General features: G+C 41.0%; 18 protein-coding genes across 44 annotated transcripts; 5 read left to right on the top strand and 13 right to left on the bottom strand.

Moving 5' to 3' along the window:
• Nucleotides 1-11090: 11090 nt before the first annotated feature.
• Nucleotides 11091-16546, bottom strand: gja3 (gap junction protein, alpha 3). 2 transcript variants are annotated; one of them, XM_046404347.1, is made up of 3 exons: nucleotides 15792-16545; nucleotides 15143-15204; nucleotides 11091-13276 (listed from the first exon to the last, which is right to left on the bottom strand). In XM_046404347.1, the coding sequence occupies exon 3, from the start codon at nucleotides 13239-13241 to the stop codon at nucleotides 11817-11819; it is 1425 nt and encodes a 474-aa protein (XP_046260303.1). In that variant the 5' UTR covers nucleotides 13242-13276; nucleotides 15143-15204; nucleotides 15792-16545; the 3' UTR covers nucleotides 11091-11816. The 2 variants fall into 2 exon arrangements, with proteins under 2 accessions (XP_046260303.1, XP_046260304.1); XM_046404348.1 differs by lacking the exon at nucleotides 15143-15204 and having other exon boundaries at nucleotides 15792-16546.
• Nucleotides 16547-16602: 56 nt separating this feature from the next.
• Nucleotides 16603-21788, bottom strand: gjb8 (gap junction protein beta 8). Its single transcript, XM_046404350.1, has 2 exons — nucleotides 21603-21788; nucleotides 16603-19605 (listed from the first exon to the last, which is right to left on the bottom strand). The coding sequence occupies exon 2, from the start codon at nucleotides 19570-19572 to the stop codon at nucleotides 18763-18765; it is 810 nt and encodes a 269-aa protein (XP_046260306.1). The 5' UTR covers nucleotides 19573-19605; nucleotides 21603-21788; the 3' UTR covers nucleotides 16603-18762.
• Nucleotides 21789-23055: 1267 nt separating this feature from the next.
• On the bottom strand, nucleotides 23056-47969 carry cryl1 (crystallin, lambda 1). The gene is made up of 9 exons (XM_046404541.1): nucleotides 47814-47969; nucleotides 46918-47025; nucleotides 45088-45214; nucleotides 41298-41459; nucleotides 39216-39311; nucleotides 38544-38642; nucleotides 29915-30023; nucleotides 26348-26454; nucleotides 23056-23430 (listed from the first exon to the last, which is right to left on the bottom strand). Exons 1-9 carry the CDS (start codon nucleotides 47852-47854, stop codon nucleotides 23326-23328), a joined length of 954 nt encoding a protein of 317 aa, XP_046260497.1. The 5' UTR covers nucleotides 47855-47969; the 3' UTR covers nucleotides 23056-23325.
• A 2080-nt stretch (nucleotides 47970-50049) lies between these two features.
• Nucleotides 50050-72231, top strand: ift88 (intraflagellar transport 88 homolog). Of its 11 annotated transcripts, none has more exons than XM_046404721.1 (28): nucleotides 50050-50100; nucleotides 51588-51702; nucleotides 51923-51985; nucleotides 52111-52170; nucleotides 52360-52413; nucleotides 52887-52950; nucleotides 53101-53170; nucleotides 54199-54289; nucleotides 54652-54756; nucleotides 55829-55931; nucleotides 56189-56535; nucleotides 56751-56821; nucleotides 56972-57058; nucleotides 57887-57986; nucleotides 58541-58546; nucleotides 59370-59456; nucleotides 59647-59833; nucleotides 61080-61188; nucleotides 61292-61442; nucleotides 61633-61748; nucleotides 62148-62200; nucleotides 62521-62586; nucleotides 62684-62790; nucleotides 64911-64983; nucleotides 65575-65622; nucleotides 66368-66385; nucleotides 70008-70115; nucleotides 71262-72231. In XM_046404721.1, the coding sequence occupies exons 2-28, from the start codon at nucleotides 51622-51624 to the stop codon at nucleotides 71381-71383; spliced, it is 2547 nt and encodes an 848-aa protein (XP_046260677.1). In that variant the 5' UTR covers nucleotides 50050-50100; nucleotides 51588-51621; the 3' UTR covers nucleotides 71384-72231. The 11 variants fall into 11 exon arrangements, 10 of the variants coding, with proteins under 10 accessions (XP_046260677.1, XP_046260673.1, XP_046260671.1 ...); XR_006844748.1 differs by lacking the exons at nucleotides 50050-50100; nucleotides 71262-72231 and adding exons at nucleotides 50336-50453; nucleotides 65731-65857; XM_046404717.1 differs by lacking the exon at nucleotides 50050-50100 and adding an exon at nucleotides 50336-50453 and having other exon boundaries at nucleotides 71969-72231.
• Nucleotides 72232-72377: 146 nt separating this feature from the next.
• On the top strand, nucleotides 72378-74892 carry il17d (interleukin 17d). Its single transcript, XM_046404727.1, has 2 exons — nucleotides 72378-73588; nucleotides 74283-74892. The coding sequence occupies exons 1-2, from the start codon at nucleotides 73275-73277 to the stop codon at nucleotides 74599-74601; spliced, it is 633 nt and encodes a 210-aa protein (XP_046260683.1). The 5' UTR covers nucleotides 72378-73274; the 3' UTR covers nucleotides 74602-74892.
• A 1473-nt stretch (nucleotides 74893-76365) lies between these two features.
• Nucleotides 76366-79515, bottom strand: eef1akmt1 (EEF1A lysine methyltransferase 1). The gene is made up of 5 exons (XM_046404725.1): nucleotides 79415-79515; nucleotides 78473-78674; nucleotides 78173-78255; nucleotides 77287-77576; nucleotides 76366-76780 (listed from the first exon to the last, which is right to left on the bottom strand). Exons 2-5 carry the CDS (start codon nucleotides 78617-78619, stop codon nucleotides 76647-76649), a joined length of 654 nt encoding a protein of 217 aa, XP_046260681.1. The 5' UTR covers nucleotides 78620-78674; nucleotides 79415-79515; the 3' UTR covers nucleotides 76366-76646.
• A 507-nt stretch (nucleotides 79516-80022) lies between these two features.
• On the bottom strand, nucleotides 80023-135072 carry xpo4 (exportin 4). Its single transcript, XM_046404714.1, has 24 exons — nucleotides 134919-135072; nucleotides 131257-131362; nucleotides 130482-130623; nucleotides 126567-126705; nucleotides 124413-124529; nucleotides 124077-124230; nucleotides 114519-114631; nucleotides 104555-104712; nucleotides 97055-97229; nucleotides 96481-96657; nucleotides 95955-96097; nucleotides 95565-95710; nucleotides 94311-94488; nucleotides 88785-88944; nucleotides 88442-88611; nucleotides 87504-87678; nucleotides 85600-85806; nucleotides 85372-85458; nucleotides 84547-84727; nucleotides 84303-84424; nucleotides 84047-84177; nucleotides 82997-83114; nucleotides 82335-82427; nucleotides 80023-81630 (listed from the first exon to the last, which is right to left on the bottom strand). Exons 1-24 carry the CDS (start codon nucleotides 135006-135008, stop codon nucleotides 81433-81435), a joined length of 3480 nt encoding a protein of 1159 aa, XP_046260670.1. The 5' UTR covers nucleotides 135009-135072; the 3' UTR covers nucleotides 80023-81432.
• Nucleotides 135073-136077: 1005 nt separating this feature from the next.
• Nucleotides 136078-166329, bottom strand: lats2 (large tumor suppressor kinase 2). Its single transcript, XM_046403869.1, has 9 exons — nucleotides 166107-166329; nucleotides 159306-160030; nucleotides 146838-146970; nucleotides 145060-146660; nucleotides 143952-144179; nucleotides 143367-143721; nucleotides 142816-142998; nucleotides 142515-142621; nucleotides 136078-140868 (listed from the first exon to the last, which is right to left on the bottom strand). Exons 2-9 carry the CDS (start codon nucleotides 159669-159671, stop codon nucleotides 140317-140319), a joined length of 3525 nt encoding a protein of 1174 aa, XP_046259825.1. The 5' UTR covers nucleotides 159672-160030; nucleotides 166107-166329; the 3' UTR covers nucleotides 136078-140316.
• A 3872-nt stretch (nucleotides 166330-170201) lies between these two features.
• Nucleotides 170202-173453, bottom strand: LOC124067195. The gene is made up of 2 exons (XM_046404342.1): nucleotides 172793-173453; nucleotides 170202-171952 (listed from the first exon to the last, which is right to left on the bottom strand). The coding sequence occupies exons 1-2, from the start codon at nucleotides 172968-172970 to the stop codon at nucleotides 170625-170627; spliced, it is 1506 nt and encodes a 501-aa protein (XP_046260298.1). The 5' UTR covers nucleotides 172971-173453; the 3' UTR covers nucleotides 170202-170624.
• A 471-nt stretch (nucleotides 173454-173924) lies between these two features.
• Nucleotides 173925-179620, bottom strand: ska3 (spindle and kinetochore associated complex subunit 3). Of its 2 annotated transcripts, XM_046404340.1 has the most exons (12): nucleotides 179468-179620; nucleotides 179269-179389; nucleotides 179102-179163; nucleotides 178677-178848; nucleotides 178046-178490; nucleotides 177860-177921; nucleotides 177266-177465; nucleotides 176857-177063; nucleotides 176468-176659; nucleotides 176304-176383; nucleotides 175267-175406; nucleotides 173925-174428 (listed from the first exon to the last, which is right to left on the bottom strand). In XM_046404340.1, exons 2-12 carry the CDS (start codon nucleotides 179381-179383, stop codon nucleotides 174271-174273), a joined length of 1833 nt encoding a protein of 610 aa, XP_046260296.1. In that variant the 5' UTR covers nucleotides 179384-179389; nucleotides 179468-179620; the 3' UTR covers nucleotides 173925-174270. The 2 variants fall into 2 exon arrangements, with proteins under 2 accessions (XP_046260296.1, XP_046260297.1); XM_046404341.1 differs by having other exon boundaries at nucleotides 177266-177462; nucleotides 179269-179534.
• Nucleotides 179621-204104: 24484 nt separating this feature from the next.
• On the top strand, nucleotides 204105-213861 carry LOC124067591. 6 transcript variants are annotated; one of them, XM_046405085.1, is made up of 8 exons: nucleotides 204105-204234; nucleotides 204838-206143; nucleotides 206419-206545; nucleotides 207069-207259; nucleotides 208344-208413; nucleotides 208629-208818; nucleotides 210073-210276; nucleotides 212969-213861. In XM_046405085.1, the coding sequence occupies exons 3-8, from the start codon at nucleotides 206454-206456 to the stop codon at nucleotides 213701-213703; spliced, it is 1482 nt and encodes a 493-aa protein (XP_046261041.1). In that variant the 5' UTR covers nucleotides 204105-204234; nucleotides 204838-206143; nucleotides 206419-206453; the 3' UTR covers nucleotides 213704-213861. The 6 variants fall into 6 exon arrangements, with proteins under 6 accessions (XP_046261041.1, XP_046261040.1, XP_046261042.1 ...); XM_046405084.1 differs by lacking the exon at nucleotides 204105-204234 and adding an exon at nucleotides 204424-204690; XM_046405086.1 differs by lacking the exons at nucleotides 204105-204234; nucleotides 206419-206545 and adding an exon at nucleotides 204424-204690 and having other exon boundaries at nucleotides 204838-205041.
• An 80-nt stretch (nucleotides 213862-213941) lies between these two features.
• hcn5 (hyperpolarization activated cyclic nucleotide-gated potassium channel 5) lies at nucleotides 213942-222559 on the bottom strand. Its single transcript, XM_046404255.1, has 10 exons — nucleotides 222310-222559; nucleotides 221304-221490; nucleotides 220573-220677; nucleotides 220209-220346; nucleotides 218136-218297; nucleotides 217712-217805; nucleotides 217456-217583; nucleotides 217181-217327; nucleotides 216708-216945; nucleotides 213942-215208 (listed from the first exon to the last, which is right to left on the bottom strand). Exons 1-10 carry the CDS (start codon nucleotides 222492-222494, stop codon nucleotides 215036-215038), a joined length of 1557 nt encoding a protein of 518 aa, XP_046260211.1. The 5' UTR covers nucleotides 222495-222559; the 3' UTR covers nucleotides 213942-215035.
• Nucleotides 222560-225079: 2520 nt separating this feature from the next.
• LOC124066641 (cytochrome c oxidase copper chaperone) lies at nucleotides 225080-228004 on the top strand. Its single transcript, XM_046403226.1, has 4 exons — nucleotides 225080-225227; nucleotides 226309-226434; nucleotides 226516-226621; nucleotides 227847-228004. Exons 2-3 carry the CDS (start codon nucleotides 226316-226318, stop codon nucleotides 226598-226600), a joined length of 204 nt encoding a protein of 67 aa, XP_046259182.1. The 5' UTR covers nucleotides 225080-225227; nucleotides 226309-226315; the 3' UTR covers nucleotides 226601-226621; nucleotides 227847-228004.
• Nucleotides 228005-229871: 1867 nt separating this feature from the next.
• On the top strand, nucleotides 229872-238341 carry popdc2 (popeye domain containing 2). Of its 2 annotated transcripts, none has more exons than XM_046403223.1 (4): nucleotides 229872-230782; nucleotides 233513-233621; nucleotides 234518-234971; nucleotides 237454-238341. In XM_046403223.1, exons 1-4 carry the CDS (start codon nucleotides 230289-230291, stop codon nucleotides 237534-237536), a joined length of 1140 nt encoding a protein of 379 aa, XP_046259179.1. In that variant the 5' UTR covers nucleotides 229872-230288; the 3' UTR covers nucleotides 237537-238341. The 2 variants fall into 2 exon arrangements, with proteins under 2 accessions (XP_046259179.1, XP_046259178.1); XM_046403222.1 differs by having other exon boundaries at nucleotides 229873-230782; nucleotides 234518-235112.
• Nucleotides 238308-250611, bottom strand: pla1a (phospholipase A1 member A). 2 transcript variants are annotated; one of them, XM_046403220.1, is made up of 11 exons: nucleotides 250128-250611; nucleotides 249199-249421; nucleotides 247413-247590; nucleotides 246454-246562; nucleotides 244852-244953; nucleotides 244155-244247; nucleotides 243553-243735; nucleotides 242396-242485; nucleotides 241293-241398; nucleotides 240203-240358; nucleotides 238308-239403 (listed from the first exon to the last, which is right to left on the bottom strand). In XM_046403220.1, exons 1-11 carry the CDS (start codon nucleotides 250192-250194, stop codon nucleotides 239319-239321), a joined length of 1392 nt encoding a protein of 463 aa, XP_046259176.1. In that variant the 5' UTR covers nucleotides 250195-250611; the 3' UTR covers nucleotides 238308-239318. The 2 variants fall into 2 exon arrangements, with proteins under 2 accessions (XP_046259176.1, XP_046259177.1); XM_046403221.1 differs by having other exon boundaries at nucleotides 243553-243717.
• Nucleotides 250612-251576: 965 nt separating this feature from the next.
• hsd3b1 (hydroxy-delta-5-steroid dehydrogenase, 3 beta- and steroid delta-isomerase 1) lies at nucleotides 251577-256258 on the bottom strand. Its single transcript, XM_046403224.1, has 3 exons — nucleotides 254436-256258; nucleotides 253847-254011; nucleotides 251577-252838 (listed from the first exon to the last, which is right to left on the bottom strand). The coding sequence occupies exons 1-3, from the start codon at nucleotides 254584-254586 to the stop codon at nucleotides 252030-252032; spliced, it is 1125 nt and encodes a 374-aa protein (XP_046259180.1). The 5' UTR covers nucleotides 254587-256258; the 3' UTR covers nucleotides 251577-252029.
• A 486-nt stretch (nucleotides 256259-256744) lies between these two features.
• si:rp71-68n21.9 (kelch-like protein 9) lies at nucleotides 256745-270160 on the bottom strand. Its single transcript, XM_046403219.1, has 11 exons — nucleotides 270013-270160; nucleotides 267349-267402; nucleotides 266891-267033; nucleotides 266083-266294; nucleotides 265549-265681; nucleotides 264244-264440; nucleotides 263890-263965; nucleotides 263093-263650; nucleotides 262307-262486; nucleotides 261677-261790; nucleotides 256745-258705 (listed from the first exon to the last, which is right to left on the bottom strand). Exons 2-11 carry the CDS (start codon nucleotides 267351-267353, stop codon nucleotides 258209-258211), a joined length of 2115 nt encoding a protein of 704 aa, XP_046259175.1. The 5' UTR covers nucleotides 267354-267402; nucleotides 270013-270160; the 3' UTR covers nucleotides 256745-258208.
• Nucleotides 270161-271624: 1464 nt separating this feature from the next.
• On the bottom strand, nucleotides 271625-278335 carry hao2 (hydroxyacid oxidase 2 (long chain)). Of its 8 annotated transcripts, none has more exons than XM_046404874.1 (8): nucleotides 278196-278335; nucleotides 276330-276482; nucleotides 274867-275018; nucleotides 273689-273972; nucleotides 273082-273303; nucleotides 272837-272995; nucleotides 272221-272290; nucleotides 271625-272122 (listed from the first exon to the last, which is right to left on the bottom strand). In XM_046404874.1, exons 2-8 carry the CDS (start codon nucleotides 276458-276460, stop codon nucleotides 272067-272069), a joined length of 1074 nt encoding a protein of 357 aa, XP_046260830.1. In that variant the 5' UTR covers nucleotides 276461-276482; nucleotides 278196-278335; the 3' UTR covers nucleotides 271625-272066. The 8 variants fall into 8 exon arrangements, with proteins under 8 accessions (XP_046260830.1, XP_046260829.1, XP_046260831.1 ...); XM_046404873.1 differs by lacking the exon at nucleotides 278196-278335 and adding an exon at nucleotides 277996-278189; XM_046404875.1 differs by lacking the exon at nucleotides 278196-278335 and adding an exon at nucleotides 277681-277931.
• Nucleotides 278336-283544: the final 5209 nt, after the last annotated feature.

Raw genomic sequence — 283544 nt, 5'->3', positions numbered from 1 at the left:
AATGACTCCGTATTTAGAATGCAATGTTATTAAATTCCCTGTTGGTGTAATGGTCAGGTGGACCGACACTTGTCCATATAGTGTGTCAGCATTCACTCTTTTGGTATCAGGCTTTGCTCCAGATTTGGAACCTGGCTGCAGAGCTTTGCTCCCTGTTCCATTCAGACAAAAGGGCAGTAGTGAGGTTTAACACCGATGTCGAGTGATGAGGCCTGGCTCACAGCTACTGTTCCACTTCATCTCACATGTGTTGGGTGGGTTTGAAATCAGGGCTCTGAGCAGACCAGACCAAGTTCTTTCTCATCAAAATGGGAAAACAGTGTCTTTATGGCCCTGGCATTGTGCACTCAAACAGGAAATGGTCATCACCAAACTGTTGCCACAAAGTTGGAAAAGCAACTTTGAGCTAATGGCTGAGGTCTGAACCAAGAACACAGCTCCAGACCCAGGAAAGTATGTGTGGAGGAGTGTCCAAATACCTTTGACTAGTGTAACTTCATCCCTTGTGACATATCACAAAGCAGTATGTCATTATTTTCTTTGTATTTCACACACCAGTTAAGATAATTATTAATATAAAAGACCCTGAAAATGGCATGTAAAGTGAATTCAGTCAGCACATTTTTCTCTGTCTGTGTTGCTTTCTGTTGGGGAGCAGTGGATGTGCAGCAGAAAGGCAGGTGTTAAAAGAAAAGCGGTGATCATAGGTCAGTTATTTTTGATTTTGATACTGAACATTCACAAATATGTGAGCCCAAATCATCTTTAGCCCAGGGTAAAATTCTTACAGCGTGTTATCAACATGGGGGCCTCTGTTGTGTTCTGACCTTCCTCGCTATCACGTCCCATTTTTTAACAAGGTGCCAGGCGGACATGACACCAAGTCAGGGAGAGTTATCTGGGAGGTGACGGGCAGCGGGGCAGGAGGAGGTGTGGCCTGTCGACACCCCCGGGGACAGTGCAACAGCCTGGGAGACGAGGCTCAGGCTCACGAGACAGCAAGTCGTGATGTGTCACCATGCAGGGACGACACAGGAGTTAAGGGTGTATGTAGCACATCCAGTTGCCTGCAAATGCTGCAGAGAGGCCCCCCTCTCTGCAGCTTTGAAGTGCTCCTAAAGGTCTCCGCAGCAAAGGGAGCATTTAAGCGCTGCTAAAACCTTTTGCGATAGAAGTAATCTAATCAAAAATATGACTTCTTTTTTCTCCCTTCATACATGATTAAAAAAAACCCCTGCACACTTGCTAATGAATTACATCAAAATAATCTGCGTGTTGGTACTGTTTTATTTTCCTGGCACTGTCAAAATGTGGGATTGTAGCTCTAAGGTGACTTTCGAGAGCTGTAATTCTGCTTCATGTAGAAAGTTAAGCCTTGTGGGGACATACTGAGCTGAATGCAGAGAATAATGCAGTGTGACTTAACTCATGACTGCTCTGGCCAATGACTGAGCTCATTCTTGAACCATACGCTTGCTGTTTTTCTGCGTTTATCATACGGTCTGCAAATCTCAAGAGCAGATCAGAGGAACTTCAACTTCAAACTTTATTTTGTCAGTATATTTTTTACATACACTGAAATTCTTGCTCTGCATTTAACACATCACTGATTGAACACACACATGCGACACGCAGTGAAATACACAGGAGCAGTGGGCTGCCATTTCAGGCACCGGGGGAGCAATTAGGGGGGTTAAGTGCCTTGTTCAAGGGCACATCAGCCGACCAAATTTTTCCTGCCAGTCCGGGGTGTAATCGAACTGGCAACCCTCCGGTCACAAGCCGCTTCTCAAAAATCTAGGCCCCCCTCGATGTATTAGTCCGTCTCTCGTTCGTTTTGCCTTCTGTGGTTCTCAGCTCCAGGCCCATTGTTTCCTACTGAAGACACAGATCTTCAAATATGATCTCAAATATATAGTTTATTATTGTGAAAAGGCTGCACATCATTTCCCTAAAACAGCTAGTGAGTAGTTTGTGAGTTAGTTAGTTGTTACTCAGGCAAGATTATACAGCACATTTGTTAGGAACTATTTTCAGTGGTGGATTAATACACATTTAGTGCTTTATTGATTTCTGGTAGCAGGGCAGTGTGTGTGTGGGACTGAGTCAAAATAAATTACAGTTTGTGTGTTTATGGGTTTTGAGGGAATGTCAGCCAGTTTGACAGCGTTGCTCGCTCGTGTTTGCTGCATTTGTTGCATGTTCAGCACCAGCTGATAAATCCATGTTTGGGACTTTTTTCTTTTTGTTGACAAAAAGAAAAATAGCAAATGTCTCCAGCTTTACCCTGAGATGAAGGCAGAAGAAAAAAGCACAGGAATAACCAGTGACGTGACTGCTTCGGTTTTTGTGTCTGAGTGAAACAGAGCACTGTTTCTCCCAATGGAGGGCGCTGCGCCCTCGCTGTGAACCCATCCCGAGGGACTGACCGAGTATTGGTGAGCTCCTGGTTTATCGGCACCACCATCATCACCTCCAGGTATGTTGTGAAACCATAACACCCATCATTAACCACAGGAAGAACTGCTCCTTTGTTGAGCTTTTGTACCCGGGGCCACATCTGACAAGAGGTTAACATCTGCAGCCGGCTGACGTGAGGCGGCCTCCCTTCTTCTCCCCCCTAAGCCCGTGCACACCCCACCTCCTCCTCCTCCTCCTCCTCCTCCTCCTCCTCCTCTCCACCCACAGCCTCGCCCTCTCACCCTCTGCACAGAAGAAGCAAAAATCTTTTATGAGGGTTTAAGGAAAAACAGTCCCCCCATTTCACCTCACATTTTGCTGGGTGGGGGGGTGGTGGCGGTGGTGGTGGACGGCTGGAGGTACAAAACACTGTGACAAAACCCAATTTTTTGAAGAGGCAAGCTTTTTCTTTCTGTGCTATCTGTCAGAGTTGGCCAGACTCCAGTAACTTGTCCCATTGATCCAAAGCTAAAACGGCCCTGTGCGCCCACACAGCCAGGCCTGCGAGGGGTGTAAAAACATTTTTTCACCCTCGTGGTTTTTTTTTGTTTGGGCTCAATCCCCAGCTCTTTCAGGGGGCATAAAGAAAGCGCTGTGCTCAGCAGGGTCATGTGGGCGAGGCCCGGGGGTTAGACTATAGGTGGCGATTAGGGCTTCTAATGTGCAATGAATCCTCTTCGAATCACATGATATGAACTAATGTCGCCATTTAATGATAAAACAACAGCGGCTGCGAGGGAAGGGCCAATATGTGTGTATGTGTGTGTGTGTGTGTGAGTGAGTGTGTGTAGAGACAGGACAGGACAGGACAGGACAGGAATGGATGACAACTGCATTTCTCAGGTTATGTGCGTCGACACACGGTGCAGGACCCACTGAGGTGCAGGACCCACTGAGGGGCAGGACGTGGGTGAAAATATTTTCTGAAGTTATCCTCACGTTGCCTACATGCTGCTGCAAACGGCACCAAAAGTATCACCTGATCCCTGCTTTTTAATATTGCAGATGTAACAAACTGAGGATGCCAGTATCACTTGATGGACGTCAACTATCTGCCCCCCTGCAGACACACACACACACACGCACACACACACACACACAGAGCAGTGTAACCTTGGCTCTGACTGGTGGTGTGGGAGAGTGGGGGGTTTGGATTAGGTTTAATTTAGGACAGGCTGACCTACTTGGTAAGCCATAGTGAAGCAACAATCTCAGCGCAGAGTCGCCGAAGTCATCTTTTTCCAAAACGCCAACCAACCCCCCTCCCCCTCCCGACATATCAACCAGTCAGACACACACACGTGCTGTAGCCACATGCTGGATCACATTTCTCTCTCTCATATCTTCGTCAGCAGCTACTCTCCTCTTCTTCTGTCTCGTCCCTCAAAAGTAGCAGTTGATCTTGATCCACAAGTTGATACCGAACAGTTTAAAAAGCTCTTGACATTACCTGGTAGTTGTAACCTTTGGCCTCTGAAACACACAACATCCAGCGGTGGTAGTTTTATTGATCTGAAACAGAAAGATGATGGTCCATGTTAGGATGAGAAAAAAATGCAGTAAGACAAAAGAAAGACAAAAACTGTATTAAGTCCCCCATGCAGCAGCAGCCACATTAATGGAAGTAATTAACTTTAGCTGTGAACATGAGTAAAAAAACTGCACGCTGTTGGTCATTTTCTTTCCACTCACTTTATTTAGCTGTTTTTTAACACTGCTTGGTAAAACAACATAGATTACTGAACAAACTGAAGAATCGACAGAACACCATGGTGCTGAGGTTTGACTTCCTCTCATTTTGGGGTTCCCTTAGTCTGAGATGAATTAAGATCAGTCACATGGGAACTGGAACCTGGTTTCCAGCTCTGTGGTGAGTGAGCTCTGCTGCTGACACATAGTGGGCCATAGTGACGGGATGCTGCTATCACTGTGCCACTTTTTACATCGGTGTAAATATTTATTTGTGCTTTAGCTGACCTCTGGAAAGACAGGGAAAGGATCGAGGTTGCTTTTTGTATTTATGCTTTTACAGTTTGACGTATTTACTTGATATCTGGGTTGGCCACGTACCCTGGTGCATTTCGCACTCAGGTGAAGTCAGCCAGGTGCATTGTGGGCACTATGCCCATACCTTAGCTTGACCTGTAGGTGTCCCCGCAGAGCTGACCTCTTGTCACACAATTCTCTCATAATGCTTTATCTGTTCAGCCCCTCCCTCTTTCTATGGGAAGACAGTCAAAACAAGCTGTCCCACATGACTGCACACTGTACAAATGCTGCAACATTACATCATTCATAGTATTAGTTACTACATATATAAAAAAGCCCTTTAAAGTGAACTACATCCAAAATGTATTGTGGTTAATTGACTAAATGAGATTTCTTTTACTTACTGTTTTGGAATTGAGGTCATTTTTGTGAAGTCATGATCCAACATGAACCCTCTCAGAGTGGTGAGAGTGTTCCATGACACACAGTAATCACAACTTATCCGAGGTGCTTAATGATTTATTTGATTAGTGGCTGAGATTTCTCAACTTCACAAGTCACTTCCTAATCACTTGGTGCTTTATTTTCTTTAAGGCTTTATTTATGGAGCTGACTCATGACCTCCATGTTCATGAAATCTTTGTTATGACGCTGAAGTCACGTAAAAGGAAAAGCCCAAATTGTCTCTGATGATACAAAAAAAAGTGAGTTTTCCAATTTGCAGTTGTTGTCAATCACTGTTTATTGGATTATCTGTACTATTTTCAATAATTTCTTGAGGTTGCATAATCTGATCCCTAAAACACACAGTCAGAAGTATTAACAGTCTGCTACCAAACTTGAAAAGTTTCTGTCAAACAACCCAACATCTTTCCATGAGCCAGCGGTCAGGCCTCCCAGAAACAAATTCATCACACTCCTGAAATACATAAAGAGGGTCTGAGGTATTTGTGCTGTTGGCTGAGTGTGAATTTGTTAGGTGATTAAAGGCTAAATATAGCCTCCTGTCGTCTCTCAGCTGAAGACTGGTGACTCAGTGGCAGATGTTCTCTTTCCGCAGCAGTCTCTTTTCCACCACAGGGCCAAGTGGGACTTTACAGGGGCTACAGATTCAAATTGGATAAAAACAAAAACACCATGGAAACCACTGTCAGGACTTTTCAATTCCTTATTTGGTCGACACGTCACATTGTTAAATTCTTATCCACTTTTTCAAGTAATAATCTATTTGTATTGAATGTACGGACATTCACACAAAGTAGATACAGACACATGTCTTTGGTGAAAACATTTTGGTGAAAATGTTCTAGTTTGTATCTAAATCTATAGCTTCAGCTACTGAAATCTCAAAAGTGCTGTTAAAGCACATAGAAACTCCAAAATCAAAATTCTCTCATTTTGTCTGTTTCAAATTAAAGTATAAATGAGATACAGGTTGAGGCTACTTAGAGTTAAAATCAGCTTTTGTAGATTGGTGCGTTTTATTCATCTTACACTTTAATTCTGTTAAACTAGAAGTTCCTGGTATCAGATTCTCTCTCCTGGTAATGAAGGCAGTTAACATTTGTATTTATTGACTTGTGTTTCATATGGAGCTGTAGAAAAGAAATTAATTACTGGCACTGACAGGTCTGCACCTCTTTGTGACCTGAGCTTGACCTCACTATCAGTAAGCTTTCTAACTCACTGTAAACAGAATTAAAAGTCAAAATCAGGAAGAATCAAAGAAAGGTTAATGTAATGGGTAGGAAAAACAATGCTCTGTTTGGCCCTGCAGTGGAAATAAGGCTACTGACAGAGTGACAGGCTGAGGCCTCCAGGCAGTCGCGCCAGCTGATCAACTATCTCCCATCACTCTTCAGCCACTGGACCCAAGAGCCCAGCACTCATGTACTGTGCTGTGTTGTCAGACTCAATGCCAAATATCCTGTGCTAAGTAATTCCTCCAAATACTTATGCTGTTGGTCGTGGGCAAGTTTTTTTTTCTTTTACAGTAAATATATGTTGTCTTTACAGGTTGGCCTATCTAATATTGTAAACTGCTGCTAATTTAGCCAGAAAGTTTCAGCCAGTATGCCTATTACAGTAACATTACCTGGTGTGTGTGAATAATACTAAAATAATGGGTCATTTTAAGTCAAATTGTTATCCAGCATTTTTAAGTAATACAAAACAGCAGGTTATAATGTTAGGCCACAACGACAATGTTTGCTAGGTTAGTATCTAACTTACTACAGCTAAAAGCAAAAACAATATAAAATATAATTGTTATTGTGGAAAGTGAAAAAAAACTTGTGTTTTGGCCTGACAGCTCAGATCTTTTTCCACATATACATTTCAGTGCAATTCAATTAATAAGACAGCTACTTTAAGTTCGCTGTCACTGGCGCAAAGAACAGCAAAAGTGAGTTGGTGTCTGGACATCATCTGGTTTGATATTGAAGAAATTCATATTTATATTACTTTACAGACATTGTTTGCTTCTTTCTCTCGACACACACACACAGCTCCAGTCCCAGGCAGGGTTCACCCTGGACTGGTCACCAGTCAATCGCAGGGCCAACACACAAAGACAGACAACCACACACTCTCACACTCACACCTAGGGGCAATTTAGAGTAGCCGGAGAACCCGGAGAAAACCCACGCAGGCACAGGGAGAACATGCAAACAAACACAAGACTCATTCTTAAAACTGGAACCCTCTTGCTATAAAGGGACAGTGCTGACCCCTACAACATCATCCCATTTTCTTAATCTTCACAATGTAGCCAGCTTAGTCATTAGTTTCATTCATAATCCATTATTTCCCAAAAACCATCTTATCAGAGACACTCCACAAAGGCACACTCTAACCTTATTATTGTCTCTCTCAGTTTTTTCTCCCTAAAAATTACTCACATTTAAAACTCACATTGTGATTCCACACTATAGAAAAATATTCACCACACTCCTCCCAGATTTTTTTTTGCTTCAGTATGTCCTCATTATCATAAAGAGATATTGCAAATTCTTCCTTAATGAATGTCCAGTATTCATGAAGAATGCTGTCTATGCTGTACATGCTGTTGGTCCTCACTTAGCAGGTAACTCAATAAGTTCAAGACCTCATAATCTAAAGTGCAAAACTGTTTTGTTGATGCCCAAAGATCAAAATGAACTTTCTCAGCAGCTGTAAATTTCTCCAGCCTCTATCATGTATTGCACGGTGTCGTAAATTGTTGGTGAGTTTCTGTGATGGTGCAGAGTTTGCGATAGATGTTTAACTCTCAGGTGTGACACTGACATGCCCATCTTACTTTAATTATTTCATGATGTGGTTATGAAGTTGGTCTGGCTGTGTGTGTCTCTGGCTCAGCGTCACATTCTGTCATTGGCTGCTGGAATGCAGAGTGAGGGAGTGAGCCGTTGGGAGGTCGGAGGTCAAAGAGTCTACAAAGAGAGTAATGCCAAAGACACTCAGAAACTCTCCTGATGATTATGTCGGCAGCGCATAACCTAAAGAGCAAAGAAGAAGCCAGTTTAAAGTAACAAGAAGTACAAGCTGCCAAAAAAAAAAAACACTTTGTGGATAGATAGTTAGATCTATTAGTTATGAAATAAATATGCTTTGTCTAAATGTAAAATCCACTAATTAATGAAAATACTCTGATCAGTGATCAGTAGTATAGAAAACTAAGCAAATTTAGCAAACATATACTATAAAAATGCCTTGTAACCATCAATTATAAAGTGCTGATTGCAAAAAACAAAATCCACATCGTCTTGTACGTCTACCTTTCTGAGTATTGCTCAGTCAAACACTGAGTATATGTTCTAACATACATACTGCACTTTGAAGCACTTACAGATATTGCATGTTTCAAACAGCAAATGACATATTGAACTGATGATTCGATTGCTATAATCATTGCAGAGCTGAGTTGATCAACTGGAGATTTATGTAAAATAATAGTTACAGAAAATCAAAAAAAAAAAACCAAATCAAAAACAGATGTACTGAAATGGATAGCAACTTCTACTGAGCATGAAGACCGCAAGATGTGCTTGAAAGTCTAGAAAAAGCTTTTTAAGTGGACCTTGAGTTAATTGTTAACTGCATTTTCCAAGATTAAGAATGAACTTTTGCACTCAAGTTTATAACATCACATCTCCTCTCATGTGATGTGTCTTAGGAGACATTATGAGATTATCTGGATTGTTTGGACTTCTGAGCCTGAACCACTAAACATGTCAACCTAACAAGTCTTTTTGTTGTTGCACTTTTTGTTGTCTAGCTAGTGAGTTGATTGTTCAGTAGTTTACTTTCTGTGTTATTGATAGTTAGTTGTACTCTGATGATGGACAAAAGTGCAAGAAAGACAAGTATGGTACAAAAAATTTATTTAGTAACAGTTTTGTAAACATTTGAGGTAAATTAACATTTACATCAACTTGTTCTTACAAAAGAATCATTCATACACAAGGCACTTCTCTTGTTTAAGACAGCATTGAAAACAGGTTGCTGTTCTGAGCATCATGAGATGGTTCCTACTCCCTGACGAGCCAGAGTAATCATGCTCTGCATGAAATGTACGAGGAGAGAGTTGTGGAGGAATCATGATGGGCGTTGAACACGACATCCTACCAGGGCTCTGTATGGGGGGTTAGGGAAAGGCCAGCTACCCAGCTAACGTTCTGTCAACAGTGGGGTCGTCGAATTCAACATCTAACCAGAGTCCCAACCAGTCTGTGGGAACACGCAGAAAACAAACCCCCCTGTTGTTTCTCTCTCTCTCTCTGTTGTTTTTTAAATCTTCAATGTCATCATTATTTTAACTTGAAATATATAATTTGTTTTGGTTTTTTTTAAAATACTGCCTTTTATATGAAGAGCCACTGCGTTTTTGTTTTAAGACATTTTTCCTTTGAGGATCGTATAGATAGGCAGTTTTGTATCACATTCTCTCTCTCTCTCTCTCTCTCTCTCTCTCTCTATTACTACCAATATTGTCATTGTAGAACAGCAATTTTCTTTCCTAAATGTGCAAATCTTTATCAACTACCAAAATGTAAACTTTAGGGATTGAAAACAAATGCAGATAACAAAGATTTTTTTTCTTGTCATTCTGAACAAGAACACGGATTGGGAAAGCCTGCTTGTGTGTTGTGTAGGTATATATTCTTCTCTTTGTGCTTCTCTTTGCACTGAATGTCACTGAAGCAACTGAAGTAAGATATTGTATTACACGTTATAACTATATGGGTACAGATACTCTTACACCATACAGTACTATCATTTTATACTCCCCCACCCCCCATCCCCCCGGAAAAAAAAAATTGGTACCACTTTACACTGCTCTTACTCCAGTGTATTAATCCACACACTGACTGCTGTAGTACTGTTGCTATGGAATACTTTGCACAAACATATTAGTGCTTAACCCTAGTGCTTAATTGTAAGCCCTGCCCTATATCCAATGCAGATTATTGAGTTTCACAAAATGTTACTGTGTACTTGCAACTCTGCCCCAGAGGTGAACCCACAGGATAATACAGTGGATTAAGGTTGTTGCAAAGTTAAAAAAAAAAAAAAAGAAAGAAAGAAAGAAAGAAAATGAGTGCCTGGATTGTGAATGGACCAAACAGCACAGTAAAACAACAGAGACAGGGGACTGCAGCTGCTGATGAACCCAGTTAAAACGTGGGCTTCTACAGATCTCTAAGAATCAAGATCAACACAACAAAATAGAAGCCATCAAGGTTGACTGCACTGTGGCGCCTTGATAATTGCAACGGCAGTCGTTTTGTCTTTTTTAATTTTAGCTGTTTTGAAATCACAAACTGACTACTACAAGTATGCAATTTATGAGTAAAATTCAATTCAATTTAAAAAAAAAATTAGCACTTTTCAGAATAAAACCAATGAAGAAGCACATAAAATGTGTGATGGTGAAAATCATTTAACTCCCAAAGTTTCTGCAAATCTTTAGGTGTGATGATTAAAAACGGGGCTGTGCTTTTGAGGACAAAATATCTGCCAGCAATCTAAAACATTTAGCAGTTTCAAGTCTAACCAAATAGCTTTGGGAGGTCGTTATTCTTGCTATCAAACGGTGGCTGCCATGTTTTTGTATAAGACAGACATGTTCAAGATACTTTGAAGGCAATATTTTGTTATTTGTGCAGTTAGTGGAGAGATTTGTCTTTTCAGATAAGTTGAGAGAAGGCAGCACTGACAGAGGCAGATGTAAGGGACTCTGCTGCTATTTTTCTCCTTTGTAAAATACAGTATGATAAGATCTCTAGGATATTTACAATAAAGTGTATGTAGAGATCCAGGTGCATTGTAGGCATCTCAGGAATGACTTTTATTAGCAGTTTTGACCCATATCCTGTCCACGCTGTGCCTATATCTGTTATTCTGTCAATTTCTATCCATTCCATCTCATTCACAATACTGATTGTCTCTACAGGAAACACGTCAATGTATAGTGGGTAAAACCAAGCCAGTCAGCCTTATCATGCAAAGTTGTCAGTGAATCGGTGAGTTGAAGGGCTACTGGCGTGCATAACTACAAGTAACACAATAATTGAAATGTTTGTTGATAAAATCACTTGCTGGATGAAGTGTCTCACACAACAGATGTGTAGTGCAGTAGTGCTGCAGCAAAAGACCTTCCGGGTCAAAGGAAAAATGTGGGAACTTCCTGTTGACATGTAGAGCAACATGCAGTGGACTTTTGTGCTGCCAATATGACTGTGAAACCAGATAAACATGATGGACAAGATAAATGAGCAAATTGTCTGGCTATACATGAAATAACTGATCTGCACAATAAAGCTACTTCTGCTTCCTCCAAATAAAACAAAACAAAATTCAGTCATTGTTTCGACAAATTATTCTTCTCATTTGGAATAATTAGTCCTTTAGGCTGAACAAGAAGAAGAAAAATAGAGAATCACCCTAAGATCTTCCCCCAAACCAAACAGGTTGGTGAGAGGTGTCCATTTTGAAGCACAACTGCGACATCACAATGTCCAATGCTCCATCCACCGCTGAGTGGAGCCTTCTGACTTCATAGCAAAGCACATATTTTGTGTGCATAAATTAAGACCATCCAAAAACACAAACCTTGCCTCAACTACTCTGCAACTCACCGACTGCACTACATCAGTGACTGCTAAGTTATGTCACATTTGCCTAAATGTTTTCAATTATTTTGCTTTCCTGTCTCTTGTCGCCCTGCCTTCCTTTCTTGTTCGGATGTTTTTTTTGCTTTAGGCATGCCTATGATTTGTCTGATAATCACTGTGTTTGGGGGTGGGGTTGGGGAAAGCGGGTTGTTGGTAATGGAGGGTTTAGGGACATCATAGGGCTGAAGAGATCTAGACAGCCAGGTCACTTGGCCTGGCCCTGATGCTGCTGCTCTTGCTGGCCCGACTGAGCCGGCGAGGGTCTGTGCTGACCGTAACTGGAGGCTTGTGCATCTCTACTGTGGTGGTGGTGATGTAGCCTTCCTCCTGCTCGCTCTTCCCCCCACCCCAGCTGCCCGCATTAGAGGCTGTGTCAGGGCTGCTGCTGCTTGAGGCGGCAGCGGCGGTTGTGTTGGTTGTGCTCGTGTTACTGGTTATGTTGCTGGTGGGAAGGAGCAGAGCAGGATCAACGGACTGCTGCTCCTTGTTGGTGCTGGTGGAGGAAGAGGAGGATTGCAAGGGAGAGGTGACCTTCATCTCCCGAGTCTGCTGCTCGGTGGCCAGGTTGGCCCAGTTCTGCTGTGTGGCCAGCCTGTGGTTGTTGTTGTTGCTGATGTAGAAGTGGGAAGAGGGGGAGGGCTGGTGGAGGGACTGCTCCTGCTGGAGGTCGCCCATCTTAAACTCCGCCGTGGAGGGCACAGCCGCCGACCCCATGGGCGACAGGAATGCCCCGCTGCCCGCCGTCACATCTGTGTAGTTGGGAGGGTAAGTGAGGCTGGATGGGGCAGTTCTGGAGGCCGAGGTCAAACACTCAGGCTCTGCAATGTCGACGCGGCGCAGTGACTCATGGTCAGGGGCAAACTCATTTGTCATGCCCTGTTTAACTTTCTTCCATCCAAGGTGATAGATCTCTAACAAATTCAGCAAAAGAGACACGCAAGCCACCACAAGCATAAATATAATAAAAATAGTCTTTTCAGTGGGCCTCGATATGAAGCAGTCAACGGTGTTGGGGCAGGGCCAACGTGCACACTTGTACAAGGGCCTCAGCTGGAAGCCATAGAGAAAATACTGGCCCAAAATGAATCCCACTTCAAACAGGGTCTTGAAAATAATGTTGAACACATAGGTACGCAGCAATGCGCCTCTGATACGGATTTTGCCATGCTCGTCCCTGATTGGCGGCTTCTCCTTCTTGCCACCTCCTCCTCCTCCACCAGCGTCTCCACCATTTCTATAAAGGAGTTCTTTCTCCTCTTGGAACCTGTTTGCTTTGCGCATCTCCTCCTCCTTCTCTTTCCGCTTCTCCTCCATGCGGACGATGTGTAGCACATGGCCCAGGTAGATGAGAGTTGGCGTAGACACAAAGATGATCTGCAGCACCCAAAAGCGGATGTGCGAGATGGGGAAGGCCTCGTCGTAGCAGACGTTCTCGCAACCAGGCTGCTGGGTGTTACAGGTGAAATCCGACTGCTCATCGCCCCAGACCTCTTCGGCCGCAGCCCCCAGCACCAGGATCCTGAAGATGAAGAGAACAGTCAACCAGACTTTGCCGATGACTGTCGAGTGCTCCTGAGCATTTTCCAACAGCCGCCCCAGAAAGCTCCAGTCGCCCATGCTTCAAGATTTCTAGCCTATGGAGAAAGTACAGGCTGGAGTGGACAAAGAGGGGAGAAATGGCAAAACAAAAAGAGGACAGAGAGAGTATGAGAGAAAGTTAAAGAAACATTTATAAATCTGTTCAAAGTGCTCAAAGTTGGTCCGAACATTTGTCAATGTTATCATGTAAAGGCCTGAATATACTGTCAAACAGAAGCATACACCGTCAACGACAGACATCCTGGACGGGTAGGGGTTCTGTTTGTGCCACCCACCGGACTCCACTCGATGGACGCATTTCAAACACATGCAAATGTATTTCGTAAGCCAAAATTATACTTTCCGTGTCCATGAGAGCAGGGACCACATAGACTTTGTGCAGACATCCGCATACCTCCGATTTGTTGTGATCTTGGGAGACTTGTCCATGTGGAAACTATACTACAACAAGCTGCATATCTACAAACAACAAGCTACAAGGAATATGCCTGCATACGTGTGGAACACATGCTCAGGGTGAACCCCAGAAAGTAGTATAAACAGAGCTAGTTGAACCGTAGTGTCTGCAGCTGACTGTGTGCACATCCTATGGGAGTACATTCAGGTCTTAGCTTGTTGTAGCGCTGTGGTACGATGTATGCAGACGTTGGCACAGAGCCCACAAATACATCCTCTGATGATGAAATTTACATCACGCGGACCCTGGTTTCCCTCGTAGACACGGAAGGTATCATTTTGACTTAAGAGTTAATCCCGAGGTTAAACACTCCACACATATGAACAAACAGGAAGACACAAGCACATACATGAGAGTGGAGGTGTTGACTAGACATTTTTCTCTCTTTCATTAAATGTTTAGCAGAACGAGGTCTCTACAGAAAACTGCCATGTAGGCATCGGATATCGATAACCAACCGAAACACAGCATTTGCTCCACACACAGACGTTTTTAGCAGCTCGTGTACTGCATAGGCCACCTGTTTGACTGAACCCTGATTCGCTCTCCCTTTCTCTCTCTCTCTCTCTCTCTCTCTCTCTCTCTCTCTCTATGTCAGGCCTGTCTCTCCCTCTCACCTGCTCGCTCCGCTGCCCAGCAGGCATGTGCTGAGATCAACATTATAATGTTCGAAAACAGCATTTAGCAGAGATGGGGCTCTGGTGTGGCACATGCACAAACACACATGCACACACACACACACACACACACACACACACACAAACAAATACCGACATACACACATACACACCCTCCCTTCACCTCTCCTTCTGTCAACTGTAATACTAAAGCTACTGGGAACAAATAGGAAAGATTTACTGTAATAATGAAAGATAATGATACAATAGCTATGTTAAAAATTTTGGTGATATTTTAGATTGGAGCTGTTTTTGAGTTTCAAATAAACTTTCTTTTTTGTTTTTTTTAATTAATGGAATTATGTATACTTTAAAAATGTAAGAAAATTGACATCACAGTTTCCCAGGGCACATGTGAGTGCCTTTAAACAGCTTGTTTTGTTCAATGTTGTGGAACCCCAACATATTCAAAACAATTATAGATAATTACAGAGAAAATTACTATCCTCACATTTGAAAAATGAAAGCTGTTTGATTTTGATTAATAAACAAAGTATCGTCAGTTCATTTTGTGCTGATAGACTGATCTCCTTAGCACTCCTTTTGTCATTTCATGTCATAGATTTAATACTAATTTTACACTAGCCATTTAAACAGGACTTTCAAACCACATTTTAAAGTTTAAGTAGAACAAATGTATGCTCTTTTATATCATACACAGGTGATAAATGTGTTCAGAGCAAACAAATTGTGATTCTTTACATGTTTTAGACTGTATAATGTACACTAAACAAACACTATCCATACAACAAATTCATCACACACGGAGCAGAGGGGAAACTTACTAAAATATTCTTGTATTAAAGGTAATAAATCCATCGACTAGGGTTCACAATATGTATGACACCTGGAAGAGAAAAGCATTAGTCAAACAATAATTCATTTGCTGTGTGTGAAACTTTCAGTCAAATGGTTAGCAGATCAAATGTTAAACAAAAGAACACATATAAGGTTGTGTAACATTTCTAGCTGTTTTTGAAAAGTGAAACAAGCTGAAATTAGTCTTAAATCTAAAACAGTACAACCTCTGAGTCACAGTTTGACTTTAAGATATAAATCCAGTACATTGAGGACGTTGTAGCTGTCAAACTCAGAAAGTTGTGCTTTTTCTTTTACCACTTAAGCATTCGTGGCAAACTTTGAAAACATTTTCTGTCCGTTTCAAAGGTATTTGTGGCATTTCTGTCGGATGGTGATGAATGTGTCAGACACAGCCAGGTTCAAATACAAAGCTGACAATACAGAGTGTACCAGAGACCCCAGACTCTGTTACAGCACCGCAAGCTTTGTCAGGCTTTTGTCCCAATCGTGTTTAGTAAATCTGAATTCAACTCTTAATTACCTGATAACACGCCGTTCTTCATTTATTTACTCTCTTTTTACTCCCATTTAAGTACATGGGGAAATTCATGGCAGTTTTTTTAAGCATCATACCTTTAGGCCGGAGATGTCATACTTAAATACGAAAAGCAAATCCATCAGCCATCGTTGGTGCCATCGTTTGAGTGCGTTGAAAAGCGTGTAGACCTCCCGCAGCTGCAGCGACCCTCCCTCCGTCTGTCTGATCCCAGACCTGCAACTTGTCGCCTTCCTGACAGCTCAATAAACTCTTGGTTAAATGCTGCCTCACAAAGTCATTCATGCACAAACTTTTGTCTTTTTTTTTCCAGGCTTGTGGTCAGCCTGGCTGTCTGTCCCGGGCCCGTTAACGCGCGCAAGGAAAACTTTTCCTTTGTTGTGGGTTAGTTTTTGGAGGCGGCTTGGAGTCGGAGATGGGGCTCGGTTAGACGGAGCTGCCTCACGTTTCCAGCCATGTCTGGACTGTCACATTGTGTGACCATGCATGAGTGAATCCACAGAGTCATCAGCCTGCCCGGAGTCACACCACGCCCCTGCCAACCTCCCCAAAACCTGTCCAAAATGTTGCCGAAAAAGTGCCCAAAACCCTTCCCAAAACTTTCGCAGAAAATATCCAAAACCTGACCATGCACTGAATCTCTGCAAAGTGAGAACATTCCCTAGACCCCTCAAAATGCAGCAACGGTCAATGTAAAGTTTACAGAAAGAGTAATGTTGTCATATTTTAAGAGAAAAAGTACAGTTAATAGTCATAAGGTCTCTATAAAGTCACGGTTGCCCCTCCGGACTCTGTTTTCTCTGTGTAGATGAAACGTTCCTTTGAGAGATTCATGAAAACCTGAAAGGCCTCATACTTTGTGGGGAAAAAGACAAAGTGAGCTTTATATAATTTTCTCTGAGCAGACCAAAATTTCACCCAGAATTTTTTTTTTTATTGATTTGTGAAAAAGAAGAGCAAAAAGACTTCAAAGATCAAAGTGCAAATGTAATAATAATAATAATAATAATAATAATAATAAAGTCTTAGGTACAAAACACAATCACAAACATTTAATCTCTTCATTAGTATGTTGTTTGGTGTTAAAATCACACTAGTAAACCATTGGAAAAAAAAAAAGAGTTGAAAACAAACATCTTGGGACTGGAATGATCAGGCTCACGCCTCAAAAATAATGTCAATAACACTTTGTCGCTGTGTAACATCAGAATGTCATTTGGCTGTCACAGAAAGGAAGAGGTCAAAGGTCAACACAGAACAGAAATACTAAACAATCTATTTAAAAATCATAAATATTTGTTTCTAAAGCTTGCAGAGGGCTTTGTCTGTGACAATGCATGACTTGACATTTTTCAGACATTTGGTCATAGCTTTTCTCACACAGTGAAAAAAAAAAATGCCAACATGAAACTTCCTGCTGTAACTCCACAGAAGTACATCAGGTGCACCAGTTATGTAACGTCAATATCACCAAGTCACTACATCTCTGTTCACATAAAAGGATTTAGAACGGCACAGATGTGACTAATCCAACTCAGCTATTCCTGGATGGAGGCAGGACAAAGACGTTTTCACTTTGACAGCGGCCGTAGTTGCTCACATCAAGAGGGTTGAACAGTGATTAGCGTGGTGGCTAAAATAAGGCACATGCTGAAAGCTGATACAGCCAGCTGGGGTCAGCACACTCTGCCACAACAACACAAGGACAGGTCTGGACCGAACGGGACACCTCCTGGATGGTCTGAACGTAAGTTAGATGGTAACTGTGAAGGAAAGTCATGTGAATGAATCTGTCCATCTATGAAGACCACATTTGGTAACAGTGATGACAGACCTGCGTGCTCAAGGCCATAACATTTCTTGAAGCTGTCTGTTTAACTTGGACAGTAACAGCATCATCAGGGATGCACACCTGAAAACACAAAACACCGTCTCACCGTGTTCAGGTTGTTAAACTCATGTAAAGAAGCACTTTTCAATCACATTCACTTCAAGTAAAAGACAAAAGACATTTTGATTCAATCGAAAAGCAAAAAGCATCAAATCTATCAAACCACTGCGGTGTGAAAAGTAAGACTTCACCACGTTTTTCTAAATTCAACAGCATTCCTTCATTCTGTGCAACACACTCCTCAGCAATTATAAACACAATAATAACAATAATAAAAACAACTCAAGCATTATTTGAATAATGACAATTAACCAATTTTAAAAACTTGACTTCATGCTACAGTTGCTTGATTCAACAAAACAGGATCATTAAAAATGTATCTGCTTATATCAAGCACTGTAAAACAATCAGCTGTCAGCTCTTGTAAACTACACACTAAAACATAAAAGGACAAAGGCACTTGGCCCTTTCTTCTTCTTTGTTTTTCATGCTTTCATTTGTTTTCCTTTCCTCTTCCTCTGTGAACCACTAGATGTCAGCATGGATTAATTCACTCTCCGGTTCAGAACAGTCACACGTGCAATATTCAGCACATTCAAGCAATTTCAAAGTGGCAACATTAAACTAAAACCACTTTCAATCGCCTGCTGTGACAATGTGGAAGACCAACAGATGCAAAGATTGTGTTTGAAAAACATTTGCTACAAGCTGGTGACTTTTTATTCTGAAAACAAGCCACACAGGCAGGAATCTTTCCAGATTTAAAAATATTCAATTTTACTACACTATAGATTCACTAATAATTTTTTATTTTACTGTATTTTGCCTGCAGGAAGAACATCTTACTTTAGTGGTAAATTTGAGACTGTATGTAGGAACACAGAGTAAATATTATACACTGATTTAAAGTGTAGGTCAGGCCAGTTACCAACTAATTCTAATTGCCAATAATTTCTGTTGTGGTAACTTTGAGTTCACAGTCTCAAAATCTGCTTCAGAAGGTATTTCACCTCCCCATGACACAAATCTAGACAAATCTCACATTTAGAGCCTAATTGCCAAACTTCAGACACAAACTATGACTGTTACGCGTGGTTAGATTTACAGTTCGTGTTGTTATTCTTCACTGGTTTTCATCCACCACTGATAGCTGTACTTTAACACATGGCCTTGTTGCTTGTCGAATCTGTGGAGGAAGACAACAGCAGCTCATTCTTCTTGTTCTGCAGAAGGGCATCATCCCGCATCCCGCTGTCTGTGCTGGTGAAATTGTGTTTCCGCCTGTTTGACCTGGTCGATAGCCTCATGAGCGCCTTGACAATGAGGTAGCATAGTTCAGCCACGTTCAGCACCATGCAGATGGCTGATGAGGACACCATGAAGATGGTGAAGACGGTCTTCTCTGTTGGTCTGGAGATGAAGCAGTCCACCTTGTTGGGGCAAGGCCATTGCTCGCACTTCACTAGCCGGGGCATCTGGAAGCCATCATAGACGAAGTACAGTGCGTACATGAACCCACCCTCAAAGATGAGCCGGAAGAACAAGCTGCAGGTGTACGTCCACCACAGCGGGCCTGTGATGGGCAGACGCCTCTTTTTCAGTGTCTCCAGGTCAGTATCTTTGGTCTTCTCTGCACCGTTGGAAGCCAACATGGTCCTCTTATCCCCACGTTTCCTGTAGGCGACATGCATGGCCACCAACAGAGCTGGTGTAGATACAAAGATGAGCTGCAGACACCATAAGCGGATGTGCGACACAGGAAAGAAGTGGTCGTAACAGACATTTTTGCAGCCAGGCTGCTGCGTGTTGCATGTGAAGTCTGATTGCTCATCCCCCCAGACGCTCTCAGCGGCTAGAACCAGTATGGTGATGCGAAAGATGAAAAGGACAGAGAGCCAAATCTTTCCAAGACTGGTGGAGTGTTTGTTGACACCGCCCAGCTGGGCATAGAGTGCGCCCCAAGTCATTGTGGCAAAGAGGACTCTGGAAGGTCAGACAACCTGTAGAAGGCAGGAATTCAGCAAAAGGTTAACAGCCAAGAAAGTACAAATCCAGCTTGTTGATAAACAACATTTGAGCAACCACACAAGCGTCTAACTTTCAGAAGGTACAGAGTTGTACTTGCTGTTGGCCTCCAGTTCTGTTTTAGTGGTTTGGCTTATCACTTTGACTCATGAGTAGTAGACAGTACAATTATTTTTGACAAGCTATACTATAAGGTTTTTCCAACTTAACATAGATGGCTTCCTTGACCCCTCTTTAGCCACTCCACAGAAGAATGGCACAACACAGGAGAGTTCACTTAGTCACTCCCACTGAGGGGTATATGTGTGTTCCCCACCAGTCAGTTTTCAGAACTGATGAAGCTGCTTGGATTAGCAGTGAAACGTCTTCAAGCCTAATCTTCACTAGTCCAGACGCCTTGCTTTAACTCTCTGAATGCAAATGAACTGTGTTTATTGAATGTTCGCAAGCCCACACAGGCTCCAGCGCGCCCTCTAGTGGACCCTCGAGGCAGCGGAGATTATTGTTTTTATTTATTTATTATTCTGATAATTTACAAAGTTAGTTTTTTTTTTGTATCTAAGTTTGCTCAGTAATCCACATCAATAAAACAACGTCAAATGAAATCTTATCATTGACATGTCGATCTCGACATGTCATTAAATAAAGACAAACGTGTTTTGCCACTGTTAGCTAGCAAACATTCCTTCTGATACAGTGGCACAAAATGGAGACAACAAACCATTGTGACTGTCACAACATCAATGAGCAACCATAAAGAAACTAAAAATACTCCTCTGCGTGTCATCATACCCATCATACCACGACTTGATTTTATTATTTCCTTAACTACAAACGTGTGACTGAGCAAACTATGAGTTGATAAGTTGATAAGTTGATAAGTAGATTTTTTTTCTCTCATATTTTGCTCTTTATGTTACTTGGGAAGTGAGCCTCATGGGCCTTCAGTTGCTCACTGATCATGTGTTTCTCAAAGTGCTGATCCTCGGCCCATCCTTGCTTGCGAACGGCTGAGTCATGATATTATCACCTGTTACCAATGAACCTCTTTACATTTTGAGCAATACACAACCTTCCTCAGTCTTTTCTATTTATAAAAATCAATACGGTCTATGAGGTAAGGCGTTAAATATATTGTTTTGGAACTGTTGAGCAGCTATATGCCAAGAAGGATCAGGAAAGAAAAATTGATCACATTCTGCGTCATTCAGATTCCCAAGAGAAAAGCGTACATACTTTAAAAAGCCCATGTAAAAACAAATACAAGATGATCCACCAGCTATTATTTGATTACTATTGTTAAGCATTAATAACCTAGTTCCTTCTCAGAATGATCATCGTTTTGAACATCTTTTTCTAAACTGTGATCTACATTTAAAGGTCGAAACCCAACTTGTAAAACATAGTCTTCCCGCTCTGCTTTATGCGCTCCAGCGCAGTGATTTTCAGTGTAATAAAGTGACAGTACTGGAGCAGCAGAATAAGCTCTTGGGTCAGATGAAATCTTGAAAAGAGAAACACTATACAGCCTCTTTGCTCCTTCCATCCTTATAAAGATTAAAGAATAAACGTTTGGTATACTAAAAGGCAATTTGTGCTCTGGACGTGATTCATGAATTTTAATGTATTAATTTTATACCATTAATATAAGAGCAGTACAATACGCTCTTTCTTTTTTGTTTGCGTATATTAATAATACTAATAATGCTAATTTTGTTGACATATTTGTTTGCGAGTCAGACAAAATCAGGCCAAACAGAGGAATCAAACACGAAAGGCGGACATTGTAATACTAATAAGCAGTGGTGAGTATTTTTCTAGTTGTGAGCTCTATAACATTGTATATAGATTGTAAAATTCTCCGTTATGGGACGAATTAAGTTATCTTCTAACTATAGTAAGAAATCAGCCCAAAGGGTATTGAGTTCAGAGATCTGCAGCGGCCACACCGGCACAAGCACCGAGAACTGACCTGTCTCTGTAGAGCTTGTCCTGAACGATTCACTGATGTCCCATGAAGGCCAGCCAGTCCTTCCTTCTCTTTGTGATCTGAGGGAAACTGACCCGAGTTTGGCTCCTTGGGGACGAAGTCTGCCTTGTCCCGTCTTTAAGCTGTCTGCGAGATGCACCTGTGTGCTCACAGACTTTTCATCCTCCCTCCTCCGGATAGGCAGGGCCAGGTTCAGGGTGGGGCCATACAGGCACCCATTAGGGGCAGGACGGACTCTCAGCAGCTGTCTCTGGCCTACTTAGGCCTAAATCCTTTCTGTGTTTGTTTGTATGATGACTATAGTTTCATGATAAGCAGAGAGGATTTTTAATTGGATGAATATTTCCTAGAAAAAGGAATGGTTTCATTGACTCACTTTAGGCTCAGTGTTGGGTTCTGGATCAGTGATCAAACTCTGGTCCAGATCTAGATGGGGTACAGCTATAAATGAAGACTAATTTGGCTCCCGGTCGGCAGGATAACCACTTTAACTACTTCATACACTGAATGTCAAAGAGTAACTACGTAGAGATGATTGATCAGCTTATAGGGCAAGTATGCATTTATTAATATTAGTAAATAAAATGCTTAGCTCCATAATATTAGCTCACTCTACAGCTGATAATCCTTGCCTTTGGGGAAAAACATATAACCCCAGCTGATACTTTGATCAGACACAACTTGTTATTTCTGTTGTCTGCATTACACAGCAGTCTGCTCTATTCACTGTATATTCACTATGTTCAAGCTTCGTCAGAGAAAATATTTATCCTCAAGCAGATGAAGTGATGAGTACTATGTCCATGTTTTGATATTATGAATAACAGAGTAAGACATTACTTAATACTTTACAAATGTTTAGAAAGATATAAATAGTGGCCACAAAAGTGTACTAGTATTTCTTTAAAGGTTTAAAACTATGAAACGCCTGCTTCGGGATCTCCCTTTAGAAAGTATATTCTTTATATGTAGTATGTGCTCATACTGTGCATGCATGCCCGCACACACACACCTTAACCATATACAGTATATATTTATTTTTGTTTTGGTGGCAACGCACAACTTGTCACATGTGACAGTCACTCCTGTGATATCGCTGTGAAATTAAATGTACAACATGAGCAGAGCAGAAATGTCAAAGTGAGCATAAGTAGCACTCGTGACATGCCTCCATTGATTCTTCCTAGGATCCAGGACCTTATCTCTGTCCATTTACTGCTATGCACATCATTGATTTGTTTTGCAGGGAACAGAGGCCACCTCAGTTCTCATTCAGACATGTCCAACATCTGATTTCATAGTTTCATTTTCCTTATTCGTTGTATTAAGTGAATAGAATATTATATATAATACTTTACAGAAGACCATTATGTGGAGAGGAAAATCGCCTTTAATTCAGTCCTTCGATTACAAAAATGTCTTGAAATAAGATTGCAGACAAAAAGATACAGTCGAGTGACAGGTCTTTCATAATGCTGGTAGTTACATGCCACAGCTATCCAAAAAAGACACTCTGGGAGCACAAATGTGAAAATTATCAATTTTATTTTTTAAATTGTTATAAATTGAGGTATATGTCTGTCTACCAAATTACCAAACCTCTTGCAAGGGTCATGATCATACAGGTAACAACAAAATAAGACTCTATTCTCTGTCAGCAGTCATAATCAGAAATGTTTATGAGTTCGGGCCCCGCATGTTGATGTTAGTGCTCCTTCTTCAGCTTGGCCAGACCCATGAGGAGCTGGTCCCTCCTCTGCATCCTGGCTGACAGATGCTGCCGGTCGCTGGGAATCAACTCACACATCTCCTGCGGACATCAGGAAGATTAGAAGATTAGAAGGCTGTCAAAATAGATGAGAATACAGCTAATTGTATATATAGCAGGAAAATGATCCTTTCAACCACCTAATATATTAGTGGGAAAAGTGGCTACTCTGCTACTCATTGTAATTCTCTTTATCTATTATTATTTATATTATATATTATATATTATATATATTATTTATATATATTATTTATATGCGCTGTATTGCACTGTGCTCTGCGGAGAGGCTGCTCGCTGGCTAAGTCCAGCGCCAACTCCAGGTGCAGTTCCATCCCCAAACCCTCACCTAACCATTAGGACCAGAAAAGAGGAACTGAACCACCAGTTTGGCTCTGCAGTGAGTCTCACTTGGTTCTGTGTACCCTGACATTATTTGATGGTTGCACCCAGGCAAAAATGTCAAAAATATTATTTGAATCTGAATCTGTACTGGGTTAGATTAAAGGCTTACTGGTACCTGTCCACCACAGCTACCTGTAGAATGTATTATAGCCTTCTCTTATGGTTAATCTGAAGGCAGCAGAACCAGCATGTCATTTAATCTCATTTGAGGAAGTTGTACACATTTTCAAAATAATGTACAGTTATGCATGCATTATCCAGAGTAGATATTTAAATTCAGTCATATGCTTTCAGGGCCTCGTTCTTGCAGAAGTGCACAGACTTCTTTGCCTTTGTATACAAGCATGATGATTTTATTTCCAACAAAGAAAGGCCCATGGCTATGATAAATACTGTGTGGCAGACCACAAATATGTCTGTAATTGCTTTGGTTGAATCCAACCAAAATCTGGAAATTTGAATAACTGAGAGACCTAATGATAACATGTCAGTTATTAATTTTGATTGTAGTGCCATTCACAGAATGGAAATCCTAAAAAAAAAGGAAAAAGAGAGACAGGAGGGATGCTGATATTGGTATTGGGATATATTTTGACTTGAATGTAAAATTTATACTAAACTGCTTGTACAAAGGCAATGCCTACTTCACATAGCAAGGACCTATTCTTCTCCTGAGTTAAGGTTGAGTGTATTTATTGTACCACTGGAATGTCAACACAGAGTAATTTCAATAATTAACCTGTTTAGATATTAGCCTTGCTTAGTGTTAAACTAACTGCTTAGCCTAGCTTGCCTGCATTACAGACGTACAGAGCACAACAAAGGAGACACGTGGAGTGAAGACAGTGTCACTTGAGTTGACGACTCGTTACGTTAAAGGGTGGTGATAAATGCTTCCCAACAAGAGCAGACTATGAATGTAATCTAAGCTAACTTCTTTGAGTGAATATGACCTGGATGACTGAGAATCTCACAGTAAATCTGAGTATTAGCTTGTTAGCCAGATTCACTTCACTGCTAATTTCTTTTGGTGTGAGTGAGCTCTAACACACGAGGTGCAGAGACCTCAGGGCTGATTCCCACAGTGTCCCTGGATTGGTCATATGTTCTGGCAAACGCAGTTAGCCATGCTTGTGGGTAATAATCCCGGTGAAGGTTCTCATCCTTGTTAATGGTTGGTTGCCTTCACACTAGGGGGTGGAAATGGGGTGATAGTGTGAACCTAGCTAGCTTACTGTTGGCAGATAAAAAGAAGAGGCTGGAAACAGCATCCAGTAACAAAGGAGCATGTCTGCAGCCTTCTGCAGGTCAAGAGCAGTTTAAACTGTGACAAGGAATACAGAGTGCAGAAAAATGGATTTTCCAAACTGAAAGAAAATGAGGAACAAAATTAAATATTATCAAAAATATAACTGAAACTCAAATATAACACGTCCATGAGATGTGGAATTTATGCTAATTTACAGTATCTTATTTCCAGTGAGCAAAAAATGTAATTTGGTTAGCAGTTGAGAGTACATGAAGATGAAATCTTTTTCCTGTGACTGCGGGTTTCTATTGCTAAAAGTGTTGCAACGGCTGTGAATCCAAGCTGACAACAGCTGATGTCCTCTATGAAGGAACAAACTGCCAGCTTTCAGATGGACTGTGTGTCTGTTACTCTAAACAATGATTTTCAGTTAAATATTCTTTTAAAAATGTTGTGGTATGTTTTGTTTTTGCATGCAACACATCATTTTTGCACACAACTATGAAATTACAACTACGACGGTACTTTGTTGTTGGTCCATCTGTTGTAGGCTTTCTTCTGTAACTTCATGTTCATGTGTTGATGAACAGTGGCCAAAAAAAGATGGTGGCTGTGGTTTGTGTTTAGGTCCTAGTCCCTATGGTGGAAATGGGGAAGTTCCTGACTTGAATACACTTCATAAATACAGCTGATTTAGTCAAATTCCAAAGGCAATCTTCAAAGGATTAAGATTATGACTTTCTTAATGTAGGCTACTGACTCAGGTTTCTAAATGATGCAAAGTAATTATAATAATAGCTACATTTATGTACGACGTTTCAAAAACAAAGTTATTGAGTTTTAAGAAGAGACTTACAAGAGGATACTGAGTTTGCCTGCCTGAGAGCCCCAGGAAAAGGGTTCAAGTGTCATCAGACAAGATCGACTGCTGCTGCTCTCTAAACCAGTTTACCTAATACTATTTATTGCACTGACTCAGGGTTTCCTCACTTGATGACCTTCAGTGGCTTACATTTTACCAGCCTGTGATAGCATGTGACTAAATAATGCCGACTTAGGAAAGGGAGCTATTTAGCACTGGGCGACAAGGACCTCTTGACTTTCAGTCATGCAGAACTAAAGACATCATCAACCAACGTTCTCTTCATTTGAATGAACAAGTACGAAACCATAAATTTCAGCAGCATTATATGTTAATTAAATGTGTTTGATCTGGATATATGAATACTAAAACATTTCACATTTATATTATATATTTATATATAAATCGTTCAGTTAATGTATGGTCTCTGCTGCCATCACACTTACATTAACAATGCTCTTGGCTCCCTCACCACAGAAGTCTGGTACAGGTCCAAAGGAGGTCAAGACCCTCCTTATGCCCTCTCCATACCGTTTCATATAGTCTTCCAAACCTGGGGGAGGACAGCTGATCAGAGGGGGAAGGCCAGGAAAGAGATAAGGACAAATTGCACAAATCATACAGCACTTGGTTCAAATATGCATCATGAGATGGGCTTCATAGCCCCTGAAAAACAGGCAGAGGAAGTAGTTTGCTTTAAAAAGTGCTCCATTTCATGAAATGACTGACATGGTGCTCAGGGCAAAATATCACAGTTTGTCACTTAGTTCACCTCTTAGTGTGATCCTTCTGGGTCATTTTCTCATTACTCTTGATTAATATTTAATGATTTATTTGTAATACGACACTCTGGCTGATGAATGATTTATGTACTGCCCAAATAAAATGTTAAAGATTAATAAATGAGGGTTCTTGGCTTTCCTCTACTTATTGAGCTACACAGCAAACAAACAAAAGCTTAACCATTTCTGCTGGCTGTTGTTAAAGCTTTGTTGTAGTCACTCAGCTGCGAATGAATTATAATTAATGTAAACAGTTTCTTGATCTAACACTATGACAATAAACAAAGATTATACAAAAAGTCCAGAAATCCTAACAGTCTGTGTAAACTGGTAAATTTCCCGACTGCGGGATCAATAAAGTTCATCTTATCTTATCTTATCTTATCTTAAACCCAACTGTTTGTCCCACTGCTGGTCTGCAGAGTCACTCTTCTTCTGGATGGGCAATTGACAGTTGATCACTTGCTAAAACGGTACTTGTCGCACCTATAAAAAACAACCTCCAAAACAACCATATACTTTTGGATCAAATACGTGATTGTGTACCTTGAATGTAGAAAAATGGAAACACATAGCTTCTGATCTATGAGGCAACACAGGTCCACATAATAACTAGTAACTGAACAAAACATATCATAAAGAGGCCAGCAGTATGGTTTATTGACATTCCTGTGATAAGAAGCACAGCAGGTGGGAAGTATATCTTTGAAGCAACAGACAGCCAGTGTGGTGCAAACTGAAAAAAGAGAAAGAAGTTCCTAAAGTACTTCACACATGTTCTTTAATTAAGGCAGGTCAGACAGCAATCTGTCCCACTGAAGTGCCAAAGATTTCAGAATGTGACAAATATTCTAAAACCGAAATTTTGCTGTAGTTAATCAGACAAAGTTTGAGACCACATACAGTATGTGACATCGATGTAGCTGGAATACTGAACATTTCTTAAGTATTCAAAATCTTTTCGCAATCTTGTGTTTTATCCTAATGATGAAATCTGAGTGTTTCCACGGAATGTAGTGGGACACACTGCATATGACACAGCCGTGTGATAAGTACCATCTGTCTTCCAGGAGACATATACGCTGTGTGGGAGGAAGACACAAGTGTTATTTCAAGCCATGTACCTCCCCTCCCTTTCCTACCATTTCTGACTTGTTTTTCTTAAATAATTGTCTTCCATGCATCAAAATCAAGTATCAAGACCAGCACTATCACATAAGGCCCTAGGACATATTATTTGTAAGTGGATGATTCAAATAAATGGCAAGCTTCCTAAAAACTTTCCACAACAACTCCATGTTTACTGCAGAGGTTGAAAATGAGGGGAAAGTTACAAATTTTTGAAAACATTTTATTTTCGCTTCCATCATGTGTCATTACACACAATTTTTAAAACTTTACACTGTTCTGGAAGAACAAAATATTTTACCTGTTTTGTGCTGCAGAGCAATTCAATGAACCTGGAGCCATACGTAAAATGCACTGTGATGGTCTCGTTAGTAATCTGGCTATCATATTGCATGTTTCATGCAATATCGTTTGCTTAGCTTTAAAGGTATAGTCTGCCTATGTTTTGACTTAATAAGTCTGTGTAACCTGTAGTCTTTTAAAGGGACTATGATTGCAGCTTACTTCTTTGTCAGGGAGAGCAGCTGTTATGAGCATGGAGTTACAGTTTCCAAAGGTTACTCAGTCTAACTGCAAAAAACTGTCAAAAAATGTAAACCTTGTCCCCTCCGTCCAGAAGCCACTCCACTGCCATCCACCGTATGTTCAGTTTGTTCAGAACACTTGCACACTTGCAGCTAGGACTGTTACTTTTAGTTTTGTCCTTTGCAAAGACTTTTGCTTCTGTTGCTGCAGACAACAAACATAAACAACTAACTGTGTCAATGGCAAGAGTTTGGAATATAACGAGAAAAGAGCTGGAGGGTGGAGAAGTGGATCGTGCTGTTTATTGTAGTGTTTTGAAAAATTACAATTGACATTCTGATGCCATGAAACTGGATCACCACTTGAATTCATTGAATCCATTGTGAATCCGAGCTCTTTCAATGAAGGAGCAAGCTACTGAGCCTCCTTTAAGACTACAGTTAGTAGGTTTTTGGTGGCATATCCCTTTAAAGGATAATGTCCTCTTGTACAGGTACATGGTCTACAAAAGCCAAGTCATTTGGGCAGGGCAGAAAGGCAGAGACAGAGAGCCTGAGTGCTCCAGTATCTGATTGGAATGATTTAACAACGGGAAGTCGCATCAGGAGTGGGTCTTAGCAATCTTTTGAGAACGCGATCACACTACTGCTTCCTGGACAGAAAAAAAACATCAGTAGAAAGCTTCAGCACTGTAACTGCAGGTAGAGTTGGCACCTGGTTTGAAGGCCATGATGTGGACTCTGTGAGTTTTGGATTACTGGTGTGAGGGAGTGCATTCATTTCTACCCATCAAAAGACTGCTTTGTTCTGCCAAAGTGTCCTTTTTGTGTGTGTGTGTATGTGTGTGTGTGTGTGTGTACACAGTCAGGGTTACTCTCTGGGTTTCACACTCCCCTTTGATATTCTCCAGCTCCCTGAGGTTTCACTCTAACTCCGTCTGTCACACACAGAGGAACGCCACAGTATGGTAGAATACATGTGTGTTGTGCTGGGACATGAGCTATGTCACTGTTGACTCACACTTTGTTCATATATCCCAGGACCTCGTGTTCGAAGGGAATTAATCAAATAAAAGTCACAGGCATATTTTTTGACCTAATAACTTGACTTTGGTATGCTTTGATGCAAGTACATATTTTCCACAATATAAATCACATCTTTCATAGAATTTATACATTCTCCTTGAGTGCAGGAATAGAAACTAGACAACTTTGTTAAACAATCATTGGACTTTTATATTACTTAAGCTTCTTCCAATCACTTTGAGTATTTATTGTGTCATTCTATTTGTATTACATGCATATGAGAGAGACTGTATGCAAAATTGTCTTCCCTTAAGAAGAAGAACTTCAGATAAAATGACTTTGTACTTTTACTGAATGAAGTTTTTACAGCCTTTTCTTTAAATAAAACGTACATTTTGATTGGATAGGATCATAGTTGAACTAAATAATGACAACATAAAATTCATTTAAATATCCATTATTATTGTACCTGAATGTGAAATCAGAGAGCCAGAATACTTGTAATACTTTGTAAAATTGCCATACTGTTTTGTGTGCAAAGAGAGGGCATTACCTTCAGGGGCATTGAGGTGCATCGTTTCCATGGGACCAATGAAGGCGTAACGCATTCCTAGCCCCTCTGACATCACCAGGTCGATGTCCTTGACAGAGATAATGCCATCCTAATGGAGTGAGAGAGAAAGAAAAGAGTTATAAGCAGGCACAAAAGTCATTTTTCCACTGCATGGTATGGCTTGACTCAACCCGAGTTTACAAGCTTTTTTAATTCCATCGCGGACAGTGCCTGGTACGTGGTACTTTTTTGGTATCACCTCGATACCAAAAGGTGACATGAAAAGACCACAGACCGCTGATTGGTCTACAGTTCGTTAATTTGTATTCTCTGTTGTAAGAGTAGTGAGAAAGGGAGAGAGTGAGCAGGAGAGACTGTTTTGGCAAATGTGAGTGGAGTACAAGAAAAGGTTAGCACTGAAGTTGTAAGTTTAGCAGTAAACACAAAAGATGGGCTGCAGCTTGTCAGTGGAAAAAAAAAATGCGTGTGTGTGTGTGTGTGTGTGAACCATCTACCAAGTGTTTTTTTTTCCCACTGAGTTCCTGTGTGGAGGATTTCATGGCACTGGAGCTACTGACAAACAATCACACCTCTTATTTTGCAGCTCAAAATTTAATCCCATGATGTAAAATTATATTTTCTATGGCAAACAATATCATGGCTTTTTAACTCTGGGGTTTTTGACCAACCAAATTCCCTTTGATCCCATCTCCCACTCCCACCATCTAAAGTTTCCCTAATCAGCCAATTCTGTGTCCACAGGATTATATAGGCAGCACAGGGAGGAGAGGGGCTGAGGATGGAGGGATGGTGGAAAGAGAGACACAGGGAGTGGTTCAGGTATCTCTGGGTTTGAGATACCTGTTGGCTGACTACAGAGGAAATCAAAGCTTGGATACAGATACAGAAAGTAGGGTGATCAAGAGGAGAGGGACAGGGTCGTCTTTGTTTGGGTCCTGCATCCAACAACGGGCCCGTTATCTGAGCAAGGGAGGATGGTGGGTGGGGCCTTTTCTCTACGCTAATCACGGGAGGTAACCAGCCGCTTTCTCAGCTGCTCTGCTTTCCAAGGCTGGCTCTGACTCAGAGACCATTTTCTGTTTTTGTGTTTTTGGAGGGGTGAGGGAGGGTCGCCATTGTGGAAGATGAATCACAAGGCCACTCTGTGACCACAGGCCTTGTTGTTCAATGCCAAACTTCTGTACACATTTGATCCTTTTCGGATTGCCATTTATACTAGTTTGGTGTAAAGAAAGTGACACTTACAAGCTGGGTTAGTACAGCTGACAAAGCTGACATTTTTTCTTACATAAACAGAAGCCACCCAACTGACAAAGATGTCCTAACTGATGACCTAATGTGTTTTACACATTACATAAAACATTTTGACAAAATACACTGAAAACTTGTTGCTGGTGATACCAAGGCGTTCATTCAAATGTGTGCCTGGTCACATCATACAATGACACACTGACACTTTCCTTCTTTGGAAAATAGGTGAAGGATTGTGACTGATTGTCTTGCTGCTCCAATTAAAGTTGTGTTTCATTTTGAGCAGCTTGGTCATGTAAAATGTAATGGTATGACACATCCTCTTTAATACAATCAGTCTTTTTGTGTTTCACTGGTAAGAAAAGCTCTGTTCTGTTCAAGTGTCCCAGTAGGTCATGACATTGTTTCAATGAGCCTGCATGCACAATACCAAGACCCTAAAACCAAAGCATCTAAAAGTGAATTATCCATCATTAATCTTATTATTTACACATTTGCGTTTCCTACTTGTACATGCCAAAATGTCTTGTTTGAAAAAGGCTTTTAGTTTCCTCCATTACAGACTCTGTGTTTCCTCAAAGGTCACCGCTGAGACATTTTGTAATTGTCGACAGTGTGAATGTGCATATCAAAGTTCATAATTACTGTAATAGTAATTATAATAATATAATAATTCCACACAAAAGAAAAATCTGCTTTGTCTATATAAGTAAATCTACTAATCAGTGCAGTTACTTAAATGTGAACTGACTGAGCGGCCAGATTCCACTGTCATAACAGCTGTTGTAGGTGAGCTCAGATTATTTGTCATAAGATGCCATACATAACTCTGTGCCTATTCTGGTTCTGCTTGTTCCCCGCACATTTTCATTATAGCTTTATAGCTCATTATAGGTTCCTCAGGTGTGTGTGACACCAAACAAATCACTCACAAACAATTTAAACATCACAAGTCCTGATGTGTAAGTCACTGCACTGTGAAGATGAAACAATAGTGATAACATTAAATTTTAAAGAGGCCATATTATACTCATTTTCAGGTTATTTGGAGGAGGGGGAGGGGGATCCTACTGTAATCGATTCACATGCTATAATGTTCAAAAAACACTTCATTTTTCTCATACTGTATGTTGCTGCAGCAGCTCAGTTCACCCACTTTCTGAAACGCTCTGTTTTAGCTCCTGCTTCTTTAAGACCTCCTCCTAAGAACTCTACTCTGGTCAGCTCCCACAGGACTGAGCAGGCCATCAGCTCAGTGTTTCTGAGCCAGAAAATCACTAAAAGCAAGTCTAGCTGCATTTCTGCTGTGAAAACCACCTCCTATAATCTCTCCTAAAGCAAAATTTTTACCACCACTCAGGTTTTACAGGGCCAGAGCTCAAGGTGACATTGTTAAGTCGTATGTGACCAATAGTTCAAGACCCAAAGATATAACACTTTAAATAACATAAAACTGAGAAAAGCTGCACATTCTCGCATTGGCTGGAGGAATATAATTGTTTTTTAGAGAGTAACAGGAATAAGGGGTACAACATGCTATTTGGTCCATTTATTATAGTTCATTTAACACAGATGAACTGAAGATGAAAAACAGAGATGAAACACACACTAAGCCAAAACCTAAGAGATAAATCAAGAAAAGATAAGATAAAGATAAGATGTGTGACTTGACTTCACAAGGAAGGTCTATGGTTTCAGTTGAGATAAAGCAAATCCTGTATGTGTGTGGGTATTCACCTGTTTTTGGCTCAAGCCCCTGTTTGTTAGAAAGGCCACGGCACACAGAGGTTGGAGAAGCGGCTTGTGATTGGAAGGTTGTGGTTCAACTGATGTGCCCTTGAGCAAGGTACTTAAACCCCAATATGCTCCCCGGGCGCTTGATGCAGCCCACTGCTCCTGTGTGTTTCACTGCATGTTGCATGTGTGCGTGTTTCAATCAGTGATGTGTTAAATGCAGAGAAGTAATTTCCCATCTTGGGATTAATAAAGTAAATTAAATTAAAATAAAAAAATTAAATTAAAGGAAGAAACTCTACTGAGATTCAGGCTTTGCAATGCCCGTAAATTGTAAATGTTCAACATCTTAACCAGAGCCAGGCACGTACACGAGCTATGAGAAGACGAACAGCTAAAACAACAGGAAGGCCCTGTCTGACAGGTTTGTTCTCATCTTTTTGGAAAAAAATGTTAAAATTTGCATAAATGTCTGAAAGCATTACAAGATGGGATTTTTTAAAAGTCAGCTTGTACCAGTGAGATGAGACAAGAGGAGAAGGAAGTGAGCAGGGTGCCTATTATGTCAATTACAGGAAGGAGGTCAGGTGTATTTACTATTATCAATCACGTTCCATAATTTGTCCCACTCAATTGTCACAGGACGTCATGGCATTTTCTCAGCAAGTTAAGCATGCTGGGAAAAAGCTTTTTCTCCTTTTCCACTAACAAAACAGAAAAACTGAATTTCACACATCTTTGTGTTTGTCCTTTTGATTATTTTTATTATTTATTTCTTCTGAATGTCTTGAGGAAAGATGGCTTAATATTCATCAAGCTTTGGAAGTGCCCATAATATTGAAAGCATACATGACACCATCATTGAAGTGACATGAAAATTAGAAGCAAGAATTCAGCAGTATTTATATAAATGTGCAATGAATCGGAAATTCTTTGACTTCATTTCTTTTTTGTTGAAAATGTTCTCTCCTCTGAAAATAGGCTTAGAGGGGTAAAACAGGTTTGGGAACATGGTTGCTTGATTGACAGAAGCTAAAATGATTGTTGGATTGCTTTTTATTTCTTTTTTGCCTCAAGCATCTGACAATAAGATGACTACAGATGAACCTAAAAGTCTTGACGTCAGAGACATTGTGATCTTGTTCCTCCACAGCTTATGAACTAACTGCCAAACAAATCAAACATATCTATAGTCATTGTTTATTGTTTGAAATACAGTATAAAAGAACCATTTCCACAACACTCTTTTGACATTAAGAAGCTGTATGTTAGGTGACACTTAGTCATTCACAGACCAAGTCAACGTTAGCTTGAAGGTCTGTAAAAGCCCACAGAAATTGTTCTTTATCAACACATAACTTTTCACTAATGTTTGATCCTGTGTTTTCAGACCAGCACTTTATTTATGACCGAGTGGAAATGTGCACCCAAACCACATAGTGCCTATATTTTCTTTAGTCTTTCGCCTTTTATTTTCATTTGTATTTTCCTGTGAACAGTTTCAGTTGGCTCAATCTGGAGCTCCTTTCAGTATCAAGCCTGAAACTTTAACAGTAATGTGGCATTTTTGTCAGCTAGGACCTAAGGTTGCCCTCAGGGTTAAATCTACTCCACAGAAGCCTCTCAGTGAATGTCATGTAGATATGAGTCTAAGCTTCCACAGGCCTGTGTGAAGACACAAATATCACATAGTGGATGCATGCATGGAAAATAAGTTACAGCCAATAGTCAGTCAGAAGGGAGAGGGACACGGTAATCCTGTTTTTCTTGAAGTGGACTGAAAGTTAAAGCTCAATGCTTTAATTCTCAGAAGCTGAAAGCCAGTTACTCCCAGTGACAGTTGTTGTTTTCTTGTGTTCAGCACTGACTAAGCTGACAAGAGCTTTGCTTTCACTTGACTGCAGGCCCACTTGGCTCACCAGTGAACCATGAAGCTCCTCTTGAAACAAAGAATGCAGAGCTATTCAAGGAGAGTAAGAACAAAATCTCCATATTGTCTAGTCCAAACTATGACAAGCCACAAACTCACATTACTTGGACAAGTCAAAATGTCTGCTGTGAATTTGACAGAAATTGACAGAAAATAAGTCACTTTTCATCTTGCAGCTGTGCTGCCTCCATAATTTGATTTTACTGCAGAAGAAATGGTGAAGAACACAAAAAAAGAACAGTTCTAGCTATGCTCATCGACATGTTCATAAACTTATGTGAATCAAGGGAAAGCCTATTATCAGTGTACAGTAGAAGAAATTTCATGCATTCATCCTTCATGAGCACTATAGATAATTCTTTGTAGAGAGTGAAAAATCCTTTGAGCGTACAATCACATGAGTGACTTCCAATACAATCCTTGCAGTGTCTCATAGCTGTAAAGTAAAGTGATGGACAGCATGCATGTCAGTATGTCTGTATGTCTGAGTAATGAGTCACATTCACAAAGTCCTCTGCCAATATATTAATTTTTAAAGTACACAACAATGCTATGTGATTAATCAATGAAAATGTTGCATGATATATAAAGTAGTACGTGCATGACTTTATGTGTTAATTTATGTATTAAAAGTAATCTGTGTGTATTTATTGCTGTCATTCTCTTTAAATTAATGTTATGTTAAATCTGTTTTATATCTCAGGGAAGCACTTTTCTGGTTTAATAGAGTTATACAGCAGTATAGTGATATACAAGTTTGTAGTGGCACTGTGTAAACTATTAGGAGGCTTGGCTGTCACAGTTATAGTTTTTATTTACATTTCAATTCATCAATTCATACTTAAAAAAAACCCAAAACTTTTTGAAAACATTTCTGTTAGTCAACCTGAGGTGTCAATCAGGTGGGGGTTACGGTTCCACATCTCTAACAGAGAACAGAGATGGAATAGTGCTGCAGAGAGACAGAGAAACACTGATCAAAGTCCCTCTTTAGGGTTATTATGGCCTGTCAGTGTCTTTCTGTGTGTGTGTATTCTTTGTAATGAAATATGTGATTAGTTTACCGGTATATAACTACTGTACCAACATACAGTAGTTATTAATCACCAGAGAGCTAATTCATTATGGATTTAATTATCTTGTAATGTAGTCAACAGTCAGCGCAAAAGAGTTTTTGTTTGGCAGAAATAACCAATAACAGATCTATTATGTAGGTATCCACAAACACCAACTCTAATAAACTGAGTGCAGGCACTGGCAATATTTGTATTCACCGCGCTGATATTAAGACTTCTGATCTGAACACGCTTAGATTTGTCTTTAAACTCTACCAATTTTACACATCAAGATCAATTTAAGAGCCAAGGGACATACCACTCAGCTAATTCAATTCAACTGTATAATGTCTTTTGTGACTCTACAGGTACTATGTCAAATTTGACAAAATAACCCTCATCACCTTCGTTCAGAGACTACAAATTTACAACAGAAAAATGGCAGGCATGTCTTTGAAAGATGTGAGCATTTATTAAACAGAGCGAATTAAACGTAAAAGTGGGGGAAAGATGGATATCTCGACCTCTGTTGCTTCAGTGTAAAAATGCCAAAAGCTACATCACTAAAGTAGTACTTTGATGCATTATTAGTTTCAGACTGTGTTTCATCAAAACTGAAAAAAAATATTCCAGAGCTAACTAGTATATGTATGTCTTACATGCTGTGTTCAATATTTCCACATCTGTTTTAATAATTCACAGATGCAAGCCTATGCTGATTGCAACGTTCTATGAATCCAATGAAATTACTGTATTTCTTGCATATTTATATATATATATTTTTTATTATGTTATGTTTACAACTAAATAAGCAATAATTAAAATACAAAAAAACATATTTAGGTATGATTTTTTAAGAATTTTATATTGTGGTTTGATCAGATTTTATTGACAGTGACTAAACAACTCAATCCTGCTGTTATCAGATTTGATTCAAATGCTGTTGAATCGTGATTGATATACAGTGTACCCGAGACCTCTTCCCTTCAAACCAGTGAAAATAGGAAAAAAACGAAAACAAAAACATGGAAATCTGTCATCTATAACCGAGGAGTGCAGGGGGGGTAGATATTATAGTAGCAGTGAACCGAAAAGGAGCTTACTCTTTTCTGCCTCTACCATGAAGCCATTAGCAGCATTACTCAGCCACTCTGCCTCACTGAGACTGAGGAGCTCTCATCCAGAAATAAAAGCAAACATACATTCCTGTGCATCACATGATTCAATTTTCAATTTAATTCAATTCAATTCAATTTATATAGCAACTTCTACAATTAAAATTGTCTCTAGGTGCTTTACAGAAACCCAGAGCCTGAACCCCCAAGCAAGCAGACAGTGGCAAGGAAAAAACTCCCTTGATATTTGGGCCTTAATTAGCAAGTAGCCTCGACCCCTAATAATGTTGCAATGACACAATAAAATGTGCTGTTTTTGCTGGAAATGTATATTATATAGTTCAGTCCTCACCTCATTTCAAATGTTTATCAAAACAGAAGAACATGTTAGAATTTGGTGTCTAGGCTCCAGCCTCATCACTCCCCACAGATATGCTTACATGAGATATCTGTGAGTGATGAGCAAACATGTTGAACCTTGCTGAAGCCTGCAGGTGGATGCTGGGGTGGTGGGGCTGAAATAACAGGCAGCACTATCTATCACTATCTATCACTAATGGGCAGAGGGTCATATGGGAATTTCTTCAGCTTAAATAGACCGGCAAATTAGGAGGGTGTGTTCAGTGACCAGTGGGGAGAGTGAGGCATGTCACATGTTAATACAGCAGTGCATCTCGAGTTGACTGAACTAGCTCACATGCTTGCTTTATTAATGTCATATATCATTATGTCAGTTAATTCATTGTTGTGCTAGTGCCAAAGTCATTATTAAACTTCCTTAGTTCAGTTGCTTAGAGCTGGTGTTCAGATACAGCTTCACGAAAGAACAGCTGTCCCACGATATGACATGAGGTCAAATGAAAACTTCACTCTGGTCTTATTCTGAACGACCGATCTCAACTCTAAAGCATGTTGTTTTGTTTTTGTTGTAAGAAAATTTGCTCTTCATATAACAATTCAGAGGTTGGCCTTGGCATTAATGTCGTATCAAATAAACCCAATATCCAAAAGAAAATACAAATAAATAAGAATATATATATCAGTGGTCCTGGACAAACAAACAGGAAATAGGTCATGAGGTAATACTTTCAGTTGTTTAAAACTGCTCATTAGTGTCAGTGCGTGACAACCCGTCAACCCGTCTTCCTGTACTGCTCTGCTGTTTTGGGTCATCAGGGCGACCGGCTGCACCTGAGAGGTGGGAGTGGCCAAGGGAACAAAAGAACTGCTCTCAAGGCTGTACGCTCTCTCTTGGCAGCCTCAATACTTGTTTAATTTGGGTTTGCATATGTTACACAACTCACATACTTTTATTTATCCATGTGTGCCAAGTAACTTACCAAGAACTCCAGATGTCCACACCTTGTAGTTAAGTTGAGTCCTTTGTGTGAGCATGTGGAGTTGTTACAAGCCCGAGCCATGTTGGTAACAAGTGCAATAATTGGCCTTACTTTGAAAAAACGGAGCTGGTTCACTGGAAGGACTGAAACTAGACCACCACCAGAAACCACAGGGACACTGACCTGAACCAGCCTCCAGGACTCTGCGATAATGGCTGCCTGCACTCTGTTGAGAGCAAAGCCATCAATCTCTTTCCTCAGACAGACGGGTGCCTGACCAACCTGAATCAAGAGAAATTAGTCATGTCAGAAATGGCAACAGCTCATAAAAAAACAACATTTGTGATTCTTGATGTTTAAGATTATGAATTAAAAGATTTATGCTATTTACATTAGTGTCAATCTTAGCACACCTAGGGATTTAAACCAACTTGCTTCCTCCCAAAGAGTAACTGTTTATTTACAAAATTCAGCCTGCAGACATTTAGAAGGATTTGGGACTTACGTGGAATATGTAATCCTTCACAGTGATATATTTATTGCTACTATTATTTGACAGAGGCTTTCATTGTGTGGTAATCCAGAGATTAGTGACACACACAACACCAGATCTGAGAGACCTGTGACTGGATTTGCTGACAGTGATGTGACATAATCACACCTGGAATACAATTAATACAACAAATGGACATTGTGAAAACGGCTTGCAGGCTGGGATTGTTACTAACACCAAACATATCATATTACTCCAGCTGTGCCGTTCTTGCATTCACTTTCCCTTTCACTTACATTTTGTATCCTTCCCACAAATTCTGACATACTGGTAGATGACAGTTTAGAATCTGGGACCTTTACCTTGGTCATTAATGCATGGGTGGTGTCCATAACAGTCGCTGCTGTCTCTGGGTGAGGTACCAGCTCCACCAGTTTCACATAGTAGGGTGGGTTTACCTGGAAAACACAGGACAATCACACATCATACAGTGGGTACTTCATTAAGAAGGAGAATCTGTGCTTCAGATTCATGTCTGAAAAAACTTTGAAAGCTGGCATGTCATTAGGGTAACTGCTTTTTTTCAAATACCAGCCTACCCTACACTATGATAGACATTTTTACGTTCTAACTCATTACATTAATTTACATGTGAATTTGTAGGATCTGAAATCCATTTTTGGGCGAGAAATAATGAGGTTGCGGTCTTGGTTCTATTGTTCCTCTCTTGTATGTCTTGCTTGTTTTCTCTCTGTCCGTAACCTGGAACCTGAAACATAACACTTGCAGGTTCCAGCAACTTTGGTTCATAATATATTAGAACATATCATGGTACTACTGAGAAAAAGCTTCAGCATCAACATTGATGGGACTACCAGCTGTGCTAAAACATCCAACTACCTTTGCACACCCAACTCAGGCAGTTTTGCGCCACTACTGCCAATTGTGTTATAACAGCACACATTCGAAAGTGGCATTTTACTGTGACCCGCCCAGGTGCACCTGCACAATAAACATGTTGTTCACTCAGCACCTGTCAAGTGGATGGATAATCTTGGCAACAGATTTTAACAAATTTGTGTTTAAAATCTGAGAGAAATGGATGTTGTGTGCATTAGTCTTACATTTTTTTAATTCAACTGGTAAAAATTGGGAACAAAAAAGCACTGTCTTTACATTTTTCTGAGTAATAGAACCAAATGTACTGTGATACCTGATTTATGTGGTCACATAGTACAATGAATCTCTTTCAAACTTGATGAACAAAATGTAATTAAACTCAAACATCACTTTCACCTCAATGAGTAAATCATGATAAAGAAGTGCCAAAAAGCTGACAAAATGACAGAAGAGTATTTGAAAAAGTATTTGAAAGTCACTTTAGAAATTCTTTTGTGATTAACCACTTTGTGATTGATGTCAACCCATATGATAAACCATTGCTACTGGCAGCTGGCTGGCAGCACTTTCATCCCGACTCACTTCCTTTCCATCTCCTCTTCCTGTAAGGTAGATGCTGCGCTCAATATATCTGCAAGTCACAGAGCAAGCTGGTGGGGCTAGTCAAGATAATACTTGTTAATTAACACTAATGCAGAAACAGGATAATTATTGAAACAAGTCTTTACCAACATTACAGCGAGAGTGCAACAACATGAAATACTAAGAGAGAGAGAACTGAGTTATTGTGCTGCACGGTCCACTTCTGCACCGCTAAAGAAGACAAACACACTGTAGAGAAGATTTGCAAAAAGATAAGAAAGAGGTAACAAAACCATAATTTCAATGGATATGTTGTATTATTTTGGCCAGCTTGGCCAGAAGTTCAACCCATCCCCTTTTCTCCCATCATTTTTCTCCAACTCAGTGCAACAAAGACATGGGGAACAGGACATTAGTTGGAGGGAGCAGAGCAGGCAGTTTTGGTTTGGACCAATCATAAGAACTTGGCCTATGTTCAAATAGCCAAAAGCCTCTGCTTCCCTCAAGTAAGCTGGACCCTATTCTTTGATTGACTGAACTTCACACTCACGAAGTGACCCGGTTCCAGATACACTGTGCTGGATACTCTCTCCTGCCTGCATATCCTGCAAAAACTCCTCCTCGTGGCTACAGCATTGAAAATGGTTGGTCTTCTAAGGGCTTTCAGCTTCCAATATGGCTACCAGAAGAGAAGTCGTATCACCAAAAAGTTCACTTTCATTACTCTCACTTTTATTACTTCACTTTATTACTGTAACTTTTAAAAGCAATGATTACCTCAATCTCAATACAGAGTTACAGAGAAAAGAAGAAAAGAGAAAAAAGATGCCTGCCATATTTTACACATATTTAACTTGTTTCCTGTCACACAGTCAAAAACAGCAACAGCATCTGAACCGTGAGTTTTTTGCACCCCTACACCGTACACTATCCACTGCTACCTGGACTGTGATAGCACTTACCGGATGGGAGACAAGGCAGCGACTCTTGTTTTGTACTTTAGAGAAGACAATGCTTGGTACCAGACAGGAGGTAGAGCTGCTCAGGATGACGTCTTTTCCCACAAGGCGCTCTATGTCCTGGAAAACGTTCTGCTTGACCTCAGGCTGCTCAAATACACACTCCTGGAATACACATGTGTATACATGCATACAGTAAAGGTGTACATATATAAAGTACAGATATATACACACATACAAAATCTGTGCCATTACCATTATTTCATTGTCTATAATACAGTAAGTAAATATTATCTCTGACAAAGATCTTTGTAACATACAATACTGTATCTTTCAGATTCCTGTTAATTATTTGGATATCAAACTTAATTATTATCCATAAAAATACATCACCAAATCTAGACACTTACAAGGTGCTTCTGAGAATGTCCTCTGATAAATGAAACCAAGACTATCAGTAGAAATAAAAACTACTAAAGGTTAATGAAAAAAATTGTGTGTTTTCTGTGATTTGGGTGAATTAGTCCTTTAACTTTTTAAACAATCATACACTCAGTCATCAATCATTCTTTGAGTATAACAAAGACAATAAAGGTAATCATCACAACAATAAATATACACTTTTAATATGATTTTATTTCTTGGTACATTCTACTACTTCAGCCTCTGTACACTGACAAATAATTTTTATTTGAAAAATAAAATTTCAAATAAAATTTGAATTTCAAAAAAAATTTTGAACTGATTTTAAAATTGGAGTTTGTGTTTCTAACTATCCACCACAGGCTTTGCTTTTTTTGTGCGTGCTCTGACAGAGTATCGGAAAGGAGTGGCTGTCAAAAGCAGTAGTGGAGTGTTAATATGCTCTTCAAATGGTATTTATCTAGTTTGTAGAACTGCAATAACTGGCTGGGCAACAACGTCATGGCAGACATAAAGGTAGCCTGTTTACTGAAAGATTTATGCTTAGTGTGATTTCGTGATTGCCATTTATGAAGTGATACTGGTTCCCTAGACATCAGAAGTGTCAGAACTAGTTATTTTTCTAAGGTAGTTTTTTAATAGTCACTAAAACCAAGTTCAAGATGACTCAAAATTAAACTCAATCAGAAAGAACAAAAGACAATAAAGAAATCTCAAAAGGGCATAAACTAACCAGAGTTTTTAGCTGATAATATTTGTTACAATGACGTCTGCAGCATGACAAGAAAGGATCAGAATGACTCAGTTGTGCCGTTCCCCACTTCTCTAAAACCTTCAGAACAGGGCGGAGTCACACCCTGAACAGCTATGAGGAGAATAAACCAAGGTGCTCTGCATAATCATTAGGGAGGCAGTCTCCACACCCTGAGGAACAAATGATCTGAATAACTCCAGCTAACTCAGAGGAATTCTGATGTTCAGCTAAAATGGTGCGTTAAATCGAAAGGATAGAAAGTACCAAAAAACGGGACTGCTGCAAATCCACATACATTCTATTCTTTGCTAGTCTCTGGTTAATCTTTATAAGTTAAGTCAGTTTTAATAGAAAGTTCACATTTTTTGTCATTTTTGTCATTGGCTGTCCTACAGCTATGTCATGAATCGTTTTGTTAGCTCAACTAAAGTGATGCAGTTTGACCTCGTCATTAAATTATCACTATAGAAGGCCAGTTTGACGACAGCTAATCAGAACAAAAATGATTTAACTAGTTTAAATTGTTGCTCTACGCAGCTAACTGTAAACTGATGCTAACAGTAGTTGCTCCTGTTAGTGGACTCAGCCGTGAGATGCCCCCTCACACCTGGCAACCTCTGTCCTGCTAATCGTTTTCATAAAACAGGCCGCTGTCAAGTCAAAAACTGCTTTTGATTTGATTGAAGGAGATCATATGACATCTCCTCCAACAGGGAAATAAAACTGACATGGAAACATATTGAAATCAGTAAGGAATGTGAGGAATGTCAGTCTATCGTACCTCCTGGTGTGGTGTATACTGTCCCTTTGCACCAGGTATGAAAGAGGGTTAACCAGGAGCTGGACGCTGAAGTACAGCGTGTGTGTCTGCTACAAACCCCTCAATGTGGTGCTTCCAGTTCTGGCAGGCTAGTATGGCCCTGTGTCAGCCTCAAGCTACTAATGTGTTCTATAAGCACTTGGACTGAGACAAAGTCCCGTATTTCTCTCTACTCCTCTGGAGAAGCAGTGATCAATTACAGAATGAAATGGTATCAGAGTGTGTCATGCTATCAGGAAACATGAACAGGGAAACTTGGCATTTTTCTACCTGAAGTTTCCCTGTTTCTCATAAGCCCTCTATTGTTCTGTGTAAGGGTGAGTATTGATTTATTCTGGCCCCACCGGTCCCTCTGAACTCTGATCACCACTACTGTGATGAAGAGCACTACTGTCTGCTTTTACAAGTCAGGGTGCCACACAAGACATTTTCTTGGCTTAAAAGGTTGAATTTCCATTTTATTTCAAGTGTTTGTGCTATACACGACTGAGTTAGTATCCATTGCTGAGTCTGTGTTTGTGCTCTTAAAATGACAAAAATAAGACGAGTGATTTTGTGTTAAAATTGTCATGTAATGTTTCCAGCAGCAGGGCAGCTTGTGTGATGACAACCTCCACTTGAACCTTTTGTCAAAGGAAAGCTCAACATCCATTAGTTTAGATAACAGAGAGCTCCGTATTTAGAGAGATTTCTGGAGGTTTGACTTGTTAATGGGCTTAATCTCTAAATAAGTATTAGAAGACAACGTTACATCACACAAATCAACCTAAGAGAACTGCATTTTAATGCTGGGACACTTCAGATAAGCATCCTCACTTATCAAATCCAAGTCATAATGACCACGGTAAACAGTCACATTTTATTACAAACAAAAGGCAGTAATTACTATGTAATGTTTGCTGCAGACCACAAAGAGTATTGCAGTAAACAAGGACAAAGGAATAGGAGTAAATTTAGCCCTAAGTGTGTATTTTTTCTTTTTTATATAGTTGCTATTTAAAACATTTGTGTATAACAGATTGAGAACTGGACTTGAATCATGTGGATAAGCTCAAGTCATTCTTCTACAGGGTATGATAAACTTGTTATTATTATCATTATTATTATTATTGTTATCATCATTACTACTGTTGTTGTTGTTGAGTGATCCATGTAAAATAGAGATTCATGTTCAGGTTTATTCTGAATGTTACCGGTGGCCTCACAGAATATGTGACACACATTAACCAATGATGTTGCGCCCCCTTGCGGTAATCAGTGTCACTTTGAAAATGCCAAAACATACATTCATGGCACATGACATAATGGTTTTAATACAAGGATGAATCAATATATGAACCAATAAGAAAGCATTCCCATTTGGTCGCATGCTATACACATTTGAAAAGAGTGGTGGGACGGCACCATATCCCCAAGTTTCATCAACTCTGACCACATCTGGGATACATGTGTTGTGTCAAATGTGTGACAGACAAACAAGTGAGTGATAAAAACAAACAACCTCAACATACCCTGTCAGCCATTTGCACTACTGTTTATACTGTTTACACTGGTGTTTATATCATCTACTGTTTTCACTTATATTCCACTGTTTTTATATTATATAGCATTGTTTATATTTAGATTTATTTTGTTAGGAAACTGGGCTTATACTGGGACCGGGGAAACTAATTTCGTTCCACTCATGTTTTACGTGTGTGAAATGACAATAAAGCTCCTTGAATCCTTGAATATACCAAGGAGGACAAACAGACAGGATGGCATGTGGTGGTGCTGGGAGTGGTCTAGTGTGTCACCTGAACAAAAAAGGCTCCCTCCAGTGCCTGAGCCAAGTTATCGGAACTGCTGAGCAGAGCAAGTTGCTGTGTGGGGGTCAGCTCCCCTCTCAGCATGTGGGCTTCCTCCAACTCCTCCAGCTGCTTCCTGGACCAAAACAGAGTGAAAACACACAAATATTTTTTCACAGAATGAAGCATGAAACAAATTGTCCTGTATGATGTGACTTTACTGTTTTAATGCCTAAAGAATCATTACCAAAGTATAAATGCAGCAGACTTGAATACTTCAATAGTAGCATGTGTTCAGCAGGAAATCACACACAAAGTGGAATGGACAGACAAGTACAATGACACCCTCTACTGTTCACTAGGGGTAAGTGAATTTCCAGGAGTAAACAGTCGCTGTGTATGCACCAGAGGCAGAAGCAGATTAGTTATTTACAATATCGATTAAAGTCATATCAATGAGATCTTGTTATAGAGTTTGGGTTTGTTTTCCAGTTTCAAGTGCTGTAGATCTTCTTTACATTAATTTGTTTTTTCCAGCAGTATTTTCCACAGTACATTTCACCAAAAGCTCTTTGTCATTCACAAGTAATGTTTAACTAGTGATGACTAAGCTATGAAAAAGTGTTTAGGCCAGAGCACGTGTTGGTCCATGCGTTCCTGTAGTGAGAGGAAGTTACTGATCATGCAGAGTCCATGTGTTTTCTTCTTCTGTAAGGGTAGGAAGGAAGGAAGAAGAGGTTCCATATAGGATGCTTGTGAGTCGTGTGCATTGAGGCCAGTCTGTATGTCTCGTTAACTCTTATATGTTTTGCAGCCTGGATGAGGATGGCAGAGGTCTGTTTACAAAACACAATATAAAACTGGCAGATCATCATACACTCAAGACTCACAGAAGTCACACCAAAACTCAGTGAACCTTATTTCTCATGTCTGAATGGTGCGGTGTACCATTCAGACAGTCCGGTGTAATTTGAACCCAGAGATGCAATTGGAATTTTTTCAGGCAATACCAACAAGCCATAACTACCTGCTTCTCATGGCTGATTCTGATAACATAACCAATAATTTCATGTTTTGTAGTTCATAACCTGCAGTTTATGCACACCTCAGGATAAGAAAGGCTAAGCTGTAGTTTCTTTTAAACTGTAAAAGAAACCTCTCTACCAGTGAGGACATATTTGGCTCTCTTGTTTATGCTGTATGGCTCTATCCAGGTGCTGCAGTTTCACGTGACAGCACGCTGCACTTTGTGCTGCTCAAAATATCTTTCAGCACTTTCAAAAATCCTGAAAACTGTCTCAAGAATATAATATACTGACTTTGTCAGCCTAAAATTATGAGTCAGCTCAAGTCAGATTAGACATTTAAAAGCCACTCTGACCCAAACATATTGTAAATGTCTCTGTGATTCATGGTACTTTTAATTTTTATAAACACAGATTTAAAATGTTTAAAGACAAACTAAATTATAATGAAGAAAATACCAATTTTATCTGAAAACAAAATGCCAAAAATACACTAGGCCTATGAGAAGATGTCCCCACAACAGCATACCAACAAAATCACAAGTGAACACAACATACTGTCACCTGTCATTAAATCTTTCCCAGGATTCCCAGACAAATAATGTAAAGTTTATTTGTACACCTCGATGTGACATACAATGTTTCTATACAGGATCACAACATCAGCAGTTTCCCACTCTCTCCAGAGGACGTAACAAGACTGACAGGAGGATGTAATGCAGAGAAAAAATTGGAAGTCTACGAAAAGTGGATGAAACATTACATTAATGAGGACTAGGTTACATGATGGTGATGACTGTGTTGTAAGGCTAACCTGATCTCCGTGATGGCCTTGGCAGCCTGTCCTGGTTGGTTGTCATATATCTTCACCTTGTAGCCTCCACCCACAAAGACCATAGCCCAGGAGCGGCCTATCAGCCCACTGAAAGACACACACAGAGACATTTCAGGTGTTCATTAAAATCAAATCAGACAGATAAAGCACTCACACTTTGTCATTTCTTCCCATCACAGGGAGGTCTCTAACACAGCGCAGGTCATGAAGATTTTACTGCAGCTGCGTGTAAGGACAAGTGTCAGTTTGCAAAAACCTGTGGTAGAAATTGTGTTTTAGTGGGTTTTGATTTTCTGGCCTGCATATTAGGAAGAATTATAAATGCCAATGCACACACTGCGAGTCAACCCAAAATGTTTGAAAAGAGGAGTGATTTTTATTTGTATGACGTTTGACGTTTTGTATTTACCTTCTAGGTCTATAAGAGGTCATTTCAGAGGACTATCATATTTAGCTGAGGGAGCAGAAAGAATGAACAGGGTACAGGAACAGGTTAAAATATAAACCTGCTCAAAGAAACTTCTAATGTTGCATCTCAGTACAACTGCCTGGCTGCTTAGGTTGAGAAAACTTGACAGGAGAAGTATCATAATAAACTACAAGAGGTCAGGAAATTGCCGTTAGCTACAGGCAAGAAATGAGAGGCATACATTCAGAACAGTCACGTATGGTAATGTGAATTAAAACATGAAACTATACAATGCAATCACAAATTAAATATTATATGCAAAAATAACTAAAGTTAAGCAAAAATGCAATTTCACTTAAACGAATCTGCAACGTTATGGTAACTTTCATGTCATCCCATGAACACACTAGCATAATAACGTCGGAGCAAGGTGGTTTAACATCGTAAAGAGTCTTTTCTTGCTCACCTGCCGACCACGGTAACGACCCCCATGTCAGAAGAGCTCATTTTCGGAAGCTTTGAGTGCAACTCAAAAGAACTATGCTACTATTTACTGCGGTCAAGCCAGCCTGCGACTCCAAAACGCGGTCAAGCTAGCCTCCTCAATGTTTTCGAGTGCCTCCGTATACGAGACACTATGGTAATAGCGAGTTCACTTCAATTTCACAATAAAAGCAGTGTCCGGGAAACTAGGAAAAGTTACATTCAATCACTAAATGAATAAAATGAATAATAACTGAATAAATGTATGGACGAAGAAATAAATCAAGATAAATAAAATATTTAAAAAATGATAAAATTAGCCAAAATATTGTCAAATTTGTTCTCAGAATACTGAGTGCAATCAAAAGGAAACGCTCTGTTGCCATGTCTGGGGTTGGGGCTTGCAGGCGAGTGTTTGGAGACCAGGTCTGCCCACGGGACCCGGCCGGGCACAGCCCAAATAGGCGACGTGGGACTGCTCTCCTGTAGGACCACCACCCGCGGGAAGGTTCAGAAGGGGCTGGTGCAATGTGGTTTGGGCGACAGCTGCGGGCAGGAGCCCTGGCGTCCCGAACCCTGGAAAAAACTCTGGCTATGGGGACATGGAATGAGGGTCATTTCCCTGTGCCTTCTGGTTGGGGATCGGTCTGTTATTGTTGTCTCGGCCTACGCAGAGTACCCAAGGCACAGGGAAATGACCCTCATTCATCGACTACCTCACCAACAGGCCACAGTATGTGAGACTGCGTAACTATGTCTGAGGTGGTGGTCTGTAGCACGGAGGCCCCCCAGGGGCCAGTGCTCTCACCTTTCCTCTTCACCCTCTACCCTTCGGACTTCACCTACAACACCAGCTGATGTCACCTCCACAAGGAGGAGATGGTGACTGACTTCCAGAGAAGGACTTTACCACTTACACCAGTGAATATCCAGGGCTCGGAGATGGTGGACAGTTTTAAGTATCTGGGTGTTCACCTCAACCATAAGCTGGACTGGTCACATAACACCGATGCCCTGTACAAGAAGGGCCAAAGTCGCCTCCACCTTCTGAGGAGACTGAGGTCCTTTGGAGTGTGCCGGCCTCTCCTAAGGACTTTTTATGTTTCTGTGGTAGCCTCTGCTATTCACTACGCTGTGGTCTGTTGGGGACCAGGCAGCATGGACCGGGACAGGAAGAGACTAAACAAGCTGGTCAGGAGGGCCAGCTCTGTCCCGGGCTGCCCACTGGACTCCATGGAGGAGGTGGGTGGATGTGAGCCAAGCTGACATCCATCATGGACAATGCCTCTCACCCTCTGCATCAGACAGTGGAGGCTCTGAGAGACTCCTTCAGCGGCAGACTGCTACACCCTCAGTGTAGGAAGGAGCTACAGCAGGTCCTTCATTCCCACTGTGGTTAGACTACATAATTCAATGGCATAGTCCTCTTTTCCTCCCTTATGAGGACTTGTATAAAGCTGTATATTGTACTGTTCTTACTGTACCTTGTAAATTGTTAATTTATTTTACCTCTATATTTTTTGTAACTGTTTTTGCACAGTTTTTGCTTTTTGCACTCTTCTTCTGTTCTTGTGAGCTGCCACAACAAGTGAATTTCCCCACCGTGGGATCAATAAAGTTCACCTTATCTTATCTTCCATGTCCCCATAGCCAGAGTTTTGGCCAGGGTTTGGGTCACTGGGGCCCCTGCCTGCAGCTGTCGCCCAAACCACATTGCACCGGCCCCTTCTGAACCTTCCTGCAGGTGGTGGGCCTATCGGAGAGCAGTCCCACGTCGCCTATTTGGGCTGTGGCCGGCCGGGTCCCGTGGGCAGACCCGGCCACCAAACACTCGTCTGAGAGCCCCAACCCCAGGCATGGCTCCAGGGCGGGTCCCTGGTAATGCTAATGTGGGTGACATACATGTCCTTGTTGCCATACCAGTCACGAGAAGTTTTTGAACCGTTCTTAGTCAGATCTGTCTCCTTGGACCTGTTTGCCTTGGGAGACCCTTCCAGGGGCATTAAGCCCCTGACAACATAGCGCCATGGATCATTCGGGTGCTCAAACTCCTCCACCATGTTAACATGGAGGAGAAGGGGGAGGTGAAATGTATCAGTGGCAAAAGGAAGTTTCTTTTAAATTGCACTTTCAAAACAGAGAACAAATCTGATGATATGTGGGATTTTGGATGGCCTTTATTTTGAAATGCTACATCAGAACTTCCTAGAACTTATTGTGTGACACCCTGGGGATGGTCTGCTATCATGATGAAGTGAAATTGGTCCCTGGTAAGAGGGTGTTTCCTTTTGATTGCACTCTGAATTCTGAGAACAAATTTGACAATATTTTGACTAATTTTATCAGTTTTTTATATTTGATTTATCTTGATTTATTTCTTCGTTCATACGTTTATTCAGTTATTATATTTATTTTGTTCATTTAATGATTGACTGTAACTTTGCCTAGTTTCCTGACCATAGACATTATAAAGAGTAGACGCACGAGAAATGCGGCGGCCATCTTGGACCGGTCATTCTGCCGAAAACCACCAAAGAAGCAATATGCCTGAGCACTGTGCGGCGTATTGCTGTCAAAACCGGCGGGCCATTCAAAACAGGTCTCGTGGGACTACTTTTCACAAGTAAGACTGAACAGTATTATTGGTTGTACTTTGTGAATAGAATATTACTGTACTGTATGTCCACCAGCAAAATCAGACAACAGAACATCTGACTGTAGAATAGTTTGCAAACTAGCTTGCTCACAAGCTAGTTTTTGCTTTCTAGCTAGCTCACAATTTCAGCAGCTTTGGTTCATTATCAACATCAAAATAGGAGGAAGATGTAAATAGGAATAATAGGAAGATAGGATATAGAAAAATAGAAAGAAGAAGGTAGAAAATAAGCTTGACTTCCTTTGTAAAATGTTTCTCCCAAATTTCCCGTTTTCATTTGGAAGGTTTCCCAAAGACATTAGGAAGAAGTGGGAAGTGGCTTTGAGGAGGGAAAGATTCACTGCAAGTGATTTATCCTTGCTTTGCACTTCATTAGCAACTTTGTGCATGTGTAAATATGGTTTGGGACGAGGGGGTGTAAATTTCTTTTGTTTAACTTGAGAATCTACATTTTTATTCTCTCTCCATGTGTCCTGTATCATAGCTACATGTATGACGTTTGCAGCAAAAAAAAAAAAAAAAACCTCAGTGATATATTCAGCGAATTATGATTAATTAAATGCGCTTAAATGCACTTCACTGCCTGCCAAACAGATTACACTGAGTGGAGCGGGTGACCGGTTCAAAATGGCGGCCCCACGGCTCGTCAGCGCCAATAGGCAGTAGTAGTAGTGGTAGTTACTATTTGGACCCGTAGCTCTAGCAAAGCTCTGGCTCCGCCCCTCCACACTCATGCTGAGGAAATGCGGTACGGTACCTTAGAAGGACCTAAAGAACCAAAAGAGATTGATACACTGATTTTTCCCCGCCATAAACAAAACTCAAACCACATATCCACTATCGTTTCAGACGAAACTGAAATGAAACTGTGCTTAAAAAGATCAGACCGGTAGCTTACACTTGTATCCTAGCAACGGATGGAACCGGCTTCGACCAATTGTGTCAAGGCTAAATGATGATTGATGCATATTTGACCAATCATTTATTTGTAAGCGAAACTGTCCCACCCACGCCGCTTTGAATTGTGGGATTGAATCTTGAAACGACAACAAACCTATCTTTGCTTCGCTTTGATAACTGTTTGTTTTCCATATTCATGAGCATTTCGTTAGACCACCCGACTGGAGACAGAGAAATGGAAAATGTGCATCTGGCTGTGGAGGAGGATGATCTTTATTCGGGTTACAATGACTATAATCCAACATTCGACTCTGAGGTGAGTTGCATGCTATTTTAGCTAGCCAGCTCAGTTCCATTTGTACTCAAGTACACAGCTAACTGAACCGATGAATGCAACAAACGAAAGATCTGGACAGGTGATGAAGAATGGCACGAATTTGAAATCACTGAGTATCTTGTGTCAGCACAACGTGTTATTCTACAATGGTCGTATAGAATACAGCTTAATATTCACATTTCAAATATTCACATTTCAGGAGCTGGAGAATGATGTGGGCTTCCAGCAAGCAGTGAGGACGAGTCATGGAAGAAGACCTCCGGTGAGTACCGATTGTACTGTGTGTGTGTGTGTGTGTGAGAGAGAGATACTTCAAGAGGATGCATTCTCGCCTAACTGCAGCCATTTAGTAATACTTATGAAAAAAATCTTATTCTGTCCATCCAGATGACTGCCAAGTTTCCAGGCACTGCCATTGGAGGTCGGCCTTTAGTGTCTTCCATTGGAGTAAGTACAATGAAATGGAATCATTCTAACTCTGATAAAGAAACAGCTCACAATAACCAGAATAACTATGAAGAGAACTTCAAATATACACTCTCATTGCTGATCATTATTTTATATTTGCATGATAAATGAGTTTGTTGAACAAGCCTAAATTTTTGTCACCTGTTTTACACTTTTTGTTCGATGAAGTCTCGGATTCCCATGGCCTCTTCAATGGGTAGACCCGTGACTGGAGCTGTACAGGTGAGCACACTGAGGTGACCTCTCAAATGTCTGTTTAAGATCCTGTGTAGTTTTTATGATACATTGGTTCACAGTACTTAATCTCACTTACTCAGTGCTTAAGGTTTAGTGTAAAAAAAAATATAATCAAAGATACAAAGCAAGTACTGTAAGTCAGGAAGCATAAATAGAACAATATGATTTGAAAATTATTAGAAAAATATGTACAAAATGATATTTTATTTATTAATGGTATTTATTATAGCACCTTCAAGAGCAGATATCACAAGGTTCTTCCCAAAACAATGACACAAAGGCAAATAACAGAGCAACAGATATGAAATGCAGGCAAATTACAATGTGAACCCCATACAGTAACGTTTTTGTGAAGCAAATTGTGAAATTGAAGCATATGAGGCAAACTATCTCTATATATTTTATTATCTTTATTTTATTTTATTTTATCAATTTTTTGCTGTTTTCAAATGTGACAGGATGGAAGTGCCCGACCAATGACTGCTGTCAGAGCAGCAGGTTACACCTCCTCCCTGACCCGTGGTGAGTTCATACTATATACTATATTCATACTATATATGCTGATTTGGATTGCCACATGATTCAAATATAACTTTATGGGGACTGGTTGTTATTATGTAAACACTGCAGTATTCCTGACATAATGATATCTAATATTATTTGTATTTTCAGGTTCCAACTTTGACCCTTTGGGCCAGTCCAAAGGCCCTGCACCTCCACTTGAAGCAAAGAATGAGGACACGTGAGTTGTCACTTTTCAAACTGATTTGTCTGTTTCAGTGTTTCTGTAAAGATTATCCCTGTACCATCCAGCATTATATATTTTTAACTGACTGACTTACTTCGTAGAAATCTGTTTTCACTTTGTCATTAAGGTGTTTTTTTTTTTGTAAAGTTTTGTCAAAAAAAAAGACAAATTATATTGACCATGATTCCATTTATAAAATCAATAAAAGGGGAAAACTTTTTATAGGCACTGTAGTACTTTAATGAAGCTATACTTTTTATAGGCACTGTAGGACTTTAATGAAGCGTATAAGCAATTAATATGACAAATTAATGCTTTAAAGTAGGACTAAAAATAATATAATTATGTGTAGGTACAAGCGGCACGGTGGTGCAGTGGTTAGCACTGTCGCCTCATAGCAAGAGGGTCCCAGGTTTGAATCCCGTGTTTTCATGTTCCCTGTGCCTGCGTGGGTTTTCTCCGGGTACTCCGGCTTCCTCCCACAATACCAAAAACATGCACATTAGGTTAATTGACTACTCTAAATTAGGTGTGCCCCTAGGTGTGAGAGTGTGTGGTTGTTTGTCTTTGTGTGTTGGCCCTGCGATTCACTGGCGACCAGTCCAGGGTGTACCCTGCCTCTTGTCCGTAGTCAGCTGGGATAGGCTCCAGCTCCCCTGTGACCCTGACGGATAAGCGGTATAGAAAATGGATGGATGGATGTATGTGTATATTGTATATTGTATACCATATTGTATATTCAGCTACTATTAACTAAAACAACATATTTAAATATTTCTCAGAGCGTCTGCCCTGATATAGTGGGCACGTCACAAGGTGTATTATGGTGTAGTATTATTATTATTATTATTATTAGGTGTATTGTTATTGTTATGTATGAACACATTTGAACTCTCTTCCCCTCTAAAGGTTTCTGTCACGTCTCTAACATTTAGTTATTACTAAATTAAGGGAGAAAGCGGGTGGAGAAAGGTTCAAGCAACATTATCTTCCATTGAATTGCTGTTCCTGTCATTTTGCAGGCCTGAGGAGAAGATCAAGATCCTGGAGAAGAAAGTGAACGACCTGATAGAAGAGAGCTGCATGGCACAGAGCATGGGAGCCTTACAACTGGTTGGACTCTGTCATTCTTTAACATGCTCTTTAGTAATAATGGCTTTTTAGGTTTGGGGAGAAGGGCCTCCAAGTGATGCATTAAACTGTGATACACTTTTTGTTGTGTCAGCTCTGTATGACACCGGGCTGACTGACAGGTTAAAGTGTATCATCAGAGGCCACACATTTTCCGCCAAATTCAGCATTGTATTGAAACCTTTGGTTGACTTGCTAATAGTGGTTAAAGCTGAAAATGGTGATTGGCCAAAATATTTAAAGCTTATCCCCTTATCTGCTTTCAGCGATTTTTCATATACGGCATAACTAACTGAAACAGACAACAGTTTGTTATTCATAGTGCGTGTGATGTGTTCCTACAGGCTCTTGAAAAAGCCAAAGAGGCGGGGAGGAAGGAGCGAGCACTGGTGAGACAGAGAGAACAGTCTGGCAATGTGGACCACATCAATTTAGACCTCACCTACTCTGTAAGTAGGCCTGCTGTCTATCAATGGTCATCCCAATACCTGTAAATAAAACGATCGAGCATTTACTTCATGCACCCTCAAATGGCATGCTTACGAAGCTTAGAAAACTCACTATTTAAGCCTGGTTATTAATGGTTACTGAAAAGCAACCTGTTGTTCTTTCCATCATTATCGAGACCTGTGCCATATGAGGAAATTCTGTGATAACATTGGTCAGTATTACAATGAGGATATGACTCAGCCGTCGTGCTAGCTGACCTTCCAATCGCCACCAATTTGACACCAATTGATTTGGTGGTAGGTGACTTCTAGCTGGGGCTTAAACCGGTTGATTAAATGATCTGATTTATCACGTTTCGGGAAGTGTTTTTCAATGTGTTTATGGTTCATTTTCCATGATGAAAGAAATACAATTTACTGGTCAACATTGGTTTCATCTGTGACACAAGAAATGTTGTGGATGGAGAGATATTTTGTGACTTACTTGTACTCTCTCTTACTACCGTGAGAGAGATCAGGAGTTCTACCAGGAATTCTCATGTAAAATGCACCTGTGCTGTATAGCAGCTGCATTGCATTCTGATGTTTGGCTCTAGAGAGAAACTGTTGCGGTTTGATTCTGTGGCAAAGACAGGAAAAGATGTTTTTTTTTAAAAATGCAGAATAAGAAGTGTCTACTTTTGACGTCAAATTGCCCAAGTATTGCCATGTACCACCTGGAATAAGAAAGACCCCAATGCATCCAAGAAAGGTGTAATACTAACAGCTATTCTATATGTTTAGGTGTACTCTTTTTTTTTTTTAAATTGTTCTTGAGCTCTCATGCCATATGTAGATTTCTTTACTTACCGTGATGTTTATTAAAATGTTTTGAAGTCAGTGGGAAGTGTCTGGCGGGCTTTGATCCTCAGCCAAATAGACACATGTTTGTCTTCTGTGAGCTGTGTCCACATAGCTGAGTGGTTAAGCCCACTATCTCCGAGGCCAAATTAAATTTTGAAGTTACGTTCTGTGAATCAGTTCGGTTCCTGTTTTTCTATTTAGAAACATTCAGTGTTTCTGTAATTACCAGGTTTTGCTCAACCTTGCCAACCAGTATGCAAACAACGAAATGTACCCAGAGGCCCTGAACAGCTACCAGGTCATTGTGAAGAACAAGATGTTCAGTAACGCAGGTGAGCAGGTCACGCAGCTTCATATTTTTTACAGATGTGTTTAAACTACTATGTGAATCCACACATAAATCAGGCAGTACACAGAATCCTGTGTTTAATGAGGCCATAAAATTAAAGATGTGTCTCCACCAATGATCCCCAGATCACTGACACCACCTCATGCTTCATGCATTGGACTTTTATTATGTAATTTGTTGTATTAATTGCACTTGTGCGCTGCGGTTTTCCCTCAAACTAAACTTGTGCGTCTCCTCCAGGCCGTTTGAAAGTCAACATGGCCAACATCTACGTCAAACAGAAGAACTACCCTAAAGCCATCAAGTTCTACCGAATGGCTCTGGATCAGATCTCCAATGCTCACAAGGAGATGAGGATCAAAATCATGCAGAATATCGGCCTGGTCTTCATCCGCATGGGCCAGTACTCTGATGCCATAACATCTTTTGAACACATCATGAGCGAGAGCCCCAACGTTAAGACAGGCTTCAACCTCATCCTTTGCTACTATGCCATCGGCGATAGGGAGAGGATGAAGAAAGCTTTCCAGAAGCTCATCTCTGTTCCTCTGGGCATCGATGATGAAGACAAGTACATTCCAACTAATGTGAGTTACATTAATTCTTACTTAACTGACTCATTTGGTGATCAGGTTATGCGCCTTTTCCCTTTGTGTGTGCATGAGACAGTTACAGTTTAAAACACTTTGATTTTTTTTTTCAAATGCAGGTTAATATTCCTATGCAAGCAATATTTTGTTAGTTCTAGAGCAAGTCTTGTTGAATACGGTGCCTGTAACATGTCAGTGTACATCTCTCTCAGGATGACACCACCTCCAATATGGTCACTGAGGCTATTAAGAACGACAAACTTCACCAGATGGAAAGAGATTTGTAAGAAAATAACACTAACAAACACTTCCTTTCAGTAAAAATAATCATTTTCTTGTTCTCACAAACCACTAACAAATACAGTAGTGTTATTTAAATATTTGTGCCTTTCCTGAATCCCTGTCCTGTTTTCTTCTTGTATACTGTACACAGAAAAGTTCTGGCTGAGAAGTACATCATGACTGCAGCCAAGCTCATCGCACCAGCCATTGAGACTTCTTTTGCTACTGGATTTGACTGGTTTGTTATTGCCGAGTTTTTCCTCATCCTACCATCTTAACACCAGAGGGCACACAATGTACAGGAGGACTTCAGCTCCAGTCTCAGAAACACAGAAACTTGATTTTCAAGGCGGTAGCTCATATGAAGGTGTAATTGGGGATAACTGACAATATTAATAGACCTTATCTGCACAAATAATTGTTTTTGATGAACTGTTTTTCAGATGCGAAATTGAAAACTAAAAGTAGAAGAAGGTGACTGGATGACATGTGGATGACAAGTGTTTTTCCTTTATGCAATTCTACTTAATCAGATTTAAATGTCGTGTTTCAGACTCAGTGAAGTCATTCAAAAGACAAATGTGAAATTAATAGACTGTCGATCACTTTTTTTGTACAAACTTGAACCACTGATTGAAGATTGAAGTTGTTCAGATGAAGCCTCAGTTCTCAGAACAAATTTTGAAAACATTTCTCAGAATGCTGCTGAGACCAAACCTTGAATAAGAATAATATGTTCTTGTGTAACCCTGTCACCCTGTCCTGCTCTGCCTCCTCCCACATATCTCTCTACAACTCTCCACACCCATGCAATTGTGTTTTTTTAAGATAGTGGAGTAAGTTTCATCACTGCTTCAGCCACAGATAAACATGTATGTTTACACTGAGGCATATAATTAGCAAACAAAATCCAAATATAGCCTAGGGAGCAGCTCTCAGGCACCTGGTTTGTTGGTCAGATTTAGATAAAATAAATAATGACACATGCTATTTGCAGTAAGCATGAGGTGATGTAATACATAGTGTTACACTGTGCATGTACAGTTGGGTTTTCTTTTTCTTGTAGGTGTGTGGACATGGTGAAGAGTTCTCAGTACGTTGAGCTTGCCAACGATCTTGAGATAAACAAAGCCATCACCTACCTCAGACAGAAGGACTTCAATCAGGTGACTGTTTGGGGGACAATACCACTCATTTTAGGCATCGCACTCCTTTACGCTGTTGTCGTTGCCACAATAGATAACAAAAGAAAGGAAGCTATATACTTCACATCCCACTATTAGTATTGTATCTCCAAAATCAGTTTTTTGAGCTTAATTGGAAATTATGGGGCTTTATTCACATTTCCCAATGTGAGAGTTATAGTAGACTAAATCAACATCTAGAGTCAGATCCTGCTAATATTTGCAACCTCGTAATGGATTTTTTTGTAGAATAAAAGATTTCTCCAATTTGAAGCCACAAGTTGAAATCACACATTTCAAAGTATTGTCTCATCAAAGCTCAAACATACTGTATGTGTAGGAGTAGCAGTCGCATATAGAAATTGTTAAAGTGAGTTTTAGAAGTGTTTCTGTGCATTTATTGGCCAGTGTTCATATGTTCTGTCCAGCAAAGGCTCTTTCAGGAGTGTGCAGCATCAGATTCACATTTTCCCCTTCTCATTGCCCTCCATTCTCTCTTGCTTTTGTCTTGTTTCCTTCCCATCTGCATGCCTAAGGTTGAGGTATGTGTGCCCTCTGTTTCCATGTTCACATTTAGATTGTTTTTTTTTTTTTTCTCTGACATGTTACTACTTAAGCATGCCTTTTCCAAATAACAACACTGCCAAGAGAAGTTGGAGAAGCAGTTATTGGTTTAAAATCCACAAAGCAGTAAGGAAAACCTGGGGGGGAGAAAGGAAATTCTAACCGTGGTGCCTCTTTTAACAATATGCTGTTTAGCTGCTCTGTGGCCAACAGCAGAACACTGATGATGCTTTTTCCAACCCTGTAGAACAAATTTTGTTTCACTGACAAGCTTTACATCTGTGGAACCTCAAGATATTAATTAATAGTAAATAAAGGAAGAAATCACATTTTATAATTACAATCATTTCTAAAATTATTTCACAAATAATTGTTTCAAATGTGTATTTTCCACAATGCGTCTATGACTGATTTATCATTATTTATTTAATATTGAACACTTTGAAGCTCCTTATACATCTGAAGCATATTTGTGGTGCTTTTGTACATCTTGGCAGATGTGTAACCAGGTGTAACCTGCAGCACTAGGGGGTCAGCTGTGTAGATTAGGTTTGGGTTAGGGTTTATCAGCATGCAAACCTTTACACTCTAATACTGTTGGAAAGTCTCCTAATGTGTTTACAGAGGCATTTTAACCAATTAATTGTGAAGAGTTTCATTTCAAAAGAGTGTGTGTGTGTGTGTGTATATGTGGGGGTGGTGAGGAAAAAAGCTGATTAGCTCATTAGATAAGCCATTGCATTTTGCAGTCATTATATTATTGTTGTATAGCTTTTACAGCTTTTTATTATTCCTTATCAGGCAGTGGAAACTCTGAAGACCTTTGAGAAGAAGGACAGCAGAGTGAAGAGTGCTGCAGCAACCAACCTCTCTTTCCTCTATTTCCTGGTAAAATTCTCTCACTGACTAATCGAAAGTCTCTCAGATGACACACACACACACGCACACACACAGAAGATGGCGGAATTCCCTTTAGAAGCTTAATGCCTGAATTGATATATTTGAAGCAGTTGTAATAACAGGTGAATCACAGCCCCCTTCTCTGCACCATGATTCCCCTTTGATCCTGCACCTACAGGAGAAGGACTGTGACCAGGCTGACCGATATGCTGACCTGGCCATGAATGCAGATCGCTACAACCCGGCCGCACTCAACAACAAAGGCAACACAGTGTTTGTCAAGCAAGACTATGAAAAGGCTGCCGAGTTCTACAAAGAAGCACTGAGGAATGATTCCTCCTGCACTGAGGCCCTCTACAACTTGGGTAACATCCCATGATACATTACAGTACAGTATTACAGAGTAGAAGTCCCGCGATACTGGATTATTGGTACCAATACAGATATACCAACATACCACTGATAGACCAATATCAGTCAGACTTTAATTCATTATTCCCTCTCATAATGTAAGAATCATCTGGGAATTTATGAACAACAAGAAAAAAAGACCTCTCTATTAGAATTGCAGTCATATAAGATTGTCATGGCACAACCATGTTTCACAAAGTGGTAAGCCTCTGCCCATCCTTGCAACAGAACCTTTTGAGAATGTCCCTTTCATGTCCCATTGTGATACTGACCCATGTTACTGATGAAACTGTTTACCTGTGTTCCAAACAGGTGTTTTACTGAGCAGTACACAACTTGTCTCTGTCCCGATTTGTTTGAAACTTATTGCTGGAATTCAGAGTAAGCAAATATTTATTAAAATCAGTGAAGTTGCTGAGAAATGTAAAACCTTAAATACATTGTCCTTATACTGTTTTCAACAGAGTACAAATCTGAAAGAGTACCATGTTCTGTTTTATTAATGTTTTACACAGCGTCCTGTCTTTTTTGGAATAGGTTTACATTACTGTCAGTTACAATGACTCTCGAAGGAATGAAAATATACTTTCACCACTATATACTTTCACAAAATGTTATGTAATTGCTTAGTTCATATAAACTTGAAATTCATATTTTTCAATAATGCTAATGCAGTAGGATTCAATACTGTATATAGCTTTATATATGGCACTGAATGTACATGCATGGTATGATAACTAGCAATTTTCATACCAAAACCATAGGACATCAATCCCAAAGAATAGCTGTGGATGAACTCAGCATCCATTATGGACCCATTATCCTTTTTATTTTATTTTATTTATTTATTTTTATTTTACTGGCCACAGAGTGCAGATTCCACTTGGTTAAAAGCCAATAAAAATATAAACATGTCCAAACATTTCTGTCAGTCAGTTTCAATGTTCTGGAATCTAAATGTTAAAATGAAGCTCTGTGTGTCCTTTAGTATGATTCAGCTATCAGAGGTTGATTCATGGTCAGTTTTGGAAAAACATTTGGTATTGAAAAAGTCTTCTTGTATACTGGTGCACTGTAATGACTTCCCTTCAGGGGAATATACTTGCAGGGACATGGTTGCATATAGTTGCAGGGTCAGTGTCAGATTGACTGTGGATCCAGAGTACATTCCCCAATGACAGTTTTGTCCACTTGAACCAGGTCTAACCTATAAGAGACTGAATCGTCTGGAGGAGGCTCTGGACTGCTTCTTGAAGCTCCATGCCATTCTGAGGAACAGTGCTCAAGTCATGTACCAGCTGGCAAACCTGTATCCTCCTGAGAGAAAGTGTTATTTGTGAATGTATTTGTTGTTATGCCTCAGCGTCTCTGTCCACGTGAGAATCTGTTGATCTTTGACTCACTGGCTTCATCTATGAGCTTTTGGAAGATCCCCAACAGGCTATCGAGTGGCTGATGCAGGTCATCAGTGTAACTCCCACTGACCCTCAGGCACTGGCCAAACTGGGAGAGCTGCATGACACTGAGGGGGACAAGTCCCAGGCTTTCCAGCACTACTATGAGGTACAAGCAGTGATGGAATGCAACTAAGTACATTTACTGAAGTACTGGCAGTCAGTTTACAACAGTGGGTACAAGAAGCACAATTAAATGTTCTTTATGTGTACAGACTGATTAATTTTGCATTTCACCTTTATCGTGTAACATCTCTGCATTGCTTACATGTAAGTGCTCTGGTGTTGCTGCTGTCCAGTCCTTCAGGTACTTCCCCTCCAACATCGATGTGATTGAGTGGCTCGGGGTTTACTACATCGAGACACAGTTCTGTGAGAAGGCCATTCAGTACTTTGAAAGAGCCACACTCATACAGTAAGTAACTAATGTTAGAGGACAGTAAGTCATATACAATCTCTGTGAAACTGATGATAGTTTCATAGTTCAGCTGTTCATATTCAAGATAATGCTGTAAGAAAAGAGTATGTTTTCAGAGAAGCCAAATCTCTGGACTTGTTCTGTCATGTAGAGAAATATGAGACAAATTGTGTTATTTCTACATTTTTCTGTGATGATTAAGAGATTCAAGTCTTTATCTTGTTCTGGTTGTTGTGTTCTATCATCAAACATGAGGCGTGCTCCCATCTGGAAGTAGTTTCTTTATTGAACTCAGAGGACTTACCTCACAGCTAAATACAGAATTGATTTTTCTCTTCTTTAAAGAAAGGGTTGTATGTTTATACTGACTGAACATCTTTCTGCTGTGTTTCTCAGGCCAACCCAGGTGAAGTGGCAGCTAATGGTGGCGAGCTGCTACAGAAGAAGTGGTGAGAATGAATCTGTTCATGGCCTTTCATGGCATAACAGTAAAATAGCATGTTATCACAGATTCTCTGCCGGTTTGATACTGAAAAACAGGTCAAAAGTTGATTCATTAGACTTTAAGATTCCCAAACTTGACTTTCATGAACCTCACGTAGCAGCTTAGTCGTTAACTGATAAAGGATCATGGGTAGAATTAGTCTTTTCTGACTGTTAGATTTCAGAAGACTTAGTCTAATTTACCAAGTGAACTCTGTTTGAGTTCATTTAGGTGTTCACAAGTGTTGTGAACATAGATCCTTTCTTTTTTTTTTTCTCTTTACAGGTAACTACCAGAGAGCCTTGGAAACGTATAAAGACATTCACCGCAAGTTCCCAGAAAATGTTGAATGTAATGCATCTTGTTTGTTACACAGCTTTTATCAGAGCTCTCAGCATGATCCACTGATCAGAGTATAAAGAAAATTAAAAACTGTGTGTTTGCCCAGGCCTGCGTTTCTTGGTGAGGCTGTGCACAGACATGGGACTGAAGGAAGTGCAAGACTACGCCACCAAGCTGAAGAAGGTGGAGAAGATGAAGGAGATCAGAGAACAGGTCTGTTTCTCTGAACTGTCACACTTTTACAGTTTACGGTACTTTGAAAATAACAGTTTGCTGCTCTCTATCATCAATAACTATATTGTGATACTGATTCACCCTGTAGGGTGTTTGTAAAAGGCCTTACAGTTGTCATCACCTGCAGTGCGATAGCTCTTGGGGGGAAAAATGTCCCTTAGCAAGCGAAGTATATTTATATTTGCAGTCTGTTTGGAGTAGACAGAAGGAGAGATGGGTGATCAGCAGGAACTAACTAACATTACTGATTAGACATAGAAGAGCAGTGAGAGGTAATCACCAACCGTGGAGCTCAGATTAGAAACTTCAGATTTACCTGAACCGTAACATTCATATGATCTATCATCGAACTAATATGAACAGTGTGCAGCCTCATAAATGACTTGTTTTGCACGTGTCGCATATTCCAGACCTTTCATGAATTTTTTTTTATTCAGCATTTCCTCACCCATGCCTTGGCGTCCTGTCGTCTGTTCACACTGATTGAAAACATGCCTATCTTTGAATCAGCCCATGTTCAGAGGAAAACAGACGCTAAATAGCTGTTTAACCCCCGGCTGACATTAATGCTGGGTCACTTAAAGCAGTTGTTATGTTTGGATAGTTGTTTGGGCTGTTCAGTGTCACCTGAGACATGAATGGATGAGATTAGTGGTTTGATTCTAGCAAGCCAGGATGTTTTTTTCTGTATTCTCTGACGGTGAAAATGAAGCCTGTGGTTTTCCTTATTAATATAAACCTAGAATAACTGGAGACATATGTATGTCCCTAAATTGGAAAGCACTGTTTGCTTCTGTTTGGTTGGTTTAGACAATTGTGGTCTTCTGTACTATCTGAATATAACCTCTTGTATATTTCTCTGCTGTATTCATATGCAGAAATGCTACAGATTGCACCCGAGTACACTGTTTAGCATTGCACTCCTGTAACACTGTCGGAGTCACAATGGACAGTTTAAATAAAAAGGATTAAAACTGACGTGGCGGAGACAGAGATACAGTATTATCCTTTTATTCCACACATTCTCCCTCAAAATATGATGAGTCATTGTCCAAAAAGCAGCTCAACTGTTGTGAGCTTGTTTGGAGATTGGGGTTGTTTATGCTAATAGTGGCTAGTGTAACCTCAAGCTGCTAGCCTCAAGCAGAGATGATTGGAGCTACAGTGGTAAACTCACTTCTTCCCTCAACACACCCCCATGTTTTCATCTTCAAACTTCCACAACTCACGCTGACTCAAATGACATCAGTTGAGGATATTTATTAGCATTGACACAGCTCCCTCAGTGGGGCCCAGAAGACTTTATGCAACTTTTTTTCCACAACTTTTTTGACTCTGTAAACAAACTTTGTGTGATGTGTTTGAGTTCCAACATCACAGGGTAATCCTTTCACTTCATCTGTGATCTTATTTGTGATTTAAGACTTTCACCATGTTCATCTCTGAGTAAATGCTGGTTACGGAAATCACCCAAAGGCCCCACATATCACAAAACTGTAGGTCCACACCCAAAATAGATTACAGGCCTGTGATCCAGGTTTATAGTCGGTCAAGTTTCGAAGAGAGAAGGATTCAGAACAACAGAGCCGTGTGCCCCGATCCTGTGGAGATATTCATTAGAGCCAGGAACAGATGAGGAGGACGACTTTGTCAAATCACAAGCAGCTGCTCTTGAATCAGCCAGAGATGCTGCTGGAGCAGGGAAACAGTCCCATTGAAACTGATAGAGAGCCAGACAGAGACGGAACCAGAGGGTTGAATGTCAGTGAAAGACAACTGATGTTACTAGTATAACTGCATAATGTATGCAGCGTTCAATGAGAGAATGGTTACTAAACTAATGGAAATCAAATCACTGCCTTATTTGATGTTCTGTTTTTCTTAAATGTGTTATTTTATCACAGAAATTCACCCATCCTACATAAATGTTTCCATGTCACAATTGTATATTTCTCAGTATTGGAAAGATTGTTGGTACTGTTGGAACCCAACAATTTAGCCTGAAATGCTTGTGTTTTTTAATTTATGTTTAATTGTTTTTAGAATTACAGTGAATTATTTTTATCCTTGTCCTCCCCCCTGTGTCTCTCTTCCTGCAGAGGGTTAAGTCGGGGCGGGAGGGCAGTGCCAGAGGTCGCAGAGAAGGCAGAGAGAGCAGCGCCGGGAGTGCTGGTGAGTCAGTGTGTGCAGGTCTGGAAATGTTTGTAGTGTTTCATAACACCTACTGCATATCCAGAGTCCACATCAGCATGAGGGCCAGTATTGTTAGTATGGGTAGGGCTGTGTTTTAAACCTCAGTGCTTTTATGACAGAGATTTAATTATGTTCCTAGCACAAAGTTTTGAAAACTGCACATGAGAGTGCTTTCTGAGATTGAGTTTTTTTTTTCTTAGATCATATCAGATATGTATCACTCATTTTACATATATACGGTATGCATTTTGAGTTTGAGAAGTGTGACTTTTTCTCCTGAGCACAAAAGTGATTTTTAAGAAAATACGAATGTTTATATTCCTCAGAGTAAGTTATTGGAAAATTACTGTTTCGGTATGAGTACTGAAACTAGACAACATATCAGCAATAGTACTGAAACACGCCTAGCTATTAGGTTGTCTATTTATGCACTGTTGGTTTGAATTAGAATCAGAGTTTAGAATCAGTTCAGCTCATCCTCATCCCCATCCTCAGCAGTCTTTTTGTTCATGGATGTCATTATTTTCCTCTCTCTTTTACCTGTTGCTCACACATGCTGCTGGGCGGCAGGCGTCTCCACACCTGTCCTCACCTCTCCTAAGAAGGCCAGCATCATGGGTATACCTCGATACACCACACTGAGTCCTGACTAGAGTCGTGCTCGTAAAAATCCGTATAAGGTTGTAGCTGTTACTCCCCAGCTAATCCCAAATGGGTCATTGACAGGTCGGACACCTTTCCAGCTCAGGTCCTCTTTGGTTGACTGAATTCCTGCATCCTGGCTGTAACATTTTGGGATACGAAAGGGTTCATGTGGAATACTCATGTAACCTTGTAGGAAAAGACTGTTTAGGTAATCTGTAAACACTGCAGACACTGGACAAGAAAAACTTCCACAGTTCTAGCACTCCGTCACTACAGATCCACAGCAAACACAGACACGTACTCCAGACTGGCTCCGACACTGGAAAGCTGGCTCATCAGCAGACCTTAAACGCACTCCAGACAAACTAGAAAGTTGCCAAAAACTGAAACGAGGTCCAGCTTTGCTCTCTTGTGCAGCTGAATGTCCTGTAGTGTAGTTAAATAAGTAAATAAATATATAAAATATCAGGCACCTGTTAATGTGCCTGCTGCTCCACTCTGCCAACACTTCAGTTATCCCCGTGTCCTGACAAATCAGATTAGAAAACCTCAAACGTGTGTGCTTTTAATATTCCATCTTGTTTTGTTCTGCCGAGGCTGTAACTGGATCTGTTAAAAACAACATCAGCTAGCATGCCTTTGTAATGTTGAACTTTGGTTATTTTAAGTTGTTTAACTAAAGCCCTTACGTTTTTCTTACTCTCTTTCGGCACATCAGAGTTGGATGTTAAAGCAGGTGAGAGAACAAAGGTTATCATATTACACACAGGCTCGTGTAATTTCTTCTCTCTGTGCTGTTTATTTTTTTGGTTCTCTATTTGTGTGCATTTTTTTCAGTCACACTCTGTAATCTGTCTTTTCTTTTTGTCTTCCTGCTGCTCTGTTTTTTTGGCTCCTCTGGCTTCATCTGCATTTTGACTCTCTCTGCTTCCTCTTTGCTGCCCAGTGTCTCGACCTGAGTCTAAACAGCTCAGTCCACTGTTGGACTCAGGGAGAGGTATGTAAGATTCTCACTCCAAATGAATCCCAGTGAAACCTGTAGGTTTGTAGAATTGTGCTTCTGGCCACTTGGTCAACAAAAACTTTATAAGACTCAATAACTTCTCATTTATAGCTCTCCAGGGAGGGTTTAAGCATTTTTGATACATTTACAACTCAACAAACTGCTCAAAATGAAAGTGAGAATCAGTATTTACGTTTTACTTCACAACAACTTACACAGTAAGTGTAATAATTTGTGATCAATCCTCTAAAAAAAGTAGTGATTTTTAATTATAGTTTGCCTGTAAGGATGTCTGTGTGGTTTGTTAACCAACCAATCGATTAGTCCTATGAGACGGACCTAGAGATGCACGAGTTTACGTTTACAAGTTTCCCAGATTGTTGTTCCTGCAATTCGCTCTCATGCTCTTTTTTTCCTCATGTCATGACCAGAAGGATAGTTCTGCTTCACCCTCTCATCAAAGCTGTAAACAACAACCAGAGTGACACAATGCGGAGGCGGGGACCTTTGCTTGGCATATTTGGCGGCCTGGCTGTGTTCCCCTCTCCTGATTCAATCTGTGTTGCAGCCTGTCACAGACAGTTCTGTTACGCCATGTTTAATTACCCGCCAGCACAAATTTATTAACTTTATTAACTATTTAATTCACCCACATTTGGCTGGTGGGGTGCTAAGTTCCAACCCTCTAATCTATCTTCAGCTGTCTGACTCTTCCACTCTAATGGAGCAACAACGCATCACCTTGCTCACAGTATCGCAATATATTAAATCACACACCCTGTATCATGATATGTATTGTTTCGCCCTAATGAGCAATTGTACTTAGCCAGTCTGTATTAATGATCAGCTAAAGTCTTCAATCACGTCAACCTCCCGCAGTTATTTCAAAGCAATTTATTTATTATGTATTTCTACAGGACACGTTATTCATTATCTTGGTTAATGTGCCAATGTTAGTCAAAAGTTCAATTTTAAACTCGTCACTTGGCCGGAAGTTTGATTAGCCACATTAGCCAAATGTTAGATTTTGTGCTTTAATTTATCTTCAATGTGCCATGAGAAATGTTAAAAAAGATATATGTTTAAAAAAATGAAAGAAAGAAAGAATCGGACTAAGGTGGCTTTAAACCACAGCAGTAATTTGATGGACTTTCCCTTTAAGCCAGCAAGCAAGACTTTATTTATATAGCACTTCACTTAATGAGCCACATTCCAATAGAAATATGGAAAATTGCTCACAGTTTCATTGGATTTATATCAACTTCTCAATCTTCGTGTTATGTTTTATAAAAGCGCTGCATCTGCACAACCATATTTTGTAAGAAATTAATACAAATCCTTTTTACTGCTTTATACCATCTGTGTGAAGTTTTGAGCACTGCGCACTGCCATAGCAGGAGTGAGTGGTTAGAGCAGCTTTCTGTAGGTAAACACACAAGTCGAGAAACTTAAGTATGGTGTCTCGGTCAAAACACCTGAATCCGGTCCAGAAACCTTGGCTGACGGGCGGCTGCGATGTTGGACTGCGGTCAGTGTTTGCACTGAGGGCGTGGGTGTGATCACCCAAACCTTTCAGATATTTGAGAAAACCTCTGGTGCACCTGAGAGTTTTGCCTCTTCTGTAAGGTGTGCATATTTTCAGCACTGTAAATTTTGTGTTTGTATGTATGTCGATGCTGAGAGTGTGTTTTCTCACACATCCAAACTTGTGTCATTCTTTGATGTAAAACCGGAGCATTAAATTAACAAAAATAGGCCAGGATTGTAATACTGATATCATAAAGCCAGTATGTGTTGTCCTTATATTTGACCTTTTTATGACCTTATGGTGTTTTAAGTGTTTTACCAAACACGTTTGGGCAGGAAAAGTTGCAGAAGTTGCCTGAAAGGTGACTCATCAATATTGACCCTCACAACCCGTATCAACCCCCCACAAAAATATAATGGCTATTCATGCTGTGGAGAGTAACAAAGCTTTCAACTTTAATTGTGGAAACTGTAACACACAATTAATTTGAAGTCCGGCTTCCAGTCTGACTTGTCATCCGTCTTTTCTGCGTCTCCCTGTTGTGTATTACGAAAGAGAAAAGAAAAAAAAAAAGGACATAGAGAGAAAAAGGTTGATTTTCCAGCAGAGGTTTCAGTTTTGCCAGCAGTATGTGAGGCCTCATGTGAGATGTTTGGGGCTGAGAAGGAAGAATATCAGGCCTCCTTCTCCTTCCTGTTTTCCAACTTTCTGTCTTTGCTCTCGTCAGTTTTCCAAGGCTACCTGGCAGCCAGATGTGGGCTGCTGCTGTCTGGAATCATGTCTGTCCTTCGGCTCATTAGTCCGCTCTGTCAGCTTGTCATCTGAGCCTATACCACACACACACACACACACACACACACACACACACACACACACACACACACACTTTACATTACATGTTAATGTTGTGAAGAGTAGCAGCTGTTTTTGAGCGACGTGCTAGTGATTCCTACCCAGCAATACTCAGTTAAATAAAAAAATTGTGATTGTAATTTGGAGAAGAACAACTTATTTGCAGGTAGGAGAAAAATAGAAATTCAAGGAGGATGCATGAGGTGATCTGTAGCATATTCCTTGTCACATTTATCAGTAAACTAGCCACTACAACAAGCAAATAAATAAGCACGGGACACAGCTCCCAGAAGTGTCCTTGTGACAGTGTGGGGACCTAGTTACCAAACTGGCAGAGAAATAGTGAAGATAGCTGAAAATAAAGGACAAGTGTGTGGAACATTGTTGGTAGTAGAACATATACTTGGCCAAACCTGTGAGATCACTTTGTCACACACCGTTCATAACTTACTGTCTCTGTGAGATGAAAATCTCACATCTCCACCATGTTGACTTTTCAGAATGTGAGAAAAACAAGCTCACTTTCATTTGGACCTCTGTGAGCCACTAACCGGGTTTGAACAGAATCATGAAGCTTCTCACACCACATCTGACGATGTCTTAAAGCAACAGCGCTATGGACACAGAACCAGCAAAGACTTGGAAATGCATAGACATGTGTGGCAAATAGTGCTGGTCAGATGTTATTTGATGAATTGTGGCTTCATTCTAGGGAGTTGAATAATTACACAGCTTGGATTTCAACATAAAAACAGGTTAATAACAAAAACAATGTCCAAATTCAAATTGAGCAAGAGCCTTTGACGTATATATGCACACTCGCATGCACACACACCCAGATGAAACATAAATTTGTCCAATTTTGCGGCGCATTGAAACACCTTCTGACAGTTGATCTGATTGGTGCTTTATAAGGGCTGTAATTCACTCAATTTTCAGACTATGTCTTTGTGTTTGTGTGTGTGTTTTGTGCAGACAGCGGTCACAGCAGCAACAGCAGTAAAGGAGAGCGACTGAGCGCCAAGATGAGGTCACTTCCTGGTTCTAACGAGCCCTACGAGGCCAGCAGCCCCAAAGAAAGAGGTGAGAAAGCATCACATGTCCCTGCTCCCGTCTGTAAGCAGTTATATCACATGAGCTGTCTCACTGACCTTCTCTTTTATCTTTCAACCCTTGAGGTTCACTGACATCTCAAACACCACTCTCATGTATTTACACTCCAGATGATACAAACATTCAACAGTTTCCATGCAGTTGTCTACAAAGGTAGTTCCCACAACAAGAATACCAGGAGACTTTCTTTTATCGGTCGGTGGTTGACTCCAAGAAGACATATGGTTACAGTGACAACTAAGGAACAACTACACAATATACAGTCAGCATATTTGTTTCTGTTTTTATCTTGAAAGCAATGAAATGATAAAGATCTTCTACCTGGATCACTGAAATCCTGATCCAGACAGATAAGGGTCCTGTCTCCTAAGACGTTCTTAGAAATTATTATAGAAGAACGAGAAGCTCCTACCCACACCTTCCGAAGCCTGCAGAAAGACCCTCAAACTTTACCTTAAACTTTATCATCACACTGTCCACTCCCTCTCCTGATAAATTTTCACATCCCAGATCATCTCTTTTTTTTTTTCCCTCATGGCGCTTGTGTAGGCTTTATGTAGAGCAGGGTTGTAACAGTTTTCATACTGGATAATTTCCCATGCAAAAGATTTCTTTGTGCCCTTATACTGTGTTTTCGATATATAGAAGAACTTACAGGCAGTTTTATTATGTTGCCCAGATTCATAAATCACATTGCTTTGCAGTGTGCACAGTATACGACTTCCTCTGTTTTTAGGCCCTGCCCAAAGATAAACCTTTTTAACAGGGAGAAAATGGAAGAAACCCCAGGAAGAGCCACACCCAAACATAGCATCAAAATCAGACAATATTCAGATTACAACATTTCTAATACATGGAGATAATAAAAATATATGTGGAGGGCAGCTGATCAGATTGAGGTGTCGCCAAGAGGCACCTGTGTCATATGACCTCCTCTTCACCTGCTCTTCCGGCGTCACGCAGCATCATCCTGAGCACCACAGACAGCCACAAGCTCTTAGCAGCATGTTGTTCAGTCGCTCTCATCTACTGATATGGGAATTTGTAGAAATGCTCTTTAACTTCTAAAATCAATAAAATCATCACGAGTTAAACGGCTGTTCCTTTGGCGTGCAGATGCGTCCTACGTGGACCCACTAGGACCTCAGATGGAGAGGCCAAAGACCGGAGCCAAGAAGCGTGTGGAGGATGACGACTTCGCAGACGAAGAGCTGGGAGACGACCTGCTGCCGGAGTAGCTGCTGTCGCCCTCTGCGCTGTTGGAACATTTTGCTCTTTTGTCACATTTTGAAAAGGCCGAGCACAAAGTGTCACCACAAAATCAAAACATTTGAAACTCAGCTCTACAGCAAAAAACACAAATGTAATGGGATAAAGACTGAGGGTTATTCCTCTTCAGGAATGTCTTTATCTCTGTCAGATTGGTCATCTTTGACCTATACAGGTTTCATTAACATAAATATTTCTATATTTCTATTTAGCAAAGGAGTGCCCATACACATGGAATGAATGTAAAAATGTTCTACAAGAAAGGAGATTTCTGTGCAGGCTGGGGCTACTTGGACAGTTTTGTTTTGGCTGTGTGCTACAGCAAAGTGGGTTTGACATGAATCAGTCAGAGTGAGGATGAATGTGTTTATGTTCATATCCGATCAAGTGTGTAGAAATTATAGACAGACATACTTTTTTGGACAAACTCCTCCTTCCAAGGGAAAATGAGTCCTTGACAGTTCACCCAGTATGGACACTTTTGGACACTTTTAAAGCTTAGAGGTTGAAGTCTGCATTATAACCTCTCTGTCACCTCTTCATTCTAAATCCAGTGTTGAGACGCAGCCGAAACAATGACCTGCGCTGGGAACCTCCTGGAGAATCCATCAGTGTGATAACACCAAACTGATGGAATCCATCGACTACAGGTCCTGTTTCTTTACTATTTGCATTTTGTACTTATTCCAGAAATATTCATTTCTAGTATACTATTTATTTATTTTATTTTATTTTTTATTTTTTTTTTGCTGTTTGTTCATTTTTGTGTGTTTCGGTATATAATTAAAAGAGAAACTATTTTATCTATTCAAGAAAAAAAAAGTCAGACTGTTTTATCCTGTGCATGTTAACCTCCAGAAACACAAACCATGTGGAATGTTTCTGGAATAGAAAGCTCGCTGACACTCTGAGTTATTAATGTGAAGTTTTCCCTGAGAAGGCAGCAGATCAAATCCAGGGTTTGGTGGAGGGTAAACTGTACTGAATTAAGCTTCAGTGCCTTTTTATATGCATTATATAATTGAAAGCTTTTGCCTCACATAAATCTTGATGACATAAATCCACATATACTAAGTGACAGGGGAAAATGAAGTCTTTGAAAGAAAAAAAAAATCACAAAAAGAGATTTTTTTTTTCTTTTAGCTGTCTGGCTAAATTATTATCTATTTGTGGTCGTCTGACCTTGACGACGTAAAAGGTTGGACATAACTGGATCGAGTTTATGTTTAAGTGAAGCAGACTGGAGTGAAGCCACACTGCTGCAGCAGAGCCAACAGTGTGGACTTCCCACTCCCAGGAGGGAGCTGCTTTCATGAACGCTGGCCTCTTTTCCTCTTTTACTGCCATGGCTCGAGGTTAAAGACGGGACTTTATCTGTCAGTTTGATTTAGACTCGTTCCGAATGGTGCATCACACTGTTCCTGCGCGCACAAACGTCCCCAACGGATTTTTACGCACACATCACTGGAGAAAAGCAACAGGAAAACTCTCTATGTTGGACCTTCTCTCGTCTTAAAACAGAAAGCAGCAGGTGTTAAAACTCCCAGCTCTGTAATCATTTCTAATTCTAAGGTAATTATTACTCCTGGAGACACTGTGCACGTGCTATGCCAAAATGTTTCCGCAGTTTCCCTGGCGGCGCGCCTCCGCTTCGGTTTCCAGGCCAGGACCGTGGACTGTTTGCCTGCATTGTAACAGAGGAAAGTAACCTGTGAAAGGGAAAGTCGTCTCATTAGCGAAGGTCACTTGCGCTCATCTGCGTGTCATCTTCTAGAAGAAGCAAGCAAAGGGACGGTGATAAGAAGTCCCGCGGGGAAACCTTTTTAGTGGAAACACATTCTGGCACGACATCGAGGTGTGATGGCGCATCGGATCCGCACCCTGCTGCTGCTGTTGCACGTGGTTGCTCTGCTGATACCGGGTTGGTCGGCCAGGGCGGGTCGGGTACGAAAGAAGGCCACCAGGACTCGTTCTTGCCTGGACCTGCCAGAGGAGATCCTGGAGCAGATGTTCGGTCGTCTCTCTGTGGGAGTGATGAGCGCTTTCCACCACGCCCTGCAACTGGAACCGCAGGACAAACTCAACCTGACCTGTCCGGTCAACGCGCGGGCCCTGACCGACAGGAAGACCCGTCTCCCGGTCAACCTGCTCAGCATCTCCCCCTGGGCCTATAGGTGAGAGCAGATGCAACCCAAATAGGACGATATCTTAGGTGTTAGAATTATGATCTGTTCTCGTATCTGCCTTCTGAATTATTTGGCATTTGGCTGCATAAAGGTGTTGGATGGGGTTGAGGTCAGGGTTCTGTGTGGGCCAGTCAAGTTCTTCCACACGCAAGTTCATCCAGCCAAGTCTTTATGGACTTTGCTTTGTGCACTGAGGCACAGTCATGCTGGAATAGAAAAGGTCTTCCTCACACTGTTGCCACAAAGTTGGCAGCACAGCATTGTCCAAAATGTCTTGGTATGTTGAAGCGTTAAGTTTTCCCTTCACTGGAAGTAAAGGGCCCATCCTCTGAAAAACAGCCCCATACTACACCTGCATTCCGTAATAAAGAGGTGTGTCCCAATACTTGTGTCTATATAGTGTAGCTTTGACCGAGAAACACTTAACTTATCAGACATCTTTCTGTAAATCAGAACGTGGAGGTGCTGCCAAATGGCTTTTTGTAGTACCAGAATGGGCTACTCTTTCAAGCCTGCAGTAGAAATTCTTTTCATTTCTTTGTATGTTGTGAAATAAATGATTTATTACTGTGTACCAACTAAACGTGGCAGCGTTAAACACAAAGGGAAGCTCTAATAATCTAATGATATTCTCTTCAAGAAATGACACATCTGATAAAATCTTTTTCTCTTTTTCTCTCAGGATGTCCTACGACCCGAGCAGGTATCCCCGCTACATCCCCGAGGCTTACTGCCTGTGTAAGGGCTGTCTGACGGGAGCGCACGGTGAGGAAAGCGAGCGGCACCGCAGCACTCCCGTCTACGCTCCCTCCGTCATCCTGAAGAGAAAGGGCTCCTGCGTCGGCGGCCGCCACTCGTACACCGAGATCTACGTCTCCATCGCCGTGGGCTGCACCTGTGTGCCGCTGCTGGAGAAGGAGCGGGGCGGCCACAGCGACAACCAGAGCCTGGAGAGAGCAGCGCCCAAAGCCGGGCCGCTTCCTGCGGGCAAGAAAGTCTGAAGGGAGCAGGCACTATCTGTGGCAGCCCAGATGAGGACCTCGACATCCAGGTCTACTTTTTGTTGGTTGTCGCATTTCCCCGTTGACACTTTCAACAATTTAAATGAATTTTACTGGTGTAAGTAGAAGCCGTTGAACTGTCGCTATACAAGTAGCCCAATTACACACGTTTAAAGGGCATTCTGTATTTTGTCAACTCAATTTTAATGTTTAGTGCAAGGGCTCACCACCTGAAAGTACGAAACTTTTTGGGGTGAAAATATATGTATCTAACGCATTAAAAGTTATAAATATTTACGCTTACATCGTGGGCCGAGAAGGAGTGGGCCGTTCCAGTGAAACACAACCGACCTATGGGATTTACATGCTCGCAGTTTATCTACTGACTTTCACTACCAGGAGGGGGCGATGTTGCCCAGTTTATTGATTATTCGCATGAAGCAGCTTTATGCATTGATTAAATAAACAACTATTTAGTAATTTCCAGAATAATATTGTTTAAATTCTAAAACTTTTAGACCATTTTGTCAGGGAATTCTGGCAATTTTGGATCTGAATCTAAAATGATATCAATACCCCCACTCAAATCATTTAGTTCCTTATGTCCCTGTGTCCAGCCAGGTTGTTTAGGTAGCAGTAAAGTTGCCTACTCAAGTATAGATATTGTGGGTGTGTGTGTGTACCCCACAGCCACCTCTGATCTAAAGGGGGTCAGTCAAGCATTAACAACTCAGCCAACAGTACAGTAAAAACCCTGATAAATACCACAGCTGAAGTTGGTAACACGGTATCAAAGTACCTGGTAGAACGAATAATTTGATGGAGGAGCGTAGTTTGGTGGTAGGAGCAGGATATGAGGGTTTGAAGGCACTAAGATAAACAGTGCAGCTGTATTATTTCTGGACTCAACAAAGTGAATACTGTTGTTGAGCGTGGAATAGCTCTGACACTCACTCAACGGTTTTCGCTGTTGGTAATCCGGTGTGTGTCAGGAATGAGATTCAACCATTCCTAGTAGCCACAAGAGTCATGGCTGTATTCTAGAGCAAATCAAAGGCACAGTATGTGCTTTTCTGTTGCTATGAGGTCTCGCAATAAAAAATAAAAAGATCTTGGGTTCGTCTCACGGCTCTGTCACTCAGCGAGCAAAGAGAGGATCTGCTGATGTCAGCGGTTTTGACGACTTACTGCAGGCACCAGCACAGGGTAATGCAGACCTGAGTGTCCGCTGACTGCAAAGACTGGAGGTGGCGCTAATGAGCATGGAAAATAAAGCATTGGGAATAGGTGGTCTTCTGGTTGACTTGTTTTTTTTTGTTTGTTTTTTTTACACTGGAGGAGGATTTGCTGGAGGTCATAGGTGACAGTTTGTCTTGAAGACAAACTCAAGAACCAGTGTTACATACAGGATTACATTACAATACTGTGTTACTCAGAACTCATTGCTCTGCTTTGCTAATGTCATTTGTTACCTTGATGCCTCTTTACTTTTTAAAATTTTAAGACAACTGCAAAGAAAAATGATTTTTAACTGATAACAAGTGACAGAAGTCCACCAAAGAAACTGATGCACCACTTCGGTTCTCAGAGATTTTCCTAAGCTTTTTTTTTTTTGATTCGTGCAGGTCTTCAGAGTCTGACATTGCTGCACCACAAATGAAATCATATTTTCCTCCATGATCATGGGGCGGAGGCAAAAATCTGAAAACCTGGACAAAAAAAAAATCATAACTACATGCATGGTTAGATATGACTAGAAATAAATGGAGTAGAATGCCTTTTTATTATCAGTGACCTGGTCAATGCTGCCACCTACTGGTGACAAAAAATAACTGAAAAGATGGATAACTTTGAGGTTTGACAAAGGGTAAGGGTTAGAGCAGCAGGAGATGGAACATAGATGTTTTCACAGGTTGAGACATGCTCCACATGGTGAGTAAAACTGGCAAAACACTGAAAATGTCCGCTTTCCCTCAACCGAAGCGCCGCGTCGCTGGAAAAAAATCTGTGCATCAAAAAGTCTCTGTCAGACTGAGATCAGATCCTCAGCACGACAGCAGGCGAGACGGATAGTTCACATAACAGCGAAACTCGTTGGACAAGTTCCTGTTGTGCTTAGGCAGGAAGCTGCACATTTTCACATCCAGGAGGTCTTTGGCGAGATTCTCCATGATGGCACCTGTAGAACGCACGGGACAAACACACACACAAAAAAAATCAGACATCAAACAGACACTCAAAATGTTGTTGCTGCTCACATTTTTACTAAAATCTAGGTGTAACATGATTGATGTCAGTTTACGGCCAACAAAACAAGAGTGATGTGCCCACAATGTTGGGATTGGCTAATTTTCCTTCAAACTAAAAGATTTGATGATATGACCACAAAAAATTTGAGCTTTGAATTCAGAGATTAGAACATCAGTATTTTGTACATGGGGGCACAAAAATGTTGGTTTCTGATTGGCTGGTAAGTGTATAAGAGAAGTTGAGACAGAACATAAAAAACAGCATTTTTGACACAGAGTTAACTGACGTGAAAGAGAAATCCCTCACACGTCTCTGAGGTATCTCACAGCCAATGGAATATTTTCTAACCAGACAGTAGGAGTCTCTCGAGACTGAACTAATGACCTGATGATGCAGCACATGACAGAGGCACACGGGCACCTGTCCTCCTCTCACCTGTGCACAGCAGCACTTTGCCTTTGCTCAGGTACTTGATGGTTTGGGCCACTTTGCTCAGACACCCCTCTGACAGATACGGCGGGTCGGCGAGGACGATGTCGAAGCTTCGAGGAGCCACGTTGTCCCCGAGAGACAACGGCTCGTTGTAGTCGTAGAAGATGAAGTCATCGCCGTATGTGGCGAAGCGACGGTCGTACTCCAACACGACGGCAGACACCCGGTCCGAGCCGTCCACCAAACCCTGCTTCAACTTCTGGTACACAGTAGGCGCGCTCACACACGCTATCCTGTGAGTAAAAGGAAACATTAAGATACTTTAAGTTCATGTGGAGATGGAGCTTACATTTCTGTGTTGTGGTTTGGATCACTTTCACATTCCTGTGTGTAACTGGTCAAACCCAGAGTCAGTCCTCCACACACACAGCGAGGACTTCTAAAGAAAGGATCGATCGTTTCAGTTGCTTTTAAAGCAAACTTATCAAACATTTTAACACATTTTAAAAGGTCAGGAATTTGCTGCTTTATTCTGTCACTTATGACAGTAAATAAAGAGTGTTTAGGTGCAAGAAGCAATATGGAGACGTCTCTTTAAGACACTCTTTTTCCACAGTTATTGACATTTTATAGACTTAAAAATGAATCAATTCTTCATGAAAATAATCGACAGGTTAACAGATAATGAAAATAATTGTGAGCTGCGCAAGATCAGAAAGCAGACCAGAATGAAAGATTCGCAGAAGTTTGAAACTTTAATCTTAAATTAATTAATCTTAATTTAAGATCCCTTTAAATAAAGCGGTGTGTACTCGCGACACCTTGTCATAAACTGCATGTAATCTGTTCTGCTTCAGTTAGGCACTCGTGTGTGTGTGTGTGTTTTTACCTGCCTCCCTCTCCAGCTTCACGTACGACCTCCTCAGCCAACTGAGTTGCTGTTTCGTCACTGTACCAGAACTGGCTCATCCGCTGGTGGAAACACGCACACACACACACACACACACACACACACACACAAGTAACTGATAATGAGGACTCCAGCTTCAGCTATCTGCGGTAAGACAATACACTGGTCACATACACCAGTCAATTCACGTCTTGTCTGAAACATGCAGTCAGAAAGTCAGAAAACACTGTGTGAACGCAGCAACAGCTTTTTCAGTGTCCTGTCAGCCAGTGCACTCACCCAGTCCTCCTCCACTGCTCCCACAGCAAAGCGGTCTGATGGAGCGGTGCTGTGAGCCGGACTGGCTTTGCTCTCGTTGTAAAACTCCTGCAAGGCGGCCAGAGTGTGAGCTGACAGCGTGGGGACGTCGTCGTCGCTGTCACTCATGGCTGACAGAGGAGGACAGCAGCTGTCCCCTTTAGGAGGGACAGAGCAGAACAGCCTAAACCAGAAGACAAACGCTGTCACTGATGACGCTTTAACCGGTGGACTTGCGAAATGGGAAATAACTCGCACACTTTTACACTCGTGAACGCCGGATCACAATTCACAGTACAGAACATTAGTTTGACTATTTCACATGTGATTTTGGATACGTTTGCAACATGGAAATACATATTGATAAGTATTCTAATACTGTGATACTGATTTCAGAGATTTTTGTCAAGCACTAATATACTGGCTGTTCATTAAAACTGTTCCATACGTAAAAGCACTCAATGCAGCAAAACGTCCCTTGTGACTGTTACACTAACATGCAGTATGTTACACCTTTAGTTTATCCTGACTCCTGCATTAAGTCCCATTAAAAAGGAGCAGAAAACTGCTGCTTCACATTTGTACCCAAGTACAGCACAGTACAGTACAGTACTATCCATGAATCCTCCACGTCTACTGTTGTACAGATTTATTTGTTTTTGGTTTTTTTTGTATAACACGGCTCACTAACCACCGCGGATAATTTAATCGTTTAGATGTGGCGTAACTTCACATGTGCATGTTTATTCATTCATGTTTGACAGAGACGGAGCCTGAATATTTGAAAACTACAACCGTATCTGATCTTGGCAGCCTGCATTTCACGACATTTTAGCGACATGTTTACTCAGTTAGAACAAGAACGTAGGACCGACACGTCTGAGAGGAAAAGCCGGACGGAGAAATGAGCAAAAGTGAACATACCTGATGAGAAAGCGAGACGTGCGCTTTACCGCTGCTATGCTGTGGTCACGTGGGTAGTCGCTGTTTGATGACGCATGGACGGCTGCGGAGGAGGGCCAAAAATGATCTCCACTGTATGGACAAAAGTATTGGGTCACCATTACATCAACAGGGAATTTAACGACATCGTATTCTAAACACACAGACAGCTGCTTCAAATCTTCTGGGAAGGCTTTCAACAAGATTTTAGAGTTAGAGTTTCTTTGGAATTTTCTTTTTTTTATTTTAATAAATTCTGGCTTCCTGAAGCTTATGTTCAATTTCTGTTCACACTCTGGATTCAACTCTGACAATCAGTCTGGGTTTTCTTATTCTCTAATTATTTTGCCGTTTCTGGTACTTACCCTCACTGAAATAAACGAGACGTACAAAACAACAGAAACTGGATTATTCAGTTAATTAGCAAGTCCAGTTGATCCTGCCTGTCTTGAAGAACGGCTGCCAACATGTCTAGCAGATGTAATATTCAGTGATACAAAAGTAGAATAATTAACTTTATTACTAAAGTAGAGAAAAGACATTACAACAGACATAATGTGTGTGTGAAGGAAAATGCAGAGGCCAGAACATTTTATACAATAAGTTTATGTACACTTTTACACTTCATTAACAAAACAGCCATTCTACAATAACCAGGATAGTGCTCTGAACCAGGAGGATTCTGTCTCCAACATAATGCTTCAATAAGTGGCTCTGCTCCTTTGTATTTGGTTTCTTATTGCTGTCCTTCCACTCAAACAGTCTTTGCTTCAATCCAGTGTGTATTGAAGAGTGACAGGTTGGATGTGCTGCTGTAGAAAAATACTACTGAAATTAATCTGCTAAACTTCAGAGCCCGCTGCCCCATCCTTCTAGGGCTCCATCTGTCTGAAAGAAGGGGGGGGGGGGGGGGGGGTCCCAACATAATACCACAATCCAAACAGACAGAAACGATCAAACCGCAAAGGTCAACACGGAGATAGTTGCTCCCTCTTTAGCTGAATTCATACAATGCTGAACTCATACAACTCTTCCTGCCATCTACTGGCATATAAAAACATTTCAGTCATGTTTCTGTTTTTTTGTCTTTGAACACACATTTGTCATGGTTTCTGATTTGACAGCATTACATATACATATATATACATCCTTTAGGGAAACAATCTGATTTTGGTTTTCTGTCATCGCCAGCAAACAAACGCTCTCCTGTGCTGTCTGGCCAGCCATACCTTTGTTGTCATGGCAACACTTTGCATGTGTGTGCATTTATATAATGTGTGTGTGTGTGTGTGTACATCCGCTGTATTCATGGCGAATGACAGGCACAGTCGTTATTTGTTGTCACTTGTTGTATGACACACACATGCGTACACACTCACACACAGAACAATCAACAAAACAAAGGCACTCTGGGAAGGATCGGGGTGACGTGTGCATGTGTGTATGCGCATAAGAATGGGAACTGTTGAAGTGTGTGTCAGCGTGTGTGTGTGAGTGTGTGTGTGTGTGGGACTCCTCTAATACCTTCAACTATAAAACTTCAGTGGGAAAAAAACTTATTTTACCCTCAGTGTGTGTGTATTTGTACACGCTCTTGCAGCCTCCAGATACGTGAGGTGGTGCAGGGGGGAGGGCAGCGGCGTCGACATCAGCCGCTGCGCCACCTCTTGTCGTCATGATGGTCAGTGTTCCGTAATGTCAGTCAACAGGGCAGGTTCCTCCAACTGAGTTTGTCTGCTCTGCAGTTCTGTGTCCATGGTTACATCGTTATTCATCAAGTCTGTCAATCATGCTGGAGGGGTGGGGCCAGGGACGTAACAAGAAACAAAAAGAAATCTGAGGAAATGAAACAGGGCAAACATTCAGGCATGAGATGTATTCCCCAGCAGGTAGAGAGACCGAGAGTTCCTCAGAAGCTTTGAGCTGGCTCTTCTACCCATAGTTCTTAGGGATGAAGCAGGGGTCTTTGACTGGTTTCTTTTCAAAACGCTTTCCAGTGGTTATTTCACGCAGAGCAGGCCGCCCACGTTGGCCACAAACTCCTCCAGGCTCTTGAGGAAAGCGACCTTCTGCTTGCGGTCCATGGTGGGCGGCGTGCTGCTGGCCGTTAGCTTGTTGAAGGCGTCGGCCAGCCGCTGGTAGATGACGGCATCTCTCTGTGAGGAGAGCAGAGTCTCGACCAGCTCTGAGTACTCCGCCTGACGGAGAGGAGAAACAGACCACCGATTCAGGGTCAAATAAAAAAAATTTACCAGTACAGATTATAGTTGGTCATAATTCAGCACCTTATTCCATTTATTTTACAATGCCTTTAACTCTAACACAATGCTGAGGTACAGCATTCAGGGCTGGGTCATGTGCCATGATGCACACCGACCACTAGGGGGTGTTTGGTGTCATTTAAAAAATCTCTCTGCCTCCTGCTGATGCTGAGAGCAGGTCTGACCTCACTTATGTAAGTGGTGCTTCTTCAGATTGACATACTAAAATATGTTTGCATTCTCCTGAGAAGACATTTGACATGTAAGATTTGGTCATCCAAACAGTTTAGCTGATAATTACTTGACAGTGGTTTTCGATTTCTTCATAGTGGTTAGATTCTGTATTCGGCCAATGTACAGCTTTATAAATGAGACCCGTGCCTGCAGAAGTCACAACTCATAACTGTACAAAAGTTCAGACTGGACAATAATAAAACCGTGGACCATCTTTACAGACTTCAGGCCATTTTTACTAAAGAAGAAAACAGAAACGGAGTAACAAAGCAGTTGTTCAGTGAAAACACTTCAGTTCTCTAAGAGCTGGTATCTCAACTTCAACCATGACTGACCCAGTAAGTCTCCTGGATATTAACAGGTCAACCCCTGGAGCGTCCTGCAGGTAACACGTGTTATTTACTCACCTGGTGCAGGCACACGAGTGTGTAGAGAGCCTCTCCTGCTGCCACCGTCATCTCTGTGTTGTGTTTTTGCAGGACCAGCATGTCAAATACCAACTGGATGCACAGATGATGGGATACAGATTGTGAAAAGAAAAACTATTAGAGCAAGAGTAAAACGTTAATTAACAAAGCAAAAGTCTACACCCAAGTGTACATTAGTACTGGATTCTACAGTCCAACAGCACATAATATTGACATGCAACTCTTGTTTCACATGCTGCCTTTCTATTTCCATCCCTGGATTCTATCAAAGGAATAGTTCCATATTTTTGGTAAATGGCTTATTTGTTCTTTTTTCTGACAGTTTGATGATAATATTCTCATGTCTGTGCAGAACAGCTCTGCTGAAAGGTACAAACAGCTTCTTTTTTTTTTTTTTTTTTTAAAAAAAACCCTACAAACTACCCTCACTACTGCTTTAAGACAACAGCGCATCAGTGAATTTTATGTTCTTAATCATTCTTGAATTTTCAGTTTTCTGTTGTCAGTTAGATTTATACACATCGGGTTGTCTTTGCTTGCCTGTTGTTTCTTCAGGATAAAATGTGCTCATAAATCTCTTGTTGGTCAAACATGATGTATTTCCACTACGTTACTGCAACCCATCCAGGTGTGTGACGTACCTTGAGGAAGTGACGTGTGGCGATGAAGAGGGGCGTGTCCTTCTCCTGGTTTTTCGCACACTGCTCAGCCAGAGGAGACAAAGCCTCCAAACACAGCTGGCTGATCTCTGAACTCATCCTGAACACAGATGGTTAAGGAGCACAAACTAAACACAGACGACCACATCTCCAGTGAATTACTGTATAACCAGCAGCTCACATTCTTCTTCTTTGCTAGGGTCACATTTTGAGATTTGGGTTATTTGTAATATCTTTGTAAAAACGTGTGTTTTCCCACAAATTATGGTAAACAGGACTCACTGTTACCAAATTTCTCCATTGAAAAGAAACAAGCACCTGTAACTTTACAATGTAAAATAACATCTGTACTAAATACTAAAGACTTTTCTAGTTTCAAACCAAAAACAATATGAGGGATATACTGAGTGGGCTCTGCTCTTGGCCCCTGGTCTCAAATCATGGGTGCCCACTGAGGTACTGTGATTTGTGATTTTGGGCTGTATAAGCAAACTGACTTGTTAAGATGAAAGAAAGATGAAAGATGAAAGTGACATATTTTGTCATTGGAGGGAACTCACTCCAACGAAATTTGTGCTCTGCATTTAACCCACCCAAGTGACATGCACACACACACAGCAAACCCGGGGCAGTGGGCGACCGCGTGAGCAGTGGGGGTTAGGTACCTTGCTCAAGGGTACCTCAGCCATGGACACCAGGAGGGGGAATCGAACCAGCGATCCACCGGTTACGGGTCCGACACCCTAACCGCTGATCCACGACTGCCCCTAAACTGAACTGAACATGGTTAAACTGAACATGGTGACTTTGAAAGACTGTTTACTTGAAAAGTCCCATGTTACAGGGAATATTAGAAACCTTCTCTACGTATTTCAAATTATGCTTTAAATTGGACACCTCAGAGATAAGGCAAAGAGCATGAGGCTACGTAGTTGATGCAAACTTTTGGTACTCTACAGTTTCAGGAGTCTGTGCCATAGGCGCACACACACACACCCACACACTCAGCACACACAGGCAGTGAGAGGATACGAGGTCATTCCCAGCTCCAAGGAGAACATGAGGCTTTTGAAGAGGTCTTCAGGCAGCTGTGGGATCTTTTCTGGAAAGATCTCACATATGAAGGTGATGAGCTTGTAGTACTGGTTACACAGAGAGGGGAACTGGAAAACAGCAGGGACAAGATCAGCATGAGCACACAGAAAACTTCCCTGGAACACATGCGGTTTGATGAGGGACAGTGAAAGGAAATGAAACACTGAAACGTATCCAAGTTGTGTGAGTTCACCTTGAGCAGGTCTTGAGACATAAGTGGAAGAACAATGTTGACGCCATAAAGAACCACATCTGCTGCTGATACTGTCCGACTGGATGCTGGTGTTCCCTGGTCTTGGTTTCTAAACACCTCGTCTAGAAAACACAGCAGTTTGAAAAACAAAAACAACAACAAAAAAACAAAACAAAACAAAAAAACACTATCTTAAGCAACTGAGGTGACAAGAACAGGCTTCCTGAAATAAACAAACATTCACCAGTGTCACTGAAGTCGATGAATTCTTTGGAGAGCAGGTTTGTGAGCAGCTCCATGATGAGCAGCAGGTCCTGGTACTGGTCCTCCTCAGCTGTGGCGTCGCTCCGCTTCCTGCTCTGGTTGTTTTTTGAGTAGACCTGCAGCAGCGTCAGACACGCTTCATACAGTTTCATGGACTTAGTCTGGGTGAGGAGAAGGGAGACAGCAGCAGTAACAGTTAACATCTCACGCATGGACCTGAAGCCACAGAGTGTCCACGAAATGTGTCTGTGGCTTCTGTGTGCAAACGGAAACTGAATAGACTTAGTCTTTGGTTTTCATTCCTTGTGAAGGATAGACAGTCTGTTTTCCACCACAGCTGGACAAAAAAACATCTTCTGAGAACTGATAAAAGTCTGTCTTCATGTAACGTGTACACTCTGATTCTAATGGAATCCTGTAAAACATCCTGATCCTCCCCCAGTAATTATCTTTTAAATTAGTGTAGTCTAACTGCAGCTCCTACAGCCCTCTCTCTCCTTCTCGCTTTCCCCCTTGGATAAGTCTTTTTCTCACGAGGAACCACATGAGCAAAACTGAGCTTTTATTTTTATCTCAGCTTGAGACCAGGCTGTTACCTGGCCTCAAGTTACCTTACACCAACAAAACACCCAAATAGTAAGGAGGGAAAAAAAAGATCAGAGGTGCATGCTAAACATGTAAAATATGTGAAGACAAAAGCACCCAAAATGCTTGCATCAATGTACAAACAGATTACAGCTCTGCTGAGTTAATTACTTTGAGTTTGTGAGTTTGTGCACACAGTTATGTGTGATTTGTCACTCACCTCTCCCAGGTAACAGATCTGCTTGTGAGCCACTTCCACAAAAACCTCGATTATGAGGTTGATCGTTTCAGGTGTGTTGCTGTACACCTAAGAGACAAAAGCAACAGTCAATGATCAGATAAAACGGATTCAGTCTCAGAGTTATGTCCTTTCTCTAACATACACAGGAAGAGAAACATACAGGTGACCTTTCACTGACACTGATTTGATCTTGCAGCCTGCTCTTACCTCCATGAGGCCAATACAGCTGGACAGGAAGTCCATGAGAAAAGAGAAAAGCGAAGCCACATTGTCGATCTGTGTTGCTTCTGCAATGCCGCACAGCGCCTCCAAAGTCGCCACGATTTCCTGTTTGACAGCTTCCTCCTGGCTGATCTGAGCAAAGTTCTCCTGGTTGATGAGGTTGAGGAAACGCTGCTGGAGAGGGTGAAGCACCTGGGTGGACAGAAACTGCCTGCTTAATTACTGCTGCCTGAACAAATGTCTGCAAGATGTGTTCAGACAGGACAAACTGTATATTAGCTGTCATTGCTTTCCATGTCTCCAAACATAAGACCTTTCATTCGAGGAAGTAGTTTTTAATATTTTAAAATCAAAAAACAAAAATTTTGTAATCAGTGGCAGCCTTTGAGCAAGACCTGCAGTGAGAACAGACTAGAACTTCTGCCTGAGGTTCGCCTTAATCTGGGTTAAGTGAACTCAGTTATGACATATGGATGAAACTAAATCCGTGTTACTTCAGTAAGGAGGATAAAAGCGAGTGTCGGAGCGTGTAAGGAAAGAGGAGGAATGGACGGTTGTCAGGTCCATCTCCCCTCCTCCTCCTCCTCCTCCTCCTCCTCCAGAGCCCATCCAAGTTGAGACAAAGCAGCTGCAGGAGCCAACAGCTGCTGTCGCACTCGTCCACCCCCCCCCCCATAATTACTTTGGAGTCATTGTGGCTTTGCACCCCCATTTACTACTGTCAGCCTATTAAGACAAACGCCTCAAGGATCACAAAAGGATCATGTTATAAACCCAGGAGAACGACTCGAGGGGGGAATATTATCAGCTATATCTATCACTCCTCCTTGGATGTGGTCTCCTGGAGTCTGCAGAGGTCTATAACTCAGTTCTTTTATTTATCATGAGATGTGAAACAAGTTCAGCACTGTGATAGCTGGATGTTCCAACAAAGGCATCATTTAGGTTCCTCAGAACTCAAGTCTTATTTTCATAGTTTCGGACGTTATTTCCATCAGTTATGATTGAGACAAGGAGCAGTCAGATGATGTAAACAAACCAGATTAACTAAAACACTATCTGTAGGCACAACTGAAAGTGAATGCATCTGAAGGGTTGCTAATACTTTGCCATTGGATGGATATTTTTTTGTTGTTGTAATTCTTCTGCCCAGGTTGCAAGACTCTATGTTATTTACAGACCTTATGTTTGCCAGAATATTTGAGGTGCTGAACAGGTGAGATGGGTCAACATGTTCTAAAGAGCTGCCAACAGGCCTCGTTTAGTTTCACAAAATAATTCAACAGCCATGATAAATATGCCTTTCATCCAGTGTTATTGCCACAGTAATTGTCACTATCATTTTAACTCTAACTTCTCACATTTTACTGCACCCATCAACCCAATATATGTTTATGCACATTTATTACTATATGCTTATGGACCTCTAGTGGCAGCAGAGATTCACAAACAACTATTTTACTGCATGTTCTGTTTCAGTTAGTCCCAGAAGCAGTTGGTGGAAGGCATATTTATTTGCAGTAGATACATTACCGAGAAACCCCAACCATGATAAACAAAATATACAAAAATACACCTGCCCATTATTTTTTAAACAGTATTATTTTCAATATCAACTATTCTGTTGATTACTTGTACTACCAAATGTCCTGAGTGAAATAATAAAATTTACAGGGAGCAAACCTGCTGTCTTCAAATTTCCATTTAAGTTCAACAGTGAAGAAAGTAAATAGATAGATACTTTATTGACATTAACATAAGATGTACACTTGCTTTTTCCCTACAAACATTTAAGGATTATCAAACTTTCTGGTGACGGTCTATTTGATTAATCAACTCTTCATTCAGGCTCTTGTTTTTTTCCTGCACACAGTTTATGCACACGTTACCTCAGCCCAGTATTGCTGTTTGGTGTCAGAGTCCATGTGCGCGAAGCCTCCCAGCACCAGAGCTTTCATCAGAGACCTCTGCACCGAGCTGGACAGCAGGTGGAGGGGTGGGCTGCGGCTGGCGAACTGCTTCGCCAGGTTCCACCAGCTCTCACACTGCACCACAATGTTCGCCCTGAACGGACAGGGAGGCAGAGTGTCTGTTAGAGGGGCCGCTGTGGTAGGACCCGACGTGAACCTCAGCAATCTACAAAAACATCCGCACTCGGAGCTTACTTCAGAACACTTCTTCCGAATCTTATTGACCATGTGCACTTGGTCAGAAAGTACACTTGCACTTTACTATGTGCAACAAGTAATTCTTACTCAAACAAATCTTCAAGCTACATGTTGCTTTTGTGCTGTGAGTCTCAACATGGTTGATCTCCATGTTTTAATTTTGACTGAAACAAAATATGTTTCTCAAAATGTTTTGAGCTCACTCGATATCTTTCACAATCCAATCCGTAAATGCATTTTCACTGAATTATTTTTTTCTCTAGGTCATGAAAAACTGACATTTGGGAGACGGTGACAATGACAACATGACCAGTGGTAACCATGCCAACAGGTCAACGGGTTCCCTTTTTAAATTGCTCTAATACCAAAGCCGAGAGGCTTTTACTACTCAGTGCATTTGAGAAATGTAAAAAGCCTTTTGCTTGCATTATAGGAAAGGTAGTTGTTTTAAAAAATCTTGACCAGTACTATACAATAAAAGACAGGATATCTCTGTCTTTGAAAGAACTCCTTCCTCTATAAAATATCAGACAGTTATGAGAAATGTCCACCACAATGTCCTAAAACAACATGTTCTTAAGTCTTGTTTTGTCCAACCAACAAAATGTGTTCTGATTAATTTTCTACTGACTGTTGCAGCTCTGCAACGCTGTCCTCACCTCTCCCTCCTCTCTACCAGCGTCACCAGCAGCTCCACTGTGTCGTTTGCCAGCTCGGTCTCTGAGCTCCACACAGACAGGTTGTTGATCACCTTCTCTAGGAGGTATCCCACAATCCACTGGGAGCCCTCTGTTTCTGCACCAAAAGCTGTGCTCAGGGGGATGCTGATCTGAGGAAAGATAGACAAAAAGAAGAGATGGGTTCTACTGTTACAAAGATTATTATTACCAAGGTATACTGTGATGTGATGACAAAAGGTGCACTGCAAAAGATTTTCTGTGTTTGATGTTATGCAGAAGTATGTCAGCTGTAGGGGAACACGAGGAGCAGAAAACCTCAAACCTGCTCATAGAGCTTCTCATCCACCAGCAAGTAGGTCTTGGCCCAGCGTCTGAGGAACCACACGATGTCCTTTCCCATCTGTGGGCTCAGCAGTTCTGTCAGACTTGCTCTTGTTGCCCGGGACTCAACTTCTGACGTCCGCAACACCGCTGACAGCAACCTGTTACAGAAGAATAGGAGAAGGAGGGAGGGAGGGAGAGAGAGAGAGAGAGAGAGTTTCAATGTGCCAACAAATATGACAGGAAGACAGATGAAGAGGACAGAGAAGCCAGAAAGGCTGTGCCATGTCATATCATATATATATATATATATATGTATGATATTTTTTATATGATTTTTTATATGAATTTTTAATATGATGGCGAAAATGGCAATATTCCAACTTCCTGACATATTGATATCAACTTTAATAGTGTGGGAGTGGCATGATTACAAAAGACAAGATGGACAACAAAGCATAGACAAGAGGCATCCCACTGAGTCCAAGAAGAGCATCTTCATCATTTTACCCTGTTAGACATTTGTATGAAATTTGATCTGAACTAACTTGTAAAATCTTGAGTTATGGCCACAAACATGTTTTTTCAGGACACAGTGACCTCTGACCACCAAATTCTAATCAGTCCACCCTTGAGCCCAAGTGGATGTTTATTCCAAATTTGAAAAAATGACCTCAAGGCATTCTTGAGATAACATTTTTAAGAGAACAGGCTGGACAGATGGACGTCGTGCCTCTGGCCACAGCTACTGGAGGCATACATATGATAGATAGTTAGATAGTTAAAGTGGTGAGAGGCATGCTAACGGGGGGGTAGTATTCGAGAGGGTCACAAGGAAGAATGAAAAAGACATTAAGACCATAAAGGTTTATTTCATACAAAAAAGGTCAAGACAAGCAGCTCTGCAGAGAAACAATATGAAAGGGAGGTGGGAGAGAGCAGCTATTTATCAAAGAAGTGAACTATATTTGTATATCATTTTGGTCTTGAGATCACAGCGTCACAATACAAAGGATGCACGGTAAAGCGGAACTTTCCATATTCGTGTGGGCGAGTAATCTAAGTTTCATTGTGTGTCCACAGGGAGTATGCACAGATCGTCCAATGGCAGCCCCAAAAAAATACACATGCCAATAAACAACTCATCTTGTAACCCTGCCATGCAGCCTCTGTTTTTGGTTTGCTTCTGTGCCTTGATGTGGGAAAATAGGTCCACCATCGTTTATCTTCCAAAACCTGTCACTGCGTAATAGAAAATGAAAACTAGCAAAGACCAAAGATTCTTAGTCTCTTTTCACATTGCATTTAACTTATGCATTCTAGTACTGTCTGTGCATACAAACACTGTTTGTATGCCATGCCGTGTAATCGTGGTTTTGGGTGAATCAAAAACCTCAAATCTGAATCTGAACTCTGGATAAAAATGCAGCTGAATGTGCAGGTAGAGCTGCCATGCTGTGTGGAAACACTTTGGTTTAGTCAAGATTATGTCAAACAAAACAAAGATTTAATCAGAGGTGCACTGCAAGGTTGCAACTCTTGTGTAGAGGTGTACTTAAAAAGATATACTTTCATTTATTATTACAGAGGGAGTGTATTGATTTCAGGTCAAATCACACACCACTACAACAAAGTGAGCAAACCTTAGTCGACACTTCATCGTCTCAATGCCCCTTTGTGTGCAGGGACTTGGATTTGAGAAGGCCACTTTTTACACCCACACAAACACACACACACACACACACACACAGAATGTAAAGGACAGAGAGATAAAGGGCTTAAAGCAGCTTACAGGTCCGTCCCACTCAGTCGAGGACAGTGCACAGTTTCACATTGTTTGCAGAAAACAAAGACAGGCTGACATTTACATGGCCAGGGTCGTCCGCTCGCTGTTAGGAAACCTGATGCCACTGGCCACACATCTCTGCAATCCTCTGTCATTGCTGTCATCCTTCTCATGTGCATGCACACACGCACACACACACAGACACGCATCCCCTACATAATGAACAATCTAGAAAATACAGGGGCTCAATGACCTTCAACAAACAATGTCACTGGCTGCTGTGACTATCTATTGTCGTCACTGTGATTATCTGCACGCACACGCCTGCGTACACACATACGTGACTGCCCTTAAACACAAGAGCATCCACACTGATTGTCAACAGTCGTGAATCAAACTTTTCTAACACCACACTCACATCCTGTTAGGATGCAAGTCTTTCTAACGTGTGGATGATGTTGAAAGGGTCTATTTTAACCCAAACCATGACCCTACTCTACACCTAACCAAACCTGGACAGAAAATTGAAAACAAAACCAGGGAAAAAACATGGGACACAAACCTTGGACACTCAGTAGAGAGTGTCAGTCCTGAGTCTGACCCATCCATCCACCATGACCTCCTCTCTACACACCACATCACCTGACTTTCTGGATTCCTGGCAGAGAGAAGAAAGCCCTGAAGGCAAAGTTCTCCCACTACCAACTACACATGTTTTGCATCCCTGAACCTACTTCATTATGTGTTAGGTGTATTTTTAGAGCCATCATTTTGGACTGATGCTCAACAACAACGAACAAAGGGAGAAAGCCATTGTCCAGCACCCATTATGTGCTGACAACAATTTCTAATCCCACAGTAGAATGCAATGCAGCAACAACAGAGGCAGTGTTTTAAATAAACTGCCACAATCACAAACACTATTTATATTCCAGAAAATGTAGACTAAGATTTGTTTTGAAAGTTAGAAATCTCAGCTCTTGGGAAAATAAGCATTCAATACTTATTATTGATCAACAATTTCTTTGACCACGCTGCAGATATATTATTGTCATTTTGAGCAGTGGCACAGTAGCAAATATTGTCAAGATTATCTAACTGCAACAGCAACCACAAATGCCATGTCCTTTTCAGTGCTGATATCTGAAACTGTCTGGCAGTGGGGATGCTGGCTCTTTGGTACACATGGGCTTTTCCTTGTCTATCAAATTAGTGGTGGCTGCCAGACTGTAGTTATATTTTTGATTAAATGTTTAATCATTTAGTTCATACAATGTCAGAACAGTTAAAAAAAAAAGAAGAAGACATTTTGTCTTAGATAGTCCTACTTATGTTACCTACCTACTCATAAAGAGTAATGTGCAGGGCCTGTAACCTCTAACTTAAAAAAAGACACAACACACTGTGCTTAGCCACCTCAGTCACTTTTACAAAGCATCCAGCTGGAAGGTGTCTGCGATGTTTGTGCATTGGAGCCACAGTCACATGAGATTTTAAAGAAAGCCTGACAAACCATTGGACTGCAGTTGGTCATCATCTGGTTTGGACCCGGGAACTGTCAAACCAGTCACCACCCATATGGACTCCTTTTACAGTCAAGTTCCCAGGGAATGTGCCAAGTGCAGTAGTAAACTACTATTCACTTTGGCATTGCATACCTGTCCTTTACACTGTTTGTCTTATAACAGTTTGACTATCTTACCACTCAGTATAACACCATACTGCAGCAACACGATGATGCCTAGCCCAGGCTTTTTATTATTGTTACTAAATATGGCTTGTATTGTAATTACTTGCTACCTCCTTATTGTACTGATACAAAGCTGAGCTCACCCTGAGGCCACAAATTTCATTACTGTAATGATTATTTGCATTGTTAGCCAAGCATATGACAATAATAATGATGGGATGTGTGAGGGGCATGTTGATTTTGAGCACTCTGAGATCATGTTTGCTCTGTTTAGTTATATTTTTTGATGAGTTATTATATTTTTCCACTGTTAACTTACACAAATTGTCCACGGAGCAATAGACAAGTCACTGCTATAAGCTAACTGACTGACTAATTGTTACTTCCTGGAGTAAGAGAAGCTACTGTTCACACTAACAGGAGTTGGACCTTGAGCTTTGATTTTTCTTTGGTCTTGGCCAAGCTGATCTGCACTGTAAATTCCATGTGGGCCACTTTCTTCTGCCAGCACTGCTCTTCCAATCATACAGTGGCCAAATCCACTTTTATTTTTGGTCCCTGTGGGGTTAGACTCATTTTAGAGGGAGGATACACACCTTCATGTGTCTCATCCTTATACAGTTTATTTGAAAGTGAGTGACAGATTTACTGGGTTGTGTTTTATCATGTGTGTGCATGCTTGAGAGAATTTAAGAGTATGTCATCCAGTGTTAAATGCATTACAACTTGCCACGAAATCACATTAAACTAAAACCACAGCAAGAAGGTGTTTGTTGCTGTGTTTTACTGGCAGCACCTTCAGATAGCGTTTGAATGTGAATGTGAATGAAGTAACCCACCTCAAGCTTTACAGGACAATAACTGTGACAACACTCACAAGTCCAACGACCCTTAGACAAACCCAAGTCTATTCTGGGTGAGTTTTATAGGGTCTGGCTGGTAAAGTGAGATGGACTGTCACAACATCCAAGGTCTGTTGGACACAAAGAAGTGCCATCTCGTCCAACACAACAGTCTGAGAAGCAGCAGTTTGTCCAGTCCTTGACTCAGCCTTATTGTGTAGTGTCAAAAACACATTTAAAATCTACAGTTTTTCAATATTTTTTTGCTTACATTCCTTCCGCTATATGGACCCACACCTTCACCATTAACCCAGTCTTATAGTGATGACAGAAAGGCAGCTACTACATGGCAAGGATATGCCAAGTCACCTACACACATGTTGCTTAGTTTGTTTGGAAATTCAAGCTCTTGACATTTCAGTTCTCAAAGCTGGATGTCAGTAAGCGACAATTTTTCAGTAATTTCAGCTCCTATTTAGCCAACAAAGGAAGAACAAGTTTCTCACAAGCTCCACAACCCTTGGTACTCAGACAAATCATTTAACAACCACAAAAGGAAACTATAGTTGCAAAAATCCCCCAAAAACACAACACTTACACAACGCTTTTTAGCTTAATACAAAATTCAAACATTTAAGGCTCCTATATCCATAAAAGGTATGGCAAAAAAACAGAAAGAAGAAAAGTCTTAAAGGGACAGTTTACTCCTGCAGCGCTATTTATCCATCTAGATTGTTTTGGAAGTCTGCCAAAGCGCCATAGAACATACCTGAAAGACACAGCACTGTCGCTTTCCAGAAAGAAACAAAACAATTTAGAGGGAAAAATACAACTAACACAACTATGGATGGTTTTTGATTTTGGGGTGAACCGTTCCTTTAAATCTCAATTCCAGGACATTTCAAACTTAAAACAGATTTCTAAATGACACTAAATATTCGCACACCAATTGGCTCTCAAAATTCCCAAATTATGGCCTAGTTTTTCTGTTTTTAAATGTATCTACTCTGTGATGTACCAAGTTAAAGTGTTAGACTGGCCAAATTTAGTTAGAGAACAAAACAATAACATTTCTCAGCATTTTTCTTTTTAGAAAGCAATGGATACCAAAGCAGATACTCTTATTTTCAGCATCCTCTGAAAAATACGTAAGCAGTATACAATTAATTCAAAAGCTTTTATCAACCTGTGACACAACAGAAAAGGTACCTAATGACTGAGTCTGTGCGGTTGCAGCCTGGTATGGATGAAGCCTTCTCGCCCGGCGACCCTAGGATCTGCAACGTCGTGTTGATGTCCACTTCTGTCGAGTGTTTGATGGAAAATTCCATCACCTCCGAAGGGATCAACGGAGTTTCGCCCTGAGGGTCGTCAGCTAGTAAATACCCTGGTGAAAGTAGAGACACATGTAGAAGGCAGTAAGAATACGTTCATGTTGTTGACTTGAAACAAAAATACACATTTTCTTAGAAAAATCATCATAGTGAGCTGAGAAATTAATTGATTAATGGATTAGTCTCTCAGCAGAAAATTCATTGGCTTTTTTTTTTCTTGCTCTTGTATGATATAAAAGGAATATGCACACATATATGCTCCATATAACCTGAACATTACACAATAATAATAAAAAGTGCATATATCTTTAAAAGAAAGCATTTGTCAGTGGCTCACCAGGCCTAAATACTAAGCCAATGGCAACAAATGTGCTAAACCGCTTTAATGATGCCGATTCAGACAATGTTTCATTAGCGCAGACCAACAGAACTGGGTGGAGTTCTGTTACTCTGTCTTGTTCCCAAATAAAGTCAGTTACAGTCGGTTAAAATCAAGTGGAACATACTGCACTGGAAAAATGAACACTATAAAACGGTCATATTCTAGTATATTAAAACATAACACGACTTTGCAAAGTGTACTCTGTTTGCATCTGTTTCTACGGGAAGCCTTTGTGGAAACTGAACCTCCTAACAATGATTTTAGAAAGCTTCATGGAAAAGCTTGTTGAAAGCAGATAATACGTCAACCTTAGTGAGAAAACACAGCATTTATTAAAAGATCTCAAAGTGAAACATACAATAACTGCTCACACCGTTCCCCACAAAAATATATACATACGTGTTTTAGATCAAAATATACTTGACTGCAGCCAAGTACATTCTGTATATTCAAGTATATAAAATACTGCAGTCTCATACATCATGAGAGCAGGTAATAATTGTCACAGTTTATTCATTGTGAGAGTGAAGCAACTAACTGCTCCTTACCAATAAGTCCTGAGTATATAGATAGGTGTGCTATCAGGCACATTAAAATGCAAAGGGGCCTCAGTGGCTTAACAACTGTGTCTTCCTCAGAACTGAATGGGCTCATATGCCGACCGTTCCAAACCATGAAACCACAAAATGTCCTTGTTGTAAAAATAAAATGACACAAACAAACAAAATTGTATGTCTTGCTGCTGACCTGAGACCAGTATGAGCCAGTGAATGTCCTCATAGAGGTCGTCGAGAACTTTGCGGTCCACTGATCCAGGGTTAGATGAAGCCATGAGGTGCTGCTGGGTCCTCTGGAGTTGACCGTGCAGTCGTGTCACCCGGTCCTCCAGCAGGCTGCGGGATGAGGTCATAACACCAATGTCAACACGGGAAACACACACAAAATTTCTGACCTTTTGAACTGCTGAGATCACACACAAGTCTTGAATGAATTCTTGTGAATAATGCAAACTATGTATAAGTCAAACAGGCTTTGGACATTCAATTTTACCGCACTTTGAACAGTTTTCTGGGACATTCAGATGGAGCAGGAAAGGATATGAAGTATTTGGTAAGTTTAAAGTGTTGAAGTGTTTACCTTGTGAGCAAGGGGATACAGTGGTCGGCAGCCACACGTCCCAGCATGCCAATGCTGGACAGCTGGTCAGAGAACAGCTCTCTATCGTCTTCCTGCAGCTCGTTGATCTCTTCTTCATCATGAGACGATATGCCATTGACTGACTGAGGAGTGTGTAGGTGACAAGGTTTTATCAGTTGCAAAGAGAAAGTGTGAAAGAGAACCCAAGTTACATGGGAGGAGCAAGAGAGCAAAGAGTGTTCATACTGATGTGGAAATCCGAAAACACACTTCAATGTTCTACTTGTATGCTAAACAGCAAACTAAAGTATACATAATTATCATCTTACTAGGCATAGTCAGATCCAGCGTTATAAGACATGTTGAACTGAATGGAGTTCTTTGCTCCTATCTTTAAACACAGTGTCCAGATCTTTAGAGTCCATTTACAGGGTGTCTTGCCTTCCCTCATCAAAATACACACATGTGTTTATCACCGATGAAAAGCGAAACACAGCAGTAAATGGCGAAAACGGTGGAGCCTCACCAGGTTCCGGGTGCCTTCAGGAGCAGCCAAGTGACACTGGATGTATGAGTTGAAGACCTGGATTGCAGGCTGAACAAAGCAGCCGCGTGGAAAATGCTCTTCGTCCTGGACAAGCGTCAGCCACGACTCCAGCAGCTTGTCGTAGGCCTCCATGTAAACCATGTCATCTTTATCCAGCTGTGCAAAGAAAGAGCAATTCATTTCTTGTGACTTTGCAGTCAACAATTACAGGTGAGAGACTATGTGCAGGATTTTTTGGTTGTTTCAAAGTCACAGTTTATGATTTGAGGCACCACTCTGTAAGAGTTTCTGGAGTGCAAGAACTGTGTACTGGATAAAAACGAAGAAACGTTGATTTAGAAGATGATGATCAGAAGGCAAGGATACAATAGCTACAAATATGTCAATTCATAGTATTTCAGTCAAACAATACCTTAGAGCCTGAGGTTCGGTTCCAAAAAATTTAAATCAGATAATTTTGGGTTTGTTCTACATGACGTACCTTAGTGTAACAGGATGTGACTGAATTGAACGATCTGACTTTTGAGAGGCAGATGAAGATGTTGTTACTCACCACCTCCTCTAGAGCGGCACTGCGTCCAAAAGAGCAGGTGAGCAGTGTGAGGCAGTTGATGAAAGAGGTGAAGAGGTCGCTGGGCAGTGCCGTTAAAACACTTCGAGGGAACATGGTAATCAGATTGGAGATGATATTGGAGATCCCCACCGCCTCCGAGTCCTCGATCTCAATCCTGGGAATGCAGATAATGAAATGGGATCTAAAGATAAAATCTGGTTGATTCCTGTTCCTGAAATAAACTGAGCTTTTTAAATCAATCAATTGATTACAGCTGCTGGGAAAATAAGGGTGAGAAAATAAGAGCAGTGAAATGAAAACTAATATCTCTGGAAATACATTCAGTGATAAAAATTGATTTCCTTCTCTTGAGGGAAAAGGTCAAGTAAGTCCAAACTGCCAATCTTTGTCATTCTTGAATCAGCCTGTACTTTGGCCTGAAGGAGGGCACTTTCCACTCTCAAGGGTGAGGCTGGGGCTAAACTGGAGTCACCTTCCAGTTTACCCGCTGGTTTGGAAACAGGCATGAAAAGTGATCCTTAACCAAAACTCGTGGGCAACTTGACCCGTGTGCAGTTTTTCCACAGCTACATCTGAGGTTATTTTTATGGTATTTCTGCCTCATAGTACAGTGCACAGTGCACAAGATAATAAAGAGAATGGCTGTAATTACAACTCTTGTCTATAACAGACTTATCATCACGTCATACCATGAAGCATGAAGTGACCGTTAAAAATTGTTTTTTGCTTGCATGCTGAATTTTAAAACCAGAAGTAAAATTTTCTTGTAATTCAAATTCTTCAACATCTGGACAAATCTAACCACAGTGGTGTATACAATCAATGCGAGGATACACTGAAGGATGACAAGAATTAATGCAGTCACGGTTTTACAACAACTGCTATGTTCACTATTTTAATGTAGTGTTACAGCATGCTAATATTTGCTAAATATCACAGAACACAAGGTGCTGCTGATAATGTCATCAGGTATCTGACAACAAACCAAACTGAACTAAATGGAATTTTGACCTTTTGACGGCATTTGAGTAAAAGTCAGAGGATCGGTAGGCTTCAACCTCTGGGGCTCATGAATGTCTGCACAAAGTTTAACAGTAATCCTTCCAACTGCTTTCACTGAGTCATTTCAATCTGACTGACCCATCAGCCAACATTATTATCCATAAGACCTTGCTGCTAATGTAGAAAAATGTTTAAAATGTCACAGTGTGACATTTATTGTTTTTTGTCCTTAAGAAGAGTCAATCTTGCAGCTGCACAATTAAAGGGCTGCAACGCTTAATCGATTAGTCATCCAATACAATTAATAATGACAATTGATTAATTTTTCCTTATTTTCTTTGTCAGTTGTGATATTTTGGGTTTTGGACAGTTGGTTACTGTTAACGGAAGCAATCTGAAGGTGTCCCTTTGGGCTCTGGGAAAGTGATGAGAATATTTTCTTTTTTACGTATTTTATTGACTGAAGGATTAATCAACAGATTAATCAATAATGAAAATAATACTTAACTGAAGCCCTAACGGATTAACTCTATTAAAATCACAACTTCCATTTATTTCTCTACCAAATCTAATTAACATTTTCACTGTATTTAAAAAAAAAACAACAACACTAAGCGATCTCTTTGAAAAGATCAACAAACGACAACAATGTACTGCAGCACAGGGCAAAACTGTGAGCGGCCAGACTGAGGAGCAATTAAAATGTCAAAATTCAATGTGTGAGAGAGAAATGTTAAGAGGAACAAAGTGGGGTAAAAAAGATCCAGATGAACAATAAAATGGAGAACAAAACAAGTCAGAATCAAGGAAAACAGACTGGAAAGGCTTGGGATTTGTCCAAAATATGTGAGTGGAATTTTCCAATTCAAAACATATTTTACAAGCAATGTGTCTGTATGGTTGCAGTGCTGCAGGGTATTGCCACAAATCACCACATTTTCTTTGTATAAATACATAAAATAAGAGCTAATCAACATAAACGCTGAGGAGGACATTTTAAAACAAAAAGAAAAATAAACTTGTCAGTGTTCTCTGGTAGACACAAGGGCTTAGGTTTTTACACAGTACTAATCTTGCAAACCCATTCAACAGTCACAGCATCTGCCTCAAAAAATTTCCAGCATTTTCGACAGTTCTGCTGGGTTAACAAAATGAATGTCTAAATATGCCATGTTCCTGACACTTGAGAGGAAATCCTCTTTTAAGCCCTCTAGAAAACCTACATCACCCTGAAAGTTTTTTTTTTGCTTTTTATTTTTAAATATATATTTTTGCCTTGCCTGAATCGACACACCTCTCCACTGCCAGCCCCAGTCAGAGAGGAACACAGTGTTAGAGGCCTAGCTAACCCCTATCAGATGGAGTTAAATTGCGAGCAGAACTGTTCAATCATTGTAGATCGGCCATCCCTCTCCACATGGTTTTCCGATGAGGCAATTGGAAAAAAGCTCCAAGAATAGGTGATTACAGACCGAGAGGGAGAAGAGGGAAGAGAGAGGGAGTGAGTGAGAGCCTGTGAGAGAAAAGAGAAAGAGAGAGACCCCTACTCGCTGGGTCACGTGGTCTGACAACAAGCTTGTGTGCAAATTCAAGTGTGTGTCTCTCTCAGTTATTTATACATGGACATGTGGCCCTTTAATTCAGTTCAGAACCACTTCGACAACAGACACACCCACGAATCAACAGAAAATATTTCTTTTGTACATAGTGGCCCTTAATCATCTCTCCTGAACACACACACACACACACACCAAGCTCCCATGAACACCACTATTTACGATAAAAACCTCTTAACCTAACCTACTATTTTTTCATATTCCAGTGCTAAAGTGCTTAGACAATGATTACAACATAATTCAAATACTATGTGTAAGGAATGAGAATATAATATTAAAAGTACAGCTGATTTGTTAAGGGTAATCAGGGTATAGTTGAGTGTCATCAGCTTAAAAAAATCAAACTGTAGTACAGTTGTGAGTAGACATCGACTAATGTGATTTTTTCAAAGGCAAGCAGATAGCACTGTGGGCTGGACACTGAGTGAAACCAGAGTGGTGACTACACATACAGAGGGGATGCTGTATCCGAAACAAAGGAGCACAATTTTAAATGAATTTATTTTATCAGCAACCAACGGAAATGTATTAATTAGTGAATAGTTTAAGTCTTTCGATTTCATAAATATATTATGTGGTATCAGATCGTTGCACAGACTTTCTACTCATAGATACTCGATCTAGAATTTTAGGCTGCATTGGAGGCATTTCAGATACTGATCTGAAATCTGTATCTGGTTTGACAGTTAAAGTACATTTCAACATTAGCTCTTTGAGCTTCAAGCGAAAACATTATATTTAGCGCTCTTTTTCCTTTTAGTATGACAGGGGCATAGAAAATGTGCTAACTTTCCATTTAAAAGAGGTGACTGCTGATAAAATTCCAACCATCACAACTCAGATGTTAAAATAAGAAACTGGGGCTTGAAAGAACACAATGAATTTTTTTCCCTTCAGTTTGCAGCTCAGGTCTAACCATCCTGGATGTTGGAAAGCAGAAAGTTCTGATGCTCCTTATGTTAAAGGACAAACTGAATCAAGTGCAGCTCAGATTTGATACAGAGAAGCTTAGTGTTAGAGTCCTGAATTTTGCTGGAAAAAAAAAACAAAACAAATAGCCAGGGCTGCAGTACAACAGTGACTGCCACACCAGATTAAATTCACCTATTTGTGTTTATGGTCAGCAATGTGTTTAGCTGATATTTACAAAGAAACACAGCATCTCCTTTAGAAGAGGCTAGATCAGAAACAATTTACTGGTCAGTCTATTAACTATTTTGATAATTGAAGATACTCCAATATGAGGATTTGTTACTTCTCTTTGTTTTATGATAAACTGAATATCTCTTTTCTGAACAAGACATTTGAAGACATCACCTTTGGCTTTAAGAAATCCTAATGAATTGCTAATGAAAGTAAATGTTAGTTGTAGCCCTCGGAGAGACTCATTTATCGGGAGGGGTGGGGGGGAATTAAACTCTCTCAGACCTTTAGGTAACTGCTGCCTCACTCAGCTGCTAAAAACAGAACAATAATCTCTTTTAATGCATCTTCCTGAAGCCCAAAACACACAGGAACAATCGATCTCCAAAAAGCCCCCAGTGAGCCAAGCCACAGACTCACAAGACTCATAATGTTGGTCCGCCCGAGATCATAGCTTCTATTTCTTCACATGACCTCTGCTAACAAGCAGGCAATAGAAGAATCACAGACAGAAACACAGGAGGACCCGTGGCTCAGTTTCTTCAATACCACACACCTGCCCACGCCAGTTCAAACCTGATGCCAATAAAACCATGTTAGTCATGAATCACCTCAAGTATGACAAGTATAATCTATTGAACATACTGTATACAGTGGAGCATATTTGGAGCCACAGGGGTCCCTATTTGGTTCATGTGTTCTCATTTAATCTGTCTGCAGGTCACTTTGGGTAATGATTCCTTGAAGCAAGTGAAGTTGAATGAATATTGAGTGTTAGATTATTTCTGCTGGACAAAGGCTCAAGACAAGTGCTGCATCACTTCTGATTGGATGCTCTGATTAGAAACTGTTGACTCATGTGTGAGACGTGGTGGGGGAGACAGCTTGATAATTGAAAGGTTGAGAAAATGTACTAAGGAAAACTGTCTTTGAGAATTGCGTTTGGGATGAAAAGCATTAATTTTCTTTGCTCAGAACACATAGGTTCAATATTGTTTAGTAAATGGATTTTCAAGAAAATTAATTGAGCAGAAACCTCAATTAAACCTCAACAAACCTCAAAACATTTCCATTACAAGTAATTGTAATGGAAACCTATTGACATTTTGATTCATCTGCTTAATGAGTAATTAAGTATTAAGTAAGAGCAAGAGCTAACTTTTTTTGTCAACAGGCCAAAATTCATACTCCACTTTCACAACATCAGTATATCAACAGTCAAAACCACATTTAAATGCCAGGTATAAATCTTTGACAAAGGTGGATCACATAGATCAAATTTTGGCTCAAGTTTCCTTGAGACTTGAATAAGCAGTTTGTTTAATCTATCATTTTCATTTATTTTGTCATTGATTGAAATAGAACATAATAGCATGCATCACAACCCCATGTTTAAATGGCTCTGGGCAATTACTGCAGTAAGGCTTTTCTAGTTTGTGTCTTTCATTTATCTGTTGCTGTTGTCTTTTAAATAAGCGGTATAAAACATGGATGGATGGATGGATGGATGTCTTTTATTGTGCTTTGTGATATCACACCTTGAAAGATTCCATTAAAAAATAATAATAATAATAATAATAATTTGCCATCTTAATGATATGTATATCCAGTACTGGTTTTCATTAGAGATTTTGTTTTAATTATCTATTCAGATTTTGAATTTCTCTGTAAAAGGACTGCGGTCAATCCAGTTTCATTGATTTGCAGTATTTGATCACAATGGACAAATACAACCAGAAATAGTTCTCACAATATTTATTTTAGTGTTGGTGCCTCACTCCTGCTTGTTATTGATATGCAGAAATTAAGGATCCACATTCTACTCCACCACTTTTCAGGCTGAAAATACAATGTCTCTGTGAGAAAAATAAAGGCATAATTTGATCCTCTTTCACATAAAAGCGGCTTTAGAGGAAACTGAGAAACACAAGTTCTTGGTAAATTCTATTTGTTATTGAACTGGAGGACAAGCTCATCCCTCTTCAGCCAGTTTCCCACAGAGAGTGCAGATGCTAGAATCAGAGGCCATTAAAAACACAGACTCAACAAGCAATTATTTCCTGTAAATAAAACAGAAATGGCACAGAATGAGTCACACTCTGACTGCTGACGTTGGCCTCCATCACTTGTTGAGTCTCTGAACTTAAGAAACATGGCATCCTTGAGATACTTGAGGGAGATAAACAGCTACGGAGACTGTAGCCAAGGTAATATAGCAGCATCTACGCTTGCTCACTGATCCTGCTTTTTGAAAGCTGCAATATATGCTGTTGAAATGGACAGCTGAGGTTTCGGATTACATGTACAAAAGGCAAACATGCAGCCTTGATTAAATGAACCACACGAGAGCACTCTCATAGATTAAATATCATTTCTATTTATCTACAACTCCATCTGTGTTATTGGGGTGGTTTTAATAAGGGAAATCAATAAATGTCACCCGTTTCACATACAACTCCAGCTCTGCACTTTTCACTTTATGTGATTCTTGTATCCAAAATGTCTTAACTTTTTAATACATCCCTGAAAAATGAGACTAATTAGACTAATTAGACTAATTAACCAAGGCAAAGCTAATTTATTTTTGTGAAGTGGGTGTGTAATAACCCCTGCATCTGTGGGGGAGTTGCTCTCAATAGGCAGGTTTGAATTAGTTCCATCTGTTGTTTGTAAAGCCTCACCTGTCAGTGTAGCTCAAATTGCTAGCTTAGACAACTAAAAAGTTGTGCAGATAATCAAACATAAGACTTGAGAAGAAAGCAGGAAAGCGATCGGTGTGAAACAGCTGAATAACAGCTACTATCAACTGGAAGAAAACAAGAAAAGCTGCTTTGAAAATTCTCTATTGTGTCCCTGCTGTGAGCTTTTGGTTCCTTATTTTCAGTGCTTTTGAAATTGTATACTGAAAGGAGAGGACTTCACAAGCTAATATGGACAGGAAGAACGATTACAGTGTCCCATAACTGTCAAGATACATACGGCATATGAGTACTGATTTAACACAGACTTGGAAAAATGAAATTAAAGCTAGCCAACAAAGATTCTTCAGGCTGTCAGTACAATGCAGCACAAAACATTCACCGATGACTACCCTTGACAGGGATACTGCACTGGTTTAGTAAATTTAATACAGGGAGGGCAGCCACCTGTGTTTGGTAAGCTAGTAAACATTACGTGACCAGGATGCCAAATAACAGTTTATAATTTGTCACAACTATATAGTCACTACAGAAAGACCAAAAGAGGCAATTAACCTGTGCCATAGTATTACAATAATCAGAATCCCACATGACATTTAGTCTCATTTCAATATGTCAGCATGTGGTTGAGCCCAACTTGCAAGACAATGCTGACATTCCTCCAGGCTGAGAAAAACTGGAAAAACAAAATACATCTACACTAAAACACAGTCATACTAGTGGCTCTGTGAGACTAACGATACAACATAAATAATGTCAGGCCTATCCTCTCTGCAGGGCTGTGAATGTCTATAACGCATTTAATGATGATCCTTCCAATAGCCGTTGCGATAGTGATGAACCGACCCACCAATGGACATACAAACCAACATCCACTCGCACTAGCAGGTCTAAAAACAGTACAACAAATACATGTGGAGTATGTGATTTACTGCCACACAGCACAGGGCGCAGAACTCTGAGACGAGTTCTCGGCCACTCACAAACTATGTTCAATTTTCCAGCACAGTGACACTGACCCGTTGATCATGCTGAGCAGGCCCTCCACCAGGTGGGCCAGGTAGGAGATCTGGGCGCTCTCATCGGGAAAGATGGGCCCATGCATGGAGGCCAGCTGGGCCAGGCACTGCAGGGAGTCCTGGGCCATGTCGGAGTCTTCTCTGATCTTCCTGTGTACCTGCAGATTGAGAGAAGAAATGCGTGTCTCAGTGTTTTCAAATTATCAAAGAAGAATCTGATGAACTGAAAATATGTGGAAAAACATCCGTACAGTATCGCTTTTAACAATTTGCAGAAGAAGCATAGATCATTTCAGTCTTGTTTCCCACTTGTAATATGTAATATAAGATATGAGATCCTTTTTGTAATAAAGAGGGAAGGCTAAATCAAGAAGGAAGTGTGGTCTGAGTAGGTGTCTCACATCCTCTCAGATTCTTGACCACCTCAGAGGGCTCTTTATGAATAAAAGAGAACACCAGAATAAGCTTACGGTAAAAGCCCAAAAATCCTAAAAGTCCTAAAAAAAAAAAAGACCTATCTGTAAGTGTCAGCTCAAAGGCGTGAAGCAGAGAAGGTGTAGTTATAGGTATAACAGGAGAATAAGCTCAAATGACTTAATTAAGTGGTGACTGCTTTGCCTCATGCGGTCTGTACTGTACTGAGTAAATGTGTATGATGGCTCAACAGGATGTCAGCGGTCAGAATAACCTGTGGAGCACTTCAGCAGCAAGACTTGAGCACACTAGACAATGAGGCCATTTAAACTCCTTCCTCCGTTTCCTTGGCTCCTCTATGTCAGTTTGTCATGAAGGTACACTTAAAACTGTGCTATACAAATTTCAGAAATCTTCGTCTGTTGAATTAGTTGTGGCACCTTATGGGGTCAAGGTATCAAATTCCATTTTGAGGTTTGAATTTTCATGGATGTGTGAATTGTGGATTCTAAATTTGAATTCAGTGTTAGGGGTATAATCTTGTCGCCTCAATAATGTAAATGTATTAAAAATTCTAGTACAGTTTCACTTCACAAAAGCAAAATATTTTTCTCTGAAATGTTCAAGTGCACAGGTTATGATTAAGAATTCAGTTCAAAGGGAAGCTCCTTTTTGTAACATTTATATATTTATGACTTAAATGAAACTCCAACTGGCTCTCAAAAACCAGAGGTGTTCTATACAGCAAACAGAAACCGTGCATTAAGGCACATGATGAATTAACACCAGTACAAATCATGGAAATTCTAAATCTTGGCATACTAACATCTACTGTTGTTAAACCCCGTAAGATTGTCCTTATCATAAGCAACTGTCTGATGGTACTGAGTGAACTGAACAGCCTCCTGTATTTACGATCACGATATTACGGCATATATATGGCACTGACTTCAGAGCTTTTTAAGATTTTTCAGTACTCTGATAGGGTCTTACCTGTTCATATTATGTTATCCAAAAGCAGAAAAAGGGATGTAGGTCTAAATACAATGTGTGAAAGAAAATTTGATCTAATTTCATCTGCTGATTGTTCCCCAGTGCTCTAATGGTACTTGACACTTACGAATATGACAACCCCGCCCATCCAAAAACAAGCCACTCTGAAAAAGTTTTAGACAAAAGAACCGGAAGGTGAACCTGTCTCGTCATCCTCCTGTCACCACTTTCAAAAACAGATCAGCTGATACCAGGCAGGATCAATACTCACTGGTGTAACCCACTACCCAGCAAGGCGAAGCGGAATGGCGAATCAATTTTCGACACGTCTGTCTTCAGACACTGTGACCCCTCAAACAAACAATCACTGAGCTCGTCTGAGCCCCCAGACAGCCTCAATCAAACCCAGAGAGGAAGGATCTGGCTCCTGATGGAAAAAGATGGGCTCGATTCAGTCTCATCTCAGTTCTGAGCTTCTATTCACTTGTGGGATTTGGGGGTTTGTCCGTGCCGAGCTGTCACACTCCAACAAGAATAGAGACATTGTGGATTCAGTTGTGCACGCAGACAGACATACACATACAGCAAGGTAGCAGCAGTAAGAGGACTGCGAGTCATCACAGCCTCTCAGCAACATGGGTTTCCACTAACGGTACTATGCGGACGTCTGGAGCTCAGCTGCCTTCCTCCTGTGCGCTGTGGCTCTCTTCTCAGCCTGTCCGAGCTCTTTTCCCCTCTCTTCTTCTCCCGTCTCTTGAACTGTCATCCTGTTAAATCCAGGGTGAGTGCTTCATCACTGGCTCCACACACTATGCCAGCACATGGCCACATTGAAGAAGCAATCAAACTTTCAACCTTCTTCTCCTTGTGGCTTCTTCTTCCTCCACCTCCTCTCAAATCCTCTCCCCTTCTCACTTCCTCAGTCCCCAAATTCTTTCCCGCTGCCTCTCCACACTCCTCCCCCCTCTCTTCTCTCTCTCTCTCTCCCCAGCTGGGGTGCCTGGTTGTAAGCCACGCTGCTGGGAAGAAATCTCAGATGCTAACGCTATAGCGTAGCCACCACAGTCCTCTCTGCTGCTGGCCTCTTCCAGAGCGTGAAGTCATCCTCTGGAAGAGCTCGGTAAGAGGAGGAGAAGGAGGAGGGGGTGCTGGGTGAGTGAGTAAGAGAGGGAGAGAGAGAGAGGAGGAGGGGTGGGAGAGGTAGTGCAATGCCAAAGGATTGAACAGCACGAGCTCTGAAAAAGCAGCTGCACCACTGAACGATCCATGCGATGCCAGTAATGTCAGTCGCCTTGAGTCTGACTATAGTTAGAGATACACAAACTGTGTGTGTGTGAGTGTGTGAGTGAGAGAGAGAGAGAGAGAGAGAGAGAAAGAGAGAGAGAGAGAGAATGTGGAGAGTAGGAAGGATGGAAGGAGAGAGAACAAGATATAACAATATGGAACATTTTGAACATGCAGCTCAGATGACAGAAGATTTGACACTCTGATTAATCAATGAATTTGCTATCAGTGAGGCATTAGTTGCTGTTCTTGCTAAGTCGAGGTCTATTAGATTTACTTTGGCAGTTGAGTGAACTTCATACCAACAGAGTACCAAGAGGCCGAGACTGGGGAAACAGAAAGTGAGCAGGGCTTGGGGTTGTTTGTAACAATGTTTTTGATTTGAGGATTATTAATATGTTTTTCTAACCAGTTTTTTTTTTTGCATTTAATGAAAACAACATTCCAAAATCATCAAAACACAAGTAGCCATGTAGTAATTTGACTAAAAGTCTGGCAAAATTACGTTATGAACAGAAACTAAAATTAAAGAATAAATAAACAGATTTTAAGTCTATTTTCTCAATTATTCAATCAATCCTTTATTTTATACAATTTCAAACATAATTAATAAATTATTTCCCAGAAGCCAAGCTGATGTCTTCAAATTGTTTGTTTTGTCTTATAGACAATCCAAAGCCTAAAGACATTGACATGTATGACAATGAAAAGCTGGAATGAGCAAATTTTTCTCAAAGTCAGTGCTTATCACACTCGCTGCAGCTGTAATTCAGTGCCAACTTCAGCTAGTTTTCATACTTTGTGCTTTGCCAAGTGTCAAGCCTAACAAAGTTTTCATCAAATCTTTTGTTTCCCTTTTGTTGTTAGCAAGTACAAACATTACTAACAGCTATAAACAGTAGCTGTTTGACATAAATTCCCCAAGTCATGTTCTAAAACTTGCTCTCTGCACTGCTAAATACCACTCTCATCTATGATCATGAGTGGACTGTGTGTGTCCTCTTCACAATCTAGCTGATCACATCGTTTCGGTTTCAGGAGAATCTCCCATTTTAATTTGAATATTACAGCAGCGCAAGAAAAATATGCCGTGCTTTTATTTCATGGCATCGCGTGCATATTTAAAATCAAATTTGTCTCTTGTCTTCTTTTCATTTTACTTCTTCACTTCTTTTCATTAAACTCTTACTCAAAACTGCAGTGAGCCAAAAACAAAGCTGACAAAAGATCAACTGATTCTTTGAGTTTAATAATTCAACTTGAACTGGATAGGAAGATGGATCCCTAAACCTCAATACATTTGATAATAATTCTGGGTATTGGAAAAAATAAAACATAGGGGTGATAATTCAATATGCTGTGCAGCATGATGTAACCAAAGTGTCTTTCTGTATACGTAATACTCAAGTTTATCGATACTTGTTTACACTCCTATTTGAGAGAGATTTGAAGGGACAAGGGATACATTCTGTTGAACCTTCCTGAAGACATATTTTAGTTGTATTGTGACTAGTGGGGTCATTCACCAGCCCTGTGAAGGAGAAAGAATGTAACTGGGAAGCAAAGAATGGGCCTATGAGGTAATGAGGCTGAGAGTCAAGTAAAGAGAAAGACAGTGAAAATGAGCCATAATGAGAAAAGAAAGTGAGGGACGGGGTAAGGCAAGTAGACAATAACATGAAGCAGAGGGTGAAGGAAAGAGATGAGAGAAAGCTAAATGATAGAGGAGGAGAGGGAAAGAGAGAAGAGGGGAGTGGGAGAAAGAGGGAGGGAGAATGAGGAATGATATTTATAGAGGGAGACAAAGCCTGGTGTCTGTTTCCTCAGGGCGCTCAGAGGCTCATCTTTCTGTTTTTTCAAATCAACACTGTGCTTCTAACTTATTGTCTTTGCCACCATCACTCTCTCTCTGTCTCCCTCTCCCTCTCTCAGATTGGGTTACTGTCTGCCGGCAGGCAAAGTCAGAAGAGAATCAGCCTCAGCTGCAGCCTCATCACTCCCTGTACTCCACTGCTGATTGTGTTTACTGGGTAAACACAAAATGCCTTAATGTGTGTCCTCTTGTACTTGTATATCTGTAAGGACTAAGGGTAGGCCTCTACACCATGTATAATTTTATAACATAGTGGCAATATGCAGCATGATATACTACATTTTCTGGAAATTTATTTGAGCAACTATTTACAAATTAAAAACAGCCACAATGACGTGTCTGTTCTATTTGTCTGAAATATTTAAAAAATATTGGTATTTTAGGACACCAGCGATTCCATTTTGCCATAAAGCAGTGGTTAACTTGCAACACTGCCCACAACAGGCCACTACAACGCAAAGTGAGTGTGACTTTTGGCTAATTCTGGCTTCTTTGAAGGACACTTAAGGGGTCAAGAGTTCTTACTTACTTATGCTTATACTATATTATATACAATTATATTATATTTATGAAAGGGGTGACATTAGTTTCAACCAGACCACGTTAAGAACCTTAAGGAACAAATGTACTTCAATGACCAGAGAATGCAAATCAGAGTCGGTGACAGAGAATCTAAATAACCCCTCAAAATGTTGGAAATTATTTAAATCTCTGTCAGGTACACGTGTTACTTTAAGCCTCCCTGAACACATTTTATTTGGCTCATATGAAATAAAGAACAATGCTGAACAAACTTTGCTTAGCTAACACTTAGTCTATGCTGGGTCTGTGTTTGATAGCTCAAATGTAAACATAACTCAGCCATGTTTTGCTATGACTCCAGCTGACGGAAATCTGGATTTGTTTGATTTTAAACCTATTTCAGTCAGTAAAGCTCTGAAAAACACTGACCACGAAGGGTCTGAAGGTACAGTCTGGATCTGTACCTCTTAAAGGTGGCAACAGATATTACTGATGAGCCCATTAGTTATTATTTTTATGTTAATTCCCTTTTTTTTTTTTATTTTGTCTTCTGTCCAACTCCATTTGTAAAATTTAGTAAGATGCCTATGTTCTCCCGTTACTTCACAGGAGGAGACCCATCACAGTTGAACAACTACTGTTGGGTTTCCCACTCTCAGCCCCACATCCTTGAATCTCAGGTAAATCTACAGTTTGCCAAGTCTGTGATATGCATGTATGTTCGCATGTGGGTCAACTGAATGCCAATTTAATGCAGCTCTCTAATCATTCAGAGCCAAATAGAAAGCATAAACCCAGAGAAACAACCACACAAAACACAACACTGAAGCCAAAAATTACAAACACTTCAGTCGTGTATGCTTTTATGTGCACTCTACTGTTTCTCTTTTTATTTTTTTGTGGATAGAGTGAGGGTGTGCAGTGTGGTCATGAGGTGTTAAATCGACAAAAGTGGAGTGGGTTTATTTTGAGGCCAACAATCACCGGGGTTTTCTTTCCAATCTACCATGGCCTATTTACCCCCAAAACTCTCACTCTACTGCAAATTGCATCCATGTTTCACTTTCTCTGTAAATCCCATTTCTCTGTTCTGTTTCTTTTTTCTATACTTCCTGCCTATTCCTCCACCCTTGTTTCACATTCTCTTTGCTTTCTCTTACATTACCTTCTTTCTTATTCTCCCTTCATTCTCTTCTAATTTTTCGTCCTCCCCCTCATGGGTCCACCCATCCTCAATCAGTCCCCGATCCCCAGAGCCGTAGCTGTCTCCAGCTGAAGGGGAAGAAACATGAACACTTTTCCTCAAAAGCTTTGGGTACTTTGATTTTTAAATACGTGCTTGCCCTGTCAGTCAGATGGGAAATTTTAAGGCCTGGTTGGTACCACTAGTAATCAATCATGGTCCAGCGTTCTCTCACCGATTTATAGATTTATTGCGATTATTGTTCCTGAACTTGACCTGAGGACGTCAATCATGTTTCATATCATCTATACAGCATATCTGTCACTGCTCTGTCACTTTTGGCTGTCCAATAAAAGGCTTGAAAAGGGACAAAATAATATCATTTTAATTTTAGCAAAGATAATGCTCAGTAAACTCTGCTACATTAGTGTGACAGGAAACACAAGCTGTCCGATGAGCTCACATATTAATAACATGTTATCTACGATAATAACATTTATGACAGTTAAACAAGTTCACAGTCCGCCTACTTTGCTTTCAAAACAAGTTTTTCCTAAACTGGTGATTTAGAACCTGTGTGATCATCTTTCTGCTTGTGGTTCTTGTTTTTGGTGATGCTGTGTTGTCAGACCTCAGAATTTAACTTCGCATTGATGAAATGGCACAATGAGAAGTCACCAACCAAAGCAGCCTCCTGTTACCTCAGGACACTGATCAGCAAGGGAGCCTTGCATCCAGTTAATGGGAGACTGACAGACAACCAACCACAGAGGGACGGACACTCTCCAGAGCTTCTCAGCAAGAGTGTGTGTGTGTGTGTGTGTGTGTGTGAGAGAGAGAGAGAGAGATGGGTGGGTTACTGTGGTTGTTAACAGGGGCCCCTAATCCCGGGGCTGGGCTCTAATCCTGCCATCGGTCCGTTGTGGACTGTGACCCTAATGGCACGTGCCTCTGAGTACCCTGAGTGCACACACATGCGCACACACACACACACACACACACACACAGCAGCCTGTTGCCCCACACGGCTGAGGAGACACAGCAGCTGAAACAGCAGCATTAAATTAAATACACACACACACAAACATATAGACAACATACACCCACCCACCCACACACTACATAGACGCATGCAGGCACAACACACAAACTTACACCACATAAACTCAAATTCTCAAAGTCCAACAGAGACAGATATGCACTAACCAACACACACAAATGCATACGACACAAGCAGGAGGATGCTGTAACTGTCTCACACACTCACACACAGACAGCTGACAGACCCGCAGCAGCCTTACAATAACAAACAGTTGAGCTACTAGAAATACCAGAGTGAGAGATGAGACTGGAGGCCTGAAAACTGAAACCAACACAAAACACATCCTGAAGATTCCAGTAGCAAAGAGAACCGACTGAAAAATGCCAAACATTTTTATCCATGTCAAACTGCTGCAACTGGCTGATCAAATCCTTGATCAGGTCTGTGTGCTCGGTATAACAAACCTCGCACTGCATTCATCGCTTGAAGACAGTTGTGACAGCTTTGTTGACAAAGTCATAACAAATCTGACTATACCCTGTTTCAGGACTGTTCAGTGTTAGCGAATGGTGATTATCAACTACTTCAAGGGAGAAACACTACAAATAATTATGTGCACATGGTACAACAAAACACAAGTTTTTTGTAAAGAAAAAATGTCATCAAAATAACACTTTTCCAGATTTAGTAGCAACTAAATGTTTGTGTACTATTACAGTTTTGTTTATTTTCACTTTAAACCAGATGCATGAAGATATAATTCGTAACCACAGAGGAAACTTTCAACAGACCAACGATAAATGAGCCCTAAAACAGAAACACAAACACGAGACTATTTACAAGATGTTTTGTTTCCCCAGTGCTGAATATTAGATTAAAAGAAAATGTGATGAATAAAAGCACAAGGAGAGGTTATTTTCATCTTTTTATGCTTTATCTGTTAGATAAACTCTGAGATGCTAACTGTGGAAAATGGGGTCCAGTATACATTTAACTTTAGAATTAATATAACAATAGGCTATGACAACATGAAAATCACATGTTGAATCAAATCTCACTGTTCATCTCAATGACGTGCACAATAACATTACATGAAAGTCATGAGGAGAGAATGAGAATGCAGGAAAACTGATAAAACTGATAAACATTTGTTACACTCTTCATCACCAAGCACTACAAGTTAAAATACTTTGAGATAAAGAGGCTGAAACAGGCTTTCCAAGGTTCTTTTTCAAAAGCGAAAGAAACCTTGAAGCCCATCAGTTACAACTACTTCCTTATAAAATGATCCAAAATTGGAAAACAAACATAAACTCAGCCAGCAAGTTTCTGCCTCTGTGACTGAACAAAAAAAAAATTACGTCAACAGACAATGACTGTGTTGTATGGAGGACAACTCCAAAAAAAACCTTCATGTAACAATAGTAACTGCAAAATGTCACTGGTTCTTATGTTCTGCTCATAATTGCACTTGACCAAAGAACAAGCTGACCACCGACATCAGGGGAAATATCAAGTCTCTTTATACACTCTGAATGTAAATTGAGCGTATAATTTGCGTTTTCCTTGTGGAACAGCACACACTGCTGATTCACTAAGCTGAACAGCCAGTCACTTTCATTCTTTCATCATGATGAATCATACAACTAGCTATCCTACATTTGCCATCCGTTGGTATCCCACGTTTAGTGTGTCAGGGCACAAAGGGCTAAGTGAGAGGACCAGTATTAGGCAATGTGTATGTGTGCAGCTTGTAGTAAGCTAAGGTAAGGCCACATTCAGTTCAACAACCCACAGAAAAGATAATGTTAGTGTAGTGTAGCAGTAACAGGATAGCCAGACAGGTCATGTCAGTAGACAGCTGAAAGCAGAGAAGTGGAGCAGTATCTGCCGATGGGCAGCCAGACGGTTTTGGATGGATGCTGAATGGAAGAGGAGCTGACCGGTTTGTTCCACACTTCTCTTCCACACCGTTTGCTTAGCCAGCGTGGGCAGCCTCTTTAAACACATAAGTCATTGCACAAAAATACACATTTACTTCACAGGGCGGTCCTCTGGACAGTAACACAATAATACGACCCCACTGCAAAGCACCCATAAATCTACTTAATGGTGTGCCCAAAAAAATCCCACAAAACTAGCAAAAACTTCAGTGTGCGCCAAGAAAGACGAGGTCAAGTGAGATTTCACTGCCCAACGTGAAAATGAAAACTGTCTCTCTTTGTTTATCTTAAAAAACCACCATCTAGAGGTCAGGGGGGAAAAAATGAAGAAAGGGTAAAGCAGGACACAAGAAAACTGGAACCCTATGAGACACAAAGATCTTCACTGTGGATGAAAAACCCTGACAGAATGATAAGGATGGATGGAAGAGAGAATGACAGAGACTACCCACTAGAACAAAGAGCAGGTTTCATCAAGTTCAATTAATGTTATTCTTCCTTTGTAAAATGTTTATAGTGAAATGGAAGTCAGATTTCACCAGTCATGACAAGGACAATGTCACACTTTAAATAATGAGAAACAATCAGTCAAAATATGACAACAATTTTAACAATTCTCATATAAGCAAACAAAGACATTTTTCAAACTTTTCAGAACCTGGAGATACTCAGAGAAGGAGAAACACATCCATGATGGACAGGATACTCACGGCGAAGAAGAGGTCCATGACACGGGTGTCCAGTAGCGCTTCCCTCCAGGACTCCGTAGGCTTGAGCGTGACGTTCTGTGTGGCCTCAAACATGGCGATGTAGTGGCGCCCCAGTGATCCGCCGACAGTTAAGGCCAACAACAGCATGAAGGAGAAGGAGGAGGAGGAGGAGGAGGAGGAGCGGCACACTCAAAAACACCAGCTCCTGTCACTAGACTCTCTCAGTGGATTATTTTGGTCTCTGTGTGTTGAGTCTTTGATTTGGTGTGGCTGGCAGCAGAAACTTGTTAGGCACTTGACAGCTAACTCTCCCTCTCATTAACCCTGTTACTCTTTATGCAACAAAGGTTTGTGTGTTTTGATTTTTTTTTAGATATTTTCTCACACACGCCTCTGTGAGTCCTTTGTTGTCTTCCCTTCCTTCTTTTTCTTTTTCCCTTGTCAGCCCTTCATCTGCCACAGTTCTCACCCAAAAATAAAATTCTCGCCTCGTTTCTCACCCTCTTGTTCACATTTCCTCACCTCCTTCCACTGTTTTGCCTTTTATCCCCAGCTCTCTGCCTTGTTCCGATCTCTGACTCGCCTGACAACCTCTTCCCTTCTTGTCCTCTTCTTCACCTCTCTTCCTACTGGCAGTCCCTCGCTGTGCACACTCAGATTTCTCTCCTCTGCTTCCTCAAGATCTCTGGACACAACACACACTCTCACTGCAGCCAATCCAGACTCTGCGATAGCTCTGCCTCTGTGTCCACTCCTCTACAAGACGTCCTGGAGACTCCTTGCTGCCCTGAAACACCCACTCTCCCTCCTCAGCCAATCACTTTGTCTCTCCTCCTGACTGCTTTCCAAGGACCAAAGCTTTAAGTGTGCGTCTTTGCCCTATGACACAAACTCTTCACTTAAAACATACACTTATTCTATTACAGACTTTGCTCTTTTGGACCACTTCCTAAATATCTCTGTCCTAATAAGATGCTATCTCTCCTAGCCCACACATATTACTCTTTTGCCTGATTTAAAACTTTGTCTAAATCCTCAACACAATCGCACTCTGTTCTGAAAACTATAAAAATGTTTTCATGTAACGTCTGTCTAAACAGCCCTTTCCCCCTTTCTCCCAAACAACTCTTTCTTTCTCCAGGCCCCCACAACCCACCACACACACACACACACTCTCTCCTTATTCAAGACCACAACACACAATTTCTCCTCACGAAACCACAACACTTCCCGTCCTTACTTGAGTCTCCTAAACGCACCCACAACATGCCTTTTCCTGAGCTCACTAAGAACAATCTCTGTTTTACGCACCCACAGCATGCCTTACAACAGACAGACACACACACGCTTTACTCAATCAAAGCATCTTACAAACAGTCTTGCTTCACACACCAATCAAGATTTCAACGCTTTTCCTGTCTACCCTAAAAGCCCCTTCCTCTCTCCAAAAGGAATTTTCTTCCTTATCCCTGCAATAAGTCAGCTGATTTGTCAACCTACAGACTGAAAAGAAATTTAGAGGAAAAAAATGAGCTTATACTTATTCTTTTGTGTTTTTTTTTTTTTTATCCCTCTGTCACCTTCTTTACTTTGTTTTTGGGAAATGTAAACATACAATCTCTCTTTACTCTTACTTCACCACACAACAAACAGTCAAAACTCTTTCTGTCTCTTGTGAGCCCCTCTGCAATACTCAACCGCCACAAAAAACAACATCAGGACATTTTAAAAGACTGAGACACAACTCATTCATTCTCTTTTTAAACTCATTAACAGCCTGTTCATTGCACTGTGAGTCACTGTCAATTTAATCAGAAAATTATTTTACTAATTAATCATTTGGTCTACACAATGTCAGAAAATAGTCAGCAACGTCCGTCACAGTTTCCTGAAGCCAAAGATGACACCTTTAAACATCTTGTTTAGTTTGACAGAAATGTATATTCAGTTCACAAAGTAAACCATCACAACTTCACAATTTGGAATCTGAGAATATCTGGTGAGAAAAAAGTTGCCAAAGTTTATCAACTAATCCAAACTAATTCATTATTTCAGCTCTGATTTAAACCCAAAGTCCCATGTTTTATTTTTGGCTGTGCCTTTAAATCAAATAGAAATACCACCTTGATTCCAAAAATTAGGACATATTGTAAAACATTACTACCAAACCAACTATTTACTGACAACAGTTTTACAAAAATGTTCCTGAGCCCACGTATTAATATCCTTATATACGATCATGTGCTTGAACCTCACTCCATCCTTCCTTGTGATTAAATGGACGTTTGGAGGATGCACCTCGAAATCATGATACTATCACCTGTTACCAATGAAGCTGTTTACCTGTGGAATGTTCCATACAGGTGTTTTGTGAGCAGTACACAGCTGTCACTGTTCTTTATTGCTCCTGTCCCAACTTATGAAACGCATGAAACGTGCTGCTGGCATCAAAATCACAAGAAAAATATATTTACAAAAATCAATGAAGTTGACGAGGTAAAACATTAAATATATTGTCTATATACTGTTTGAGTATATGTCAAAAAGAATATGCCAAAAATGATATATCCTGAATCATTTCATAAACAGCAGTGTTTGGTATCTGAGCTGTTTCTCAGAAAAATATTTCGATGTTCGGAAATTTTGGAAACCTGAACAAAAGTGAAATTAACCTCTGTTTCAACAATGTTTAGCTGTAGTGTGAGTTTGTAAGTTAGTTAAGACTACCGGAAGATCAGACCGATTATTTTATTATCTCTTATCCAGAATATCTGACAATATCCGCACACACACACAACGCATAAAAACACACACACACACACACACAAACTGTATAACTGGCCTGTGGCTCTGTGACAGCAGAAGAAGGAAACTTCCAGAGGAATGTTTGATCAAAGCCAAACAGCGGCAGAGGCCGGCGAGGTCATGCATTCCTGCGACACCAGCTCAGTCACTCCCCATGCACACACCCCACCACAACACACTACGCTTTTCGGCACAAAAGTTGGCACCTGTCTATGGGTCTGTGGGATTGTGTGTTGTGTGTGTGTGTGTGTGTGTGTGTGTGTGTGTGTGTGTGTGTGTGTGTGTGTGTGTGTGTGTGCGTGTCTGTCCAATACTTAGCTTTCAGGCCTAGTTAAAAATAGTTGTGGTGAGGCAGAAGACCTCTAACTGAACCTTTCTGAAGCAAGAAGGAATGATAAAGAGATCAGAATAAGTAAAGAGGGTGATGCAATATGACTAAGTTCATATTTATTTTTATTTCATTTTAAACATGATTTATGTTTCCTTCTTATGCTATAATTTTTCTGACTTGATGCCTTTTCACAAAATTAAAAGAGATATAAGGCAGGAAAAAAAAGACGATCGAGGGAGAAACAACGGAAGAAATGAGGAGCGAGTGCAGAAGTGAGACTGACCCGAAGCCTGCAGACGAGGCCATCTCCGCAGGGAGGGACCACCTCGGTGACGGGGTTTGTTCAAACCCTCCTAAAGATCATATGACTGAGACAAATCTCACAAGAGACCTCAGGAATGATAACTACACAGCCACTTTGTCTATTTTACACAGCTGGACAGAGATGTAAAATGGATCCGACGGGCACCAAAAAGACCAAAACTCTCTGCATTAGGGGAAAGTTTCATCATCATGGATATAAGACAAATGTCATCTTTCAAAATATCTTAAACTAAAGGTTGAATGGACAAACACATATAGATAATAACATGGTCCTCATGCACTTCTGTGAAATTATTTCACCTGTTATTATCTCTCATATGTTCACTTGGTTTCCATTAAATATACAATACATGCAATATTGTTAACCTAGCAAAGAAATCCTGTTTCCTTCACTTCCTATTCTGACTATCAGAAACATTTAAGTACTTTACTTTATTTAAATGACTCCTCCTGACTGTTAAGTGTTCACTTAATTCAAGCTCTTGAATTATACGATGAAAATCTCCTTGCTGGGTTGAGAAGTGAATTTAAAACTTCAAACATGCTGTCCACTCTGCTTAAAAAAAAGAAAAGGAAAAAAGATGGACTGTGTGTGTGTGTGTGCAGTGTACATGCTTCCAGGATGAGTAATGTACACGGAGTGACTAGGACATGTGGCTGTGGTTTGGTGGGTTTTTAAAAGGCATCACCTGCTACTATCTCAACCCTTCCAGCAGGCTCAAGAATAACTAACGTGACACGTCAATTTTCCACTGGAAAGATAAGACGGACTGACAGATTAAAAGGACACACAGGCATACACAAACATGTTTGTTGAGCTAATATACAGGAAACCACTGACCACAAGAGTTTAAATCAAATGCAAGTGAAGAGATTCACACACCCTCAGTTCTCACATGCAGTTGCCAAATTTGCAGCCAGACAGACACATAAACACAGATTGTAATGCCTTAATTAACACCAACCGCCGGTCAAAGGCCAATAAAACTGCTTATTGTCTGATCCACCAGTTACTTTGGCAGAGGAACAACCAGTATTTCAAGTTTAAATTTCCTGCCCTGATTCTTTTTATGTGACCAAAACAAGCAGACTTTTTTCAGTTTCACATTGACAGACACCTGGGCATCCAGGATTTATGGTTTGGCATGTGAACCTTTGCCCAGGTAGTGTGCATCAGTGTGTTTTTTCTACACTTCAAAGCATGAGAGAACATAGTTGCAATGGAAAAAAAAAAACCATCATTCTTTCCTTCGTGGGCTATAATTCAGTGTGCATCACTATGCATAAACTAACCGCACGACTACAAAACAGCAAATGTGGGCTGAGTCTCTCTGAATATACAAGAGAGGCTGAATTATGTGAACCACAAAACCAAACAACAAAATATGTCAATGCCAACATTACATTTCGTCATCATTGTGGGTCTGTTTATTGTAATACCTCATTCTAACAACAATAGCCTAGCTTTTAATTAAATTCTAGCAGAATTTTTAGGCAACTTGGTCAGCATCTTCACAGATTTGATTTCCTTTCACTTTGTCACAATCTTTTTATCAAGACTAAAAGTCAGCAGGCAAGCTAGTAGTTCTGTGATGCTACACAGCTCTGAGCTACATGCTAATGCCAGTATGCTAACATGAACACAATGGAAATGCAAAAATGCTACTGTTTACCAGGTATAACGGTTTACCATGTTCACCATCTTAATTTAGCCTTTCAGCATGCTAACATTTCTGATTAGCTGAGTACTGGGCAAATTTAAATTTGGACTTGATGACAGTGTTTTATGGAAAATTAGATAATCACCAAAACTAGATAAGTTAAACATTAGATCTGGCGACTGTGATCAAAGCACAACCCAGGGAATTAGTAACTTCCTATTCTGGACATCATGGATGTCTGTACCAAATTCCATGAGAATCCATGAAATCACTGTCATGACTTTACGCTTAAAAGAAAAGATGTGCACATCACGATGGCACTAGAAGAGAAGTTGGGGGATTACAAAGACTGTAGGATTCCTCATTTGGGGTAGATGAATTCCTGCAGAAACCTTAACAGCAATCCATAAAATAGTTTTTGCATTATTTCAGTCAGGAGCAAAGTGATTCCTATAGTTCTTTTCTTTTTCCTTCCTGACAAGTTTGAAAAATCTCTCGATATATAGTTTGAGAATCCACAAAAATTAATTGGAAACATACTGATATCTGGAACACATCACATTTCACACAACTGAAGAACGAGAACCTTCGTGCCCGATGGTTGTGGATTAGCGAGCTTTTCCTGTATCCTCTATTCATTATGGCTGATCCTGACTGAGTATGAACCACGAAGACTGGCTGAGCATCTGCCAGCGGCCCTGTGAAGAGCGCAGCACTATGCTAAGGCGCGTGGTTGGGTTTAAGTGATATATCCCGCCTTAAGTCTCTCCTACAGCCTTGCCATGTGAAATAACAGTCCAGAAATACCTCCTCGGTGACCCACACCCTCCGTTTACTTTCCTAGTGCCTTCTACTGTTTGGCCCCCATCTGTTTAAACAGCAGTTGTCATTAATTCTCCCACTACTGAATTAAACCAGTGACATATCAATTATGCCACTGTACTGTTGGAATCACAGCAACAACACAACAGAGATAGATGACTATTTTAAATCACAGCAGTCTTCAACATCCACACAGAAAAAAGTTGTACATATCTTCTGGAGAGCTCATTTGAGCTGTACTCTTTCCAAATATAATAAAGAAAAACATTTTTAAAACGGAACATTCACTCAAACAGAAGCATCTACTTTAAATCTCGCATAACTTAGAAAATACATGCGCCTGCTGAATCTTTATATACTCTCCAACTTGTGTTTAGAAGTAGCTGAAGATTCTCCATACAGGTCAGGGCCAAGGCAAACATCCAGCATCAGCTTACACGCTCCAAATCCTAACCTTAACCTGAGGGCCAAAATGCCTATAAACTGACCTCTGAAAAGCTAATGAGAATACTGAGCCAGGCCGAGACAAGTGTTAGGCTGACAGTCGTCTCTTCAGCACAAGAATATCTCCTTACATGGATGCTGGGGGTAATTGTTACTCGGAGAAGTTAATGCCACTTTTATTACAACTAACTAAAAATAAGAAACAAAAAAATCCAAAAGCATGTCTCTTTCTCTCTTAGGGTAAAGTATATGACAAGTCAAGGAGGAGACAGACAAATTATAGTGCCTCAGTGAAAGAGGCGGGGAAGGCCATGCTTTAATTTGAAACAACTTGAGTTTTAGAGAGCTGACACACCATGAAATCTACACATTCCTCTCTAGTGAAGAAAAGAACAGATGGGACAAAATGAAAAAGGAAACTGTTACAGAACAAAGGGCCACTGGCTATTACACGGCAACACAATCGACAGAGACGAATCTAGAGATTCCCTCACATACCAAACTCATCTAAACAACATAGCGAGCATCCAGATATGTGGACTGATCCAGCTGACTGGAGGCAGCAGGGACGGATGGTGATCTATCTGTCAGCTCAGACAGCCATTTAGAGCACCTGACTGCCGCTGCAGCCCCGAGGCCTGACCACGACCCTGGACAGAGTCAAGCCCAGTGTGGAGTGACATGGTGTCGCACCGACTCCCGGGGAGCGTGCCTCCACCAGATGACACCAGAGCTGGGCCGGGGTTCAGACGGCGGCGAGGACAAATGACACGCATGCCGCTCGGTTTGTATAAGGGAGGAAGGCTTTTTAAAAAGGGTCTTTGAGCTGGTCGAGGAGTGCGTGTATTTGTGTGTGTGAAAGGCTGCGGCTGTCAGGCACGCAATTAAGGAGAGGCCCCCTGATACCCATGCTGGCGCAGTGCACATTTGCAACGCATCACACAGGCACAGGCGTGCCGTGACACTTGCAGACAGGCGGACACACTCATTCAGGCCTCCCAATGGCCTTCATCAATCTGTTCTCCTTTTCAGCAGCAGCCCAGATACTTGTAGACTGTACTTACACTCACATGCACACGGAATTTCAAGGAGAATGGCACATGACAATGACAATTCATATGTTTTTTCTATGGCCTGAGACAGTCCATTCAACATTTGTTACTACTCAACACCAAGAAACCAGAGAACTATAGCTCTATTTAAGTAGTACCTTGAAGAAAACTCATTTTATTGATTCAGTATTCAGCTTCTCTGGGTCACAGTTATCTAAATGTACTTACTGATTTTGTAAGAGTATCTTCCAGGTGCAAATGGTCACACGTAAAAGAAACCTGGGATTACATTTAATGTATACAGTAAATCAGATGTAAATGCAAATGTTTAAAGTACTTAAAAGAAAATTACTGTTAAGGGAGTTGAATTTGCACTTGCAAGTTTATTCTAACTTCTTCTAAATACACTAAAGATAGACTAGAAATTGGTGTGGATGGTGGTGACAAAAGCTTCTATCACACTATATTTCATTTTATGATTACAATGTCAATATATGCTAATGTATAGTAAAATGGTGGTGTTGTACAATATTGGGAATTCAACTGAAATGCCATAAGTAGGTATAAACAACCTTAGGGGAATATCTGCTTTTGGTTAACCAACTAGACTAAATACCCAACAAATCCAGGCATATCATTATATTAATGCAAAAATCCTCTTGTTCAAAACTGCCATAAAGCAGTCTTGCTCTCTGTGTTTCCACATTGCCAACAATGTCCTGATACACTGAGAAATTAAAGGGAAAGTCACATTGGTACAACATAAACAGAAAAACAAAATCTCTGGTGACTGACAAATTTCTATCATTCTTTGGTTTATACAGTCATAATCATCTGTTCACATGTGCAATGCAAGCAAACTTATCAATAATAAAGAAATCCTTTAGTAACTCAATAGAAGATATTTAAGTTATTATTCAGCCTCAAAGTGTCCTCCTGAGCGTCAAACTGAAAAGCCCTCTGCATGTACAGTAATTGCTTTAGCGGCTTCACATACACCGCCAACAATAAAACAAAAGCAAATGTTGTATTAAAGTCGACTGCAACAGCTTAGACACACACACACGACTGAAAAGTCTGTCTTCGAGAACACACACATATCAAACTAAGCGTGCCAAGCATACCAAGGGGAGCCTCAACAAGCCAAGGCAGGGGTGGTGTGCTGCTGGAATGATACGGAGATGGACACACAGACACCTCTTTGAAAGTGATACATGGCCCTGGCTGGCAGCAAGCGCCACTTCAGATCCTCTCAGACAGCCACAGAGGATGCCAGGATGGTAGGGATTTAGGCTGTAATGAGCCTGGCCTGGGTGTGCACATGCATGCGCACACGAACGCACGCGCGCGCACACACACACACTAAGTTCACTCAACAATGCCGGCAACTGCAAAGATAAAAAGAACGTATGCGCAAGATGAACAGTAAAGTAAAACTGATGGACAGATATGCATTCCTGTGGATAACATATTTGTAGACACACACACACACACCATTAGCCATTATAAGGACTATGCACACCCATGTACACAAAAAACTCTGCTATATTCATACAAATAAGTATTTTCAAAGAAGACAAACACACAAAGTATGACCATTTGGAACATGGCTTTCTTCTTTTGACCTACAACTGACAAGAAGACCAACTTCTATTTTTACCAACTCTACCTACACCTTTTTACAACCAGGCTCTAATTTTCGTACTTTTGGCTATCAACAACGGAAGATGCTTTACATGTCAGCATGTCAATTACAAAAATCTGCGTTTCAGTCGTATCATTGAAAATGAGATGTTAGCGACATTGTGAGCAAAATGTTTACTATAATTCTTTGCTGCACATTGAATTATATCACTTCACAGTTAAATGGTGAAGGAGGTCTAATACTGTGGACACTGAACTTGTTTGAATGTTTACATCGTATTAACTTTCTTTAAGCTGACTGATGATATGTTTGGGTAATATAGCTACACTAACCTGAAAACTAAAGTGCTATTGTTTGAAAATTGAGTACAACAATGTACCAGATTTCAGAAAATAAACTGCAAAATAAAATCTAGATGAAATTCCCCTGTAAAATACCACCATTTTTAAGAAGCCACTGTCAAAGAAAGGATATGATTGGGTGGCAGGAAGTTCCAGCTGAGGACCTGGTTAGCCAGAGTCAAGTAGCGTTGGAAAACAGATGACATTTGGGCGTTTAGGTTTTCTCTGCGACTGAACTCCTGCAGGACCTCCATGGTCAACATAAAGATCTGACGCAGGCCTTCCTCCTGGGAGCAAGGAAAGGACGGAAGAAGAGGAAAACGAATTCAGGTATTAAAAGTGAAGCATAGAAGGGCTGGCTGTGACTAAATCAGGGAAAAAGAAGGGAGAACAACAATCCCTGTCCCTCCTTTAACAACTCTGGATAGCACATGAAAACACAAAATAGATGGTGAGGTGGAGAACACACCTGGAAGAGACGCTTGCAGCTGCCATGAAACTCCATGCTGAGGCCGATGCTGCTGGTCTTGCTGGAGCTGGAGAACTCGCTGAGCAGAGCGGTCAGGATGGAGCAGGCCAGTGTTTGCTGTAGCACAGAGGGGTGTGAGATCGCACAGGCCAAATGTTATACAAAGAGTTACACTGAGGTCAAACTTCATCATTAGTCAAGAGGCAGAGTATGAAAAGACTGGCATTGTCCCAGTTCCATAATATATAGAGTACTAATTCCAAGCAAGTTCTGAATAAGTGTGTGTCACCTTAAAAAACAACAATATTTAATCAGTTTACTGGAAAAAGCAAGTGTGTAGTTTGATTTTTTGAGTGTGCTGTTGACACAGAGAAAACAAACCAGCCGCTCACAGCTGCAGAACATTATAACAAGATGTGGAAATCTTCAGAACAACATTTTGCTTTATGTTTACTGAGAATTACTTGGTAATGATGTTCCAAAATACAGAAGATATTCTGAGTGCACAGGCTGCAAACATATATTCTTACACTGCACACATTGGATTTTTCTGTTCTGGTGCACAAACGGCCGCTATACTGTAATTTCCCAGCTTGGGATCAATAAAGTACATGTACCTATCTATTTGGAAAAACACAACCCTTTGGACAGATGGATAAATGATCACTAGTGAGAAGGTACATATATTATGGGTTATTAGCTGATCAGAAAATCCATTTCTATAAAACTAGAAGTCTTTCAAGAATACAGCTGGTCCTAAAAGGATGGGGCAGTCGTGGATCAGTGGTTAGGGTGTCGGACCCGCAACCGGTGGATCGCTGGTTCGATTCCCCGTACCGGTGTCCATGGCTGAGGTACCCTTGAGCAAGGTACCTAACCCCCACTGCTCCCCGGGCGCTGCACGAGGTCGCCCACTGCCCCGGGTTTGATGTGCGTGTGTGTGCACGTCACTTGGGTGGGTTAAATGCAGAGCACAAATTTCGTTGGAGTGAGTTCCCTCCAATGACAAAATATGTCACTTTCATCTTTCATGAAAGATAAAATTTAACTGAAATCTTCATACAACAGCAGTTACGTTTGTATCTGATTAGATTTGCAGGGTACATTTAGGGTAACTAATGACTAATTCCGTATGGATAAATAATAGAAAAAGGTCAGCGAGATTTTCTTGAGCCTAGAGCAACACCCTCAAATTGCCCATTTTGATTCGCTGTCCAAAACAAAACGTGAGCTGAGACCAGCTTATGTCAGACACTAGTTTTAGCACTATTACTTTTCCCATCAGGCAGACGACTACAGCTGATTCGCCAGTATTTTTCTGCTGACTAAAGGGCATCTTCCTGTCAATACCAGCTATGTCATTTAATGTACTAAATTTTAATAAGGACATTTTTTTCAAACATAAAGGAATAGCATTATGGAAGGACATGTTTCATAAAGTTTCTAATTGCAAATGGATCTTGCCTTCTAGATTCTGAAGATGAGGTGATGATTGTAGATTATTTCAACCCAAACACACACTACATTTGGTGACTTCACTGGTCATTTCCTTGTGAAATCACCTACTGCCGCCTGATTAGAACGAATCTACGGTTTCCAGCCCCCTATCGCACACATTAGCACTTTTCTGGTTAAGAGTTTGGTTAGGGAACCAAATAAAATAGTGCCACCTACTGGATTGAGAGGAGCACTTGTACAGCCATGCCAATATGGCTGCCTTCACATAATAATGTTTAATCAGAATATTCAGTCATACACAGTACATCTTCCACTCACTTTCTACCTTAAACCTATGAATGTGGTTGGTTTGTTTGACTTAACCAGCTTTCTCAGACCTCGCTAAAGCTTTAGGAAAGCAAAAAAGCAGTTGACATGGAAGTTGTATTTACATCTAAATATTTTTCATTATGAGCCTATGGCATATTTTGGAAATCTAACCTGTTTACTAATTTAATGCCAAAAATGAGTCAAAATGAAGTGAAACTAACATGTTTTACCAGTGGGCTAGGGGATGGAAGGAAATAACTGATGCCTATCTGTGTACATGTAATCCTGACAGTCTTTGTGCAGTAGAAGCTCAAAATTATTATTATAATATTAAGATTAATCGATTAAAATCTATCATGTACTGATACATCTGCATGTCTTTCTCACCACTGTGGGGTTGCCGCTGCTGATGAGCTGTCCAACCTCGTGAAAGATGCTTTTACAGTTGATACTTTTGTCTAGAGAGCCCCTCTTCACGATAACTGCCACAGCCAACAGGATCTGCTCACGGACGTACTTCTGGAGACTGAAGAAAACAAGGAGAGTTAAGGCTCTGAACTAGAGAAACGTAAGTGCAAGCACAACACATATGAGGATAACTGAACGCTGACCATCAGCAGGGACTGACAACAGTGAGAGCAACAAAGTAAAACAGAAATGCGTCTGAGGGGGGCAATCACAGCTGCACCTTATTTTCTTTAGCCTGTACCACATGGGGAAGCTAACTTTACTGCATTTTTGTACTCATTTTTTATTTTTTAAATCACACTGCCTAATCCAACAAAGGCAAACAGGAATCCCTCTAGGTTGTTGTTGAGCCAGAGATTAGGTAACCCGTCTCTGCACCAGCTCAGAGAGTTTGGTGGATTCCAGTTTCTGTAACTTGCACAAAATATCAAACTAGTCTCTGTGTTCTTGTTAATTGCTGTTTATACCAGTGGACACAAGAACAAACAGCTGATTATGAGCATTAGCCTCAACTTTCTATGCATGTGGACCCACAGACTTTCTGATGCCTGTCCAAGTCATTTTGGACATCATATCTGGAGGTATAATGCATAACTTATGTCCCATTTCATACATGCTTCCCCCTCTATGGTTCTCACTAGTGGGACAAAAGCAAAGTAGAATGAAGTCTATGGTCAGTCCGATACCACATACTGGTCAGTCAGTTACCATAGCCACAAAAAGTGAAACACAAAACATGTCCTGCCCAACCGAGGTGTCATGTGTAATGACACACCGCAAACTCTTAAGGATGGTACCAGTCTTCGCCTCTGAATGCCCCTCAGAAAACACGTCATCAGAGGATGGATAGACACCAATCTGTCACACAAACCCTTGAGATGGGATGAACCAGCAGCTTGCAAGTTTTAGTCATGCTGAAAGCCAAATTCCTGCCCACTAACAGTTGGAGAAATGAGAGCATGCGAGGCAGGAGACACGTAGTAATGTCCAAGCTTCTCTCCACTCATCAGTACTGGAAAGCTTTTCATTTGTCACAATATTCAAACATTCCCATCCAGAGACTGGATCCACAATTACTGCTAACTCCTAATCAGTGTCCACCTGAGAGAGAGCATCTCCACGCCAACAGTTTTGTGCTTGTGTGCTCTGCGGTTATCAAAACTGCTAACAGCCAGACAAGAGTTTAGGAGTACTCTGTTCCATAGATGATGCGCACACGTGTCCAAAGCCACTGGGGGGGACTGTCCCACATGCTCTGAGAGAACCACAAAGCAGACTTGCTGTTTTCTGCGTGTGGCAAATATGTCCAAATTTGCTCTGCCAAACCTGGCTCAAATCTGAGAGACCAGTTTGAAACTGATGCTCCAATGGCCTTGGCGAGGATAACATGATACCCCCCCTCTGTTCAACTCACATTATTCAATTGTACGTTGGCAATTGTAAGTGTGTGCACCCACCACAACAGCACTTTCACTAACAACAATTTCACTGAGCGCACTCCTTCCTGGCAAATTTATATAAGATGCTGTTGATTTAATGTCTGTGCAAATCAGCACATGTGGGTTTTGCAGCAGCGAGGCAAGACGTTGGACCACAGTGAGGCAATTCTAATGCATTTATGCGGAGAGACAGGTGAGATGGCCACTGTCCCCCTCCAAGCTGAGGAAGATGTGTGCGTGAATACTGAGACGTATGACATTTCTCTGCCCAGAGGTACTCTTGCCAACAGGACGTGAGGATTTTTCCAGTAGGCTATATTGGATTCCATGGAGGGAGGGATGGAAATCATGCTTCTCCACTGACACACAAGGTTGACATGCAGGCGAATGAAGCACCTCTGCAGCCGTCTCATGTGAAAGAGGCCCAAAGGAATCACCATGTGAGCCGCTGACATCATACCCAGCAGCTGACAGAGAGAGCTGTCATAACACTGTGAGGAGCGGCAGTGTAAAAGGCCCGTCAGCCTCCAAAACTCTCTGCTGTGAGAACCGCAGTTGCTCCCTGATCATGTTTAACTCCAGATAAACTGCAATCGGGACGGGGAGAAGAAAGCTCTTTTGCCAGTTTATTCTAAAGCCTGCAGATGTGACGCTACTTTCATTGTCTGAGGTGTTCCCTGCGCAGAGCCAGCAAAAGCAAGTCGTCCGGATAAAATAATACATTAGGGCTATGTGATATGATGATATCTATCATTTGATGATAGAAAAACATCTATAGTTTCATGTTATTCTCTACGGTTTATTTTGTTGTGTCACAAATCATACTCTTCACACTGTATTACATCAAGCAGTGCAGAATGAGAGGCAGGAAGCAGCTCTCAGTGATGTCAACCCTTTAGTGAGATCCAAAACAAAAATGGGAGCAATCTCTCTAATTAAATGATTAAATGTTGTGTTTTTTTCTTAATTAAAATTGTGCCCAAAGGGTCTAAATAGAGGATGAAAAATGAATAAATAGTATCTTCTCTTTGTGAAGAAAATACTTACAAAAAAAAAAAAAAAAAGACTTCCAGAAAATGCGCTATATGGTGATGGGACTTTGGCCTCATCACACAGTCCTAATCCCCTTCCTGTGTAACAGCTCCAGAGCCATCCCCACACATCTGGAAAAGGGATTTCCTGTGTTTCAGCATGATGGAAATGCAGAAATATGTATCCTTCAGGTCTATGGAAGTAAACGAGTTGACCTGATGAACACATTCCAGCACCTGTTTGATCATCAGTATGTGGAACAGCCTGTCCATTATTGATCTGCTAAACAGACACAGAGGGAGAGACCTGCAGTGATCTCTGCAGATCAACTTGTCCATCCAGCTGCCCACTGAATATACGTGCCGCTACTCTGCATGATGCTCTGAGACGTGTTGGGAGCGCCTTCCCTGTGTGGGCTCGAACTGAAAGGGCTGAGAGGAAGCCTCTGGAGGCTGCATTATGCACGAGCTCCCAGCTGGACTCTGCCAGGGAGGAGGTGCGTAATGAGCAGGGACAACGGCAGCTGAATGGCAAGATTTTTGAGATCCGTGGATTAGGGGGCAAGAATGTCCAGTACCTTCGTCGCTGACTCCTGTACCAGCCACACACTGTCAGGTGCAGCAGCAAATGCTTATACGCCTGAGCAAAGTGAGAGCCAGGCTGGGATTCTCCAAACCCACAGAACTCACAGTAAGAAGTACTCAGTCTGGCAGGCAAGACAAATCCAGACATTCTCAGAGGATATCTTCTTTCTTCAGTTTGGAATTTCACAGTGCTTACAGCTCGCTGAAGAAAAAAGGGAGCTGATTATATGGTCTCAATGCAATTTATACCCAAGATGAGACCCTGAGCGGGACCCACACAGCAGGTGGGCGTGGACTTAAGTTTTTCAGTGCAGTGCGCCGTGCAAAACACCCCCACTAGCAATAGCCTTAAAGGGTGAAGCTTATATGAAACAGAATTTTGCATTACTGGATCAAATTAATGAAAAAAAAAAAAGAAATATAAATTTCTATGAAGCTATCCTCTGAGAAATCCTGCAATACATTTCAAGAATCTTGTTAGCTAAAGAAACACAGCTTCAAATTAATATTGTTTGCAATCTACCACATAACTTAATTACTGCTTATTCTACATGCCCTCATCAAATTTATACATACATATTTTTAGGTCATCAAAAAACATATACATCTGTGGGATTTAAAAGGATATTAATGGATTTTTAATTACTTAAGATGTACAATTGTCTGTGCTTTAGACTTATGTAACAGGAGATAAGGACCACTGACGTTTTTGCAAATCGTACAACTTACAAACGGATGCAAAACTGACACAGGTTTAATTATGGCTCCTTCTTTCTTACTTTGGTCTCTGTAAGACGTAGGTGAGGAGAAATGCCCGGAGCGACTCGATGCTGGTCTTTTCCAGCAGGATCCACTCCCGCACCACCGCCTCCATGATGGCTGTGGCTGCTTGGAACAGCACATAGTCCACCTTACTGGTCTCTATAGAGCAAAAGGGGGAGTTGATAGAAAATAAATACGAGGAGGGAAAAAGATAAAGTACAATAAAGTTTAAAAGTCATGGTTTAAAATGAACTGCTGGAATAACAATGACATGCTTTACTTTGTGAGTCAGTGCATTTACTTGTACACAATGCATTTACAGTGCAAACCCAATAAGAGAACAGTATGATAAAATAAAAGCTCAATTTCTTCTTGCAGCAAGACCTCTTTAACTGTATTGCATTAGACAGAGAGCTATTTTTAATATTTAGTCTTATCCTCACTTATATCTACAAGTTCACATAAGAAGAATTTTATTCTTTACAGGTGTTTTTCAAATTAAAAATGTTTTGAGTCATACCCAAGCAGCACAATAGGAGGTTCGTGATCATAACATCAGTTGCTGAAGCCCAGATTAGAAGGAAACACTCATATTAAATGGAAGTTAAGGGAAAATTAATCACCCGTTTAACAACTGTAAATGTGCAATACACATACAATGTCTAAGGTCTCAATTCTGTAAAATGAAAGCAGACTTCGCTAACTTAATTCATGTTTATAAAAAACAAAAAAAAAAACAAACATAAAGGTTAATCGAAGCTGTGCAGGCTAAATGATTACATCAATAGTTACCTAAGATGTGCTTGCAGATAGCAAAAGGGGATTTGGATTTCCTGAAGGAGAGGAATATGTGTTCAGCATGCTGCCTCTGCTCTGTGCTGACCATGGACGGCGGTGCCTGTAAACAAATTATCAAATGAACAAAAAATTAGCATGACAATCAAGGATTAGGTTTTTCTACTGTGTTCCTCCATTTCTCAGAACATCTAATTCAAGATTATACCTATGATACCACTATGTTTGCCACTAATGATTATTTTCATTAAAATAATCTCTGATTATTCTCTGACTGACTGTTTAGTCCATGCAATGCAAGAGAAATTGTGAAAAATGCTCATCACAATTTCCTTGAGTCCAAAATGACATCTACAGGATGAGATCTTCTCCAATTTTGTGAGATCCAAACATGAGATCCCAGCAGGAAGGTGCAACAGGTGGTTTGTTAAGATTAGAAACTGTACAGTACGAGTGGACTGTCAAGAGTCAGAGTTCATTATAAAACCAATACCACAAAGAGAATTGTTGTAATCACACACCCTGTTAATATTTTAGCCCCTTTATACAGACGAAGAAACAACAACCAATGACAGAAAACTCTTCATAACAACAAAAAAGGCATTACAGCTCCAACAACGCTACAAATAAAACTGAAAAGCACAAAATGCACAAGCACACACTTTTATTGAGGAGTGTCGCTATGATACAGCTGAGCAAGAAAGTGACATTCCAGGTCTAATTGCAGTGAAAGCAGCTCTGGGGCTGCCAGAGGAAATAAAGACCCTTTTAAAAGCACACACCACCTACTATAACGAGAAGGCACATACACAACAGTCTGTGACTTATAACAGAATTAAAAATTTTGACCAAAAAAATCTAAATCCGTAACAACTATAACATGGAATATTTACTTTGTTCAGAATAAACCTGTATTATTTTATTTACAAAAAAGTTAATATGTGTAATGTTAAAAAGTGACAGAAACTAGCTAACGAAAGCTAACTATTTTGATTTTACAACCCACAACTCAACTGTTTTTGCTCTGTCTCATTGCACTCACTGGCATCACTTCTAGCCACAACAAGCAGTTGTTTTCAACAAAATGGTCTTGTAAACCCATTGTACACCGCTTGTCCGACACCACAAAAAGGACAAAGGGACTAGTGGGTGAACATAGTGGAGCATTTAGCAGCTAAGAGACAGATATTTTGTTCAGGAGTGAGTTGGTGCGGGCAAGTCAACAGGAACAGCGTCAGGGATTTAAAGCCAATCTGATGTAGTGGCCAAACTGCAAAAAGACTGCCCATATACCTGCAGTGACAATGGATATTGTCATATATTTTTTTCTTTCTTTTTTGAATGTCACAACCCTAGTAAAGTGACTCATTTTACCATCAAAATCAGATCCATTAAGTTTTTGAAAGTCTAGAAGAGCTACATGAATAAATTCAAGTTAGTGAAGCGTTGATCTGGACACCTGTGAAAGTCTCGAGTGCACGTGCTGTATTGGTCTCACAAAGCAGAAGTTATATGAAAGATCCAGGTCATTTTATACATGACAAGTCAAACTTTTGGCTTCATGCACCAATGATTATCTTTCACAGGAATGAACAGAGCTTTGCCTCTGACCTTATATCCAGACTTTCCCTTTATAGATTAATGACGGAGAACAAAGTGGAGCTTAATGGATAGTGACTACTGGACACAATTCATCGGGTGCCCAGAGAAACATCTCAAAATGAATGAAAATTTTGCTTTGCATCCACGAGTTGTGTAGATCAACTCTTTCCTCACAGCTCACAATCAAATTTAACTATTGATAGTGTGTTAATGTTGTGTTTACAGCTTGTTGTACTGCCTCCAAGTGGTCAATAAGAATCAATTAATACATCACTTGGTATGATACAACTCTATTGATCCAATGTGCATGCATTAATCCCAGGGGGACTTTATTCTGAGCTGAAAGAGAAATGTTAAATTGTTTATTTAGATATAATGGCATAATGACCATAACTGCTACAAACCACACTGATGTTGGGTACTAGCATGGATATCTAATGTAATCATTTTATTACAAATCAAAACTGAACTAAAAGAAGTTCAGATGCTTAGTATAGTATGGACAGTATTTACTTAATAGCGCAAATATCCTAAATGGGTAATTTTACTCAAAACAGAGAGTCAACCATAACATTTCATACAAAATGTTCCAAAACTGCAAAGCTTGTATGGACTTTATTCTTTTTTTTTTTTTAGTTTTTTCTGCTCTTGTGCACTGAGAACCTTGACAGGGAGGCTACTACCAAGTCCAACTCAGAGCAAAGAAAACACTGATGGGTAAAGGAGAAGATTACGTTCCTTACCCTGCTATTAAGAAACATTAATAATATATAAACATGCAACTAAATATACAATTTGACTTGAATACAGGACAGGGTGGTATAAAGATTGTGCTAATGAACATGATCAGCAAGCTGAGGGACATACCTGAAATCTGTGATAAATCTCAACATGCTGCCAAGCACTGAATTCAGAAGAAATCTATGTATATGTCATATTAAAGAGTATGAACGAGTACAACAGCTGAGAAGAGATTCAGAATAAAACAGTTCAAGTTCAAATGGCTTCTGTTACAGTAGATGACAGAATTCAATCAATCTCAAACAGACATAATGCCAAAATTACAACCACTATATTGTTATATTCATCTACCACTGAATAAACAGTCAAATTTATTCTTTTTATTTAATCATTACTTTACAATTGATTAATCAGAGAAACTAAAAGCTATATTATGATTCACAAGTAGTAAATCAATGCCAGACATTAACCATACATACAGAAGACACCTGCTAACTTAAATGTAAGGGTGTAGCACTTCTCTGGCATGGTGTGATGTTCACATGAAGCAAACAATTCATTAAATAGGCAGTACTGTGTTTAAACATGGCATTACTGTACATAAAGATTAGTTTAACTAAAAACCTTATCAAGGGAAAGCAAAATGGCAGCAAGCAAGAACAGGCTTTAGCTAGCTAGCTAGTTCATCTAATACACATACTCATGACATGCACATGGTTAGCCACTTGCTCTTAGCTGATGTGTTCATTCTTATTTATTCCAAAGGAGGTTGAATGGTGCTGTGAAGGGAAAGGAGCCAAATTTCTGATGAAAATTAGTATTTTAGTAAGTACAGGATAAGCTAAAGCTACAGACCGAGTGGCTCAACAGCTTATATATTTGAAACCAGCAAGACCGAGATGCTCCAAATGACTCCACAGAGTCCACTAAAACTTAATGTAACATGAACGGCTGAAAGGACAGGGACACGAACCGCTGAAGTTTCTAGATAACTGAGCCACATTGGAAAGTGTCCAGACGTGGGGTTGTATTTCAAGGTGGTGGTTGTGGTTCATGGGAGGAAGGAGGAAAATGAAGAGGGGGCTATGTTACGATGGTGAGCGGATTTTTGCGGGATGGAGACAGGCAAAGCAAGGCGCCACGCATCGCTCACACGTACCGTTTCTCCGGTAAAAACTCAGCACATTTCACAACAAAAACCGAGAAGAAACAAACAACAGCAGGAGTCTCCAACCACCAACCCCCATCCGAGACAGCTAAGTTAATATAAATGTATCGCCCTCCTCGTGGCTACAAAACAACACTGAATTTCTCACCATTAAAACTTTGGCAGCGCTTTCCAGCTGTGTGATCACTTCTGGTGCACCGACCGCCGCCATCATCGTCCCTCTCCAATGACGCGCCATGCGCTCTGCATTGTGGGATTACAGCGCTGGTACCCGGCGGGGTTCAACCCAACTACTAAAGCGTGGAAGCAACGGGTTATGTAATCCAGACTAGAAGGGATATCTACTCTGTCAAACTCAACTCATGATCCATAACGTCCTGCTTGCTTTAGCAAAATCTGAAAATGCGACAAGGTAAACATCGGAAATAATGCTCACTGTATCTCCAGTTTACCTTTAGTAAGAATAGATGAAACAAAGTTTAATTGTAATGTATTGTACAAACACTTTCATTTTGAGCAGACGTTTAAAGGAAGAAAAATCAAATGTAGTTAGGCTATGTGAGATTTAAACAAAAATAGTGTAGTCTTCATTTGCTCCAAGTACATCACTTAAGATACTGCTTTATACCATAGCACCATTTACTTCATCAGATTTATTTTACAGATCTACTTTGCAGATTAAAATTTTACACACATATTGACAGAAATATCAACAATTATATTGCTCAATTATAGCTTAGAGAAAAGGCACATCTCGAATGTTAATGTGGTAGCGATGATAATGCAGTATCATATATTACAGGCTGAAAGAGAACATTCTGCATAGTGAGTACTTTAGTAGGTTACTTAAAATACATTTTGATGATTAAGCAACACTTTGATTGCAAGTACATGTTTAGGTTGTGATTTTGCTACTTTTAATTATATAAAAGAATAACCTCTAAATGTAGTTGTAATTCATAATGACTGATAGCCACACTTTTTGCTTCACTGAATTTTGTTTAAATTGTGAAGCTTGAACTCCTCTATTACCATATATGGTAACCATTACCACATTATTTACAGCATGATAATAGTTTTTGTTTGTTTGTATGTTTGTTTACAAAATATGATCAATACCTGACCTCTTATCATTTCTGGTCATTTATTAAATGTAGATTTATCGTTTTTTAATGATAACCAAATCCAATATGAGCGCTATCTAACTTTTAAGCTATAACAGACCTAAAAGTGACAGTTACAAATGATAATGACATTAATACATCACCTTCAGTTCACACCTCAATGCACTGAAATAAAACACGAGGCCAAGTTGGTTAATTTAATTTGTACATACATTTTACACACAAAGACTGTGAAAGCATTTTTACAAATTCTCAGTTCATACATAAATGTAAAAAAAGAGATAGATGTCCACATTACATTATCTATAATACTGCGTAGACATGGAGTTTTGACCATTAGCACAAGAAAAAATGAAAAAAAGGGAGGGGTGGGGTACAAAAAATATGTATATCTGTATAAATATAAATTCAAGAGTAACAGAATTGCATCATACATTAAGGAACATCAACGACAACAAGATGCTCCTTAGAGTAAAAATACAAAATGAAAAGGATACACAAAAAAGTTTGTGAAGAAATAGGATCGCAGAATATCAAGTCAGTCAAAGATTGTCAGTCATCACTTTCTAACCTTAGAAACAGAAAGCAAAAAACACATCCAGGAAACACCTCACACACACACTGTGGAACTCACACACTCTGCAGAGAACAGTGGCCCTCCTTATAAAGCTATATTTTACGAAGCAGTCCAACCTGATTGATGTAGATTGGCCATGCGGTTAACAAGAGGTTTGGAGATCTGGAAGAACATCTAGTCTGGACCAGCTCAAAGGAAAACTGACTGGGGAAGAGTGAAAGAGCAGCACCTGTCTGCCTTAATCTCAATGATCAAGAAAGGCATCTTGAGCATTTGTATTTGCTGCTCTGTAGAAGACAATGGGCAGCTCACAGGCAACACTGGCAATGATTACTACATGCAGGGTACTGGATTTTGTCCACTTAAAGCCACAATTAAAACACATTGTAACAAAAAAATCTTATATCTGTCAATCTGTGATATAAAATTTAAATATATGAAGAATCTACTTCAATCTAAAAAAAACCCCAGCAGCTTTTAAATTTAAACATGGCCTGAGTTGTAACATCATACAGTGTGTCCTGTTTCCCTTTCCTAATGCTGCAGCCAGAGCTATAGAAAAAATGCCATCTACATGGTGTTTCCATGTGACTGTAAAGGGACAGTTCATCCTCAAATCAAAAATACATGTTTCCTCTTACATGTAGTACTATTCATCGATTTGGATTGTTTTGTTGTTTGTTGCAGAGGCTAGCTAAGCTAACTAAGCTAGCTAACATTACAGCTCAGTCAAGCAGGATCAGATTCATGTTTGCAATATCACAAGCAACATGCCTCTTGTCAATAAGTAGATGCACATTTCCTTCTGGACGGTGATACGCTCTAGTTGACTAGAAAGAAAACAGTTACAACATGAAACTGCAACAAGGTCTGCAAACTATCCTGAATAACTGGGTCATGATTTCTAGAAAGAGACATTACTTTTTTGGCACTTCATCAAAAGCAAAGTGCCATCAGTTTCATTGTACTCAAGAGAAAGAAGTCATCTCTACAGATGGTATCTCCAAAAATCTGTAACTCACACCAAAACAATCTATAGCACTACAGGTAAGAGGAAAAATGTGCAATTTTAATTTTGGGGTGAATTGTCCCTTTAAGGGAAAAAGACACCTTTCAGATTACACATCTCATCAGTCTTTGATGTCAGCAATTGTCATTTACTGTTGTGCCAACTTTCATTAAACATCTGCTTCATCTAACTTGTTTTAGTATCAGTTACTGATGAAAATAAAGAGAAAATTGTTCGTACTTGTAAACAAAGCCAGTGTGTGAAATGGAGCATGCTCAGTCAACTTCCCCAGATCAAGAAAAATAATAACAACAGGTAAAAGATGTCTGTGAAAAAGAGATGATAATAAGAAGGTAATCTTTTAAGATTGTGCTGCTCACTTTTGAACACAAGGCACATTTACAGAAAAACATACTTTAAATACACTGTCAAGCAAAATAAAATTAAAATAAAAAAAAAAAAAAAACACAAAACATTATTCTGCCAGTTATGCATCAGAGAATCACTAAAAAATTCCGACTTCTGTAGCATTCCCAGTCATTAAGTCAAATTCAAAATACTGTTGGAACAGTTTGGTATGAACTGACCAAACAGTGCAGTTTGACACAGAGAGAAGTTACTGTTTACTGATTGTCAATAAGCAAGAAGATACTGGATGATAATGTCATCTGCTGGGCAGCAGAGCTCCAATACAGAGCACGGCACAGGTCTGAAGTAAAAAGACAGCGTTAATCAACACTTAAACTTGTGGTCATTTTGGAAAATAAAGATGTACCAAACAGTAACTCTTTGTTGAAGTTTAACCATTTGTGGTGTTGTAAAACAAAGAAAGCTATTTAATCCATTTTAACAAATTACATTTCCTGAATCCAACCTGCCTCACTCCAGCTCTTTCTCTAATTTTTATCTACTCTCCTCCATCTCTTCCTGACCCAGAGCCCTTTACACCACCCCCCTCCCCCCTGCACTCAGGACCAGCCCAGCTGCAGAAGGTGAGGAGTCGATATTCTGCAAACACTGATCGTCACCATCGCTGTCTCCTCCTTCGTCACGTGCCCCAACATTCAATAAGAAAGGCACAAGGCTCATTACTTTCAAACCCCAAGCACACTTGGCAAAGAAGCCGACACTTCTTTAAGCCACGCCAAAAGAAACCAGGCACACATGTAACAACAACAATGTAAATAATATTAACCACAATATTAAGCAGCATGTTGTAAGAGAAAAGAGAAAATATATATAAACCAATATATTTGTACATTTCAGTACTAAACATTCAAAAGGATATTAAGTGTTTAGAAAACTATATATATAATGTATTTTTTGTATTGCACATAGTCATACTATCACGTTTGCTGCTGTAAGAAAATGTTGCTTTGTTTTCAGACTTCCTCCAGAAGAGAGGGGAGGCTGGTTAAGCAACTGTGGGACTGATCTTTGCAAAACAGCTATACACTTATGTATCTTAGTTAATGGGTGTGTGTTTGTGTGTATTAGAGCTTTGATTCTTAGTCAGAAAGCAACTCAGTCCCATTCAACATGACAGGTTCAGGCCTGTCCCGCTCTGTCTTTGATTTCTCTTAATTTTCTTGAGTCAGGTGTGGTTTTTCTTTTCCTAAAACAAGGCACAGGAAACTGTGTGCAGTGCTAACAACAAGAATTAGTATTTGATGGCAGGAACATTCCTCATCTGATCCAGCTCTTCCTGTAATTTATGAGCAGAAATTCACCGCATGTCAGACTGACAGTGAAATGTCTGGTTTTAATAAGGCTCAACATATGCTACAGTGGTTCAGTCTCAGATCAGGCTAAAACAGAACTGGGCTTGATTGTTAGAGCCCAGCCTGAACTTTACTCCCTTAGTGTCAGTAGGGGTTAAGGACCTTTTTGGAGACAAGCTTTGAAATGGTCAGTTAAAGTAGAAAATCATTAACACAAGGATATTTGTAACAGCGACCTCTGAGAAGAGAAGGAAAATATTAAACTGAACGAAGACTTGGCACAAAATAAGGCAGCTGTGGATATTTAAGACAGATGGGGCAACCCAAAATATTTTGTTTGGTAAATCTGATTCAAATTTTTTTTGGATCAAATACAGAAATTTAAACAAAAACACATAGAGTGAAGAGACCAACACCTATTTTACTCTTTATGACAGAGCTTGACCTGTACTGATTAAGTGTGCGTGAGTGTGTGCACATGCATGCGTCTTTGTAGCTTATTTTGCAGCAGCTGTGAAAGAGCCCCCCCACCCCCACCCCAGCAATCAATTAGTAAACTGGTTCCACTCATCACACTGCCGTGTCCAATATTTGAGTTTAAAGCAGCTCAGGTAGAACAGGAAGTAGCCCCTGGGCTAGAAGATCACCATGATGGTGTTTCAGTCCTCCGTAAGACCAAGGGTTAAAGGAATCGGACAAGAAACCGCTGGAAGAACTGCAAGCAGTCCTCGAATTCGAAATCTTGTCTGCAGTCCAGATATCCTTACATTCCCAATCTCCTTTCAACCTTTAGAGTTGCTGAGTCTTGTTCTTCTAACCACATACGCTTCACCCTTGGTGCACCCAGTCATATACAGAATGTTGTTTCTTGGTCCCGGATCAGGGGAGTTTTGAATTTGAAGTCAGTGTAGAAGCGCTATAAATTCCCCAGGGTGGCGATGTTCATCGGTCATGCCCCCGCAACTTAACAATTTCACATGCCAGATATGCATAAATACACACAGACACACTTCTGTAGCATGCACACCTCTACACACATACACAGAAGAAGAGCAGTAGCAGATGGGAGGGTTGTGAGTCAACAGTAACAGACACACACCGTTCAGTCGGCAACTCTAAACATACACAGGCTCACATCCTTCCCCCTGCTCTCCCTCCTCCTCTTCATCTTCCTCTTCCTCCTCTTCTTGCTCGTCCTCCTCTTCTGGGCCCATGCAGGTAGCTCCTGTGATGCTTGGTGGCAACTCGCTTTCTTCGAGAGGCTTAGGGTAGCGGAAAGGGCAGCCGTTGTCATCAAAGAATCTGCGGAAAGTGAACTCATAGAAAGCGTGCTCTGGGTGCTTCCCATGCGGAGAACAAAGCATGTCCAAGGTCCGGGTGCTGTCCCCGCTGTCACTCCACGCCCCGGGACCTCCTTCCTCCTCCACAGGGTCAAAGTTGGACGTGTCCATCGGGTGGGCGATCTTGGGCCGATAGGGGGCTGGTTGCTGCCTCAGATTGCTGGAGAAGTCCACCTGGCTGAAAAATGGGTGAGCCTTGATCTCGCCAGCACCATTGGCACCCAGACGATCCTCTGCAGAGCAGCAGAGGCGGCCGATGATGTCTATGGCCTCTGGGCTCAGTTTGACCTGGGCAGGCACCTGCAGAGTGCTCTCCCAGTTAATGACCTGTGAAGAGGAGAAACACAGCACATGAAGGCACCACAGCTACAGTAAAGTCAAATGCAGAATAATCAATCTGTTGGATTTATATCATTATTGTTCTTGTCAACTACAACTTCGACTCTTTCTATTTGATTTCTTCACAGTTACATTAATCCAAAAACAGCTTGTGATTCCTTGTGATCTGTATGGCTGGCTACATCGAGGGGTACTGAGACTGTTCTTTTTAATGATTTGGCTTTAAGGTGACAAGGTCTCTGTGGTTGTCATTGTGCCAGCTTTAAGATGTGATTCCACTCTCTGTAACTTCACTAAGTACAATATCTACACTCTTTTATTCATCCTCTCTGTTGTTCACAGAAGCCTGGATGTAGTACAGCCTGCAGTTTTTCTTGGTTATCTCAATGGCAGCTTGTCAGGACGCATGTGTGGCTCCACATCAGTCACAAAGCTTACTTCAGTCAAAACTTAATAAATGACTGAATAGAGAAAGTTTTTAGTTTTTGAATATGTTAACATTTCAAGATTATACATTGTGAATTTAGCCACAAAAAAGACTTTTAATTGGGCAAAAATGGTGCCGCTCATAACACAGTGGGATTCACTAATGAGTACACAAAAGAGCCTGTCACTGTTTGTAGTTTTAGTCACTCTAGTCTAAATAACATAGGACATACTGCAGTGGTTTCAGCTCTTATTTTATTCATGTTCTTTCTGTTCACAGCGAGTCAGAGTATGGTGGCCCTAAGGGACACATGTAACCATTATCACAATATTAGCCGTTGCCAGATTTACTGATCCAGTCCACCAGATGGCAACCACATGACAAAATAGAGGTAGTCAATAGCAGGATGATATGACTGAACCCTAGGCCACAGCCACTTTTTACATGCACTCTTGCATATTTTTAATGCTGTGACTATACTTTTGCTAACCACACTAATAAATGAAGCAGTAAGTCTTCACTATTGAACAGAAAAGCAGAATATCAAAAAGAGAAATTAATGTACATTCAGCATTTATGTTAATTTTAATCATTTAAATTCAAATGAATTTTTAGTTTTTCCAAGTTCAAGGTTTGTTTTGTTTTACAGATCTTACGGATCTTGACTGCTCAGTGAGAAAAGAGACGGACTAAGGTAGCCAAGCTCTTGGATGGAGCGTGTTTGTCTCTCTGATTGCATTGCTGAGTAAATTAATAGTCTTCTATAACTGGAGTCCAAGTGTAGTGCATCTGCAGAACTGCAGAACTGCAGAACTTGGGAGCAATTTCCTGTAGTTAGTTCAGGCTGCATTCTAACAAACCACACTGCCATTCTCTTACTGGGACTCACATTTTTATTTTTCTCAGTGTCATTCATTGGGAACCACCTGATTTCAACTGGTCTTACTCTCACCTGCCCAAACAAACTGAACAAAAGGAGGAAACACTGCAGAGCTTTGGTGATCTGCTTCAAAGATGAAATCAAAAGTCAAATCCATACCTGAGAGCTGCCCACAAAGAGGTAGGAAGGCAGACAGGATGTGGCACTGTTTAACTGACCTGACCTGCTGAGAATGAACTGATCCAGCGACACCAGACTGACATTCCTTTATTGGTCAGTGATTTCATTTATAAATCAAAGCAAGGGATATTTTTCTTCTTCACTGACCTTGATCTGAGTCTCGGTAGGTGTGGGGGCCAAGAAGGGGGGCTGTCCCACCAGCATTTCAAACAAGATCACTCCCACGCTCCACCAGTCACACAGCTGGGTGTAACCTGCACACAAGACACAAATATGTCAGTCATCTTTAAGTGACAAAGATACAGCACAATCCTCTATTTTAAGTATTCATACAGATATATTTTCTAACAAGATAGCCTTTGAATTCTTCAGCCTCAGATGAAACAGATGGATGAATTAAAAGATAGTGCAGCAATTATTCATAATCATTCATCATATTGTCACCCACCTTTGCGCAGCAGCACCTCTGGTGCGATGTAGTTAGGCGTTCCCACCAGTGAATGAGCCAGGCAGCGCTGATGCTGCCGGTTGGCACGCTGCTCCAGTGTCATCAGTCGGTCGCCACAGCGACAGTTCGACACGTCATCCCAGAAGTCGCTTGGCTCCATGCTGTCTTGTCTGATGTGGCTTCCTGGGGACAGAAGCCAAGGAACAATGCTGTTAAACTCCACATACAAATCACACAACACACAGCCTGGATTAGCCAGATGGGAAAACTAACACACTTCTGAGGTGCCTTTGAGCAACACACTTAATGATCAGCAAAAGAAAACTGGTTGGACTTGGTAACTAAGTATGAATGTGTCTTTTGTATGTAAGTATGAATGTGTCTGAATTTTGCCTGAGCTTTAGGATCTCAGAACATAACAATGATATATATTAAATATGAGAATAAAAATCAGTGAATATCACTTTCATCTGTGTTTTGGATCCTACAATATATCGTGTATGTGTTTGTTAAGATATGTAGCATGAGTACAGCACCTCGAAGGACCTAACCTTTCTGATAGTACTTGGAGTTGTGCGTCCAGCGGAAGCCTGTGCACAGTCCAAAGTCCGTCAGCTTGATGTGTCCGTCCAGGTCAATGAGTATGTTGTCAGGCTTGATGTCACGGTGGATGAAGCCCATCTTGTGGACGCTCTCGATGGCCAGTGTCAGCTCTGCCACATAGAAGCGTGCCAGAGTTTCAGGGAAGACGCCCATTCGAATTAGCAGGCTCATCATGTCTCCTCCGGGGATGTAGTCCATGACAAAGTAGAGGCTGTCACGGTCCTGGAAGGAATAGTAGAGACGCACCACCCACTCGTTGTCTGCCTCAGCCAGAATGTCACGTTCTGCTTTCACATGGGCTACCTGTGCCAAACAAAGTATTCATTTGAACTAGTCTGAATAACAACAGGTTATCATCAATTTAAATAGCAGTAATAATATTCACAGTCACAAACTGCCTGGCTTGCCTGGCTTTGTGACAGATACATATTGTGTGTACAAAGATGGTCAAAAGAGGAGTAACTGGTACAAATGTGCAGGCCTTAACTGAAGAATGTACTGTATGAACAACAACAAACAACTGATTACATCACCTGATTACGATTGAGGACGTCTTTCTTGCGCAGTGTTTTCATGGCATAAAGTGCGCCAGTGTCCACCTTACGTGTAAGACACACTTCACCAAAAGCACCTATGCCCAGCGTCTTGATTTTGACAAACATGGACTTGTCCATTTTGGCACGGCGTAGCCTGTTGTAGTTGGACTCTTTCTGGTTCAACATCTTCCTCATCTGTTCTTGCTCTGCTTCTGATAGGCCAGCCTGGGCACAAAGGGCCGGGGTAAAAGAAAGATGGTGATGGAAATGACTACACAACCCTTTCAAAGGCAGTCTAACAAAGAACTTAGATAAGTTTGTTTTTCATTTGTGATTATTAATGACATAGGAATGTGGCGTGTGCTGAACCCAGCACCCTGACCTTTGTTGTCAAGTTGAATTAATTGTGTTACCGAAATGTCTGGGTCGAGCTGAGGTATTTTTTTCTCCTCTAGAAAAATGCCTTTCAATCACTTTAAAAGGGCAGAGGCCAAAGTCATGACTTAGGACAAGTTCATGCAAACACAAGTGTGAACTTAATGACTTCTCATTCCAGGACAAAGGTCTTGTTGTCCAAAACAAAGCCCTGAGGGAGAATTCTCTGAATAACAACCACTTGCGCTTCTCTCTACAATCCATTATCATTCTCCTCTCATATACAAACCCCTGAACTTTACCAGTGGTTTTTTAGGTTTTAGCACATTAACTGCACAGAATTTATACACTGCTCTAAACCATGGTTCCTTATTGATTTTCAGCAAATTACTGCACCATGAAAATCTTCACAGAGAACGATTTGCTGTTACCATTTACAACTGGACTTGTCTACATTTATTCAGACTGATGGATGTCTGCTCTTCTGAAAAGCACGAAATACTAATGTGAAGTTAGCTGTTTTCATTCAAATGAAAATGCTTAAAAAAATCAAAGTCTGGCACAAAAATAAACATGGCACACTGTATGTCCCACTGCAGAGGACAGTGATGAAGGGCAATCAAAAGTTTCACCATGAGGTCATCTCATCTATTTGTCAGTTTTTAACATGAATGAGCAACTAACTTGAGTTTACATGTCAGACCAGGGAGTTCATTAAAGGCTGTCTTACCTTGGACATCTCTTGTTCCAGCTGAAGCCTGCGGTTCAGTTTTTGCTGATAGGTCTTCATCACATTCTCTATGTGCTGCTCCATGTAGAACTTGAAAGCGAAAGGTGAGTAGGTCTTGATCCGTGATTCTCTCTTCTCCTCATCACGCCCATTCTTCCTCACCGGAACAGGTGACGTCTGGATCTGTTTTTTGTCTTTCACTGATTTTTCCCCCTTGCCCATCTTCGTCTTCTCTTTGACCTGCTGGGTCTCCTCAGCCTTTCCACTCCCTCCACTCCCACTGTGTGTGCTTCTAGCAGCAGAGTTGCTGATGTCCTGAGCTCCACACATGGCTCCAGGTCCTTCCAGGGCCCCTGGCTCACCAGTCACCCCAGACATAAGCAGGTTTTTGGGGTAAGGTGGTGGTGGGCAACGTGGTTCCTGAGCAGGCTCCAGAGAGTAGGGTTCCTCTGCCATGTAGGCCAGAGGCTCACCTGCATCCTGGGCCTGAGCAGTCATCCAGCTGGGGTGACAGGGCCCAACAGCCGTCTTGGGCTCTGGCCTCATCACACGGATACTCTTGACCGGCTGCTGGATAGGGGGAGATGTTACAGCTGTAATGGTGTTTGGAGTGCCCATGGAGGGGTCTTGTTTGCCTGCTGTGGGGGGTGCTGTCATCGCTGGCCGGACACCATTGGGTCCTGCAGAGCGACTATTGAAGGAGTTGGTTCTGCTGGGGACACGCACCTCTGCCCTGAATGGGCCCTGGGGTTGGGGTTGTCTTGCTGGAGGGGCCCCTTCAGGACCCGGAGGGCCTGCCCAGTGGTGCTCATACAGGTCCAGGTTGAGGCTGGCCCTGGATGGTGTCATTAGGCCCTGGGGAATATCAGAGAAGTCAGGGCCCATCTGTGCCACCCCACCTGGGGAACGGGACATCATGTGAACCTGGTGGGATGTGGGGCTGGCCTGACGTGGGTGGGAGTGAGGGGGCAGGTACAGGTTAGCAGGGTACCCTCCCCCTGCCCCTCCAGGACCGCTTTGGCCCATGGCTCCTTTTCCCTGCATGTTGACATAATTGTCTGGGGGTGCCATGGGGGGCGGTGCCATCTTGTTCTGGAAGGAGGCAGTCCTCTTGACTCCATAGCCCGCAGGCTCCATCATGTGTGGCCTGGCATGGCCATAGTCATAGTGGGGGCCTGGGACAGGGCCCCCTGGTGGCTGAGGCTGAAGTTGCAGAGGCTGGCCTGGGACACTGTAGCTCATCATAGGCCCATGCTGCTCCATACTGCCAGGGTAGCCCTTCTGTTGGGCTCCTGGAGGGTACATGGTATTGGCTGGATTTCCCTGGGTGGCCATCACAGCTGGATAGGCACCCAGACTGGGAGGTCGACCCAGTGGGTTTCCCATGGCGGGGCCCTGTGGTGTGCCAGACGGGGGGATCATGTAGTTCATTACAGAAGGAGAGCTCATGTAGGGTCTGGGCATCTCTCCCTCAGGACCATATCCAGCTGGACCCTCATACATAGGACCACCAATCTGGTGGTATGGAGGCATGGCACCTGCCTCACCTGAAGCCTCTAAAGTAGGTCGGTGGTCCATTGAGTTTGGCATGCCAGCTTTTCCTGAAAGGACAAAGACGAAGTTTAAGACAATATATGAAGCAATAATAGCGATTTGATTTAACTTTCTGTGCCAAAAGTAACTACCTCAACAAGCACAACAAATTCATGTAGTGAAGAGAAATGAAGAGCACATGAAAAATCCACTGGTCAAAGTCAACTTATTGAGGCTGGACGTACCTGGTGAAGTCTGCTTGATGACACGAACAATGAGCTCATTGCGGGGGTCAAGGTAACCCATTTTACTGATGTACTCTAAGGCTGCTTCGATGTTCCTACTTCCTGTCTGCTTCAGTGCCCGCACTGCCATCTCCTGTGAAGCACACACATAAACAAATATTTTTGCATATAAGAAAGGAAACCAGAGTCTAAAATTACCAACATTCTGAATGACAAATAAATAAGTAAACAAGACTACAAATATGGACAGACATTAAATGCCAGCTTTTCACACTCACAAACACGCAAAAACAAATGTAAACATAAACTTTGAAAGACATGAAGGTGTCTGCAATTAATTACACAAAAATACACAAAGACAGACAGATAATCTGCCCAGAAGATGTCTATACACCAAATATAGAAACGTGCTTTAAAAAAAAAAAGACCGACTCAGTAGGCACTCAAGCACCTCCATCCTCTCTACTTGGGGTTACATACCAGTGGCTTCATGTGTCTGTATCAAAGAATATTTTAAATGTAAGAGGAACAGAAATGTTAATTTCACATTTTTATTGCCCTTTGTTTTGTAGTGAAGTAGACAAACAGACATTTTTTTCTTAAAAAGTATTAAAATAGGGCGGCACGGTGGTGCAGTGGTTAGCACTGTCGCCTCATAGCAAGAGGCTATAAGGCCACAATACCAAAAAACAAACTGGCTACTCTACATTGCCCCTAGATGTGAGTGTGAGAGTGTATGGTTGTCTGTCTTTGAGTGTTGGCCCTGCAATTGACTGGCGACCAGTCCAGGGTGAACCCCGCCTCTCGCCCGTAGTCAGCTGGGATAGGCTCCAGCTCCCCCGCGACCTGACGGATAAGCGGTATAGATAATGTATGGATGAAAGTATCTAAAGTAAGAAAAATAACTGAAACTTGAGAAATGGTTTAAGTGTAGAAAAACAATGGGCAATTTAGCCAGCAGTCAAAGAAAACTCATACCGCAGCATGATAATTTCTAATTGGTGCAATTATTCCATGTGTACAAATGTTGCTGTAGTCTAACTGCAGGGTGTGGTCCCATATGTACCTCTGTGGTACTGACAAGAGGTACGGACAAGCTTCAGTGGAAAGGACCAGAAAGAGTTCCATTTAACAGACTATACTGGTATGGCTAATTCTGTTTTAGCCCATTTAACACTACCTGCACAAACTTCATCACCCACTATCACCACCCACCTTTTTTGTTTGTGTCAGTATGGTTTAAAGATCCACAGACTCAAAACTCGTTTGAGATTGAGAGTCTACTGGGAGAAAATCATCGTCATCTTTATTTTCAGTAACAGTTATGTTGTCATATGAAATGAAATTCAAAGTGTAGACTGATCTGTGCTGTGTTGTCAGAAAATCAAACAACAAGCAATGGATACAGTACATAGATACAATGAAAAAAGAAACCCATTTAAAAAAGATTCCTGTTTGGCAGGTAACTCTCTAATCCTGCATAAGAGAATTTCCTGGCATCAAATTATTACCGTACTGTTTAGCTTAGTTTGTGTAAGATACTAAAAGCACTGAAATACAGGTTTTTGTTTTATTTTTGGCATCTCTTAAAGATATATGCATTCATGTAAGATGGCATTCCATAGACTTGCCTCCCTCTTCAGTTGTACATGGGAACTCATCCCTGGCTCCAACAGGTGGGCCGTTGTAAAAGCCCAGAGGTATGTAGGTCACCAATGTGAAAAATGTTGGTTAACCACTTTGGCATTTTCTATTCATCACCTGCCGTGTAATTTACGATTGAGACACAGCGGCAAAAATGTGAGGGAGGAAACAAGCAAAGTATTCCTGCATTTGCTTTTACGACCTTTTATTAAACAATGCCGATCATTCCTTTGGCTCTTGTGTTAATTTGAAGCAGGAGATCTCGAAATTCAAATGAGGAATTCAGTCCAGGACACCCAACTCCCCTGTCCTAGACAAAGACACCTTCACATGTGACTAGAGTGTGGCAAGACACAGTGATTGTGGTTCTGATTTAAAGTTTCAAATGTAGGGGTTTTATATCAAGATAATAAAAAGGTAAACAAAAGTCAAACTGACAGTTTCATCGACTCAAATCATAACAAAGTGTCAGCACCTTTCCCACAGAAATGTCATGACACAACACAGACAGTGACCTACTGTGCTGCATCACATACTCTCCTGTTATCTGTTTGTAGGAGCCATAATGACAGTGTTGAATAGAACACAGTTACCTGGCTAGAAGATTCATTACTACCAGCCAAGCTTATAGCTGAAGGTTTGCTTAATAGTGGCGATAAAGAAGATTATTGGACAGATTGCCACTACACTGTTTATTAGCAACATTTGATCTTTACCCCCTCTTGCAATTCAAAATTCCTTAAGATGGTGTGGTGGGGGAACGAGATGATGAACAACTGCCTTTTCTTGTCTTTTCCACAATAGTAAACAAACAGGCCTTCAGAGTATGAGACAAACACAACAGAAAATCTGTCTTTCCCTCTCCAACTGAGTGACCCACACCTAGATGAGGAAATCCCCTCGAATGGCATATGACCTCACTGCAAAGACTTCTCAACTCTGCCTGGTTGGTCTGACACAGTCGACGTTCAGGTGCCCCTGCTGGTCACACAGCACATGGCAGCCACAGATCAAAGTCTTGTGTCTTACGCTGATGACCTGATGTGGATTTCATAGTTCAAATAGTTGCTCACAGGGACATGAGGGAGGTTATTCTTAAATCTTTACAATGGCTTCAAGACCATTTTAGATGATTTTTAAGTCTATATAAATCACTCAGCAGCCTGGTCAGGTTGAGGTGCAGCAAGTCAGAGCCAAAATGGTAACACTGTATTTAGTTTCTATGCTGCAGACAAATGAAAACAGCTTCCTGATGACCTTCAGTGTTCAGCCACCTTAGCTGCTTTCAAACCAAATTAAAACAATTGTACACTTGGAACGAATGGACTGTCACTGCGCACTGCAAACTATTTACACTCACTGCCAGTTGAAGTATGAGTATGTGGTACACCTAGCAAAAATGAAAGTGGTCTAACGCAGCAAACATCGAACAAATCCTCCCTTCATGAAGGTTATAATGTTTGTTTTTGCTGAAATCGTTTTACATAGGTGTTGATTCAACTTTATGGTCATTTTGGAAGTTACGGTTTGCTATTGAAATACTGACAGGTGTTTCTATTATTTTGTTCATCCTCTTAAGATACGAAAGACTTGATCAGGACATACCTATTAATTCTATCTCTTTTAGCAAATTTTATGTTTCTATTTAGGTGTGTTTTAAATTTTGTTATAATGCAGCCTGCTATGTAATATATACGTAATGAATGTCATCAAAGCATTTTGTAACCACATACAATAAATTTATGAGAAGAGCACAAGGAAACTGCTGAGAAGTGTTGTCCCACTGCAGCCATTTTGTGCCCCTTCCGCCTGCAATGTTGGAGACATGTCTACCAGCTTTGTTTGTTGTGAGGGAACTATCAAACATTAATGGTTTAAAAGTAGGACCATGCAGCGATCATGGGCAGTCAGCTCTCAAAGCAGGGAAAGGAAAAGGCCACACATTTTCTATGCCTTTTGTAACCTGTCTGTGTGTGTGTGTGTGTGTATACTGCATGCAGCACACACTCGTTGTTGTTCATTCCTGTTGCATCCGTATGTTCATGCCACATACATAAACTATTTCCCTGAGCCTAGGACTGTCCACACACACACATACACACACACAGACACACACAGGAAGCAAAGTATAAACATGGTGTGTGTGTGTGTGTTGCATTCCTGTGCAGCCAGTAGAGAGTGCTCACTGCCAGAGCTGCCCAGCAATGTCACATTATGTCCTTCTTCCTTCCTTCAGTCTTTCTACCTCGCTTTCCTTCCTCTGCTTCTCATCCAGAACTCAAACTTTTATTTTTTTTAACTGCATGACAATAATTAAGCGCAGCATCACCATCACCAATTTTAAGTTTAGTAATGCAGGATTTATTTAATATTTGTCTGGCATTTCTGTCTTTACTATATACTATATACATTATACATAACAGTATAGAGCTGAAATGAGAAGAGAGGTACTGCAGATGAGGAATGGAAACACCTCCAGCCAGACTCCAACATGGGCCCATAGTGATTACATAGGTGGGGGTAATAGACCAAACTACCATGAACAAAACACAAAGTGTCTAAGCTCAAAGGTCGAAGGTGAGGTGAAAAGCCAGCTGTCATAGAGAGGTCCAACAATTACAATAATTACTTGAGTAATTACAACAATTACTCAAATAGGGATAACTGCACACACTTTTAGACAGCCGATCATCATGGTTCAGTCTGCTATACACAGGAAACAAAATTGTTGGGTAAAGAAAGATATAAATACAGAGAGCTTGAGAGAGAACTGTGTGAAGAACATGTTTATGTCACATTGCTAGTTTAGGAAAGTTTCAAAAATGTCCAACACAGCTCTTCTACTTCTAACTGTCATATTACTGCAAAACATTTTGTAGTAATATGCAAATATTTCCTCCAAAATACTTTCATTTACTAAACACGTATCTGGCATCCAACAAGAGATAAACAAGAGAAGGTGCAAAAGAAGGCACAGAATATGTCTGTGCACTTCATCCCCTGCGCTGAATGTCAAAAAACAGAATGAAAGTCTTTTTAAACCATTATTTGTAACAAGTATATATATGGTTTTATCTACATAACTGCAAATATCAAAAGAATAAATATAACAGAGACAGAGAATTATATTAACACTGAGAGCTATATTGAACTTCTTGAATTTGGAGCTCTTGGGCTGTTTGTGTGTGTGTGCACACTAGGTGGAGGCGGGCCTGGTGACCCTGGCTGTCATGGCGACAGATGTTCCTCGCTCACATTCCTCAGCCCAGGAAGCAGGAATTCAAGCTATTTGCATTCTGGATAGTCTTTCTCTCTCCCTCTCTCTCTCTTCCTCCCTGTCTTTTTCTCTGTTGAAAATATCCAGGCCACATTTGTACCCTTGTTATAATGGCTGCAGGCCACAAGCCGCCGAGTTATCGCAAACGCATAATCACCAGCCTACAAACGCGACGCACACACATGCACGGACACACAAACTGCTTTGACAGACTGACAAAATGAGCACAAACATAGGCTCGCAGTTACTCACAAAAACACACTTTGCATGAGACAAGAATCAATTGTTTTGTGATACTCGTTGTCTCTTTGACCCAGTTCTCAAACATATTCCAGCATTGGGCCCTGCAAATCAAAGCCATATGCAGGACGCTCAGGAACCAGGTGGATGGATATGCCAATAAGGACGTGCATGCATTGTTTCCACACTGACAGCCATAAAACTTTCTCATCCATGGCTGTAATTTTCAAAAAGTTCCCCTGCAGGCAAAACAGCAATGCTTAAGCCAAGTTACGCCTCACGTACAAATTATTACAGTGTGAGCTGGGGAAAGCCATGTCCTCAACCCCAACATGTAAACCATAAGCACTAGCAAGTTCACTGCTCCCAAGACACATCTCGTTGGCTTAATTGTTACATGAACACCGCAGTGTTTGCTTGCTCACACATCTAAGGCTTTAATGTGCTTAGCGTGCAACAGATTCCTGCCTGGTCGCAGTTTGTCCTGTACATACAGTAGAAGGCCTGTGGGGATGGACGAGAAGTTTAGGGAAGGAAAACCCTGACCGCACCCCTCCTTCCCTTCATTTCCTTTCTTTCCCTGTCATCTCAATGCGTGGCATGCCACCCCTCCACCCCCACCCCCTCGCTCCCCCTCCAAAACATTTCCTCCTTTAAAAATGTGATTATGTAACAAGCCACATTGCTCTGTAATTTGCAGCTGGAGAAGATGGGAGAGACGAAAAGGAAGACGAGGCTGATAAGAGGTGAAATGAAAACAAACAAAAAAAAAAAAACAGCTCCAGAGTGGCTGAAGGAGAAATTAGTTGAGTGATGTTCAATGACAGCCATGATGGCTCTGGATTATAGCAATTAAAAATTGAGATAGAAATATCTGTACTCAAGTCTGTATCCAACATACAGAATTCGCTCTCTGACTGGCTGTTCAGACTGTTCAAGGCTGGTTCTTCTTACCATTTCAACTCTTCCTTCAGAGAGAGAGAACAGAGAGAACAGTGAAGGAAAGGGCTTTACCAAAAAACATTGGATCAGATCTAAAAAATCAGTGCAATAGGGAACACTTAGATTCACTGTGGCATGAAAATGGTTTCCTGAGCCCCTTTTCTATACACGTGCTGGCTTTGTTTGACTCAGTACGTCAGTCCAGTGAGGCAGGTATCTACATCTATTTTACAATAGAGTTACCCTTTGAAGTTGTGTTTGTAACTGGTGCCGCAATTACTTTGAGTCCATGACGATTAAAAGCAGTTCCCTTTTTAGCTGCTGTTTACTACTACATTGTGCAAATGTATTCAGCTACCTATCATCATGGATGTTTTCTGCTCAGCATCTAACACCCATTGGTTGAAAATTGGATCTAGAAGAGAAACAGGAAGCTAGTGTAAGACGTAGTGTCTGAACAATGACAAATTCCATCTGACGTCACCGCATCCCGCTTCTAGGCAGTGGGTCGAACTCTGCATATGGTTCATTTTCTTGTGCGAATCAGCACAACTTGGTACATTTAAACTGGTAATGAAAACACACATCAATGTGGCACGGTATTTCAATCATCATTAATCACTCATTTACTGAATTAAAGTTAATGACAATTATTCAACATGTGCATTCCAAGTAAGGCGAGCGCAAACACATAGACACATCTACAGAGACACAAAAGGACAAAGACCCTGCAATGCAGTCTGACAGAGCAGAGACGGGGGGAAGGAGAGGCGACATGTTGGGCGGTGACTCGACTGTAGCAGAAGGAACTGTTCCACCCTGCTGCCATTGAATGCTCATTTCCTGTTTGTATTGACTGGGCCCACACTGCTCTGGTTCATTTACAATGGTGGCAGCAATGGAGGTCAACTATCAGAGGAAATGGCTGCCACTGTAGCCTTCAAGTTTTTCACAGTTTCATGTATTATCTTTGACAGATGTTTGAAATGCAATGGAGGAGAAGTAGTGTCCAAAATGAATTTCCATGCTCTCCTGCCATAGTGAATAATTTCTACGGTCAAATAATTTTCTATATTTGATTTCTGCATTTCCGACACCTGCCAAAAGTGTCAAACGTGAGCATATTTTCCAGTCATTATGCTGAATTAATAACAATATCCCATTCATTTCTTTAAAAAATTGGTAACAGATTTAGAAGATTTGTTAAATAAAAGAAGCATTTATAATGTATTATGGGGAAGTCATATTGTGTTACAATGTAGTCATAATACTTTATATTACACACATAATGTTTTCTGATGCACTATATCAACAGTCAAAAAACACTATAGATTATGAATTATAAGTTAGAGTTTATGAATGAAGCTTATGAATGCTCTTGATTAATTATAAACTAGAGGTTGGCTGTTGGAGCTTATAGTGCATTGTGACTAACTATACTCATCCACACACCTTGACAATAGTGTAGTGAAGTAGTGATAGTGACGTGAAGTTCAAAAATATAGTGAGGACTCGTGGTATGTTACAATAATCCATGCAGTATCATAATAATCACTGAAGCTGCATGGATTTTAAATGCCTGAAAATATGATAAACTTTACTGACCACCAAGAGTGAAATGTGAGGATGTATGTGTTATTATGATTGCATCAATATGTACTTCATCTTACTTAATAAATACAATGATTAATAATGATACTGCATGTTTAATTAACCATCCACAGGACTGAGCAGCAGATCACATGCAGCTATTTCAAAAGGACCTATTATGTTCCTTATGTAAATTTTGAATCTGAAAAGTAACTATTTCTCACAGAAATGCTGTCTAAACTAGCATCAATTAGAAGCACTCTTAAGCAAAAGTACCCCAAAATTGGAAATCATATTTATAATTGTACTCCCATATCAAAATCATCAAAGAGCTTTACTAAACTCCAGCCATCCATCTAGGGAACCTGAGACCTGACTGCTGGCATACTGAAGTGTTAAACCAAAATTATACTTTCTGCTTCTGCATGTCTGCAGATGACCACGTACACGCCTCTTTGGGAGTACATTTGGACCCTTTCTGGGCAAATCACAAATCAGTCCTGCAGTCTGCTTTTCTCTAAGTGTCTACTTACTACCTTAAAGAAACATACAGCTTCAAAGTACGAACAGAGCACAGGTCCTGCTATCAGCACACACTGAATAAACAGCAGGGCACACAGCCGTGTTAAGGTGAAATTGATTTGGCTCAGCCCCACAGCTTCTCCCTTCAGGGGCAGCCTCATAACTTCACTTCAGCGAGGAGGATTTCTTCGTAGTTCTGTGTAAATGCTTGAGCTGAGCATTCTTCACATGCCGAGCTCCATCACAGGGCCTGTCTTCGAGCCCTTTAACCACTAGTGCACCAAATCTAAAATAAAACCAGCTGCAATTTCTGATGAAATGCTGTGATTAAAGTCCTCAGTGTAATTCATCAAAACTGCCTCATTCATATCATTTAGAGCAAGAACGCCTTCCATCAGTTGCCAGTGAGAAGATGGTGGATAACAAGATTGAAAAGAGAGTACTTTGCTGTTGTTGTTTTGGGTGCTGGTCAGACTGTGTTTGACAGACTTCCTCATTCATCTTCAGTGAATCTTATACTTGGATAAATCTCTATGTAGTATCACAGAACATAATAAGCTTTCAAAGCAGACTTCCCCTATGTCATCTTCCAGTAGTACAACAAACCCACACAAACGCAACTCTCCTTGCATTGTTATTGATGGATTGAAAGTGCAGGCCCAATGCAACAACAAGGTGAAACATGATAAATTTTTGGCCCTTTATATAAGAGGCACACTGACTTGTAGCCATTCCTTTGCATACTCTTAGTGTTTGATTGAAGCTGTGTATTGGCGAGAATTTTATAATGTATTAGGACACAGGAGTTATGAATCCGTATGTTGCATTTTTTAAATCTGTAGGAAAACTATGCACATGCTTACATCACGATGTGCATAAATTCAGAGTGAAAAGTTTATTTCTTTGGTCTGGGACACAGACAGACTTGTCCCTCACAGGTGTCTGTGAATGATGAAGTTTGATTGGTCCAGCTGACCGAGTGTTGGGGTTTACCCACTGACTTTCAAAATTAACTGGCACCAACAGTTTTCTATTAAGTTGTCAGGGGGATGACACAGACCATCAAGCTTTTGGTTTTTATTTACTTCTACTTTACTATTACTGTAATTATTAGAGGTGGGAAACATTGATTCACTTAATGAATTTCATTTGATTATATTTTTGTGATCCTGAATTGATTGTTTTATTCATATGTATATGTATAAACAACTAGTGCTTGGTCCGTTAGCTCAGCGCTAACACATAATGGGAGTTACCTTTAACGTGCTACTTCACTTGCTTAACATAAAATGACATGCATGCTCATATTTGTTGCTACAGCAACCTCAAAGGGCCATAAAACTCAAGCTCAAATCCCCAAAGGGTTTAGGGAAATACAGCCATCACCCAAGCAGAGACATTGTGTTTCAGGAGAGGGCAATACATACAGAACATGAGCTTGAGGAGCAGGTAAAGCTAAACAGCTAAATATGAAAATTTACTTCAAAATGAATGTATTTTATTTCATTCTATTATCGAGTATAAACAGTCAGGACCAGGGTTTTAAAAAGACTATTTTTAAGTTCAATTTCATTTGTGAAGGATGTTAGTTTAAAGGCTTGTATTTGTGCTGTGTAGAGCAGAGTAGGAGGGAAAACAGCACTCCATGTAACAAGAGTCATGGAGTCACAGTTAAAGCATCCCAAATATCAAAACACTCAGACACTTTAAGAGAAAAAAATGTAACAGCAATTGCAATGTAAATTATTTGCAGTTGCATGTAAAAACTATTAATTATGTAAAAACATGAGATCGTAATACTGGTATATCAATATTTCCTTACTGGAAAGGGGCAGACTGCCCAGTATTTTTATCTGTATTTGTTGAAGCAGCAAAATTATTTGTATTTGTACATCAATCAAAAATACACCTAACAACCCTGTTGTTTCTGCATTAAAACCATTAAAGGCAGCTGATGTAAAAGAGTGACTTGAAGAGAGAGTACATGGCTGTGTTGGTTGGATACCAGGGCAGGATGCTTGAAATGAAAGTGACTGTGCATTGCTGACAGATGTTTAACATCTTTGCCTCTGCTGAATTTACTTTTGCACACTTTGGATGGATCTGCAGCACTGAGTGGGAAATGTTGCCAGACAGCACTTGCACAAGATTTCTTTGGCTGGGAGAGCACTATGAGTAGGCTAAGCAGCATTCTCTTCTATTTCATTTTCCAAATCCATGTTGGAAAATGGGGTAATGTTAGGAGGACAGCAAAAGAGTGTTCAAAAATACTAACTACGGAGGTAACTACGGTGCCATGGTGCATGCCATGGTGCCATAGCATGTAAAATATGATCAACAAAGCTAACAATTATAGATCTTGCTGTCTGTCAAATGGACACTGCACTGTCTATGAGAAATAGCAGCTATCTGCTATATGTTTTTTGTTTGTTCCCAAAAAGCAAATGATCAAAACCATCTAATTTGTGCTTTGCTAAATACTTTATTCAGATTTGACTCCACCCCAATTTCTTACACCCCTTTGTTTAACAGCAGAAAATAATTTTTTGGACATGCATCAAAACCATTTTAAAACATTTACTTCCTTGCAGACATAACTTTCCAAAGTTGATTTAAGCTGTAAATATGGGAGATGAATACACTATTTCTTAATGTGTGCGGATATAAATTTGAGGTTTGATGCTGAATTCAACTCTCCTTCAAATCTAGGGAAGTGAGCCAACCCCTGATTAACAGCATCCACATGACGCCTTGACAATGTGATTTCTAAGGCTCCAGCTTGAGTGGACAGGAGGCCCTCAAGGAAACGCTCTCCCTCCTCACTCTTCTTCGGAGACATCTGATGGCGCTTTTGCATTCCTCAAGCAGGACAGAGGGAGTGAACACCAAACAGCGCAGTTGGGAAACCCACCTGATATTTCAACATTTCAACGCTCAGCCCTGCGTTATGTAATCACAGCACTGCACTCTTGGCAGGGAGGACTTATATTGTATTGCACCTAGAAGCTTGTGGCACTCTTGACTGCTTTCGTTACGAATTCCTGACTGAAGGACGCAGAGAGGCTTTAAACATCAGAGTTAAGTGACTTCTACAGCAGAAGAGCAACGCTTGCCAAGACACACATAATACTAACATATTCATGGAGTGTATTAATATACAGGACAATACGTCTTCTGTCTCTCTGCCTCTTGTGAATGTCTCACACATTCACACAGTAGGGGTGTAAAAGCACACTGTGGCACAATATACTGCAGTACAAAAATGTGATATAGCATTATGGCAATGAAAAATGTCCTATTCCATTATTTTCACTTTTTCAGTCATGATTCCTAAAAGTTGTCAATTTTTTTTTTAGATGGGAGGGTACAGTTAAATATTATGTTATGAGGACATTCTCATCCACTGATGTAGACAGATAGATGAAGATTTGTTTGTTGAATAAAAGCAGCTTCAGTACCTTTCTGGTGACAATTTCCACAATGACCACATCTATAGTGTGTTGTGGGGGCATTCATAGTCTATTATAAAGCATTCAAAATGCTTTATGACTATACTCTGATGAACCATGTCAACAGTCATAAAACAATGCAAATGTGACTCAGCTGTAGTAAGGACTCACACCATGCTGTAACAGTCCATGCAATTTCATAAGTTATCACTATCTATTCAGTAAAGCACATAGTGATGCCTATATAATAATGCATGCTTCATTGTTGTGGTCAGGAAAGTGTAATGTAGTGTGATTTTCACGCATTTAAAAGAATTCTAGCAGCCACATAAGCATTATTAAGCATACTATGAGTATTTACTACACTTGATAGTTGAGGTGTGTGATAAGTGAGTGTATGCAGTCATAATGTATTATAAGTCCCCTCAGTTAACCTTTAGTTTATACCTAGTCAAAAGCATGAATTAGACCCTTGAACTTATAATGCATTACAAGCCCTTTATAATTATAATCATGTTATAATCCATGTTGTCTAATTATGTATAGTTATGAGTGTAGCTGAAGTGCTGCCAGTGTTCTTTTCTTTCATATGCATTTTCACTACATTGTAAAATTTCTGTAAAATTCAAAGTCTGTCCGAGATTTAGTTTTCATGGATAATCCAGTTGAAACTTCTGTTAATCTAATATTACTATACAGCAGTCTCACTCACTGATTACAAACAGGGATTTCAAAGGGATTATTAGCTGGAGTAAATAAAACTAAAAATAGAGTAAATACTTAAATAAAAAAGATGTGGCTCACCTGGTCACAGCCGGCATTGACCAAATCCTGAAGCATCTGCCGGTTGACTTCCCCGGCGCCCGCAGGGTGTCCTGATCCGGAAGATGGGCCCGAGTCATTGGCGAAGGGCAAGAGGGACTTGCGGATTTCTCGCAAGGCACTCTGGTAGTTGTTGAACTTCTGTGGGGGTCTGAGTTGCTGCTGTCGACTGGCTGTGTCTTTCCCGGTCTTGGAGTCGGAACCTCTGCCGCCCTCTGTCCTTGAGCTGGCCCCGTGCAGCGCTTGGCTCACCAGCTTGGCCGGCTGCTTCAGACCCTCCTTGATCTCCTGAAGCCTCTGGCGTGTGTTGCCCACATATGGGGCAGCTGGGAAAGTCTTGGGCCTCATGGCCTCAGTGCCCAGAGCAGGCACTTACTCTAACACGGAAACACACACACACACACAAATTTACACTGACTCTCCTACACCCTCCAAGAGACCCCTTTCAAGCTGGCTGACCTAAATAGATAAAGAGTCTCCAGATGGGAGGGACAGATTTGGGAGTCCTCCTTTGTATCCCTTATTTGTTTGTGCCTCTCTTTGTGTTTGTGATTCCTGCTGATGCTGGTGTGGTGGACCAAGGTGAAGCGTGGTACTACAGGCATTCCATGGTGTGGCTTTCAAGGCTCAGGTTCCAGCTTATTCCAGGAAATGCATCCAGTCACGAGGGCACCGCGGAGCCAAACCATGATGCTGCCAATGTTCGCCTGTGGAGGAAGGGATGGAGTTAGAGCATGGAGACTGTGGTCATGCATAGTGTTCATGTTTTTCTTATTTTCTAAAATTAAAGCAAGCACTGGGCAGTTTAGATCTTGTGCACAGACCAAATATGTACAAGTGAACCAGCAATGTTAAAAGCTCATTAGAAAGGACACGGCAAAAGGCTGAAACACACACAAAGGGTCTCGGGCATTCTGATGTAACAAAAGGTAAAGGCTTTGGAAGACTAACTATGTTAGCAGAGACAGAATTACTGCTTTTACTTACTTACTGCTTGTGAATTTCCCCACTGCAGGATGAATAAAGGACTATCGTATCGTTTAACACTGATATGTTGATGCTATTAGTGCAATGCAGCACACTGCAGGCTAAGAACACCACTATAGTTGTATTACCTTAATTTTTGCATCAAAAACCAAAACAAAGTGACTTTATTTTCAGTATGGAGGAAGTCAGATTCAGCATTAGTACTGCTTAAGCAGTACTGCATACCTAATGCATAATTCAGGAATGCTAGGGGTCATAAAACACGACCTGCCCCCCTCCGCCACCCATCAGTGCATAGCTGTGGTTGCAAAAGCCAGTCCGAGTCACTGCATACTTCTGGTACATGGTCATCGGTAAACACCCTACTGAGAGCACAGAGCTCCAACGTGGGGTCACAACAAGTCAGCGGCTCTCCCTGCTTCAGCCTCCCTGCCTGTGATGCTCCCCTGTGATCAGACATCTAACACCATTTGACAGTCTTATCTGGAGGAACATGCTCCACATTCTATCACAACAGTGTTACTCCTCCAGATGGGATGACGTGTGGAATAAATGCACATGTTCCTGACAGGAGCGTCACGTGAGGACCTGCAGCCCAGTCTGAAACATTTTGGTTGACACAATGAGATGTGGGGTGTTTAGAAGGTTTTGTTGCATTAAATAGAGGGTTCACAGAACAACAACATTAAAACACAAGATTTTTCCAAAACATCAACAGCCTGTGGCACAAGTCGGTAATGACTGTGAATCCAGAACTGCTCATGGCCAATATTCAGCATCTGAAATGTTGACCATATCACACTTTCGTGACAAAAAAGAATCTGAGTATTCTCCACCTGGATGGAATAGATGTACACTATCCTGGGACAGAATTCTCTTGCTAACATCAACATGCTAACTATGATACCATGTTTATATTTAGCAGGTGTAATATTTAGTATGATCACCATCTCATTTCAGCCTGCTGATTAGCACTAACAACACAACGTACAGCTGAGGCTACTGGTACCGAAGAATTAGTTTTACTGGTCTTAAACTAAAGTACTGGACAGACCGACATTTCTGAATTGATGATCATGTGTGATAAAAAAACTCAATTTAACTTGATTTTCTGTACTAAATTCCATAGTAATTCATCCAATAGTTGTTAAGACATTTCAGCAAATAGCAAAAATAATTCAAATGAAGATAAATAACTGCCTTACAAAGTCTTTTGTTTGCTGACCTTTCTTGTAATAGAGCCACGGAATTTTAATATTGATAACGTTAGACCAAATCTGATCTTCAGGAATGGTTACAAGAATGCAAGTTTCAAACCCAAGACTGGCATTACATCCCAGATGATTAAAGAGGAGGAAATATTTTGTCATCTGCAGTCACTTTTTACTATTTCATGATTGGCTTTTGTTCCACTTAAATTCATTCATTCTTTTTCTCCTCCTTTCTTCACGTTTGGGATCTGCTTAATTAGTCTCACTCTTCTAGCAAAGCATTACCTGTCGACAGAAAACCATGAAACTGACAGGCAGGGTGGTTTCCTGTCCAACTGAGCAGCTCAAAGAGCCAGAGAAGATTTCTGTTTGGCTGCCAGGTGATGTCTGGTCTCCAGTCTGGTTTGTTACCTATATGGAAGAGCCGCCAGACAAAATTTCTTTCTGGCAAGTTTCGACATGGCTGTGCTGTTAAAATGTTGTCTGCTATTCCAACCATTTTGCCAAGCAATCAACCTTTAATTGGTTTTTCAGAGTCTGATTGGCAGGTACATTGGTAAAAGAAATAATTCACCCAATTACCGAGGGACGATTATCCTGACAAGTGGATATAATTGATGAGTTGAAGCAGTTTCCATCAAATCTGTTATTTTCTACATCAGGAAAAGTCCTACAGACATAAAGACAAGCATCTTGATAATACCTGCTGCACAGTGTCAGCAGCAATAAAACCCAGCATAGCCATACAGCTGCTATGATAACTAAGAGTTTAATGTTCACCGTACACTGATTTGGAACAGTTGAGACTGTTGAGATGTCCTCCTGTTATACTATTTTAACGGACATCTGATATCCAATCACAAACAAGTGTTTTGCTTTATGGCCATGGTACAAGTTCCAAGTGGGTGGACTTACTCTGTGTTTTCAAGGTTCTGAAACTTAAAGGCATTCATTAAATCTAAGGTAAGTGCGAGGATCACTGGAGACAGCAACAACAGTGAAGTGTTTTAAATTTGCTTCTGACAGGTGTCAGAGCTGAAGCTCATGAATATTGTAGTATTTAGAGTTACCCACCAAACAGGGTCGTAAAGGGTCATACCACAGGCCCATAGTATTGTGACACTTTCAGGAGACTCCTGTCTGTCCATGTTGAGGAATGCTGAAGATACCATTAAAGGAAAACCTTCAAATGTTTACAGTTTACAGTGGGGGGAAAGTAACTTGATAATTCAATATGATTTTGCACACATTTACTAAGTGCAGTGTAGGGCTGAAGATAGATTACAACACCACTATGTAGCTGTCGGGGGGGTGGTAAACACAAGTGAACCACAGCCACAAATCTTTGCATGTAAACAATACATTAAAAATCAATACGGTGTTTTAAAGAATCAATACAGTATCACAAAACATAAAATCAGGATACTCAAGTGTGTCAATAATTTCCTAAACTCCTATCCAAAGTGTGTTATTACTAATATTGCAATAATAATTTAAACCATGTTGCCCTGAACCGTTTTCCAGTCAATGCAGGGTAGAACTGGGATCATGGCATTCACACCAATGTAGCCAAACATAAAAAGCTGTTTAAGTACACCCCCTCACCCACTGGCAGACTTCATCCCTTTGGGCCATTTCTAAGAAGGACACAGCCCTTGTTGTTTGGACAGATAAAACTTTGTACAGACAGAAACATTTTTCTTTTTATATTGGTGGCTGGTGGGGTGAGGCAGGGCCAAGTGTGCCAAGCAGCATAAATGTTGCCCCATCACTGGGATCTCTTGCCTCCATTCCTGTGATGCTTTAGGCGCCATGTCCAACCAAAGAGCATTCCATTCCACAAGTAACTACAAGTAAACTCATTCCACTGTTGAATCATGGGACAGTCTCTGCTAACCAAAATAAACCAAAAACAAAAAAACAAGAATTATGTATGATCTCTGTCTGGACACAGGCTTTAGAAGGGTGTTGGGCGGAACATGGAAAAGTTTACCAAAGAAAAAAAAATGTGCAAAGACACCGCAAACCACGACTCACACACACAGCCACAAACACAGGGAATACTTTATCCTAACCTTCATCGATACATCCTTAAGCCTTGTCTCTGCTTTTACATTCAAATTCGATGTGTCAGATACATTCTGTTTCACAAAAATGTTGGCACTTTATGCTACAAAATACGCACACTGAAGAAAATCTCTTAATGTGTCATTTAGATGCTCAGTCTTACTTTTTTTGTAAAATAAGTAGATAAAAAAAATGTCTGCAATTTTTCAAAAAAAAAAAAGAAAAAAGAGAAAAGAAAACAGGAATGTATCATAAATGCACCTTTTAAAACTCCATGAAACAAGACAACAGGTGAAATAAATTTGTCTTGAGCAGATTATTCACACAGTTTGAGGAAAACAATATTAAATCACTTTTACCTGCAGTTCCTCTAATGACCACTAGATATCGACTCCAACTGCACTGAAGTGAAAAGAAAATAAACTTACTTTGGAAATAGTCAACTTTTTTTCTTGGAGATCTCTGGCTTTAAGCACCTGAAAGAGTCATTCTCCTGGTGTGCATCTTGTTGAAGAATTCTTATATGAAATATTTCATGTCTTAAAAGGGATGTAAGTTATAGGATGTGTCTTCATGGAGAGGTCACACTGTGTTGTTTTGGTCGCTCACCCTGCCTCAGATTTCGTGTTGGAGATGAAATAGGAAGAAATATATTCTGAGACCTTATTCAGCACTAATATTCAACACAGAATATCTGACAACAGATCTCTGATTAAATCGAACCCTTTCCAACATTATCAGTGATGCCCATATCTAATGTGCACAGATGAAAGGAGCAGTTACTGCAGCTTGCTGCAGTCAAGCAGGAGAGAAAGTGAATGTGTCTGGATGAGAGATGCACAAAGGAAAACAGAAAGCTAAAGTGATGTGTAACTCCCTGTGGAATTATGATTTTAATGTGTAACAGGCTGTTGGTTCATGTATTTTGTGGTGTTCTTCAGTGTATAAACTTACATTTCTGTAACTTTCCTTCAGCATTCAAAACATCCCTTATTAAATCTACAGGTGACACATGGTTCTACAGTCCCTGGGGTTCACCAAACTCCATAGACAGGCGCATAAGCACAGCAGGGTCAGCCCAGGCCTCATTACAGCACAAACCCCAGAGCCAGACTTCACATCTAACAGATCCAGCGGCTGTCTCATCCCAAATATCAAGCTTCTTAGGCATTTGCCAATCTTTTTTTGTTTGTTTATTTTCCTGGTTACCGACAGAGAAACACAGAGCACAGCTTAAAAGACCTCCGCCAGCATCTGTCTCCAGTCCAGTGGTGATTTCCCACTGCATTGTTCCCTGACAGATGCCTCAGCGCTGCCTGACAGAATGAAATCCAGCTGTGTGGCCTGATACCTGATGACACACTGTTGCATTACCACAACATGAGTATCATGCGCCTAACTGTTTAAAAAATGTGACTTCTCGCCTTAGGAAGCACAGTGGCAGGAACATAAAGTGTCTAAATAAAACTTGGGTGTTATGATGTGGTTTTTGCATAACTCAGGCCTAGGGCTCAGCATTCAGTGGAGTGGGCTGTTGCTGAGGGCGCTAAATCCCTGACGCTGATAAGACCAAAATCTGCTGGCCATTTAATGTAGTAAAAGTGTGTCAAACACAAAGAGAGACAGTGTGCGTTTGAATGTTGTAGTAGCACACCTGAATGAAACACATGGTTGTCTCAATGCCAAGCTATGCAGCTCTTTAGGCACAAATTGAGTGGGAATTACAAATTCTAAACAAATGCTCTGCACATATCACAAGCAACATTTTACACTATTTATTCACTCACACTGAAATCCTATTTCTCCACTTGTGTTATGAGTGAAATATAAAGTGATTGCTGGGCTTCTCTGGACACATTTATGTCTCTTTAAAGCTTGTTTTAACTGTGTGTCACTACTGTATGTTTATTATAGAGTTGTTCAGGCAGTGTTTGCAGTTAAACGTTAAAATGAGCACCGGATGTTCTCTATTTTAGATGCAATTCTATGGCTGGAAATCTCCTGGATCTCCCTGATGTGTCAGTGGTCCCCAACATGGCGTTTGGGTCCCTAAGAGGCCCTTCAGTTGGTGTTTGCAGCAAAAACTTGGCAATTCCAGAATAAGTGCACATACCTGAAATCAGCATCCAGGAATAATGTACAAAACAGACTATTGTGTTTACTCCCCACCATAGTGCGTGAGCTATAAAACCGTTACAAAATGGTGTCTGTGTAGTTTACAGTCTTCGCCTGGGCCCCCGGACGTGAAAACGTACGGAAACCCCTGTTTTAACGTCCTGTGGCCTTCCCAACTGTATCCCAGGCTGAGGCTGGGGGCTGAGAGCAGCACCACCAGAACATTCATCTGCGGAGAAAACTGAGGCACTCCGGCTATCCCTACAGAGGTTCAAAGTGAACATTCCCCTGTCTATGTCCTTCACTTCAACACACCCGTGACGGAACTTTTTCCCTCAGCACCAAGTCGTGGAAACAAATTACACCACCACTCCCCTCCCCAAAAAAGTAAGTCTCAACTTACCATGTGATAGAAGTAGCGAGAATAACTCAGAATGGAGAATAAATCCCGTCAAACGACTTTTCGCTTAACTGCCGCGTAGAGAGAGCTGAAGAGCTCAGTGAAGACGGAGAGACTGTATAAATATGATGAAATGAGCCTCCATTTTCTCCCCAGACTCCAGGCAGGATCAGAAATGCAGCACAAAGTTGGACACTCGCTGCATTGTTAACATTCCACAGGTCACGTGAGGGACCAACGCACGTCAGCACAGGCACGGAGATCGTCTATTTAAATCATGATTCACTCGATGACTTTTTGAAAGAACTACTGATTTGTAGCAGTGAAACCTGAACAGTCACGTTATACTGAATGGGATCTCAGCACTGGGGATCAGTAAAAGTCGAATAACTCTACGTCAAAAAATTCTAAAGAATAATGCAGCGGTAAATCCGTGCTACTTGCTTGCTAGCTAATGACATTTGTCTGTGCTTTTGTAGTCTAAGGCAAACAATACACAATGCCACAGTTTTTAGACAGTGATCAAAATAGTACAAGTTAAATTAGAATACTGGTATATGCTTTGAGAAAATAAAGTAGGCCACCCCATTCTGATATTGCGCATTTGAGATTATTGTAATGGGGCAAGTATATCCTTGTAGGAAAAGTTGACAATCTAGTGAAAATCTGGGGGTAGAACCACTAGCATTGCTGTATATACTGTCGGGGGCACCAAAGACATTTTCAATTCTATTCATAGTGGTGTAGTTAAAAAAGCAACAGAGTGAGATGTCTTCATTCTTCATCCTCTTTGATGGCACAAATTCTAGGAGGGGCTTCCTGCAATGCATTTCTCTCCTTGATATATATATAAAAAAAAAATAGCAGAACATTACTTAGTCACTTCACTCTGGCCTTGGAAAGAAACTTAACCAAAGAGCCAAAGGCCACGAATCAGTGTGAATACAAATTAAAAGCCTATTCTCTATTATCAGTTATCACAAAGCCAAACACACAGACAATACAACATATATTCAGTATATATACATACAGTACTGAAGCAGAATCACAAAGCTTTTACATTTCCCAGATTTAATGTATTAGTCACAGAGGGAATAATGGGGGGAAAATAAACAAGAAATGAGACCTTATACATCATGAAAGCACATGCAACCCTAACAATAAAGGCAAACAGCATGACAATAAAATAGAGTGTGAGACAGACAAGTAAGACAAAAAACACACTGCATTAATCTCAACCTAGAAGTTCTTTGTTATATTAGAGTAGGAGTTAATGAACCATCAACTACTGGCTGCTGTGTGACAGAAAAAAAAGATCAACCAACAACTTTCTCTTATATAAAAATCAAATGAAGCATCATGTTATTTCAACCACCATTTATTTCAATGGTTTTGCTATTAACTTCTCTTAACACTGGTATGTGGGCAAACTCAGTGTTGCATTTTATCCTTTCAGCGACAGCATTTGCAAAACATAACTTGTGTGTTAAAAAAAAAAAGTAATAATAATAATACAAAAATGTCACAGTACCATTTCTTGCTCATTTTGAAATAGTTTCTCCGTCTAAAAGCTTTCATTCCCCATCCTTTAAGCAACAAGCCCAACTTCACTAGTCAGCAGATACCAGTGTGGTGAGTCAAACTTAACTTTGGAAAGGAAGCATGTCTGTTCATCAAAAAAAGCACATGTATTTCTGAAGAATTAAAAACTGTTTTGAGAAAGGTTTTTCAGACATTTTTAGCAGTACTGATTAACTTCATGCCAGAAGTAAGATTGTTGGGAATAAACAGAAGACCAACAGGATATTTAACATTAGTAGTGATAACCACCATGGCTAATTAAGAAAAGAAAGTGCCACCTCATCAACAAAAATATATTAACACAGACACCCAACCCCCCCCCCCCCCCCAAAAAAAAAAAAAAATTCCAGGTAGAGAGAACGTCAGTCTCATGTGTTTGAGGAACCCCAAGAGCATACTTTCAGTGCACGTGAAGTGGTCAGAAAAGACAGCCGTACATGGAGGGAACATCCAGCGGCCTGAGAACACTCTGGGCTGCCACGGAGCACCTATCTGAACCTCGCACTGCTTTTGGAGTAGCCTCTTTTAAAATCCGGAATCAAAACGGAGCCGGTTTAGTCTCTGCTGTTGTAACAAAGCTTTCCATTGTGTGAAAAAACTTTTCCCAATTAACTTTAGGCCCTGAGCCAATGCACAACTAGTGCTTAATCCCTCAAAACATCATCTGGAATTTGTAGGCGTTAAACAGTAGAAGGGTGATTAACAGAAGATTAAAGGGAACATTTCTCACTTTATACACATACGCATACACACACAGCTTAGTGACTAATGATGCTTTGTTGTAACGTATAGGGGATGACTATTTTTGCATGTTTAGCTTACTAACCAAACCAGGAAAGGGTCATATTGAGCACACTGTATGATGCAATAATGCATATTGGTAGAAAACACAGGCTGATCTGTAACAGCAGTACCCGCTTTACAAACTAAGGCACGAGCAAAAGACGCATTTCAAGAAGCAGGGTCATGTTTTATGCAGAGAACTCTAAAATTGTAAGACGTTTTCTAAGCAAACACTATATATCATTACAGATTTTTCAGTTTATTAGACTACATGTAAGCCCATATCTCAACTATTAAAAATATTCAAAAATGAATTTCAATGGCTGGGTAACCTTTCTGAAAATAGCCTCCAGTCTTGTACTGGAATTAACAGAAGCGTCTCTGTGGTATGTGTTCACGGTTCAAAATGGTTGCAGTCAACTAGAAGGGAACACACTGAACAAAGCCATTGAGAATTACACGGTCTCAAAATCAACGTACAAGTGCTGAAGTCTACACGGTCAGCTGAACAAAGTGTTAATTAAACCTCGTCAACAACACTTTAGTTTCCGTGGGAAAAAAAAACCCCACTCAGGCTGCCTTTGGAGAAATCGGTCTTTTTATAACACATCTCTTTCAATCATTTGTAATGACACTTTGATTCAGCGTGACTATAAAGAATCACAGGAACATGTATGAGAGAATGATGCTTTCGTTTCAGCACACAAATGCCGGCCTATGAAGTTGCTGTTTGAGAACTATCGGCGGCCACACATAATGGGTTTGTCCTGCTCCCCGCTATGTGACGTTAAACCAACATGCATTCATGAAACATAAACCTAGAAACATGGGAAACAACACTGATCTTCCCTTCCTAACCAACCCAAAGAACATCTAGAAAGCTCAAGATTTGTATTACATAAGAAGGCATTTTGGCAAAACACTGAACTGGGATACTTAAAAAAAAGTAGCCTGCAGAAACTCCAACACCGGTATGACGGGGTAAATATTGACATCATTGGTTGGAACCACTAAATGGATCCATCTGGACTCCGTCAGTGTTGTACTGTAGCTCATCCTCCTGGCCTGCAGTGAAAACCGTGTGTCTTTTTGGTCCATTTCAGTTATTTTACCACCCAGCAATTCAAGTTTCTACAGGGAGGGCTGTTCATTTTGTGTTAAAGTCATGAGTACCAGTAAAGCCCTGCCGAAGAGGACATCTGCCATTCCATGCTGTGCAACAAACCAGGAAACTATTGTTGAAAACTTCTGGAAATGAGCTGTGTTTCCACAATGCACAGCAGATAAATTAACACCAGAACCTGGCCATGTGGTAGTAAAACTGGCCTGTGGGTGGCAACAGGCAACTGATTGTAATCTATTGTTGTAAAGTCTAGCTGGTAGCTAAAAAGAAAAAAAAAAGTCAAAATGCCAAAAAAGATTAGTCTCCACACAGTGATCCCTTAAAACCCTCATCAGCCAAGACATGTTTCTATCCCTGCATGGTGAACAGGCAGGAGGAAGCTTATCTATGGGCTGCTTTACTATGCATGTTGTTCTTATTTTAACTTCTTTGTGTTATGTGTACTGGTCTTGGTTCATAAGCAGGGAAGAAACAAAACAGCTGGTGTAACCAACAAACCCTTTCTGCAATGGAGGCAGGGATTAATCAGTGAAGTCAGCTGCTCCAGTATTTGACTTGGATGAAACAGACAAAAAAAAAACTTGCAGATTTTAGCATGGCACAAGACTGGATCAGTGGGAATATTGTCTATACCACCCAAACAGTTTACATACCTCAGTATTTACAAATGGCTAAAGGTACATTTTAGTCACACAGTTGTCATTCAAAACCTAAATAAAAAAAATAACATCCTCTGCAAGCCTGCCATTCTTTGTCAGTTGTGTTGCATAACTTAATGACATCACATCTCAGCAATGTGGTTTCTGGATTTGAGAGAAGTGCTCCTATCTCCAAGTACAGACTGACCTAAATAGTGGGGAAACACATATGCTGGAAGTGTAAATTAAAGTGAATAAGTATAAATCAGTTTTCTGTGGTAATTCTGTAGTGCTGACACAGGGTTGTAGTGGGAGAACACAGAATAAGGTCCAAAGCAGTAAAGGGAACTTAAGTGCTCGACCAGCATTAAGGAGCACTAGGCATTTTTCCACAAATCACTCTAGTGGAGCTGCAGAGATGCACAGGTTGTTTAAGGCACAGGCAACTTGCACAATCTTATCAAAGGTAGAGAGGTTCGATGTGCGCTCAGAGGCTGCGGTGAAGGGGCTCTCAACAGGGCCTGTGAGCATGGAGTACCTCTGCTTCACCATGGAGATCACCCTGTCCACATGCCTCTGCACGCTCGCCGTCTCAGAGGAAGTATCAGCCGGTGGTGAGCCCTCCGAGCTCCCGGCTATTTTAAACAGGGCTCCACGGGCAGCCACAGAATCCGCAATGTCGAGATCGCGACTCGCCAAGACGACATCGCCGGGGAGAAGCTTGCACAGAAGGCCGCAGCCCTCAGCCAGGCTTTTGTCACTGACGTTTCCCAGCACGCCCCTAGAGACAAAGGTGACCACGCCTTGTGGAGCCACACCAATCAGATACTTCAACACATTATAACTTGTCCCCACACCTTGAGAGTTTGGCACCACCCTCTGCTGCTGCTGTTGCTGGTTGCCCCTGGAAACCGGCTCCTCAAAAGGCACCGTGAAACAGTCTATGATGACAGCGCAGTCAGGGTGGGAGGCACGCAGAGCCGCCGGCAGGTTTTTCCGAAGCTCGGCTCTAGAGGGCCAGAAGACGGCTGTCGGCACCAGAGTGGAGGACATGATGCTGACCATCTGGTGCACTGTCCTGGTTACTGTGCCAACTTTCACACCAAAGCGGTATGCCAGGTCTTGGTTGCGGAGGTCCAGACGGAGTCGCATCAGTGTCAGCAGCAACTGCTGGAACTTGGAGAGCTTCACGTTTTTCATTCCATCCATGTGAGGTGCCAGCAGCCACATGACTGTCTCTAGGACAAAGTAGTTGGGTAAACCAGTGTAAAACTTTACTTTCTCTGCATCATTCCTCAAGGAGCCCTCAGCGAGGGACATTTTCTCCACCGACTCCCTGAGGGTCTGGTTCTCCTTCTTAAGGGCTTTCAGGATATCGTCAAAGTTAAGAGGCGTGTCAGACGTCTGAACAAACCTTCCTTTCTTGCTGTCACTCATAGATCCATCATCCTCGTCTTCTTCATCAGTGCTGAGGGAAGAGGACGTACTTTCCTCGACGATGGCCTCTGGCTCCCTCTCCTCAGGATGATCCTTCTGGTCCCGCTCCCCCACCACAGACCTGCCCTGGCCCTGCAGAAACAACAAGGCGTTGGCCGCCTCCACGCGCGCTTCCTGCTTGTCCAGAATTTCCAAGGCACCTGGCTCTTTCATCTCTGGGGATAAGGGAGCTGTCGTGAACACGGAAGGAACATAATCTGGCGAACGCGGATTCTTCACCTGTTTACCTACATGTGGAAAAAGCAGATGTAGTAATTGAGGATGAGGTGAAATAAAGAAAAAAAATGGAACTGTCTGTTTATGGCAGTTCGTTCAATAAAAAGTCTACTTTGGTCAGCAGAGTTTCAGGACAAATTGTAGTGGGCAAGCAGCCATGTTTTTTCCTGCCTGTGCTGGTACACTGTCCTACCAAGAAAGAGCAAAGTGAGCAGTTTGATAACAAGTGAAAGAGCAACAGATTCGTTGGGATGGGATTAGGATATCGCTAATGTGGTTTCTTGTGGGTGTGACAATTTCGAGCCTGTAAAATTACAGTTTCTCTATAAACTTATATTATGAACCAAAGAAAGGTGTGTGAAAATAACATGCAAAAGTAGACTGTTGTCACTGAGATGTGAGAAATTCAGGTGCCTTTTTCAATAAGTCGAGTTTAGGTTTGAAGACTTGATGTCACAACTGTGAATAGTTTTATTTTGTAATTTGAGCCTTTTTTAAATCTGATATTCAAAACTTAGCAAATTTAAGACGTCAATTTGGTTTGATGGCTTAGCCAGGCTTGCCTAACCAAAAAAATAGGCTGATAGACATCAACGAATAATGTGAACATGACTTAAAAATAAAATGTAAATATAAATATAATATCTTTTTACACTAACGACTGAATCAATCAAACCCAAATACGACAGTGTACGCAGTTACTGTAACCAAAGAAGAAATCTTCTACACAATAATCCACCCACAACAAAGCTAATGAAAACGCATTTTGAATCATCAAATATACTGCATATTCCCATGGAATTCCAGCAAACATTGATCTTATAAGTTTCAGCGTTGCACTGCATTCATACCTGAGATGAAGTGAGTACTACACAGCCGACTGCCGTCGTTCGGCACCCAGCCCTCTCGGTTCACAGCAGCTATCCAGCGCTGCTTCCTCTCGGGGTCCCGGGGGAAACGGTAGAAAGATAAGGTGGTGCCTGGTGTCCTTCTGTTCCTACAGCCTGCCACCACACATGTATGAACCATAGTAAGGCCACGGAGAAGCGTGGAGGTGTGCGTTGTTATCTGGTGGGTGTTTTGACTCCCAAAATGGTGGCCGAGCACAGGGAGAAAAAAAAATGTTGACCGTCATCAACGGTCCTTTGCATTCATCGATTTAATTGGATCATCTTTACGCGACGTCACTGACACGCGATCCTAACGTACGCGGTGCTACAGCAGAGCTAACGGCCTGAAATGAGTTGAACGCTGCAAAAAACACTTTGTGCTTTCTGGAGTCGAATAGATGGAACTAAAGAACAAACTCCCAAAGGCTGCAGTCGCAGAAAACAGTAGCACAGTGGTTATCTGGCTAGCTTACTGCTGATGCCTAACTGCATGCTAACGTACTCCTCACTGGCGTTACCCCAAATAGCTTCATGTAACTAACTGTGTAAAAAAAAACCATGATGTTGATGGTCGAAATTGTCTCTCGTAACCAACTTGGACATAACACGTGTCTACATCACCTGGCTCTTATTTGCAGCAAATAACTGCGATCCTGCTCACCACGGAAAGCAGCTTCTGGATCAGCCCCCCTGGCTGTGCTAATCCACAATAGCAACAGAGTTGAGAATGGTGTGATGGGAGAAATAGTACTTGTTTATTTATTTATTTGCTGCTATATATATTAATTGATAAAGACCAGACTTTAAATACACCATATGACCAAAAGTATGCAGATACTGCCCTATGTGCTTTTGGGCTGGGGCTTTCTATAGGCCCCATGTTGTTGAATTCAGGCTTCGCAGAGGGAAATCTTGACACAACATCATACAGGGATTGAGGCTGAAAGTACCTGACCCTGTAGGTAGAAACCGACAGAACCACCTTTGCATTTCAAAATATCAAATAGCTGACCCTTCTAAGTCTTGTGTGCACATTTACACATTTATGTGACAGAATTTTTAATCCCAGCCATTACACCAGGGCCATATGCTGTCAACTTTAAGTCTTGTCTTTTTTTTATTCTATCCATCATTAGTCGTTAATATGCTACACTTTCATTTACATCTATGTGCTAATGTGTTATGAATTTACAATGTACAGGTCAGTTCAAAACCAGAATAAAGCCACTCAGGGGCAAATTAATGACTATTAATACATACATCAGTACTTGCAAAAGTTACCAAGTCCACTTTCTTCTTGTGAAGTCTTCTTCTTCTTGCAGTGTATATTGATACAGGCTCAAGAGACAGATCAGCACCTCAGTAACTTAGAGATGAAAGTACAAGCAGGTGTTTGAGTCTCGAAGGAACGGACAAAGTGTGATACGTCCACACCACATTTAGTTGTGAGTGCTCAGTTTGTACACAGAGGTGTTCTTGGCTCCTCCAACGTGCGTGAGCCTTTTGAGCTCAGTCAGACAGAGGATGTACACAGGGGTCTTGGTTCCAACATTGGTAATCCTCCTCAGCTCCTCCATCTGTAACTCTGTCTTTCCTCCTGTAGAGGGCGCCACAGAAAAGCTGATGGTTAAAAGTCTGAAAAGTGGTCTTAATTGGTCTTATGTTGTTGTTGTTGTTTTTCTGATCATTTCCTAGTCTACCACTAGAATAAAGACTACAGATTTAAGTTTTTATGTAGAGTTTAAGTGACGGAGCATCATCTTTTGTCGACTCTTCAAGTGGCCTCACTGGACCATTATTTTACCTGTAGGCAGGTAGGAGTACAGTCCTGTAGGAGTTTACAGTAGCAAATGTGATATGGCAGATTCTATATAATTCAGCTCAGTGGTGTAAATTAACTCCAAAGGTAAAATAGTCACGAGTAGTTATCAGATCCTTCTGAAGTAATGAACCTCATGAGACACTGTGTATTCTACTATGATGGTTATCTGTTAGGAGGGACTGAAGCATGAGCAGCTCTTTGCATGACTAAATGCATATTGTAAGTACAAACAGATTACAGCATACATGAACTTCTGTAGATCATCATCAACACAGACATCTGATGGCAACTCCTCCCAACCCTCAGTGTGTAATGTCTGTAATGTTAGTGTTGACTAGCACAACATCTCTTACTTCTGACTTGCTAAGGAGATCAATGGTTACTGTTACATCAGACCCCTTCTAATTTCAAAACATCAAGTTCTCACTCTGACATGACATCAAACTTGCCTTTCCGCTGTCCAAAAGCACATTAATGTAGGAGCAGTGATTGCATATACAGACATGATTTGTGTAATGTAATGGAAATACTCCAACTTTACATCACTTTAACAAAATATTTACACAACATCCCAGTTGATTAACTTTGATCAGAAGGGAACTGTAGCACTTACCCGGACCGTCTGCAACGAATTCGTTGATGTTTCGGATGGCCTGGTTGAGGCTGTGCAGAGTCATCTGTCTCAGGTAGCTGGGAAGACTCTGGAACTCACTCTCTGAGACCACAGACACACTTGCAGCTACTGGAAGAGGACTGGATGGCAGGGGAAATGTTGCAGTTAAAATCTTATAAAAAATAAATCTATGAATGATATCAGGACTTCCAAGATTAGTGTCACTGATTCAATATCTGAACAAAGGTGAAATCTGGTCACAATGTGTTATTATGCTGTTGAACAATGGACAGAAAACATTATAATGTCACAGTGAACCTGACCTAACATGTCATCATTTCTTTTTATCCTATTAGAAATTTGTGTGAAATTTTGTTAGAATTAGATAATGTATTCTTGCCTTATAGCTAAAAACGTGTTTGTAAGGTCACAGTGACCTTTGATCGCAAAAATCAAAAGACTGGAAATAAAAAAAAAAAAAAATCAGTTCATCTTTGAGACCAAGTGGACATTTGTGCTAAATCTGAAGCAATTCCTGTCAGGCATTCTTGAGATATATATTCACAAGAATGAAACGATGGACGAATGGACAACCTAACATAACACCTCCAGCCACTGTCAGTGTGGACACCTAAAAAACATTAATGAAAGTACTGCTGTACTTATCCATCCATTTTCTATACTGCTTATCCGTCAGAGTCGCGGGGGAGCTGGAGCCTATCCCAGCTAACTGCAGGCGAAAGGCAGGGTTCACCCTGGACTGGTCGCCAGTCAATCGCAGGGCCAACACACAAAAACAAACAACCACACACTCTCACACTCGCATCTAGGGGCAATTTAGAGTAGCCACCCACCCAGAAAACCCACGCAGGCACAAGGAGAACATGCAAACTCCACATAGAAGGGCCCAGAGCGGGATTCGAACCTGGAACCCTCTTGCTATGAGGCGACAGATAAGCCATGCTGCCCCACTGCTGTACTTATTGAAAGCATTTTCTTTTTTAAAAGGAAGATCAATGCCTGGTTTTCTAACTTACCTATTTTTAACATTTTCTGCCCTGACGTGTGGCTGAACAACTGCCATGGCAGTCTTCTTCGACTGAGCCTGTGACACAAGCTGCAAAATAAAAGAGAAATCATCAATAAATAAAGCACACAGGAAGAGAAGGGCACCAGGTTTTTTGGTCACAAAGGTACACACTTTACAGATGTCCTGTGTAACAGAGCTGAGGTCTGGCATTTCTGGCGTGGTGGGCTCTTGGAAGTCCTTCCTGAGGCGAGGTGTCCCCAAACTGAACTCCTGGGTTGGTCCATCCAGCTCCATGCTGTTGACTGTGGGCTCCTTAATCCCCTTTCCATGATCGCTAGTCTGCTTCAGCATTTTGGCAGTTCTCTGGAAGTAAACATGAGATGAGCAAAAAGGCAGGCAAGCAGTGACTAAAGAGGCTCAAGTTTATATTGTAATTCCTTAGTCCTTATTGCAAAAAACAGATATTAGAAATTTCAGCTCATTTGTGCCTCCTGTGACTGACAAGGTGTGAAACGATGAATCAGTAAAATACAGGATACTGATAAACTTTGCTTTCTTACACTTCGTAAAGAATTCCCCAAAACAGACTCCAGGTTTGGCATCTCTGGCATCTGCTTGTCCTCCACACCCAGGAAGGGTATTTCTGGCACTTTGCATTCCCAGGTGCGTTTGGAGCCGGCCGATCCGTTACGAGGAGGTGTCGGAAGCTCGAAGGTGTGGCTATCATCATCACCTTGCATCTTGGCAGGCTCAGGCTGCCGTGTGCTCTGCGAACGCATGCAAAAACGCACAAACCCTGAGCTGACAGTTTTTGTCGTTATTGGCTAGAATTAATTTTAAAATAAGATAATATTGATCACCCAGAGTACAAATTCAGGTGTTAAGAACAGAGGGGAATAAAGGGAATTTTCACCATCAATTAAATCACCAATTAAATGTTACACATACACAATTTCATTCTTCCTGTACCTTTTTGGCACTGACGAGTTGGTTCAGATATGGGGTTTGAAATGCTGGGACCTCAGGGGTTGTAGGTGCTTTTCTAGGGCAATCAGGAGATTCTGGGTCACCATTGTCTTGCACAGGTGGGGAGCAGTGACTTTTTGTCCTTTTGATTTTGAAACCCGGGGTGCAAAGCACAGGCAGCTCTGGGGACTCTAAGCCGTCTGCTGAAAGCAATGAGAACAATGTGAAACAAAGGGTTAGGGCCAGTGCTTTCTCTCATTTCTTTGCAAGGAGGACTGTGGCATTTTTCTAAACTAAGTAGTATCATATCATTTATAAGTATATAAGTAGTATATAAGTTTTCTGAAAATCTACTTAGAGAAGCTACACCATGTTCAGTAATAATCACGTTTTTAGTATCTTTTCTTATCTATCAAATACTCACTCAAATATAAAGACAAAAGTTTCCTTAGACAGTATATGTGTATGCTTAAACCTTAGGAATAAAATTCCATTTGTTATGTTCTCCGCACATAATTTACAGCATACAGCAAAAAGAACAGTAAAACATGGTGTGATTCGTGACTGGTAAAAACATGAGCTCAAACAGTTTCATACCTTTAGCCTGAAAACCCTCCATTAGTGAGTTCATTGGTGGTGCGGGTATGTCTTGTGTGGGTCTGTTAAAGAAGACAACATTTATAATGCAGTAATAAACAGTCACTATAAACTCTTGTCACATGCTGCCACTCAATAAAGGTCATATACTGTGTGCATTATATATATATGTACATAATGTTCTACCTTGGGGGCGCTTCAACATTCTTTTGGACCAGATCCATAGTGAAATCATTGATCAAACACATGGTGTGCTCCGAGATGCCAAAGTTATGCATCTGGGGTGTCTGAAGCTCGTCGTCATCCATCCGCAGGGCACATTTGGGAGTTAAAGGCAACGGTGGTGGTGCTGGGGTGTTGAGTGAGGGCTGAGGGAGCATTATCTCTGGCATAGGCGGCACTTCAGTGCACCACTCAGCCCCAGCTAGAGCTCTCTTCAGATGCATTTCAGACAGACCGAAGTCAGAGAGCTGCGGCGTTCGCAGCACGTCAGTGACGGGTGGCGGTCCCGCTGTGGGAGGTGACGAGGGGTAATTATCTCCATTCTCCTCCTGGCTTCCGTCTTCGCCTCCCGTTGACTCGCTTTCATCTGCTAGCTCATCTTCAGCATCTGACTCCTGACTTTTGGCTCCTGTGTAAAATAAAGTGACGACAAAAGCAGTTTGAATGCATCTCATTTGCTTTAGTGATCAGTTAAGAACAGCAGATATAATTACTTTAACACAGTGCACCTTGTATTGTGCATTAACAAACCTTTAATTTCATCAGACAGTTAATTATGTTGGATTCCAACCAAGACAAATACAGTCTTACTTACTGGTTGCTCTCTGGGTGTCTTGAGGAGCTTGGTAACCATATTTTTCCCAGTGTGCCTTCAGTCCCTGGATGTCCTTAGTGACCTTCTGTTCCATCACTCTACAGGCCTTAATGAAGCTGCTCACCTCATAATCCTGCGCTTTCTGCTCAGCCAGCTGTTCCTGGATCTGTCCCTGTATGGAAATAGACCACAGTTAAAAAAAATATATTGAAATATAAAAAATCTTCATAAGGATTAACGAGGAAATGTATATTATTTAACTTGCTGTCACTTAGTATTACAGCTGACAATGTAGTTTCATAATAGCATTGAGTGTTTGTAAATAAAATGTATCACGATTAATTAAACCGTCAAAGACGTTAACTTAAAACATCAGATTAACAGAGTTTAGCGTGAGTCACATCGTCACAACTCCTTAACGTTACCTTCAGATTGGCAGCGTCACAGTTCAGTTCGTGATATGCTCGCATCGCTCTCGCTGTGGTTTCTGAAATGAAAAGAAACTCTTGTTGATATATGGGAACCAGATCAATGATTGATACACGCTTAACAGGGGTCTAACACCAGGCTTGCTTGTCGGTGTGTCACTCACCGCTGTCACAGTCGTTGTTTCGGTTTTCAAAAGCTTGCTGGAGCTTGGCAGTTTCTGATTCTAGAGTCACCGCTAGCTTTTTCAGCTTGGCAAAGAACCGTGTCGTCGGGTCCATTTTCAGCTAAATACTGCAAAAATACATTTAAACAATTCCAAAGAAAGTCCTACAATTACGCCAGCGAGCGGTGAGTTTGTTTACCTTCTCGGCTTTGCTTTAACAGGAAAAACGTTTTCGATTTTGGCGCCTGTTCCGCCTTCAAGCGGAAGCGTCTTCTTCTTCGATGGTTTTTAGATATTGCAATGGCAATATTGTATTAGCGCCGTCTACTGAATGGAAATATAACTCCACTCACTACTACTCACAGTCATTCAGCTGAAACAGGTGATGCACCCTGTCTAGTCATTTTTTTTTTGTTTTTTTTTTTTTAAATCCCTTTGAAAGCATTATGTTGATGGTTATTGTTTTAATATAATCCAATGAGCTCAGGATCTTCCTGAGCTCAGAATCCTGACCCCAAAATCATTAAGATATCTTGTCAGGGTGACATGAATGTCTGCACTAAATTTCCATTTCAAGAGTGTCCTAAGCAGCCACAACAAGTTACAGACTAACAACATAAAACGGATTACAAAAGAAAATATGTGACATGATCAATAAAAACAACTGAAATTATGAAATCATGACTAAAGTGTCAATTAGAATCATATGAACAATCACATTTTAGAAATGGCCTCTTAAAGACAATATGTGAGTAGGTCTCTGCCCGGGGATACAGGAACCAAGACAAATCTGGACTAAGACAGAAAAAATAGAAGTATGTTTCTGTAGCGCAAAATTCAGCATTTTTAAAATGACTTTTCTACACATTTTGCCTTTTACATATTTTTTGTGTTCCATACAATACTTTCACTTCTTCATACTCCAAAAATCTTTCATATGAAACATTCTGAAAAATATGAAGAAAAAAATGTTTAAAACTCACCTCCACAGTAAGGTCCTAACCTGTGCCACCATGTTAAAAAAGGCAGCAAAAGTGCCTTCTTGGATGCCCTATGGTACAGAAAACATGAAGAGCATGCCCCCTATTGTTGCCCAAACATTAGAGAAAACAAAATCCAAGTATAAATAAAATTCTAAAAAATTAATAAATATGATATGATATGAAAAATGTAATATAATATCTGTCTTTCTGTGTCTCACAAGCACGGACTTGCGTCATAAATGTCCTGAGAGGAGAATGATGACCCAGCAGAGGTCACCAGCAGATCAGTGTTGTTGGGAACTGGAGTTAAAGGAGATGAAGTGAACAGTATCTGACTGTTTATGGGCCTTCAGTCTTAACTGTTGTCTGCACTCACCACACAGCTTGTACTTGCTGCGAAGTACTTCCTTGTACTTCCATAACACTGAAACGCTCTTTGCTCATTAGTCTGCTGTTTTATTTTGAAAGGAGAACAGCTGCTTTTCACGCAGCTGTGTGGTGACAGCATGTGCCTCCAGGATGACACCATCTCTTTCATGCTCTGGTATAAGCAGCTCATAAAATATGAGAATAATCAGCTATAAACTGCCAGCATGGTCTGTTCAGAGGTTAATGTTCTGATGCTGGACAAGGCCTGCTGTTGGTTGTGCATGATTTAATCAGTGTATTCACGGTTCACTGTGTGCAATAATGCAAGTAGTGCAAAGTAGTGCGATATTTGCCTTTTTCCCCTCTATGTTTTCTTATGCCACCAACACAAAACATCCTGTTGTTACCACCTCTGGCAGGTAACACCGCTGACGGAAGATTTGTGTGGCAGCTTGGCGACCAAAACTAATGTATAATCACGCAGTTACATCAGGTGCGAGCCAAACGAACTAAGATGGTCAGCTAGTTAGCTAAGTTGGCTTAATGGGAATAAACCCTGTTTTCTCCTTTATGCAGTAGTTTGACCCGACTTTGCGTTAATTGTCAAGACATCATAAACCAAATACTGGTTTTAGGGTGACTTCTAACACCAGGCTGCGTCGCTTTACATTAGTGGTCATTGACATTGCGTACTTTCTCAGGCAGCTAAAGCCAGGCTAGTTTATTTTGACTGACTCCACAAATGTGTTCAATATGAAAACAGACACATACCTATGGAATTATATTCATGCCACAATTCTGAGTGTGCACAGGGAAATTTTGAGCACAAAAAATTAAAATTGAGCGCACAAAACTTATGGTTGAGCACACAAAAATGGATTCTGTGCTCAAAAAATATCTTCCTCCACGCTCAGACAGACTTCTGCACGCCCACAATGCGACTTTCCCTCAGTCTGCCTCAGCAGCACTCGCTCAAGTTTGCATGTTATGAATGTGCCACAAAGGTCAACCAATCAGAGCACTGGGATGGCAAAAAATTGTGACTGGCAATTTTAATTTTTTGCACTCAAAATTTCCCTGTGCGCGCTCAGAATTGTGCCATAAATATAATTCCATACGTACCAGCCGTCTGTCTATCTCTGCGTCACCCTTAAAGTTTGTTTTCGAAGCATATTCAGAATATCGCATCAGGTGTCCTCCATCCACGGTTACTCCACCGGCATTCGCCATGTTGCCTCCGCCGCGATGTCAAGGCTCCATAGCACATCCGCTTGTAGATTTGAAAATAAAACTCAATGATGTTGCAGTTACTTTACCTCAACACCTTATTCTCTTTTTTTTCTGTCCTTGCTCTGTTTTCTTTTCATCGTCTCTCTTCTTTGTTTCTTCTCCTCTCTTCTCTTTTCATTCTATCTCTTCTTTCATTGTTTATGCCTACTTGTCTCTTCTCTTTTTCCGTTGTTTCTTTTGTTTTCTCAAGTCAACCGTTTTTCACATTTTTTCTTCTGTCCCCACCTTTTCACACCACCTTTCATAACTGAGGCAACATCATGCTAATTCTTTATCAAATGTCTGAATATTTTAACGCTCAGAAAGACAATATTTTGCATAATTCATACCTTTACTTGTGGTGTTATTACCTTTTCTGTTAACCTGCAGATCAGATAAGAGGATTTGTTTCTCATTTCATATCCGAGAAAAAAAGATGACGGACACATTCAGGGAAAAGCGTTGAGTAGTTTGGCGTTTGACCATTATACGAGCCTCCTGAACAGCTTCAGTGCCACTTCTCATAGCATCAGCTTCTCCAAATCTGTGAATACTCATTTGGTATTTTGATGGTGGAGAATGAGAACCATAACTGTTCAGCTGGGTTAAAATCTTGTGACTGTGAAGGCCTCAACATGTAATTCATACCATGTTGATATCTGTCAAAGCTGTATGGAAGCATCTAAATATATATCTTTGACCTGTCTGTGGATGATCATTTCACTTAAATGTAATAATTTGCAGTTAGATTTTTAAGAGCTTGAACTAACTGAAGTTTCAGAGACAAGAAATATTAATAACACTATACATAATGGAATATCATTAACATCTGCATTCGCAAATATGAATATGAAAATGAGCAGTATATTATTCTTATGATTTATTGTTTTGATTAGGCAAGAGAAATCAACAGTATGAATTAAAAATAGCAGCTGCAGGTCTGCTGATACTGGGCTCCTGTAGCGCCCCCTGGAGTGCAGGAGTCTTCTCAGCAGGTTGAGCTTCTGTTGCCTCTTTGTGGGTCTGTTTTCCAGGGAAAATCCTGCCTCATCAAAAGCCAAGCAGAGTTTGGTTTTCTGTTTGTAGTAAGCTTGAAAGACAGCAGGCTGGGTTGAGTTGGGCAGAGCTTCGGTAGACTACAGTCAGTCAGAATACTTGCTAACAAGAGGCAGAGCTTTTCACAGCAGAAGAAAATGACTGACAGACACATATCAACATCCTGGAAAAACTGTGCCTTCTGTGGTTGCAGAAGAAAAGCCTGGGGTGTCAGAGGAGTTAAAGGAGGCCATAAACAGGTTCTGACAAACCATCAAATGTCTGTGGGGTGGGAGGCAGGAGTTTGTCCAGCCAGATGTCAGTAGGTGAGGAGAACTACTGACCTCAGCTGTGGATACTGTCAAGGAAGAATTATGGGATGAGGCTTCAACAGACTGACAGGAGGAAGGAATACAGCAATTAAAAATAGACTTTCAGGCAAAGCAGAGACGTGGGGCTATTTTTGACCTTTCAGGATGTCTCAGGGCCAGAATAAAGTTCCAGAGGGATATACGGGACTGTAATGTCATCTGCCTCACTGAGACATGGCTGACCCCCCTGACTCCGGACCACAGCGTTCAACCAGCAGAGTTCTGCTCAGTTCACCGCAAGGACAGGATGGGCGAGTCTGGTAATTCAAGTGGAGGTGGTGTGTGTCTGATGGTGAAGAACAACTGGTGTGACAACAGGAACGTTGTGTCTCTCAAACACTCATGCTCCCCTGACCTGGAGCTCCTGACCATCCAGTGCCGTCCTTGTTTTGGTTTTATGTCTTGTCATTTCCTGTTTTATTTTGAAAAGTAACTCTCCTCTCGTTTCAGGTCACTTGCCCTTCCTCATGTGTCTCCAGTCTGATTGTCTTCCCAGTTACCTGATTGTGTCCACCTGTTCCCCATTATCCCTTGTGTTCAAATAGTCTGCGTTTCCCTTGTCTTGTGCCAGTGTGTTTCGTCCTTGTGCGTACACTCCAGCCCTTTTCTCGCCACAGCCACGAAATCAGTCTTCGATCGCCTTTCTGTTCTTGCCTCTGTTACAGAGTGATTTTCTGTTGTAATTTTCATAGCTTAGATCTCTTTTTCCCATAGAATAGTGTCAGGGTTTTGTGCTTTGCTTTTGTTTTCCTCCTTAGGAGTGATTTTTAGTTCGTTAGTATTCCTCTTTGTAGATAGTAGTTTTGTCCTCAGCTTTGCGAGTGATTTTTGGTTTTCCAGTTAGTTTATCATTCCTAGTTATTCTTTCCTCCTATGGGAGCGTTTTCAGTTGTAGTTAGAATAGAAATTTCCCTCGGTAATCTTAATAGCTCTTTTGTTTTCTCTCTAGTAGATTTCAAGGCAGCGCTTCTTCTAAGGAAGACTTCCACAGGTAATTTGATAGCCTATTGTTTTATCACTCTGTGTGAGAATCTCAAGACAGAGAATACTAATAAAGTCAGGATCACCAGTGACCTGAAGGCACTTCTGAACAAGAAGAAGAAGAAGGCTTTCGGGTCTGGGGACAGAGAGGAGCAGAGGAGGGTGCAGCATGAACTCAGAGACATGCTGAGGACATGTAAGGACAATTACAGGATTAAATTGGAGGCCAAACTCCAACAGAACAGTGTGAGGGATGTGTGGATGGGAATGAAACACATCACGGGGATGGGGGGGAAGACAGGCAGACATCAGGGAGCCTGGATAGAGCAAACCAGTTCAACCAGTTTTTTAACAGGTTTAGCTCACCTCCTGCCACCCCATCGACACCCCCAGCCTCCCACACATCCACACTGTCCCAAATGGCTCAACCCTACCCCCAGGATTCTCCTGGACAGCACCTCATCTGTCCCTCCTCTTTCTCCTCCTCCTCCACGGAAGACATCATCAGCCCAACAGTGACTACAGGCCAGGTTAGCAGGCAGCTGGAAAAATTACATCAGGGGAAGGCTGCAGGCCCTGATGGCATCACACCTAGGATCCTGAAGACCTGTGCCAGCCAGCTGTCTCCTGTACTGGGACATCTGTACAACCTGAGCCTGAGTCAAGAGAGGTCCCGACACTGTGGAAGACGTCCTGTCTGGTTCCAGTCCCCAAGAGGACGAGGCCATCTGACCCGGAAGACTACAGACCAGTCGCCCTCACATCTCGCATGATGAAGGTCCTGGAGAGACTGGTCTTAGCCCAGCTGAGGCCACAGGTGAGGATGTTTCTTTAGGAGTCGACGATGCTGTCATCTACCTGCTGCGACGAGCCCATTTGCATTTGGATGGTGGGGGAGGCACTGTGAGGATCACATGCTTTGATTTCTCCAGTGCTTTCAACACCATTCAACCTCTGCTACTGGGTGAGAAGCTGCGGGTGATGGGCATTGACGACGCAAGGATCTCCTGGATTACGGACTACTTGATAGGCAGGCCACAGTTTGTCCGGCTGGGCAAAATCCTGTCTGATGTGGTGGTCAGTGATGTAGGAGCTCCACAGGGAGCTGTGCCTTCTCCCTTCCTCTTCACCTTATACACCACTGACTTTCAGTACAACTCTGAGTCATGTCACCTGCAAAAGTTTTCTGATGACTCAGCTGTTGTCGGGTGTATAAAGGAGGGAGAGGAGGGAGAGTACAGGACACTGGTGGACAACTTTGTGGAGTGGTCTGAGCAGAATCCCCTCAGACTTAATGTCAACAAGACCAAAGAGATGGTGATCGACCTCAGGAGGAAGAAGACGCCTTCACAGCCACTACGGATCGGGGGGAGGTGGTGGAGGACTACAGATACCTGGGAGTGGTGATCGGCAACAGACTGGACTGGACATCTAACACAGAGGCTGTGTACAAGAAGGGGATGAGCAGACTCTATTTCCTGAGGAAGCTGAGATCCTTCAGCGTGTGCAGCAAGATGTTGGAGATCTTTTACCAGTCTGTTGTTGCCAGTGCTATTTTCTTTGCTGTTGTGTGTTGGGGCAGCAGCATCAGAGCCAGCGACACTAAAAGACTTGATAAGATAATCAAGAAGGCTGGCTCTGTACTCGGTCTCAGGCTGGAGTCCTTTGAGACAGTGGTGGAGAGGAGGACGCTGAACAAACTGTTATCCATCATGGACAATGAACAGCACCCTCTCCACCACACAGTAGACAGACAGCGGAGCACCTTCTCCCACAGGCTGCTACAGCTCCGCTGTCAAAGGGACAGATGCAGGAAATCTTTCCTGCCACATGCCATCACACTGTATAGTAACAGCTAAACTCTGTTCATTAACTCTGGTCATAACATACAGTCACCAGGCACTTTAAGTGTTTTACTCACTTGGTTCACTGCACTTTACATTCTGCTGGCACCTTACAGTCTACTTCTACTTCTTTTTTGCACAACATTACACTGTCTATTTGTTGTATATACACTTTTTATATTGCCTTGTATGTATATTTCATATGGCCACTTTTATATTGTTATTTTTAACTTTTGTATAGCTTGTTGTGTGTATTGCTGCTGCTGCACTGCAATTTCCCATCCTCGGATCAATAAAGCATATCTATCTATCTATCTATTTAGAACCTTTCTCAACCAGAAGCCGTGGGTGGACAAAACTGTCTGCGACGCGCTGAGGGCCCGCACTGCTGCTTACAACTTGGGACTCGCCACCGGTGACACGACGCTGTACAGGGCAGCCACCTACGCTGTCCGTAGGATGGTGAAGGAGGCTAAACGCCGCTACGTTGCAAGACTGGAGCTGCAGATGGAGGGGAGCAACTCCAGGGTGCTGTGGCAGGGACTACGCACCATCACGGACTACAAAGCTACCCATTCACCCACGATGAGAGTCGACGCTTCTCTGGCTGATGAGCTCAACAACTTCTTTGCATGTTTCAAGGCGGACAGCAGGCAAGAAGCTGCGCTCCCAGCCGGCAGAGAGGTGACGCTCACTGTGACGGAGCTGGAGGTGAGGAGGATGTTTAGCAGTGTAAACACCAGGGCCTGACGGCATTAGCGGTCGGGTCCTCAAAGCCTGCACTGAACAGCTTGCACCGGTGTTTCAAACGATATTCAACCTCTCCCTCTCACAGTGTGTGATTCCCACCTGCTTTAAAAAGTCTGTTGTAGTCCCTGTCCCTAAGACAGCCCAGCCCAGTAACCCCAGTGACTATCGCCCCATAGCCCTCACATCTGTGGTGATGAAATGTTTTGAGAAGCTGGTCAAAACATTCATCACCTCCTCTCTGCCCCCAACCCTGGATCCCCTTCAGTTTGCATACCGCCCAGATCCACAGACGACGCCATAACCTTCCTGCTGCACAAAACACTTTCCCACGGGGACACTAGGATGGGGAACTATGTGAGAGTGCTGTTTGTGGACTACAGCTCAGCATTCAATACCTGTCCTTGTCCTATGTTCACCTCTGTAATGATGCTGTCCTATCCACGAAGACAGTCACGTTTTTTCCTAACCAAAAGCCATGGGTGGACGGCACAGTCTGGCCCTTGCTAAAAGCCCGTGCCGCCTATAGGTCAGGAGATAGGCTGGCTTACAGCAGGGCCCAGAAAGAACTGAAAAGGGCATCCAGCTGGCAAAACACAGGTACAAGCAGCACATCGAGGAGCACTTCAATGACAACAATCCACGTAACAAGTGGAAAGGCATCAGGACCATCACGGACTATAAGCGCAATGACCAGCAGGTCAGCCATGACCCAACTCTGCTTGACACCTTAAACAGCTTCTTCACACGCTTCGACTCTCCAAGCAGCAGAAGAACTGCACATCTTCCTCAGCCAGAGGTACAGCAGCAGCCTCTCGTCCTGCAGCTGCATCAAGTGACCTCCGCTTTGAGGAGGATTAACATCAACAAGGCTGCAGGTCCAGACAAATTGTCAGGACGCACTCTGAAGTCATGCACTGACCAACTGGCAGAAGTCTTTCTGGACATCTTCAATCTGTCCATGGTCCCTGTTTGCCTGAAATCCTCCATCATTGTGCCTGTGCCCAAGAAATCAACCATAACCTGCCTCAATGACTACCGACCTGTCGCTCTGACCCTGGTTATCATGAAGTGCTTCGAGAGGATCCTCCTGACATACATCAAGGACGCCATCCCCGCTGGCCTGGACAGTCTGCAGTTTGCCTACAGGTAGAACCGTTCTACAGAGGATGCCATCTTGCTAGCACTTCACACGGCCCTGACTCACCTGCAGCATCCTAACACCAATGTTAGGATGCCATTTGTGGAATTCAGCTTGGCCTTCAACACCACCCCCCAGGATATGCTGGCCCTGAAGCTCCACAACCTGGATTTATCAGCTTCATTCTGCTCCTGGATCAGGGATTTCCTCACCAACAGGCCTCATGTGGTGAGAATAGGGGAGTCTACATCTGCACCACTGATCCTCAACACTGGCACGCCGCAGGGTTGTGTACTCAGCCCTGCCTTATTCACCCTCTACACACACAACTGCTCTGCTATTCACCCCACAAACATGGTCGTTAAGTTTGCGGACGACACCACTGTGGTGGGTCTCATATCTAACAATGATGAGACCCACTACAGAGATGAGGTCCAGAACTTGACACAGAAACAAAGATGGCGGCGCGCGGTAGTGCAGCGGCTTCTCACGCTCCCGGGTTTAAGCCCTTTTTTTGTAGTTTTGACTGTTGAACTCTGGAGGTCCTCTGTAGCCCCTGCTGCCAAACTCACACTTCACACACCAACAAACACACAAACAACCACCCATGGAACATTTTGCACAATGCAGCATTTGCACAGACTTAAACTACTCATGTTCCATTGCACTACGGTCATTTTGCACTACCCTGTCAGCCATTTGCACTACTGTTTATACTGTTTACACTGATGTTTATATCATCTACTGTTTCTCTTATATTCCACTGTTTTTATATTATATAGCGTTGTTTATATTTATATTTATTTTGTTAGGAAATTGGGCTTATACTGGGACCGGGGAAACTAATTTCGTTCCACTCATGTTCTACGTGTGTGAAATGACAATAAAGCTCCTTGAATCCTTGAATCCTTGGTGTTCCGGGAACAACCTCATCCTGAACATCAGCAAGACCAAGGAGGTCATAGTGGATTACAGGAGGTCCAGGAAGACAGATCACGCTCCCGTCTGTATACTTGGGGAGGCGGTTGAGCGGGTGGACAGCATTAAGTTCCTGGGCATCCACATCTCCTCTGATCTGTACTGGTCAGTGAACACCTCACACCTGGTGAAAAAGGCCCAACAACGGCTCTTCTTTCTCAGGAAGTTGAAACGGACTGTACTGTCTTCTCAGCTGCTTGTGAACGTTTATCGGCCACAATTGAAAGCATCCTGTGTCTCAGTGTGACTGTGTGGTATGGCAGTTGCACAGCACAGGACTTAATCAAGATGGCGGCGCCTGTGCCGGCTGCGGCTGCAGTGGCTCTGCGCAAATAGATTTACTGACAGATATATTGGTGGGCAACTCATCGAATTCACGCAGTTTAGATAGGAACTGGCAGCGAACTTATCCAAACAGAGAGGAAGTATTAGATCTGGCAGGAAACAGTGGTTATGGGCACGTAGACGCGTCCACATGGGAGCTCCTAAACAGCCTCGGACTGCTGCGCCAGCTACATCCAGTGGCCTGTGATGCAGCGGAACCTCGTACCAGTGTCCGAGGGGGAGACGGAGGCGGTGCGACAGGAAGAGGAAGCGGGGGTGTCGAGCGGGGCTACAAGCCAAGCTAAAGGCTAACCCGTTCAGGTCGCCGCTACCCTCCGTCCTCCTCTCCAATGTCCGTTCCCTAGAGAACAAACTGGATCACCTAAAGCTAGAGATGACGACCAGGCGGGAAACAAGAGACTGCTGCGCCATCATTCTCACAGAGACCTGGCTGAATCCATCTGAACCAGATGACGCCGTTAGCATGGAGGGGCTAACAACATTCAGGTTGGACAGAGACAGCTCTCTCACTGGCAAATTGCGGGGTGGTGGAGTCTGCATATACATAAATAACAACTGGTGTAGCAATGCAGAGAAGATCACGTCACTGTTCTCCTGATGTGGAACTACTGACGGTGAAACACAGACCTTTTTATCTACCTCGGGAATTCACTGCTATCATCATCACAGCAGTGTACATTCCACCCAGTGCAAATAGATGTCATGAATGTCCTCTACCGCTCCATCAGTGACCTGCAAGCTGCACATCCAGAGGGGGTGTTTATAGTGGCAGGGGACTTTAATCAGGCCAATATGAAAACTGTATTTCCTCACTTCCACCAGTATGTGGATTTTGCCACGAGAAGTGAGAATACGCTGGACCTGATTTACAGCAACATCAAAGGGGCTGCAACACCCCGCCCCCACCTCGGCTCCTCAGACCACCTCTCTGTGATGCTAATTCCTGCATACAAGCCCCTATTGATCAGGAATAAGCCCACTGTGAAACAGGTGAGGATTTGGCCTGCAAGAGCCATGTATGCCCTACAAGACTGTTTCGAGTGTACTGACTGGGACATGTTTAAGCCAGCTGCCATGGACATTGAGGAGTATGTCGAATCTGTGTCAGGATACATCCAGAAATGTTCGGAGGATGTTAGCGTGGTAAAAACTATCACCACCCGGGCAAATGAGAAACCCTGGATGACCAGTGAGGTACGCCCAAGGTTGAAAGCAAGAAACGAGGCTTTCAAGTCCGGTGACATGGTGGCTCTGAAAACAGCTAGAGCCAACCTGAACCGGGCTCTAAGACTGGCCAAGCGCGCTCATGAACAAAAAATACAGGATTTTTTCAATGACCCCACTAACACCAGACGGATGTGGCAGGGCATCCAATCTATCACTGACTACAAGGCTCCTACCCCTTCCTGTGAGTACAACACTAGCTTCCTCAACCAACTGAACAAACACTTTGGGAGGTTCGAGGCACTGAACATCACCTCAGCAGTAAAATCCATTCCTCGCCCAGGTGAGCAGATACTCCGCCTGGATTCAGCTGATGTCCGAAGAACCCTGAAGAAGGTGAATGCCCGGAAAGCAGCTTGCCCTGACAACATGCCAGGAAGAGTGCTCAAGGAATGTGCTGACCAGCTGGCTGGGGTTCTCACAGACATTTTCAATACATCACTTCACCAGGCTGTGGAACCATCCTGATTCAAAACTGCCATCACTGTACCAGTACCCAAAAACAACACAACCTCCTCCCTCAACGACTACCGGATTTCAGCTCCGCATTCAATACCATCATTCCACAACACCTGATAAGTAAACTGCCCCCCCTTGGATATAACACCCACCTCTGCAACTGGCTGCTTGATTTCCTCACCAACAGACCTCAGCGTGTGCGGGTGGGAAACAGCGTCTCCAGTGTCATCTCTCTGAGCACCGGCTCCCCTCAGGGCTGTGTCCTGAGTCCGCTGCTGAACTTATGTGAGCTACGCCAGGTCCACTACCAACCACATTGTGAAGTTTGCAGACGACACGACAGTAGTGGGCCTCATTACGAACAATGATGAGCAGGCCTACAGAGAGGAGATGAAACACCTGGCAGTCTGGTGTGACACCAACAACCTGATCCTGAAAATCTCAAAAACAAAAGAGATCATTGTGGACTTCAGGAGGAACCAGCCCAGCCACAACCCTCTCACCATCAACAATGTAGCAGTGGAGATTGTCAGCAGCACCAGGTTCCTGGGGGTGCAGATAACAGACTCTTTAACCTGGTCCAATCACACTGGCACTCTGGTAAAGAGGGCCCAGCAGTGCATGCACTTTCTTCGCCAGATGAGGAGAGTACAACTACCTGCTCCCATCCTCACCACCTTCTACAGAGGAACTTATAGAGAGCATCGTGACCAGCTGCATCTCAGTCTGGTCAGCGGCCTGTAGTGCCTCTGACTGGAAATCACTACAGAGGGTGGTGAGGACAGCCGAGAAAATCATCAGGACTCCACTTCTTCCTCTCCAGGACATTGCACGGAAACGCTGCCTGACCAGGGCCCACAACATCACCAGTGACCCCTCCCACCCTCACCATGGTCTGTTCTCACTGCTGAAGTCTGGCAGAAGACTCAGACATTCAACCTGACTTTGATGCACTTGTCAAAGCCCAGCAGAGACTGAATTTCTCACTGAACAAGGAAAAAGAACTTAAAAACAGCAAATGGGATACAAATGTGGGCATGTAAAGGCACCAACTACCAGTGAACTGGGGCACTTTCTTAGAATTTTTTTTTTTCTAAATCACAAATCAGTGAAGTCCAATGTGATGTATCTTGCTTAATGTTTGGAGCACAAAGTGTATATATTGGGAAGTCTTTAGAATGCCTTTTACCTTTTACACAATTTTCTAACAGTATATGAAACTCAATGTGTTTTAGTGTGAATATGACTGAAAATGTTCACTAATTTGAGTCACAAATGGTAAAACAAAATGTTCATGTTATGTGTACCATTGTTTTGGGAAATTTGACTGAATAAATTACATTTTTGCAAGGCAGCCTCACTTGCCTAACTATAACATACTCTTACCAGCCTGTCAAAACTATGCTATTTACTGCTTTTTATAAAGAAATACAATTAGTAATATGCAGAATTGAGTTCAGTCTTTTGGTCTGGCCCTTCACAGTGTTTTCTGTTTCTCCCCATGAAAAAAATAATTGCCCACCCCTAGGTTAGAAGAATACTTGACTCCATGTTCTTTGAGCATAAAACCATGAAACTCACCCATGAAGTCCTTGTCACCTTCACGGCAGAGGCGTCTGTCATCATAAACGCACGGCCCCTCGTTCCAGTGTCAACAGATCCTACTGACCCGTTCATACTCTCCCCAGCTGTTCTCCTCACACAGAAAGTCAACCCTCTCTCGGCTCCGGCTGGCAGTTTTGGTGTCTCTGAGCTGTATAAACATCGGTGGCGTCAAGTCCAGCATCTTGCCTATGTCTTCTGGGACAACTGGAGACGTCAGTTTCTTTCAACTCTCCAAACCCGGTGCAGATGGCAGTCGAGTCAACCAGATGTGAACCCAGGGACTGTTGTTGTTCTGAAAGACATTCAGTCTCCAAGAAATGAGTGGCCGCTTGGGCGTGTGGTGTTTCCCAGCACCGATGGTGAAGTCCGCACTGTGGAGATAAGGGTGGCTGGGCCACATGGAACAAAGCTCTTTGCCAGGCCCTTCTCTCAGATAGCGGTTCTTGTTCCTCCAGAGCCATAAAGACTGATTTGAAGGCAATACTGGAATTTGCTTGTGTTATAAGAGAGTGGCATCAATTAACGGCAGGCGGGGAGTGTTCTACGCAGAGTCTTGTTTGGAGTAGAGCGTTTAGCTGCCTGTCGATACATGCATGGGACGCATTGAGGACAGAACAATGATAGAGAGGAGAGGCAGGAGAGGCAGAGCTGTGTCTATGCTGAGATTCATCACAGACTTTCACAAACAATATGCTCTCTGGGGAGGTGGAAGTGCTGGAGGACTCAGGGGAGGCTTTACCCTTCGTCCCGCAGAGGACACTGAGGTAGTGCACCGAGGCTGAGTGTTTTACGAGCCATACAGCAACCGCTACCTTAGGAACCAACCAACAACTTTAAATGATTATTTCCAATGCAGATGGCCTGTATGTAGCAACAACCTAACAACTACATGGGAACCACTTGAACTCCCCTGGCTGAATCTGAAAGCTTTTGCTCCGTCAGCATGCACACGTACATTTAGTCTAAAACAACCCATTTGTGTGTTTTCCTGACAAGCAACCTGTAGTGTGACATTTTCATATCAACCCTAAAGCCTCTTTGGGAGGTTGTTGGGATGAATGGTGGTTGAGCGTACAAAATGTCTGGCTTTGATGCCAGAGTGATTGTTATTATAATTATTATATTCTAATAATTGTATAAATATTGTATATATTATTAAATAAATACAGTCAGCACTGGCTTCTTTTAACTCTAACCTGATTCAAGTTGTTGTTTTCAGGTTGTGTCCCATAACCTGCCGCTTAAACGTTGTTGTTGTTTTTAACAACAATCAACTTGAATGGAGTTTTGAGGAATGGCTGCATGTTGTCATTTCAGGGGGAATGATATATTGTTCAAATATAGCTCCTCTGCTGTTGCAGTTTGTAGATGCACATGCCTTTGCAACACAGCCTGTATTTGCTCAGTTGTTCAGTCTCAGGCCCAGTCTTTATCAATATCCTTATCAAGATGGGGGGCATTAGACCACAAAGAAAGTGTGTTTGAGATCATTGTTTGGGTGTCCCTTCCATTCCCAGGTATCAAGGACAAAGCACACACCTCCTCAACACTATGAAACATGAGTTGAGACTAGACGAGATGTGGCGTTGCACACTGTGCCTGCTCACAGTGGCAAATAGGCCAAGTAATCGTGACTGTGCCTGCCTTAGGTTGTCCCAGGGTTCTGCAGGGGGATCTTACCCGTCATCGGCGAACCAGCCTTCCATACTTGCCTGTATTTTTTTTAATGTGTTGTCAGACCAGTCCCTGTGTTCCTGCACATGGTACAGGAACACAAGTGTCCTCAACACAATGTCCTCGCACACTGTGCCTGCTCACAGTGGCGTTGGGGTCAAGTACTCGTGGCTGTACCTGTCTTAGGTTGTCCCAAGGTTTCACAGGGGGATCTTACCTGTCATAGGTTAACAGTCTTCCATACTTGACCCTTTCTCATGTGTGATATGATCCTGTTTGGCATGACTGCTGAAGACTTATGGGACTTCTCCCCAAATGACTCATTCACTTTCTTCTGAACACTGTGTTACAGCTGTGTGCTCGGGAAGGCATTTTACATGTTTATTACTTGTTCTTCCCCTTCCAGACTCTCCATTACTTTTTGGTCAGGTTAAGTTATTTTAGTTTAGTTAGCTTAGGTTATTTTAGGTTAGGTTAGGTTGCTTGCATCATTATCATTTATTATAATTTTGTTAGGTGTTGCATTTCTTTTTTGTTACATTTTAATTGTTTTATTTTATTTTAGTCACTTGAAATTCAAAATTGGTTCCTGTATGGATGCGGTTGTGTGACCTCAGTATGTTATGTGTCCTCTTTCGGGACTTACGAGTGCTGGACCTTCCCCCTGTGCCGCTGTTTTGATGTCCTTCTTCCAGACACTTCCTCTTGGCCTTTTTCGCTGCCTTCCATCTTCGCCTCTCCTCTAGTCTCTCCATGTCCTGTTCTATGAGTCCTTGCAGCGAGTACAGGTGCCTCCTTCTGTAATACTCCCTCCTTATTTTCAACTCCTGAAACTGACAACACATAAAAGGTTGAGTCTGCGGTCCAACTGTTCACCTGCACCCTTCCCAACAGATCCCATCAGTATCATTTGTTGTGTTGTCACAGAATACATGTAGTGAGATGAGCGGATTATCCAGCTATTGTACACGAGACACTATTATATTATAAATGCAGGTTTCTTTTACATATACATATGATACAAATGGATTCTAATGATTGCTTTATTAATGTGCAAGATTCACATAAATGTTGCAGTATAGCCAATTTGAACTAGAGTTTATCACAATACACAATCTTTTATTTTTTGTTGATTATATTTTGTATTTATAATTTATATACAACAAGTGACCAAAGGTTGCTAAAGGCTAAATGTAGAAGATAAATATTTGAAATGAAAATGATATGAAATTATACTGGAATGAAAGTACAGAATAGGACAAAATGGAAATTTTCAAGTAAAACAGGCTTACAAGTACCCGAGCTTTGCACTTAAGTGTAGTACTTGAGTAAATGTATTTAGTTACTTTCCATCTTTTAAAATGTCAACCTCAACTTGTCCTTTAATGCATAGATATGAGAGCGGTATTGGTCTTAAAATGTCATTTGTGGCAAGAAGAAGAGCATTTTTCAACATGTTTAAGTGTTACTGTAAGTTCATGAATTTTGCAGTGTATAGGAGTCATATAAACAGTGTGAATCAATTAATTATTTAAAACAAACTGCCGGTTGTTTAAACATATCAGACATGATTGTTAACAACTGAAACTGAGCGTGTGTCTCTGGGAGGCAGTGAATATTTCTATGAAACATAATGTGAAAGCAGGAATATTGATTTTCTTACTGTCGAGTGTGATGAACCACTCGGCCTCGTAGCTCCTGTTGATGGCTTTGATGACATTTTTTTTCTGCCAGTTCAGAAAACGCCGGAGGAGTCTGTAATACAGTCCACCTTTTGGGGAGGCCTCCTTTCTGTCTGTCTCCTCTTTGTCCTGACTTATTCTGTCCTCTTTCTCATCCTCTTTTTCTCTCTCCTGAATTTCTCTGTCTGTCTCCTTTCTCTTTCTTGTTTCTTTCTGTTCATTCTCCTCTTTTGCCTGATTTGTCCTCTCCATCTTCTCTCTTTTCTTTTGTTCTTTTTCCTCCTTCTCCTGTCTTTTCCCCTCCTTCTTGTCCAACACATGTACTTCTGTCTCCTCACTTACTCCATCACTCTCCTGAGTCTCTTTCATTTTCTGTTTTCCTCTCCTCCTTTGCCTGTTTTTTCTCTTTCTTCCTCTCGTTCTTCTGTCTTTCTTCCTCTTCTTTTTTCTGCCTTTTTCTCTCCTTCCTTTCCCTTTGCTCTCGCTTCTTCTCCTCCTTCTCCTGCTTTTCTCTCTCTTTTTTGTGCCTCTTAAGTTCTTCCTTCTCTTCCTTCACTTGTCTGTCTCTCTCTTCAGCATTTCTTTCTCTTCCTTCTTCTGTCTTTTTTCCTCCTCCTTTTCCTGCTTTTTCCTATCTTTCTTTTCCTTCTTCTCTTTTTCTCTTTTTTAGCAGAGCAAACCTCAGCCAAGAACTCCCAAAATACAGACAACAGATAAAGTGTCCCACCAGGGATGCTAACACACTGGACCACTGTTATACTGTTTTAAAGGACTCCTATCGCTCTGTTTCCCGTGCTGCCTTGGGACTCTCAGACCACTGCATGGTCCATCTCATTCCTACAGGCAGAACTTAAAATCAGCAAAGCCTGTAGTGAGGACAATTAAGAGATGGACAGCTGAGTCAAAGCTGGAGTTACAGGCCTGCTTTGACTGCACTGACTGTAGCGTCTTCGAGGCTGCTGCCACAGACCTGGACGAACTGACTGACACTGTGACATCCTACATCAGTTTTTGTGAGGACTCATGGGTGCAGACCAAAACCTTCTGCACATACAACAACAATAAACCATGGTTCATTAACAAACCAACAAACAAGCTGCGCCAGGCTAAAGAGGAGGCCCACAGAAGTGGGAACAGGGCCCTGTACAAACAGGCCAGGAACACACTGACGATGGAGATCAGAGCTGCAAAGAGTCTACTCTGAGCAGCTGAAAAACAAGTTTTCAACCAACAACCCTACTTCAGTGTGGAAGGGCCTGAGAGTCATCACCAACTACAGGAGCCCACTCCCTCACCCTGTGGGTAACAAGGTACTGGCAGAGGAGCTGAACAGCTTCTACTGCCGGTTTTCACACCCTCCACCCACCCCATCCACAACACTCAATCTCAACCACAACACTCATCGGCTCTTCCAGAGGCAGAAGACCAGGAAGGATCCAGGACCCGATGGAGTGTCCCCCTCCTGCCTGACAATCTGCGCTGACCAGCTGGGACCCATCTTCACCCCGATCTTCAACAGATCTCTGGAGCTGTGTGAAATACCCTCCTGCTTCAAACGTTCCACCATCATCCCAGTCACCAAAAAATCCACCATCACGAGGTTGAACGACTACAGACCCGTCGCCCTGACATCTATGGTCATGAAATCCATCGAGAGGTTGGTGCTGAACCATCTGAAATTCATCACAGGCCCCCGGCTTGACCCCCTGCAGTTTGCCTACCGGGCAAACCGGTCAGTGGATGACGCAGTCAACATGGGACTGCACTTCATCCTCCATCGCCTTGACACCCCAGGGACATATGTCAGGATCCTGTTTGTGGACTTCAGCTCTGCATTCCACACCATCATTCCAGAAATCCTCCACCAGAAGCTCTCACAGCTCACAGTGCCGGCCTCCACCTCTCAGTGGATCTACAACTTCCTCACTGACAGGGGGCAGCAGGTGAGGGTGGGGAGCATCACCTCCAGCACCAGGTCCATCAGGAGCGGTGCCCCCCAGGGGTGTGTTCTTTCCCCGCTGCTCTTCTCCCTATACACAAACGACTGCTCCTCAGGGGACCCGTCCGTTAAACTACTTAAGTTTGCGGACAACACAACAGTAGTTGGCCTCATCAGGGACGGTGATGAGGCTGCCTACAGACGTGAAGTAGACCAGCTGGTTGGTCTACTGGTCTACAGTTGGTCCTCTGGTGTGGTCGGGACAACCTGGAGCTAAACCCGCTCAAGACTGTGGAGATGACAGTGGTCTGCAGAAAAAAATCATCGGGGCCGACCTGCCCTCCATTCAGGACTTATACCAGTCCAGGGTCAAAAAATGGGCAGGAAGCATCACTGCAGACCCCTCACACCCTGCACACAAACTGTTTGATCTGCTTCCCTCTGGTAGGCGTTACAGAGCTCTGTATGCCAAGACTACCAGACACAAAAACAGTTTCTTTCCCCAGGCTGTCTCCCTGATCTCCCCGTAATCCACCTGCCATTGTATGAACCACCACACTGTTTGTACTTTTTCCCTTCTTCTTTTTCCTCTTTCTCTTGTTTTGTTCTCTCCTTCGTTTCCCTTTGCTCTCGTTTCTTCTCCTCCTTCTCCTGCTTTTCTCTCTCCTTTTTGTGCCTCTGGAGTTCCTCCTTCTCCTCCTTCACCAGTTTTTCTCGCTCCTTTTTCTCCAACTTCTCTCTTTTCTTCTGCTCCTTCTCCCATATTTTTCTCATCAACTCTCACTCCTACTGTTTTTCCAGCCACTCTTGCTTTTCTCTCTCCTTTATCTGCCTCTCTCTCTCCTCTTGCTCCTGTATTTCTTTCTCTTTCTTATACTGTTCTTCCCTTTTCCCCATTCTCCTCTGCCATTTACCAATACTGGGAGGAAGATGGCATAATGGGAGCAAGATGGCGGCACGTGTACTCAGCGAGGCTCAGCGTCTCTCCAGATTTTGCAATTTTGCAGTAATCTACCTGCTCATCTCGGGCCTGTTCGTACAGAACAGCTTCTGCTTAACATCCTACACAAGCTAAAGGTAGAGGAGGTAGAGCACTTCTCCAACTCCGATCCAAGACGCATGTGGCAGGGCATCCAGGTAATCAGTCACTACAAACCAGGTAACTCGTCCATGACAGCCACAGATGTTTCCTTTCTGAATGAGTTAAATGACTTTTATACTCGTTTTGACAGGGACAACACTGAAACGGCAACCAACACCAGACTCTCAGCAGACCTCCAGGCCCTCACCCTCAGCTCCACAGATGTCTGCGCCGCACTGAGTAGGACCAACGCACACAAGGCTACTGGCCCGGACGGTATCGCTGGTCGTGTGCTAAAAGCATGCGCAGAGCAGCTCGCTGGGGTCTTTACGGACATCTTCAACCTGTCCCTTGCCCAAGCAGCTGTGCCAACATGCCTCAAAACCACCTCCATTGTACCAGTCCCAAAACACTCCAGCCCAACATGCCTGAATGACTACCGCCCAGTTGCACTCACACCCATTGTCATGAAGTGCTTCGAGCGGCTAGTTCTGTCACACCTGAAGAGCTACCTCCCACCCACACTGAACCCACATCAGTTTGCCTACCGCAGCAATAGGAGTACAGAGGATGCAATTTCCACAGCGCTGCACTCTGTGCTCACACACCTGGACAATAACAACACATATGCACGGATGCTGTTTGTGGACTTCAGCTCAGCATTCAACACCGTCAGACAGAAGATAATCACCAAACTTGGAGATCTGGGCATCAACACCTCCCTCTGCTACTGGGTCAGAGACTTCTTGACCAACAGACCTCAGCATGTTAGGTCAGGCAACATCTTTCAGCTGTATCAACTTCATCAATGGAAGTGAAATTGCTTGTATAAGTGGAGGTGTTTTCACAAAACGAAGTTGTCTCTCCCCTTTTAGAGAGACAACTTTTAGAGGGACTTTTAGAGAGAGTTTTTCCAAACATGGATGCAAACATTCTCTCAGTGTTTTGTTTCCGTAAGTTGTACTTGCTGAACTTCAGACACAAACACACACAGCAGTGATTTCACTGGTAATCAGAGTATATTTTCACACATTAACACACTGAGCAAATTATTTACTTAACTGACTGTCTAACGTCACTACACTTTCTCTCTGAACTGAAATTAACTAAGCAGCATATCTCTGGTCACTACTTATCTGTGCATACAGATAAGAAAGTGATAGCTGAGTTTTAGAATAAAGGCATGTTAAAATATCATTCCAATGCGATGAAATGACTAAAGACTTAATGCAGTTTTAAAGGAAATTTAACTATTCAAGATGTACATTTGTAATGGACACATTATCTATTGTTTGATATATCAAATATCATTGCTTAATACACATATTCATTACAATAGTAAAATAATAGCTGCAGCAAATTAGACAGTTAATGCAACAAATCACACTGAACTCAATAATCATCATAATGAAACCACTTTGATTATGATTTGAAAATTCAAAGGCAAACATAAATCGTAATGCAATGAAAGCACTATTTCCCAAACTTAAAGACAATCTCTTTGGGTAACGTAACAAGAAAGCCTTTTTTATCACTAAACTGCACACAGTACTAACTAAAGACTGGAACAGATATATATATAATGAAATATCCACTGAACAGTCTTTCATTTGCATGGCATCTGCAAATGAAATTACAGCAAGATACAAGTTCAAAGACTGCAAACCTTTCAGACAGCATGAAATTTCCTGTGGTGCAGAGGAACACTACAAATGCAGTCCATTTCACACACAATCAATTGAGGCAACCAGCAAGCAAAGTTGACATGTTTAAACTGTGTTTTGTAAGACAAAAAGTATGTCTACAACTCCTCTCCTGCACCAAAGAGTGCACGTTACTGTGGAGGTATTTGGATTGTAAATTCATCTAAAAAGCAATTTACGTTACAAAAATATTACAGAAAAACTAAATACGCTTCTTCTAAAACATAAAACAGTTCCTAGTAAACAGGAAAAGTGAAATAAGTCTCCTCAGAGCAGTAAAAAGGTCTTACCTCTCCAAGGGCTGCCAAGGGAATCATCAAATTTGCAAAAATGCTTCAGTTAGACCAGAATGGAACACCAACATTCTGATGCTACTAGTTGTTTTTGACAGAACACACTCGTTACTATGTTACTATGAATGCAGGTTAATTGTGCAAAACAATATAAGGTGCATAGTGGAATAAATGTCCAATAAATAAATGTAATACTTTTTACGCCTGGTGCGACTCAGGCACAGACTGTCGCTGGGATCGTGACCCCTGAGTACACAGAGATGTGTTGAGTCTAATGGCCAGGGGGACAAACGAGTTCTTGAGTCTGTTTGTGGAGCGGGTCAGAGACAGCAGCCTGGTGCTGAACACACTCCTCTGACTGATCAGAGTCCTGTGCAGAGGGGGGCGGGCGTTGTCCAGTATGGACAGGATCTTATCCTTATCCAGTCCTTTGCAGTTTGCAGTTTGCATAGGACTTCCTTTTGACATAGAATGAGTTGAAATTGTTTAATTAACTGTGAGTTGTTACTGGTGCCAACAAGTATTTTGATAAAATAAGTGATCACAAAAAAAACCCACAGTGAAGGGAATTCTTCCTCAGAGGGACTGTGAGAAGGTGAGCACCCCCCTTCTCACTGTCTCCCACGAGGGACGCGGTTTTGGAAAATTAAGACTTTTCGGACTTTGTGGCGCACACACACACTAGGAGAAATGGACTCTTTTATCAACTTACATATGTTTCAAGTGCTTGGTGACATGTTTGGCGTGGTGTACGCCATGGACGCTTCGGCGCTGTAAATTCAGCCCGCTGCGTCGCTCACCTTCCACAACCACAACTCACCCGTGTTAGTTTTCTCCCCGGTTTAGCATCCAGGCGTGTGGTGAGGTACCCACTACTCGTCCACCTCTTCAGTTCAGTTTGCAAAGACTCTGGTTTGTCATACACTCACAGTCACCTGCACTCCCGGTCCGGCTCCACTGCTCCTCTGCGGAAGCGCGCGCCGCTGCAGGGGCGGATTTTATTGAACACGGGGCAAGGGGGCATGTCCCATTGCACTCGGGGGGGGGTTTACATTTTTTATGGTGTTGGCTATGTGGTGTTTGTGTAAAATTATTGTATGGTGTGTAAATATTTGGTGTGTGGATAAATTAAATAATGCAGTATTTTTTTTTGTATTTATTTATTATGATTAGTGTATTGGATGGACCATTATGTTTGTTGGTAATCCCCTCCATAATGGTTTGGACCATTTGGGCTCAACAAGCAGCCCTATTTAAAGGAGCCTCATTTTGCTCTTGTTGTTCCTTGGGAGAACTAACGACTATGTACTGCTGTGAGTGTTTGCTATTGGTGTTTTTGGTTCCTGCATTATTCCTGCATTTTGTGTCTGTGGAAACCTTGTGTTCTGGGAAAATAAAAGGGTTTTTCCTGGCACCTGATGCTTTGCTCCCTCCTATTTTCAACCTCTTCCGCCTGAATCCGATCTTGCCTAGATCCCGTTATTCGGGGAGACCACTCTGGTCCCTCACAGGGACACTCCTCTGATTTTACGCGTGAAGCTTCGTTTATGATCGTCATTGTAGTTATCTCGGACTAAACATAAGCCTTCACATTTTGAATGTGCAAATGATGCAAACTTGGAGGCTGAAAGAGATGTGGTCATTTACCAGACAGAGAGGGTTTATCTGAAGACTCATTGAGTTGCAGTGTGGGAAATGTTCACTCGTTTAGTGTAACTGGCTTGAAGAACATTGCTGATGACCAGCCGGTGTTGCTGCCTTGTGTGATTGGGCGTTGCAGCGTGATGCTGGGTTGTGTTTCTCTTGAGTCCATTCTGTTTTAACTTTTCACTGCTGGGCTATGTGTTTTCTTTTCTGTAACCCATGTGGTCCACAGTGCCGCAGCCTAAACACATTACCCACACAGAAAATGAATGTGTTGTGTTTTCATTGCGGTGGCTGATGAGGATGTAGTACAATGTACTGTACCTGTACCTGTACCTGATTCTGATTTTAGACATCAATTTTCAGTTTCATTTTTTTTATATTAGTTGTAAATATATTTGAGTTGCCAAAGCACACCAAGGAAAATAATAAAATAAAAGAGGTTTATTTATTCCATAGTTAAAGATTTATGGATTGTAACTGTGAAAGTAAATATTGATGGACGTGAGACCTCCATGAGAGACAAGTAGAGTCTTGGAGCCTCCTATTGGTGGCTCAACTGCACTGCAACTCAGAAACTTAATCTGGAGTGATGAAGGTCCTCAAAAACCACAGCGTGTCTCCCAGCAGACATTTTTCACAGCAGACATTTGGCAAGCCACAGTAGGAGAAGCACGAGTGTACAAAAATGAAGTTAATTATGACTGAATAAATTCTTGTTTTCTAATCTGTAACACCGTCTGTAGAGAAGATGAATGGGGACTTTCCACTCGTAGAACCGGTACTCCCTACTTTTCCCTCTGCATGTGATCGCTAATTTTTTGATTTATCTGTCTGTATTTCAGGTGGTCACCTGGCTTCAGGGTCCAGGTTCAGAGCTGTTGAAGACAAAGACTCAATGCAAGCTGTAGGCCCTGCAGCAGAAACATAAGGAGATTGAGAGCCAACACAGTGTAATGCAACACGCTGAACACACATACACACACACACATACATACACACACGCACACACACACACGTACACATGATCGTTTCACAAAGATAAACTGATGACCAGATGTGGAGTTAAAAACAGATCACAGTGAAGTTTGTCTTTTGATGCCACCATTCTGATGTTTGTAGCTTTTCTGTGAAAAGATTGGAAGATCACAGAAACTAATGAACTCTTAAGGCATTTCACATGACATTTAAATGTTGTGATTCACTCAGAGCATCACACAGGGCGGCGTGGGCACATCTGATCCGTCTTGAAAAGAACTATGGGTTTATGAAGGATAAATCAGCTTCTGTGTCGATGGAAAATTACATTTTGCAAATTTTGCGGCAGTACACTATGCAGGGTAAAGCCATTTTAGTTACACTGATGGTAAATGTGAGCATTGGACTGATTGTGTGTGTATGTGTGTGCAGGAGTGGTTTGCATTGTGCGTGGAGCTGAACCAGCAGACTGCTGCCCCGCTCAGTGCCGGGGAGGAGGAGGTAGTGGAGCTGAAGGGCTGCAGCAGCAGCTGAGTGACGTCTGCTACAGGCAGGCGGCTCAGCTGGAGGGCCGACAGAACATCCTTCAGGCAGCACAGCTTCCACAGCACCATATAGGAGGTAACACACACACACACACACGCACTGTACCAGCTGATGTTGGTGCTGAATGTTCAGACTGGAAGTTTCATCTTTGTGTGTCCTGTAAAGGGTTAGCTTAGCACAAAGACTGCAGGCAGGGGGAAACTGCTAGCTTTGCCCATAAACAGAGTGTTTCGTAATTTTAGCAGCTCTCCAGGAGCTAAACTTATGTATCAACTGTTGGTCTGGTCTAAAACTTAAAACCAGAAGTTTCCAGGATGAAGCCCAAATGGGCACGTGGCAACAAAATAAAAGTGTGAAAGTGTCTGTGATTTACTGTGGGACAAAAAAAAATCTAAGCTCTGTGTCCATCTCTGCAGTTGTCCCAGCAGTTGGGCTGTCTACTGGACATGCTCTGTGCTGACATTGCTCCAGCTAATGGAGCTTCAATTCAACAAAACCTCAAACTGTTAGAGGAGAAGCTGCAGGCTGTTGGTTCGTTCTCTGAAAGATAAATCTTTTCCTCTAAAATGATAACACTTTTTTGTGATGTTTATTAAGTGGGTGCATCTACGGTGAAACACTGAAGTGGTGGGGGTAGTAAAGTTCCTCTGTGTCATTAACCGTCTCCTCTTCACACAGAGGCAGGTCTGGCTTCTCTGTGTCAGAAGGGGGTGCTGTTGCTTGAGCAGATGTGCAGCCAGCAGTCACGGCCTCTGGAGGAAACCGAGAGTCCAGCCGGAGAACAGCAGGACAACGTTCAGCACATCCAGGGTGTGATGGAGGAGATGCAGCTCCACAAGGAGGGGGTCTAGTGTCTTTTATGTGGGTCCAAATGTGCAGATGGTAAATGACCGGAGTCAGAACTGTCAGAACTCATAGCAGTGAGTAGTGCTGGGGCCTCAGCACTCTGATCCTTACTCTGTGATTTGAATAGCGTGTGCAGTGCACAGGTCACAGATGGGGCCAACAGTATTGTGCTCTGAACAGTGATGTAACAAACTATTTTAGTGCCTGCCTGCACTGATATTGCACCAGTCACATTACAGCATTAACACTGGTGTTTGGTACCAAAAATTCATGCCCACCAGACAATGCAGTCAAATAAAAAGGGCACTAACCCAGGAGAAAAGAATATAAAATTTAAATTTTATAATAATTTGTGCTCTTGATTAAACATATTTTACAGGATGGTGAACTGTTGCTGCCATGGCAAAACGTTTGATGATACTGCAGATGTCACTCAGTCTGTAAAAACTTGGCTCTGGGGCTCTGGATTGCACAAAGGGCATTTGCCGAGGGAGCAGGATTTGTAATATGATACAAGAGTGCAAATTATGTAACACAAATAGATTGTGCATCCAAATTATTACTACCTATTACCTAATTGTGGCAATTATAGATTTGACCAAGTAAATGGAAAAGTATGAAGGAGACAGCAGTTAAATAATACCTTGTATGCTGACATTTGTAAATTAACTACTAAAAATAGCATATTTGCACAACTTGATTGCTAGGGTTTTGACATTTTACACATCAGCAACAACTAACGGCAGCCTAAGAGGGATTTGAACCTGGAACCCTCTTGCTATGAGGCGACAGTGCTAACCACTGCACCACTGTGCCGCCCTATCCAAAATCATTTCCTCCATAATGACAACAGCACTAGACTAATGGTAAATCTCTGGCCAGCACTGTTTGGTTTTTGTTTTTGTTATCTGACCACTGATGGATGGGGAGACCGGTCCTTAAGAAGAATCAGACAGGAGTGAAGCTGATTTGCCAGGATATGGAACAGGTGTGCAGAAGGTGACTGAAGGAAAACAGGGACCACCCAGCTCAGCAACAACAACAACAAACATTTCATCCTTCAGAGGATCTGCTCATACACATTGTCCAAACCCAAAGTGACTATGCTTTCACTGATGCTAGAGCAGCCAATAATGTGGTAATATGTCATAAAATACACACACGCACACACACACGCAAACTCAGCCCTGATGATTTCTAGTTCTCTCATGCTCTCCAATGGTCTGTGGTTTGCCATCATCTGGATTATATTTTTGCACTGTAATCCAGTAGAAGGACAGCGGGACAAAGAAGGAGTGTGCCTGAGGAGAGAGGAAGAGATTGAGAGATAAAGGAGACAAAAAGAGTGAAAAATGAGAGGAAGATGACAGATGAGGCAAGGCTCCACTCTCTCTTTCTTTCCCTCCAATTTAGCTTCCACTGACGAGCCAAGAGGAAGTGGAGCTGCCATGTCTCCTTTCCCCCACAATCCCTCACCTCGGCTGGCAGTGGGCCGCCTGGGGCTGGGCCTCCTCCCCCCAGAGCTCCCTCTGAGAGTGAGGTGCCAGCTTCAATCTCAACGATTTATCCTCACTTCACTTTGACGTCCGAGATTTTTTTTTTTCTACAGGGGGATCAGGATTCTCCCTCCTTAGCAATGTAAACAGAGATATGACCTGTCATTAAGACTCTATGCTTACTTAGTTGATGCTGTGAAAAGGGAGTGAAACATGATGTGATTGATCTCATAACTTTCAGGTTTTTTAAATTACAAATTGTATTATTCTTTTATTATTCTTCTATTCTATTATTCTTTTACACAGGGTCTGTTTTCTATTTCTGTCACACACTAGCAACTCGATTAATATTCACCTACACACACATACACAAACACACTCAGGTTTAAACAGAAGCATGTATTTTGTTTGTAGAGGTAAAGGGTGTAAGGGTGGTTAGTGTTGGGGTGTTCTGCTCAGAACTCTGTTGACTGAATGAGCCAGTCTCAGTCAGCCATTTCAACACTTTGTACCAACACTTTCAATATGCCTCAGAAACAGTTTCTGTCACGTTTCTTTCAACTTTAGATTCACTGGCTGCACATGTCAGATGATGACGTTGAATAAGGAGGCCTTGCTGCCAGAAGATGGAGCTATTTTACAGCAGAGTAGAGCAGTTAAGTTCATGGACCACATTGCAGAGTGGGGATTCATTGCTGGAGAGGTGGCAGTTGACCTCCTGGGCACCGCTGAGGTTTCCCAGCCCCCCAAAGACTCTGGTATCTGTCCACCAATGCATGCAAATCTTATGTGTTCATCACTTTGGGCCTCTCTCTCTCTCTCTCTCTCTCTCTCTCTCTCTCTCTCTCTCTCTCTCTCTCTCTCTCTCTCTCTCTCTCTCTCTCTCTCTGTGTGTGTGTGTGTGCTAGTGTGTCAATGCTCAAGTTAAAAGCTTAAATGCAAAAGCTTAAATTCAAATGTGTGAATGAAAAAGGCAAATGAAAACATGAAAATTTGGTTTTGATGAAATATATATATATATATATATATATATATATATATATATATATATATATATATATATATATTGCTCCATCCCTTTCGTGAATATGCATGTTTTACATTTACCATGCTAAATTTATTTGTCATTTCAATATTTATTTTCTTTTGTTTTTCTATTTCTTGTCTTTGATTACTAAAATGTTCTAAACAATTTTCTCTTTTAATTTGCTGCCTTGTCTCTGGAATGACATGGGATGTATGTTGAGCTGATTAAGGTCCTTTGGCTGAAACATTAATTGTTTTGGTCACATTTTGTCACCCAACATCCCCACCTGATTCTGTTTGCATCTGGAACCTCCACTCTTCTTCTTCTTTTGTCATTATGATTGATTGGACAATGAGATTCTGACCTCTGCTTACAATTATTTTAGCATTTTAGGGTTGAACTATTAAAATTGACCTGTACAGCCCATATAGACCTAAATATTTTATTATTAAATATCATTACATAGACAATGTACACTAAGACTGATGATAGGACTCTGCATCCTTAAATCCCTACAGAATACGTGGTAGTGTGACCTCTCACACTTTTGAAAAAAGCTCACCTCTCAAGAGCTGTGGGTGGAGAACTCTTATCAGATTAACTGGTTGCTCAGGAGAGTGTATAAATATTGGACAAACTGTGAAGGTCAGTGCACATTGAACAAGAAAGGTGAGTTGCAAAAAGAGCTCATCAGGTGTTACGAGAACAGAGTTACACCGATGTCATTATCATTTGAAAAACCAGGAAAAAAATCTTCCAGAAGGTATGACAAATCTGGGGTTAACTGTTCATTGTCCTTTTTGCCAATTTGTCAGATCACAGCTCTGGAGCCATGGCGATGTTTGGAAAGGTTTTGGAGCCAGTGGGCTACATGCAAACTGTGAGGTGAGTTTTCCCTTTTTCTCCCCCCCCTTTGAGCCTGTCAACTATGGTATATATTTGACAGGCTGACTGTATAAGCACATCTGAATAACTCATAGACTACTTGAAAAAAAAAATGCTTCTTCTAAATACATTTCCATGTGCAGAACCCCATCTGCTTAAACATGTAAAAGATTTTTATAATGTGAATCGTGTGTGTGTGTGGGTGTGGTGTTCAGGGTCCTTGTCCAGGGGGTATGTTCCTATTTGGGTGGCAGCTCCACACCAGAGGAGACTGAGATGGCCAAGAAGAACCTGGACCACATTGACCAGGAGCTGGGAGTTTCAGGTCAAGGCCTGCTGGATGATCAGGAGGTCCACCGGCTGGAGGATGACCTAGCTGTGGTCTACTACCAGCTGGGCACAGCGGTGAGGAATCTGTCCCTGGATCTGACATATGAGGTTATCTAGTGGAGCATAGTCTAATGAGCCCTATTTTTAGTGTCGCAACTGCATTTTTATTCACCTCTCATGCAGAAATTTTGTTAGCATTAAAAAACAACAATATTCTAGTTATAAAGCATCTGCTAATGTTCACACTGTGGATGAGAGCTGTACCCAAAACTCTAAACATCACAGGAAATGCATCATCATAATAAGGTGACTCTCTTGAAGGTGAAACCCTTTCTCTTCATTTTAAAGGAAAAATGGCTTATATGTCCTAACTTGTAGTTCCTCTTGTCACTGGCAAGGATTCGGTCTCCTGCTGAGGGACATCTCAATAGAACAGAAGCTTATTAGTTTAAGAGCTTTAAGAGCTTTGTTGTCACAGATGAATAAACGTATGTTTTAGAAACCAAACGCTGGAGAAGAGTTGGGTAAGAATCACAGAATGAAGGACTTGGTAGCAGTGGTAGCATCAGAGGTGAACTGTGTGCTGTGACCTGCTGCTGGTTGATATGAATAGCTGTGAGAAACATGAAAACAGCTCATTTCACAGGAAAACCAGCTTATGGTAGTTTTATAACCACAGCCATCGAGGGCTCATAAGGTGGAGCTGACCTTACAGACTCGTATGCCCTTTGCCAGTTTTTTTAAACTGATGTGTGACTGTGACTGTACTCATCATGCTAAGCGCATTATGCAAATGTGGATACGTGACCAGACTGAAGCATCTGTTTAGTTCTACCAGACTTAGCATTAACAGGCTTATGCCTTTTATTTACTGTTAATTATTTCAAAATGTTAGTAGGAACTGCTGTTCTTTGTTCATTTGTAAAAAAAAAAATTTAAAATAAATTTTCATGGATTTGAATTTGGAAAAAAAGGTATTGACGTGATTGAAGTGAACTGGGCTCATTCCTGTTTGGTATGAATTATTCTGAGTAAAGAATATCCATTGTTGGTGTAAACAGGCTAACAGAAAACAGGTGGAACTGCAGGGTGGATGATTAAATCCTTAATTAGCTTTTGTATCTTTCTTTTCATGACACACATGGCAGGTAAAAGTCATTTTTCGAATGAAATTTTAAAGTTGTTAATTTGATGTTTCATTTATTACACTGAATAAATGATGTAGCTATTAATAATGTAGTTTATCACTGCTGTATGTTCTATCTTAAAATGTTTTACTTGTTAAAACTGCCCCTTTGTCTTATGAGGAAATCATCCTGCATGTTTCAGGTGAGGGCCCACTCAGAATTCACTAAGAAGGAGACGGAAGTGTTCCTGCAGTACGTGCAGGAATACCGACTGGAGAGGCAGCTGACGGCGCTCTACAACCGTCTGATGGGAGTGTCAGTGCTAACCGACCAGCCCACGCTGCTGGAGGAGGTCATACTGAGCCGCAAGCCCAAACGCTGGGAGCTTAAGGAGTTCAACATCAAGGTTTGTAAAGATGCAGGGGACAGCATGGGTGTGTGTGTGTGTGTGTTCACAACATACAACAAAATGTCATACTTTATGATGTGTCGCTGTGTTTTCACCTTCCAGGCCTCTGTAGGTAGGAGTCTTTATGTTCAACTCATCTCCACACAGGGGTCTTTAAAGTTTTCAATTTCCTCTCTTCATACGTGTCATCAAACAGAGACACGCATCTCTGCTTAGCAGCAGGAGCAAGGCGACACTGTAAGCACACACACAAACACATGGGACAAAAAGAAAGAAAAAGGACATCTGCACGAAAAACTTCTTCAACCGATCTGTTCACCGATATGTATTCTTGGTCACATGAGATCTGAGAATTAAGAAGCCTTATTTGGATATCAGCATTTCATCAAAATAACACAAATACTGTATTCTCAATGCCCCTGTGGTCAAGTTCATAAGAAAAAGCACTTAGGAGCACAGCTGTACAGGATTAAATATTCAGTTTCCCGACCAAAAAGATAAATCTGACAGAAAAACATTGCGCTCCTGGGGGGGAACAAAGCTTGCTGCATCTGTCTTCTTGTTGCAAAAAAAAGCTGAATATTTAATTCAGCAGAGCTATGACCTTGGTTGTATTCCTTGTGTGCTGAGTTGGCAAATTCACTTTTGCCTGCCCTGTTGGTACAGGAACAAATGTTGCTCAGACAGGAATTTTAGAGCCTGGATACCGTATTCAGTGTGAAACATCATTACATACCTGTGATGAGACTAAAATGTCACAGGTCCCACAGAAACCAGTGAGGGCACATTTAACCCTGTTGGTCAGGTTCAAATCGTGTTTTATCTCCTATTTATTATGTAATAAAAAAAAAGTTAATGACAGACACGACTGTTTCAAATGAACAGTCACATGTCCATTTGTCCATCTGTCCTAGTGCCCTTGAGCAAGACACACATAATGACTGTCCACTGTGAGAGGAAAAGGAACTTTAACAGACATTGCAGCAGACGCAGTCCTATTTGTTATATAAAAGTAATTACATAATCGTCTTTTAAACATATTTTTAGACACATGGACAAGCCCTTACTCCTTTTCATGTGCTAACATTGTTTTAAGTGCAAAGAATTTGCAAAGTAGTTGTCTATTCAGTACAGTTGCTGTTATCACTATTGCAAGGACAGGAAGGCTTTTCGTCCTAGAAACTCAGTCCAGAACTCACTCAGTGAAGGGCTTTAGGACGTGAGGAAGCTGGACTCACTCAGATTTGTCTTCACTGTCCATTCATAGTCAGTCATTATGCAGTAAACCAGTTGATGCAACCAAACTAACGTTATCACAAAAGGAGCTGAGAAATCCACAGAGCACAGCAGAGGGAAGGGCAGCAGCATGTTGAACATACCTCACTGTAACTAGGGATGAAAGTCACATGTAAATCATGTGTCCACACTGGAAGAACTTGACCTTGTTAAGCAAAGGAACCACAGCTATGTTCCTTTAACCTTGAGGAACTTATCATGTATAAACACGTTGTGGGTGATAAGTTTGCTAGGTCTTTTGTCCCCTGCTAGCACAAGAACACAAGCAACGCCTTTATGTGTTAGAAAAAAAAATCCACATATACAAAATATGATATACATATCCAGTATATATATATATATATATATATATATATATATATATACAAAACTAAATGATTTTCATAAATATCTGAAGACAGTGACAGACCCTGAGTACTTATCTTGGATCATTTTGCATATCTCTCCTTACAAAGAGTTTGTGACATCTGTTTGGTTTATTTTTAGGAAAGAGAAGAGCTTGGACAGGCTCCCAGGGCCAAGGGTTGACTTCAGTTTAAGAGAATGAGCCAAAGCATGTTATGATGAGATTTGGAAACACTTTTATGTTCGGTGTAGTCGGCAAAAATCCCAGATGGGTTGGTGTGCTGTTAAAGATGATACAGTGTCATGAACAAGTCATTAAGGCTGCATTAGGCATGATTTTGACAAAATATAAAGTACTCCTGTTTTATCAGATGAAATTAGTCTTAGCAAATGACCCAATAATTAAGATACAAAAAATTTGTCAAAATTATGCTCTGGTGTTGGGAGGAGCCTCTTATCTGCTTGTTGAAAGTGACTACCAGCACATGAACCTCAAATCCAAACTTTTTCAGAAACACCAGTCAACACGTGACACAGAATCACAGAAGTTCATCAAATAGTGATGAAATGCAGATCAACGAGCACAGATGATCAATTTCTGTTTTTATTCTGCCTCAGCTGAACCACAGATGGCACTTAAACCCTGGATTCTGGTGTGACAGACCAGGACTTTGTATACTTTTATTTAGATAATTATTTCAGCACAAAGAGCTACATACAAAAAGCAGAACAATATGCAAGAATAATACCATGCAACAGAATATATGAAAGTGTGCTAATGGGACTTGTAGTTCCTGAGGCTCCCAAATTCTGGGACTACTTTTTCAGAAAGCCTAATTAAAGGATTTCTGAATACTTCAGACATTAATTAAATTAAATCACTTCTTTAGGTCAAATATTTTGAAAAGTCCAGCTTTAATTTCACCCAACAACTTTGAACAGCATTCATGTGGTAAAACAATCCATCTGGTTCTCCCGCCGGGTTAAACACATGTTCTAAACTATTTTTGACTACAGTTTGAAAGCAAATTCCTTTTACTCTCAACAGGTAAACTTTGTCCTGGCTACTGGCCTGCTGTGCCTCTTCACGCAGGCTTCTCTGACAGGCAGAGACCAGGCTCTACTGATGAAGACCTGGTCTGATCGCATGGGTGCCCTCTACAGGAAGATGAAAAACACAGGAAGCCGCTGCTTAGGCTACTTTCTGGAGCAGGCGGAAGAGGATGTACGGCAGCAGCTCCACGAGGCCGTGCAGAACCGTGCACCCCCTGAGGAGGCAGCAGCAAGCATCCTGAAGACCCTCGAGAAGAACTACGATTGGCTGCGCTGGGCGGTGATGCTTCACCCTGCTGTGGGACCCATGGAGGACCAGAACGATGAGGAGATGCAAGAAGAAAAGAGCGATGTGCCTGCAGAAAAGCAGTCTAACAATTTACTTTTCGTGCCTTCTGAAGCACCTATTCCCCATGTGGTGGCGTGCTACCGTGACACACCAACTTCGCTGGACAAAAGTCGCATCCACCAGCTCATAGTGGACCTGGAGTGGAAGATTCCCAATCCGCCACCAGAAGTGTATGCATCCATTGAGGAAGACCCAGGCAGGGCACGGCGTTACTTGGCCTCACGCATGCTCACGAAGCTGCAAGAGGGCCTGGGATCTGGTGTGGCTGTCCACGTGGTGCCGGGCAGGATGGAGATGAAGTGCAACTTCCCTTCAGCCTCCTACTACCTCTACGAGTACAAACACCGTCTGGCCTCAGGCACCGTGTGTGTGTTTGGATGAACAAGAGGGAGGGAGAGGAAACAACCTGCTGTTCTCACATGCCTGTTTCATAATCACATTACAGTATAAGTTTATTTTTGGTGCTTTTACAGTGGCTTTAACATGTAAAATTAAATCTAATATCAAATAAATCTCATTTTAGAGGAAAAAGAAAAATGACCTTCATGATTTTTTTTTTTTGGGGGGAGGGGGTTAACGCTGGTTTAAACCCTCCCGTTAAACACATTTTCAGCTAATCTGAGCTAATAATGAGTGATGGTCAGAAAGTTGACTGCTCACTGTGGTACAGATTAAAACATTTTAACAAATACCGGATGAATTGCATTTTTGCAATTTGAACAGACATTCATGGTTCCCAGAGAATGAATTTTAATGACATTGGGTGACTTTTTATGTATTGCCATTACAAGATCAAAATTTCACAATCTCCAATTCTTTCATTCATGAGGAAATACCTACAAAACTCAACATTCCCATCAGCCTTTAGCTTCAAGGAGCAGCCTCACATGCAGCTACAACAAATTCTGAGAAGACAATAAGTCAGACATGACAATAATTCTACTGTCTGCTTTTTGTTTAAATATGTTTAGTTAATGTTTTTTCTTTAGCCCATGTTTCATGCCAGTCTTATTTTTGTTTTAACAATTTTGCCATGGTCCTGGATCTGAATTCTGATCCGATCTGTTCCTGAATTCACCTACAATAAGTACAATGCTGTGGAAGGTTGTATGAACCTGTGTGGCACAGCCAGGGCCTTTCTGTGTGGAGTTTCTATGTTCTCCTCATGCCTTTGTGGGTTCCCTCTGGGTACTCCAGCTTCTTCCCACACTCCACTGGGTTAGGTTAATTGCTTGATATGACTTCATAGCTTAATAGGTCTCTATTTGTCATCTGGGATAGGCTCCTCATATGATGAACTGGCAACTTGCCCAGGGTGTACCCCACCTCTTGCCCAAACTCAGCGGGGATAGGCTCCAGCCCACCTTTGACCATGACACACGATATGTGGTAATAGATATTGGATGAATCGATGGAGGTTATATGAAACCAATTTCCCTTGAAAGGTTTGCTGTGTCTTTCTCATTTTGTCACTCAGACATGCACCAACTATCCAAAAATGAAATCATAGCATAAACAAGGCAGCAGTGGTCCTCTTTGACCAATCTTTACTGTTAAGGTCTTTGTTTATTGCTAATTACCGATGGATCCAAAGACAGAATAATTCCCAGTCAGAATGAAAATAGTTAATAATCTAAAATGGTCCATTTCATCTCTGAATCCAAATCTCCTGTCCTTCCTGTACAGTAAAAAGTTCCAGTAATGTTCTTGGTCTTATACAAGTCCACCATCAGTGTTGAGCTGAATCATTTTTTCTAAGTCCTTCTTGACATCTGGGAAGCCCTCCAGCGTCTTCTGAAAGTCCTCCCAGGACAGAGAGAAGCACTGACAGTCGGTCAGAGCCTTCACAGTGGCCAGATGTTTGCCTTTGGTCAGGATGCACGTCTCTGTTCAACACACAGAGGGAACCACAAAAGCGTGGTTAATGAGCAAGTAAACCATAATGACGGGGATGAGAACTGACAATTAATCCTAAATTAAATGACCACACTTGGCTGAGTTGTATTGGGAAGTCTGCTTAGCTCCAAACGCTGCCGAGGTTTCCTGCCAAAGAGATTAGGACATGTTCCCACTTAAAGAGAATTAAATAAATCCCCTAAATTGGAAAAGATGGATTCATTGAGTTTGGTTTGACAGTGATTTTGTGACTTCCTCACATAGTTGAATGCAGTGTGAGTAAAAACCACCCAACCATGTTTTCCTGTTTTTAAAACTTCATGAAGATTTTTAAATGGAGTCTGGAATTATTTCCTTACAACCTTTGTTGACACCTTTAACCCCCTCCCCCTAAAACACCAAAAAACTAAAATTCTTTGATTGGAACCTTTTTAGAAACACTTTCTGCAAAGAGATGTTAAGTATGAAAAAGTATTCAAATTTTACTGAAGTAAAAATACACTGTGAGAACACTCCACTACAAGCAAAAGTCCTGCATCCAAAACCTTGCTTAACTAAAAAATCTACTTAAGGCTGCGGCTGGGAAAGCTCGAAAAACAAGTACGAGTAGTTCTGAAAGTACCCAACCAAGAAAATCCCTGTCCCTCCTTTCAGGACTCCCTCCAAAACCACGCTGATTGCTCTCTTCCCCCTGCTATCCGTACTCAACAAACTCTCTAACAGCTTTGAAAATACACTATTTGGAAAAAAGTATCCAGACGCACCTCCTTATGGAGTTCTTTTTCACAGGCTGGACTCAGCCCCTTACTTCCAGTGAAGGGAAATCTTAATGCTTCAGCATACCAAAACATTTTGGACAATGCTATGCTTCCAACTTTGTGGCATCAGTTTGGGGAAGAATCTTTTCTATTCCAGCACGACTGTGCCTCAGTGCACAAAGCAAAGTCCATAAAGACATGGTTGGGTTGGATGAACTTGGTGTGGAAGAACTTGTCTGGTCCACACAGAGTCCTGACCTTAACCCCATCCAATGCCTTTGGGATGAACCGGAACAGAACACGCCAGGCCTTTTTGTCGAACACCAGTGCCTGACCTCACAAATGCTCTACTGCAGTGAAAGGGCAAACCCTCCCCACAGAAACACTCCAACAGCATCCCAGAAGACTGGAAGCTGTTATAGCTGCAAAGTTCTTTACATATTTAGAGTGCGATGTCATGAAAGTCCCTGTTGGTGTAGTTTTTTTTGTCTTGGTTTGTTAGTATTTTTCTTGAGGCGTGAACAACCTGCTGTCCAGTTAATTGGACAGAAATCTTTCAAGTTGTAAAACACATTCTGGTATGATACTTTGTCTAAAGTGAATCATTTGTGAATTTCCCAGATATTCCTTCACTGCTTTCTCCTCTCTCGTGTAAAATTCCCAGCCAATTGTTTTCTGGAAATCACTGAATGATGTTCCAGATATTCACTGAACGAGTAAATCCGACCCACCTCCAAAAAAGTCTCCGTCACACAGTTCCCTTTCATAGGAATCAGTCTCCATGAGGACTTGGCCGTGGTCTATGAAGAACATGCGGTCACCTGGGACATTCTGACGGACAATGATGTCACCTTCCAGGAAAACCTCGTAGTCCAGTTTGATGAGGACAGCGTTGATAAAGTTTTCGTCTCTGCTCTGAAACAGTGGCACGTTTCTTAGCAGTCGGCTGCACATCACCATCAGGATTTGCTGAGAAAAAGCAAACAAACAAACAAAAAAAAAACAAGATTGTAAAGGTTGTAAAATATTATGATTTTATTATTATGAATATTAAGATTAGAAAGATGAAACTACTTGATTATTGTAAAACATGTTTCCTCAGAAGAAAAAAGAGGAAAGGAAATCAATAAGATGAACAAAGTTCTAAAGAAACAACAACATTAAGTTCCAAGCAGAACTCCTTACAGATGGACCATAGCTGTACCTCTTTGAGTGCTGAGGACACTGTGTCCAGGACTTCCTTCTCATGAAACCACTTCCCTCCATATCGGGCCTGATAGTAGTTATTGATACGGAGCTGCAGCTCTGGTGGGAGCTTCATGAAAGCCATGTAGTGTTCCAAACGGCTCATCTGTGGAAAGTCACAATGTTTTCAGGACACACGTGATACATTAAACATGCTAAGGTCTTCTCAAGCTGCATATTTAATCTTCTGTCATCACTGCTTTTCTCATGAAGGACAGTGTCACCAATGAGGACCTTGCTCTTGTACTCCTTCGCTGCTGGGTCGATGTTGGCGATCATGGCTGTCGCGTTAGCCACGAGGACGGTGTACATCAGACACCCGGACACCATGCTGACCATGACGATCCACATTTCAACATAATCTGAAGAACAAGACACCAACAAACCACCTTGTTTACTGTGAAATGGTTTATTTCTGACAGAGAATGTGACATACCTGTGATTTCAGTGATTTTGTTTATGGTGGATCAAGAAAATAGATGAGTCTTACTTGTTGGTGCATCCATGGACCCGTAAGAGAGGGCAATCATCTGGGAGAGAGCTCGGAACACTCCCCACGAGTACTTCACAATCACTGTGGCATTCTGGAAGGAACAGCTTCATCATGAGTGACACTTTTTGTAGCTATGAAGCTTCACAACAAAACACCAGTAAATGTTTCTTCATGCGCCCCACAACAGTTTGATACTACTAAACTACTGGTTATATAATCTACATTTTTGAAAATATTTCAGGTTTTCGACTAGAAATTGCTTTGAGTCTGTGGTGGAAGCTGAAATAAATAAAATATTATATTTAGTATATATAATATTTGGCATATTTGCTTGTAGAATGACTTCCATTAAAAAATCAAAGGTTCATTTATTATTTGTCTAGAATTAGATTTGTTTAAAGTTTTGTGAAATTAGTTTCACCATCAGGTTTTCTTTTCGGACCCAGCAGTCAGTGGGAAACTCCTCCAGCATGGGGACAAAGTACTGGATGCAGCCGTTCCAGTGACACAGCAGGAAAATCATCATGAACAGAGACAAGACGCGGAAGAACAAGCGGACCACCTCCAAATTTGCATTTGAAACCTGTCAGGACGAGATGAAAAGAAGACCAGAGTGAATTTATAGGCAGCCGGCAAGCAAATTGTACATACTGCAGGATGTTCTGCTAGCTTTGCTGATTGAGATGTGTGTCATATTTCAGCAGTGATGTTAAAACCATGTAACAGTGTTGACAGACATGGAGATCAGAGTTGAGCAGGTTTTGGATGCAGATGAATATTATGCAGTTAAGTTGCTGAAGAAATAAGTAGAAATTTTGCAACCAGATCAATATGGTTTAATACAACCTGGGTCTATCTTTCATAGTTTTGGTCATAATATCTACCAGTTACAATAACATTGTGTTTACAAAAGTAATTGCTGAGACGGAACACAACAACATAGTTACAACAAAGTCAGATGGGGCAAGAGCAGTCAGATGATCAGACAGGTTGCAAATGAGCTGGAAGTTTAGCCAAATTATCTAAACCACTTGATCTGCAGGAAAAGTGAGGGCACCTGAAATAATAAAAACATCGTAAGTACAGTTGGTCAAAGTTGAACTGTGAGTTTGTAAACTGTGATGCAGATTTACAACAGACAGCATACTAATGATTACAGTTTTACCATTTGTTTTCCATTTCCATGTAAGTGTGTTTAAAGCCTTCTGATCATCTGGGTGCTCGTGCTTCTTGCCCTGTTACGCAGACTTCCTTTAGGCATGGTTCCTCTGAAACCAGTTCCAATTAATTAACAATTACACAGAGAGTACAGAGTACAATATTATTATTATTGATAAAATGGGCGGACAGCAATCCTGATTCTCATTAACATCACAAACTCTGTTGATGTACATTCATACAACACCTTCAACATCAGCTTTAATAAATGGCAAAGGCACTTGAAGTTGAAGAAAATTTCATTTATTTCAGCAGCCTCAGCAACAAGGAAAGTGGAACATAAAAGTACATCAGTGCAAGACTGGGGAAAGTCGAGGGTGAGTTTCCAATCTCTGCAACATCTAGAAGTCTAAGCACCAAAAAACGAGCCATCTTTATGATAGCAACAGCAAGGTCAAGTCTGTCCTAACAGACAATAACAGCAGTGAATCATCTGGCTTACAACCTTGGAAATACCAAGAAAAACTAGAAGCAACATCATTACTGAAAGAAGTCCAAGACTACTGTGATGGATGGATCACGTGATCCGAATGGGGGCAGAAAGCATCCCATTGCTTGCTCTGAGATGGACTCATGGCAAAAGAAAACATGGAAGACCAAAAATGACTTGGCACTGGACAGTGATGGATGAGCTTGCCAAGATTAACTTGACTTTGGAAGGGTGGAGTGGGGGCTCAACATGTTGCCAAGGATAAGGCACCATGTAGGAAATTCACTATGGCTTTATGTGCCACAGGAGATGAAGGGGATTAGCTAAGTAAACATATTCATCTGTGTGAAATCAATAAATCAATGAGGATACAAAATATTTATTTCAATTTTCCAAAGTGGTAGCGTCCAGGAACCATCACTACACCAGAACTCATTTACTTCACACCAGCTGATTGAAGGCCACACAAACCCTAGACAACATACATTATGTAATATCAAGATTTGTTCCAGGACATATTTTGTTTCATTATATTTGATTACCATGAACATCATCAAAGCAGGTTTAAAGTGTCCTATCCCTTTATTTTTTTCCAAACCTCTGTACTGTATGATGAGCTCACTGTTTAGGTACATGCAGTTAGAAAAAGGCAAGCTGTTAAAAATCAGAAAAAGATAAAAATAGATTATTGACGGGTGGAGCAGCTCTTATTTCATAAATGACATTGCAAGTGTTCAAAGTCAAATTTGTCATCAGAGCCAGGTCTGGTAAGGTATCTGTAGGTAGGAGAAAGGGTGACTGAATTTCAGATTCGAGCTCTGAAGATTGTCTGCTATTTGAACTTACTTTCTCCACTTCGTTGAAGAATCTGACCAGTCTGGACACTCGAGCGAGTCTGATCAAGCTGAGGATCCGCACAAACATCAGTATCCGCATCATCTTGTTGGTCTTGGAGGGGTTGTCATCGTTGTGGTACTGCAAGTCCTGCATTAATAAAATACAGATGCTCAGTTATCAGTAGTGTGTTTCTTGTTTCACTTCATTTCATCTTACATGTTTATTTTCTTTTTCTCAGTAGTTATTGTCTATAAAACACTGTTTAACTGCTCTGAGCGCTACAAAATATGCATAACTAAAGTTCAACTATTTTGTGAACTGACAAAGACTGCAGCGTACTGTTTTGCTGCTTTAACAGTCTGTGCAACATTACCGCAAACAACAGTATGTAGCCGATTGGGAAGGCAGCTATTACATCCGGTATGAACCATGTCCTCAGGTAACTAACTCGGATCCGCTTGATATCCAGAATAGCTTCCTGTGAAAGAGAACAGAGCAGCACATTGAGCAGATGGACAAAGACGCAGTGCAGCACGTTCCACAATCACATGTATAACACTTAAGCTGAACCAATATTTTGGGAGTTTGTCCAAAATTATGGGAGACAGTGGTGTCCAATGAGATTACCAGTGCGCTCAAAGAAAGACGACATTAATTTGAAAGTGTTGTTGAATTGTCGCTCATACATGCACATGAATACTTCAAACAGGCAGAAACCAACTGAGAATAAATCTGGCAAAACCAGATGTTTGTATGTTCCAGAGTAAACACGCTGAAGGAAAAAAATTCCACAGATGGACCATTTGTGATTGGCAAGACAGAAGTTGCAATGCATGAGCAGATGAAAACAATCAGGATATAGTCTACATAATACTTAATTGGAAATGCTATACTTCTCATTCATCTAATACATTATAATCCTTGTTATAAAATCAAACAGCAGCTGCCAATTTCACCCATGTCCAGGAGCTGGGGGAGGGAGGTTTGTTAATCTAGCCTTTCGTGTATTGAGTAGATTACAGATAGGGTAGAGATGGATTGTATGTGCTTGTCTGCGCAGGGATTATGGTCTTTCAGATTGTGTCTGAAAATAGCCACTCTCACCTCACTGTCCTCTGTTATGATACCCATTCGGAAGTTCAAAGCCACATCTATCAGGAACAGTGTGTCTGAAAACACGTTAAATCCTTCCCATGCCAGTCCGCTGTTTCCGTCCAGAAACGCTATCTCCATGGGAATCCCAATCAGGTTCAGAAATGTGATGGCCATCATGCACATGATGTAGTAACTCCTACAGGATCACACAAACATATGTAAGCATGTATGATTTGTGAATGAGCTTTAGATCTTGTTTGGAGTGGAAAGTCTCATTAGACGGTCATGCTGGAGCCGGTAAGGCAAGCTGATTGATGCACACTAAATACTCTGATACTGTAACTGCACATCTTGTCAGCCAGGGTTCGATTGCCGGGCTCAAATATCTCTGATCCCGATTGTTTCATTCCTTCTCTGTTTCACTCCGTCTGATCACCTTACCAACTAATAACAGTACTGCAAAGATAATGCAAAAGGAGCCGCCTGAGAAAACAGGTTCCTAAAAGGACACATTTGAACCACCCACCGTTTTCCTTCTAATCCTTCAGCATCTTCTTAAAAAATCTTTCTGGTCACTTTGTTTTGCTTTAATGCTAACTGCTCCTAACATTTTATATGAATTACATTATATTTTTCTGTTTTTGTTTTCAGCTATAATCATAATTATCATATGCCATTACTGCATTGTTGACTAATGCATAACAACAATTAATTAAACAATGTGCAAATGACATGGAGTGGGTCTGAATCTCATGATTATTTTCATTATTAAGACTAACTGATTAACTGAATAAAAAAAACAGCAAATCTATTGATAAGTTGGACCTGTGATCGATTTTCAAAATAATTGCAGATTATTTTTCCATCATATCATACTTTGTAATCTTCAGAGCAAAATGAAGCGAATAATCACCTACAAAAACCTACAGAAACTACATAACTTTTAAAGAAACAGACTACAGGTGAAAGTGTCTCAGTACAGGACTGGCCTGAATCTATCAAATATATTGAATACCTCATGAGGCTGAACGGGTGGATGACAAAGACTCCGCTCTGCAGCTGCCGTATGCACTCCTGCTCCACGGCCATCTCGCTGCCGTACACGTACAGGGACTGCCTGTTCAGCTGCGGGAGTAGCAGGGCTCTCCATCCACAGGTGGCTGTGCTGCATCCCACGGTGGGTACTTTAAGCTTCTCCATGGCTCGACCTCGTACCCCTACGATCAGCTGAACGCACAGGCCATCCTCCCTCTGCTGCTGCTTCTGCTGCTCAGGACGAGTGAAGTCTGACTTTACCAGCGCTGACCTCCCCTATTGGTCACAAGGTAATTTTCCATCGAGGCTCCCAACCTGAGGGCTTACTGAAGCTGTGTGGAGCGAGGAGAGTGGATACCCGACTTTCTGCTCCCTCCCCTCCTTCCTCCCTCCCTCTCCGTCTGCCTCTCTCTAGTTCTGCCCCCACCCCACCCTTCCACTTCTTTTCTTTTTCTCCCAGCTCATCAACTATTCAGTATCTGTGTCTCATCCCCCACATGAATCAAGTCATGTCAAGAGGGTAAGGTCCAGCTCACATTAATACTCAAGACAATGGCATATGTGTGCGTGTGTGTTGAGACGATAACTGTCATGCGAACTAGACATCTGGCAGTGTGTGCAGGGACAAGTTCAGTCATTTCTATCAGGGTTGTAATTAAACACTGTACTGTGTTACCTGATGCTGTACATATGCTCACAGATCTGAGCCAACTCCTGCGTTGTCTGTTTGCCCATTTCACATAAAACAAGAACACAGAAGCTGAAATGTTTTATTTCAAGGATTACTGGATGTTCTTCCCCCCCCCCCCTAAAGTATGAAATATAGAAATGATGTTTCAGGATGTAGCAGCCTGGTGGGATTAACTGAGGGATCATGTCAGTGGTTAAGGTGAATTATGGGCAGCTTAGTCTTTAAATTTTTTTCCCATGTTAGATTATTTGCAGTAGGGAGCTACAGGAAACACTAAAAGTGGTCACCTTGAAAAAAGAAATTCCCACTTATATATAGATCAGTTCACTGGCAGGGTGAGTGAGGTCTTAGATTAGAGTAAAGACAGTCTGTTCAGAATTCTGAACAGCATCTCATTGGACCTCTCTCAAGGGTCTCAGCACCATAGCCACCCTGCAGTACACCCGCGCAGGAAGCTTTCAGACTGACATTTACTACCCAGCAAAATAACAGATGGGTCTGGGTTGTTACATATGCGTCTTCAGTTTCCACAGACATTGACTATTGCAATTTATGATGCTACAGTGCCATCCAATAAAAAGTATGGTTAGCTTTTTTTTTTTTTTGAAAGCACAGCCCTCCCTTGCTTTGTGTGTTGGGGTGTGACAGGTTCAAAGTTGATTGGAATATATAGTGCATTGGAGATTATTCTGCATAGAAAATGCATAGAAGTACCTACATTTCTGCTTTCCTAGACGCTGCTCTAGGCTTTGTGCACACAGGAGGAGGAGGAAGAGGAGGTGGCAGATGGTCAGGACTGTGGCCCTACACCTCTCCTCCTACAGGGGGCAGATTTCTACAGGGAACACCAACACACAGACGGGGCGTCACATAAAGCTCAGAGTAAATGAAAGGGTATTTGAAAGTCACTTTTACATTTTGCATTTGATTTTCAAGGTGCCACGCTGTGTGGATTCTGAGCTTATGGTAACAGCAGCAATGACTGTAGCAAAGTGTGTTTCAAATGGAGGTGCATATTATATCAAAGTGCAGCAGAAATGAATAATATGCTTACTTGCTCATTTATCTAGCACACAGCTGGCCCCCGAACTAGAATCCATGACTCAGCGCTTTTGCTTACGCACTGCTTTGCTGTGCTGACGCACTGTAGACCCGACAGACATGTGAAAACAAACACATATCTTCAGTACTGTAGGACAGAAAATGAACATTTTTCATAAGAGAAAACTCCCAATCCACTGCAGTGCATATTGCACCCACCAACACAGTTACAGCACAGAAGAGCAGAGTAGAAAGTGAGATGATGGTGGGAATGAAAAGGACAAAATAAAACACTGTTTCAAATTTTTATTTATTTTCTGGATTTCTTTTTGGATCTTTGATTTTTTTGGTGAAATGTTTGATAAATTTACAACTTTGGGCCTCAAAACGTTATTAAAAATAAGTCATGTGGGAAGTCTGATAGAAGAAAGTTCTCTTTGGCAGAACGGCTAATAATTTTTAAATGTGATGAGCTGAAACCAGACAATGCTTTTTGTAAGAGATTATAAATAAATAGTTTATAAAAGAACTTCTGGTTTAATCTTTGACAATATATTCTATCATATATGCTCATTTTATATGAAATCTTAATCTGCAGAGTAACAATGAACTAGAGTACATAAAACACAACAAGATTATCAGACAGTTTAAATAGGGTTTATCACAATTTTTATTTACTTTTTTATTTTATATGTAGTAGCAGCAACTTCATCATTTTACCCAGCAGAATGATACATTTTCATTTTCATTCAAATTATAGGTTAAGGAAAAGTTTTGTTTTACACAGTCACACTGTGAAGCCCTGAATTAGTAATATGGACAAAATGCAAGTCCACACAACGTAAATCATGAACTATTAAGGGTGAAGACTTGGATTAGGCAACTAATGTTTATTGTTATTGTGGTGGTTAAGCCTCCAGGAAATGAATGTAAGTCTGTGTAATGTACCCCAAAGTGATATTCACAGAGGAACTGGTCTGTTGTGCTAATGTGTTAGCATTCATGTAAAGTGTCGTTGTTACTAAATACTACATATCCCAGAAGTCTCAGTTGACGCTTGTAATCACGTGAGTTTGTATAAAACGCGAACACGTGAATTTGTTAGTTGCATGTTGCTTTCATCTTGAAGGTGAAGCGTCCCACTGTTGGCTCCAGTCCCTTTACAAGTATGTATTACAGCTTAGCATGTGTCAGTCGGTGTTTAAAGTAGCGCACTACGTTTTCTGTCTATTCAATCCTGTCATTTATTTGCCATAACACGAGTGACCGTAGCGTTTGTGTGAACGGTTTTACCACTGTTAGCCACCGTTAGCTAACTTGGTATTAGCTGGAGTTAGCATTATGTAATGTCTCAACACTGTCAGAAGCGCTAAAACTGACAACTAAAACACCACATCCAGGCAGTGGTTCGGTTCAGGTTTGGTTCGCCAATATGAAGTACTAAAACTCATATTTTTAAATGAAAATTAGCGACTAGTTTTGTGTGCTGCGTAGTGTGTGCACACAGTTCACGTTTTATCTTAGTTGATATTACATCAGTTTGGCTCGCTTCCGTGTCGCCGTGTGGCTGCAATGCAACCAGTTAAGTAATCCAGACAGGCTGGAATCAGTGAATATTTTGCCGAAAGATTTAACCGATAGTTTAACTTTGTGCCTCAATAATCGAATCAGCTATAAAATCAGTCAACTTAAGTTAGGCACAAATAGGACAATTAGAAATTTACTCGAAGCGTTTACTGGTGAAGGTGATGCCCTTAAATTTCCTGCGTTGTATTACACCATTTTTTTTAAATCTAGTTGGCTAAAAAGTTGTCATTAAATATAACAAATTTGAATTGATTGAACGTTTTTCCACTGAATATATTTTAGCTGCTAATAACAGTAATGGCTGTGTTGAGTAAGCTCATAATTGTGCACAATTCCAGGGCTAAAGCAACCACATGGGATCACTGGTTTCACACCTGTACTTTTTCTACATGTCAAATTGTCTTCTGTGGAAATGTCCTTTTTGCACTTCCCACCTTCCCTGAGAGCTGAGCTTCTCCAGGGAGATAATTGGAAAAATCTGTTAATGGGCAAGAACTTGTCTTGTATTCTGGGAAGTTGGATGCCAAACAGGAAGTGGTGGCAAACATGTGCTGAGATATACAACATCTGAGTGGAGATGCACTCATCTGTGAAATGCGCCACTTACTTTACATCCAGAGTCGGCTTATCAAGTGACTTAGTCTCATTTCTCCACTTCAGTCTGAAGATGTCGGCGCTGTCTGCTGCCAGCATGGAGCCTGCTGCTGTGACTGATGGCACAGAGCAGAAGAAACCACTGAAACCTTGCTGCGCTTGTCCAGAGACAAAGAAAGTCAGGGATGCTTGGTAAGTACTCGGCCAAAGACACTGAAACGCTTTTCTTGTTGAAGGAGAAATACTAATGCGTGCCTTGTTTGTGTCCTCCAGCATCATTGAAAAGGGAGAGGAAAACTGCACACACCTAATTGAAGCACACAAAGATTGCATGAGGGCGCTTGGGTTTAAGATTTAACTACTCCATTTTGTGTGTGTGGTAAGTATCAAATCCAGACAACACAGGCATGCATTTTCACATAAGGGTGGATAATCTTACTTTGGATTATCATTGCTCTTGTAGGTATCCACAGATGTACTTTTTAAGGTGAATTGTTGTGGTACTTAATGTTCTTTGTTTCCAAATTTCACATAACTTCATTAGCTCGTTTGTTCACACTATGTGAACAAACAAACAGAATGGTGTAGCCGACTAGATGCTGTGCTGGAAGGGTCACATTGTATATTATTTTGGTTTCTCATCGGCTTGTTTGCAGCTGTAAGCACTGCAGTTGTAGGTCATTTGTTTCCCTCAGCTGTGACTGATTTAACCACTGAGTACAAGCTGAACTACCACACTTTAAACAGTGCATGCAGGTAAAATCAGTTTGATTTAAATTGGTTAGTGTAAGTCCAATCAGACCAAATGCCCACTAAATGTAAATTTAAGCACATGTGTTAAACTAAGATTCAGTTTGTTCTGCGGTTAATCTGCTCATTCAAAATCTTGTAGATGTGCTGCTTGTGTGACCTTGTATTCACTGATTACCTACAAACCTTGAACACTCTTGCATGTGTTGGTGCTGCAGAGTTGACAGACCACTGCCAAATATTCTGACAGCTTGAGGCTGAGTCGCTCTGATGTGTAAATGAGCACCTGCCCTTTCTGTGAACTTTGAAAATGCCTAATTGTAGCTGGGGAGGTCATTTCTATTCACCAGGTCATTTATAGCTTCGGTTTCCTCTTGCTGGGTCAGTTGAGTCTCTTGGCAATGTTGATTTCATCCTTTTGTTGTGCACTAATTGCAGTATTGGATGAGAACATCATGTACCAAGGGGCAGAAATGGGAGGTGCATTTGTGTGTGTGGTGAGGAGGGGGTGGAGCATGTGTGTTCTGTGCTACAGTGACTACACATAAAACATGCCTGAAGCCTTATGGCTCAGGTCATGTCAGTCAGACAGTCTGGCTGTTGGACTTGGCTTTTATAATTATTTGTTAACTAAATTGTTTAGAAAGAAATGTGATTGTACTGTTATTTAATGTGGTACCTGGCTAAATCACCAAGCATGTGTCTTGGCCCTCAGCCTTTGATCTGGGTCTTGTGTATTTTTACTCATTACAGCTTTGTAAGCAAAGACTGAAGAACCCAACTGTTTATGCTTGTGTCTGCATTGCCATCGCAGTTCTCACCACACAACTTCTCATTTTGTCTTTCTCCTGCAGTGTGTTGCTGTGAAATTGGAAGATGACTCTGGACATTCCCTTCTTTCTCCTTTATTTATACCTCAACTGGAAGGGAAATGTGAACACTTTTTTTTAAAAAAAATTGAGAATATATATCTAAAATGCTGTCTAAATTTGAATAAAGTCCTATGCAATAACTTGCTGTTGGTGGTACTTTGGTGTAGCTTTGTTTGGTACAGCCTGAAAGAGAATGCATTTTGCAAATGAACTGTTTACCAAATGATTTTACAAAGTGTTCCTGAGCACATGTATTAATCTCCTTTTGGTACAGTCTTGTGTTTGACATGGTGAACCTCACTTCATCCTTGTGAACAACTATTTTGTATCAAATCATGATCCTGTCACCACCATAGCTGTTGACCTGTGGAATGTTGCAAAACACAACTTTTCCAGCCATTTATTGCCCCCTGTTCAAAATGTGGTATTTTCATAAAACTCAAAATATTTACAAAAACTGAACTGAAACATTAACCATCTTGAGGTTGTATATTGCTGGTCTTCATGGTGACTGGTTGCCTGCCACAGTTGCTGTCCCTGGTATGCACTTAGGCTTAAAAATAACTCTTGCCCCTGCAAAGTCAATACTTGGCATATCTGCATTCTTCCTCTGTAGTGTTTCACTCCTCATGAAGTGTGCCTGGCAGTGGGTGTCTAACTGTGACACATTCGCAAAAGCCACATTGTTTTTTGTTTTTTTTGCTGTTTAGTGCTGTTGTAAAATTGTCTATTTATTTTCAGTATTCAGGCTTACTTGTGGCAGGATTTTGGGAGTAAATATCTTCAGAAACTTAGCTGACCATATAAGTGAGCAACATGACAGATTGCCCTAACTAACACTGAAACTTCCAAATAAATAGTTCTGTGTGTCCTCTCATCACCAAATGTGGCAAGATGGGTCTAATGTGAACAGCAGATTATTCAAAAAGCAAATTATTCTACAATATTCATCTCTGGTCATAACCAGGCAGAATTTATATCATCTCAGGTTGTCTCCTTTCAGCATCTGATAAGTTACAATTTTTCTGTCATTCCATGTTTATTTGCTGTATCTCACTGCAGCAAGGTGAAGCTGATGAAGGTTTTAATTACCGTGTCTTGCTTATTAATGTAATGTATTAATCTTCAAGACACCCCATTTATATCTGATACTTGAAGCCCATGTCTAAATGATTCTCAAAAAAAAAAATCCAAAAATAAAGATAACACTTCACACCACTTGCATCTTCAGATTTTCAACAACGTTTATAATACAGCATGACTGTAGCCTAAAAGAAAAACCAAAGAAATGACTAAATTAAACAGCTCAGTTTGCCTTTTGCTTCTGAGTTGGGAAAAAAGAAAATTAAACATACAAGAGAATATTTCATGATTCAATGAAGACAGCTCATTCTTCAGCTTATTCTTAAATATTCTTGATATTCTTAATCTGCCAACTTCACTTGTTACAGGAAGAACATTATGCATTTGTGTAAATACAGTATGCATTTACATCTTGATTGTTTTTATTATTATTATATTTTATTGTCATTGTGGCAGTATATGTTATATGCTATTATTGTCTATTGAGATGCTCTTATCCCTGTGAGCTGTGAGTCATGTTGGCAGAGAGGACGGTTGGATATGTGGTGGGTGTTGATACCTGAAATCTGACCTGTGCTGTCATCTTACTTATTTCAGTGTCTCTAAATATGCAGTGGCTGAGCCGCTCTCCTGAGAGTGAGCGAGTGAGAGTGACTCATAAAGTTTAGGTGAAGTAAGTACCATGTTGTAGCTCTGGATGAACATTTCTTTCTTTTTCTTTTATGTGTGTGTGACACTCAGTGTCCCACAGATATTTGTCTCCCATTTCCTGCCTCTCTCTCTCTCTCTGTTATGTTAAGTAGTAGGCCTGCTTTCTGTCCACCACTCTTTCCTCCTTGGGTTTCAATTCCAAACATGGTTATCCTTCTAGGGCTCTATCAGTGCCCCCCCCCACCCCCCACCTTCCTTATCCCTTCGCTTCCAGCTGTTAGCTCTCCAGTGCAGGCCAGTGGGTGAGTGAAACAGACAGAAGAGCACAGCAAGAGAAACGACAGGAAGACTTAGCAGGGAAAGACGGTGGGAGAAAGTCAGAGGAGAGAGGAAGGGACGCATAATGAGAGAAGAAGACGAAACCCATTCCAGCTGTGTTTCTATAACAAATAGAGCCGTGAGAACTTCTTCATATTGAAGAATTTTCCACAGCACGCCAAGGGAACAAACATTTACTCCTCACATTTTTGCTCAGGATTAGCTGTTTATTTTTGTTCAAGTTTTTGTTGAAACTAAATTTGTAGTCGTAACTGTGGATGGGACAAAATTAGCAGAGAAATCATTAGACAAGAAGTATTTTTGGTCCTTTGTTTTCTGCATCAAGAGGTTTGCATTTGAAGAGTTTCGAACATGAGCACAGACAACTCGACTCTGCTGGACAGCCTGTTCTTTGCGCCTCTCTGTGATGGCTGGAGCAACAACACAGAGGGGGCCTTCTACCACCTGGGCAACACCTTCCTCTTCCTGGGCTACATGGGAGGAAGTGGGGCCTATGGGTGCCTCTTCATCTTTGGCTTCCTGACCCCCGCCTTCTCATGCCTGACCCTGTGGGGCTGGCTGACGATGTGTGGCCTGGACGTCTTCACCTGGAACCTGCTTCTGCTGCTGGCCTGCTTGGCTCAGATCTGCCACCTCCTCTACCGGCTGCACCAGGAGGGCGTACGCAGCGAGGAGCTGATGTCCCTCTACCAGGCAGTCTACCTGCCATTGGGCGTGCCCATCCAGGTGTTCAAGGAGATCACAGGTGCCTTTGACAACAAGGTGGTGGAGCTGAAGGCAGGAGAAACATACGCTGTGGAGGGCAAGACGCCCATTGACCAGCTCTCATTTCTGCTGTCTGGGAGGTGGGCACTGTGTGCATGTGGACATGTGTGTGTACATAAACACACCTGTACTACATAATGCGAACCACGACCACTAGCTATCTCCACAGAATGCAATCAACACATAGAGCAGTAACACAATGTGAGAATACCTCAGTGTTTTAGTTCTGTCTTTGGTTTTACCAACTTCTGAGAAAAACATTTGGCTCTTAGACTACTAACTGTCCACTGTGATCACCAGCTAGACATTAACTTTGGCTGTCTGCTGTCTGGTGCTGCACAGGGAAGTATATGCTGGTGCCATAGAATCAAAACAAGCTTAAAGATGCTGAAGTGGTCCATATAGGTGCAGGGATGGGCGACAGTTACTTGTAGGTTCATCGTCTTGACCTTACTTTCACGTTACATGTCGTCATTTGATCCACTGTTAATATGAAACTATCGATCATAGCGGCTAAGTAGCTACCTCACCAACAGTGATGTCACAGTGTACTGACACACCCGGTACACTACTACATTACTGCAGCAAGATGACAGGTTCAACCAAATTCCTTTTTCTTCTGCTGGAATTAAGTTGCTCTTAAAAGTTAAAAGTATCTGGATTCATTTTGGAGGATGGCCCTTTGTAGAGCTTTTTTAGATTGTTTTATTGGATTTATCAATATGTTCAAGATATGGTCAAGGGAAAGTTAATTTTACCTAATTTTACATACTTAAAGTGTTCTTTTCCCTGCATCCTGTTCCAACAATAGATGTAAAGTAAAAAGAAGCACATTATTTCCCTCCTAATTGTGGTGGAGTAAATGAAAAATACTCAAGTAAAATACAAGTACCTCAGAACTGTACTTTCCAATGTCATTATTGTTTCCACTCGCTGTGCTATGACAGGAAGTATAAATGTAATTCTTTCTTACCTTCCCATTTACAATCTGTGACATTTCAGTTAACAGCATGTTGTTATGTTTTGTTTTGTAGTATCACTGAATATAAGACTAAAACAGAAGGTGCATTTGTTTCTCATTTGTAGCACAGGTATACTACATTATTTGTCAGTTTAAATTGCTCTTGTAGTGATAGAAAAACTCACACCCATTTTTTAAGAGAAATTTTAAACCATTTTAACAGACAATTGCAGAACTGGAGGCCTATTTTTGTCTCTTTCATGCTGTTGGCAGTAACTGTCACAGGAAATGTATACACTTCATCCAAACATCCTCAAAAGTAGAGCTGCACTAGATTTCACAGTCCTGGAGCCGGAACAAGAGAAATGTTGTAAACAGAGTATTTTTGTCTGTGACTCATCAGTGTGCCGTCCCTCTGCACGCTGCCAGCTGGTTAAATGATATCTTCGTGCTTAGGACAGGAGTGGACACTGACTGCTCCTCTTACCTTAGATTAAATCATGGCCAAGCTGATGACAGCTAAGTGTATGAGCCAAATTTGGAACTACAAACAAATAAATGAATGATTTTTGATGACTTTTCCCCCTCCACAGTCCTAAAGTCTTAGATAGTGGGATGTTTTTGTAATTGTATGTACTTTATTTCAGGTTTAACATTAGTGTTATGTGATCAACATCCGTTTTTAATATGTTACTACTAAACAGCAGTCTTCTGCTTGGTATAACTACACTACATGGCCTAAAGTATGTGGCCACGTAACACGTGAAGCTGCTGCTGTATCAGCTTCCACCCCACTGGAAAGTTTTTCCATCAGCTTTCAAGCCTGGCTACAGAGATTTGTTCCCATTTGGCCACAAGAGCATTAGTGAGGTTCAGCACGGATGTCTGGCGAAATGTCTGGAGGTCAGGCTCGCAGCTGACGTTCCAGTTCATCCCAAAGGTGTTGGATGGGGTTGAGGTCAGGCATCTGTGCAGGCCAATCAAGTTCTTTTACACCAAACTGGAAAAATCATTTGAAACAAAGTGCTGCACACTCGCTCCATATGTATTTCTCTTTAATCTGATGATGGTTTGGCCCACAGGTCTTCTTCAAGATCAACAGGCAAAGTGAGACACATTGTATGGAAAGAAAGGGCCCTGAAATAAACCTGGAAAGTACAAAGTTCACAAAGTACAGCACCAACACTACAGTAATATTTAGATCAATGGGCTTTCCACTGGAGATCCCTGGCAGTGTAAGTGCCATACAGCATAATTAATTGTACAACACACCATAAAATAGGCGTAAATTAACACCCATTGTTATAAAGAGTCTAAATACTAACCTCTAGTAGTTTTAAACTGCAACAAAGACGAACAAAAACATTTTAATAAGTCTACAGAGTACTTGTCATTTACACTGTCATTTTAATTCATTTTCATTGTTGTATCCTTTGTAAGTGCTAGTCCTACCATACAATTAAACGAAGGCTTACTGTTTAGTGTTTTGGGTTATCTCATTCTGCGGAAGTGATTTTTTTTTTTTTTTTTTTTTGTAAATAAAACTTCCCTCTGAGGGAGGAATGTCCTGTTGTCCTAATCCATGATTTCTGTGTGCAGAGGGAATCTTGGCAAAAGAGGAAACTTGGTATAATAAACTGATCTGAAAGATGTTTTGTTTATGTAAGGGAGTCTGTGTTCTTCAGTCTGTCCATGTGGCTGCCCTGGCAGAGATATTTATACTAATATTTACTTCCAAGGTGGATTGGCACTGGCAAAGTGACCTCCAGCTCTCTCTTTGCTCTCATTATCAAGTCTTAATGCCTGTCTCTCTTTTCACCTTGTATCCTACTCCTGCTGTCTCTATTAGGATCAATGTATCTTTGGAAGGCCAGTTCCTGCATTACATCCACTGCCACCAGTTCCTCGACTCACCAGAGTGGGAGTCTCTCAGACCAAAGGAGGAGGGAAAGTTCCAGGTGTGTAATTCGACATGCAGTTTACTTCAGGAGACGCTGATGTAATTTCTGTGTTTTAACCAATTCAGTACTCGTGGACATGAGGCTCGTAGTCCCAGTAAAAAAGTGGCAGTAAAATATTAAACTGACTGCAAGTGCTGTTATTGAAACATTTGGAACAAGAAAAAAGACATGTTGCCTTCTATCAGAGTCAGCATCTGACTGATAAGCAGAACAGGGGAAAGCAGTTGTCCTCTTGTCTTTCACATATCCTTTTGCTTTAGATTAGTTTATTTACAGTAGAAACAAGGCCAGAAGGACATGGTGGACATTCAGAGTTTGTCCTCGGGCCTAACAGGATTGTTAACATCAATGCTGTGGTGGATACTGGATATATGCATGTTATTGGTGTTGGTTGCTTAGGGCTTTTCCCTTTTCAAGGGTAAAGTTTAAAAGTTATTTAGTTGTTGTCAAGTTATTTTGTGTGATCAGCAGCCAATTAGCTTAGCTTAGGAGGAGATAGTAAATACCGTATATAGATTCTAGTCGGTGTAGGCCAATTTTTAAAACTCTAAAAAGGACCATATTAACATTTCCTCTCAGTCTTTACGCTATGGTAAGCTTATCACCTGCAAGCTCCAGCTTTATACATAATGACGCATGCGTGTTGTTATCTTCTCTTCTAACTCTCGAAAGTGTAAATGAGCAAATAAGCGTATTTCCCAAAATGTTAAACAGTTCATTTAACATCACATTTCCGACAAATGACTTGTGTTAAGAATAGAGTACAAAGAAAAAAGATGTTGAAATCTACAGTGAAAGTGACAAACATTACTCCTTACTGCTGCTAGTGGTCAAAAACTCCACAGGATACCTTTAACATATTGACATACATGTGTTTTATTTATGCTCCCCAGGTCACCCTGACAGCAGAGGAAGACTCCCGCTACATCTCGTGGCGTCGTCGCCGTCTCTATTTGCTAATGTCAAAGAAACGCTACATCGCCCATCTCTTCTCTGTCATGTTGGGCTACGACATTGCTGAGAAGCTCTACAATCTCAACAACAAGCTCTACATTAAGAGTGGCGTGCTACTGGACATCCGCCTTCCCAGCCTCTACCATGTGCTGGCCCCCTCCTCACAGAGCAGTGAGGGCGGCAGCGGCAGTGACGGCGGCATCACCAAGGATCAGCAAACGGAACAGCAACGAGAAGACCCAACACCGGCCTACCACAGGTCTAATCCAGCCCAGTCTAAGCCCCTCCAACCCCACCTGCAGGGACCAAGGCAGACCAGTATGGGTGAATCGCAGGCCCCCCAGCATGACCGTCATCAGCACCCATGGGCGTCAGACCCGGAACTGCCCTCTGGTGAGGACTCCACCAGCCTGGTTCTGGAGGACTTCGCTGATGTGGCGGGCTCCTTAATGGACTATGGCAGTGAGAGGGATTATTTGAGGTAGAGGGGCAGGGTGTTGGAGCTAACACACTGGGTCACCACTTAAGCTACATGTAAGTACCTCACCTGGGTGGAGAGTGGCATGGGGTGGTGGGTGTGCATGGGTGGCTTGCAGTGCACAATTCCTACTAACCCGATGTTAAGCTCAGATTAAGTATAGTGCTGGATGATATGGCTGAGAGCAGTAGCATTAATATGAATCTTTTTCGGATATCCATGTAATTAACTACAGTGTTTCTGTATTTTTGGGGGGTAATTCCATTTTGAGTATTTACATTTTTGCTATATATCAGAGAATTTAGTGCACTTTCTACTCCACCGCATTTATTTGACAGCTAAAGTTGCTAGTTACTTTGCTGGTTTAGACATTACATACAACTGACAATCATGTTTAAACAATACCAATTAGTACAAGAATTCAGTACTTCTTCCATCACATGACTGCATATCAAGAAAAGACAAGTTGACGAGTTTCAAAATTCAGTTTTGACCATGGAAAGAGTAGTTGAGAAATCAGTTTCCGGATCAGCTATGTTCTAAAACTTTGATCATTTCACATCATCTGCATCCATAAATGGGCTTCAGAAGAAAAAAATGGAAATGTCAACATCAAAATGTCATTTCATTCGGGCAAACTCCATCTGTTGATGAGGATCGTGTGATTTGATTGAAAGCTCATTTTACATAACAATTATGAAATGGACCTTATGGACTGAAAGGATCTAACACTCGGACTAGTCTTTTGTGTTTAAATTATTTTAACATACAGAATTAGTCTGATTTAATGTTTTTTTTTTTAGGGATCCACCAAGCTATCTCACTTACATTAAACTGTGGCCACAATTCTTCACTGCTGTCCTCCTCAGCTTTGGGGCTATCTGGATTATTTTTCTATTTTCAAACCATACTTGAAGATTAAAATTCCTTCCCAGCCAGCTGCTTGGTATTAGAGTTTGCTATGGCTCTGCCACTCACAGGCTTATGGTCATCTTTGGTACAGTAGCAGAATTAAATTTATCCACTCAGATAAAACAGATCAGCTCAGTGAAAACAGTTTAACAGCAAATGAGAGTGAGCTTCATACAGCTGTTCATGTCCTGTGTGTGCCTGCACTCTGTGCATGTGTGTGTGTGTGTGTGTGGCAGTTCAATTCTGTAGCTTGTAGGAGCACACAGCCGTGAGGTCAGCCGGGCAGCAGCTCTGTTCCTATCTGAGCAAGATTATTGCTTGAATGTCCAAAAAATTCAATACCATGCTAATAATGCAGTGCATCCACTGGCTCTGCTCATATGTCCACCACCCTCAGCCCTGCCTGTGCTCCTTCTGTCCCAATAGCAGTCCCCTGGCCAATCAAAGGTGAAGGATCACATTTCATAGCTGCATAGTGGGGTTAGTGTCGGGTTTGGGTTGCAGGACAGCTGTGAAGCAGTAGGTCAAATGTATCCCAGAGAGTAGTAACACACCCTCAGTTCAGAGGCCAGTGACTTAGACCAAATGGAAAAACAATTTTAGAAGTGCACAAAAAAGTAAAACATTTCTCCAATCTACAAAACACGAATCCAGAAATATCTGTAACATGTCTCAACAACAATCTTGTATTTACTTTATGCACACATACTGGTGACATTCGGTGAGGTGTGGGTCCACGTGTGGATGAACAGCAAACTGTCTGCAGTTACAGCTGAATTTCAGTCTAAAATATTTTCACAAATCTCAATACATGTTACAGGCGTCTGGTTTTGGCGTTGGTCTGTCAGAGTTGAAGAGCAAGGATGTCTTTTTAGAGCCACCATTTGCACATTCAGCACTCACTCACTCACATGTAACATTGATTATGTGGCTGCAGAGGAAGTACAGAGTCAACATATGGTGTGCAGTTACTGACTCTGTGCAGGCATACACAGTTGTGCCTGGGGAGTGACAATGATTAACACTCACCTTGTAGAGGGGACCCCTAGGTCAAAATAAAATAGATTTTGTTACTTTAAGTTATGAATATTCTTCAGTATGTTTGCATTTAATGAGGTTAGAACTAAAGTGAAACGTGGCTTGGAGATCTCAGATAGGGCCCATAGCTCATTTTCATGTCAGAATGTAAAAATGTGAAATGTAAACAGACACTTAGCTGGTAAAGTGGATATATTTTGTTATACGTTTATGGATGAATTGCAGACGCTTTGTTCACTAATTTTTCTCTGAGAAACAGTGCTGAAGCTTTGCATATTAAATACAGATCTATGGTTTTGCATATTGCAGTTTCACTGTATTTTGATGTGACGCAGCTGCACTAGATGTTCTGTCTGTCATGTCATGAGGATGTCACTAGGAAAAACACTTTGAGATTGCTGTGTGATCACCACATTCCTAACTGAAGCTTTGATGTTGACTCTACAGGAGGTGATAGTGAATGGAACATACCACCTCGATTCCAGAGGGGCAGAGCACCGCTGGCTCCCACCGACACTCCCAAACTCTGAGAACAGTCTCTCCTAGAAACACGATAGCATTTTAAGTACTGCGGTATGAATGTATCACGGGTCACTTGCTTTGACGCTGCCACAACAATGTGCTCCTTGTTATTTCTTTTTAAATTACAGTTTTGAATGATAAGACAGCCAATATTGCCATTTTTTAAACAATCAATATTGGGGGCTGGGCTATTTAATGCCCAAAAATTACAAGTATTTTATGTTGCCTAAAAGGTTTGGTATATTCTCATTCAGGCTGTGCGTTGCTCCTAAAAGTCAAGATAAAATGAAAAATGCCTTTTTAACAGTCAGCAGTCAGCTAGAGGAAATTCCGTTTCATCTTGACATGGGGACCCAACACATCTATATATTTCAGTGAAACTCGTGGATATTTTAGCATTTCAGTAATGGCATTTATAAAATCTATAATTTACAATTGAGTAATTCGGTAACATTTATATTGTGTTATTAAACATCTGTCCAATTAAGATGCTGTATCCAACATTTAATAAACTGTTAACGGTCATTCGCAGTTTAATTTAAAAAACAACTACACCGCCATCTGTGGCAAGTGGACCTGGAACACAGAGTACAGAGGGACAGCCTTCACTTTGTTACTTACCAGCACATTAAATGTCTGAAATGATATTTTATGTTAGAAAATAGATTCTGTGATACTGAAACAGATGAATGTGGTTGTCATCTCACTTATATCTGATTTTAGATGTATGCTTGTTTGATTCATACTTGATTTCACATAATTTAATTTAATGTTGTTTATTTTCACAAATCACACATACTCAGCGCTACAAAGAATATATCAATTTAACTCAAATCATACTCAATGCTTTATCCTTCCAAGATCTGGAAAATATCTAGTTTTGAATATTCTCAAGCATGTCCCAGACAACTTGGCAGTGTTGATTTTCTCCATTTCATGTTCATGTTTTGTTGGGCATGTTTAGCTTCCATATCTGAGCGCACCACGGCTGCGTTCAGTGTCGGAGATGTGTAAGGAATGCTGTCTGTGGGGTGAGCTTGTTGTACCCATTTACACATTGCAATACCAATTTCATCTGGGGGGTGACTGCTCTCTTCTTCTTTGGTGATATATTGGATGCCTGCAGACCATATTTTAAACATTTTTGTTACTACTTGACTATTTAATACACACATGCATACTGTGAATTGTGTTATTTGTCTGACTTCTAAAAGGGAGATGCGACTAAAATGAAGAAGTAAGTGTTTTTAAAAAGCATTTTCATGGGGCCAAGATTTCTCCATAAAGCTCTTTGCGTGCAGTGAAAATGTAGTTTGTTTTCTGTGACTGTCTATTTCCTGTCATGTCGGTCACACGAACCCACACAATTATGTATGCATCAGCAGCTCCTCTTGAGCTAATCAGAAGATTCCTCCAGCACCAGTTTGCCGTCTTTATTTTTTCCAGTTTGTTTTGGATGAACAACAGTTTGTTTTTGTCTTTCACTGTGCATCATTTGAGTATCAAACACACAAATGTAATTAGATTATCTCCAAACATCAACAGAGAAATGCAAATGGCTTTAAAAGTCAAACGGAGTTCGGCAGCATTCAGCAACACTAAAAATACATGTCAGAGAAAACATAAGAAATTAGCGTCTAAGCATCCTAACCAGTTTATAGGAAAAGGATTCATTCTGTGAACACTTCACAGAGGCAGGGGGGAAGTCAGCAGCAAACCTGAATAACAAAAGCTGAAAAGTGGAAATGTGACTTCACGTTGGTAGCCACAGGTGACTTCACTGTGAATCTTTAGAGACACACCTGAACAAGGTCATGTGACCACGGAGCTCCTCGTCTGACGTTGATGTTGTTCACACACAGCGGCTCCTCCCTCCTGGAACACAGCACACACTTAAACTAAGTCATTTAGATGTTTAATTTTGTAAGGTGGAGGGGAGGAAATACAGGAATAACAGATTCAAAGAAAATGGAAGGAGACCAAAGCGCTTCCACAGTCATATATTACAATATCTACTTCTTTTTTCTTGATTTTAAAGTAGATTATTTCTGTCATTTTAGTTCTTTATACACTGATAAAAGACTGTACGCGGCAAATATCCCACTTGGAATTGAAGTGTGGATATTACGATCACGTGGTATGCATGTTTTTCATTACGCTTCCATGATTTCTTGATTTTCATTGTTTTTCTAACAACAGTTACTCATCTGACAAGTCAGTAGACAGGTGTGCCAATTAAATATAAAGCAAATATTTTATAAAACATTTTAGAGTAGTGGTTCCCAGGATGGAGTCTGCCAAGGAGGCACCAAAGATCATGTGGAGTGTGTGACGCTTTACTTTTCTGACCTTGTCAAATTGTTAAGTAAATGTTAAATGTTAATTAAATTCATAATAACATGTAACAACTTGTTGTGAACAGAAAAAACTGTATATAAAGTATTATTTATGTGATGGTTTCTACACATCTTCAGTCAGCATGACAAAATGCTTGCGATCTACTGTTTGAATATGTCATCTCCTTATGTGGCAGCTCAACAGAAACAGCCTGGTTTCCCGGATGTGTACGTGATTTACAGTGTACAAGAACAATAAAATCCACGAGGAGGTGGAGGCGGTGCGGGACCTCAAACAGTATGGTATGTGTGTTCAGATAGTCTTGAAGGTGCTGTACCTGAGAGAGGGGAACTCGGAGAGACAGACAGACTTGACGTGGACGTCTCCCTGCCTGTAGAACCGAGCTCCAGTATTCCTGAGCTCGATGGTTTCAATCTCACACAGAGCCACGGGGTGAGTCAACACGGTCCGGTACACTGTCGTAGCGGTCTGTCTGCAATGCACACACAACATGTGTGTAATTAATGCTGTCACCATCATCATCATTTATCATCATTTATCATCACAGAGGACAGTTATTACTTTCTGCGTTTATTAGACTTAACAGAACTACACCAAACTGAGTGCTACAGCTTCGACTCTCACCCTGTTTGAACCATCTCAATTCACTAATCACTACCAACCTTGCGGTCAAAAAAAACAAAAACAAAAAACAAAAACTAAATAAAAAGAGTCCTCCTGAACTCAGGTGGTCCTTTACATAGGTCTGTTTCCTCTCTCAGTATCCCTGCAGTATCCTGGACCTGGCCAGGCTTTTATAGCAAAACATACAGTATGTCCTCTCAAAATAGAAGCTGTCTGCTCAGCTTTTCTGGGAGCCAAAAAGAAATTACAGCACTGGGCCAAGAGAGTCTATCAACCAGTGCTGAATAAAGGCGGTCTGTACAGATTCTGTCACACCGCCTTCTAAAGGGAAGTTTTTCCTCGCCAGTGTCGCCAAGCGCTTGCTTGCTCATGGGGGTTTTGTTGGGTCTCTCTGTGCTCTGTACTGTCTAGACCTACTCTAATTCGAAAGTGCAATGAGACAACTTTTGTTTTGATTTGGCGTTATATAAATAAACTGAAAGTGAATTACAACAGCTAAGTTGTGCTGTATATTTGATTGGACAAAGTATCCGTCCTGAACCGCCCGTTAACAGAAGGTCTTACAACAGCTAGGTTGTACTGTTTATTTAACTGGATTTAGGATCCATCCTGAGTGGCCAATTAACATAAGGTTTCAAACATGCATTAAAACCACCAGCCCAGCAATGGAAGGTCACAGAACAAGAAAGTTATGAACTGGACTGGATATAATATCTGTCCTGACCGTCCATTTTATTTTCAGGCAATATCACCCATCCCTCCGTCAGGGATGAGGTACCTACAGCCTGATCCTCTGCTCTGTTCCGTGGTTCTCTGTCATCAGTATCACCTGCACCTCAGCACTCTTATCCAGGGGAGAAACCTCCAGCTCCAGCAGGATGTGATGAGCTGAGCAGAGGAACGACGAGAAAGAATCAGTTGATTATTTGTCTGTTAACGTGAACAAAGCCTTTCAGCAAAAATTTTAATTTAGTGCTTTGCAGTTTTTGTTCAGGGACTGTTGTGCAGAAAAGTTGCTGGTGGAATCTGAATATAGTCGCTAAAAATAAAAAAGTTGCTGTATGAGTCTACCACATTAATAAGCTTTGACTTTCATGATGAAGGCAGTAACGTCTTGCTCCCATTTAGGCGGGAACTTTTGATACATTCACAACAGAACAGAGAAAGTGAAACTTGCGATCCTGATGGCCAAACAAAGTAAACAAGCAACGTTGGCTCAGCTTGTACCAGCATGAGAACTACAGTGGGCCTACATTTAAGTAGACCACACTGCTAGCCACACAGAAGGTCATACTGACCTTGCCATTACTGTTATGAAAAGGTCCTATAGATCTGACCAATGTGACTTTCAAGACTAGTGACTACTGTACACCAATGCAAACCAACTGCCCTTTAAGTCAAGCTGAAATCATGTGTTTTCATCCACTTTATTTTTTTTTTTTTTTAAAAAAAAAAGAAAATCGGGGCTAATAAAATCAGAAGATGCAACTTGCTGTCTTAGCCCACTGGATGGTCTGTGTCTGAATGATAGGTGGTAGGCTCAGGGACATAAGAGACATAAGAGAGTTCTAACTCGGACTAGATTATCAGCCTGATCGATTTTATGTATTATATAATTTAGATTAATAAGGTGAATTTCCACAGTAACTAGCAACTAAAGTTATCAAATAAATGTAGTGGGGTCAAAATTATAACATCTGCCTCCCAAATGTAGTGGAGTTTAAGTATAAAGTAGCATAGCAGAAAGTGGTACTCGAGTACTCGAGTAAAATACAAGTACTTTAAAACCGTAAAACTCTATGCACTGAGAGAAGCTTTCACTCACTCAGGTGTGCTTAAGAGCCTGACCTCTCTCTCCCACAAACACACACAACCCAGCACTCACAGCAAAAAGGTGGCGAAGAAGAAGTCAGGAGGAAAAGCTTCTGCTCTTTGGGAATAGGAGATATCGTTATCCCACTGTTTTCTGATAACCCTGAAAACACACACAAGCATCAAGTGACTAAGGGTCATACTGTTGGCTTTCCGTACACACGTCACAAATCAAAAGGGCTCCACATGAACTGTGTCACTGTATCAGCATGTGCTGGCATATCAGACACTCAGTGATAAGATGCTGCCAAAAGCAGTCGAGTGAGGCCTGCTGCAGGAGCACAGCCAGATGCCACATCTGCTGGTTACACGTAACTCTTAACCAGCAGATGTGCCAGCAGAGACTTAGCAGAGAGCCAAATAACTTGCCTTGTTATATTCTTTTTTATCATTGTTACTCATCCTGTCAAATGAAGTATGACAGAAATCAAATCAAATTTCTGAATCAAATTTCCAGTTTACAAAATCAAATCAGAATACCTGCTTATGATTCCCATTCCTTACTTTGATAGCTCTGTAGGAAAGTGCTACAACATTAACATTGTTGGATGAAATATTGTGTACATAACACTGTAAAAATTATCCATTTCAAGTACAGAATTATTATCAGCAAAATGCACTTAAAGCATCAAATGGGGAACTATTTTATATAATGTCGGGTAGCTTAATCTTTAGTAGTGCATCAAATTTTACAAGATGATCATACATTAAGTAACTGTCAGGTGACTGTAGTGAAGTAAAAATAAGTATAAAGTACCAGAAAATGAAATACTCAAATGAAGTAGAAACAAAACCTCCAAATTTTATTCAAGTACAGTTCATGTCCAGCAATAGTGGTTAATAAACTGTGTTATTTGTGTTGAAGGAGTTGCATTAGGAGTAACAGAAACAGCAGCAGAAGTATTAGCAGCAGGACCAGTGATGCTGGGAGCTGAAGTCAGACAGTATAGCTTTGCTAGAAACACTGCTGTAGCAGAAGGGCCACCGTAACATTAGAGGTTTAGCAGTAGTACTAATACTTCATTGTAAGAGAACAGATGGCTTGTAAACACTTGTCTCTACTGCCAGCAATATTTAATCACAGCCTTTATGTTTTAGCCAGACTATGCCACATAATAAAGAAAATGACAGCAGTTCATTAACAGACACCAGGTGGAGGTGTTTTCTCACCTATAGTCGGACATGTGCCCTTGAAGATGTCACAGTTCACACAGCGCCCCTCCAAGAAGTCCTTGTAGCTAAAGCAAGGGATCCCCATTAACGGGCACGAGCCGTTCAGCGCGCTCATGTATACATACAGCGCCCTCATGTGGTCACATATCACATAGCCATACACTGGAAAGTAGATAAGAACTGACAACACACAAGAACACTAAGGGAGCCAGATGTCTTGAGACTCTCATTTTCAAAATTATAGCCATTTAAAAATCTACCCAGATGTAAAACTGCCTTTTATATATATATATATATATATATATATATATATATGTACTGCATCCATATGTAATATGGATATATATATATATATATATATATATATATATATATATATATATATATATATATATATATATATATATATATATGTACTGCATCCATATGTAACAAAATGACAGAATGTTTGACTATTTTGGTCATGGGATTAATACACACACACAGTACACTTTTTGCACCCTAGGAGAAAGTCTGTGGTCTAATTTGTGTTGGTTTAAGGATTTTAGACAAGACAGCCATATTTTCATCCAATGTTTTAGGTTTTCATGAGTGCTTACTTGAGGCAAACCTGGAGCGGGCACATCCAGTCTGGTCCTTTCCTCCATTCAGAAAGAAGTCCATGTGACCGACAGGGATGGAAATGCCGAAATCTAAGGCCCCAAAAAATAAATAAATAAATGAAAACTTGGTTGAGAGGAAGTAGTACAATAATGCCCTTTTTAATGTACTAATTCCAGACTTCATCCACCATTATGTACCTCTCAAAAATACAATAGTCTAACTGTCGAAGTGTACTCTCTTCAGAAGACACTGGACAGTGAAAACTTTTGTTGAACGAAGGCCACATTGCTAAAGCTATTGGCGAGCTGAATGTCGGTGAAAGTGCAGCCAAAATTTTTCAATACGAACATGTTAATTTGACAACTGTGAGTACTAACAGTAGTCATGTGGCTTTTTTATGTACATAATATTATTTGGTGTTTTCTTACATGTGAATGAGACATGAGTTAGCTGGACTCATATACTCAATATTAGGCAAGTGGTCATAATATTATGACTGATTGGTGTATATTTCTCTTGTCGCAGCACATCTTTAGTTGCAAATAGCAACTGTTGATCTTCTGTGCAGAGAGGAAAATATTTATTGCACACCACAACAGTAAACATTATAGTACCTCAGCCTTTAGTATTTTGATGGATATGGAAAGGATCAGTTAAAAGCTTTATGTTTCAGTTCAGGTCAAGTTGGCTCACAGTCAGAGTCAGTGTGGATGACATCAACAAACTGGGCATCAGAGGGGTCCAGCCGATCATAGGTGTCAGCTCCTTTAAACATGGGCCCGGCAGGGTCAAGACCTGACCAACAAGGACAAGGAAACACAGTGTGAAGGGTAAAACATATTAAAAGAATGCCATTGAAATCATCCATCCATCCATCCATTTTCTATACCGCTTATCCGTCAGGGTTGCGGGGAGCTGGAGCCTATCCCAGCTGACTACGGGCGAGAGGCGGGGTTCACCCTGGACTGGTCGCCAGTCAATCGCAGGGCCAACACACAAAGACAGACAACCACACACTCTCACACTCACACCTAGGGGCAATTTAGAGTAGCCAATTAACCTAATGTGCATGTTTTTGGTATTGTGGGAGGAAGCCGGAGAACCCGGAGAAAACCCACGCAGGCACAGGGAGAACATGCAAACTCCACATAGAAGGGCCCAGACCGGGATTCGAACCTGGAACCCGACAGTGCTAACCACTGTGCCGCCCACCATTGAAATCATGTCATTTTATAATCATATAGGAGGCTTAATTTCCTTCAGTACTCAGTGTATTATGCAACTTTGGCAGCATCTTTATTTGAGGAACCCGATGTTCAATTTCTTCAATTTCAGCCTTTTCATAGGCTACAATTGTTGACAGGGGGAAAACCACTGGGGTGAGGTTCACAGGACTGAACATTGCTTTGTGAGAATGAAAGCTTTTGTTTTTTTTTAAATCAGGAACAGCTGAACTGCATTCCAGCAGCAAAGTGAGGATAAATATCAAAAGAGGGTGGAGTAAAAGAATAAATTATGGATTTAGTTAAATTCAGTCTTCCAAAGTCTAAAAGCACATTCATGCATTACTAAATAATAACAATGACTAATTGCTAAGAGTTGGTGATGGTTTGATAATTTTGATTTATTTGATATTTCAGTGGTAAATATTTCTTACCCCTTATTTGATCTGGCAAACATTTTTGTTTTGAATTAAGGCTGCTGTCGCTCATCTGAATTACACTTGCCTCAGTCTCAGCACTTGGACAGAAAGACCCGATATAAACAAGTGAACACTGGTGTATTGTGTTGGGTGGTGCATTCCAGGGAAGAGAGTACTGTGCCTCTCCACACAGCCTCAGACTGGTTTATCAAAGTGCTGTTGTGCTTTGAAGGGCCCAGCTAATCTTTCAAGGTCACAGTGAAACACATTCAGGCTCTGGGAGAGACTCCTAAACTATGGAGACCTTCGCTGTCTGGTATTCTTGTTATTGGTAGAAAAAGCAGTGGAATAACAGCAGCTGGAACCCATTTATTTTCTCACTCGCTAATAGTATTGTAGAAGTTCTCATGGTTTTGTTAATTATATAGTACAGGAGGAATTAACTGAGCTCTGTTCATCAAAAGTTTGAATTAGATCATTTGAATATTTGTTTTCTTCAGACATTTCACAAGCAGAAGAAAAATCTGAAAAAAGTCAGTGTGTCCAATTCAACTTAGCATTTTAACAATTACATTTAACAATCTTCAGAAAAGACTTTTATATTTGTTATGTTCTGACTATGTCTATGTCACATGGATGTGGTCCAGACCCACCTGTGATTCTTCCGATTTTCCCCTCAAAAAGAGTCCCAACAAAACCAGCAACGTGCGCCCCAAGACTGATTCCGATGAAGTGGAAGGACTCTAGTTGGCATCCATGTTTCTGTTGGACAAGACAAACTTTTAATTTACACTGAACTGTGGAAGAGGAAGCATGAGTTCACTGTGTGTGTATTCTGTCTGTCTTTAAGCTGTTATTAAGGATACAAGCTGGATCTCTATCTTCTCTCATCACAGAGTTTAGAAATATGAAACTATAGGGGCGAGTGGCAGACAGCTGCAACACTTTTAGCATTTCCCTGTGTCTCAGAGTGTTTCCATTGGAAAGACAAAATTTTAATACATTAAACCCACATCTGTCAGCTACTAATATATAAGATTTTATAAGTACAATTTATACTTGAATAGATAAAGTAAGCAAACTCTGATGAAAAAAATAAATACTTTATCACCTTGAAAGGTATTTTGGGCACAGGGAATGGTCATATGTGGCTGCTCTCTCCCAGGAAGGAAGAGGGGCTAATTAAGAATGTGCAGTATGAATATAATCACTGTAGCTCATTACTTACTGGAGGAATAAGCAATGTTGCAACTACCCCACATTGCAACCAACCCCACTCTTCCCTGCTCATTCTAAATATCAACTGTATTTTTTTTTAAGTTTTCTGTAGTGATGAACTACTGTAATTGTGTATTATATGCATGATTGAATTGTGTTGGTGTATGGCTTCATACTACGTGTTATTTATATATTTTTTTAAATCGCAGATCTCTTACAAAATCAATAAAATGGCTTGTTTAAAGAAAATATTAACCATTTTATCAGTCTTAATTACCAATACTCAAATGTTATTTTCCCTCTAGTATCAGCAACAGAATTATATTATTAAATCATATTCTGACAAAAAAGTTAATGCTGAATGTTTAGTAACCATCTCTAGCATTTCTGTCACCTGCAGCTGGTTGATGAGGACAGAGATCTGCAGAGCCACCTCTTTGTAATTCTCTACCACCAGGTTGTAGGCAAAGGAGGCACCGTACACCCAGTCCACCACCAGCACGTTCACATCCTGCACCCTGAGCAGGGCCCGGGCCAGCTCCTTCACCCAGGCCGGCCTACTGCCCATAGCTCTGCAAGAGGATAGTGGAGAAGGTTCAGGTGCCGGATGGTGGGATCAGGATGGTGGAATGAAGCAAAAGATGAAAGGAGTCATAATAATAAGATACTTGACTGGGGGTGGAGATTTCATTATTTGTTTGATTTATTATTTATTATTTATTTATTTATTTTTTAAAGTTTTTTTTGGTTTGTTTTTGAGTGTGTGAGGGTGTGTTTAAGTGAGACTGAAACATCACCTATTTCTTGAATTCATCCTTTATTCTGTTACCAGCCAACTACTAACTGTGGTTGGTACTGTTCACATGAGAAAACACTGAGTTGAGAAAGACACCCAGTCTGTGGTTACATCCTGTTGTGGGGTAGTACTATTGTAAAACTCTCAACAGAGATGAGAAGGCGGTGTGGTGGCTTACTTTTTAGCTACTTTCATCATTAACTCTGGAAAAAAAAGCTATTTAATTCAGAATATTATTGATTATGCCTGACACTTTTTTATTAAAAGATGTTTAAATATATAGTGACTTATATGTACATCATATTTATAAGATTATATGTCTGAAACATACATAGACATATACATAGCACAATACAGTTTATGCAATATACATTTATGTATGCTGGGCCACTCAGAGGTTGCTTCTGGGCCAGATGTGGCCTGCAGGCTAATGCTATGTTAACATGCACTATATAGACAAAAGTATTGGAGCACGTGAGGTCAGGGCTTTGTGTGGACCAGTCAAGTTCATCCAACCATGTCTTTATGGACTTTGCTTTGTGCACTGGGGTACAGTCATGCTGGAATAGAAAAGGGCCTTCAACCAACTGATGCCACAAAGTTGGAAGCATAGCATTGTCCAGAATGTCTTGGTATGCTGAAGCATTAAGATTTCGACTCACTAAAAATAAGGCCCCCAACCCAACCCCTGAAAAACAGCCGCATAAAGATGTGTGTCTGGATACTTTTGTCTTTATAGTGTATGTGACTATATGTAAACATTGTATGTGATGATATGTAAACATTCTCTTATCTGTAAATAATCACACCGTTATCCTCAAAGAAAATCTGACTTTTTCTTAAATACATTACAAATGTCATCTACTATATAAGATTACTTTTGGATGTTTCTTTTTCTTGGACCATACCTCTCATGGCTAACCACAGCTAAAGCCTGTAATTAGAAGAAAAGCGCTTTCACTTTGTGGGGACTTTCCAAAATGGCCTCTTAGTCTAGTTTTAATTTAGGTTTTGGTTTTACGTAAGTATATTTTGAAACTTCAAGTCTCAAGTTTTTCTGTACAATTTTAAATGTTCATGATTAAGCAAGCATTAAATGTTATACTTTATAGAAAAAACATCCTTCGTTATTGTTTATTATGAGTTTAAGGCTCACAAACTCAGCTAACTTGCTTTAGCAGGACTTTGTGGCTGTTTGGTTAGCAAGAGACATACCAACTGTCACCAAACATTACAAGACATTACATACACATCAAACCAAGAAGAGCACACAAACAAAAGCACAAATACAGAAATCAGAGGGTTGATTGTTCATGAAGGACGCTATTGCTCATAGTCAGGAGCTGACTGGGACCAAAGGGTTTTAGAAGAGTTGTCCCCTCACCTGTACCCGTGGATGATGACCTTGGTTGGTAGGGAAATGTTGAAGTAGGAGGGCTGCTGTGTTTCAGTGAGAGACTCCTGGCTGAACATGTGTGCACAGTCCATGTTTCTCCTGGTCAGCAGCAGGTACTGGACCTGCAGCTTGACTCTCCGCTGCCGGTACTCCAGGAAGGTGGTGTTGTTCAGGTCAGCACACTCATCATCTCTATGCTTGTCCTCTACACCTGGTTAATTCGAGGGAAATAATGTCATATTGACTGGGCCTGTATGTGTTGTGGTCTCACACCCAACTTACAAGTGCTGAATTCAGACAATCAGATCTTCCTCCTGTCTCTAAGAATATATGATACCACCTTTAGATGTACATGTTAATGACGTATAACCCATTGGATGACTAATATTTTATGGTCAAATTATGTTTTTGGGAGGACGCCAGATTTTGATTTATACTGATATGTATGTCATTGTTTGACCTTAATGATTATTAAAATATTGTACAATTTTGAAAACAAAAAAAAAATTGGTTTGTTTTCACATTATGAAAGATAATTATGTTTAAGTCCTAAACACTCTGATTTCAGTGTGTGCAATGCAATTTGGATTCAACTTCTGTGAAGGCAAACAAGCACTGCACTGTATGCACTTAAATCCATCTGAAACTACAAAAACATCCATCATTTGTGCAGACAAAAATCATGTCAGATTTTCAAATGTGTTTTTTTTAACAAGCAAGTTGATTTGTTTTGACTACTGAATTGTATAAGAGCAGGTACTCAAACATGAAAGGAGTTTTACACATGTTCATAACCAACCTGAGCACCTATTTCGTCTTTTAATCAAGCATCTTTGCATATATTTTCAATTGGCTGATGAATACCAACAAAGTGAAAAGGGAGAAGAAAAACATTCCTTCATGTCCAGACCACTTACCCACCACCAGAGATGTAATGCAGACTGTCAAAACACAGAGGATGATTGTTTTGCGTTCCCAAGGCATTTCTGTAGTGACAGGGAGGTGAATGAGCTAGGAGCTTTAGTTAGTGCTTAACTGTGCTCAGCTGCTCTGTTTAGTCCCAGATTGGTGGTTGGAGATCAGCTTTTAGCATGAGAAAATCCCAGCTCTGTGCCGTGCTGTAATTCTGCAATGACAGCCTTTAGCTGGCAAACAGCAATCATGAAGCAATTCAGAAATCCACATAAAACAGTCCAAAAAATTCCAAAAACAAATTTTTTTTAACAATCCTAGCAGCTTTTGCTGTGTTTCTTTTCTTGTAAAGCTCCACTGGATCAGAACTTTCCCTGTCCTTTTATCCAGTCATCACATTCATGAGTTGGTGATGGTTTTTGTTTTTTTTCCTGACTGGGCTTGCACTAAGCTGGCAAGTGGTTGAAGCTCTTTGCCTGGCGGTGGATCCATGACCTCATTGGTATTCAATGGCTGTTTGTTTAAAATGCTGGACTCTGGCCTGGTTGCCCATTGGTTTGTGTGAGACATGCGCCTGAATGTGTATGAGCTTGCATGTGTGTGTGCGTGTGTTTGTGGATGTGCATTCCTGTAGTTGTAGGGACATCTGTTACATTGTGAGTGCCTTACTTATGGGGACAAAATGCAAATCCCACAGTGTAAATCATTAAATATTACGGTGAAGACTTGCTTTAAGGTTAGGCTGAGGTTAGGGATAGGTTAAGGTAAGGGTTAGGATTAGGCAACTAATGCTCATTGCTGTGGTTAGGTGGTGGATAAACCTCCAGGAAATGAATGTAAATCTGTGGAATGTACCCAAAAGAAATGGAAATACAACTATGTGTGTGTGTGTGTGTTTGAGTCACACTAAGTGAGGAGGGGTCACCCTGTTGTGTCTGAGAGAAATCAATCACAGTCTGATTAAATGTTCCATCATGAATGCTCTGTTTACATTCTCGATGCTTTTTGTAAATATGCTGAAAAATACTCAGTGTGTTTCCTCTGCTATAACAGAGTAAATCAGTTCTTATGGTGGATTTTCAAATGTAGAAAAACACAGTAGGTTTGACCGAATCTTGCCTCTAGTTTTAAGGTTGTACTTACACACAAATGGCATAAACCCTTCCATGGAAACTGGGTCAAGAGTAGGTTTTGCAGTTAGCGGTCACTGTGCATTCATCACATAAGGATTTAGAGTTCAGTGGAACACAAGAAACACATTTAACTGTTGCTATGCTAATGCTAACTTTGACTCTCTACTCACTACAGTGCAGGAAGTTTACCATTCCAAAAGTCTGCTTTTGTCATACGTCAAAGAAAGGCAAAGTTTCCTTTGGTGACAAAGCGAAAGTTGATGACGGCCCAGGAAATAAATACATAGACTAGGTGTAAATGAAAATGTACAATATGTAAAACAGTTTTCCCCTATAAACTTTAATAACACACAGTTCAGAAACCACAGATAATACTGAGCACAAGCTGCCTACTGTAGCGTACACCTTAATTCATCTCTCCTGGGGTTATTATCTGTAAAGTTAAACGTAATTAAGAAACAAAGAGTGAATGTGACATAACTTCTGAATCTGTGACTTTAGTGACTTCTAGTGGTAACATCATATACACAAGCACAAAGTTATGCTAAACATGTCAGGATCATTTGAAAGATGCTATAACAATGTAAGAAAGAAACCTTTCAGAAATGTCTACAGTGACGATCACAGTGTTTTGCTCGTGTGCTTCATATTTACTTTCACTAAACTTTAGATTTTACTTTGGTAAAATGCATAAAAACACAAAGTCACAAGCAAACATAAACTGTTAATGTATAAACATCCTTAATGTATACTATACCAACAACTTTTCACTAATTATTTAGCTCTTATTCTTTCCCTCTCCTTTGGCAACTGTGAGGCGAGCCATTCAATGGTGCGTTTGCGTGCTTCCTCCCAGGTGTATTTGGGGACATATCCCATATCCTTCTTCGCCTTCTGATAGGAGAAGCTGAATGACGTGTTCAACATGGTGAGGAGCTGTCGGTTGAGCGGCGGGACGATGCGTATGAAAGGTCGGAGCATCATGCACAGAAACTCCAATAAGAAGCAGAACAAGTAGAGGAGGGGGAGAGGTGCCGGGTGTTTCTCTTGAATACTGAAACCCAGAGGTGCCATCACGACATGGTTGAAGTCGGAATAACTCACATGAGGTGTGTCATCAGATATGAAATAAAACTGTCCTCCAACAACAATTCTTTTTTGTGGATCTTTGAGACTGCGGGCTGCTTGGAGGTGGGCTACAGCCACGTTTCCCACATAGACAGGATTCACTCGTGCCTCTGGTAGAGACATACGAAATAGAACATCGTTGTTACGTATCCCGTCACCCATGTGGCCCAGCAAGAAGCGGCAGCCTTCTCCATAGATGTACATAGGTCTGAGGACACAGGTGGCCAGTCGGCCTCCATTTTGGAGCACCTCGCCGTGGGCCTGCAGGGTTCTCTCCTCAGCCTCCCTTTTGGTCCTACTGTAGTTAAACTTCAGGGCAGAGTTGTAAACTGTGTCCTCGTTGCCATTAATTATAGGTTCACCCTTGGGGTTTGGTCCCATCACCTCTATGGAGCTGGTGTAGATGAAGGACACCACGTTCTCCTGAATACACGCCTCCAGAAGCAGCTGCGTTCCTGCAAAGCAAAGATTCTCTTCATAGTACATATGAGCTGAAAAAAATAATAAGCTGTGTTTATCTTATCTCACAGGACATAGGAAAGTCCTTTTCTTTAGTGTCAAACCAACAAGAAAGCTAACAGATTAAAAAGAAACCTAACTCATATTTGAGACTCTTTACATTAAACCATTTGAACGTTAAGGTCAGTGATTGCAGCAGGAAACTGAAAAAAGCTTAATGTCTTTAAATGCTTTCTTTAAGTGTGTTGATAGGAGCTGAAGATTCATTTTAAAAATACATTTTGAATAAAGGTGGAGCATCAAAATGGAGCTTAAAACGTAAGCACTGACAGAAGTTGAAATGAAAATTTGAGATATTTTTGCTAAAGTGAATTTATATAACAAATGCAGTTATTTTTAAACCAACTTGTGATCATTTCCAAAACCTAACCAAGCAGTTTTGCTGCGTCAACCTTCACATAATTTCTGACATGTATGTTGAGAGTCTTTATTATGGCAGGCTAACAAGACATTACATGTTTTTTTGCGAACTTGACTGCAATGTAGAAATGTAAGAAGAGTATCATAGCTTATATCAAGCTTAAGCCACAAGGAGAAACTTCATAAATATTCTTTTCTCTAATCTCAAACATGCACATGCCGCAAGATTTGAAAATAGTAAACAGGAGCTGAAAGCATAAAAGCAAACATAAACATGAGCACTGAAAATCAGCTGAAGTGCAAGCACTGAATTGAGTTGAAGTTACATTGTATGTGCAAACCATCAAATGAACATTTTCACTAAGCTAATCTCCATTCTGTGCAAGTAGCGGAGCACATGAAATGGAGTTGAAATGTGAGTTTAAGCACATAAAGAAGGTTCTACTTTATCTGCATCAATACATAATGATATATATAGTTTCTCGTTAATGCAGTCAAGAGGTTAAAATCATCCAGCGAGTTCCAATCTGTAAAAGAAAAAAGCTGTCCAGTAGAGATTATTGAATATTGAAGCACTGTCTTACCTTTAACATTGACCCCATATATCTCACTGTATTCCACTGAATCATTAATGTCGATGATGGACGCCAAGTGGAAGACGACTGTTGCACCTCGACAGGTTTTTCTCAAGAAATCACCGTCTCTGATGTCCCCCTCAAAAACACTCAATTTCGTGTTGCCTCTGCAGTCTGACACACAGGCAGTCAAGAATAAACTCTCATCAGTTAACACAATACTTTTGTCTTTTGTCCTTTAATGGAATCCTTTCTGCTGTCACATGGAAAGATGTAAAAGTAGTAAGATATGAGTAAGTTATTAATCCTTTTTAAATATTAGTCCATAACTACTGCTTAATTCACCCCTCCCACCCATCAAATGTACTTTATATAGTATAAAAAAAGTGAAAGTGCCATGATATCAGTGTTGTTAATTTTTAATACACTCTTGAGAGCTTTACTATCAATGCAACGCACAATGTACAATCAGTGTATAGTACAGCACAATAGAGACGCGAACTTGTCGCTGGACTTTTCATGTTTTGCATATGAAAACCGTTGTGTGTTCTGCAGACAGGGAAAAGAGAGGAATAATTTGTAGAAAAACAGACTTCACCCTCCAGATTGTGTAAAAGCGTGGGCTGTACATGCTTGTCCGTCAGTCGAATCTCAGCCATTTTCTCCTCCTCTAGCAGCAGCCTCACCAGCCTCGTTCCCACGAATCCACAGGCTCCCGTCACCACGCACACATCACCTCTCAGAGACATCACAGACTAATTCTCTCTCTTGGTATGAGGACAAAAAAAAGTCTTGCAAACTTCTCTTGCAGTGGAACCTTTAAAGAGCCTCTCAAAAGAAAAAAGCTCAAAGTGAAAAGAGCTTCTGTTTGTAGGAAGTTTGTTTGGGATTCTATCTTTAGGTGAACGACGGCACCTTCTGCACCCTCAGCCTCAGATGTTCCTCTTTTTGTAAACCCACAAAATTAAAGATCTCCTTTTTTTCCACTGGAATGGGTGGGCTCTGTTGCTTCAGGGCAAAGTGTGATGTTTTTGTGGGCTGGGATGTTTTATATGCCAAGGACTGTTGCAGTTGGAAGTTAAGTGTGAATAGCAGTCTGTATCAGGGGGTGGACACACTCATCATGTGATGCAGACAAAAACATGATAGCAGCTCAGGGGTAATGGATTCTTTCTGAAGATGTCCTCAACTTCATGAAATTAATGACACCCCAATATCAAATTAAGCTCACTCTGTCATATAATATTGCAGTCATACAACAATTACAAACAAAATCAAAGCTATAATCAAATGATATAATGGAAATGTATTCATACTGGGGAACACTTAGCTCTCAAACTTTAAACAAAACAAAAAAAACAACATTTTGCTGGCATTATCTTTTTTCCTTGAAAATACATACTGGCCAAAACCTGCGAAACAACTGGTCTAACTCCTATATGTCAGCAAGTAGGGTGACCTTAGGAACAACCTAGAAACAGAGACAATATCTAATCACTGTTGAGTCAGCCAGACGTCTTGAGATAACATGAATACTTTGGGAACATTGTGGGATTTCTCAAATGGAAAAAATACCACATATAACCTCCTATCTGGTTGTAACAAAGATGTCCGCTTAAATAAATAATTTTTCCAAGGACAGATTTAGCTGGTACATGAATGTTGGTAATGTGTACTTGTTGGACTTTTCATATGACGTGTCTTAAGATTTTATAAACTCTTGCAGCTTCACTTGTAGGTTGTTATAGAACTCGTTTTTGAGTCCGTTTGAAGCAGATCATCTACATTTACAGAAACCTGCACACTGTGAGTGCTTCTTTCTAAACTTTATGTAACATTGTTCATCTCCCTTTTATATGTTTCCAAAGTACTCAGCTTTACGTGGCTTTGAAGTGCTGTAATGTGAACCTACAACCTGAGACTTCATTTTTAAGTCTCAGGTTGTTTTACAATTTTACAGTTTTACAGGATTCCTTGAAGAGTTAATATGAGTAGATCAAATCTGTACTCTAGTACATTAGTTAAACCAAATACTTTCTACTCCTGAGGAAGATGTGATGCTAAATCAGATAAATCAAACACAATTTGAAGTTCCAGGGTATCACCAGCCTGCCACATGGGCAGATATGTTTTGCCTCATACACTGATAATCTATTTGGCCATGGTTTGCTCATTAAATGCCACACTGAGTCTTATGACTGTGTGGTGGAAACAGTGTTGCAGGGCTTTTATCTGTGACCTGTTGTTTATGGGCACTCTCGCTAAGCAGTATTATCATTTTCATAAACATCCACAATGACTTTTGGCCTCTGTTTTTATACACTACATTTTTTTAATGCAATCTGCTTCCGCTTGATAGTTGCAGCCCACTGTTCCTGTGTGTTTCACTGCATGTTGCATGTTGCATGTGTGTGTGTTTCAATCAGTGATGGGTTAAATGCAGAGAAGTAATTTCTCAGCTTGGAATTAACAAAGTAAATAAAATTTAAAAAAAAAAAACAACAAAAAAAACTTTACTTTTCTGTTAAAATTATTTGCTTTGTCTGAGTTACGAAGAGTACAATGAAATTAGATTATACCACATCTTTCTATATAAGTGGTGCTAAAGCTGATTCAGAATAGCTTTGGGCAGCTTTTTTCAAAACTGTGATTTTGTCATTTTTGTAATAACTGATGCCTCATGTAGCTGTCTGCTCTTCAGTATTTGTAGTCCTTGGCAGAGCAGTAGATATCAGCGCTGTCTGTTGTCTTATCTAGAGGCGAAGGATGAAGTCCCAAGGTAACTTTGATCGTCATTCACTTGCTTCAGACATATCCAACAGTCTCTCTGTGTTAATGTGTGTGTGTGTTAGATGAAACTTTGTCCTGCCCTGATCATGACTAATGTGATTTGGTGTTACATGAAAATCATAGTCAACATTTTATTTAAATCTTTAACACTGCATATCAATATAAATATACAAAACATAACAAAACAAACATTTATTTTCCTCACTGTGACAGTAAGCTTTTTGCTATTAGTCCTCATGCTCTTTATTGAATCAGTTTCAGACAGTAATGACTCAGGACTTTGTACTCTTAAACACAAAAACTGTGCTGAAACAGTTTCACCCTCCTTAAATGCAACATGTGAATATACTGGGACAGTGGACTGTCTATGACAGATCTGTGCTCAAATTGGCGTGTTCACTCAGTTTTATTATGAAAATGTGACTTTCTGTGTTAATTCAGCCAAATTTCAAAATGATGATAATAAAGGCATGTAAGTCTTGGTAGTCACAGTCTAGCTTCTATCCTATGACTTTGTGCCATATAACCCCATTATCATTTAAAAAGATTAAAATCTCATCAATGAACCATCTGATTCAGATGCCGTCACTTGATTGAATGGGAGTTGCCAGAGGTTATCAGCCTACTGGATTTGAGTTAGAAGGGGCCTGCTATACCTTTTAATAGGATCCAAAGATTATCATCTATTCATGTGGTTTGTCAATGATACCAAAAAGAGAAGACTTAAGATCCAGAAGAGGAATCCAGCTCAAGTCTGATGGATAACCTGGTATTTGCAGATAAGACAATTTAAACTGTAGAAATGTCGTCAATACCAAGAACAGTAAAAACTGACATGACTGACATGACATGAGATAATTGCATTTGCTAAGATTAGATATAATTACATGTTTTACCAATCATTTTGTGGATTAGCATGTTTCTGACTCTTCATCCTTCATTATCGTAGAGAGAGCTCAGCTTGTGTGTAATCATAGATGATAGTTCTGTGATACAATGAGACTATCTACCATATTGCTGCTGTGTGTTACACAGAAAGTACTTGTTTGCAGGATAAAATCATCATTTTTGGTTTATATTAGACAGAGACCATTGAAAAGCTAAAAAATTCTCTCTGAAGTTTAAAGCTGCATTTACACCAAAACACACTCATTTAATTTATGTCAGTGAGGAGAAGAATTTGTCTTCTGTCTGACTGATCCTGATTTGTTTGCCTCAGAGATCAATCTGACAGATCAGTGATACTCAGCACCCAGATAATCAATGTCAAGCCAATTTGAGAGCGAGGGTGTGTTGGACTTTTTATAAAGGACTTATTGACTGTTTCCTTGAACATACTGAAACTGCAAAGTGACAGAGCACAACAGCAGAGAAGGAAGGGTACTGCATGCCTGAAAGTAAATACGAGGACAGGAAATGGTAGGTTTAAAGGTGTAGAACTTTAAGACTGTTGAATGCTAATGTTAGCTAGCCATTCTGGCACCTACAGATTGTGTTTGCAACCCACACAATTTCCTGTTTTTCTTTCTTTTCACCAGAACTTGCAGGCAAATTTGGAAACCCCCCATCAGTGGTGGATCATCAGCTCTTAGCTGTGTGCAGAGGACACTCTTGTATCTGAGCCTCATCCACTGACCCCTCTGGCAGATGGACTGTCATCGTGCAGGCACGAATCCCCCCCAGAGGCTCCAGCACATTGAACACCCTGTCCCACAGGTCCCTCTCTGGATCATACCGCTGCACAATGTCAACCATGCACCTGCTGTTCCAGGAATACCCTCCCACCACGTAGATCTGCCCGTTAAACACTGTCACACCAACGTCGCTCTGGCCCCGTGGCATTGCTGCCACCATTGTCCACTGGTCTGTTTCTGGGCTGTAGTATTCGCAACCCAGGACGTCATCGTAGTCGCTGCTGCCTCGAAAGTGGTTCCCGCCCATGACGTAGAGTCTGTCTCCTACGGTGCACATGCAGTGCAGGCCGCGGAGCTCCATCATGTCAGCTCGTCTACTCCACGTGTCGGCTACAGGATCGTAAGACCAAAGCTCCTTCTGGAATGTGTCACGGGTGATTCCACCTGTGTGATAAAAGATAATCAAATACATATTACAGCAGATTGAAAATATGCAACTTTTAAAGATCTTACAGGCACTAAAATAAAATAAAAATGATGGTATCTATAGATCATAATCCAAAATAAAGATAATCCAAAGATGCCCTCATCATCAGCTTTTTCCCACGGCCTCCTTTCTCCAAAATTGTTGTCATTACTACACAGAGGAACAGTAAAATTGCATATTTGCACTTCCTTTACTACCACAATGGAAAAAAAAAAAAATTAAAAACGAAAATAACAAATGGATGAACACCACTTATTGAACTGACGTCACACAGTACAATCTCACACTGAAGAGCTTGTTCTTTCTACAAGTTTGTAAAAATATTTTTTATTTATAGAAAAGGAGAACCTTGACACCACTAAACAGGGAACTGAAATCTTCCTGCACAAGTAAACAAACCCCTAAATCCAACTCAGATGGTTAAAAAAACCCATAATCTACAGTTCGATGATCAATCACTGTGTTATTTCTTGTCTTTCTTGCAAGAATGCCATATTAAAAAGGAATCTCCTTTACTTAAGGGGCCATACACTATTCTAGTGTCTAATGTCAGAGTATGTTTCTTTTATAGTTTTGACCATTTTCCAAAGCATACAGCATTACAGATGTAATTTTTTGATTACAAGCATAAGATGAAATGCTTTTTTTTTAAAAAAAAAAACCCAAAAACAATAGTATCACAGAAAATAAACTGCATTAAATGAATCAAACTAAACCAAACATGCAGAAAGTTGCTTGTCATGTGTGCACAAGATATAGGTCTTGTACAAAAGATGATTTGTGTGCACATGACAATAATATCATCTTACAGAACTTAAAATTTGCAGAATGGTTGTATATTGCAAGCAAAAATACTGATGCCCCTCAACCACCATAGCTACTACTGCCTGTTTTGTGACTGCGAGCAGTTTTCAGCCACCTTTAGCTCATTGTTTTGGACTTGCAAAATTAAAAACATAGTCAAACATTTCGAAATCCACTAGAAATGCTCTTGTCAAGCTGTTGTCATGTGTTCCTGTCACTTTGAACCTTTTACTTTGGGTTTTCTTGTTGTCAGTGTATACTGAGCTGAACTGTGGAATGAAATGAGTATGTGATGTAGGCAAAATAAGTGGTGTCCACCCCAGTATGTGTATTATGGTAAATACCAACACATAGCTCATGAGAGTTGGAGGTTTTGACGCGCTGTGAACTAAAACCACAGGACTTTGCATTTCCTGCTTTGTAGGCCGGCATGTGAAACTTAATTTCTGCTCTCAAAGTGAGAAGCTGGTTTCCTGTCCAAGGTTGCTAAGAAACCTCGTTGCGGTCAGGCTGTCAACGGCTTTTGAGAATACGCTTCTAAGCAGGAAGTGGTTTCACAAAGGTCAGCCAAGAAAATTTTGTCTATAATTCATCTTGTGAATCTATGTAAAAAAATGGTCGCCTTACTGTTTAATCAAGGATCCCTTCACAACTCCATTCTGTTCTGAGTCCTATAGTGGACAGGCATGTTGGATGTCCAAACTGATGGTTCTGCTCATACAGCTGATTGATTGCACTGTCAAGGGCCTAAAGCTGAGATAAGCTTTATGGAGTCACTGACTTCTAACAGCACTACTACTAGTTTTTCTAAGAGTTGCTACACTCACATTCCTGTCACACTATACCACGAAAGGAGGGAAGACAGAAAACAGGAAACATAAATGTGAACAATGCAGGCTTGATTGAATTTCCCTGAATTTCCCTCGGGATCAATAAAGTATTTATCTATCTATCTCGACTTTTTTTTTAGGAAAATCAAATTTGCATGTGTTTTATGACAACCAAAGTGACTTTGTCTTTTAGACCTCTAGCAAGCTATGTGCAGAGGGCAAACTCCTCAGGGTACCTGTTCAAGAAAACTCCACAGGACACATTTAAAGATGATGACGTTTCCTGTTGACAGCCAGAGATTTTAAAAGAAGTATTAGTAAGTAGAGTGATATGGCTTCTGTCGTTATTCTAATTCATATTTTTAAGCACCATTTTAGACTTTCGGAAGCCCACATGAGATGGTATCCACCCAAATGCACAGGTAGCACAAATGCTTTCTGCAAATGCTGTAACACAGTATTTTCCATCAGCTCCTTTGTACATCTGACTCTGAATGACATGTGAATTACTGTGTATTTTTTTTGTACTTTGAATGACCCTTCATAATAAGAGTGCCCCCAGCAGAGTAACAACATGTCATTTATTGAAACATTTAAAATGATTGTTGTGTAGTTTTACTTGGCAGTTGATCCCTGCTGATTGTGTAACTAGTGACAGTCCTCTCTCCGTAGCAAAGGGAGAGGTTGTGTGCTGTGAGGGCATTGAAAAACCCATCCGTGCATTAAGCATCTAAGCTCGACTCTTCTGTAACTCTATCATGACCATGAGTAATTTTTGAAACAGACATAGTGGTATTATTATTATTTATTATTATTATCTTTTAGCTTCTTGGTGTTTTATCACTGTGTTATAAAAACAGCAGTGATCTCAGCGAGAACATTTGAAGATATGTTCAGACAGACGGTGAAGTTAATGTTGAAGCAGTTATGTACATAGTCAATGGAAAAACACAGGTGAATTCAAGATGTTATTTGAAAATGTTAATACTTAAGCATGAAATTTAATTTAGGATTCTAAATAATTTGCAAAATGTATAATAAATCTGAGTAATAATTCACAGAGACGAGGAGAAAAAGGAGAGACTGGCACTGAGCTCACATTCATGCTGCCACGTCTGTGCACACATCCCATGTTAGCTTCAGGTAACACCTGTCCAGCCGTTACTTTAGCTGCTTGGGGCAGATCATTTCAGACTGCATCAGCAGCCCAGCAGACTAATCTGCATGAACTATTCAAGTGAAACATTTTGTTCATGTTGTGCCTTACAGTCACACAAAGGTAGCATCACCATACCTGAAATGTACATGAGGTCCCCATGAACTGTTCCAGCATGTCCATAGTGAGGTTCCATCATATTGGTCACAAACGTCCATTCGTTTTTCTTCAGGTTGTAGCACTCCACCGTGTCTGACCAAGTGATTGTAGGAGAAAATATTTGGAGTTCATTTTCAGTCAAGCATCAGTATATTTTTACAAAGGCAACAAAATAATTCTGATTCCAGTGGGTTTGTTTTTTGGCCAAACTCCAGCAATAGCACTGACAATTGTATTAACCACAGTAAAGACTGTGGTGGGAGGCTTGGCTCACTTCTCACAGTGTCATATTCAGTCATAGCAGCCGGCTGCTTTAGACAGATAGATACTTTATTGATCCTGAGAAAAATTCAAGGGTTTAGGCGATAAAGCTCTCAAAGCCCACTGCACACCACCTGCTCAGCAGAAACACACATTTAAAGACTCACTGATAGTGGAGTCTTTAGCAGCTTAAGAGGAAGATATTTCCCTCAGGAGTTAGTAGAGACCAAAAACAGAGCAGGTTGTTTTTTCAGTTTCAAGTAATTTGACAGCAACTTTTTCTGACTGCTGACAGTGGTAAAAGGTGTACTGACAACAGTAGTAGATGTATAACTTGCAGCAGCTCACCAATCTCTCCTGAGGCGTTCCTTCCTCCGACTGCAAACAGTTTCCCCTTCAGAGCACTCAGGTGGAAGAAAGTCCTTTTCTCATTGAGTGAAGCAATCTGAAGCCACTTGTCGAAGCGTGGGTCGTAGCGGTAGACGCTGTCTATGGCTGTTTTACCCTTGGTGTCATAAGTACTCTGGCCTGAGAAGTCAACAAGTATCAGCATTAAAGTGGTAAATACAGTGGAGGATAAATTAGAACGTGTGAGCTGATCATATTTTTTGGAAAGCATTCATTTATGCCTCTTAGTCCTTACATTTGGTTGTGTCTCAACGTACCTTGACTTTACCTCCAAGTGTGTTTGCCCTGATTTTTTTTATTTCACCTATCTGTTTGATATTAAAAATCTGTTTTTCTGGCCAAGACAGGCAGCAGAACAGTTACAGGGTTACAGACATAAAACAAGGATATAACAATAAGATCAAAGACAAGGAACAAATTACTGAACCACAATTCATGTAAAATCTCTTTGAGTGCCTACAGACCTTAGGAACAATTAATTAATAAGCTTTGTTGCCATAAAGTTGGCAACAACAGGTCTCCTTTTGGCTTCAAAGGAAAAGTAAGACTTATTTCTAATTTCAGTTGCAGTTTTGTAAGTGAATGCGAGGTTGAAACGAGAGCAAATCATCAAGGACAAATCCTAATTAAACACCTGTCACACCTTAAGTAAACACAGGTCGTTTGAACTGACTGCTTGACATGAATATCGTCTGAGTGTACAGAGTGAAGTCCAGGTCCTCTCACCTCCAACAATGAAGAGGAAGCCACCGAGAAGAGCCACACCATGCTGATAACGTGGCACCTCCATGGGCTTCAGGGCCCTCCAATAGCCAGTCTTTTCATCATACAGCCTCAGCTCCCGGCTCACCACCAACTGCTGTCGCATCACACCTCCCAGTGCCAGAATGTGGGTGGCATTTGAACGTATTTGTGTCCGCTCAGTTTGCAGAGCTGGCTGCATGAAAGGCATCATCTGGTAGTTGCTGGCCTCCAGCAGGAGGTTCACACAGGGCGTCTCAGAGCGCATCATGGAGTCTCCTTCCTCTTCATCATCCTGGGATATCTGAATCAGCTCACTGGGGCTCATTAGTGGGAAGCGGATATGTCGCATCAAAGCATAGACAGAGGAGCGGCGATTGGGGTAGTCATGGTTCAGCCATCCTCTAGCGATGTGGTAGAGTTCCACCTCAGAGAAACCTTCCAGAGAGTTGCTGGCCAGGGCGTCGGCCATGGTGGTTTCAGAGAGCTGGAGGTAGCGGCCACATTCCACCAAAGCTGAGAGGTTCTGACTCACAAACTCACCTAGGTTACAACAAAGAGAATCAACACTGATATCTTTCACTTTATTTTAGTGTTTGAACAAAAAAAAAATGCTTGATACATTAATTTTTTGTTCTTATTATGTGTTCTAATAAATCTATAAATAACCGGTAGACTGGTTTTTAAGGATTGCTCAACATCTGAACAACTTCAACTTCATCTATGTATTTAAACAGATCATTTTTGTTACTGTGCTCTAAGATCAGTTTCACAACAATCACCTATATTCTGCTGAACATCTTCCAGAAGCAAGTCTGTGGCGATACGCTCCACCTCCACACAGTTCTCAATAGTGATCTGTATTGAAAAAAATACAGTAAGGAATCACTTAATGAAGTAGTTATCTGCTTTGCTCTGCATTACTTCCCTTATTTTGTAGTTGCAACACATACATAGGGCACCCAAAATGTCTTTTATACAGTCCAATATAAACGACTCTGAGAGAAGCCAGAGGCCACTGAAGGACAAAGGATCCAGCAGCTTAATGATCAAGACGTCCAGTGAAGGTGAATGTAAAACTGAACTGATGCAACACCACAGGGGTGTGACATTGCACTGAAACAAAAGCCTCTCACCTCTCTGCTCAGAAGCTGATTACAGAACCTCAAGACAGGCATGACCTGCAAGAAGTTTGCAGCCTCCAGCGTATCCTGGAGATTACCCATGTCGAGGCTGACTTTGGATGTGTAAATGAAGTCGATAATATTCTTTAAACCCAACTTAGTGACCCCATGCAGCTTGATCTCTCTCATCTCCTGCTCCCTCATGCCTCCTGAACAAGGAAAAACAACAGACATAGAAAAGGAGAATCTGAATTGTTTCAGAAGATTCGTCTTGTACAGACACTGCAAAGCCTGGCTGCTCAGATTTCTAAAGTGTGAGGATAGAAAAAGTACTGCAGTCACTGAAGGTGGTACAGTTTCCTTTAATGCGGAACCTTTAGTTAAAACTAAAGAACTAAATGTCAGTCAATCCTTCCTTCTTTTTGTTACTATTTTTGATGGTTTATCGAAAAGTAAGAAGCAAACTGTGAAAGTGTGAGTAGCACACTTTCACAGTTTGCTTCTTACAATCATAGTAGCACTCTTACCAAACCAATACATATGTTCGTACATTATATTTACTTTTTCCAGACACAGGATAGAAAGTGTATTTTTTTTATATCTTGACAAAGCCAGTGGTTTAACTGCATAACAATGTCAGCTGGTACAGAACAATCAGTGTTAAGCTGTACAATTGCACACAGTGTCTATGTGTAATTGTAGTTCTTTAGTTAAACATTTGCGCACATAAAGAAATATATAAATTTACTCAGTGCACAGTTTTGATGAAAAACTGCTGTTATCATATCATATTTAAAGCATCCTTCCCACTAGTGGTACTGTAAGGTCTCTTTAGCGTATTCACATACTAAAATGAACCTGATAACGTTCTACATGAGAGAGGAAGAAATATTTACAGCAGCAAAGTGCCTATACAAGACCGAGTGATGTATTTGAAAATGTGTTTCTAAAGTGTTGTGTATGCACTGCTGTTCTGTTGTGTTGCCTTACATAGTAATGCACTTGAATGTATTGTCCCTATGTCTTTAGGAAGAAGAAGAAGAAGAAGAAGAAGAAGAATCAGCTTTTTTGACAGTATATATGTTTTTACATATACACACTGAATTTGTCTTCTGCATTTGACCCATCCTTAGTTGAACACACACATGCAACACCCGGCAAATTACATGCAGTGAAACACACACAGGAGCAGTGGGCAGCATCAAGTGCCCGGGGAGCATATTGGGGGGTTAGGTGCCTTGCTCAAGGGCACATCAGCCGTCTAATGGAGCTTTTCCATATCGTCTGTTTTGAACCTAATAAAACAGCACAACTCACCAGTGAACATGGCTTTGAAATAATCACTGGATGAAGCCATGATGACTCTGTGGACGGGGAAAGTTTCCTCACTGTCCCCAGGAACCAGGACTACATCACAGAGAGTCTCATCTGCGCGAAAAGTATCAACGCCCTGTGGAGAAAAACAATATTTGTCATGAATAGTTTTTGTCATGTTGCATTTTTACATCAGTTAACAGTAAACACAGTAATGTTGAGAAACTACCTCTAAAAAGAAAAACTGCCCTGTACAAGATTCTTCTCTTCTCTGCCACTTTATTGTTTTAATGTGTTAATGCTGATTTTGGTGGGCGGTTACATCATATGTACCTGGCAGGAGGAGACTGTGTATGTTTTCAGAAAAAATATGCAATTGTGGTGCTAAAAGAAATATTAGGAAGATGGAGCATCTTGCACCAGTTGTAGAGAGCGGGGATTTAAAACATGTAAAATGATTTTTAATCTCTATATTTGAGCCCCTAAATAAATGTATGAAGCTGAGCCATTCGATTCGTTAATACATCACAAATATACCTGTAACACAGCTGCTCCATGTTCCGCACTACTGAACACCTTAGACAGCGGCCTAGGGGGGAGTTTGGGCTTGGTGGCTTTGTCTGGGCATTTTGGTAGCATTTCCACACGGGGAGGGAGAGGAGCCAGAGCTGAAGTCGGAACCAGAGGTGGAGCTGGAGCTGGAGCCAGAGCTGGGGCTGGAACTGGAACTGGTTGAGGAGGCCTATCATCTATAAAATCCAAATGGAAAATAGATAGAGATACTGTTATTGCTGCAAGTATAGAGAACAGCTATTAAAAAGCTACTATAATAGTTTGTTTGATGGTCTCCCTGAGGTCTACACAGCTACCAGACTGCTGCTCTTCTCTTGTCATGTATAGAATGTATAGAAGTATCAGTAACAAAATATACATAAAGTTTCAAAAGTAAAAGTACTCATCATGCAGACTGTCAGTATGTCATTGCATCATTATTTATGCATTAAATGGTACTTTGATGTTGTAGTTGGTTGAGGTGGAGATAATACAGCAATTTCATATTGAAAAGGTGGTTCAAATAATGCATAAAGTTTCAGAAACTGATCATGCAATGTCCCTCAAACATAGTGGATTAGAAATATAAACAAGTGCTCAAGTTAAATATAAGTATCAAAAAACTGTACTTAAATAGAGAATTTTCATCTCACATATTGCAGTTATTTACATTTATTTGGTCTGTGTTTGAAAGGAACTCTATGGATACAAACCTTACAGCCATGTATTAGATGGGATTAAAAATTACAATGGGAATTGAAGCCAGAGCTACAGAGAGCCAATGAGAACACACCTTGTTGAACAGGTCTGTCAGGCGGAGCAGCAGGTCTTTCTGGCTGAGCTGGGGGTCTCGGGGGATCCCTGGACTGATGCCTGCCGCTCAGGCGAGAAAACCTGCGGCTCAGCCTCCCTGGCCCGCTGTCATCTCCGCTTCCCCTGCAGATGATGAGGTCTGGGTGATTTTACTGTCCTTTTTTATCCCCAACAGATTATCAATACTAGAACCTTCTTGTAGTGCAATTTGAATTTATGAGTTAGGTGGCACTGAGAGGCTTCAGGCTTTAATAAAAGTTCAATGTGAGGGAAAAACAAATACATGAGTAGTAAAATAAGCTGATACCAAACCGTTTCCAAAATCTGTTCTAATAGTTTCAATAACAAAAGGTTCAGTATTAGTAAGTGATAAAATGATAAAAAAAAAACACTCTTAAACAATTTCTATCATATACTGACACAACAAAAACATCTTACCCCATTTCATTGGCCTCTTGTGGTTGTGGACTGTTGCTACGTTGCTGAGACTTCCTATGTGGAGACAAAAAGGAAGATTACACTGATTAAAACCAGGGCTGTAATTATAATATGCATTGCAATATTCAAATATGCTCAAAAAGTCTCCGTCAATATACTGACATAAAAAAAACAAACAAACAAATAAAATAATTGTTATGTGCTGACAGACAACAATGCGCTGTCATTCAATATAATCAGTGTAAGCAAATGTAATCAAAATCATGACTAAATTTAACAAATTGTCATTATTGTTACTGCTGGTTTTAGTATTGGTTATTCCTCAATTGCTGTGGGTAGATAATGTCAACGTCAGTGTCAATGTCAATGTCAATGTCATATACTTTATGTCTTCGTGTAAATTTAGGATTAGGATTTAGTTAATGTTCCTATGAGTTGTTCATGGGACATCTGAAATTGTAGCACTGTACCAATAATAAAAATTAAGTTAAGGACATGCATTTAAATGGAGCATTAATTTCAACACGGCAATATGTGCTGGAAAGAGAAAAAGTAGGAAAGAAATAAGAAACAAACCAGTACAATATGATACACTATTAGACCTTATTGTCAGGTAAATATATAAAATGTGTTTGTGTGTGTGTATTTGGAAATGGTGAATTTTTAAATATTTTAGAATGGCAGGAGTTCAAATTGAGATTTTTCGTCCCAGTATTGACTCCATGGTTATGGCCATGATCGATATAGATGCTATGAGCTCAGGATTGTTTGGTAGTATATAGTTTCTTAACCTACACATCACTACGAACATCCACGCTAATGCAAAAATGTCACTTCTTTCTGTAAGATAACTCATCGTTTGCCATATTTTTGTGTCTCCTAAACAGTCATAATAGTCTTAAACGCTCATCTCTGTAAAGTCGCTCACCCTGTTGTGAGGTTTGACACGGCCTTCACTTAACTTTACTTCAGATGTCTCAATCTTCAGTTAAACTATCAGATCTCTCCCAGCCAAACATCACTCGTGTATTATAATATGCATTTCAAGCAAAGTTTGTGGACAAGGACAATCCTATGACGTTGTATTTAGTGTGTTTTCTGGAAAACAAAGCTTTCGTTTTCCTCATTCTCTATGTTGCAGTGCAAAACTTCTGGTAGTATGTTTGTCACTAGATGAAAGACTTGTTAAAAGATAAGGAACATTTTTTTTAATGCTTGATATTCTGTAAGCACATTCAGCACTAGCAATATTTGATATCAATTGCAGTAATGTACAGCAAACCCCTGACATGTACTATATGGCATATTGATTTCACAAGAGTACTAAACACACACTGTACATGTTTATAAAATCTTAATAAAACCAACATTTTAGGTCACAATCATGTAGTTATTTGTTTTTTCCTGTTGCAGTTTCTATAACTGCAATACATTGCATGTTAGTGGACCCACATTATATTGTTTGTGCTTGTAGTATGACAGACTTGTCTGTTTGGATTACTGAGACCACAGGTTGTACTTTAGCCTCTTACACACGTTTTACTGCTTTTCCGCTGTAACTATATGAGTTCTGATTTCTACCATATTCATCTCTCATTAATGTGGGTCAAGGATTTTACTTAAATATTTTTTAAGACCATTTAATGTTACATTGTCACATTGTGTCATAACAGACTTCTGTTAATGTTCAAAAAACGTATAAGGTCATTCCCCTTTAAATCACTTCCAACAGAGAACAAAGTGATGTAACAGCAACCACAGTTGAGCTCTTTCTCAACTGACGAGTGTGACAGTGGATACAATACCCACAGGAGCTCAGTGTACTGCATACGTACATACGTTTATTTTCTTGTACAGCTGAAACCAGCAATGAAATGTAACTAAGTACACGTACGCAAGTTCTGTACTTAAACACAAATTCAAGGTACTTGAGTATTTCGAGTTTACATTTTACTTTATGTACTTCTACTCCACTACATTTCAAAGGAACATACAGTACATTTTAATCTACTACATTTGTCTGACAGCTTAAGTTACGAGCTACTTTTTAGTTTACAATATTTCATTTCCAGTGGAAACCATGTATCTTTAAATGTGTTGACTTTGAATGTTTGTGATGAGCTAAAGAATGAGGTGTTACTTTATGTTTTGATAAAGTTTTCCCCCTCCTTACGGTAAATAAACTCTTTAAAATCCCTCCGTACATTAGCTGTAAAGATGAAACCAAGGCTGTTTTTCTGAGCTCATGAAAAGTTGTTCACAGATAAGCTTTTTACAGGACAACCATGCTACAAACATTATCTTCTCGAGAATGAGAATGTATGTTAAGCAGCTAAAATGAGCTCAGCCTTAAACACGTACAGCAGTAAAACGCAACGTACATATTAATGCACCAGTAATATTAACCCAATACTTGTACTATACTTGTTTACAATACATACAATACAATACAATACAAACTATACTTGTTTTGAATTCAGGACTTTTACTTGTGGTTGAGTATTTGCTATTAGGAGTGCTATTAGTGCTATTAGTAATTTCGCTTATGTAAATGATGCGAATACTTCTAACATAACTTTCTACACAGGTATATACACTTTTGTGGCCTGCTAGTGCTTCACATAGTGTTCAAAACATGTACAGAAGGAACGCCTAAGAACCTACCTGGAAGAAATCCTCCTCAGCAAACTGGACCCGAGGCCTCCCTCCAGTCTGTTTGTCAATCCAACCAGAGCTGCTTAGAACACTGAGCAGAAAATGTCTGCAGCGCTGCACCGTCAGGTTGAATAGATGAAGCATCTGGGTGAGCACACCGTTTCTTTGCCTTAACCGAGACCTCACTCACTTCCTGTGCTACTTCTCTTTCTCATTGTGTGAGCGTTTTTGCATCTTGATGCACACAAGTGTGATACTGTTAGTGAGGTAAGCAAAAGGTTTCATAAGCAGCTTTATGGTTTTGAATTGACTATATAACAGGCACTCAGTTATCTATGTAGATAAAAAAAAGAAAAACATGACAAGCCAAATGGCCAAATATATTGCTTAAACTACGAATGTTAAAAAAAATATATGGTATTTTCATGTCTTTTGCGGTAGTGAAAAAATGCTTTTTGACCTTTTTCCTACAGATGACTGTGTTTAGCTGCTGGTGGGATTCTGCAGCTCAAACAACATGATCATGTTAGCTTTTCTGTTCTGTTCATTGGAATAATCAGATTATATTCATTTGACTTGAGAACACCCATATATAAAACTGTCTTGTCAGTTGTGTTCCTCTACTCTCAATCAAACTACTGATCAATACAACACCTAAACCTTACCTGCATTAAATGTGCAACTTTGAAAATATGTCCAGCATTCAAAGGTAGCTCCAGAATTGGTGGGAACAGCAGATGATCAGATTAAGTGCCAACTCAGTAAACTATTTTGTGTAGCTATAGCTAGCTCAGTTAGCTGTGTAGCTAGTGGCCCTATTGCCTGGCTGCAGTCTGCTTGGACTATTATCTTAGATCAAGGGGGAACCACAGGCAAGAGGTTCTGCTAAACCGGATTTATCAGTAACACAGCTGAACAGCAGGAGTGACTGAAAACTGCTGCTTCTTCACAGCTTATGAGATGGGTGGAGGCCAGTTTGATGACAGGGGATATGGTACTGAGGCCATTTATAGCAGCTGGAGGACTATGAGACATGGCAGGCAGGGGGACAGGAGAGAGACAAATCCACTTTGAGTAGGGCATCAGTAGCGTATACAACAGGAATATTTTCTCTTGTGGAAAGACGATGTTGATGAGTTTTCTGTTATGTCTTGTTTGTTTGCTTGAAATGTGAAATGTGAGAAATTGAGAAATATATGTGTAAGAATATTTTTCTTGACATTTTATGAGCTTATTTTATCAGACTAAAGATAACTTGTAAAACACACAGCAAACTCACCACTCGCATGGCACTGTCATCTCTAAAGGTACAAGGTGGTATTACATGACAGAATGGGCCAAGGCTAGCTGGTTAGCATGCTAACATAATGTAAATGTCTTAGACATAACTTTAACAATGCAGTTTCTTTGCATGCTTAGTTAGTTCATTTTTACAAAAATATTTTAAACTTTTTTTAACTTCAAAAATTATGACCGTATATTACAAATAGCAAATTAAAAGCAGAATAAATGTTTGTATAAGTTCCCTTGAGTATAAAGTTAAGAAACAAAAACAAAAGACCACACTACTGATATGGTTAAATCTGTTTTTGCCTGCTAATTAGAGATTCAGAGAAACAGATCACAGTTACCTCAGCTGGCATTTATTTAACCACAAGCACTGGCAGCATCTCAAACTGCAAGTGTACATCATTATCAGCTGCATCTGTTACAATACAACCAAAATGTGTTGGTTTCATGAAAATTGCCTCCATCCTCTAAAATCCAAAAGCAAAAACACTTTCAGGATTCACTTGCAAAGTATTCTGCCGACCCTCAGGTTTCCCAAGACGCTGTGTCACTCGTACACTCTTGCATGAATATACCTTGGATATGAGATATGAGTCATGTCCAAATTATTGAAACTGTTTGCACGTTTCCTGATGTGATAAAGTCACAAGTTTTGAACTGAACATCTTTCAGTTTCTTTGTCATTCTTTGTCTCTGGCTCAACACTGTTGGCTTGGTTCAGTAGTCCCGTTCAGTAGGTGTCATTGTCTTCGGTGCTGCCCTCTGCTGGTGTGTTAAATTTTCGAGAACTGAATGAGGTTCCTGTTGATTTCTGCCACGTTCCTGCAGCCTAGATGACATACATACATAATAGTTTTAGTTGAGAGAGTATATTGCTGTACCGGCATGGTTACACTGACCACAGTTTTAACAACCCAAATATCTCACCTGACAAAGCCATGGACAGACGGAACTCATCATTTAAGATTTGCAGTACTTCCCTCACACCTTCCTCACCCTGAAAGATAACACATGACCCACAAATACTATAAAAGACTAAATACAGTCTATATAAACTTAACATCAGTTAAACATCAGAATTAACTTTGAAGACGTGACTGTTCTTTCCTGCTGAAAAACTTTCATCAACTGCCAAAGACAGATAAAGACATTTCTGTAAACAGTGATTCTGCATCTCACACAATTAGGGTGTTGATGATTTTGGTCTCTCAGCAAAAGATACACTGGATTAAAATCTTGACGTTATAGATTTCAGTGAGTTCATACAATAAACAGCTCCACAAGTTAAGATGTTACCTCCTTAAATCAACAATAGTTTGTCATATAAACCTTACACCAAGGCCTTAGCTCCAACAGTGTCATTCGCTTTTAAAGATAAACTTTAGTTGTCAAGGACAGGGCTCGGTGGAGACTGTAAATGTGGGTTAGAAGCTAAAGAAGAGAGGAAATATGTCAAGAGAGCAAGATAGTAGTTGGTAATGATATTTCTAAAACACCCCAGTGTTGTTATAATCAATCTCAAAACACACACAATCACACATACCTTGTATGCAAGGCCCCACACTGCTGGACGGCCAATGAAAACACACTTGGCTCCCAAGGCCAGCGATTTCAATACATCACTTCCTGTCCTGATTCCTCCATCCAGATAGACCTCGATCCTGCCTTGCACCGTGTCCACAATCTCTGACAGCGCATCAATCTGTTAGCATCAGAGGTGAAGATGTAACAAGGCCAACAAACAAAAAATACTTCATTGCAACAGTGAAGTGATATGTCGTTAAGTACCGAGGCTGGGCCTCCGTCCAGCTGTCTCCCCCCATGGTTTGACACAATGATGCCCTGGACACCATGCTCCACGGCCAGCTCTGCATCCTCCTTGGTCAGGATCCCCTTGATGATAATAGGCAGGCGGGTGATGGACTGCAGCCAGTACACATCCTTCCAGCTGATGGAGGGGTCCAAGGTGTTGGCTGGGATCCCATACTCCTCTGGAACTGCTGTCTCCTGCTTATGAGCACGTAGTACACTACTGTAAGCGTCAACTAGATATACAAAAATTACCACTACTACTGTTGCTTGTACATGTGCTTGTACGTGAAGTTGACAATCTAGACATATAACCGTATGTGTATAAAATTATGAACAGACAGAAAAAATGGCAACGTGGGTACGAGAATTTCACCCTAAGTACGCAATTTAACATTGATGACGTGGTGAATCAAACAGTCTTGTCTTGCAAAGCTTGTCTTTCTTGTCTGACCTGACTTTTTTTTTTTTTTTGTCTTGCCCGTTCTTCACTAGTTTGAACTTTGTCAGTCTTATGAGTGTTTTGTTTCAATCCATTTCTACTGCTACCTATTTTCATTATGAGTAAAGTAATGAAAACTGTTACCTGAAACACGCCATCAAAGTTCTTGACCTTCAGGTGTGGCGGCAGCTTGAACTGGTTGCGGATATCGTCGCGGCGCTTTCCGGTGTAGGGAACATCCACGGTGAGGACCAGGGCCTTGTAGCCAAGCGCCTCTACACGATGCACGATCTGTTCAGACAGCTTCCTGTCCCGGTACACATAGAGCTGGAACCAGCGGTAACCGTTTGGCGCCGCCGCCACGATCTCCTCCACTGAGCAGGTGGAGTAAGTGCTGGTGATGTAGCAGGTGTTGAGTGCCTCTGTGGCTGTGAAAATTGAATTTACACATCAATCCTTCAGTGTGCTGCACATTGTCAGAGTTCACTACCAGTGCTTTTATTAATTAAACTTAATAATTCATTTATTGTTGAAAATTCAGTTCAGTCAGTTCATCATTTGAAGATTAAATTACCTTGAATAAAAAAAACAAACAAACATTGTGGTTATGGCAAGATTATTGTATGAAAAGTTAAAAGAAAAAAACAACACAGTGCTTTCATTACTGCACAAGATTATTGTAATCTTATACTCCCATCTAGTGTTGGAAATGTATGCTGACATTGTTAAAAACTACATCTCCACAATACAAACATATTGCTACTTTTAGTGATATGTTAGGTCACACGATCTCTTCTGAAATGAGAAGGAATGTTTTTTGAAAGCCATAAACTCATATTTTTCTCACCCGTAATCTGCAACTCTTGTAATACATTTTAAACAACGCCTCTGAACTAACACAAAGGCATTCTGACTAATCGTTCTTCTCTCATACTTCACTCCAGCCAGGTAGAACTTCTGGCTTTCTCACACACACACACACACACACACACACACACACACACACAGTTGTGTTTCCATCTCTTTTGGATACATTACACAGACTTACATTCATTTCCTGGAGGTTTAACCACCATCTAACCACAACAATGAGCGTTAGTTGCCTAATCCTAACCCTTACCTTAACCCTAACCTCAGCCTAATCTTAAAACAAGTCTTCACCCTAATATTTAATGATTTACATTGTGAGGACTTGCATTTTGTCCCCATTAGTAAGGCAGGTCCTCACAATGTGACTGTGTAAACTGATTTTTGTCTCCACAACTACAGGAATACACGTCCGCAAACGCACTTACACACACACACACACACACAGTCCTCACCCCGAGCAGTGGCCACCTCTCCTTCATGCCAGGCCAGGCAGTGAAAGGCAGTCGGTGCGATACCAACTGGAAAGCTGATTTCGGTCCCCTGCACTGTGGTCCGGGTGTCACTCACCGACACGTCTCGCAGGATACGAGGCCTCAGACGGATCCTGAGTGTGACGTACACATGACCATGTTATGACCAGCTCCAAAAGCAGGAGGAGGCAGGAGTGGAATCCTAAATCATTTATAATTTTATTAACTGAGATAAAATGAAGAGACAGGTATGTCTGTTTTTGCCTTATCCAGCAGATTGATCCAAAATCACATAAAAATAAGACACAAAGCACTAAACTCTAAATGAGGCTGGGCGCCGTATCAAAATTAGTGAATAATCAAACTGAGAGACTATATACAACAAGTGCCTCCCAACAGGGGGCGCCAGAACCTTTTCAAGCACAGAGAACCAGTTCAGACCTGGTATTAACCATCCATCTTGAGTGATCGGATCACAAGCGGGCAGCAAGTCAAATTTAATTCAAATTAAAATACTCCCATTTCTGGCATATTTTTGTCATTTGAACAAAAAATAATCTTGACCAAACCGTGGAACAAAACCAACCTGATGACAAACTATTGCAACATCAACGTCAAAGAAAGCCATTCTTGTGAGCGAAATCCTTGACACCATGCTGAACAAATCATATTCGTGTGACTAAGATGAGACAGAACACCCTGGGAGTCTGTTTCCACAAAGTAATGAAATGAGATCATCTTTCCAAGGCACAGCTCAATCTTTAATTCCTGCTGGGGAACATTTCTAACGTGACCACAAATGCACCAGCAAACAAATTCATAGTAATAGACTTGTTGTAACAAAAAACATATACGTACAGATCCATCACAGTGAGGGAAAGCAGTCAGTCAGTCTTTATGGAGACATAAGGGTGTCCCTTAGGAGATGTGCTGACAAAGTTTAAAAACAACAACAAAAAACCCCTGTATCTTTGTCCAGCGGGGACATCTTCTTCACTACAACAAGCTGGAGCAGTATCAGCACTGGATACACTGCAACTGCCTGTTAGTGATTATAAGGCATCAATACACACGTACTTTATTGTATGCACTGAAATGCCTTACAGGAGTTCACAAAAAGTGTTTGGCAGGCTGTGTCCTCATGTTTTTTAGCATTTAAATTATTAGTATTAAAATATTATTAAATGTAAATGATTTCAGTCTACAATGATTACGCTTTAACGCTTTTTGGCACAAATACAGTGATTTGACCTTAGGTGGGTTTATACTCTTCTGTGTCCCATCACAAGTTGTACAGTCATAGTCATAAAAACAATGAAAAATACTCTCTGCATCATTTTCGTTTGAAACGAATAAGAATGTCTTTAAATATTAAAACACTATCGAGGTGCTTAAATTGTGTTTTGTGATTACCTTGAATGTCCAGGTGAATTTTCTCACTGTACCTTTTGTAAGCCAGTAGATTATCGTCCCTGGTGCAGCATTCGTCTGCCCCAGCGGCGTAATAATCCCAGGTGGCCTTTGAGAGATGCTCCTTAGCATACTCCTCAAAGTCTGTCAGGCATACCATAGCCATCTCTGCACAGCGACCTCCCTCTCTGTGTGGGAACAGAGATCATCAGTTCTCACTCTGACCCTTACTGACACTGGCATATATAACGCAGCAGCAGCAGCAATATAGAAAGGGACAAAACCAGAAACATAAAGTCGTACAAGTTCTTTCAACGTATGCACAGACCATATCAATAACAGCTGACTGACAACAAACAACAGCATTCGGATGTTAATAAGCGCTGACTTGGTTGAACCTAATTAACCTTTTATTTCTAGTCTTCGCCACACCCGGGCACTTCTCATATTTCTACCCATCCAGTGTCATCTGGAAACTGGAAACTTGTTGCTTTGTGTGTGAGACAAATAACTGCAGGCACCAACAGTAAACACACTTCAAAGTTCAAAACGAAAAACCTCACGCGTTACGTAGACACAGATGTTACATCTTCAAGACTAACCGCCAGTGGTGGGTTGAGTAGCCAATAGCTGTACTCATGTAAAAATACTGTTATTTTGCAAAAGTCTTTTAACAGATGTGGATATGATGACTATTAAACCCCAGATGATCTTCTTGTGTTTAAGAAGTGATCAAATGCCTGTATGTATTCATGATGAAATGACACACTTGCTGTATTATCTTGATTGATTTTTGGAATAAATCAGCAGAGCCTATGCATTTACCTAATAAACCCTTACTGTTAGGTCAAAAACTAAATATAGTGTCAACATGTTACAGTGTCCTTAAACTTTGATAAGTCCATTACAAATGTCCAAAGTCCCTGTCCCAGCACAGACCACAGACAGCCACAGGTCAGATGTGAGCCCCCACATCCAAGTCTCCACAAACACAGTAAGACCTCTGAAACTGTCTCCTGTCAGATCCCTCATTTAGGCTGATTAGGAGATAATGTTGTAAAGGTTCATCACTGTCAAATAAATACAGGTGCGTTCACTTTTACCCCGAGGAAGACCATCTGTGTTTGAAATGTTACATCAGTCATGTCCACGTGAAATAAACGCGGCCCAGTCCGTCTATTTTCTCTTCATCAGGCCCCACCAAAGAGCCTGACTGTCAAAATACACACAGCTTAGCTCTCGCATACCGTTAGCTACAGTATTTACGTTGGGACAGAACGGAAGAGTAGTTCCCAAGCATCATACGCTTTGTGTACATGTTAAAAAACGCGTTAGCATCAACACAACGGACAGACTTCATGCTTTCTGTCAGCTCAGTGTCAGCACCCATGCCTGATGTCCTACTGACTTCCTAACCAGAGCGCGCGCCACTTTTCACTGTCACTTCTGCTGTTAGCCGCTCGCGCTTTAAGAAAGCAATCCCGCGCTCCCTTCTGCCAGTACGCAGGCGTGGCTGCATGACAGAGGGCCAGCAGGCCGAACCACACCTGCCTGTTAACGGAATAAATGCCTAAATAAAAGTAGCGCGAGTGAAAGAAATGATTTTTCTCTAATAATCTAATCAAATCTGGATTAAAACTGCAATTTCCTCAAAAAGTTACTCATGTGAATGTAACGGCGTTACCACCCGCAGCTTCTTACCACAAAGGTATCATGAACAAATTCCCTCTCTCTCACATGACACAGCCTCCATGGCGGAGCGAAGTCGCAGTAACCCGGATCAAACTAAACCTGTCCTGGTGTCTCGTCGTCAGCTGAGCTACCACACTATGACATCGTGTTTTAGTTCTTCTGTTTGGTTAAAAAAACAATTGATTCCTTGTGTCTGTGCCAGTCCTTACGTCGACAGTGTTGCTTTTTTTGTCAGTCAGAATCAAACTGCCCCCGACAGTGTATGTGACCTGATGGCGACCTCTGCTCTTATTGTGTTTACATAAGCTGGAAATGTGCTGATGGTGACTGCAATTATAGTGAGGACAAGAGGCGTCTGACACAGTGCTCTGTGGTACGTACATAAGCATACACATTTACACTGTATGTACAGGCCTACATGTTAACACAAACAACACGACCAGGCATAGTGCTGTTGTCATGTGAAAACTTCAGAAGTACTCTTTTACTACTCCTCATTCACGAATAATTCAAATGTTCACCATTAACATGTTAAGCACATGGTGAGACTGCTGCTTACACTCAACCTCTGGAGAACATTTTGCCAGACCTGGAAGAAGATCCTTATCGAAACGAAAGGTGCAATACACCACAATTTCAAAATCCTTCACTATGAATGACAACATAATAACATCAATGATGAACAATCATTTTTTACATGAAGGGTTTAGGTAAAGTGGTAGTAAACTACAACAACAAATAAATGTTTTTTTTTGTGTGATATGCAGTGAAATGGAGTAGATTTTTAATTTAATTTTATTATTATTATTTTTAGAAGATTTGGGGCCCTTGGGATGCCATTTTTTCTGATTTAAAGTTGCCCTTAGTGGAGAGAGATACTGTCTAAAAACAATTGTCCTTAAAAGTGACTCTTTTCAGGTCTCTTAAAATTAAGAGGAAAAGTAAATTAATTTAAAAGCTTTCCTCAGGTTTTCATCAGCTAGAGGAAGCTCTGGGACACAGGCCTTCAACAAATGAAAAAAGAATAAATAAATGAACAAATAAATAAATGAATTTTATATTGTCGTTATACTGAATTGTAAAGGCTAGAAAACAACCATTGATGTTTATATGACAGCTTTTCTCATTCATCTGATTCAGATGTGGGAAATGCTGTGTGGCTGTTTTGGTAGTTAAGTGATGAGGGGAATACACCTGTGGTCACCTTAGCTTTGTTACACCTGTGGAACAGGTACCTGCAATGTCCTCAGTGAAACACATCTACTGTATCCAGTGGCTGTTGGTGCCTTCAAGAAAAGAAATCTAGAATATTAAGTCTGAAAAGTGTAGTGAATAGTAGGTCAAGGGTTCATCCAATCAGCTGGCCGATACATAACTGTACAAATTAATTATCAAATGTACATTAAACGATCACTGGAAAATCTTTCTCAGTCAGCGAGCACTAATTAAAACAAAATCAGTCGTTTGTAGGGTATATAAAAAAAAGAATCGTATGGAAAAATTGACACATATGTCTAAAAAATTCACAATTGAACACTTGTTAGTGAAATAAATAGATCCTGATGTATCAGTAGTTTACAAGGGTTTTTCAGTTTTTTCTTTGTGAGCATACTGAAGGTGCACTGTGTCAGCAGACAGTGAGCAGACGAAGGTTTCCTGTTGTTTACCTCGTTTCAGTTCAGTACTCACCGATTACAAATGCTCATTCTCTCTCAGCAGAACTTCTCTCCTGACAGATTCATAACCTGTGAACAGCCCACAACCACAGCAGAGCACAGAGGTTACTGTGAATCACAGTGCTGAAACTCCTGCGACTTTCACTATTTCCACTTATTCTGAAGTACCACTTCTGCTACTACTGCCGTGAAACCCAATACCACAAATATTGATAGCAATTCAGTTACGATACTGCTGCTGTAGATACTGATGGTATGACAAATCGTGCTCATTTTGGTTCTCTTACTATAACATGGATACTGATATCCTGTCAAAACTACTGGAAACTACTATTATTACTGTGCCCAGTGCAAGGAGGATTACTTCTATTATCAAGCTCATGAATATTAAAATAACCAAGACAGCCAGCATTGTGTGCATTTTTAGATTTATTTATATAGTTTTAACAATAAGAACAATTATGGTAATAATAATTAGTACTGCAAGTCAGAAATACAAGTAATATTTGAATAAAAGTCTTTAAGTAGCTGATTAAGTGTACAAAGGAATTAAAGGTATATGTGAAAGTGAAGTATACAGATAATTACATGTATGTACACACTGTATATTAGCAGTTGACAAATCTTTGGTCTGGCCAATTATTGAATCTAATATTCTTCATTTTTCAGATTTTTGGAGTGTGCAGTTATACAGTGCAATGGGTTATTTTGGCTCTAATTCATCCTGCAAAGTAAGTACTAAAAAAAATTATCAATCAAATAATGTTTCGGAGTAGAAGTATAAAATAGCTATATAAATAAATGCATTAATATTATTATTATTATTGCTGTTGTTGTTAGCAGTAGTAGTATAATATATGAATACACACACACACACGTGTATAAATATACATATATATGTGTATATAATAGCAACAATATAATAGTAGCAGTAGTAATTAAATAAGTAAGTGGTATAAGTACAAGTAGTATTATTACATTTAAAATCCTGATTCCAAAAAAACACTTTGTAAAACACAAATAAGAACAGAATGCAATCACTGACCAACAAGCTGTTTAGTGACGACTGCTTTTACAAATTGTTTCCAGTAATATCTTTTATACAATCATGTTTCTCAAAGTAGTTAACTTTGCTCTGTCTTTGCTTTTCTTGTGCTGAGCTTTTCGAGGACGTCCCTTTCATATCCGATCACGTGTTTCCAATGAAGCTGTTTACCTGTGGAATGTTCCAAACAGGTGTTTGTTTTCTGAGCAGTACACAACTTTCCCATTGTTTTGTTTCTTCTGTTCCAACTGGTTTGAAATACATTGGTGGCACCAAATTCAGAATAAGCACACATTTACGAAAAATCAATGTTGTTAATGAGATGTAAAATTAAGTATAATGTCTTTGTACAGTTTTCTGTTGAGTATATGTCAAAAAGGATTAGAGAATGATCACTTCCTGTCTGATGTCTGTTTTACACAGCATCCCACGTTCTTAGAATCGGGGCTGTACAGCAACGACTGCTGCTAACAGCAGTGGAGAAAGATGACCTCAATGGTTGGGTAATTTATTAATGGTCCCTGTATTTAAGTTATACCAAGACATGTGTGTGTTTTTATAGTGACCTATTAGAGACAGTACAATAGTGCACACACATAGCCTCTTCCTGTCAAACCTTTTTAGTACCAACCATACACTCTACGTTTTCAGCTCTGAACACCTGGGGGCAGTGTGACACTGAATGAAAGTCTAAGCTTCATTCACCATCTGTAAACACGGGCAAACTTTCATTTAACGTGTGTGTCAGTGCTGCACACTACACACTCACAGTCTCTATAGAACTTCTATAAATGACCTCTGATGTCACAACTGTTGTAAACACAATGACACATTACACACTGCTCATACCTGCTTCCTGACTGTGTTTGACATAATATTTAAAGCCTAAGTTTATTGTATTGATTTTTCGGAAGACTACAGTGAAGGTCTGGAAAACAGTCACAATTCTAAAAAAATAAATAAATAACACATGTGCTCGTGTAAGGATTACTGCAACAGCTTTTTGTTGTCCCTCCTGATAAACTCATGAAATCTGATATTTATTTCACCGCCAGGCAGTGCTGCTTTTTTATCATCTACTGTTTATTCTTTTTTTCCTGTGTGACTGGACGTGTGAGATGAATGTGAGCCTCTGTCATGCGTAGGCTGTGAAAGGTGCTTAGGCCTACTGAATGGCTGCTCAGGGCGCATTGTCCATTTGAATTTCTCGAATACCTGGCATTTGGTATTTAGTGTTTAATGCTAAATAGGTGAAGATTTAATCAGCTTCTATTACAGATGATTTGCTTTAGTCACACAGGCCTGCTGATGTTAGGAGTGCTACTCATTACCAACAAAAAAGCACATCCTGACGCTGAGATAAAACACAGGGTGTGACATATGGGTTAAGGGTAAATAAGTGAAAATCGGAAATGAATAAAGTGTACACAGAGTAAATAAACACAGTTAGTTAAGTGGATAAAATCAGTGTCTTACCTGAATATAAGCTGTTTGGACGGCCTACGGTACGTGTTGCTTCCTCTCTCATTTGACAGGGTCGTGTCAAAGGGCAGCCCCCCCCCCCCAGACCCCCCCCCACCCCATCCTATCTCCCCAGACTGCCCCAATCCCCCACCCACCCCTCACAGTGTGACGCTCCGCCCATAGCGGTTCAACAGCAGCTAAGCCTCTCGTCAGCACTCTGGGCCCCGGCCTTTCTGTGTGCCATAAAAACACCAAAAGCTCACACAGGTCAATTGTTCACAACTAACACCTCCCATTCTCCTCCTGTCCTTTCTTGTTTCTCTCCTTCCTAACACTTATCCCTCCCATCCTCCCTTTCCCTTGCTGCCTGCCTTCCGCCCTCCTTCTGTTTGCTGGGTTTTAATGGGCACGTGTCTTTGAGAAACGACTGTACCAAAGCTAAATGAAATAGCTTTCCTCACTCTTGCATGTGTGAAGATGCCACCACACTTGCTTTTACTTTGGGAACTCATCAGCTTTTTCCTTGGAGATTTTGGAGCATGAATGCCTGACATTTATATTTTAGTTGCTCACTCACAAATCTCTACATGAAGGAGTCACAGAATTGATCCAACTCTGATCAAATATAAGAGAGGCTAGGAAAAAACACCCAAACAAATAAAAAGTGAGGTGTCAGGGCCCTTTGTAAAAATGTCCAAATTGTCAAGGGGAGTGTGGACTTTGACAGGTGTTTTGAGGGTTTTGACATATAAAACACAGATGTCCCGACCTTTGATATCATGAGCTTGTTATGTTAGGGTCCCCACCTGTAAGTGATGGATGTCAGGATGTGGAAGAAAATGCTATGAATGTCGCAGTGTCTCAGCTCACCACGAACGAAACAGAACGCCTCAAGAAGTTGTTGAAGCATTTTAAAACAGCAGTGGGGAGCAGTGATGTTAAATTAGATTCTCTTGCCCTTATTTCATTATGGCCTTTGAATTGAATTTACTCTTTGTAAATGTAATATCTGTGGTAACAAAACCTGGCTTCTTGAGAGATGTCTGTCTTTCTGTGTGTGTCTCTGAATTTATGCGTTTTATTTTGACATTAACACGAAAGGCTGTGAAGGTGGAGCAAAAGGCTGAATCTGATGAGCTGGACCTCCATGGGGAGGTGTGGGTGTTACCTGCACCGAGAGGAGGTGCAAATTGTGTTAATCCACAGCTGGCCTTGATGCCTAATACCAGAGAGTTAGAACTGGCTCCAGGGCCACAGTATTGGAGGTACTGGACATTCAGCTGAGTGGAAAACCTCTTCCACATGCTGGCTGAGGCTCTGCCCCGAGGCTGCGGCCCAGCACGCCGCAGCACATGTGTGTTGAATTGTCAAGG

This window comes from Scatophagus argus, chromosome 11 (genome assembly GCF_020382885.2).
Source record: "Scatophagus argus isolate fScaArg1 chromosome 11, fScaArg1.pri, whole genome shotgun sequence".
Taxonomy (NCBI): domain Eukaryota; kingdom Metazoa; phylum Chordata; class Actinopteri; family Scatophagidae; genus Scatophagus; species Scatophagus argus.
The sequence above is the reverse complement of the archived record's forward strand: the minus strand, read 5'-3'. Positions and strand labels throughout refer to the sequence as shown.

Excerpts from the sequence above, each read along its gene's own strand:
- gja3 (XM_046404348.1), bottom strand. The coding sequence starts at position 13,241 with ATGGGCGACTGGAGCTTTCTGGGGCGGCTGTTGGAAAATGCTCAGGAG.
- gjb8 (XM_046404350.1), bottom strand. The coding sequence starts at position 19,572 with ATGACTTGGGGCGCACTCTATGCCCAGCTGGGCGGTGTCAACAAACAC.
- cryl1 (XM_046404541.1), bottom strand. The coding sequence starts at position 47,854 with ATGAGCTCTTCTGACATGGGGGTCGTTACCGTGGTCGGCAG. Across the intron at positions 47,026-47,813 it reads GTCGTTACCGTGGTCGGCAG|TGGGCTGATAGGCCGCTCCT; the intron begins GTGAGCAAGAAA and ends TGTGTCTTTCAG. Across the intron at positions 38,643-39,215 it reads CCCATGCATTAATGACCAAG|GTTGGTCAGGCACCCGTCTG; the intron begins GTAAAGGTCCCA and ends CTCTTGATTCAG.
- ift88 (XM_046404715.1), top strand. The coding sequence starts at position 50,374 with ATGCCTGAGCACTGTGCGGCGTATTGCTGTCAAAACCGGCGGGCCATT. Across the intron at positions 55,932-56,188 it reads CAAGATGTTCAGTAACGCAG|GCCGTTTGAAAGTCAACATG; the intron begins GTGAGCAGGTCA and ends CGTCTCCTCCAG. Across the intron at positions 56,536-56,750 it reads ACAAGTACATTCCAACTAAT|GATGACACCACCTCCAATAT; the intron begins GTGAGTTACATT and ends CATCTCTCTCAG.
- il17d (XM_046404727.1), top strand. The coding sequence starts at position 73,275 with ATGGCGCATCGGATCCGCACCCTGCTGCTGCTGTTGCACGTGGTTGCT. Across the intron at positions 73,589-74,282 it reads ATCTCCCCCTGGGCCTATAG|GATGTCCTACGACCCGAGCA; the intron begins GTGAGAGCAGAT and ends TTTTTCTCTCAG.
- eef1akmt1 (XM_046404725.1), bottom strand. The coding sequence starts at position 78,619 with ATGAGTGACAGCGACGACGACGTCCCCACGCTGTCAGCTCACACTCTG. Across the intron at positions 78,256-78,472 it reads GAGCAGTGGAGGAGGACTGG|CGGATGAGCCAGTTCTGGTA; the intron begins GTGAGTGCACTG and ends TGTTTCCACCAG. Across the intron at positions 76,781-77,286 it reads CAAAGTGCTGCTGTGCACAG|GTGCCATCATGGAGAATCTC; the intron begins GTGAGAGGAGGA and ends TGCGTTCTACAG.
- xpo4 (XM_046404714.1), bottom strand. The coding sequence starts at position 135,008 with ATGGCGCGTCATTGGAGAGGGACGATGATGGCGGCGGTCGGTGCACCA. Across the intron at positions 104,713-114,518 it reads TCATGGACCTCTTCTTCGCC|GTACACAGGAAGATCAGAGA; the intron begins GTGAGTATCCTG and ends CTCAATCTGCAG. Across the intron at positions 96,658-97,054 it reads GTGCCGCTCTAGAGGAGGTG|CTGGATAAAGATGACATGGT; the intron begins GTGAGTAACAAC and ends TTCTTTGCACAG.
- lats2 (XM_046403869.1), bottom strand. The coding sequence starts at position 159,671 with ATGAGGCCCAAGACTTTCCCAGCTGCCCCATATGTGGGCAACACACGC. Across the intron at positions 142,999-143,366 it reads CTCCAAGTACTATCAGAAAG|GAAGCCACATCAGACAAGAC; the intron begins GTTAGGTCCTTC and ends TTCTGTCCCCAG. Across the intron at positions 142,622-142,815 it reads AGAGGTGCTGCTGCGCAAAG|GTTACACCCAGCTGTGTGAC; the intron begins GTGGGTGACAAT and ends TCTTGTGTGCAG.
- LOC124067195 (XM_046404342.1), bottom strand. The coding sequence starts at position 172,970 with ATGGTTCATACATGTGTGGTGGCAGGCTGTAGGAACAGAAGGACACCA. Across the intron at positions 171,953-172,792 it reads TAGTACTCACTTCATCTCAG|GTAAACAGGTGAAGAATCCG; the intron begins GTATGAATGCAG and ends TTCCACATGTAG.
- ska3 (XM_046404340.1), bottom strand. The coding sequence starts at position 179,383 with ATGGACCCGACGACACGGTTCTTTGCCAAGCTGAAAAAGCTAGCGGTG. Across the intron at positions 176,660-176,856 it reads TGGGGAATTCTTTACGAAGT|AGAACTGCCAAAATGCTGAA; the intron begins GTAAGAAAGCAA and ends GTTTACTTCCAG. Across the intron at positions 176,384-176,467 it reads TTACACAGGACATCTGTAAA|CTTGTGTCACAGGCTCAGTC; the intron begins GTGTGTACCTTT and ends TTTATTTTGCAG.
- LOC124067591 (XM_046405083.1), top strand. The coding sequence starts at position 206,376 with ATGAGGCAAGGCTCCACTCTCTCTTTCTTTCCCTCCAATTTAGCTTCC. Across the intron at positions 208,414-208,628 it reads GGCTACATGCAAACTGTGAG|GGTCCTTGTCCAGGGGGTAT; the intron begins GTGAGTTTTCCC and ends TGTGGTGTTCAG. Across the intron at positions 208,819-210,072 it reads ACTACCAGCTGGGCACAGCG|GTGAGGGCCCACTCAGAATT; the intron begins GTGAGGAATCTG and ends TGCATGTTTCAG.
- hcn5 (XM_046404255.1), bottom strand. The coding sequence starts at position 222,494 with ATGGAGAAGCTTAAAGTACCCACCGTGGGATGCAGCACAGCCACCTGT. Across the intron at positions 217,584-217,711 it reads GTCCATGGATGCACCAACAA|ATTATGTTGAAATGTGGATC; the intron begins GTAAGACTCATC and ends CTTGTTCTTCAG. Across the intron at positions 216,946-217,180 it reads TGTCCTCAGCACTCAAAGAG|CAAATCCTGATGGTGATGTG; the intron begins GTACAGCTATGG and ends GCTTTTTCTCAG.
- LOC124066641 (XM_046403226.1), top strand. The coding sequence starts at position 226,316 with ATGTCGGCGCTGTCTGCTGCCAGCATGGAGCCTGCTGCTGTGACTGAT. Across the intron at positions 226,435-226,515 it reads AAGAAAGTCAGGGATGCTTG|CATCATTGAAAAGGGAGAGG; the intron begins GTAAGTACTCGG and ends TGTGTCCTCCAG.
- popdc2 (XM_046403222.1), top strand. The coding sequence starts at position 230,289 with ATGAGCACAGACAACTCGACTCTGCTGGACAGCCTGTTCTTTGCGCCT. Across the intron at positions 230,783-233,512 it reads TCATTTCTGCTGTCTGGGAG|GATCAATGTATCTTTGGAAG; the intron begins GTGGGCACTGTG and ends TGTCTCTATTAG. Across the intron at positions 233,622-234,517 it reads AGGAGGAGGGAAAGTTCCAG|GTCACCCTGACAGCAGAGGA; the intron begins GTGTGTAATTCG and ends TATGCTCCCCAG.
- pla1a (XM_046403220.1), bottom strand. The coding sequence starts at position 250,194 with ATGCCTTGGGAACGCAAAACAATCATCCTCTGTGTTTTGACAGTCTGC. Across the intron at positions 244,248-244,851 it reads CATCCACACTGACTCTGACT|ATTTCGGCATTTCCATCCCT; the intron begins GTGAGCCAACTT and ends TTGGGGCCTTAG. Across the intron at positions 241,399-242,395 it reads TTCTTCGCCACCTTTTTGCT|CTCATCACATCCTGCTGGAG; the intron begins GTGAGTGCTGGG and ends TCCTCTGCTCAG.
- hsd3b1 (XM_046403224.1), bottom strand. The coding sequence starts at position 254,586 with ATGTCTCTGAGAGGTGATGTGTGCGTGGTGACGGGAGCCTGTGGATTC. Across the intron at positions 254,012-254,435 it reads GCTTTTACACAATCTGGAGG|ACTGCAGAGGCAACACGAAA; the intron begins GTGAAGTCTGTT and ends CCTGTGTGTCAG. Across the intron at positions 252,839-253,846 it reads ATATGGGGTCAATGTTAAAG|GAACGCAGCTGCTTCTGGAG; the intron begins GTAAGACAGTGC and ends TTTGCTTTGCAG.
- si:rp71-68n21.9 (XM_046403219.1), bottom strand. Across the intron at positions 265,682-266,082 it reads ATGGAGCAGCTGTGTTACAG|GGCGTTGATACTTTTCGCGC; the intron begins GTATATTTGTGA and ends TTTTCTCCACAG. Across the intron at positions 258,706-261,676 it reads GGACCTCATGTACATTTCAG|GTGGAATCACCCGTGACACA; the intron begins GTATGGTGATGC and ends TTTATCACACAG.
- hao2 (XM_046404874.1), bottom strand. The coding sequence starts at position 276,460 with ATGGCTATGGTATGCCTGACAGACTTTGAGGAGTATGCTAAGGAGCAT. Across the intron at positions 273,304-273,688 it reads ACTTTGATGGCGTGTTTCAG|CAGGAGACAGCAGTTCCAGA; the intron begins GTAACAGTTTTC and ends CGTGCTCATAAG. Across the intron at positions 272,291-272,836 it reads TGTGGGGCCTTGCATACAAG|GGTGAGGAAGGTGTGAGGGA; the intron begins GTATGTGTGATT and ends GTTATCTTTCAG.